This window comes from Hemicordylus capensis, chromosome 3 (genome assembly GCF_027244095.1).
Source record: "Hemicordylus capensis ecotype Gifberg chromosome 3, rHemCap1.1.pri, whole genome shotgun sequence".
NCBI classification, from domain to species: domain Eukaryota; kingdom Metazoa; phylum Chordata; class Lepidosauria; order Squamata; family Cordylidae; genus Hemicordylus; species Hemicordylus capensis.
The window spans coordinates 291,445,857-291,734,214 of record NC_069659.1 but is presented as its reverse complement, the minus strand read 5'-3'; the positions used below and the strand labels follow the sequence as shown (position 1 = coordinate 291,734,214).

Genomic DNA, 288,358 nt, shown 5'->3' with positions numbered 1-288,358 from the left:
CCATTCTAATAGGCCCCTCACCCCTGCGGAGGTGGGAAGTGGTTGTAAGTCCAACCTTAACCAGATGGTGGTCCGTCCATGACAACGGGGAGATCGAAGGAGTCCCCACCCACGGAGCACCACCCTGATCAGAATAAAAGACCAAATCAAGCGTGTGACCTGCAATATGCGTCGATCCAGAGACCGCTTGGGATAGGCCCATAGTCGTCATGGCCGCTATGAACTCCTGAGCTGCCCCAGACAAATTGGTCCCAAAATGAACATTGAAGTCCCCCAGCATCAAAAGTCTGTGAGACTCCAACGCAAGTTCCGCGACCAAGTCCGTGAGCTCAGTAAGGGATTCCGTTGGGCAGCGGGGCGATCGGTACACCAACAGAAGTCCCAATCTATCCCTGGTCCCCAAACTCAAGTACACACATTCGATATGGTCCGATACCCTAACAGGGACCCTGGTAAGGGAGATGTTATCCTTATAGACCACAGCCACTCCAACTCCCCGCCCACGTCCCCTCACCTGCTCCTCTACAGAATATCCTGGCGGGAGAAGCTGGGACCAAACTGGACCACTAGCCTCCCCCAACCAAGTCTCAGTAATACACATCAGGTCGGCCCCTTCATCCATGATCAAATCATGGATGAGTTCTGATTTATTTTGGACCGACCTGGCATTGCAGAGAAGCAAGGTAAGGTTATGTGGGATGTTGGCAGTGCTCCCCGAGATCAAAGAGCTGGCAGGAGAGCCGGAAAGGGGGACAGCTATTAGATTTCTGACCACCAGAAATCTTGTTCTTGTTGTACCCCAGCTCTATCCAGCCTTTAAAACCTCAGGTCAATGCCAACTTCCACTGGTCCCAGGACGTAGTCCCCTTCTCCTCATGCCCTCTCCATCCCATCCTGAAGAAACAGTCTGGCATTCCCTGGGTGTCTGCCAGGCTCTCTGAATTTTAAATAAGCCTGGCCAATGCTCTTAATCCCTATTCATATCCTTCATCTCTCTTCCTTAGGGAACAAGGTATCCTGACCACTTTGTCCAAGTGGATTACTGCTGCCATCTCTCTATATATTTCTCTTAAATGTACCTGTCGCTAATTCCACATGTGGCAGCTCTCGCAAGAGTTTGCCAGTAGCTGCCAGATAGTGATGGGGATGGGCAGGTGGGGGGAAAGAAACTGCTGGCCAGGAGAATGGCCTAGTGGCAGCCATTGGGCAGGGAGGGCGAAAGGAAAGTGGTGGCCATTGGGCAGGGAGGGCGAGAGGAAGGTGGCCATTGGGTAGGGAGGGTGAGAGGAAAGTTGAGAAAAGTACTAGAGGCACAAATGCTCTGTGCCTGGTTCAGCTAGATCGATGTATTTCTTTGTCTCTCTGTCCTAGGGACATTACTGCACACTATTCTAGAAGAGTGCACGAGTCGGAGAAGTCCCTGCTCAGGTTCCCTTGCCAAATTGTATGTCAAGTGATGACCTGGTCCTCTGTCACTCACTTAATCACACCCCTCAAGACTGCATCCTTCTATACAGCTCAGGCAGTTCTTGGCCACATGGTCCTGCAACAGGTGGTATATTACATCTGCCTTGCCCCCCTTTCCCATATCTTTGCTCGGGTATGTCCAATTATGCTAGGATTACCTCTGTTAATTGTGGAAAAAGAAACATTGGTCTTACCTGTTAAGGGTTCTTTTTCACAGTGGACAGAGGTAATCCAGCCCATCCGTGGATGTTGTTTCTCTCGGCTAACCTCTGGGTGCCAGTTTGGGGAGAGGACCACTCCTAGAAGTAGGGAAAATGACACAACAAACTACAACAACAAAAAACCCACCTCCAAAGATCTCCTTTATCCGCGTACCTCGCATTAACTCTCATATTTATCAGTGTTATTACTAACTCTATGGTTAGCTCTCTCTCTTATACTTCGGCGCAACAGTCCTGGAACTGGGGTTTTGGGTGCCACCTAGCTAACTACCAGATATGAGCCATCTACTGCTTTGAAATTTATCCTGTCTGTTTGAGGCATGCTGGGTACACAGTCCATTATGCTAGGATTACCTCCGTCCACTGTGAAAAAGAACCCTTCACAGGTAAGACCAATATTTCTTTCTTCTAGCCTATTTTTTGGGGGGGCCCACACCACTGTGGGCAGCTTGAAGCCCTGATAACATTCTTTCAACTGACACCTGCCAGTCCTTCACCCCCCCACCCAAATGTGCCAGGAGATTACCCTGGGGCAATTTCCTGACCCCAGGGTCATTTTCTGGTGCATTCTAGAGCAATAAACAGATAAATAAAATGTTGACTGGTATGAACTATCTGCTGCAAACTTTATAATTGCATCAAGCATTGCAGAAACTGCTGCTGCCTACAGAAGCACAATGAAAGAACCCTCCAATGCCACTTGTCCAGACATACATTCCAGTTTGCCAACAAGATGAGTGGTTAAAGACAAGACAGCCCAGCAGCATGAGTGCAGCATGTATATAAAATCCTCCATCTCCACCAGTTTGGGGCACTTGGGTAGAATGGGTGGCGTGTTGCTGTGCAGTGTTCTCTCTAATTTTTTCATCTGTGTGTGGAATGAGTTTTATTCTGGGCATCAGTATCAAGGCAGTGTGTACACACTGTATATTCAGAGTGGGAACTTCCTGATTCAATCTGAGTGAGATCTGAAATTAATTGAGTGGACATAAAGAAAACTTGTGTCTGTGTGAATATGCGCATGCCTTAGAAGGAGTACTGTTGCTGTGACTCCACGTTCTTTTTTGCAGGCATCCCTGGTTAGGCACAGTAGACACATGCAGCCTTACTGCTTTATGTACATCAGGGTTTGTATGCAAGTAGTCTATAAAGTTGCATGGTGTGAATGTTTGAGTAACATGCTTTTATTTCATTAGGGTTTTTGTGCTGGTTTGAAAATTCCCCCCTGTGTATTATGGCTCTTTGCTGCTTTCTTAGTCATCTTAAGTTCCATTATTTGTTTTAATTGTGTTAATTTTGATATGCTGGCTTTGAATTTTGTAAGTTGCTTTGGGGCCCTTTCGGGGGCTTGAAAGGCAAGATAGAAAAGTCTAAATAAATCTCTAAACATTTGCGAAATGGGAGTCAGTATTATACAACAGCTGGATGCCTCTGTTTTTAATATAGTTTCTCTTGTGCAGTTCTGGTTTTTGAAAATTTAGTACTGGAATAAATTTGATTGGAATGCATGCATTCTGTAGCATGCACCTTTTGCAGCACCATGTAATGCCTAGGACTGTTTGTGGAAACAATACAAGGAACATTTCATTCTTGTACTAAGGATGAAATGCCACCTAATGGCACAGCGGAGAAAACCGGCCTAGAGAGCAGGAGGCTGTTGGTTCGAATCCCTGCTGGTGTGTTCCCCAGAATATGAGAAACACCTATATTGAGCAGCAGTGATATGGGAAGGTGCTGAAGGCATCATCTCATACTGCGTGGGAGAAGGCAGTGGTAAATCACTCCTGTATTCTACCAAGAAAACCACATGGCTCTGTGGTTGCCAGGAGTCTACACCAGGAGTCCAACTGTGGTTGCCAGGAGTCTGCACCAACTCGATGGCACAACCTTTCCTTTTTCCTTTACTAAGGGTGAAACTTCTTGATAAAAAAAGTTATATCTCTCTTTGAAGTGGGATTGTTGGTTAAGTATCAATGTTGTAATCTTATGCATGTTTATAATTAGAAGGAGGTCACATTGCATTCAGTGAGGATTATTCCTAGGTGATTAAGCATAAGACCACCTTAAGTGGCACAGTGGGGAAATGCTTGACTAACAAGCAGAAGGTTGCTGGTTCGAATCCCCGCTAGTATGTTTCTCAGACTGTGGGAAACACCTGTATCGGGCTGCAGCAATATAGGAAGATGCTGAAAGGCATCATATCAGACTGCACGGGAGGAAGCAATGGTAAACCCCTCCTGTATTCATTCTACCAAAGAAAACCACGGGGCTCTGTGGGCACCAGGAGTCGAAATTGATTTGACGGCACACTTTACGTTACTTAGTAAGCACAAGATGACAGCCTAAGTTCATTTTCTGTTTCCTGGGCAAATTACAAAATTTTTAGGCAAGCTCTTGGGGAGCAGGTATTAAAAGTAGATTGTATATTGAGGTACTTTGTTAAAGATTTGGCATTTTACTTATGGATGCAGGTAGGTAGGCAATTGTTCTTTCACTGCATTTTCAAAATGGCCTGATTGTGTGAGAAGTTGTACGTTTTGTGTCTTACCTGGAATAACCTGAGTATTCTCTGCTGATCTTTAATTTAGCTAGTTCATTCTTTTGAACATGTTTCATGTATCTTATCTGAGATGGTATAGGTTTCATGTTGTAAAGTGCTAAGGGATTTTGTGGTAAAGCCGTTTGTGGTACATTTATTGAGCAACTGTGATGTCATGAGTATTGATAGACAGGCCTCAGCAAATCTTCTTTGAGTCTAGGAGCCAGCCCAAACACTTAGGAACCAGACTGCCCTCCACTCTGTGGGGGTAGGGCATGGACTCTTTGCCTTGCTTGTTCACTCCTTCTGCTGGTAGTATCTGTCTGGCTCAGGGAGGCAATGAACAGATGCAACCAGATGTAATGAGCAAGCAAGGTGTGGCAGCCTTCATCATGTCCATCTGGCTCAGGCAGGTGATGGATAGATGCGACAAGCAGCAGGAAGGAGCAAACCACTCCCACCTTACTTCCTCACTCCTTCTGATTGCATCTGTCCATCGCCTCCCTGAGCCAAATGGGTACAGCCAGGAAGAGCAACCTGCCCCCACTTTTACTCACTCTTCCTGGTGGCTTCAGTCCATTGTGGGGTTGGAACTCGGGAGATAATTTTGATGGTAGTTCTGGATGGGGTCACACTTCCCCAGAAGGAGCAGGTATGTGGGGGTGCTTCTGGACACAAACAGAAGCTGAGTCAGTGGTCAGAGGTGCTTTTTATCGCTTCAGCTGATACGCCAGCTGTGTCCATTTCTTGAGATAAATGACCTCTGAACAGTAGTACATCTACTGGTCACCTCAAGACTTGATTACTGTAATGCGCTCTATGTGCCTTTGTATGGAGTCCAGAAACTGGTTGGTCTAGAATGCGGCAGCCAGTTTGGTCTCTAGGTCATCTCGGAGAGACAATATCACTTCTATCTTAAAAGATCTACACTGGTTGCCGATATGTTTCTGGGCAAAATACAAGGTTTTGGTTATAACCTATAAAACCCTAAACAGCTTGGGCCCTGTGTATTTACGAGAATGTGGTCTTCGCTATGAGCCACGCCACCCATTGAGATCATCTGGAGAGGTTCGTCCGCAGTTGCCACTGGCTCGTCTGGTGGCTACTCAGGGACAGGCCTTCTCCATTGCTGCCCCAAGGCTTTGGAACACACTTCCCGCTGAAATAAGAACCTCCCCATCTCTTACAACTTTTTAAAAAGGTAGTCAAGGCTCATTTGTTCACCTAGGCCTTTAATTAGATATTGTTTTAATTGTGTGTTTAATAGTTTTAATGTTTTACATTTTAATTATTGTAATCTTTAAATCTTTTTATCTGTTGTTTTTATTGTTGTAAACTGCCCAGAGACCTGCGTTTTGGGCGGTATACAAATGTGTTAAATAATAAGGGAGAGGAGAGCTGGTCTTGTGATAGCAAGCATGACTTGTCCCCTTGTGGTAGCAAGCATGACTTGTTGCCTTAGCTAAGCAGGGTCTGCCCTGGTTGCATATGAATGGGAGACTAGAAGTGTGAACACTGTAAGATATTCCCCTTAGGGCATGGAGCCGCTCTGGGAAGAGCAGAAGGTTCTAAGTTCCCTCCCTGGCATCTGCAAGATAGGGCTGCCTTCAACCTTGGAGAAGTCACTGCCAGTCTGTGAAGACAATACTGAGTAGATAGACCAGGCCTGCTCAACTTTGGCCCCCCAGCTGTTTTTGGACTGCAACTCCCATAATCCCCAGCCACAGTGGCAATAGCCAGGAATTATGGGAGTTGTAGGCCAACATCTGCAGGAGGGCCTAAGTTGAGCAGCCCTGAGATAGACCAATGGTCTGACTCAGTATATGGCAGCTTCCTATGTTCCTATGGGCATCACACTTACATTTCCAGGTGCTGTGGCAAGCTGTTTTGTGAAGTACTGTTCATGAACATTGCCCCTACTTAGAAAAATGGGAGTTTAGGGTAGGTGGCAGAAACCAAAGGCAAGACAGGAACAGTGAAGAAAGTGAGAGGGTCTAATACAGGTGTGGTGGCTCCAGTGGGGGAGGAAAGCTCATTAGGAGTCTAAAGATAGATAGGCTTCATGTCCTTATCAGTGAAGGGGCAGACAACACAAGAATTGAAGCCAAGATTCAAAGAAGGCTAGCTGTTCATCTGTTATTTTTGGGAGATTAAAGATTATCTTCAGGCAAATAGGCAGGAAAATGATTTTGTAAATTGAATGAGAATGTTGTGCTTTTCCTTCAGGGTGTTCCTATGCCACAAATGTCTTACATTTGACTATACATGGCCAGGTGAGCTAGTAAAAATTTGTGGGCTAATCACCTTTGTGGACTTCATTGTCGGACTTCATTAAGTTGGTTTCAAGTCTTGGTTAAGACCTGCCATTTATTATGGCTGATACAGGAAAATGATAACAAATGGCCTATGATTATCTTAGCTAGATCTTAAATAAGAAATATTTTAAGGCTGTATGGACCTCAGTTGCTGGGGAGCCCACAGAAAAGCTGTTGTATCAAGGTGGTGTCTGGGCATCACCCTCTGGTCTCCCCTGCTGAAGGCAGCTGGTAAGAAACCCAGAGGATATGAAGGTAGAGCAAGCCAGGTACCTGCTGCACCAGGAAATTGCCAGACAGATCCCAGGTGGTTGAACTACACTTATGATGAGGCCTGAAGAGAAGCAAAGACAGTCTGTCTAAGAGAGCCTGGTCTGATGGCTGTGATGGAACCAACCCCCACGTGGGAGACTCAAGCAGCTAGGGCAGCGTGATGGCAGCCACTGCCTGGGTGTATGTAAACCTTATTGTCAGAAATGTGTGGTGGAAAACTTTCTGCTGAAAAGTTCCCAAATGGAAAATTCCCTCATGCTTTATTTTTCTGTGGAAAATGTCCATGTCTAAATTTCTACTTGCAAATCTTTTGAGATACGCTGAGGGAAAATTAATATGGTGGTGTTTTGTTTTTACTTTACATAACATGCCAGATCAGATCGCAATCTTTATAGGGCATTTTCATTTTTTAATGAAAAAATGTTTGCTTTTTAATCATTAATGCAAATGAAGGGGAATGTTTGTGGGGAAAAGGTCCAGAAAATTTTTTAAAGTCCCTCACTCAAATTTGAATTCTGTGATTGCAGTAGTCTGTTGTGAGTACAAGCTTCACTTATTTAGTAGTACAAATATGATAAATTGCACTGAAAAGATTGATATTGAAAAGATTCGCAAACTCACCCTGATGCAGAATTTTGTAGAAGAATTTCATTTGCAGTCTTTGACTAGTAGGTCTTTTACAATTCTCTTTTGCCTCTAATCTTAGAGTTAGAAGAAAGAATTTTCTCATTTTTGTGATGTATTGATAGGAATATAGGAAACTGCCTTGTACTGAGTCAGACCATTGGTCCATCTAGCTCAGTATTTTCTACACCAGGGCTGTATAACCTGGGTTCTCCAGCTGTTGGACTACAACTCCCATCATCCTTTACTATTGGACACTGACTGGGGATGGTGGAAGTTGTAGTCCAGCAGCAGCTGGAGAGTTGAAGTTGAGCAGCCCTGGTCTACACTGACTGACAGTGACTCTCCAAGGTTTCAGGCAGGAATCTTTCCCACCCCTACATGGAGATGCCAGGGACTGAACCTGGAATTTTTTCCCCTGTGTAGGAGCGCCTCAGGAAGGGTTGTGAACTGAGCATGCTTGAGACAGAACTGGATCATGTGACTTGTTTTGTAGCCGAAGGTGCCTCCCAGCCCCAGTTCCAGTTTTGTCTCATTCGTAATAGGACTGTTTTGGAGAGAGCTCCTGCTACCTTGGCGGTTTTCAACTATTTTGATTGGCATTTCGGCTTGCCTTTCTTCTACCTCCTCTCTCCCACTCCCTTAGATTGTTCAAGGGTGGGAGGAGAGCCGTTCTCTATTTGGGAATGCAAATTGTATTTTAAAAACAATTTTTTTCAGTTTCATTCGATCCAATTGGCTCCCATTCAAATTGTTTATTTTATTTTTTACCTTTTATTCTGAGAGCACCACTCTGATGGAGCTCACTCACGTGGAAAAGCTATTACAGGGCTCTTTATCTGAGGGATTGCAGCTGCTGCAGAACCTGGGCAGCTCTCAACATGTGATCTTCCAAACTGCCACTTCAGCCGACATGGCAGCAGCTACCTCCTCGGCCATTACCACTACTGCGGTGCGAGCAACAGATAGCAGGACTTTGGAGCAGCATCCTGCTAAGGCTCCAAAGAAGTCCAATCATGGCGGGGATCAGGCCTCCCCCAAAAGAAGGGAGTGCAAAGAAATGCTTCTACGGGGAGAAAGCCAACACAAGCGCCTCAGCGAGAGGCTGCTGATCCAAGCGGTTTGTCAGCAGTCGAAAATGAAACCAACTAAGAATGGCAGCAGACCAGACTACAATAAGCTGACTTTTGCGGAGGACGACCAGAGCCCTTCGGGCATTTTCCCAGCATCCAGAGCCGCAGCCCAGGAGGGCTCAGTGGTTGAAGGGGAACTGGCTGGTCTGCGCCTCCCCCCCCCCGCCACTTCTGAACCGCTTGCCCATCGCCCTTGGAGGAGCAACCACAGTCACCACCTGTGAGTAATGACCCTTCCCGGTTCTCACCTGGAGCCACACCGTGGCTGAGGGAGTTTTTTAGGAGGGAATTCTCTCTAGAGCCACCTGTGCCTCTGCTTATTGTGCCTTCGGGCCAGACTCTCTCGGGCCCCACGGGACCACCCTCAACCACGCACCCAACGGCACCAGTCCCCACATTCCACGTTGCCAGCACAGGGACCCATTATCAGGCGGGCGCGAGGCAGAAGGGGCAGTGACCATCTCTCATCCTTGTCACCTGACTCAAGCCCCCACCGCAGGGCGATTCCATTATCCGAACATGGTTTGTTCGCGCCCAGACCATTTACCTACAGACACAAGAGAAGACGCAGAGACTATTCCTCCTTCTCCTCCTCCTCCATTCCCCAGGGAGACAGGAGGCCTAAGTGCCCTAGGTGCCCTGATTACCCTCGCAATGCGAATCCTGAGGTTCCCCCGCCTACTTTACCGTCTCCCTCCTCCCTGCTATTGCCACCCTCAGCTCCCTGCTGTCCCTATTCCTGCCTCAGATGATGAGTCCTCACACTCACAACCGGCGGAACCCGCTGAACCCTTAGACTCTCCGAAGGAAGAAGGGGAACTCTCAGAGGAGGAGGTGACGCCTCCTATTTCTAATTCTGCCAGACCTTTCTCCTCAGCAGATTTTGATGAGGAGAGCTGGTCTTGTGGTAGCAAGCATGACTTCCCCCTCAGGGGATGAAGCCGCTCTGGGAAGAGCAGAAGGTTTCAAATTCCCTCTCTGGCTTCTCCAAGATAGGGCTGAGAGAGATTCCTGCCTGTAACCTTGGAGAAGCCGCTGCCAGTCTGTGAAGACAATACTGAACTAGATAGACCAATGGTCTGACTCAGTATATGGCAGTTTCCTATGTTCCTATGATGTCCTTTTGTCCAAGGTGAAGAGAACAGTCAATGACATAGCACCTTCAGAGGCTACTGAACCGACTTCTACTCTAGACCAGAATGTGTTTCCCGCTACTGAGCCTGTGACATTTGCAGTCCCTTCCCTCCCACTCTTTCGCAGGGCAATGTGTGCAGAGTGTCAGTGTCCAGCCTCTTCCAAACCCATTGGAAGCTTACCAAAGAAACACTACCAACTCCCCCAAGAGGTATCCAAGCTTCTGGCCACACCTAAGGTAGACCCCCTGGTGGCACAGTTGGTATCGGGGGCTATAGTTCACTCAGAGGGAAAGGAACAACTTAAGTCCCAAGAGGACAGGCGCTGCAACACACTCTTTATAAAGGTCCACGATGCCTCGGCTACATCTATTAAGGTAGCTACCACTAACTATCTTCGCCCGGGCCTCGGTATTATGGGCCAAGGCGCTGGTGGCAATGGTTCCCTCTAAGCTTCCCAAGCTACGCCAGGTCATTAATAAGATGGCAAAGGCTGCGGCCCTGATGGTGGATTCAAGCTTGGACTGCATACAGCACTCTTGGGCGATGGTGGTGGGCATGGTGGTTTACAGGTTACTATGGCTTAAAAGGTGGAACACAGATACTAAGTCTAAGCTTGCCCTGACTTCTGCCCCCTTTGCGGGATCCGACCTTTTCGGTCCTGCCTTGGACCTGGTTCTGATTGAGACCAGGGACAAAAAGAAGGCCATACCCTCCATACGCAAGGACTCCTGTAGATTTTTTCGTGGCTCACCCAACTCCTTTCTCACCAACAGGCAATTCTTTAATCAGCCCTACTCTCATTCCCGGGACTTCCTGCCCCAGAACTCCAGAGGCTCTAACAGACCGCAGTGACGACAGCGATACAGGGGCAACTCGTGAGGCTCCACCTCCAAAGCCTTTACACAGGCCACCACACAGCGCAAGCAATGACGCCACATCATTGGGTGGCAGGTTGGCAGACTTCTGTACGAGCTGGATGTCCACAGCCTCCAACGCTTGGGTGACAGAGACGGTGTCTAACGGCTATGCCATAGAACTCACCTCCAACCCTCCGCGGCATTTCCTCCCCACACTGAGGTCCAACAATCTGGACAAGCTTCGGTGGATGGTTCAGGCAGTTCATCACCTACTCCAGATCCGGGCAATAAGGCACCTGCCATCTACTCAAAGATCTCAAGCCACGTACTCTATCCTCTTCCTCATTCCAAAAAGGATGGATCTTGGAGAACAGTGCTTGACCTGAAGTCATTCAACTGCGTCGTGCGGAAGAGGAAATTCAGGATGGAGTCACTGCATACCATCAAAGAGACCACACGTCCAGGGGATTATCTGGCATCGGTGGACCTCTCAGAGGCCTACATACATATCCCCATCAGACCCGACCACAGGATGTATCTCCACGTTGCCTACGATGGCCACCATTTTCAGTATCGCGCTCTCCCCTTCGGCTGCTCGTCCACCCCATGGGTGTTTACGAAGATCATGAGCTTCCTCATCACTCACCTACGCATTCAGGGGATCCATGTCCACCCGTATTTAGATGACTTGCTCATCAGGGCTCCCTCCAGGGAACAACCCCTTGGGGATGTGCGCACGACCCTATTCTCCTTATGGGACCATGGGTTCATTGTAAATGCAGAGAAAAGCCATCTCGTTCCATCTCAACAACTAGTCCACCTGGGAGCCTTGTTTGACACAGAACAGGGCACCATCTGCCACCCCCCGGAACGGAGGGACAAAATCAAGCCAGTTACACCCTCTCCTCCACATGGACTCGGCGGACGTCATGTCTCTAGCACAAGCTCTGGGCTCAATTATTGCGTGCCTAGAATGCACCCCCTGGGCCAGGTGCCACTCCCGTCCCCTGCAGTGGCTACTCCTCCCTTGTCAGGACTTGATTATGGCTGCCACCCACCACTCCATCCCCCTTCCTCAGGACGTCCAACAGTCTCTCTACTGGGTGGTGACCACAGATGCCAGCTTCTTTGGATGGGGAGCACATTGTCTGGGACAACTGGCACAGAGATCGTGGTCAGTAGAGGAGGCCAAACGCCCCATAAACTGGCTGGAATGCCAAGCTGGACGGCTAGCACTTCTTCCCTTCCAGCACCTCCTACAGGGTTAACACGTATTACTCAGGATGGACAATGTGACTGTCAAAGCCCACATCAATCGCCAGGGGGGCACAAAATCCAGGCTGCTGATCCAGGCTGCTGATCTCCTATTCCAGTGGGTGGAGACCAACCTGGACGCCATCATCTCTGAGCACCTCAAGGGAGAAGAAAACGATCTAGCGGACTACCTCAGTCAAAGATCACTCGACTCAGGGGAATGGTCACTCCTTCCAGAAGTCTTCAGTCAACTCACACAAATCCTGGGACGTCCACAAGTGGACCTGTTCGCCTCCCTGGACAACCACCAGCTTCCCTGCTTCTTCTCCAGGTACCACTCTCCCCTAGCGGAAGCAACAGACGCACTCAACACCCTGTGGCCAGACACACTCCTGTATGCCTTTCCACCCATAGCCATCATCCTGAAAGTCATGAGAAAGCTGATCCTGGAAAGAGCGAAGCTGATCCTTGTCGTCCCTCACTGGCCCCACAGACCATGGTTTCCCGATCTCCTCGATCTGGCTGTCAGGCCTTTGTGGCGAAGCCCACTTCGTCAGGATGTCTTACGCCAGAGCCCTCTGCTACACCCCAACCCCCAGTGGCTACAGCTCTCTGCCTGGGATTGAACGCTCGAGGCTAGTGGCCAGGAGTTACTCTGATTCAAAATACCATCCTGGCCTTTGGACGCCAATCCACCAATAGGGTGTACCAGGCCACACGGTCCGCTTTCCTTCATTGGGCACACACCAATAAGAAGGACCCCTTGTCCGCAGGAGTACCTGAAGTCCTTGCCTTTCTCCAATTGGGTCTAGAGCTGCACCTGAGACCGAATACCCTGCGACGTCAAGCCTCGGCACTGGCCTCTGTTCTCTAGATTTTGTCTGTGGACTCCAGCCAAGCGGTCCTTCATCCTCATATCTCCAGGTTCCTAAGGGGGGCATACAACCTGGCCCTGCCGCACCTCAGGCGCTTTCCTTCCTGGAACATCAATAGGGTTCTGAACGCACTAACAAAGGCTCCTTTTGAGCCCCTCTCCACCATCCCTCTCAAGACCTTGTCATTCAAAGTCCTCTTCCTGGTGGCGATTACTTCTGCTTGAGGGGTATCTGAACTAAGCGCCCTTTCAGCACTCAAGGAGTTTTGCACATTTCAGTCAGATGCAGTGAACCTTATTTCCAAAGATAAGCTCCATGTTTCACAGATCCCAAGTTATTGTCCTTCCCTCATTCTGCCCATCCCCAGTTCATCTCAAAGAAAAGTTATGGCATAAACTGGACATGTGCAGGGCTCTGCGCATCTATTCGACGGACCAAAGACATCTGCAAATCCTACTCACTCTTCGTTTCCTTTCATCCTCCATCTCTGGGAAACAGTGTCCAAGGCCACCCCTGGCCACTGGATTAGGTCATGTATCCTGCTGGCCTACGCCTCTCTCAACCTGCCTCCTCCAGGGGGCGTCACCGCCCATTCCACAGGAGCGCAGCGGCCTCTGCAGCCTTCTCGGCTCACGTCCCGCTAGCGGAAATTTGCCAGACAGCCACCTGGTCATCTGTTACGCCATTTATCCGGCATTATAAAGTGTCTTCATTTTCGGTGGCCCTGGCTGCCTTCAGCTGCACAGTTCTGCAGCAAGTTCTCTAACACATCCTGCCCACCCGGGGACTTCGTATTCGACAGCTTGGGCATGTCCTTTCCTGAGGAGCTCCCACACAAGGGAAAAAGGAACATTGGCTTACCGTGAAGGGTTCTTTCCCCCTGTGTTAGGAGCTCCTCAGCCCCTCCCAGATGTGTGTCTCATCTGTGAGCATATGCAGGGGGGGGGATCGTTCCCTCACTGGTCCGCCGTGGAGGGACTGGGAGTAGTGGGAGAGATGACTTTCAGGGCATTAGCTCACAGGCTTTTCTATGCTCCTTTTACGTTTCTTCCTTGTCTTCCTGCAAGAGGGGTTATCTGGGCTACCTCTACCTCTCTGTCTCCTAGAGCTTTTCTTACTCACGCAGATTCCAAGACACGCCAGCAGGGCTCTCTCCACTGGATGTACTCCACTTCGCTCAACAGCCCTGGAACTGGGGCTGGGAAGCGTCTCCAGCTACAAAACAAGTCACATGATCCAGTTCTGTCTCGAGCATGCTCAGTTCAGAACCCTTCCTGAGGAGCTAACACAGAGAAAAAGAACCCTTCACGGTAAGCCGATGTTCCTTTCTGCATGCAAAGGAGATGCTCTATCACTGAGCTATGGCCTCAGCCCATAAGGGGAATATCTTACAGGAGTCAGTGCTCACATGTAGTCACCCATCCAGATGCAAACCAAGGTGAAGGGGGCAATTCATGCTCACTACCACTAAAGGTAATGTGTGCCGTTGATTCGGTGTCTATTGCTGGCGATCACAGAGCTCTGTAGTTGTCTTTAATAGAATACAGGAAGGGTTTACCACTAGTCCAGCTTAATCTCATCATTGAGTCTTGCCCCCCTCAAATATTGTACAAATACAATATAAAACTTATTTTTTGTTTGAAAAATGCACACGTTTGTATTTAGTGGTAATAATGTGTTTCATTCTTAAGAGATGTAACTGCAAGTTGCTGTGTACTGCCCTAAAGTTTACTTGAGTTGTGTTTAATGTCACTCAGCCCTGCATTTGTGAGAGGACTTGGAGCTGTTTTACATGTACGTGTGTACTGCTGGATGATTGGAACATGTGAACTGGCTTTCTTGAAAAGTAATATGTCTGAGATTAAGCTCATTAAAGCTCAGTGTGGAAACATTATAGAGTAGATGACATTGGAATGTGGACTGCATGCTTTATGACAAATTGTACAATTTAATTGAACGTTATTACATTCTGCAAAAACCAGCAGAATGGCTTCTCTAAGAATATTTATTTTATTTGTTAGAGGACTTGTATACTTTCATTCTACCTCCAAAATATAAGCATTCAACATTGCTTACCTAATAGAATCAATAAAAGCAATAATAAATCTACATTAATCAAAAATACAAACAAACTGATAAAATACCAGAAGCAGCTTTTATGACACAGCCAAGAGGGGAAGGAGAGAGCATCCACTTCACTTGCACACTCCTCCTGGTCATATCACGGCCTGTCTGAGGCACCATGCTTAAATTTCCAGGTGCCATAGTGAGCTGGGAATAGTTGAACCTTCCTGTATGCAGGAAGGTGCCTATTTATACAATGTGGGGGATATATAGTATCTTAAAGTAAGTAAAGTGTGCCATCAAGTCGATTTTGACTCCTGGTGCCCAGAAGGGTTTACCATTTACAGGAGGGGTTTACCGCTGCCGCCTCCCGCGCAATCTGAGATGATGCCTTTCAGCATCTTCCTATATCGCTGCTGCCTGATATATTAGCAGCGGGGATTTGAACTGGCAGCCTTCTATTTGTTAGTCAAGCATTCCCCTGCTGCACCACTTAAGGTGACTATATAGTATCTTAGGAATATGTAGCATTTTGGCTTCCACAAATCAATTCAGCAAGGATGAGGGCCCCTGTTCAACAGTGCAACATGAAATTATGTCAATGACTGATATGATGATGAATATCTATATACCACTTTTCAACAAAAGTTCCCAAAGTGGTGTACATAGATATAAATAAATAGGCTAAATAACATGACTCCCCATCCTCAAAGGTCTCACAGTCTAAAAAAGAAACATAAGATAGACACCAGCAACCGCCACTGGAGGGATGCTGTGCTGGGGAAACACCACTTTCCCTGGCCTGTATTGGTGATTTCTTAAGTAGGAATGCAAGATTATTAACTGGGACTGGACTATTTTGATCATATCATGCCTGTACTTTGTCAGCTCCTCCAGGTCCCGGTCTGTTTCCGGGCCCAATTCAAAGTGCTGGTTTTAACCTTTAAAGTGCTAAATGGCTTGGGACCAGGTTACTTGAGAGAGCACCTTGCTCTATATGTCCCTACCTGCACCTTAAGATCTTCTTCGGAGGCCCTGCTCCGGGTGCTCCTGCCAAATGAGGTGTGGTGTGTGGCTACCAAGGAGAGGGCCTTCTTGGTGGTTGCACCCTGTTTATGGAATAGCCTCCCCAGTGAGGCTTGCCTGGCTTCATCTCTCTGTTCTTTTAGACGTCACCTTTTTGTTCACACAGGCCTTTTAAATCAGGTTTTTAAATTCATCTTTTCAGGTTTTATCTGATTTTTTAACTAATTCTAAAATGATTTTTTAATGCTGCTTTGTATTGTATTTTGTATTTTATTTTCACCTTTTGTTTGTTATGATTTAAGGTGTTATGTATTTTTATTCTATGTATTCATCCTCCGTTGTGAGCTGCCTAGAGAACAATTTGATCTCTGTAGGGGTCCATGGTCCCTTACAACTGGGTCTTCTGCCCCTGCGCAGTAGGCCCACAGGAGAATCTTTAGCCCAATTTAGGCGCTCTGGCCCTTTAAGGTCTAGTGATATCGGAGCCTTCAAAGGGTGTCTATAGAACTGGCTGTAGAGTGCCTCCCTTTTCAGTTCCTTCTTGTCTGCTGCTCGCATTGCCTCAGGAAGGATCTGCTCCTGTTTTCCCTCGTTCCTATAAGAGATTGAAATTCTTATTTTGACTTTTCTAGTTTTGACTACAGACTGTTCTTTGACTACTCTTTCTGTGGTGTTTGACTATTCTCTGACTGATTTCTACTCGGCTTCTGATCTTGGACTGTTCCTGGACTTTGATTAGTATCTCCCCTTGGCTTAAGCATTCTGCTACTGATTTTTGGCTGACTTTGAACCATTTTGTTTTATTTGGCTATGTCTGCTCCTAAGAGTTTTAAACACTGTGCAACTTGTAAGAGCACTATGCCATCCTCGGATGAACATTCAGATTGCCTCATGTGCTTGGGGGAATCGCACAACATCAGTGCTTTTAAGGGCTGTCTGTCCTTTAAAAAGAAGACCCTCTTGAGTAGAGAACTTTGTCTTAAAGCTTCTCTGTATGAAAATATTCTTTGCCCAGGGACTCTGAGACCGAGCCTGCCATCCCCGCCAAAGTCTGTGGCACCTAGCCTTGCAGCGCCATTGGCGTCAATCTTGACATCCGCATCATCAGTGTCTGTAACGTCTGACTCTGACACTTTTTTAAAGCCTGTGGAGAGAGGGCATGAGCAATCACGCAAGCACAAACATGATCACCATTGTTCCTCATCGGGAGAGCCCCACAAGAAAAAAGACAAGCACTCTCCTTCTGCAGCATCGGTCACGGTGACCTCGGTGCCGGCTAATTCACATTTGATGCTGGGCTTGGTGCCAAGAGTGTTGACTCTGTCCACGGTGAAGACACTGTCTCCATCACTGGTTTAGCCTGAGACCTCATTCTCTCCTTGTCCATTGTCCTCGAAACCTACTGCATTGACGTTGTCAGCTCTGGGCTGTTCGAGCTCTTCTCGGTCATTGTAGATGGGTTCTGGTTGTTCGTCCCGATCTTCAGAGCCAGTGTACTCAATGCCAGCTCCATTGACGCTGGCTTCAGTACCCTCAGCGCCGAGGCATTCAACATCTTCTATGTCTGCTCCATGATCTTTGGAGTTGTGTTCTGCTCTCTCAACAACAGTACACCTTTCCTTGGTGCTGGTGAAAGTTCCACCCTTGATGTCATCAACGCCCATGATCTCGGCGCTGATTGACACTACAGCTGCACTTCGCCTTTCACCTATTCGTTCGGCACCGCCTTCACCCATCGTTATTTTGCAAACATCAACACTTGCACAGTTGCCATCTCGCCTGTCAGCAGGACATCTGGAGACACCTTCTTTGGATTATCCAGCATTACAGAACAAGTAATGAACAAAAGAACAATTACAGTTAAGAGCTGGAATGTTGTCTTGGATCTGTTTATTTGACTTAGGCTCTACATTTAAGGGGTTCATTCTGTCACAAGGACTTGATCATGATGAACTTGAATCGCCTGTGCTGATCCCTAACACATCGACTGGCAGTCTGTCTACCTTTAGGGATGTGCACGGACCGCGGAGGCGCGGTCCAACGGCAGGGTGTGTGTGTTGCTTTAAGGGCGGGGGGGTTGTACTTACCCCTCCTGCTGCTTTTCCCCCTCCGGCGCTCCATTTTTAAGCAAAATCTTCGGGGCGGCAGCATTCCTCCCTGCCGCCCCTGCCCCCTTGTTGCCTGCTAAAAGCGGAAGTAACTTCCGTGCATGTGCCTCCTGCTGCCATGCACGCATTGCGCACATCACAGTGATGGCGGGCAGGGTAAGTGCAACCTCTCCCCCACCCTTGAAGCAAACCACACACACACACCCAGCGTCGGACCAGCGAACTGGTTCACAGGCCTCTAACATGGCCTGCGAACCAGTTCGTGCACATCCCTATCTACCTTGACACTGAGATGTCCTTCGGCTCTGCCCTGGAGGGAGCGGTTCCACTTCTCAGCCTCCCACATCCCTCCAACCCCCTGGACTATAATAGGTCCCTGAGGGCTTTTGACTCACCACATCTCTGAGCCAGGGAGTGTTTTGCTCCCATTCACTTTCGCTCTACCTCATGATTTTGAGGAATATAGGCTCCGGAAAATGATGCAACTCAGGGGATCTGTTCCAGACCCCTTGAATGTATTTATATTTTACATTTTATATCCTGCTCTTCCTCCAAGGAGCCCAGAGCGGTGTACTAAATACTTAGGTTTCTCCTCACAACAACCCTGTGAAGTAGGTTAGGCTGAGAGAGAAGTGACTGGCCCAGTGTCACCCAGCAAGTCTCATGGCTGAATGGGGATTTGAACTCGGGTCTCCCCGGTCCTAGCCCAGCACTCTAGCCACTATACCACGCCGGCTCTCTTGCTGACCCTTTCAAGAACCACTTGCACTTTCACCACCTGCACTTTTGAGGTCTGCCATTCTGCTGCCCACACCAGTGCTGCTTGTGTCACCTGTTCCTGAGCCCCCTTCCATTCCTGCTGATCCTCAGATGCGTGTTCCTCTGATGACTCCTGGCCTTGTGTGCCCTGCACCCCTGTCTGTGTCACCAGCTCCTCCTTCATGGCCTGCTCCCAGGGACCCTGAACCCGAGGATCCTGATTCTGATGGAGAGTCCGCGTACACCTCCGATCCGGACTCCGACGTTTCTGAGGTGACTCTGGGTACTTAACCCAATGACAATGTGGGGAATCAACCATCAAACTCCCCCTTTGAAGAAACTGAATCTTATTGAGTGCAAGTCCAAGAAATGGCAAAGGCCTTGGGCCTGGAAGTTCCTCCTCCTGAAGATACTGTCACAGACCCTGTGCAGTGGTCCCTCTAATTTTTTTCCATCTCCATGCGGAATAAATTTTGTTCTGAGGGACAGTATCAAGGCAGTGTGCACACACGTGCATTCAGAATGGGGCCTTCCTGATTCAACCTGAGTGGGATCTAAAATGAACTGAGCAGACATCCAAAAACTTGTGAGCGTACGTGCACACGCCTTAGAGGGAACTGTGACCCTGTGTATAGTTACCTGGCTGCCACATCTATGGTGCACACCAACATGCTTTCAATGGTTCCATCCCTGGTGGCTGCTTCTAAGGCTATTTGGTTGACCCCAGTAATGTCTACTCTCCCTTGTAAAAAGATGGAGAACCTGTATTGGGGCCAGGAGGCCTTCTGCCCTTTACGAGCATCCAGCACTGAATTCTCTAGTAGTGGACTGCGCACTGCAGAACAAGTCGCTAGGAAACATTCGGCCCCTGTAGATAAAGGTCATAAACTGGACTCCATGGCACATTTTACTTGGTAAAAACTTGAGGAGGTTTTACTCCTCGGGATGTCTTGCCCTCAAGGTAGCGAACTACTTGGCCTGCATGGCCAAATAGCAATCGCTTTGGAACGGTATGAAAGATGAGGTAATGCCTTGCCTGAGCCCTTTAAGGTTAAGTTCCTATAAGCATGGCCAAGCACCTGACCAAGATGGAGTTGAAGGTGCTAGTTGGAGGATCTATCGTACTCCATAGCCATGCCTGGCTCCAGACTACACCTCTGGAATCAGGTGTGAAGGAAAGATTGGAAATCTCCCATTTGACGGTGAGGGCTTGTTCTCGAAAGACACTGACGACACAATGGAAAAATGGAAAAAAAATTCGCGCTATCTTGCTAAGTCCTTCATGCAATCCCAATCATCATCTTATCAGTGGTATCGTCCTGCTTACAAACACAGGTACGAGCCTCAACTTTCTCAAGATTGGGGTGGTTACCCCTGAGGATCCAGGCCAAATACCAGGTGCGCCTTCCATCAGTGACAGAAGGGCCAACAAAAATCCAAGTCTCAGGAACAACCTAAGCAGCTGTTTCAATGTCTTGGACCTGGAAGTATCTCTCCCTGTTTCTTTAACTGGCATCTGTCTCACCCTCTTCTTCCCTTCTTGGTGACAAGTGACATCAGACGCCTGGGTGTTATGCACAGTGGCCAGCGGCTATGCTATCAAATTTGACACTCTGCCTGCCCATATGGGTATAAAATACACCCATCCAACTCCTATCCTTGAAGAAGAGGTTTCTTCACTGCTCCAAAAGGGTGTCATAGAACCAGTCCTGCCTTCTTCAGTGCACACTGGGTTCTATTCCAGATACTTCCAGGGCCCTAAGCATGATGGTAGGATCTGCCCCATTCTAGACTTGTGAGAGCTGAACAAGTTTGTCCAGACCTCCAAGTTTTGCATGATTTCCCTACAGTTAGTACTGCCACTGCTGTGGAAGAAGGAGTGGTTTGTGTCCTTAGACCTGAAAGACTCTTACTTCCATATCTCTATATGACCTCACCGCCACCAGTTTTTGTGCTTTTGCCTGTTCACTCAGGCCTATCAGTACAAAGTGCTCTCGTTCGGCCTCTGTACCACTCCTAGAGTTTTCACTAAGTGCAAGGCAACTGTCATTGCCTATCTGCGCACTCAAGGTGTCTGTTTTCCCCTCACTGGATGACTGGCTTTTTACAGCAAAGGAGAAGTTGACTCTGCTGTTCAATCTTCAGCTTCCTGTCTCTCTCCTGGTAGATCTGGGGCTCAGTGTCAGTATGAAGAAATTGGTCCTGACCCCCCCAGCGAGCCATCCCATATATCGGTGAGATCCTGGATGCCAATGAGAAATGTGCATACTTACCTGCAGAACACATTCTGGCCATTTCCTGCATGGTGGCCACTTTTCAGTCTGCCCCCAGGCAACGGGCTCGTTCCATCCAGCACCTGTTAGGTTTGATGGCCTCGTACACAATGACTGTGACGAACACACACTTGTGAATGAGGATGTTCCAGCTCTGGCTGCTGTCTGTCTTCCGGCCAAATCTGGACAGTCAAAACAAATGGTTAGTTGTCCCAGATAGTGTCCTGCAAGACCTACTTTGGTGGTCCCTGCCTGACACTCTGTTGCAAGGGGTCCCTTTTCAAATGTCGAACCCTACTGTGTCAGTCACCACCAATGCTTCCATGCAGGGTTGGGGTGCTCACTGTGGTTCTCTGAGGATGCGAGGCCTGTCAAACTCCCAGTAGTGGGAACTCCATATTAACTTTTTAGAGCTCCTGGCTGTTTTCCTTGCTTTCAAGGTGCTTTTGCCCATCATCCGTGGCCCGGTGGTTCAGGTCCATATTAATAACACTACAGCTATTGCCTACCTGAACCATCAAGGGGGCACTGTGTCAAGGTCTCTGAATAACCTTGCCTTACAACTGTGGGACTGGTGCCTACGTTATGATATCCTTCCTATGGCCATTCATATAAAAGGGGAGGATAACATTTTGGCTGACCCAGTTAGCCAGGATGTGTCTCTTTCTACTCTCTATGAGTGGGGGCTAAATGACGTTGTCCTGTCATGAGGTGCCTCCACTGTTGACTTGTTTTCCTCTACGCAAAATGTCTAGTACTCTCTGTTCTGTTCTAGAGTGGGCCTTGGCCAGGACTCTCTAGGGGATGCCTTCCAACTGCAGTGGCAGGGCTGGCTATATTATCTCCCCCCTCCCCCTTCCATTGCTATCCAGGGTGATGGGGAAGATTCTTCAAGAGCTCACACGGTGCATTCTAGTCTGTCCTTGGTGGCCCTGGCAACCCTGGTTCCTGGTGCTGCTTTGGCTCTGCAAAGGGTTTTACTTTCGTCTCCCACCACGTTGGGATTTCCTCACAAGTGATGGAGGCCAGGTCGTCCACCATGCTCTTCAGACCAAATGGAAGCGGTTCACATCCTACACTTCCTAGAAAGACTTTGACCGACTCCAGGCCTTAATTCATCAAATATTCTTCTACCTCGCCTATCTCAAAGGTCTGGGTCTTTCGAAAACCTCCCTTAAGGTTCACCTTGCCTCCATCTCAGCTCACCATGAGGGCTGGGATGGCAAGTCAGTTTTGGTCCATCCTGACTCAAAATGCTTTTTGAAGTGGATTAATAACCTGTAACCCCCAGTGTGGGCACCCATTGAGCCTTGGAGCCTCTCGCTTGTGCTGTTCACACTTAAAGAGGCACAATGGTCTTCCATGAGACTTCTGTGCCTGAAACCAAAATGTCAGCTAGACGGGTTAGTGAACTTGCTGCCCTGAGGGCAGATTCACCTTATACCAAGTTGTATCCAGACAAGGTTATCCTCCATCCGGATCCTAATTTTTGTCCTAAAGTTGTGCTGGATTTCCATATCAACCAGGACATTGTGCTACCTATGTTTTTCTGTGACCATCTACATCCCTTGAATGTTATATGCACTTCCTGGACGTTCAAAGGCGTCTACTTTACTTCATGGACTGCACAAAGATGTTCAGGTGTTAGAACAAACTGTTCATCTCCTGTGTGGGAAATAGTAAAGGTTTTGCCATTTCTAGACAAAGATTATCCAACTGGCTGGTGCAACTGATTTTCTTTTGTTATAAGAAGCAAGGTGTCCAGCTGCCCTCTAAAATGTGGGTGCATTCCACTAGGTCCATGGCTACCTCAGCTGCCCACAAGTCGGGCATCAGTATGAAGGACATTTGCAGGGCTGCCACCTGGTCCTCAGACCTGCCCTTTGTCAGTCACTACACTGTGGACGTGTTTTGCTTCAGAGGCCAAATATGGTCAGGCAGTCTTAAAAGTAATGTAACTGCTAGCACCCACCTCCTTTATATGGGAGCTAGACACTCACCCAGTTGTGAGGGACCATGGATCATTACAGAGATAAACAGGTTGCTTACCTGTAACTTATGATCTCTGTGTAGATCCTTGGTCACTCACAACACCTGCCCGGCTGTCCCTTGTGCTAGCTTATTTTTGGCATGAACTGTTTACGTGTGCTGCTGTGATTGTTTGTTGCCATCTTCTACTTCTGGATTTTGTCAGTCAGTCGGCCGCAGCGGCCGATTCAGGAACTGAAGAGGGAGGCGCTCTACAGCTTGTTCTATAGACACCCTTTGAAGGCTCTGATATCACTACACCTTAAAGTGCTGGAGCGCCTGAACAGAGCTAAAGATTTTTCTGTGGGTCTACTGTGCAGGCGCAGAAGACCCAGTTGTGAGTGACCATGGATTGTAAACCAAGCAAAAAATCTCCTAGTTGGTAGTGCTGGATTTTTGTTAGTGAAAATGGCTCCAAAAGAGCCATTTTAATAGCTTATTGCAAATGAAAGAATTGGCCTTGAGCCAGTGGAAGGTGTTTGGATGTGGTAGCTATTTTCTGTGCAAGGGATTGCTTTAGCTGTGCTTTAAAAAAGTTGCTGTGTAGAGAATCCAGCAGTTATGCTGCCAAATGTGGTGGGGCACCAGTTCATAAATCTGAGAGTGAAACTTCCTATTTCTTCCCCCCCAAATAGGGAGGAGGCACTGAATACAGTCATCCACTTCTCTCTATTCTATTTGTTCAACATTTGTGTGCTTTCAGGACTGCTGCAGTTATTGATGTCTAAACTGGGTCACCTTGCTTTAGTTTTTCAAGTGTGACATGTGATTACAGTACTCATTTATGATCTTGTATTTTTTTCAGGTTAACACTTTAACAAAAAATGGCAGCAGAAACTCAGACGCTTAACTTTGGGCCTGAATGGTAAGTTTAGTGTCTTTGTGTCCATTTGTCCGTCCCCAGAGACTGAATGAATGATCGCCTTTGTTGATCCAGCTAGAGATTCCCGTTCCTTATTATACAAAGGCCAACAGATTTGGAACTTCCTTTTAGGGAATAGTATCCAGTTGTGTCATAAACTTTAAAGAGCTGTATTTTAAATTTATTTCATGGCAAACATGCATACTTTAAGCACACTGTCGAAAGATAAATATTTTGCAGTTCAACAGGATATTTTTCTTCTCTTGTTCCTTTCCATCTGTTATTAATAAGCATATTGGCCTGGTGCAGACTTAATGCTGACTCCCTGCAAGCTGTGGTTTGAGAATCAGGAGCCAGCTCCAGGAACATAGGCTCTGCCCTTCACTTTCTGAAGCAATTTCTCACTTCTATTCCTAGCCATAACCATGTTTGTGCATCAATGCAATGTTACCTTTTTATGGCTTGCAAACCCATGTCAAATTGTGATTTCAATCTCTGGATTATGAGGGAGCCATGGTTTGCTTTGGAGAGAGACTGCAAGATGAGAAGGGAGATGCCACTGCTGTTACCCATTGCCTTTACTGGATAGCAAGAAATTCGTTGCCCCTGTGTTTTCCTAGCATTGGCTTGTGTTCCTTGCACTTGAGGAAGAGGTGGAACAGGCATGTGGAGGCCTCTTTGAATGTGATGCCTCATTAAGAAACCAACTTGTGAACTTGTTCTAAGGGCAGAACTAAGTTATGAGCAGTTTCATGTTTCATTTGGTTGAAATATTTCATTTTATACAATAAATCTGCTGAGGCTGCAATCTGAAGTGAAAAATTGGTACGGAGATGGCGGAGAATGGCTGCTTAACTCTTTTCCCCTTGTGCCATTTCCCTCAACTGAAAATCGTTTTCCCAACTACTCTTACTTGCACTGGAAAAATGATATTAATATTTGTATATTTTCCTGAATGAGGTAAAAGCAGCTTTGGGTGACGTTATCAGCAGAAAAGCAGCATGTAGGAAAAGAATAACTCAACTGCATAATGTGAAGTTTTGCCCTAAGTTTGCAGTAAATGCACTCAAGTGATTTGCTAAATTATTAAAAGTGATAGATGAGCTTTTAATTGGCCAAGACAAAAATGTTTTAATTTTTAGAAATCTCATTAAATCAAATGTTTGGCACCTGAACTATACATGTTCCAAGATTCTTGTTTTCATACTTTTTATGCCTTTTTTGTCCAATCGTTCCTTTAAAAGTGGAGGATTATTCGTGTATGAGAAAAGATTACTTAAATGTCATGAAAATAACTGCCACAAGGTGGCAGCAAACTAAAAGGTGATAATTCCAAATTATTAACTAAAGTGCCTTGAAGGATAGCAATATATGTAGAATATCTGAATAGTCAAATGAGGGGCATGATGTCTACTTCAGATTTTAGTATCTTATAGTTATTGTAATATCCAGTATCACTTTAATTGCAGAAACAACAAAGAGTCTTGAAGCACCTTAAATACTGATCAATTCATTTCAGAACAAGCTTTGTGGACCAGAGTCCATATGTTTTGATCCTTAGCATTAGCTTTCAGTATTGAATATTTGCCTGGAGGCTGAGAGACCTTGTTCGGAAAGTAGCCCATTTAGTCTTGCTTTCATCGTTCTTTTGAGATTTGCTAGTCTGATGTCTATCAGTCTGAAAATCCTTATTTTCAGAAATGCTCCAGCAAATATAAAGCACAGGAGGCAAATAGTAAATGAAGCTTTTAATGTATCTTTATAGTCTTCAGTTTTCCCTCTCGTGAGATACTGCAGTCATATTCATTCTGTTATATGCTAACCGTAGTGGCCCAATTTGGGCATAAAGACAAAAAACTGTGGCAAGATAAACGTCAAAATAAAGGAATTGATGTATGAGGAGGGAGCAGCACATTCCCATTCTTCAAACGATACTGTGGAGATTTTTCTGAATAAAGTAGTTCTAGTTAAAATAGGTAAAACTCCAAGAATTAAAATGCAGGCAAAATATTTGAAAATAGATACTCCTATGTATGTGGCAGGGAGTAAAAGTGAACAGATCACCCCACTCCATCTCCAGTTACTCAGGTAGCGATTTCAGAATAAAAGTGCTGGTATAAATGCTGCCCTGATCAAAATGAATCTGGAATACATAATACATGAGAGGATGATTATACGTTTGGGGTTGTGCAAACTTCAGTACTCTGCTGTCTTCAAGAGTTAAGAAGCAGCAGGCAAGATGAAGCCTTGTTGCTTTAGTACTGCAATCTGCTGTAGAGCAGGCTGTGAAGGTAAACAGCTTGGTAAAGGAAAGGAAGAGGATAGCATTTCTGTGCACTGTGGAGTGCTTCCTGCATGCTCAGCTAGTCCCTATAACTCTTAAAAGATGTTGTTGAAAACCTTTTGTTCTAATCTTTTATATCAGGATCACTATATACATAATTCTTTACAAAACAGTGAGTTCTCTGATGGACTCATCTGTATTGGTTAGGGCATCAAGTCCTCCAACCATTTCATAGTGCTCTAGCCTCCGAGTATTTAGGCTCTGAGGTAAGTAGCCCAAGAAACCAGAGAGGGAATTTGACAGCGAAATAGGAATGAGTGGTGGGTGAGCAAGAGAATAAATGTTTTTTTAAAAATAAACCTTCAAAGATTTTCCATTGTTACATTTTTCAGTTCCAAACAATAATTGAGTCTCAGTATGTTGCTCTCCTTGGCTGATATCAATAGAGCTGTTTAGGCAAGGGGCGTCTCCTCGCTGATTGGCTTAAAAAAAAGTTGACCATCTTGGACCATCCCCAGTCCAATTACAAACTGCTTTGAAACTGCACCTTCAGGTCTAGAAACAATTTGCCATGCAGCATGGAGATAAGACTGGGGGGGGGGGCAAGTCTAAAGCCAACGTGGAGTGATAAAACGAGTTTCACAGTTTCGTTTTCGTTCTCTCTCGCTCTCTGTTGCAGCTTCTCTACCAAGCAAGTTTTTCTCTCCTGGTGTAGAGATTTTTTCTAGTGTGTGTAATTATTCAGTAGTAAGAGCAGACAGTGGTCGGATTCAGTGGTTGGGTTCAGATGTAGTGTGGAACCTTGGCTGAAGCCAAGTTCTATGCAACATCCTTCAGCCCCAGGAGCATTCCCCCCACCCCCCACAGTCCCTGCGTGAGCCTCTACTTCCTTTGTAGGTTGGAATATGCCGAGAGTGGCCATGATGTCCTATGCTATTATCTATTGGACATGATATTCTAACTTATTTGCCTCAAAGAATTTGAGATCTGAACCTGAGGGTTGAAGTGAAGTTCAGATCTTGGGTTCTTTGACACTAATAGGTTGGGATATGCTGAGGCTGGTGGGATTGCATACCATGACCAGTCTTGGTATATTGGAGGCTTATGTGGCGATGGGAGGGAAGGAACATGTGCTGCTGAGGGATGTAGTGTGGAGCTCAACTTTAGCTACATCTGAACCTGCCTAGAATCACACTGTTTTTAACCACCGTATCACATGTGCAATTCATAATGATAATGTGAATAACACTGTGGCTGGTTTAGGTGTGCTGAAGTGGTTACCAAAATTATATTGACTTGGACCAAACCAGAACATAGGAACTTCTCAACTGAAATCCAACCAAAAAACACGGGTTGACTTCAGTGTTCCCTATAATAGGGATTCCCAGATGTTTTTTACTATGACTCCCATAATCCCTAGCCAAAGACCATTGCAGCTGGGGATGGTGGAAGTTGCAGTCAACATCTGGAATCCCTGTTCTAGGAATATTGGGTGACTCCTATGTGAACTTCACATATGTGAAGTGCACTTAAGAGTATTGAGTGAATAATAAAAACTAAAGCTAGGTAAAATCATATTCCTTACCTGCCATATTAAGCTAACAAGAGATTTCTTTTTGGCATGTACTACAGTCTGCAGCTCTGTTGTCCTAACTGCATATCTAAAACAACTGGACATCTTAATTCTCTTCCCTGTTTTTCCTATAGGCTGCGAGCTCTGTCAAGTGGTGGAAGTGTGACATCTCCTCCTCTGTCTCCAGCTTTGCCAAAGTATAAATTAGCAGATTATCGCTATGGGAGAGAAGAAATGCTAGCACTTTTCCTGAAAGATAATAAGGTGAGAAGTGCTCATATCTGTTTGTATGCAAATTTCAGAAAAAGTTACTTTAATCATTCATGGTTTTCACTATATGTTAATCCAGTTAAAGAGAAAGCAGTGCTTAACTTTTAAGAAAATATTAAAATACCAAAAAGTAGCAAGACAAAAATTATATAGTAAAAAAACAACAACCCTCAACTTTATTATATATTAAAATCACTGAAATTTTTAAAAAATCACCTAAACTATTCATATAAATATGTCCACATCACTCAGCGTTTTGGCATAAACAACTGTATTCACTACTTCAGTACAAAACACAAATTAATAAATAGCAATTAAAAATATCCATGTGAAATGCCAAACATGTTTCAAATCCTGAAGTCTTCATCAGTAACTAGTAATATTTTTGAGTTTTATAACGGTGGAACCTTTTTTTGCTACTTGCCTTAACTAAAGGGTTAAAGCAAGTAACGGGCTTTTTTGCTACTTACTTTAACTAATGGGTTAAAGCGAGTAGCAAAAAAAGGTTTCTGTATTCACCTTAACTTAAAGGGGGACACTCCCTTCACAACATTGCTTCACAACATTGGAGCAGCTAGTGGTCTTTCAGTCAAGTTGGTTTGATATCTTTCTTTTCTTTCATATGTGTGTTTTAATTACCGTATTTTACGGACTATAAGACGCTACAGAATATAAGACGCACCTTAATTTTAATCCAGTTTTTCAGAGTTTTAACATATTAAACTGTTAAAACATATAAGACGCTCCTGAATTTTGGCGGATATTTTTCAAGGAAAAAAGTGAGTCTTATAGTCCATAAAATACGGTATATAGCATTTCTAAAGAAATATCAATGCCAAACCATGTTTACTGTAACCAGAGAATCCATACCTCCATACACTGTCATTTGTCATAATGAATACATCCCTTGTTAGGGTAAGTTGTTTTGTTTCTGGAAGACATGAAGTTTTATTTCTTTAATATAGAGTTGCTTTTTAAAAATGTCCTCAGCAATTTAAATGCATAAAAATTATTATTATTATTTATTATTATTATTATTTTACATTTTATATCCCGCTCTTCCTCCAAGGAGCCCAGAGCGGTGTACTGCATACTTGAGTTTCTCCTCACAACAACCCTGTGAAGTAGGTTAGGCTGAGAGAGAAGTGACTGGCCCAGAGTCACCCAGCAAGTATCATGGTTGAATGGGGATTTGAACTCTGGTCTCCCTGGTTGTAGTCCAGCACTCTAACCACTACACCACGCTGGCTCTCTCAAATAAAAATTGAATCTGCAGAAGGGGAAAAGTTGCCACAGTAAGGGTAATAGAGTGGAACCTCCTCCAATGCTGACAGAAATGAACAAAAACTCTCTTTAGTAATAAAGAAACAAGTCTCAAAGATGATCCTTAACCAGTAATAAAAATATTTAGATATTTTGAAACCTAAACCCTAAAGTGCTCTGTTCAAACACACTTCCCATATTCAAAATTTAGGTTCCCTTCTACATATCTTAGATTCCCATATATCCTGTAAAAAAATTCCTCTTTTCATTATTGCCCATAACTTACTAAGGTAAGGCATTAAACATCATATGAAAATATGAATTATCCTTTTTGCTTTAGCATTTAGTACAGTCATATATGTACAAACCTGTACACTGTTTAGAGGTTCTGATTGTACTGATCTCTTACAAGTTATCACAATTAAAATAATACTCCCACTTAACAGTTATTTTAAAAAGAAAAGTAAAACAAAACCCAAACATTAAATTTTCCACAGTGTTTCAGAATATTTACATCTAATGTGTAATATAACCACAGTGCTCTAACACATTTTAATTGCCATAATTAAACTGTGATAGCAAGATACCTTTTTTTGAAGGGTCTGTAAATTAATTATATACCTTATCACTAAGCTTGACTATTCTACAGAAAACAGTGGAGATCCGATTTTTGTCCATTCTTCGTCTTCATTCACAGGCGCTATAGTGACCGCAGGGAAAACTACCTCAAATTCAGTCTGTGATTTTAGACATTTCATAACAATCTTTGTTCATCTTGTTGTGAGCATATATGTCTCAGGTTTTGTTTCTGCCTATATACAAAAAGTATGCTTTGTTGACCTCAAGGAAAGTTCTCTAGAAGAAAATATTTCTCTAGATGAAAATATTGCTAATAATATTTAATACCACCTATTAAGATCATCTGGAGAGGTTCGTCTTCTGTTGCAGCCAACTCGTTTGGCGGCTACTCGGAAAGGAGCCTTCTCCGTTGCTGCCCCTGGATTTTGGAATGCACTCCCTATTGAAATAAGAGCCTCCCCATCTCTGGCAACTTTTAAAAAGGCACTGAAGACACATTTATTCACCCAGGCTTTTAGATAGATTTGTAGTTTTAATATTTTTAATATTGGGTTTTAAATGATTTTAATGTTTTAAATGATTTTAATTGTTAGTTGATTTGATATTTTAAATTATTTTAATTGTAAACTGCCCAGAGATGCAAGTTTTGGGTGGTATAGAAATAAAAAATAAAATAAATAAAAATATTTTAAGATGGGTTGGTATAACGGCTATATATCCCCACTTTCATCAGGGCAGGGAGCCTCCTGAGAATTAGGGCATGCGTGCATCCTGATGGAGACTTGGCGCATGTGTACTATCATTCTTAGGAAGCTCTCAGCCCCAACAGAAGGGCAGAGGGGCTCGGGAGCAGGGGGGAGGCAAGTGGGGGGGAGGTGAGAAGCACCCTTGCAGCAGTGTGATGCCTTGTCACTGCTCCTGCCTCCTGTCTGCAGGATGTGGTTGGTGGCAGTGGCTGCCCGCTTCCAGCATGGGCCAGGGGAAATGTGCCTGCGGGCTGTATGTTGTACAACCCTTGTATAACGATTTTATTTGCATTTGCATTTCTTTCTCTTGGTTTTAAAAGATTGTGTCTCAATATTTTTGTCTTTATGAAAAGATTTGGCCCTCCTGCTGAAGTTAGACTAAAACTCACATCATTCTCAGCCACAGTGGCCAGTAGTCTGGGAAGATGGGAGTTGTAGTCCACCAACAGCTGAAGGGTCAAAGTTGTGCAGCCCTGCTATAATTCATTCTTAGTCTTTCCATCTTGCTTTTCAGTAGATTCTTTTTCATATATTCTGGATAGCTATGTTTTAACAAATAATATTTCTAAGGTTTTGTTTTGTTTTGTAGAGAGCTTTACAGAACTTACCCGGATATCACAATTCTACAATCTTCTTTCTATAGTATATCAATTTCTACAATACTTCAATTAATGCTTCAATATTTCAAATGTATTAAATCCCCAAACTTAGCAAAGTCACTTTCTATATCTGATGAAACAAAACAACAACAAAAGAATATTTCTTGTATCCATAGTTCAAAGGAATGATATGTATTAAATATATACTCACAATTGTTTAAGCATTTATTTACTAGCTCTGTGCAAAACAACAGTCTACTGCTGTTCCTTAAATCTACTAAATGGTGTCACCATTACATTGAAAAGGCTTCTTTTGCTGTGCATTTTAAGCTAATTATACATGAAAATATAAGCCAGCATCTAGATTATCTCCACCAATATGCCAAGATTTTCTGTTGCACAAGGGGGAGGGGTCAATTTTCAGTTATCTCCTCTTCCCTCTGCAGCCAATAGTGCCCTCCGAAACAATATCCTTGAGGGTTGGGGGGCTCATCAATATAGTTTCGGAAGGCAGAGATGACTGCAGAGAAAAAGAGCTGAAAATCGACCCTCCTCCCTTGCTCAGTGAAAAACCCTGGCATGTCAGTAGAAGGTAAGTTTGGATGTCTGCCACTGTTTGTGAATTCCTTAAAGCTTTTCTCTAATTGCTACAGCTAATTGGTGCATTATCTTCTATTATGCTAATTACTGCAGCTAGTGGAGTGTTGATATACAATGACACCATGCCCATTGTAAATGTTCCATTTGTAACATCCTAATACCTTCTACAACACTTAAGACATCTATTGGATATTTCAGAAATGACTCCACCCATAGTATAAATACTGTCGTTTCAAATCCCATCAGTATAAGTAGACAGCAGCTCTAAAATCTAGCCACATTCCAGTAGGATGTTCCTGAACTAGCTTTGTATTTGTGAACTCTTAATTCAAACCCTCTTCCAAAGTATTCTCCTATATTAGTTTCTTACTCCCGTATTATGTTCTGCTCTCTCATTTTCCATACCCCTTTCCTCTGGCAGTAGTTGTTTCTAAAAAAGATCTACTACTAGTTGTAGTGCTCTTTTTATATACGACTTTTCAACAAAAAAGATCCCTTTGGCACTGTGTTCAACTCATTGTTGCATCCAGATCAGTCACATGTGCTGCCAATTCTACTATTTACATCTTCCTGACTGATATTTAATGTTCAGTCAAATAATACAGTCAGAATTATTGTTCTGCAAATTGTACACCCTCTTGTGTATAATCTCCAAGGTAAATTCTGTGGAATTTGAGTGCCTTACACTCCTAGTTGTGTTTACCCAACTCTTTTCCCAAGTGTCTTTGGGCGGGGTGGGGGGAATCTGTGTGCTTTTAAGCTTTTCTTGAAATTTGTCTATCCTTATTCAGATTCTTAATTACTTGGTTGTATGTTTCAGGCAATAGGATCACAAGAAAACCTTTATTTAGAAGAGTAAACCATTTATCTTTAAATTTTCCATTAAAAGGAAACATTCCTGGTTCTTCCAAAATCCACAGTCCTTTTGAATTGGCCTTCATTTTTTGTCTACAATAATGCCCCCACTGCTCCACGATCAGTTTCCAGATTCATTATTCTAACAAACATTTACTTATATTTATGCCAGTGAACACCTTTTCCTTTCTACTTTTTCCTTTTTTTAAAAAAAGTTTGAATGGTTCCCCTACAATAAACATCTTAGTCTTCTTGCACCACCCTTTTTTGCTGCAGAAGCTAGTAGACTCCATATTCCTAACTGCCCCAGCGCACTTCATTCCCCAATATTGCCACAGAACACCCAAGTTTGTGGAAATGGACAGGAGAGTTGAATGTTATGCATTGTAATAGCAGCCCTTTGTAAATCTGCTCCTTTGACCTATTAAGTACCTAGTTTTCCTAAATCTGAAAATACTTTAGCCACTTGTATGGAGTTTGGTAGGAGTCATATTGGAGACACAGAAGACTTGGAAAGGCCTTTGAGACATATGACATCTTCTTATTGCTAGATGTAAATAAGCTCATCATTTACTGTGATAGTGGGAATGTTTAGTTTTTAGATATGTCTGAGTAGATACTAAGATGTGGACAGTGAAAGTAGAAGCAAAATTACTTACTTCATGCATTCTTCTCTGACCACCAGTACTGTCCCTGAAATGAATATTCTAAGCCTCTGTTTTCCCCTCCTCTTCCCCCACCCCTTTCCTTGCAGATACCCTCAGATCTTCTTGATAAAGAGTTCCTGCCCATTCTACAGGAGGAGCCCCTACCACCATTGGCACTAGTACCTTTTACAGAAGAAGAACAGGTTGGTTTTAAAACAGATTAAAAATGGGAAACCTTTTAGAAGCCTTAAACTTAATTAGTGGAAAGCGGAATATGCATATATAACACATTGACAGTCTAGGCTGAGAAACTTGTACGCAACTATAAAATGTTTGCATTAGTGTGATGCTAGTTTGAGATTGTCCTGAGTCATCTGGATCCCAATATGTGATTGAGCATACACTTGATTTGGCTTTCTGATCTGGGCAGGATACTGATGGTGTGGGGGAAATCACAATTCCCTTGTCATAGTCAGCTCATTACTTAGTACATTTTAGACAGCAGCCCCTGACGAATGCAGGATGGTCCACCCCTGGCACCTCATGGATCCAGTTGGTTTTCAGGTGGTTCTTGGATATTTTTTTGGTTACGTGGCTGGTGCACCTGTTGATGCCCTTGTCAGTCTCTGGTACACAAGAGATGACTTGGACAAATAACACAATCACTTCTAAAATCTTCTCCCATTGGTGAAAGCCAGTTGGGCTATCTGATTTGGTTTTTTTTCTGGTGGGTGGGCAGGGTGGAGGGGACTAAACTCATTGAAGAGATTGGAAGGAGGATTGGTTTAAAAAAAGAGGAAGTGATGATAAGCTTTCAGTGCAATGGTTAGAGCTAATTTGAAGACCTACTTGGTGGTAATGATGGTGAAGAAATATTACTTCTCTGCCACCACTGGGTCTACTCAATACGGTCCAGTGAAGCTTTTCTGAGTGTTGCGCAGCCTTTTTCATTCTGTTCCACAGGGAGAATCCATTTGAACCATTCTGTTGGGTCTCTAATTCCATCCCCAAAATGCTTAGCATTCTCATCCACTCTGACTTAGCCTCCAAATTACATATTGTGCAGATGCAGGACACCCCAAAGGTGCTGTCTGATCTGTTTTCTGTGGATGAGTTTTGGTTATTGCAGCTTGTGGTTATGGACAGAGTGCTTGGATAGGTTTGTACAACCATGTGTTCTCTTGACACTTGCTGTTCTTGGCTAATAAGAGGCCAAGAGGGTATGTTGAATTGGGTTTGGGGGTCTATGAATGTTTCATTGAGGCAGGATTTGGCCTGTCCTGAGGGAGCCATCCCTAGATGCATGAAATTTCAATGACTATCATCTGATGACAAACCTCTTTTTTTGAGCAAGGTGCTGTTCATCCCCAGGCATTTCTGTATAAAACTGGGTTTTTAAAAATTCATTTCAATCTGGCTGCAAGCCTAGTTTGGAGACAGAAATAGCTTTGACTGTTTTGGTGGATGATTTCTGAGAAGCCGTTGGGGGAGTGTATCCCTGTTTGTTCTCAAATATGTTTCAGTAGCTTTTGATACCATAATATCCTTCTGGAGTGCCTGTCTGGATTGGGGGCACTGCTTTGTGGCAGTTCTGCTCCTATGACAGGTCATTTTCAGAAGGTGGTGCTTTCATGAGGAGCTATACTTCCATTCCATGATAGGTTCCTCAAAGTTCTCTTCAACATCTACATGAAATTACTAGGAAAGGTAATCGGGAGATTTGGAGTTGGGTATCATCCATATGGTGATAAAACCCATTTTCTCTCCCCCCCCCCCATTACATCGGAGCCAGATGTGATTGTGGACAACCTGAACAGGTGTTTGGGGTCAGGAGTGGGCTGGATGAGGACAGTAAACTGGAACTCAATGAAGGCAAGACAGACTTGCTGCTGTTAAGTGAGCTTTTGATTCAGAGTAGTGGTATTAAACCTGTTCTGAATAGTGTTGCATTCCTTCTAAAGGAACACATTCACAGTGGGGGTGTTGATTGATCCAGCTTTGCTGTTTGATACCCATGCGGTATCAGTGGCACACATCATCTTTTTATTTTAAATTTGGGCTGATATGGCAGCTGCACCTCTACTTGAAGATAGTTGATCTTGCCCCAGTTATCCATGGTCTTAGGATATCTGGACTAGATTAATTTAACAGTGAAATAATTACATTGCCTGCCAGTTTGTTACCAGACCCAATTCAAGTTGTAGGTTTTAACCTTTAAAGCCCTAATCATTTTGGGACCAGAGTCTAATCATTTGGGACCAAAAGTACCTGCTGCCACATGAACTGACAAACAGTTGTGTTTCCCTTTTGAGGCCTTTCTCTAGATCCCCTGTACTAGGGAGGTGGGTGGTGGCAACTAGAGAGAAAGCCTTTCCAATGGTGGCATCCAAACTTTGCGATTCCCTCCTGAGATATGTATGCCTAGCAGCTTCACAGTTATCTTTTTTTGCACCAGGCAAAGTCTGTCCTGCTCTCAAGTATTTTATAACATTAATTGGCCTTGCTGTTTTTTATTTCCTCTAATAGTTTTAACTGACAGCAGTTCTTACCATAACTGTTGTGATTTGTGTTTTTCATTATTGTGTTCTACCATTTTGTTAATTGTTCACTAAATGGATAAGGCAGAGTATAGATCCTTAAAGTAAATATTATGTTTTATTCTAAATATTTTTGACCTGGCTCAACAAATCTTAGGATCAGGTTGTAAGAGTGATTTTTTTTTTAACATATTTGTATACCGCCCCAAACTTAATTTAAGTGTATTACATTTTTGAAAGGTTTTGATATTTCTTCAACTGAGGAAGAAGCATGTTCTTCTATATGAGCTGTTAAATAACAAGTTATCAGAAATCTTTTTAAAAATGTTATGTTGAAATCAGATTTTTAGGCTAAGAAGTCCCCCCTTTCACTTAAATAAGTCAACCTGTAATAGGGTAAATTGTAAAAGAGCATTGATATTTTCATACTAGTATTTCATATTGTCAAGACAATTTGTTTAATAAATGCTTTCTGCCTTTTAATTGTCCAGAGTAACTCACAATTAGAAATGTAACATCCGAAAGATTAAAAACAAAACAAAAAACCAACACCAACAACAAACAGTACTAAAACTAACAGCTATAAGAGCTCATACAATTTGGGAATACATGAGAAAATAAACTCACTATCACCTGATGCCTAAAGGAGAACAGTGTGAATGCCAGGCAAACGTCTCTGGGAAAGATGTTACAAAGTCAGGACACCACAATTGAAAATGCCCTGCCTTCACCTAATCCCCGAAGGTGGGGACATCTGGGCCAGGTCCAGGTCCAGGTGTCTTATACTGAGTTAGACTAATGCTATTGCTCAGTAGTGTCTCAGTCCAATACTGTCAACACCAATTGGCTGCAACTCTCCAAAGCCTCAGAGATCTTTTCCCACTCTGCGACCTGAAATACTTTTAAAGTGGATTTGTTGGGGATTCAGTCTCAGTCCTCCTTCATGCAAGGCGTATACTGTACCATTGAGCTGCCTCCTGAATATTTTCAAACACTTATCTTTGGGAAATGAATTGCATGCATGCAAGAGCTCTTTTTAGTGTTTTGAAATTGGAAGGAAAAGAACAGCCCTGCAAACTTGGGTGTTTAGTTGTTCTCTGGTTACTTGCCAATGTATCTTAGTAGCTTTTTAACATCTTGCCTTCCTACCTTACTTAGAAGGGGTTTCAGTTGCAGATATTGTAGTTGAGCCAAGGAACCAGGATAGGTCTGATTTTCCTGATAATAAAATGTTTCTTTCACTATGTTCCCTCTTCTTGGCAGAGAAATTTCTCCATGTCTGTAAATAGTGCTGCTGTCCTACGATTGATGGGACGAGGAGGAGGAGGAACGGTGGTGGGGGCTCCTCGAGGTCGAAGTTCCTCTAGAGGTCGAGGTGAGATGTTTTATGAACATAAAATAGTGTCAGTACAGGTGAGCGCACACATTGATACATTTTAAGAAAAGTGAACTGGTTAAGCTCTTACAAACATGCTGGGGATTCATAATCCATCAAGACTTTTATCTCTTTGGAAGGAAAGATGGGATAAATGTTACAAATAATAAATGTAAGCCAGTGATAGGGAACCTATCCTGGACAATGGTCAAAAGCACAGATGTAGAGACAGGCTCCAGTGTGAAAGAAGGTGGGGGTTATGGTATTAAAAGAAAATTCAGAATGTTTCTGTATACACATATTTCCTGTGTTCTGTTTTACTAATACTTAGTCACTGTTCATAAATCTAGTAATGAAGGATTAAACGAAGGGTCTTTTAAGGCAGAAACTGATATAGGAATGATATCATAAACTCCTGAGCCCACAGCATAGTAGGGATGTGCATGAACTGATTCAGAGGTCTTTTCCCATATCTACAAACTGCTGGTCCAGCATTCAAGCTGGTTTGGGGTGGGTGGGAGTGGTTCCTGTTTACCTTTAAAGAGCGGGGAGGGTGCTCTTATACACACACACATACACCCCGCTATTTCCCCCTTCAGCGCTGTGTCCAAAATCGCTGCGTGGGGCAGCAGTGTATCCTCTTGCCGCTCTGGTCAGCTTCAGACCGGAAGTGGCCAGTTCACGTGCGGACATGTACACACACACACTGGCCACCTCCAGTCTGATGCTGACCAGAGTGGATAGAGGGTGTGCTGCTGCCCTGTGCAGCGATTTTGGACACAGCGCCAGCGAGTGAAATGCGGCGGTAGGGTAAGAGCATCCTCCCTGCTCCTTAAAGGTAAACGCTGCTGCCAAACTGGCTCAGCGCCAGTTCATGCACATACCTACAGTACAGGGTGGGGTATCATCAAGCAACCTGCAGGTGGCAATAAAGGAAAAATGATCAATTTCTTCCTTCAGTAACTGTCGCATTGTAATAATAAAGTAATAAAATCAACCAGGCTACAAAACTGATAAAACACTCTCCAGAAAAACGACAAGAAACATGGGAATAAAGCTTAATGCTGCAAAAAGTGATGGGCTGATTTTAGAAACTTCTGTTACTTGTTTGCACGCTGCAGCATAGAAATAATGCCACTGAAGGCAAGAACTGCTCTTGCTTTTGGCCATGCAGATAGTCCTGACGTTGTGGGCTACCCTGACAGATTTGCTGTTGAATATTCTTTAGCCATACTTTTTATTGATTAAGGGGTGTTTTTTAAGCTTTCTATAGACATATATTGTTGTTTTCCTTCACTGAGTTCTTATTTTAACTTTCATGCTAAATCAAGAGTGTTTGGTATTAAATTGCTTTTCACTTAAACACCTTTTAGTGTAGTGACAAATGGCCAGTAGGGTAATCCAGCAGTAAGCACTGGCAATTGGCCATACACCCCTTTCTCCTCTTCTATATTAGCAAGCACCACTATGACTTGCATTGTGGCAGTATTGTGGGTGATACTTCTGTACTGTTCCTGCCATTACTTTGAGGTAAAGTGACTTCAACAGCATAATGTTCCACCTGGGTTCATGCCATTTGGAATAGTGGTGTGGTAGGAAGTAGAGGTAAATCACAGGTGTAATGCTATGAATTCATATACAAAAAGGGATGTTTGTACCCAGCAACCACACACACTATTTCCTCCCCTCCTTTAACATATAAGCAAGCTCTGGTGACTTGAACCTCCCGGAGAAACTGTGCCTTAGTTTAAAATAGTGTAGTAATAAAAGGTATGGAAGAGGAATTAGGGAAGAAAGGGGAGCCCATTTCAATGTTTTGTTTAGAGGAGGGTGTTTGGGGTATGTGTGTGTGTTTGGTTTTGTGATGGTCTGCTTTATTATTTTGGTTATTTTAATTGTTATCATTAGTTAACAATTAACTAATGTTAATTGGGACTGGAGGTTGACAAACACAGGGAGAATGTAAAATGTTGAAGAGAATTATTTTTAAAAATGGACAATTATGCAAGACAAATTGCCTACAACACTCTTGGCAGCCTCCAGAACCATCCCTTGGGCAAACAAGTGGCTCTACATGGTTTGGTTTCCATGTGTAGGTCACCTATTCCCATATCTCGTGTAAGTAAGGTAAAGTGTGCTGTCAAGTCGATTTCGACTCTTGGTGCCCACAGAGCCCTGTGGTTTTCTTTGGTAGAATACAGGAGGGGTTTACCATTGCCTGCTCTCACGCAGTATGAGATGATGCCTTTCAGCATCTTCCTATATCGCTGCTGCTCAATATAGGAGCAGTGGGGATTCAAACCAGCAACCTTCTGCTTGTTAGTCAAGCATTTCCATGCTGTGCCACTTAAGGTGACCCATCTCATGTAGATGTAGACTTAATACTATTCTGCTCTAAACTTATGTTTCATGAAGAATCTGAGATTGTGTGTTCTGATTTGCTTTCCTGTGGATTTCCTTTGAAGAGAGATTATTTAAATTCAGTTCTGGTTGAGCAATAATTTCTGATTATGGTAATTCCAAAGGAACTTTGTGAAGGTTATATGTTGTTCCATTTTGTCTTTTCAGGCAGAGGTCGAGGAGAAAGTGGTTTTTACCAAAGAAGTTTTGATGATGTGGAGGGTGGATTTGGACGAGGAGGTAGCAGAGAAATGCACAGATCACAGAGTTGGGAGGAAAGGTAATGTTTAAAGCCTATATATTAAAATAATTTGCATTTTTGTGGAGCTCTAGTTTTAGTTATGTTAGTCAAATCTTAGTTCTGCTTTCTCAACTACTTGTTCCTAAGGCCTTCTCAACTACTTGTTCAAAGGTATACTTAAAAATATAGGTAATTTGTAAACATGTTTGTAATTGTGTATTGTACAAGCACATTTCTCAGGGAGCTGGGATTGGCTACTGCTCTCCATTTAGTGACAGATTTTTCTATAAGAAGTACTGAATTAAAAATGCTTAAACAAGCAAACTGAAATAGGAGAAATTTGGGTAGTTATTAATGAATTAGAAAACCAAATGATTTTACTATAATCCTGTGGGAAACATCCGAAGGACCTGAAGCTGATAGCCTTCCTGAAGTATGGATTTGTACGGACTTAGATTTACCAAGAGGATGCGCAAGAAGTGAGTTGGCTGCAATGCTACAATAATAGGATCCGAGAAGAGATTAAGGCTGCTATACAATGAACTTTGAGAATAGTTCTGTGAGAGAGAACTTCAGATGGGGTTTTTTGAACAGTAGATTTTGCACTGTAATTCCTTTGAAACTGAAGAGAATTTCAAAAACGTTTTGTGATACAAATGCAGACCAGCTATTTTAGAATTTAGAAAAGTCAAAAATACCATTGGGTTAGCACAAACCTCTTGTGTGAGACTAAGTAACATTTTGTAAACGAAGCTGTATATTAGTTGATTGAAATAAATTGATCCATCTAGTATAGTGAAAACCAGATATTGTGATTCATCAAGGTCAAATTCATCTTTCCTGAAACACTGACAGAGTAACATTAGCTGTATTTTTGCAGCAGGCAAATATTAGTTAACCAGTGGGGATATCAGTTCACACTTGTTATACTTTTATAAACTACTTACTTTGGTATATCAGGAGAAGGTAATATATTCATCTAATCAGATTTTTTAAAAACAACAACCAAATTGATTAGTAGTGTTGATCTAATATAGATTTTTTTCTGGTGCATATTGTTGGGCTTATCAGTGATGCAATGAATAAATTAACAATAAGTTATATTAAGAGCTAAATATTAGATCGTTGGGGAAGTTAAATAGTTGAAATGGATTGATCATTCATGTGTTTTGATAATTTCATCCTCAGAGTGGTTTGGCATCTGAAGCCTGATATGTAGATTTTCATGTGTGTTCTGTCCCAAGTATTGCAATTAATAATAATTCATTATGTTATTGCATCACAGGAGTAGCTTCTAAACTTTGTACAGCAATCCCCCCCCTCCTTGATCGCAGTGCTTATATGAATTTGGTTTTGCCTTTTCAGGGGGGACAGACGATTTGAAAAACCAGGGAGAAAAGAACCAGGTATGTAGATTCTAAAAACAAACAAAATTGTATAGATTGAGCAGTCTGTGTTCTGCTTTCTCATTAATAACTTGAAATTCATGTGCTTGAGTCTGAAATTATCTAAACTACAGCTACAATGTTTCTGTATATAGCCAATTGTGTCTTTGAGGAAATGGGATATAATATGGCCTGAAGGAGATGAGGATAGATAGTTTTTGTGTTTGTGCAGAGTATGACAAGTGTGAATTGAAGCTTTGCACATTTCTGAAAACATGAATTCATTATATCCAGATATTTTTCAGCTTGACTGCTGAAATTTCTGGAGTGAGTACTCTACTTGTTTGAGTATTAAATATAATTCTATTACAGTACACAATTCTGAACTCTCTTGCTTTTTTTAGTGCTTCAAAAACTTTTGTGTTCCTGTTTCATAGGATAGCATCCAGAGAACCACTGGCATGTGTTGTAGAAGGCATCTTTCCTTCCCCCTATCCCTCCTGCCTACTGAAACTTTCTGAGCCCTCTCATTTAAACTTGAATAACATGTTAATACCCCCAAAACAACAAAGATGTTGCTGAGCTTTGGAGGAGTTTTAGCAACAACATAGGATGTTGTGCAAGGAACTGCAGAGGAAGGGAAGAATAACTGGAATCTGCAAGCAGAGCAGTGCCTTTGCTAGTTATTCCGATTGTGATTTCTGGAAATAATTCCACATCTCATTCTGTGTCAATGCCAATGGTCCCCTGACCCTCATCAATGGCCTTCTTGAACACTGAAGAGGAGGGAATATGGGAAGATCTCTTGTGCTGTGCTCATGTTGTGCCCACGATACACTGTTGGATGAAATCCCTGTATGCATCTTGTTGAAGCAACAAAGACCATCTCACATGACCCAGCGTTGGCCCTGGGCAAATAGTAAATCCTACACTTGTCAGTTATTCATGCTGCAAAGCAGACAAGATTGCTTTGCCACAGAGCCAATTTTAGCCTGCAGTTTGAACTTTTACTTTGGATAGCCATTGGATTTTCTGCTCTATACAATTGCATTTGTTTCACCATATGACCAAAACAAAGTTTTGGCTCATGTCAAAATCTTTGGTCAGTCCAGTGGAAGATTATTTTTCCTTGAGTACTTCTCTTTAATTAGAACTTGTGTCTGGCCATTTTTGCAGTATAATGAAGGATTACATATTTGGAGAACTGTAGGTGTCTGAAACATTTTTAGTAAGCACATTACTGTCCCTCAAAACTTTATTTGCTGGTCTGGATCTGATTGCTGTTTGCATGTAGACAGAGCATGTGAATTCACCACATGCATGTCATCTATAGTATGGGATAGTCATTGCTGATTCCTGTTGTTTCTAATTTTCCTGTTCTTCAAAAGAACAGAATTTGAAGGAAAAGGTCTACCTTGCTCTTTCAGAGAGCCAGGGTGATTTCTGTGAATCTTTCTAGTATGCTGAAGTCCCTTAGGTTTTTTGTGCACAGGTTTCTCAGTTAATTGGTAAAAGAAAAGATTTAGGCTTTCCTGAGGGAGATTTTAAAGGTGCCAATAGCAACTAAGGACCTACTCTTTTTGCAAGTCAATAGGATTTGAGTGCCTAACTGCAGTTTGCCCTTCTCTATAAGGGATTTTCCCCCCACAAGCATCTAAACCCTGAACTTTGTAACAGTGCCAGATTTCTATGGTGATCAGTGCTTGAAAATTGGATAAATCTCCATCTGTTTTTAATGCGCTTTGAATCCCCTTTAAAGCATGTAAGTTATTTTGTTTTGCTGTTCTATTTTAGTTCTTATGACTTTGGTAACATAGAATTAAAAGGCATATTTCTAATTCTGCTGGCTTTCAGTCTTCCATAGCATTAAATAATTTAGTTCCCTTGAAGCTGTGTGTTTGAGCTTAGTAACAATTCTTCTATGTAGTTTCTATTACTATTTGGGAGGCTAAAATTATTTGTATAATTTTTATTACTCTCTTCAGTGCCTTACATTCTTTAGAACTTATTCTCATTTTCCCTCAAAACAATCCAGTAGGACTGGTTAATTTGTAAAATGATGTTACCCAAGACCCATTCAGTAAAGCTTTAGAGCTGAACAGGGACTTGAACCAGTATCTTCCCATGTCAGAACATTCTAGCCTTTATACCATAGAATGTACATACTTTTGATTTGTTTTCCCTCAAGTATCAGTAATCAATTACATAAATACCTGTTGCTACTTGGCAGTATATTGTAAATCATGCACTAAAGGTGGAATGCACATGGCTTAAGGACTAAAAACATTTTTAACAATTTATGAAGATTGTGTTTCTAAGTCCTGTATTTGATTTGAAAACACTTAAAGTGAATATCCTGTTTCAAGTTTTATCTTAGTTTCTAATGTTCCCTGTCTTTTTGCAGGTAAGGCAGAAACACAAAAAGTTAAAAACAAACAAACAAACCCTCTTCCTCTCCTCACCCTTGAAAACCTTGACTCTTGCGTGGCTAGGAAAATTTACCTATAAAATGAAAGGGTGCTTACGTGACAAGTCTGCTTTGAGGTTAAATGAGATTATAAAGTACGTTTTGATTAATTAAAAGGACTATTTAAAAGCAAAACATTATGGGCATGGCTCACCCAAAGTTGAGCAATTTGACTTTCTATTGATTTCAGTGGGAATTACTAAAATGTGCTGAAATCATTCCTATTGAAATCAGTGGAACAAGAAAGTTCTTAATTCTTACTGGATTGTGCTCAAGAGGAAGCAAGAAAGAACAGGCAATATTGTTTCAGGAGTGGGCAGGAGTTTAAATATAGAGTAAATATTGATTGGTAGAGTTAAGATGCTGTTTTAATATGGAAGGTAGCGCAGAAGAGTATTAAAGTACTAAATGTTCTGATTGGATTATTCAGTTTTTGAGTGAAAATGTGTATTAGTTTTATTGTGCACATTGAGGATGTGAAACATTGGAACTTCTCTAAATACTTTACATTTTAGTGAAATTGGGATAGACTGGAATTTTGTAGAGATAGGGGCATTAATAAAGGATAAAATGGCAAATAGGTAGGCCTGTTTTCCGATGTGGCTGCTAAAGCTGAAAAGGGGGGATATATTTAAAGTGACCATGATGGACAAAGAATAAAGTGAGTACAAATACAATTTAATATATATTAATCCAAAATGGTGATTGCTATTGCTACTCGGTCTCTGCGTTGGGCTAAGCCATTATTACAGTACACTGTGAATAGAAAAATTAAAGCCTCAGCACAGATAAAGGAATAAATACTTCCCAAACCCTGTAAGAGAACACGACAGTCTAGTGCTGTAGTTTGGCTGTGTTCCAGATATAAACTACTTCTAACACACAGATTGTCACAACTCCCTGTTGTATTATGTTCGGTTGCAAAAAGCACTTCCTCCCATCTGAGTAAATACTAACTACTTAGCAATTGTTTACATGGAACATTAGCATTAGTAACGCTAGTAAAATATTGGTTATTTTAGTTGCCTTAAGACCTTTTAACAGCTGGGGATTGCCAGTTGGTATCACTGCGACCAGCTTATTGTCCATAGCCCTCACCATTTTGTTAGTTGACCACAGCACCAAATCTTTACTGGCAGGTGCAAAACCGTTATTTAGATTTGGAGAAACGAGTGATGGTTTCTTAGAAAATAATCTATGATTTGGTAACAAATCTCAACATCAACACAAGTATATACATATAAATATGTTTATCCAGATTCAAGAGCTAAAGGTAAGGCTCTTCATAACCACAAGTCAGTACCTAAATGACTATTTGAAAGTAAAAATATTAATACCTATGCCATGTTTTCTGGGAAGAGCTTTTTAATTATCCTTCAACATAAAAATATTTTTGCAATTTTGGTGATCCTCTGTAGTGTTTCTTGGTTTTGAATACAGAGTAGTTATTGACCTTTCTCTAGCTGAAAAAATGTGAAGAAGCCATAGAAGTGGCCCTTTTGACCATTCAAAAATTGTTCTTTTAATAATAAAAAACATTACTTCTGGTAAAAGATTCTGGTAATAATCATGAAGCAAACCTGGCATAGAGCTTTATGTTCAAAACCTCATAATTAGACCATGTTTGTACAGTTTTATAGAGTCAAATGTTGTTTATCTCTGTATTGTATGAACTGAGTAGATATATTGGAAAGAAACTGTAGATCTTTCTGATGTCGGGACCACTGAGGTTTTGACTTGCAACATAGCAGATATGTGAGGCATTGATTGTCCTTGACAGGATAATTGCAAATACAGATTCATAGATCCCCATCCTTATGAATTTATTGCATGTTTCGAAGTACAAAAATAGTCCCGATGTAGAATGCTAGAGTCTACATGTCAAGATTTTTGTCATTCACTTTCATCACAAACACTGCCTACGGATGTTGAACTTGTTCTTAGCCGCTGGAACAAAGAGCTTCAGCGAATGCTTGTGATTTTCCTTAATAAACAAGCACAGCAGGATTGCAATTTCACTGCCACAGAAAATACTAGCAGCATTCTTCATAGCATGTTTAGACATCAGCATATTCTGTTGTAACTGTAAAGCAAGAGAGGGCTGATTGAAGGAATCTGAGGGATCTTGGATTTTGCTCGTGAAAATTATGTTTAGCTGAGATAATTTACTATAGTTTTTGTCCATTTTGCCATAGTATTTACCCTCATGTCATGTAATTAGATTTTTGACGAGCTGTGTGAGTCTGAAAGTCTCTTGTTTCAGGGTCAGTGCAGTTTTAATCATAGTCTAGTGAATTCAGCAGGTAGCACTTCTGTTTTCCCAGAATTTGTGCAATGGTTCTTGTCCCTGACTCTGTTTTTGTGCAGTTAATCCAGTGGCTCATCAGGTTACATGGGCACATTATGCTCTTTATTCTGAACACTGTTTTGAAGTCAAAGGTATTCAGAGAACAAAAACAGCACAAGAAAATGGGGTGGAAAATGAAGGCACTGACATGACAGTCTAATCCAATTCTTAAAAAACAAACAAACAAAATACTGGCGCAATGTTCAAAGTCTATTCAGTCAGACGAGTCTCGGAGATCTGGAAGTTATCAATATGCTGTCCATTGATGCGAATCTCCATATCAGTCCTCTTTGAACTTCTGGAATCTGCTGTTAGAAGGTCTGGGATTGTCTTGTCAAAATTCTCCATCTTGATTTGATATTCCCCTTTGGCACCTCGAGCCAACATGGAGGCGAAATGGTGATGTAATAAGATCTCTGATGGGAGGTAAGATGTCCTCCTCTGGCATGTTTCTCCTGTGCCCTCCTGAGTGGCTGAAAGGAAGACTACCAGCTCAAAATGATGATGAGCCTCCCTTTGTAGGAGAATGGCTAGAGGGCTGGATGGAGTTATAGAATGGTAATATGTTAAGGGGAAAAAAAAGAATGGGCATTCTTCAGAAGTGATACTGTCCAGATGGAAATCAACACTAGTTTGATATAACTGACCATTTTCTCGTTCTTCATAAAGAACTGCAGAAATCCGAACACTGGTGAGTGGGCTAGGGCGAGTATTGGCCACTTGAAACATTAGGTATGGTTTTCCTTCTTTGTGTGTCACTACTGCAGAATAAGTGAACCGGATGGAGAGGGCTCGGTTCTTTGGGCGAGCAATTTTTGCTACAAATGCACCTAAATAAAAAAGAAAATTGAAATATAGATCATGCATGTGATTGTTATTCCCTGGTGTCCTTAATAGTAGATAGAAATCAAGCACAATTAAGGAAGTAGTTCTATATTAGGACAGCAGTGCTTTTATTATTTGCATCAGTATTTGTGCTCTTTTTTTTAGTAGTACCCATGTTCAGGTCCATTGCATTAAATGCACAAAAATACTGCTTATTTTCCAGAACTAATCATGAGCAGTATTTAATAGGTTGTTAAACAAATTTGCCTTGATTGACTGACAGTTGTGAGGAGTGTAAAGTCTAGTGTGTCTGCTCTCAATGATTTGGCATTTCAAGTTAATACCATACTATACCAACTCCAAATAGGTTTTTTGAAAACAGATTTCATTTATTACATAGTAAATTGTTTCCATATATAATTTCCCCCCATTTCTTAACCCTTCTACAATTACATTAAATAATAAAATAAGAGATTTGAAAGCCATTCAGTGATACCTTGTCGGTCCAAGGCTACAGCCCTAAGCTTACTCACATTGTACTAAATGGGGTTTACTTTCCTGGCAAACCTACTTAAAATGGTGCTATTTTAAGCCATAGAAATGTGTCTGGACAGACCTCTAGAAATCTGTTTGAAAATTTAAAAACTACTAACAGTACTCACACATTGTTCCAATGTAGGAAAGAGTGTTTGAACTAAAACAGTTCTAATTTGGAAACTTGAAGAATTGAACAGCTGGAATCCTCACATATGAGCTATGAACACTACACAATGAGAATTTTAGTACAAGTCTTTATGCTGCTGCTGCTGCTGCTGCTTCTACTACTACTACTACTACTACTACTACTACTATTCTGTTAATAATAAAAATGAAAATATAACCTTACGAAACCATTTAGAAAGGGACTCTATATTTCAGAATGCTCAGTAACATAACCACTTCCTCCCACCACCACAGCTTAATGACAGTTTTTATTTGAATGATACCATATAAAATATTGTAAAATGAGATATAATTACCTGTGATGAAGGCCTCCAGCATCAACCCCAATACCATCTGTATAGCAAGCAGAGCGATTGCACTTGGACAGTCTCCGCTTGGGAACATTGTGCCATAACCAATAGTGAGCTGTGTCTCCAGTGAAAATGAAAAAGCAGCTGTAAAACTAGTGATGTACTTTACACAAATAGTATGGTTTGCAGGTGGGGAATCGTGATTAATTTCCAGATCCCCATTCATCTCAGCTAATAGGTACCAGAGCACTGCAAAAACAAGCCAGTGGAGGACAAAAGAGGCAGAAAATACTAGCATCATCCATCTCCAGCGCATGTCCATTAAGGTTCCCCAAGCATCTTTTAGGTATGCAAGACCTTCCCCTTGGGCACCATCCATCTGAAGTGTGCTGTGCCCATCTTTAGTGACCATTCTTGGGTACCGTTGGTCCAGGAGAGGAGCACTAGGTTTCGTGTTGTTGCCTTCTATCACTTCCGTCCTCATCTTCTGAAAATGAAAATAAAAAAAACTGTTGGATGCTTGTTTATTTGTAGTTCAGATGATGATCAGAGATTGACACATTGGCAGTGGACCAGATGCCACCTGCAGCTAGCCAAGGGAGTCTTAATTCATGCAGTTCTGAAAAAATTAACCTTGGGGAGCCAGGGGAGCCACTGCTTTCATGATACAGTAGTGATTACCTTAAAAAAAAAAATTAAATGTCAGATAACTTTTTAGACTTCTATATAATTTAGGAGTGTAAGCCAAACTTTCATATTTTGACATCTCAAGTTTACATCTGTGTCTGATGTTTTAGTTCCATGGCAATGAAGAGTATTACAAGTTTAGATTATCTAAAATTCAGAAGTTTTGGGATGTGTGTTGATAATTTTTAAGCAAAGTACACTAACAGAGCTATTGCAAATATGTTAAATGTGGTTCTAAACAGAATTCCTTTGGGATCTCAAGATTGTTGCATTAGTTTATTGCATGAAACTTGCCTCAGTACAAAACTTGTGGGGTTTTCTACCTAAATATTTTTACTGCTACCAAGCATGATATTTTTATTGTCTAGAATTGTGGTACCTGGGATATAGCCTCTTCTGCTGAACATACTCAGGCCACTGCTGATGTAAAGCTGCATTAAAAAGGGGATAGAGAATAATACGGAAAATATTATGCAGTTATATAAATTGAGAGGAAGTCCTGAGGGGGGAAAGATCTAACTCTAAATCAAATGTGCCAAAGGGTGTATTGGAGTGGGTGAGGTTTCGGTTATGCTTTATTATTCATGTTTCATTTCTATTGATGCAGCCTAGCTTTCAGAGCACCTTGACTTCCTGTGGGAATTGTTAAGTGTTGTGTATCTTCAAAGATCTCCTATTGCTTCTTTTACAGCACATCAGAATGCACAGTTTTAAAAATAACAAATATAATTTAAAAAGAATGAAATGTCTGTTCATGGTGTTTCACTGTTTGCTAGAGAATCTATAGAAATAAACAATGCATGATGATAGATGAAATTGATGGCCTGGTAAATGATATTGTGACTGAGGCACTATAACACATGGCCTGTTAACAATGGTGAACTTGAAATTCTGTTTGCTTTGCTGGACATATTTGTACAATAAATGTGTAACTTATTGTTACATGTGATCCAGATTTTTGTCTCAAAATCAGCACTTTTGGTGAGGGGCTATTTCATTTTCCTAGTATTCAAACAGGCATTTGACACTGCAGGAAAAATGCAGCTCTCTTCCTCAGCACACTTCTCCGCTCCATCTCCATACATGCAAATATTGTTTTTTTTCTTTTAAAAGTAATATTTTGCCATTTGTAGGCTCCTTTATAGTTTTTGTACTCTCTCTTTTTATTGTTGAACATTCATCTCCCTTTTTAAAGAACAAGCAGGAATAATTTGTGAAATTGGATTGTATATTGTCTGACTAGTGTTGGTCCACATTCCGAAGCACTTACAGTTTTGAACTTGAGGATCATTTGGCAGCCTTTAAAAGCTGTAGGGTTTTTTTTAATTTTTTAAAAAACTTACTTTGTTGAGAAGTGAATGACAGACTACTTATGTGCAACAGCTGTAAATGATTGAATTGTAATTTGATATACTTACTGCAGGCATAAGTGTGATCATGAAACTGATTTAAAAATATGCTTAACAGGATGGTTTCCTCAGGTGTAGAGGTATTTACTGCCTCTAACCATTAATCAATGGTAATTGCACTATGTCGTATAAAATTGGATGTCAATTTATAGTGTGGAATAGAAACTAATGGTTGAACAGAACATTTGTAGTTACTCAGATGCTTATCTCCTGTACCATATATGCGAGCATTCTTCTATACTTGACAGTCAGCTGATCCCAAGCCTGTGTGTAAAGAAACCACTATCCTCTCAACAGCAACCCAAATCCTTTGGGTTCATTAAATTCTGTCTGCCACAAGTCTGCAGTTCAGCAAGAACTAAAATGGCATGGATTAGAAAACAATTTGAAAGTCAATGGCTAACCCCAAGATTAACCATGTCCACAGCCAGCATGTTCTGTGGCATGAAGTGTGACTTTTGGAGATCTCCCCTCTGCAGCTCCCTATGCTTTCCTAAAATAGGTCCTTGAGGGTAAGAGGATCCTTAGGGAGATAGTTTAGGGAGGCACAGGTGAATGTAGAAAGAATGGGAGATTGTCAACAATTGCCCTTTCCCCTTCATGCAACAAAAACCCCTGGTGCATTGGCAGAAGGTTAGTCTGAATGTCAGCCAATGCCCTGTGGCTGCCAGTGGTGGTGAACAAAAGGCATGGCCAACTAATAATACTGATGAGAAATGAAGACTACTAATAGTGAAACTTCTATATATTAGTATATTCAGGATGCTACACATCATTTCAGTCATAAAGTACATTAGTAGTATTGTCCTAATGTTACTGATAGGGGTCTGAGACTGACATTGTAGCAGAGCCAGGACTTGAACTGGAACTCCCTGAGCAGCTCAGCTTCGTTCCAGAATGACCCCTTTTATTAGAGAGGCTTGCTTCTGTTTGGAAAAACAAGACTTTACCCAACATTATTTAATTCTGTAATTTACATGCCCTCTTTGAATAAAATGGCTGTTTCTAACATTGATGTGGTTTTGGGGAAATGTTGAGTGGACTATCAAGCATATTTTCCTAAGTTCTGTTTAAAACAAAGCATAAGAATGCTTGCCTCTCTGTGAAACATATAGATGACTAAAACTCAAGAGCAGCCAATTAACACCATTGCAGCTTGACTGTTGTACTGAGAGTAGGGGCTGCTTCTGTAACTGCAAGTGGCTAGAACTGATAAAAGTGTTTCTTTTTTTAAAATTACCTGATGACATATTATTAGTTGTAATTATTAGTTGTTCCATCTGTGAAAGATGGGACATCTTTTGCTTGGAGAAAACTAAGTTAAAAGCTGGTAAAAGATCCATCTGAAATAGAATTAGGCCATCTGAAGGTGACACTTAAGTGCGCAAATTTTTGAATGACCAATGAACTGTGGGTTCAGTCCAATCTCCTGTGGGCACAGTGCCCAGAGGGATTGCCATTGGGCATAATGTAGGCTCTGAGATCATATTCCTTGACAAAGAGGAGGAAGAGGGCTGGATGGAAATATGACAGGTGTGCACAAGCCACCTATTCCTCATAACAGCCTGGCGAGGTTCCTGTATGTGTGCTTATCAGCAGGTACTATGGAAGGTGGGGTGACAGGTCTATGCTGTGCACTGTCGTGATCCCTCCACACAGGAGCTATGCCACCAGTGGTCTAGATTGAACATAGGGGTTGACCAAATGATATTGTTGAATATCACTAATTCTTATTCACCATTATCAACATTCTGTCACAATCTTGATTTGAAGAGCTTGCTATACTAACCTTAAGGCTGAGAAAAGGGAACCAAAATAGTGATATGCTGTCTACTCTGTGTTCATCAATATGCATTAATGTGCTGAATTCAGCACTGAGCTAGGAGTTCTACCATGTACTTAAGAACTACTATGTGGAACTTAGCATAAATTTCTGTTTACCTCAGTGGGTTTGGATTTCAAGTACATCAGGTAAGTGGGAGGGGATGGGGAGAGACAATGAACTCCTGCAATGCAGTAGAGACTACCTATGGGGAGAGCTGGAACAAGGAATGTAAGTGTGTATTATAATACCTTTATTCAGCCATAGATCAAAGGGAATAATTAGCCTATCACTTTCCCAGTATTTCTTTTGTACTTATCATTCAGGGACCTGGCTTATGGAAAAAGCGTGAGAAGAGATGCTGCTGTCTGTTCTGCAACCATGTATGCAGAAAATCCTTCCTCCCTTAGACATCTTTTTATAAAGTGAAAAACCCTTTATAGTGGGGGTTTTTAGTGGAGTAACCAGAACTATGTACAGTATTTAAAACATGGCTGCACAATACATTTGTATAAGAGCATTATGATACTGGTCTCCCTTACTTTCCATCCTTTCCCTAATGATCTCAAGTGTGAAATTTCCCTTTTTAAAATTGTGCTTGCTGAGTCGTTTTCATTCAGCTATCCACCACAACCTCAAGATTTATTTCCTGGAGAGTCACAGGTAGTTCAAATTTTGTAGTGTATATGTGAAGCTGGGGTTGCTTGCTGCAGTACGCATCACTTTATAGTTATTTACATTGACTCTTATTTGCCATTTTTGGTCATTCACCTAAGATTTTTAGGAGGCTTTTCAGGTTACAAATGTTTGCAAGTACATAGGTCATCCCTCGCCAACCATGGTTTTGCCAACCATGGTTTTAATTATCCACAAATGGGAAATTGTGACCTGATTTGCCAACCACAACCTAAGTATCCATGGCTGGTGAGGCATTTTAGTGATTTTGGGGGCATTTTAGTGATTTTTAGGGTTTTAGAGATTCAGTCTGCTCATTCCTTTTGGTGACCCTTGCTGACTCCTGGTGATTTAAAGTGCATTGGAATAATTTTGGGAGGTTCAAAATTTTTTCACAGATTCAATCTGCTCATTCCTCTTGGTGACTCTCGATGATATTAAGGGATTTGTGGTGATTTTAAGTGACTTTTCCTCTTTATTTTGAGTTGTTTTTGTGATCGCAGTTCCCCTAATCCCCTGTTTCCAATTCATTCCTATGTCTCCCCAACCACTGGTTTTTGTGGGAACGTAACCCTAACGGTTGGCGAGGGATGACTGTGCATAACAGTGCACAAAGAGGAATGTTCATTCTCTCATGTGATCACATTGTGGTTTCTATTTGTGATGTGATGTGATGTGTATATGCATCTGTGCAGATTGCTAACCTGCAAAGGGTGTCAGGGTGTGGGAAATGAACTAAAAATTCCAAGGAACCTTATATGTGTAATAGTCTGAACAAAATCTAAACATCAAAAATAGAAGAGTGATGGATCACTAAGTTGTTAGTGCCACACTGTAGACAAAACTGGGTAATTCAGAGCCTCAAACGTGGGGAGAAATTTGAATGGGAAGAAGTTATTTCTAGCTATAGCAGTGGTCAGATGCCCCTGGAATTATGACTTTTTGTGAGATAATATATAGATAATCTCCAAATTCCAGTGAAGATTAAGTAAATTTTATTTCTCAGTGTTCTATCCACTACATCTTCAGTTCAGTGGACCACAAGGATGGACCTACTTATACCACTGCTTTAGTAAATAAAATTCCTAAAGAATAGGATAATATCCTGTAAGTGGAATAAATAAGGAATTAAAGATTATAAAGGAATTAAAGATTATAAGGGATTATCCCATGAAACATTGCAAGGAAATTTAAGGACTGACAAGAGGAAGTACACTTTCACATAGCAAATAATTAATCTATGGGATTCTCTGCCATGAGATGTGGTGATGGCCACTAGCTTAGATGGCTTTTAAAGGGGCTTGGACAGATGCATGGAGAACAGTTCTATCAATGGCTACTAGGCTTTATGGCTATAGGTTACCTCTAGGCTCAGAGGAAGGATGTTTCTGAATACCAGTTGTAGAAGAGCAACTGCAGGAGAAAAGGTATGCCTTCATTTTGTGCTTCTGGGCTTCCCAGCGGCATGTGGTAGGCCATGGTGGGAAACAGGATGCTGGACTAGATGCAGCCCTTAAGCCTGATCCAGCAGGGTTTTTCTTATGTGAGAACTCTATTCCTGGGACAAGTTTTCGCTGCTTCATTACAAGAGAAGTAGTGATGGATGTTTTTCTGCAAAAGTTTGAAGGCCCTCCTACCCAAGTTAGGTGTTTCACTTACTATATGTACCTGAATCCAAGACTGTTGGTTTTTTTAAAAAATTATATTGAAAATCAGGAGACCGTCTTAAATTTGAAGTCCTATTCCTTTCAAGTAAATGCAGGTGTAACCTGTATTTAACATCTACTTTTTATGGAGGTCGTCTTCAATTCAGGTCAATATGGGCACACATCAACAAAAATTTTAAAAATTACCTTTGACAGTTAAATATTATCAGAATCTTCTGTTAGAAAAAAATGGCTTAATTTGCATACTAAAATTTTATATAGCGTGTTTTTTCTTTGCATCTCCTTAACAATTATGTTTTCCCTGGCACATAATACTATTATCTTGTTGTATACCTGAGGACCTATTTCCTTTTTTGGCACCTTCAGTGAGTTTTTATCTGAGTAGGGCTGCTTATTAAATCCGTGATAGTTCTAGCGTTGACCTCTTTTTTTAAGGTAACTTAGAACATAAGAACCGCCCTGCTGGATCAGGCCCAAGGCCCATCCAGTCCAGCATCTTGTTTCGCACAGTGGCCCACCAGATGCCGCTGGAAGCCACAGGTAGGAGTTGAGGGCATGCCCTCTCTCCTGCTATTACTCCCCTGTAACTGGTACTCAGAGGCATCCTGCCTTCGAGGCTGGAGGTGGCCTATAGTCCTCCAACTAGTAGCCGATGATAGACCTCTCCTCCATGAAGTTATCCAAAACCCTTTTAAAGCCACCCAGGTTGTTGGCTGTCACCACATCTTGTGGCAGAGAATTTCACAAGTTGATTATGCGTTGTGTGAAAAAGTACTTCCGTTTGTTGGTCCTAGATTTCCTGGCAATCAATTTAATGGGATGACCCCTGGTTCTAGTGTTATGTGAGAGGGAGAAGAATTTATCTCTATCTACTTTTTCCACACCATGCATGATTTATACTTTATTTTACTCTAGTCATATCCCTAGAGTAAGTAACAGCTGGCCCAAGAAAGCAGCCAAGTGGCTTTGTCCCTGCCCCTTCTTCTGTCACCTGCCCTCCCTAACTCCCAGTACCTTCCATCTCATGCCACAGTGGTTTCCCAAGTTGAGTTGTGGCTCTTTAGCGCTGGAAGCAAGAAAGTATCTGTGGTCAGTGTAGTGCATAACTGTGTTTGAATTGTCCCTGCCGCCTGGGTTGGGATGTGTGCCTGAGGTGATGACATGGTGACCGTGGGAGGGTGGAGGAAAGGAACACGGTCAAAATGAGAGTGGAGGGTCAACAGGTATAATCTTACATGGCCTAGGGTGTAAGCAAGTAAGGCATGATGCACAGCAGCTTGGTTGGTCACAGCCTAAATAAATTGGTGTGAAACTAACAAGGCCTTTGGTTGTAACATAAAATGTGATATATTTGAATAGCATCAGTGAGATATACATTATGTCTGATTCACTGCTTTCACCCTTTCAAATTGACTGAGGTTTTTGCATTTCATATACCCAATTTAAGAATGGGTATAAAGAGAAATAGAAGAACATAGATGGGTTTAGGAGGCAAACTTGCTATAGTATAAGCATTATGGTAATGAAAAAATGTGTGTATTTACCTCTGCATTCTTGGCTATGAATAGAAAAGCTCACCAATAGCCCAGTCTTCAGATTCCCTGTGCTCATGCACATGTGCTTAGGATAGGGCATACCAACAGCAATGTACATGCAACATTGCAAAGACATGAGCATAGACCAACATTGCACCAATTCTACACCAGCATCACAGGCATACATAGCAATTCTCAGTAAATATTTAGGATTTGAATATCAAATACTCATTAAATTTTAAAAGCTTATTTTCCCTTCAAGCTTAAGTACTATAGAACATTTTGTGTGCAGTATTCCACACTAATTCCTACATAGCATTCACTGGTCTCCTTCAAGCTGTTTTCCCCATTTTTCAGAAGGTGAACAAGAAATTGTGATATAGTTACAGATAATCTTCTTAAACACTGACATGTTTAGAAATTATATTGGTTATGTGTGGAATCAATGGGGAATATTGTGAACATTTATTGTTCTAAAAGTTCATTTTGTTAAGACAGCAATTAGGTTTAAATTTGCAGTGCATTCAATATTTAATTTGCATCCAGCAGCGCAAAGTGGATATTGCAGCATAATTCTGTGAAGAGCAAAAACTCCCAAGTAGATACAACAGAACCATTTGAATTATTATTTTGATTGAAAATAAAAGTTGTAGTAATCCAATGATCTGCCACACACTTTAATTCCTACCACCTGTATATCAGTTATGATATATTGTAGTAACATTTTTCAAGGCTTTTATAAATAAAGATGAGAAATTGGTTGGGCCTGGTATTTAGTTATTTAAGCTCTTGATAGTTTACTACAACTATTACTATTGATATTTCTATACCGCTTTTCAACCGAGCTTCTCAAAGTGGTTTTACACATAAGCCCTTTGACACACTGATTAAAATCAGTTTAACACAGTGATTAAAAATTCCATGTCTAAATACTAAACCACATTCATTTTTTTCAGAATTCTATACTTTTACATTTACTGATCAAGTACATTTCTCAGATGCAGGTAGTAAAATGGCAGTGTCTGTTTGCTCATGAATAGTTAGGTTAATCTGAGTGGTTCAGATCTGGCTGCAACCACTGAATTATTGTTTGTTTTTAAGAAATGCCCCTTTGAAACTACACTGCATAATTAAGAACTGCTGCACATTTTATTTATGATCTTAGCCAGAGGGCCATGGAAGATGCTGAGATTACTCTTAGTGAGATACCTGCACAGAAAAGATTTATTTATTTATTGGTTTTGGCTCTGGAAGCCATCATTGGACAATGTTCATTTGAAGTAAATTTCTGCTTTGAAGGAAACCATAGTATTTAAATTTGGCATTGCAAATTTTGGCATTTCAAATCATATCTGTATGAATCCTCCAAAAACATAGAAAAACTAGAACCAAACAACTGAAAATATTTTTAAAAATGATGCTCTGCCAGCATCATGTACTTACCAGTATCTTTGTTGCTTTTATCTGTCTGGTGGGGAAAGGGAGGAAGGTGAATGTCTTAGATATGGAAAGCGGACAAAGCTATCTTGTATCTGTATACAGTGATCCCAATGCAAGGAAGAAAAACCCTTTTGACAACTAGCTTGGAAGGATGTTTGTTCAAAATGGGCTTACAGGTCTCATTCCACAGTTTATAATGTGGGGGGGTTGGTTTTCATATGAAGCTGATGTGATTGGTCATTTGGTCTGCAGGGGGGCCAATTAGCTGTGGTCATGTGGAAAAGAATGCTGATTTGTTAGAGATTTCTTTACCCAACACATACCCTAGCAGCTGTGGAGAAATCCACAAGAACTTACTTGGAGAAAGGGGTGCATTTTTTCTCTTAATCAGGATGGGGTTTTTAGGTTTGCATAATCTTACTTAAGGTTTTACTTGGAGGTTCAAAGGAATGAAATTCCTCAGAACTGTTTTCCATTCAGCTTTTCTTGTGGTAGCTGTTTACAGTTCACACTTTATGTGATTCTTTCTTCTAACCAAAATCAGGCAGGATAAGTGAAGATATACTTTCCCTTTCACTTTCCTCCTATTAGATTTTTTAAAAGTGCCTGGATCTACCTTGGGATTGGCAAACACGTCATTTACAGGAGACATCAATACAATATATACAAAGTTTGTTAAGTAATTCATAGCCTGATTGTAGATGCCTTTATCTCTAATGGATCTCTTTTGCTTCTTCTCTTTAGTTTGCAGTGTTCATAGGATTGTCTGTCTTAAATCAGGAAAAGTAATATTATGTATTAGAGCAATATTGTTGAGATGGAATGCATGATTACGCTGACCTTAAGACCAAAATGAGCCACATACTTGCATTGAGTAAATCTGTGATCTTCAGAATCTATGCTGTGTGGAGTTGGTCTTCAAGTGTAACAATTAACTAGGGAAGACAATAATGTAAGAGTCCCATAATGTCCACCTTCCAGAACCACTTACATGATCTGTGAGCGTAGCTTTGTAATGCAGTTCAGCATTTCACATTTTTCCTTAGTTAGCTGCTGATGTGAGGACTTTGATCGAACGTCAGACCTAAGAGGATCTGAGAAACAAAGACTGTAATTGTTTGCAGTAAAACTACTGAAGACCTGCTGTGAAAATTAATGTAAACCAATATAATGCTACTTAGAAACTGAAATCTCCCTCATGTTTTTCCTTTGTAAAAAAGCCCCACAGAATACAAAACATTAATTCTTCATTTCATTAGTAGAGAACATTTCAATACATGTTGAGGCACAACACCATAAAACTGAGAGACATGCACTGTGACCTTCACAGCCATGGGGACAAGGGGACACTTTTCACTTGAGCATATGGGCCTCCAACATGTGTTACTTCTTCTCAGTCCCTTTACCATAGGGTGTGTGTAAGTGCGTGCATTTTCTTTTTATTACAGGCACTTTAGTTTTGTATCAGTTTATTTAATTTGGATTTGTCTGTCCAAGTGTAGAAGTACTTGCATGTTCCTGGTATACATTTTTAGGTTGCCTCAAAAAATGTGGTTTATGCTGTAGATCGATTGGGTGGTAAGCAGTGATACTATAGTTAAAGTGAGAATGAATAAATATATTCTCCCATGTCATAGTGCCTTTTTAGTTTTCATAAGTTTAGTGGCATGTGTACAACTATATGAGCAGATTTTAGGGCATTTAGGAAATAGTCATCTTTAAATGTTGGTCTTAATTGTGTGGAAGTGTTTGCATACCTTCATAGATATGAAGACTAGGATGCAAAGCTACATGGATGCAATTGTGCAAATTCAAATTAAGCTTTTACCCTGTGATTCTACAATGATGTAGTAGTAGTAGTAGTAGTAGTAGTAGTAGTAGTAGTACTACTACTACTACTAGTAGTAGTAGTAATAGTAGAACATGTGTATAGGATACCTGTGAGGAGGAATTCAGGAGTAGAGATGGAGAAAACTGAAATGAACTGTGACAAGCTCTGATCTGTATACACTCTAGAAATGGCCACAGTCTCCTAAGTCGTTGATCATGGGTGTGCAAAGGACTACGTTTTCTGCTCAGAGAGGCCCTTCCCACAGCATTAAAAGTTGCCTTTTACTTTGTGGGATTTGCCCATACACTTCGGATTAGGGCCTATGTAAGGTAAGGTAAAGTGTGCCATCAAGTCGACTCCTGGCGCTCACAGACCCCTGTGGTTTTCTTTTGGTAGAATAGAGGAGGGGTTTACCATTGCCTCCTCCACTCAGTATGAGATGATGCCTTTCAGCATCTTCCTATATCGCTGCTGCCTGATATAGTATCAGCGGGGATTCAAACCACCAACCTTCTGCTTGTTAGTCGAGCATTTCCCCGCTGCGCCAATGAAAAATGCTTTGGGGTTCCTGAAAAGAGTGGTGTTGCAATGTATTTCTCTAATATGAAAGATACTAGAAAATTATCTTTATTATAGTTGAGAACAGTATGGGTTTTTGTACATCTTATAGAAAGATTGTTGACATTGTCTGCTATCCTAGTGTTTAAAAAATCCTCAATAAACAAGTTTTCAAAATATTGTATTCCAGAACACCACTTTAGTACTTTGAAGTTAGTCCCTTTTAAAACTTCAAATTACATAGCTGTAGACTTTGTTGGCTGGATGTCTTTGTTGTATCTGAACTTTTCCATAAACACCATGGCTGGCTTTGGGTCAGACATGGAATGCAGGTGCCCTTTTACTGCTCCTTCTCCTCAGGAAGTCCAGTCAATTAGTTTGAGGCAAAGCCACAGAACTTTTCTTTTTTCTTTTCATCCTGGGAAATCATGGCCAAACACCAACCTCTGTGCTAAGTAATTTAAACCCAATAAACTGAACATACTAGGGATATAAGCTATATGCATATTTACAGAACTTTAGACTTTGTGAAATTTGTGTTGTTTTTTTCAATATGAACTAGCAGGGACTAAGCCACTATTTGCTTTTTCATTCTTAGTTATTTCCAAGTCTGCTGCCGTTAGTTGGATTTGGAAAAATTATTTCATCCAGTTACATAGTTTGATTGTATTATCTTCCTAAGCATTGACATTTGTTGCTATATGTTGACTAACACTTTTGAGTTAGCCCCCACTATTAAGGGACTTCCAGCCCAGTTCAATGTGTACTTATTTGGAAATAACCCCCACTGAGTTTAATGTGACTTTCTCCCTGATAAGCGTACTTAGGACTTCAACGTTCGTGGATATGCTTTGTTCCACCATTTTATAATAGCTTCGATGAAGTCCTAATTTAACAGCATGGCATTTAATCCTTCTGCTGATCTAGCAGCGGAAGTGTAGCATATAGCATAGAAGTAGCATGTATATATGCTGATGTCGCATATAGAATGCTATAGCTGATGCTGGGAAATATGTCAGATGCCAGAACGATCATGTTTTCTCCACTACGCAATGTTTACTCCTCAGTGTGCCAGTTTCCTATCCATGAAACAAACTTACAGTACTGAGCTTGCAAAATGTAAATCTTTCTCAGTACATAGTGTCTTTAACCATTGTCTGAAGCCTTATGTGTTCTATATTGCCGTTGGCTATCTGCAGAATGTATTGCATTTCAGTAAATGTTATAACACCAGCAATCTGGTTGTGGTCCTTGCTGAACAATTGCTGATTCCGATTTAAATGTTTAGAGGTGCTAGTTGTAAGCTTTAATGAAATTATCCTGGGATAAGTAGGCAATTGTACTAAATTACACTTCATAGATGTTTGGTAGGAAAGCATTTTGATCAGAAAATAGACATTTTCTACTATCAGATAATGCATTGCTTAAGAGCACCTCTCATACTAACAACAACAGAATCCTTGTGCCATTATAAACTTTGCAGGGACCAGGAATAGTGTCTTGATACCTCTGAACTATGGTAAAGCAATCTCATTGAACATCAGGTGGCATCTAATTGTTTATGCAAACAGAAACTCTGCAGATACTCTTCTGTCACTTGTTGCAAAGTGAACTTTTGACTTTCTTAAATGGTTACAGCTGTACTGTAACTTTTTCACTAAATCTCCTTTTTGAAGACTGAAATCCTAAATTTGGTCTTTATCCCACAAACCCCACAATAATAGCTTAAAGAAAAGCACCTATCATTGGAAGAAAGGCAAAGAAAGGTCTATTCAGTCTTCTATTCTTTCACCCCAGCCTTTTGTTGTTCAAATTTTACAGTTCTTAGTTACATTTTAGATGCCCTTTATGATGAATATATTCATCACTTGTATACTTTTGTTTGTAGTGAGACCAAACTTTGAGGAAGGTGGAACAGTAACAGCAGGAAGGAAGCATGAATTTATACGCTCTGAGAGCGAGAACTGGCGCATCTTTAGGGAAGAACAAAATGGTGAAGATGATGATGGAGGTTGGCGACTGGCTGGTTCACGAAGGGATGGTGAGAGATGGCGTCCTCATAGTCCAGGTGAGAGGAAAGAATGGAAAGGGAAACCACAGATTGGTTAAAGTACAGTGAGTGAAGAAAGTCTGGAATGGAAGGTTATTGCAGAAAATATCTATAAGACTGCTCTAATGGCAGTCATTCTTTGTTTTTAAAGAAATAGCTTCCTCAAACTATTTCCAGAGCAAAAAGACAATAATAGAGCTCTTCTTACCTTCTCTGCTTCTTGTTCCACCAAATGTTCCCCAAGTCTGATTTCTTCTAAGGATCACTCTAGATTCTGAGGCTGAAGTATTATCAGATGCCTTCTGCTACTTGGAACGAAATATTTGTCACTGAGAATGCTGCATTGTGTGTCTTCCTGACGTCAGATATGTCTGATAAATGCACAATAAAGCAGCAGTGTGTCTAACTTAGACAGTACAAAAACAGCTGAATCAGCACCTCATGATGATCAGATGTGAGGATTTTATTTAGGACATGAGTAATTGCTATCCCTTTAGCTTCATCTTGTTCTTCATGCGAAAAGCAACACTGGGTCTCATTTATTTTTTAGTACTCAATAGATCTGTGTGTATGGCAGATCAGTCTTGAGACTGAAATATTAATGGACATTTTCCATGATTTGGAAATTAGTAGAAAGTTTGTCACAGAGAATGCTGCATTGTGTAGAATACGATGTACACATTCTGCAGTTTCTTCTTAATTCAAAGATAGTTTGAAGTTCCATCATCAATAAGATATCTTTAATCTGTTCAAAATTATTTAAAGATCAAAATCAAAACTTGCTAGTTTGATATAGAATCAGTTGTTGTCATGTTGGTTCCAGAGACTTGTAAGACCAGCAAAAGTCATTTTGGTCTGGTTCAATGGTTTATTGGATTATGAATTCCACCGGAAGCCTCCTGAGCCCATATCCTCCCCACTCCCCTTAACGCCTCAGTGCACACACCCCTAGATAACCCTGGTTTTGTTAAACCACAGCTCTGAAAGTTATCCAAGCCAAGGAGCTGTGGTTTACAAATTTCACTTTCCCAACATGATTTGTAAGCCACAGTTCCAGGGTTCAGATGACCCCTGGAACTGTGATTTACTAAAACTAGGATGTTTGTCAAAGTTCTGTACTGAAGTTGAAGGCGTTATGGGAGAAGGGAATGTGTAGGCTCAGCAGTCTTTGAGATCACTTTATGAGCGAACAAACTGCCTTTTAGTCATCTGAACTGGCCCTTTATTTTATTTTTTATTTTTTTTGAGAGCTGTATTAGAGGAATTCTGCATTGTACCAGGAATTCTGTGCTGCTATTAGGAGGCTGCCGGTTCGAATCCCCGCTGGTATATTTCCCAGATTATGGGAAACACCTATATTGGGCAACAGCAATATAGGAAGATGCTGAGAGGCATCATCTCTTACTGCGAGGGAGATGACAATGGGTAAACCCCTTCTGTATTGTACCAAAGACAATCACAGGGCTCTGTAGTTGCCAGGAGTCGATGCTGACTCGATGGCACACTTTACCTTTATTAGGATTATAAGCTCTCTGTGAACTGAGCTCTGAATCTGTTTCCTTTCTTTGCTATATTTCCCTTCCTTCTTTTTGGAGAGGCATAGAATCAATAAATAGTCTTCAAAAGGAGAATTTCTGTTAAATCACATGGGAATAGCTTGGTATTTCTGGATATTAAAATGAAGTTTTTGTTTGTATAAACAAACATTAAAATGCACTATATCTTCATTTGAAAAAGGCAGCTTTACATATCTGTTAACTGTTATCCTAGTACAACCTACACAAAATGTTAGATAACTGTGTTTAAGATCTTACAGCCCCAGAATGGAATGGTATCATTTATTGAACTGATGCCTGTTAATGTATAAAATGTAGGTCAGTCTTCCTGGGCTACACAGACCTTTTTATGAAAAATAATGAGGAAGTTAATTTCTAGCTTCTACAAGTGCAAGAAAAATAAGCTGCTACAAGTGAAAATTTTACTCACTACAGGTAGAAAATACCCTAATCACAAATCAGTGCACCAAATGCATGTAATTGAATATATTTGATCAGTAGGGAGTTACTGTGGCCTCAGTCCTTTACTGATCTGTCAGAGTACTATGCTATGCGTATTTTGAATAAGGTAAAGATTTTGTGTATTATGCCTTACAATTGGTTAGTGGGAGATTTGCTGCTATGCAATTGTATTCCAGGCTTTTGATTTTGACAGCCACCTTGTCATGGTTGGGGACATATTGCAGCTGAAGTAGAGCAGAACCAGCTTAGCAACAATAGTGGCTTATGCCAAACTGCATTTGAAGGCTACCACATTTCAAACACCAGAATCACACACAGTAACAAACCAGCTTGGTTACTCAGCACTTCTCCCAGGATGTAGAGAGATGTCATCACCTGCTGTCCCCTTTTTGCCTCCCTCTCATGCAAGCTTAGTCTTAGTCACACATCCGTTAAAAGCAGTGTCTAGAAATAAGCTGGTCAGCTTCAAATCTTTTTGCACAATTATTGTGCCTAACATGCTACCTCACCGTGGTGCCATGGAAAACAAGGGCAGACTCAACAAATGGAATCAATGACCACATATTGCAAGCTACACTTCAAACCCCAGGAAGAAGGCTTGCTAAATAGCAGGTAGAGGGAAAAGGCAAGTTGTTTTGAAGAAGCATAACGGGGGAAGGAGGGAAGGGGAGATGAAGAAAAGACATCAGTGACACACTTGCAAGTTTAAAAAAAAAAAGCATCTGTGGTCTCTAATGAGAAATACTAAAATATTCTGCTAAATCCCATGAAATGGAACATGTCCAACTTTATAGAGCCTTATAAAATGATCTCACTAGCAAAGGGTGCCCTCTGCAGTTGAATTGATTGTGAAGCTTAGTGATCTAGTGTGGTAAGTCAAATTGCTGCAGAATTGATTCAGAGAATGAAATTGTGATAGTTCTTGTAGATCCAGTAGGTTGGAATTAGGCCTCACAGTCCTTTAAGATTAATAAAATAGCTTCAGGAGACATTGGGCTTACAGGTGCACTTTCTGGAGAAAAACCATAGTAGTAATCTTTTATGAAATGCCTATTTCAAGGTGGACCGTAAGCTGTAGTGGCGTTCTGAAGTTCTGTCACTTTGTCCTCTCTTTCCCCTGTTCTCTTTTCCTGTATCCCTTTCTCCTTCCAAACAAGTTCTTGCCCTATGGAACTCTTATGTAAAGTTACTTTCCCGCTCCCTTAGACGGCCCTCGTTCTGCAGGCTGGAGAGAACACATGGAGCGACGGCGGAGGTTTGAATTTGATTTCCGAGAAAGAGATGATGAACGAGGTTACCGAAGAGTGCGATGTGGCAGTGGCAGTATGGATGATGATAGAGATAGCCTTCCTGAATGGTGCTTAGAAGATGCTGAAGAAGAAATGGGGACTTTTGACTCATCTGGGGCATTCCTGTCCTTAAAAGTGAGAAATGTTCTGTGGGATTTGAAATACCATGACCTGTATTATTTTATAACTACTAGTATAAAGTTTGATATATATGTATTATCCTTAGAAGGTTCAGAAGGAGCCAATTCCTGAGGAACAGGAAATGGATTTCCGTCCTGTAGAGGAAGGGGAGGACCACTCTGATTCAGAGGGAAGTCATAATGAAGAAGCCAAAGAACTAGAGAAGACGCAAGTGAGGGAAGGGGTTAAAACAGAGCTAGCAGCAGCAGGTAAGAAGAGTTTCTTAGGTGTATCTCTTGTATGTTCCTTCTATCTCCCAGATACATTAAATAAAGTTGTCCACCATTTCAGAAATAACAGAAGAAACCGTCAAAGAATCTTCAGCATCTACCAGGTCAGGTACTCCACCAAAACCCCAGTCACAAGAGCCATTGCCATCAAGTCTGCTTGAAAGGAGGGAAGACTGCATTCCGGAAATAACAGAAAAAACACAGGATAAAGAGAACCAAATGGAGGACATCCCACCAGCCAAAGTGCCCAGTAGAGAAGGTAATTAAAATGGGGTGGTATGTGAAGTTTGACACACTTTTGGAAGAACTATATCTAGTATGTATTCATAACACTGCATTGACTAAGCAGAGTAGATGGTAACTGAGAAATCAACAAAATATTGCTTTAGCGATATTGAAAATATTTCAATATGTTAATTAACTCATGATAACAATTTACTTGGGTATTAACAAAAGTGTGATGCAAAGCAGCACTCTGCAGCTGGATTGATTGGAGAGCCACAGGAGTGAACAAACAAGTTCCTTTCACCCTCCTTCCTTTTTACCTTCTACCTTCAATGTATTTATAGCTTGTAGATGCTGGGTGGGGGGTGGGGGGGAGACCAATTCACTACATGTCCTGGAAGGGAAGGAAACCCTTTAACATAAAAGGGATTTAGTTCATATCCTGAACTGCACTCCTGCTTCTCCTCCTTCCGGTTGCTTCCATCCCCCTCACCGCTCTTGGTTGCGGCTGCAGCGTTGCTGGTGCCTATTGGCCAGGCTGCAGCCCCCTATTTCCAGAGACCTCCCCAACTTCACCCGAGCCCCGCTCCTGCTCCTCCCCACAGGAGCAGCAGCAGCAGTTGACTGGGCCCTTCCTTGCTGCTGCCGCCACCATGGCCACTCGTTCTCCTCAGGCCGTTGACAGGCTCGGGCCCGTCCCTCACGCTTCCTTCTTTCTCTCTCCTACACTCACTCTTCCCCTCTTTCTTCCTCTTCCTTCTCCTTCTCTCACTCTCCCTTCCTGAGATAACAGCTCTTGTTCATCTTGCTTCCTCATCTAATTCACACAGCAGCCTCCTTCTCCCGAAGGGACTCTTTCCTCCCTCATGACCCCTCTCTTCGCAGACCCCTGCCCACGATTTCATTCATATATCTATATATCTATATTTATATCTATATATATATTCCTCTCCTCTACAATCAAGAAAATCTTCCAACCAGTAACAGTTGCATTCCAACTGACCTTAACCATTACAGGCTCTTCCCTGCTATCTGCTTATGGAATCCCCACTGCTCAATCACCATGGTGCTACAGGCTCCTCCCCGCTATCTGCATATGGAATCCCCACTGCACAATCACCATGGTGCTTCTGCTCACAAATATTAGATGTGTTTGAAAGTGCTTCTTTCCATTTCAAAGCCTACTTTAAGGAAGCTTGCTAAGGCTAAAAGGTTCCTTTTCTAGAAAAGGGCATATATGAGTGGTGGGCCATTTAGTGGCTTTCTGTGGGCTGAACTTTGCCTACTAGTTGCCATTTAGAATTTAGAAAAACTTCTCTACACACCATGCATGGCTTTATAAACTTCAGTCATACTCTCACTTATTCTCCTCATCTCAACTTAAGAAGGCACAGATGCTTAGCCTTTCCTTTTAAGGATGGAGCCCCACTTTGGTTGCCCTCTTCCAACTCTGAAATACCATTACTTGATATTGCAACCAATATCAAATAATTTAAGAACATAAGAACAGCCTTGATGGATCAGGCCCAAGGCTCATCTAGTCCAGCATCCTGTTTCACACAGTGGCCCACCAGATGTCACTGGAAGCCACAGGCAGGAGTTGAGGGCATGCCCTCTCTCCTTCTGTTACTCCCCTGCAACTGGTACTCAGAGGCATCCTGCCTTTGAGGCTGGAGGTGGCCTATAGCACTCTGACTAGTAGCCATTGATAGACCCCTCCTCCATGAAGTTATCCAAACCCCTCTTAAAGCCATCCAGGTTGTTGGCTGTCACCACATCTTGTGGCAGAGAATTCCACAAGTTGATTATGTGTTGTGTGAAAAAGTACTTCCGTTTGTTGGTCCTAAAATTCCTGGCAATCAAATTCATGGGATGACCCCTGGTTATGTGAGAGGGAGAAGAATTTCTCTCTATCCACTTTCTCCACACCATGCATGATTTTATAGACCTTTGTCATGTCTCCTCGCAGTCATCTTTTTTCTAAACTAAATAAGCCCAGGTGTTGTAGCCTTGCCTTATAAGAAAGTCCTCTAAGCCCCTGATCATCTTGGTTGCCCTCTTCTGCACCTTTTCCATTTCTACAATGTCCTTTTTTAGATGTGGTGACCTGAATTGTACACAGTACTCCAGGTGTGGCCGCACCATCGTTTTGTATAAGGGCATTATAATATTAGGATTTTTATTTTCAACCCCCTTCCTAATGATCCCTAGCATGGAATTGGCCTTTTTCACAGCTGCCACACATTGAGTCGACACTTTCAATGAGCTGTCCACCATGACCCCAAGATCGCTCTCTTGGTCAGTCACCAACAGTGTACTTGTGAATATGCCATACATCTATATAAGGGCATCGTTACGTTAACAATTTTATTTTCAATCCCTTTCCTAATGATCACTAGAATGGACCAATTTGCTCTTTTCATAGCTGCAGCACATTGGGTTGAATGTTTTCATTGAGAAATTTACCATAATCCCAAAATCGCTTTCCTTTTGTCACCACCAGCTCATCCCAACTTCACATATACATTCATGGGGTCATTTTACTCCATTGTGCATCACTTTACACTTGTACACTGAACTGCATTTGTCATTTTCTTGCCCACTCAACAAGTTTGGAGAGATTATTTTGGAGTTCTTTGCAATCTGTTTTGGTTTGCGTCACTTTGAATAGTTTGGTGCTATCTACAAACCTGGCTACCTTGCTGCTCGCTCCAGATAATTTATGAACAAGTTAAAAAGCATGGGTCCTTGTTCAGGAAACCAAATCATGCTTTTTTGATTCAAACACACAGGTGTCAGTATAATATTTCAAGACAAAAGAACATATGCATAAAGGGTATAAAGTTGCAAGCTATTTCTTATTCAGCAGATGCCTTTTGCTAATGGGAAATCCCTTGTTATGGTCATAATTCTATTTTCTGTCCCCCAACTTAGAATATGTAATTTTTTTTTCTGCCTGGGCCTTTTATCTTTATCTAGTGATTATCAAGCCCCTGTTACTAGTCATTACTTCTCAAACTCTCCCTCTGCTGCAGAATTTCCTTGGCATTTTTCCACTTGTATAGATGTTGAACTTGATAACTACTATGGTGACTGTTACCTGTTGGTTCAACACCACATATATCTCATACCATATTCTGGATGCTGCTTAGGACTAGGTCCAGGGTAACTTCCACACTGGTTGGTTCTATGACCAGCTGTACTAAAGCACAGAATATTTAGAATTGGTTCTCTTTGACATGACTTCAGCATGAATTCACCCATTTATGTGAGGGTAATTTAAACCACGCATTATTACAACACTCCCTGATTCCTTCCTCCAACTCAAGATCATATTCGGCATTTTGATCAGGAGAGTGATACATTACTTTTTAGGCCTGGTTATTACCACCCATAATTGTTCTGTGGAGAAGTCTGGTCTTCCTAAGTTTTCTGGTTTGTTGGATTCAATACCCTCTTTACCTGTTGTTTAATGTAAAATATTTTCATTGTGCAACCCAACTCTGAAAATTGAGGCTCTTGATATCATCTAATTTTATGCGAGCAGACTAAATGAATCAGCCTAATGAGTCAACTGGTCCTAAGGCAGATTTTTCTGTTCTTTTCCCCACTAGAGCCAGTTTCTGCTGTCCAGCCTTCACCACAGATTCCTCCAGATGCAGCTTCCCCTGTTCATCTTCCTCCTCAAGACTCTAATCCAAATCCTGCCTTAAGGCCTCTTCAGACATCAGTCACAGCTGCTCCAGGCATGGGAAGTATTCCTGCTGACCCAGATGATGAAGAGGGCCTCAAACATTTAGAACAGGTAATTTAAGAATTATTCTTCTAACTTTAAAAAAATGCATTTGTTCTTCTAGTTGCTTTTCCACAGAGGCTGGAAGACCATTCCATTCCTCGCTTTTTTCTTTTATAGTTCTTGCATTTGCATCTTAAACTGGTAGAAAAGCAACTCTCAATCCACACAAAAGAGATCCAGGTCAAAGATCCATTTATTCATTATTTAAATTGAGGTAATAGGTTGGCTCCAAGAAGTCACTATTTAAATACACACGCGTGTGTATTGGCCGTGATTGTCCATGTTCTGGTAACATGCAGCTTAGAGTACTGTGAGGTGTTGTATGTGACCCAGAAACTGCTATTACTACAAAAAGCTGTGAGGTTGCTAACTAGGATTGGTCAATGAAAACATATGTTGCCAATGCTTAAGTATCTTTACTGGCTCCTGGTCAGTTTCTGAGCACAGTTGAAAGTGCTGGTGCTCATACTTGAAGCCCTACATGGTTGGGACTAAAGTAGCCCTACATGGTTAGGCCTGCTTGGTCCATTACGTACTGGTCTGTATATTAGCTTGTATTTGACCTGTAAACTCCTACTAATGGAGCAAAGAGGCACCTCTTAAAGTAGTGGTTCTCTTATATTTAGCAGGGAGAGAGCAACTGGCCCTATCCCACACCATCACAGCATCCCTCTTGTGGCTGCTGCTGGTGTCTACCTTATGATCTTTTGAGATGATCCATGTTCCCGCACAAAGTTGGTTCTGTGCCTGGCTGATAACCCCTGTGGAAGTATTCCATAGCTCCACGAGGTGCTCTTCTACTCTGCCTAATCACACACGTGGTGCAACCGTTATTTTCAGTGGGAGAGCTCCTTCTCCTCAGTTACTTCTTGAATGCCACAGTGTTCACCTCATGAAGGATTTGCTCTTCTTGTTTCCCACTTCCTGAGAGAGAGAGAATGTTTTTTAATAGTTATTCTGGCTTTGGACAACGGACTGATTTGGATCATGATCCATTGCACTCGTAAGAATAGGTTCTGCACCTGTGTGGGACCATTTGGACAGAATTGACTAGCTCCTTGAAGTGCTTAGCCCTGTCCCCTGCACGTGGTACATTTCCTTAGTTTGGGCAGGCTAAAGTTTTCTCCTCAGTTCCTTTCTGACTGCCATTGTGTCAGCACCTTGGACAGTGAGCTCCTAGGTTGGAACCTTTTTCCTGTGGAAAAGAAAAAGATAATAACTTACTTTACTCCTCTGTCTCAGACTGAACTTTACTATTCTTTAGCTAATCATTTAAAAAATACATATGTACCAAGGGATGGATTCTTTCGGCTACTACTCGGACCAAGGGACGAACTTCGACGGCCCTGACTCGGAACAGACTCGTGACTTCAGCAGCTAAGTACCACTATCCCCACGCCCCCATCTCAATTTCTGTCCTCATGGAAAAGAAAAAAAACCCTTTAAACGTCTCCACTATAATTCTAAGCTGTCTTCAGCGGATGACCATGAGCTCTGTCTCCTGTGCCTTGGGGAAGAGCATAACACATCCACCTGCAAGATATGCTTGACTTTCTCTCACCAAACATGGAAGAATAGAGCGCTCTGCCTCTGAACCACGCTGTATGGCGTGGTGCTCCGTCCTGGCATGCCAATGCCCCGTTCGCGCCTGTTCCTTTGACATTGAGCATAGCATTGATGTTGAAGTCGAGGGCTGCGGAAGTGCAGTCTAAATCCTCAACTCGGAATGCAACGACATTAGAATCTGGCACTCCTTTTAAGGCTCCAAAACTGCCTTCGTTTTAGTTTACATTGCAGCTTACGTTGCTACTCGACACAACATAAATGTCACAAGTCTTGACACCATGAGTAGGATGCTGAAGGAGTGCCTCCTTTGAAGAAACATCAGGATAAGGGCGCAAAGCCTCATCGTGAAGAGCCTATGGTCATCTCTCCATTGACTCCTCCCACTGGCCTCCAGTCGACACCAGAATTCTCTCCAACCTTTGATGTTGACCTGACACCGACCTCTTGACAACTGTGGGCATCCTTTGACTTCTGTGATGATGACCGCTTCGGTACCGACTCTGATGTTGACGGCTCGTCACCATGACCAACCACTGTCTCCTGCCAAGACCCCATTGCAGTCTCCCTCTCCAGCATCCCAGCCACAATGCGGGAGGGTCCCCACTCTTCGACCTCGCCTATTGTTTTCAACGTTGACACTGATGACAAGGATCTCGCTCCTGGCTTGGGCCCTGGTGATGCACAGCATCTTCTCAACATGCTCAATTCCAGCAAAAAACACCCAGTCAGCCTCGGCATTCTATGGTTTTCTTAGCCATCTTAGCTTGATGCTGATGCTGACATTATGGCTCTTTCGGTACCTAAAATGCCTACAGTGCTGCCAGTTGTGCCCCTATGGTCAGCTTACTCAACACCTTCAGCCTTTCAAGCTCTCCCCTCAATATCAGTGCATTTCTCTGCTATTCAAACCGACAGTCCACATCCCTGGAGGGCAGCGAGGGATTATATTTCCAGCCTGGGCTTCATTCAGGAAGGGGCTCTGGGTGATGCTTCTCTGTCAACCCAACCTCCTCCAGGTCTGCCATGGGATTAACATGACTATAGGCTCTGGACGCTCTGACATCAGGCTTTGTCTGTTATGGTCCCCATAGCCACCCAGGTGACTCCTTCTCCAGAGGATATCATACCTGTTCCTACAGTGGTTTCGGTGGCAACTCAGATCACTCCTTCCAGGTGAGACCCTCTGGCAGTACCTCCCAATATGGTCCGCCTCGCCTCTATTTCTATGCAGACTGTAAGAGCTACAAAGTCTCCTCTACTGAAGAGTCATCCTACTCAAACAGTGACTTTGAATGCTACCAGTGACTTCGAATGCTTTTACGACACAGACTGCCCCAAAGAAGGGAACTACCCCTTCGGCTCCAAGCACAGTCATACTTAACGGATTACTGTGACTTTGATTCTTCTATATCCGGCTCTTCCGATTAATCAGAACACCCAAATGATCCTCCTGTCAAGGTGATTCCTAAGGAGGACGTCTCCCCAAATGGGGAGATGCGATCCTATCACCGCCAGATCAGTGACATGGCTACGGCACTGGGTTTAGAGCTGAAGGAACAAACGCAAGATGTGGCCGATTCAGTATATAAGTTTTTCAGTTCAAAGGCTACCACACAACCTGTGCACCTTCCTATGCTCCCGTGGTTACCAAAGCTGCTAAGTCTGCGTGGGAGGTTCTCCAAACTTCTGCCCCCACTTCCAGATGCCTGGAAAAAATGTGTACAGGATCTAGGAGGAAGAGAACAGTTTTCTGATTAAACATCCGTCTCCCAATTCTGTAGTCGTGGACTGTGCTTCTTCTTCCAAGACCGGGAGGAGGCATACCACCCCGGGGGACAAGGAGGGTCGCGAGTTAGATATAATGGGCCGCGAGTTAGATTAATGGGTTGCAAGATTTACTCAACCTCTTGTCTTGCTGTCAAAATTGCAAACTACACTGCAGTTTGCCAAGCACTCTCAGTCTTTGTGGGATTCTCTCTTTAATGAACAAGCTGATTTGTCTCCAGAGGAATTCTTGGTTAAGTTTAATTATTTATTTATCAAATTTATTTATTTATTTATCAAATTTATACCCCATCCAAACTTACATCTCTGGGTGGCTAACAACAATTAAAACACATATAAAAGTTAAAACAGTTCAACATATAACAACACATATAAAAGTTAAAACAATACAATAATTTAAAAACCATGAAATTAAACAAACATTTTTTAAAAAAACCTGAGAAAGCTTGGGTAAAAAAATGGGTTTTCAAATGTTTTTTAAAGATTGCCAGAGATGGAGGCGGATTGTAATTTAGCAGGGAGCGCATTCCACAATCTCGGGGGAGCAACTGAGAAGGCCCGTCTCTGTGTGACCACCAAACGAGTTGGCGGTAACTGGAGATGGACCTCCTCAGATGACCTCAATGGGTGGTGGGGTTCATAGTGAAGAAGACGCTCTCTTAAATACCCAGGAACTAAGCCGTTTAGGGCTTAGGTGACATAGGAGTGTTTAATGACATTCACACCTCAGTTACCCTCTTTACTAGGCAACAATTGAGCATTGCCAAGTACCTGGCAGAAACAGAGTCGTACACTTTAGCAACCGCTATCTCCCTGCAGAGGCATGCATGGCTGTGGTCCACTGTTCTCCAACCTGACATGAAGGACATAGTGGAGATTTGATGAAAAAGGTATTTTCTGTGAATCCAGACTCCACCATGGAATCCTTAAAAAAAAAAAAAAAAATCCAAATTCACGGCAAAAATGTTCTCCACGCCTTCCTAGAATTACTCTTCCAAATATTGTTCCTTTGGCAGACGACAATATTCTTACAAGCAATAAGAGAAGAAGGACTACTATAAGCCTTATCAATGCTTCAATAGGAAACCTTTCAATCAAAAAACAAGGAATTCTCAAGGCCCACACCCGAAAGCCACCGACTCGGAGAAACAGCATCTTAGATCGCATGACCTGTCCACCAGAATAACCTTTCCAAGAGCTCCCAATACCAACTTTCAACATTCAATCCATCTTAGCTGCGGGGGATGAGGGTCTCCTTGTAGTGGGTGATTCAATCACTCATATAGAGGTATAAAGAGATGGGTTTGTGACCCGTGTGTTGACCGCTCGGTGACTTGCCTGCCTGGTGCGAAGGTTGCGGACATCACACAGTGTCTAGATAGGCTCTTAGGCAGTGCTGGGGAGGAGACAGCTGTCGTGGTGCACATTGGCATCAACGATGTGGGAAAATGTAGTCGGCAGGTCCTGGAAGCCAAATTTAGGCTGATAGGTAGTGTATTGAATGCCAGGACCCTCAAGGTAGGATTCTCAGAAATGCTACTTGTTCCAGGTGCAGGTACAGTGAGACAGGCAGAGCTCTGTGGCCAAATTTGCAGATGATACCAAACTCTTTCGAGTAGTGAAATCCAAGACTGATTGTTTTGCCTGAAAACCCATTTTTTCTTCCAAGCTTTCTCAGTTTCCTAAGTTTTTATGTTTTAAATTCTGGTTTATTTTTAAATTGTTAAATTGTTAAGTTTTTGTATATTTTTTTAACTTGTTCTATGCTATTGTTAACCACCGAGGGAGGGAGGGAGATAGATGGATAGATAGATGGATGGATAGATAGATAGATGGATGGATGGATAGATAGATGGATGGATGGATGGATGGATGGATAGATAGATGGATGGATAGATGGATGGATGGATGGATAGATGGATGGATGGATGGATAGATGGATGGATGGATAGATGGATGGATGGATGGATAGATAGATGGATGGATGGATAGATGGATGGATGGATAGATGGATGGATGGATAGATGGATGGATGGATAGATGGATGGATGGATGGATAGATGGATGGATGGATGGATGGATGGATGGATGGATGGATAGATGGATGGATGGATAGATGGATAGATGGATAGATGGATAGATGGATAGATGGATAGATGGATAGATGGATAGATGGATAGATGGATAGATAGATAGATAGATAGTGAAGAGCTGCAAAAGGATCTCTCCAAACTGGGTGAGTGGGCGACAAGGTTGGTTCAGTGTTGGCAAGTGTAAAGTGATGCATAATGGGAAGAAAAAACCCAACTTCAAGTATATGTTGATGGGATCTGAGCTGTCGGTGACTGACCAGGAGAGGGATCTTGGGGTCATGGTGGACAGCTCGTTGAAAGTGTGGATTTAATGTGCGGCAGCTGTGAAAAAGGCCAATTCCGTGGGAGGGATCATTAGGAAGGGGATTGAAAATAAAATAGCTAATATTACAGTGAGGGAAATAAGTATTTGATCCCCTGCTGATTTTGTCCGTTTGCCCTCTGACACAGAAATGACCAGGCTATAAGTGGAATGGTAGGTTTATTGTAGCTGTGAGAGACAGAATAACAACAAAAAAACCCTCAAAAGCCCAGTGCCCAAAAGTCAGCGATGGATTTGCATTGTAGTGAGGGAAATAAGTATTCGATCCCTTCACAAAAGATGTCTTCGTACTTGGTGGCAAAACCCTTGTTGGCAATCACAGAGGTCAGACGTTTCTTGTAGTTGGCCACCAGGTTTGCACACAACCCAGGAGGGATGTTGTCCCACTCCTCTTTGCAGATCCTCTCCAAGTCAGAAAGGTTTCGAGGCTGATGTTTGGCAACCCGAACCTTCAGCTCCCTCCACAGATTTTCTATGGGATTAAGGTCTGGAGATTGGCTGGGCCACTCCAGGACCTTCATGTGCTTCTTCTTGAGCCACTCCTTTGTTGCCTTGGCTGTGTGTATTGGGTCATTGTCATGCTGGAATACCCATCCACGACCCATTCTCAATGCCCTGGCTGAAGGAAGGAGGTGCTCAGCCAAGATCTGATGGTACATGGTCCCGTCCATCGTCCCTTCGATGCGGTGAAGGTGTCCTGTCCCCTTAGCAGAAAAACACCCCCAAAGCATACTGTGTCCACCTCCATGTTTGACGGTGGGGATGGTGTTCTTGGGCTCATAGGCAGCATTCCTCCTCCTCCACACACGGCAAGTTGAGTTGATGCCAAAGAGCTCGATTTTGGTCTCATCTGACCACAACACTTTCGCCCAGTTCTCCTCTGGATCATTCAGATGTGCATTGGCAAACTGCAGACAGGCCTGTACATGTGCTGCCTTGAGCAGGGGGACCTTGCGGGCACTGCAAGATTTCAGTCCTTCACGGCGTAGTGTGTTACCAATTGTTTTCTTGGTGACTATGGTTCCAGCTGCCCTGAGATCATTGACAAGTTCCCCCTGTGTAGTTCTGGGCTGCTTTGTCACCGTTCTCATGATCATTGCAACTCCACGAGGTGAGATCTTGCATGGAGCCCCAGACCGAGGGAGATTGACAGTTATTTTGTGTTTCTTCCTTTTGCGAGTTATCGTGCCAACTGTAGTCACCTTCTCACCAAGCTGCTTGGCGATAGTCTTGTAGCCCAGTCCAGCCTTGTGCAGGTCTACAACCTTGTCCCTGACATCCTTCGACAGCTCTTTGGTCTTGGGCATGGTGGTGAGTTTGGAAGCTGAGTGATTGCTTGCTTCTATGGACAGGTGTCTTTTATACAGGTACTGTAACAAGCTGGGATTAGGAGCACTCCCTTACAGAGGGTGTTCCTCATCTCAGCTCGTTACCTGCATATAGTGAAAAGACACCTGGGAGCCTGAAATCTTGCTGGTTGATAGGGGATCGGATATTTATTTCCCTCACTACAATGCAAATCCATCGCTGACTTTTGGGCACTGGGCTTTTGAGGGTTTGTTTGTTGTTATTCTGTCTCTCACAGCTACAATAAACCTACCATTCCAATTATAGCCTGGTCATTTCTGTGTCAGAGGGCAAACGGACAAAATCAGCAGGGGATCAAATACTTATTTCCCTCAGTGTATAATGCCTTTATTCAAAACTATGGTGCGGCCACACCTGGAGTACTGCGTACAGTTCTGGTCATCACATCTAAAAAAGAACATTGTAGAACGGGAAAAGGTGCAGAAGAGGGCAACCAAGATGATCAGGGGCCTAGAGCACCTTTCAGAAGAACATAAGAACCGCCCTGCTGGATCATGCCCAAGGCCCATCTAGTCCAGCATCCTGTTTCGCACAGTGGCTCACCAGATGCCGCTGGAAGCCACAGGCAAGAGTTGAGGGCATGCCTTCTCTCCTGCTGTTATTCCCCTGCAACTGGTACTTAGAGGCATCCTGCCCTTGAAGCTGGAGGTGGCCTATAGGCCTCCGACTAGTAGCCATTGATAGACCTCTTCTCCATGAAGTTATCCAAACCCCTCTTAAAGCCATCCAGTTTGTTGGCTGTCACTACATCTCGTGGCAGAGAATTCCAGAAGTTGATTATGTGTTGTGTGAAAAAGTACTTCCGTTTGCTGGTCCTAGATTTCCTGGCAATCAAATTCATGGGATGACCCCTGGTTCTAGTGTTACGTGAGAGGGAGAAGAATTTCTCTCTATCCACTTTCTCCACACCATGCATGATTTTATTTCTTTCTGATGAGGCAAGGCTACAACACCTGGGGCTTTTTAGTTTAGAAAAAAGACGACTACGGGGGGACATGATAGAGGTCTATAAAATCGAAATGAACATTATCCAACAGCAAAGGCTGCCTTGAAATGAGCTCCGGAGAGTTGCCCAAAATTGGTTTTTGAGAGGTACCTAGGGTTGGGGGTGAGGGGGTGTACCCCTTACCAACTGCTGGTCCAGAAAACTATGCATGTATAATGTACTGGTCCATGACTCCAAAAACGTTGAGAAACACTGGTCTAGACGGGCTATGAGATAGAGTTCACAACTCTACCGTCCAACGGAATCACGTACAAGCCAGCATCCCCACAGCTGATAGAGGAAGTTCAGGTTCTCTTGGACAAGGAGGCGGTCTTGCTGGTTCAGTGGACGGATCAGTGGTGGGATTTTTACTCCCGCTACTTCCAGTCCCCCATTGGGACGGACGTCTACAGCCAATCATGCACCTACAGTGGCTCAACCCTCACGTGGATATGCGCAAGTTTTGTATGGTGACATTGCAGAACATCCTTCCTCTCCTTCATGGGGAGGAATGGTTCACAACATTGGATTTCCAAGACACTTCCACATCAGGATCCAGCATATCCAAAGGCAGCGCCTCAGGTTCGTGAGTAGTGGTGGAGGGCGTACCAGATATATCAGTACAACGTCCTGCCATTTGGCTTGGCAACGACACCCCGGGTATTTACAAAGTGCATGGCCATTATCATAGCACACCTACAGTCGCAGGGGTTGACAATTTTTCCATTCCTCAACGAATGGCTTTTGGCAAGCTGGTAGGAAGATGAGTTCGCTTTGCAGGTTTCAGCAGTCCTGAATCTGCTCAAGGATCGGGGTGTCCAGGTCAGTTGTACAAAGTCCAGACTATGGTCAATGAAGAAGATAGACATCGGGGCCATCCTCGATGTAGAATCACAACAGGCTTTTCTGCTCAAGGAGTGCTTCTTGTGCATCAAGGCCCGGATAGCTGCCTTCATGGTACAACCCACTTAGATTGAGCACAAAGTACAGAAACTGCTGGGACACATGGCGTCATGCACATCCACTGTACACTATGCCAAGCTACAACTCAGACGTCTTGAAACTCTGGTTTCTTTTAGTTTTCAGCCAAACGTGAACAGCACACAAGCAGCTGAGAGATCTGGTTCGTTATCCGTTGAATCCGTTAGAATGTGTTCTGCACCTGCGCGGAAGCCTCTCAGTGTCGAGTTCCACAGCTCCTTTTTGGCCCCTGCGCCCCGCCCCATGTGACCATGTGGCTATTTAAGGTGGGAGGCAACACAGGGACCTCAGTTCCTTTGCGACCGTCGTAGAGATCACTCTCTCAATTTCTGCGGCTCCTTTGTTCTGGTTCCTTTTTCTTCTCAAGAGTTCTACTTTTTGCTGCCTATTTGATTTTTACCCAGACTGTTTTTTGACTATTCTCTGGCTTTCTGATTTGGATGGATTGATCTTGGTTTTGACTCGGACTGTTAACGTTTTGCCTCTTCTTGTTGATTCCATCTGACGAAAGATTGGACTGATTTCTGGCTCTTTGACCACGGACAGTTAAAGGCGTGAGTACTATGGATACCCTGAAAGGAAAAGACTTTTAAACGCTGCACTAAATGCAAGGCAAAGTTACCCTCAGAAGATGGCCATAGTTTGTGTTTGCTATGTTTGGGGGAGGCCTACGTTATTTCGGCCTGCAAGACTTGTCAGTCCTTCTCTAAACAAACGAGGAGGAATCGGGAACTATGTTTAAGGGTGGCAGTTTACGATGATGTGTTAGCTGCGCCCTCTTCATCGAAGTCTCCTCAGACACAAAGCATGAGGGCCCTGGGTTTGGCCCAGTCTAAAGATGACGTTCTGAGAATGAAGCGGCTCCTGTTGCCAATGCGGCACCTCAACTGTTGACTGCAGCTCGGCTTGCTAACACCACACCATAGCACACTTGCAACTTCAGACACGATGTGTCTCCATTAAGGGAAACAGCGCTGCCAGGCACCACTTCGCCTGGTGTGGCTTATGACTTTCGGGAGGACAGCGTTTGGGGAAAAGATATTTCCACGATGCAGGCTTTGAAGAAGCACCAAGATAAGAATTCGACGACACCCTCAACATCAGCCGTACAAACTCTTGACTCCTATGGGGCTCCAGAGTCTGGATTCCCGCCATGGACATGCTAAGCCATCAACATCAAGGGATGCTCTAGGTCATTAGTCCACCATGGCCTCTTGAGTCCCACTGCTCTGTCTAAGCTAACTACTACACCTATGGTCCTGGAGCACCCTTAGAGACTGTCCTAAACACTAATGCCACTGCCTACTGCTCAACCAGTAAAAACATTGACATCGACATGAACTGCACTTCGACGGTTGACATCAATCTCACTGGCATTGATGCCACTACAGTCACACTCGAGGACTGAAATGCCGCAACATTGATCAACTGCATCACTGTTATATACAGCCATCATCTTCAATATAGAGGAGGATGCCTGAGACCTAGCGGGAGGATTAGACCCAACTACCGCCAGAACATTATTCTCCCTGCTGGACTTCAACAAGAACACTCCTTCAGCATCCACATTCAAAGGTTTTGAAAGTCAAAGTTTAGACGAGGACCCCAACTTTCTACTCAAGGGCTTATGTGCCCTCCAGCTATTTCTGCACATGCCACATCTCAACCTTATGCACCATGTACATGTTCCAGTCACTGGCAAATTTACAGAGATACATAGAGCACAGCTACAACAAGCCATTGGAGTTCCCACAGGGATGCCACAGGACTCCCACAGGACTCCCATATGATTGCCATGAATATCGCCTGTGGAATGCTCAGCAAACTAAGACTCTTTAAGTTCCTACAGAATGTTTGGCAACTCAAATATTTGGAAGCGATCCATTGTCCATCATTATATTTGGGGTTACTGCTCCTATGCAGGGACCTCACAATTTTCCTCGATTCTCAAATCACAGGCCCCAATTACAGTTCACCCTGTGCCTATTGTCAGTCAGGCTTCAGGGGATGCTTTACCAAGGCCTCCAATATCAGTGCCTTCAACAATTATACATAAGCCCCTTTTGGTGCCTGCGGCAGCTCAGCTTCTTCTGCAAGTGACACATAGCTCCTTCTACAACACCACAAGGTGCTACAGTGGCTGATGCAATTTTCTCTGGTGAGGATTATGACTCAACACCTGATTCTGATTCCAAATCTGCAAGTGCCACACCACACCTGCTGATAAAGAGGGAAGGAAAATATATGTAATGGGAAGGAAAGTGTATTTACAGCTTGCTGGGCAGGAAAGATAGCTGTATAAGACTTTTCAGCCACTCCTCAAGGGCCATGTTGTACAGGTACAATTAGACAACACCATGGCTATTACATACATAAATGGACAGGGGTGGGTACTGTCTCCAGGTCTCTGTGTGCCCTCAGTCTGCAACTTTGCCATTGGTGCATTGGCCACCAGATTTCATCTGCTGGCTTTGCACATAAAGGGTATAAACAGTGTCTTGGCAGATGACCTGAGCAGGGCATCTGTGTAGTTACACCAGCATGAATGGGAGATCAACTTTGAATACATACACCCTGTCTTTAATGCCTGGCGAACTCCATCGATAGACATGTTTGCCACTTCTCGGAATGCAAAATGTCCCAAGTTCTGCTCCTGGGAAGGCCATGATCCAGAATCACTGGGGGATGTGTTCCAAATTGACTGGAGCACTGAGCTCGTATACATGTTTCTGCCACATTCACTAGTAGGAAGGACTGTGGCACAGTTACTCCAGCAATACATCTCCTGCATTCTCCTCGCTTGGTGGCCTCATGGTTTCTGTTAGTACTCAGACTGTCAAAACATTGGTATCAGAGATTACCGCTCAGCATGCAGACATTCTGTCCTGGGATGGGATCAAATGCTACATCCTAATTTGAAAACTCTAAAACTAACGGCACGGTGGATAGACTTCTAAATAATCTCTTACTCAGTCAACATAAGCCATTCAGTAGATGCCTAGGCAAACACCACAACGTGAGATCCTACACAATTTATTTGTCTTTTACTAAGCAAACTCTTGTACAGTACATCCTAGACCACCTAGTAAAGCTAGAAATCAAAGAGAACTGGAAAGGTCGCTCTTAGAACCACAAAAACGAATACAGAGTGTGTGCCATTCAAAGGCTGTCAGGCCATCGAAATCAAGGGCCCCCCACTTGTGTGGGGCCCCTATTTTCTCTGGGAAATAATAGAACTTGTGCACCGTGATCCCCTCCTCTCCAGGCAATGCTTTCATACTCCCAAGGAGTAGTGGCCACTCCATGTGTCCAGGTAGGCAGACTATGGAAACACCAGGTATAGATCTTTACTATCACTAAAATTTCCTGGGTTTTGACCAGCGTTGCAGTGTATGCAGATTGGCCGCAGTGGCAAGTCGTGGGTCCACTTGAGGATCAGGGAGGTCTGTAGGTATAAAACAGGTTAAGAATCCCTGTTCTAGTATCTCCATTTAACTTGGCAGTTGCCCCAATAATTCATAATATGTTGGGTCTTCTTTAGCAAGCAGAGAAAATGGTGGCATATCTGCAAGACAGTGCACTGGATGATGAAAGGCTAACATCCAAACTTCAAGGGCAGAGAGCAAAGGGTTCCTCAATACCATCACTCCATGAAGCCATGCAAAAGTGGTACTACAAAGATCCACAAGGAGAAATTCAGGGTAAGTCTTTGCCCTTATTTCCTTTGTTTTGTTTTACAAGAATGTTAAGAGAATGTATATACAATCCTCTGTACATAAACAATGTAATAGAAAATACCAGTGTTGCTCTGTAAGTAGAATCTAGGTGAAATGCAGGATTTTGTGGCTATAGCAGAAAATGTATAGAATAAGTATTTTCATCAGAAGATCTCTTCACACTGTATATGAGCAATGAAGACTTGTCTTCAGCCATATACATACCCATTGTTGTGTGGACAAATGTGAATATTCTTGGAGTGTCTCCCCAGATAAATTCCTACATGTGACTGTTGGCTGTGACACTCGGTGAAGACTTCACTTTTGTCTCCATTTATGTTGGGTGATTTTGCAGGTCCGTTCAGTAACCAGGAAATGACAGAGTGGTTTCAGGCTGGGTATTTCACAATGTCGCTGTTGGTGAAAAGAGCATGTGATGAGAGCTTCCAGCCACTTGGAGACATTATGAAGATGTGGGGCAGGGTTCCTTTCACTCCAGGTCCAGCACCACCTCCGCATATAGTAAGTACTTGACAAACAGTATGTAAAACAATGAGTTTTGGAAATCTAACAAGAACCATCCCAGTTATAGTTGTTCATGTGTTTTTGTGCTGCCAGGCTCAGTACTACAGTGGTCTTTAGAGAGAAACACTCTGTGTTGCATTATTTGTTTTTAACAAAGATGGAGCAGGACTTCCACACAGTGTGTCCCCTGTTAAGATGCCTGCACTCTGACTCCTGTTTTTCCCACTTGACTTTACTGCTGTGGTCTGATTGAGCACATGGAATACAGCCACTCTCTCTCTTCTCAAAACTGGAAGGGCAGAACTGTGTGCTCTCCCTCCAACTAGATAAGCCTGTGTGTTCTGCACATCTGCGGGTGGTGTGTGTGTGGGTGGTGGCTCCAGTTGCCTGTGTCATGGAATAGCCCAGAGAATTCCTCCTCTTCCTCCTTATGGGCCTTAATTGCCAACTTCACATTACCCTTTCTACTCTTTCTGTAAAAAAAATCTACAATATTATTGGTGTTCCATATCAAGATACTTTCACTACTCCAGATAACTTCATAATTATGGTCAGTTTGGGGTCACTGTAATTAAAACTGTGTATAGTACGTGACCCGGTGTAATCACAACATTCAGCAGCTGAAGAATGCCAGCTTTGATTTTAAAGCAATAATTAGTGCTTGTGGCTGCAAAAAATAGGTGAAAAGCCAAATAGCGTTGTTTATGGGAGAGGAGAGGCAGAATCATTCCCCATGACTTAACAGAATTAAAAAACAACAAAAACCCAAAATATCTCCATATTTATTTAATTGATCTAATGGATGCAAGTCACAATTAAGCATTTCTTGGGTTGAGCTAGCATGGTAACCAACTTTTTTAAAAGTGCAGAATATACACAGACCTATGTATAGTTTCCATTTTACAGATGGTGAGCTGAAGCTGAGAAATAACACTGAATTATGGCCAAGCAGACCGAATACTTATGCATTTATATGACCAATGGTTCCCCCCACATCCATATTCAGTTATTGATTTGTTCACATCCACAGGGCGACTTGGAACAGGAACGACTAACTAGACAACAGGAACTCACGGCCATGTATCAAATGCAGCACCTTCAGTACCAGCAATTTTTGATACAGTAAGTCTACAAAAAGATCTACCAATGACTATGCGTGGTGCTCGTTTAATTATCTGGTGTCTTCTGTGTGTGTCCATGGTTCTTGAGTAGTAGTGGTAGGACTATTGCATCTCCACATAGCATTGAGCTTCCACACAACATGCTATGATTTTGATCACAGGTTGCCGGGTATACCTTCTTGTACTTCTCTTCATGAAGTACTTGTCCGTTTTTGCTGTTCACTAGAAAAAATAACTGCTTAGCTAAATATGAATATCCTTCAGATCCTTGACGTGATCCCAGTGTATTCACATCACTGGGATACGCGCCTGTGCAGGAGCCCGTTCAGGAAGAGTCTAATGCTTCACACAACACTCCTGACTCTGCCCACGTAACACATGCATCTCTCAGAAGGGGTGGCCGGAGTGATGCCATCCTCAGTTCCTTTCCGACCACCAATGAGTACGGACACCTCAAAAGGTTCTTCTGCTTTGTCTGGGGTTCACCACCTCAGACAACAGATAAGTGAGAGAAAGTTTTCATTTTCTTGTTCATTGAACGGTTTTTGATGACTGAAAGGAAGAAAAATACTTTCCAAAAAAAGGTAACACCAGAAAATGTAACATGTAGTACTGCTTTACTCTTCTCTGATCGGCACTCCTTGTGTCTTCTCTGCCTAGGTAAAGGTAAAGTGTGCCATCAAGTCGATTTAGACTCCTGGTGCCTACAGAGCGCTGTGGTTGTCTTTGACAGAATACAGAAGGGGTTCATCATTGCCATCTCCTGCGCAGTATGAGATGGTGCCTTTCAGCATCTTCCTATATCATTGCTGCCTGAGATAGGTGTTTCCCAATAGTCTGGGAAACAGACTATTGGCAATCCCCAGCGGGGATTCGAACTGGCAACCTTCTGCTTATTAATCAAGCATCTTAAGGTGAAGAACGTAATATAGATAACTGTAAAACTTTGTCAAGGAATTTTCTAAACGGACTAAGAAAATCAGAGTGTTGTGGTTGAAAGATGCACTTTATAATTTGATGCTAAAACTGCAACCTCCGATGTCGAGCTCAATATCCACCCCGGTATAGAAGCCAACTGAACCTTCAACATCAACGGGGTCAACGCTGTCTGCTAAGCCCTCAAAGGGCTCCAAGCTCGACGTGAGATCCCGAGTCCCAGGGCTGAATGTTCTTCAACACTGATGCTAGCGCTGAAAGGAAAGCATGCCACCTCAAAACCCACTTGCCCGACTTCGAAAAAAGCCCAAACAGGAAAAGCTAAGCCAGATATTAATATTATTATTTATTTGATTTCTATACCACCCTTCCAAAAATGACTCAAGGCAGTTTACACAGAGAAATAATAAATAAATAAGATGGATCCCTGTCCCCAAAGGGCTCACAATCGAAAAGAAACATAAGATAGACACCAGCAACAGTCACTGGAGGTACTGTGCTGGGGGTGGATAGGGCCAGTTACTCTTCCCCTGCTAAATAAATAGAACCACCACGTTAAAAGGTGCCTCTTTGCCAAGTTAGCAGGGGAAGTGTCAGTTTTCCTCTTCTACTGCTTTGACATTTGCCACCCCTAAAAAGCTAAAAGTGGACTCGACGTCAGAAAAACCCTCGACATCAAAGTCATTGGCGTCGAGAAAACCTTCGAAGTCAAAGCACCCAAAGCCGACGATACCCACAACGGCTCACTCAGATATCGGTAAATATGTCAATGCCTATGGTACCAAAGTTTACGATACCAAAACTGAAAACCGTGCCCATCAAACAAGAAGACTCTTTGGGTATGCTCCCTGGACTCTCTAATGACCAGCCGCTTGCTGCCCCCCCCCCCCGGCAATATTTTGGTGCTACCGTCTAAGGCCAACATGGCACTGTCTCAAGGAGTTTATTAATATTCTTCCTCACGACCCAGTATTATTGACCTCAGTGATACTGATGATGTGATAAAGGTGCCAAAGAGTCCCTCTTTTTCACCTGTCACGCATGGAAAAATAATGGAGGATGAAAGAAATAACCAGATTAAATGGAAAACTGGAAAACCATGGAATGTGCACTCATACAGCCCTTTGCACTCCGCACTGCCACAATGGCATCACCAAGGGGGAGGTGATTTTGCTACCAGGGAAGGTTGTACCAACCATTCCCTTCCACACCCTGTTCTCTTCTTGAGAGATACATTCATACTGATGACTATGATCAACCGTTGCATGTCATGAGCTTCATTGAACCCACCAGAGATGAAGGGATCTTCTTGCGCCCTCACGAATTACACTGTTCATGAGCTGTGACACACACTGTTACATCAGGATCAACCACTGTGCACACAGAACTTAGTCAACGATATCTACTCAAACTGACCCACATATGCCACTTAAACCGACCACTCCGTTGATTCCACTACCTCCAGTTGCGCCAGTACTTCCTCCAGCTCAACCTGTGGATCCGGTTGGCCCACAAAGTCCAGCACCTATAACTGATGATGTTACCCCAAGGGGTATCCCGTCTTTGGGTGTCACATCTCCTGACCCAGAAGACGTGGTACCAGACTCCGATACCGAATCTCAAGTTATGGAGGTACCGTCTGAACCATCCACAGATGATGAGGTGCTTATAAAGTCCTCCAGTTCACCAAAAGATGAGCACAAAAATTACCACATTCTGATCTCTGACATGGCCAAGACATTAGGCATCAGCCTTAAACAAGTCGCTGAAGACATCCAGGACCCTGTCTATAAGTTCCTGCAAACTGCTAAAACTTCCCAACCTACCACCTTGCCAGTGTTGCCAGTGCAACTTCAAGTCTCTAAGCAAGCCTGGAAGAAACCATCTACTGCAGCTCCCACTTCGAGGCGCCTGGAAAATATGTTTAAATTCCAGGAAGAGGGGTGTGAATATTTATTTAGACACCCAACTCTCTGGTGGTTAACTCCTCTGCCTCCTCCTCTTGCTCTGGCAGGAAACATGCAGCCCCAGTTGATGAGGGCCGTAAGTTGGACTCCCTGGGGCGATGTTTTTCCTCCACTAGCACACTTGCTATGCACATTGCTAATTATACAACATGCATGTTGAGTTAACAACACTCCCTATGGGAGGAACTTGCTGAAACAAAGCTGGAAGATGTAATAGCCAAAGCTAAGGAACTTCAAATAAAGTCTGCTGACATAACCAGACAGCAGATTCGCATGGCCCCACCACCTGATGGATTGTGAGTCAAAGAACATGGAAGGTGCTGTTGCATTACTCTGTCATACCTGACTCCGTTTTTCCACCCTGCAATACGAGACCAGGGAAAAGATAGAGGACTCCTCCTTTGAGAGTGAGGGTCTCTTCAGCAATGAGACAGATGATACACTAGAAAAGCTTAAAAAAAAAACAACTCACCACAAAATCATTGGCCGTGTTGACCAACCAAACCAGATACCAATCCAAACCAAAACCAACCTATGCTCAAGGTATTTCCTATGGGAAATGTAGGCCACAGTACAAAGCCACTGACAAATGCGATTTCAAGAAATCTTCTAGGGTTCCCTCTAAACCTTGCCAGCCGAGAGGAAGGCCCAACATTCAATGACCCAAGCAGGGCAAGAACTCTAAACCAGACCCTTTGATGCCTTGCACCATCCTCACCAGATCTCCATGATAGCAGACCACTTGACGAACTGGGAACTAATAACGATGGACAGATGGGTCCTCTCAGTAGTCCAATTAGGCTATGCCATACCCTTCCCTGGTTCATGGGAATAAGATCCACCACTACAACCCCTGCCCTATTGAAAGAGGTCATGTCACTTCTGGGAAAGGATGCAATAGAACCCATTCCACCAGGTGGGCGGGTTCTATTCCAGATACTTCCAAGTGCCAAAAAAGGATAGGGGAATCTGACCTATCCTAGACCTGTGGACACTCAACAAATTCAAATGAACAACCAAATTCCACATGATCTCAATTGCATCCATAATTCAACTCCTAATAGGAGACAGGTGCTTTGTCGCCATCGACCTGAAGAATGCTTATTTCATATCCAAATACGTCCGGCATACACAAAGTACCTTCGCTTTATGGACAGCCCTCAACTTTACCAATACAAAGTCCTGCCCTTTGGGATCTCCATTGCTGCAAGGGTATTTATGAAGGTAATGGCTGTAGTGATAGCTTATCTCCATCGCCTTGGGATGGAAGTATGCCCATTTTTGGATGATTGGCTTTTGACAGCCCAGTCAAAGGAGAAACAAGAATGGGACCTGCAAATGCTTATGCTCACCCTCAGGAATTTAGGCATACATGTCAATTACAAAAAATCCAAACTGACACTTCAAAATCCATCCTATTCATAGGGGCCCTGTTGGATGCAGACAGCCAGAGAGTTTGCCATCCAGAGAAATGAATCCTCAAACTCCACCACCATGTGAATTTGGCTATATCACTCAACAAGAACAGCGCACCAGGTACAAGTTCTTCTAGGTCTCATGGCCTCTTGTAGTTGTGTGGTCACGCATGCAAAGCTTTGCATGCACCCCCTAAAACATTGGTTTTTAAACAACATCAACCTCCTGTACGGCTCCCCAATGCAGATTAAGCATATTCCACAAAATATTCAGGACTCCCTCTTGTGGTGGTCTCTTCAAGAACATCTGGAACATGGGATTCCGTTCCAACCACTTTCGCCACAGATGATTGTTACCTCGGATGCTTCCAACGAAGGGTGGGGAGCACATTGCCTGACTTACCAAGTGAACAGGTCTTCGACAGGAACCCCAAAACACTTAACATAAATGTGTTAGAGCTTTTGGCATGTTTCCTGGGTATGAAAGCCTTCAGGCCCATGCTTGAAGGGAAAGTGGTCCAACTTGTGATGGACAACACAACTTAAATTGCATGTGTGAACAATCAGGGCAGTACAGTGTAACATCCCTTGTGCAGCCTAGCGTTGAAACTATGGGATTGGTGCATCCAACACTATAAACACCCCATAGCTATCCACATCAAGTGGATGGACAGTGTGGAAGCCAACACACTGAGTCACACAATTTACCACTCAGATGCTCACAAATGGAGCATATCCATGACCTACCTGATTCCGCACATGGGGGGTTTCCGAAGGCATCGGAGGAGAATGCGAAATACGATCAGTTATGTTCAAGAGCAGGCATGGGCATCGACCCTTTGGGGGATGCTTTCCTCCTCCCATGGGATGAGACCTTGTACTACCTGTTCTCTCTTACCTCTAATCCCACATGTACTAAACAGAATCCTTCACCGGAGCATAGATTGCATCTTAATCACCCCAGACTGGCCATGGCAGGTGTGGTTTCCTACCATGTTGAGACTTTCGAAATGTTGAGACTTTAGAGGAATCGGCCTCTACCAACAGTACCGGACCTACTCTCCATTCATCATGGTCAGGTCCTACACCCCAGCGTCAGATGCAGAAGCTCACAGTGTGGAGAACCATGCAACTGAGCCCAGTGATGTCCTTTTAGAGGAAATCCTTTTTAATGGGAAAAAACCCCTCTACTAGGAAAACCTACACAGAAAAGTGGAGACACTTAACAATATATGTAGAAGCACATTCCTTTCCATCTGCCAAGGCGCCATATTGCAGGTGTTATGCTATCTATCTAGTCTGAAATTGGCTGGACTTTCCAACACCATCCCTTACACTCCATCTAGCAGTCATATCTAGCTGCCATGCAGGCACAGATGCTTCTACTGTCTTCTCCCATTCTCTGCTGCTCTGGGTCCAAGGGCATCTCACAGATGGGTTATCTTCACCCACATGACTCCAACGCAGGACTATGCAAATTAGTTAGAGTTTAAGTTTGGGAGAAAGAAGCCCCTCCCCAGTTCTTTTTGTCCTGCAAGCCTCCAGGCAGCTCCTAAGAGCTACAGCTCTGCTGCTTTTACTTTCATTTTCCATTCAGCTTCTCTTTGTTGTTTTCCTGCCTTTTCCCCTCCACTTAGCTGGGATGCAGCATTGGATGGCAAGACCCCCCAGAGTACTGCACGTACATGTACTGAGGGGGTCTTTTTTCGGCTGGCCCTCACGCTCTGCTGCCGCCCATGACCCCTCCAAAGAGCCTGCAGCCGTGGGCGTGCTTGCTGCGCCTCTTGATGTCTCTCCACATCTAGGGCGATCTGAATACAATAGCGGACTGGTTGAGCCGCTCAGACCTCCTACCAGGGGAATGGCGCCCAAACCTGAAAACCTTCTCCTCATTGTGAAGCACTTCGGCCTACCAGTGGTGGACCTGTTTGCGACCCCAGCGAACACGCAGCTGCCATACTTCTTCACGAGATTTCCCTGCCGAAAGGCGGGAGCAGTGGATGCCCTCTCGGCGCCATGGCCCCAGGGTCTCCTCTACACATTTCCTCCCACCCCCTTCCTGGCAAGAGTCCTGCACAGAGTCAAGCTCCTTCAAACCCAGCTCATCCTGGTGGCCATGGAGGCCATGATTTGCAGAGATCTACAACCTCACCTTGGAACCCCACCTGCTGCCCTCCGTCACGCCAGATCTCCTGCAACAAGGCCAGGTCTCTCATCCTGATCCAGGCTGGTTAAAGCTAGCTGCCTGGAAACTGAACAGTGCCTCCTGAAGCACCACGGATACTCAACACTGTCTTGAACACCATGCTAGTCTCCAGACATCCGTCCACTAACCGAAAATATCAATCTATGTGGAGGGCGTTCCTACGCTGTTTGGACCACCACGGGGTGCCAAGAGGGTCCGCCTCCATGTCTCACTTGCTACAATTCCTACAAGATGGTTTGGACAAGGGTCTCTTGGCGATCACTCTGAAACTCCAAGCCTTCTCCCTCGTTGGTCTCATTGCAGGTACCTCTAAGAGAGCTGGCCGTTGCCACCCACACCTAAGACATTTCCTGCAGGGTGCTACTCTCCTGTCCCCGCCCGTGGTCCACCGTTTCCCCACCTGGAAACTGCATACCGTTCTCCAGGCCCTTCAGCGCCCCCCTCCCCCAAGCCATTGTCTGCTATTCCCCTGCGGATACTATCACTCAAACTTGCATTCCTAGTGGCCATCACCTCTGCATGCAGAGTGTCTGAGCTCAGGGCTCTGTCCGTATACACAAACCTCGGTATCTTTTCGGAAGACTCGGTTAAGCTAATCCAGACCCTTTTCCGTCCCAAGGTAGCATTCCCCCTTTTCACATGTCCCAGGACGTCGTGCTACCTTCCTTTTGCCTGCACCCGGTTCACCTGGCAGAAGAGGAGTGGCATGAGCTCGACGTCCGCAGATGTCTCAAAATCTACATCAGCTGGACCAAGCACATTAGAACCTCTGAGTCCCTCTTTGTTTCCTTTCTCCCCAGATCCATGGGTCGGCCAGTGACACCTGCCACCATAGCTAGGGGGCTTAAGGCTTGTATATCTCTGGTGTATGAATCACAGGCTTTAGGGCTCCGACTGTGGTTCTCGCCCATTCCTCTAGGTCAGCAGCTTTTCCCACTACCGCTCCCATCCAGGACATCTGCCGAGTGGCAACCTGGTGGGCTCCCTCTACCATTGCTAGACACAGTAAACTCGATATGTTTTCATCTGCACAGGCAGCGTTTGGGAGGAGAGTTCTCCTGCAGGTGCTCCCTGCATAGTAGTAGCTGGTACCCTCCCTCTTGGGACCCAGAGCTTTGGTATGTTCCATCTGTGAGACACCCTTGGACCCAGAGCAGCAGAGAATGGAGCATTGGTTACTCACCGTGAAGGCCCCTTCTTGCTGCGGGGTCCAAGGGCGTCTCGACCCACCCTTCGTGCCAGCTCCTACCGTCCAGAAATCCATTAGTGTAAATTTTCCGCCAAGTGATTACTGTTACATCGGCCTAGTTAGTTTTTGGCCGTGTTTGTTTTACTTGTTTTTTGCACATAGTTTACCAGGGGCTTGCTTCGCATCGTTGTGCCTGTTGCTTCTGGTACTAAAAGAACTGGGGAGGGGCTTCCTCCTTCCGAACTTAAACTCTAACTAATTTATATAGTCCTGCCTTGGAGTCATGTGGGTGAAAATAACCCATCTGTGAGACGCCCTTGGACCCCACAGCAAGGAGAGGAGAGCTGGTCTTGTGGTAGCAAGCATGACTTGTCCCCATAGCTAAGCAGGGTCTGCCCTGGTTGCATCTGAATGGGAGACTTGATGTGTGAGCACTGCAAGATATTCCCATCAGGGGATGAAGCCACTCTGGGAAGAGCAGAAGATTCTAAGTTCCCTCCCTGGCTTCTCCAAGATAGGGCTGAGAGAGATTCCTGCCTGCATCCTTGGAGAAGCCGCTGCCAATCTGTGAAGACAATACTGAGCTAGATAGACCAATGGTCTGACTCAGTATATGGCAGTTTCCTATGTTCCTATGTAAGAAGGAGCCTTCATGGTGAGTAACCAATGCTCCATTCCCTTTCCAAGAAATTTCTCAAAGGTCTGGAGAACCTGTACCCTCACATACGCACTCCGGTGAGGCCATGGTCATTCCTTCTGGTTCTAGCTGGCCTCATGAAAAGCCCATTTGAACCCATGGTCTCTGTGCCACTTCAGTTTCTATCCATTAAGACTGCCTTTCTCATAGTTACATCAGCCAGATGGGTGGGAGAATTGTATGCACTTAGATCAGACCACCACTCTGCTTTCTCAGGTTCCACAAAGACAAAGTAGTTATGTGTATGGACTTGTCTTTTATTCCAAAAATAAATTCCAGTTTCCACATCAACCAAGACATTAATCTGCCAGCTTTCTTTTGCAATCTGCAGTCTGACTTGGAGCGATCCCTACATACTTTGGATGTTCACAGGACGCTTGCCTTCTGCCTTGACAGGACTCATGCTTTTTGTAAGGATACTAGGCTCTTTGTGTCCTATAGGAAAGACAAAAAGGGCATAAGGATCACTCACCAACGTTTATCTCACTGGATTGTAAAGGCTATTATAGAAGCTTACAAGTATCAGGGCAAGGGTCCACCCACAGGCATCAGGGCCCAGTCTATGAGAGCAGTAGCTTCCTCGGCCACTAACCTATCAGGTGTCTCCATGGATGAGATCTGGAGAGCTGCCACATAGTCTTTGGAACACTCCTTCATTAGGCGCTGGACCTTCGGTCCTCCAAAGGTGCACAATTTGGATCGGCTGTCCTAAAGCAAGTTTTGTCCTAATCCTAAATCCAAGACACCCACCTCCTGTAGGAGCTTGCTAATCACCCAGTGGTGTGAATACACTGGGATCGCATAAAGGATAAACAGGTTGCTTATCTGTAGCAGATAATCCTTGAGTGATCCTAGGTATTCACACATCCCACCCTACCTCCCCTCTTAATTGGAGGTCGTGCTCTGGGCAACATATCTGTTACTTACCTATCTCTTACTTACCTTATCCAGTTCCTCTCACAATGGTCGCTGAAGTTTGGCGGTCGTCCAGGAATTGAGGATTGTGTCGCTCTAGCCACCCCTTCTGATGGACACATGCGTGCCATGGGTGGAGCTGGGAGCACCACACAAAGCTATAAAATCTTCCCGAACGGGCTTTTTCGCAGGCACGTACCCCAGTGGTGTGAATACCTAGGATCACTCAAACATCATCTGTTACAGGTAAGCAACCTTCTTTTTGCTGTGCAACAATGTGACAGAATAAAATAAGAACCTTTCTTACAGCCTCATGGAACATGAACCTCTTTGCTTATATAATAATTTTTGGGTTTGGGGGAACTTTCTGGCTAAGCATTGTGGGAAATTAATTGTGCAAGATTGCCATGTTCAACAAGCTTAAGTAACGGGGAGATAAGACTATATTGTCATATTGCTTCTTGCCAACAATGCTGGCTCTTAGGCAAGATGTCTTCAGTGGGCCCCTTTAAAATTTGAGAGATGGCTATTGCTGCTCCTTCTTGCTGCCAAGCCCACTCACCCCCTCTTTCATTGTGGGAAGGGAGAGGAGTAGCAGCAGGCAGTGTTGCCCACTGCCTCGCTCCCTCTGTCTCTTGCTCCCTGTCCTGCCTATGGCTGGTGATGCATGCCCAAACAACCCAACCTGTCCAGCACCATCAGGTGACATTAGCTGTCAGTCCTAGGGCTTCTAGTCAGTGGTGGTCCTCTGGCAGATTTCTGACCACTTCTGATGCCAGGCCTGCTTTGATGATTAAGACTGTTAGTGGGCAATAGGTCTGCTACTTTTAGAATTTATGAATATAGCCATTTAGATAGCCAGTATTTCTATATTTTCATATAGTTGAAGGCAAAGAAGAACTTTACCTTGTTATGAGAAACTTGGAGATGGATAGGACTTATAGGTATGAGTGGATGGACCTGAGAAATAAGAACATGCATTCTGTCATGCTGGTGATAAATGTATTCTGATAAAACGATTCTTCTCAAGCTCTGCTTGATTACTTCTTTCAAGAGTCAGGTTAATGTACACATGCGTGCACACACAAATTGTTTGAGCCCACCAATGAAACTGAAATGATATGATCGTTATAGTAGTTCAGATAAAGGTCTCAGAAACATTCTTATAACACAGTATGACAATGTTTTAAAGAAATCATATATGTGACAGAAGCCTGATTTGATTATTGTTAATAACTGAATTAAGAAGTGTCACTTGAAGCATTAAAAAAGTCAAAAAGTCACCTGCACGTTGCGGGGGGGGGGGGGGGCGGGGGCGCAGTCGGATCAATAGAGTTTTCCCTCTAAATAAACCTTGTTCTAAACCTTGTTCATTTCAGAGGTGAGACTGAATATTTCTTGTGGGACAGAACTTTTTTTAAAAAATGCAATGGATGGTTAAAGTAAATCTGACTTAAATATTGTATATGACTATTTCAGATAGTCACTTCTGTGCAGTACAGGGGATTCCCCCCCCACCTGCTAATTTCTTATGGGATATATTTATTCTGGTTTGTATTGACATGTTTGAGAATTAGGATAGGAATGTTATGATATGTCCTAGCAATTCTGTTCTAGACTTTTTTTACAATTTCCAAACAAGGGCAATAAAAAGCTATAGAAGTCTAGATTATTTAATCATTCTGTAGTTAAATATAGTGAATTTCCCCCTTTCTCTTTAAAGATCACAGTATGCACAGGTGCTAGCGCAACAGCAAAAAGCAGCCCTCTCATCACAACAACAGCAGCAGTTGGCTCTCCTCTTGCAACAGTTCCAGGCACTTAAAATGAGGTAAGAATTCAGAGCCATCTCACATGTCACTGACTGGACACTCAACAGGAAGCTGCAGTCACCCATGGCTTCCTGATGAATACATTTTTATACATTTGCAGATGCTTATTTGCCACATCCCTACTTTACATTGTTGATGCATACTTAAGTGTGTGTCTGAAATATGTATGTAACATGAGTTGTCCTCAGCTTGTTGCCTTTCTGCTATAGTGGTGATTGAAGGTGCCCTCTGTGCTAGTTAAGAAACGCTTTGGGCCAGTACCACTGAGGTTGCTGGGCAGAACATAAACAAGATGCAGTGCAGCTGTGTCCATAGTTCTTAGTCCTTTCCTAATATTTGTTTTCTCTTGTTGAAGGCCATTCTAGTGATTGAGCAGTAGTGCAAAAGTTTGCACTGACATATACTGGCCAATATTGATGAGACTTTCTCTTTTTGTGAAGCTTAGAATTTTAGATTTGACAAGCACCTTTGATTTAGAAGGTGAGCAGTAATTTAATACTTGTTTTGAGGAAGGAGATAACTTTCTTTTTAAAGTTAATAGTTTGTAGCATTGTAACTATCTTTTGATGTGGCATATTTCATCTTCCGCTTCATATTACAGAAAAGCTGAGCAGAATATGGTACCACCTGTAACAAGCTCTGTTCCAGTGCCAGATGCTGGCTCAATTTGGGAGCTTCAGTCAGCAGCCCCACAGGCTGCAGGTAGGAAACCAGTTTTGATTATTTTGATAATGTATTAGCTTCAGTATAAATTTATTTTTAGTGGCTGAGAGGATGGGTGTATTATTAAAAGGTTGAACATCAACTTAGTTCTGCATAGTTAAGAGTGACTCTTTTTCATGCTCTGTGCATCATACTTGGGTGTGCGCCTGCACAGAGCCATGGATCAGAACATTCCAGAGCTTTAGCAAATAAGGGGAAAAGTGGGAAATGATTCCCCCTTATGGCTAGAGTACCTCCCTACCTCATACTTTCATCGACTGCTGCAAGAGCAAGGTCTTCGGAAATTCCTCTTGGCTTTACCTAATCAATATAACATCAAGTTGTTATCCTATCTCTCTTTATTTCCTCACTTTCTATTCATTGTTTACCAGTTCTTCTGTCTTTGGATTTGCATTTTTATTTGTTTCGGTTCCCCCCACCTTCCCTCAGCCCTTTTGAAAAATGTTCTTCCAAATGATACTCTGTCCAAGCTGAGCACTGACATCTTTAAATACCCTGTGAACTTACCAGAGTGCACAGGATTACTAATTGCTACTGTCTGTGCTTTCCTAATCAAATTTTTCATTAATCTAAGACTATTTTTCCCCTCGATTTTGCAGTCTGGGAAGGAAGCAGTGTCTGGGATCTCCCAATCGATACTACAGCTCAGGGACCAGCTCTAGAGCAGTTGCAGCAGCTTGAAAAGGCCAAAGCTGCAAAGGTAAGAAATAGGAGATACTGTGTTCCAGTTGAAGCCACCTCCATATCTGTTTCCAGAGTACCTGTGACATGGCATGTGCTTCGGAACCAATTGTGGTACAACTTTTCATTGTTTCTCTTTTATAAGAGACCACAAGCACATAATGTAGGGAAGACCTTATCTAGCAAATCCAAGGGGTAGCTATAGAAAAGAATGGGAATAAGAAATCAAATTGATACTGTAACCAGTAAAAATCACACAGTACTGTATGTTGTATCGATACTTTACATACTGTGAACTTCACTTCCAACGCTAGTTCTCTCATTTCAGTTAGAGCAGGAGAGGAGAGAAGCAGAAATAAGGGCCAAACGAGAAGAGGAAGAGAGGAAGAGACAGGAGGATCTGCGGAGGCAACAGGAAGAACTAATTAGGAGACAAGAGGAAGAAAGAAAAAGAAGAGAAGAGGAGGAGCTGGCTCGCAGGAAGCAGGTGACTTGTCAGATATGTGCTAAAAGTATTGCTGCCTTAATGGAAAGAAAACCATCTTCACAATTTAATGTATGTGTGCAGGAAGTTGGAGAAATTTAATATTGCCACCTTCTCTTTTATGTGAAAGTGTGGTCAGTTTTATGTAGTATTTATATTTGCTAACTTTCCAAAGCTAATTGTATTAATGACTATTATATATTGTCTGTTTATGATTGTACAGTGAGGGAAATAAGTATTTGATCCCCTGCTGATTTTGTCCGTTTGCCCTCTGACACAGAAATGACCAGGCTATAATTGGAATGGTAGGTTTATTGTAGCTGTGAAAGACAGAATAACAACAAACAAACCCTCAAAAGCCCAGTGCCCAAAAGTCAGCGATGGATTTGCATTGTAGTGAGGGAAATAAGTATTCGATCCCCTGTCAACCAGCAAGATTTCAGGCTCCCAGGTGTCTTTTCACTATATGCAGGTAACGAGCTGAGATGAGGAACACCCTCTGTAAGGGAGTGCTCCTGATCCCAGCTTGTTACAGTACCTGTATAAAAGACACCTGTCCATAGAAGCAAGCAATCACCGCATCGAAGCATTCATTCATTCATTCTGTTAATTAATTAAACTATTTATACCCCTCCCCTCCAGTACACTACTGCTCAGGGAGGCTCACAACAGTAAAATAAGATACAGTGTAAAATAAAACTAATAAAATAAAGAAAACAAGTTAAAAGTCAGACTAAAACCACAATCAGAATTAAGTTTTAAATTAAAAGTTAAATTAAAAGCTAAAAATTGAGAATTATTGGAGTGTTAAAAAGCCTCTTTAAAAAGATGTGCTGGTAGTTGTTTTTTAAAAACATTGAGGCTGGGAGCATGGATAAACTCTTCAGGGAGGGCATTCCAAAGCCAGGGGGCCACAACCGAAAAGGCCCTGTCTCTAGTCCCTGCCAACCAGCTCTTTGTTAGTGGTGTGGCCATGAGCAGAGCCTGAGATGATGAGTGGAGGGCCCTGCCAGGTTCATATGGGCAAATGCGGTCCAGCAGGTACCCTGGCCCGAAGCCATGGAGAGCTTTAAAGGTCAAGGCCAGCACCTTGAATCTAGCCCAGAAGTGGACCGGTAACCAGTGAAGCTGCTGCAGGATGGGTGTGGCACTGATGAAGTGACTTGCACCCATGAGCATCCTTGCAGCAGCATTCTGGACCAGCTGAAGCTCCCGAACAGTCTTCAAGGGCAGCCCCACATTCAGCTTTGCAATAGTCCGATCTGGATGTTACCAAAGCATGAGTGACTGAGGTCAGGTCCAACTTCTCCGAGTAGGGTCGCAGCTGGCATACCAGCCATAGCTGGTAAAAGAATCAACTTGTATTAAAATTCTTGAACTTCTGAATTTGTTTCTGAAAGCATAACTAATGGTAATCTGGTTTTTCCCCCATTAAGAACTATTTAAACATATACCATAGGGTTTCGATACTATTGACAATAGTATCTTTCTGGAACGTCTGAGAGTGTTGGGGGGTGGGAGGCACTGTTTTACAGTGGTTCCGCTCCTGTCTCTTGGACAGATTCCAAATGGTGTCGATTGGAGACTGTTGCTCTGAGATCTGAGCTTAAGTATGGTGTCCCTCAATGCTCCATACTTTCTCCAATGCTTTTTAGTATCTACGTGAAACCGCTGGGAGAGATCATCAGGGGATTTGGAGCTGGGTGTTACCAGTATGCTGATAACACCCAGATCTACTTCTCCATGTCAGCTTCTTCAAGTGCTGGCATAGCCTCTCTAAATGCCTGCCTGGAAGCAGTAATGGGCTGGATGAGGGAGAATAAACTGAAGCTGAATCCAGATAAGACAGAGATACTTATTGTGCGGGGTCAGAACTCCTGAGACGATGTTGATCTACCTGTTCTAGATGGGGTCACACTTCTCCAAAAGGAACAGGTTCGCAATCTGGGAGTACTTCTGGATCCACACCTCTCCTTAGTTTCTCTGGTTCAGGCGGTGGCCAGAAGTGCTTTCTATCAGCTTCGGCTGATACTCCAGCCGCGCCTGTTTCTTGAGATCAGTGACCTCAAAACAGTGGTACATCTGTTGGTAACCTTGACTTTTGTGATGCACTCTACGTGGGACTGCCTTTGTACGTAGTCTGGAAAGTTCGGTTGGTTGAGAATGCGGCAGCCAGGTTGGTCTCCGGGTCATCTCGGAGAGACCACATTACTCCTCTGCTGATGGAGTTTCATTGGCTGCCAATAGGTTCCCGTGCAAAATACAAAGTGCTAGTTATGATTTATAAAGCCCTAAATGGCTTAGGCCCGCCCACTAAGAGAGCGTCTTCTTCACTATGAGCCACACTGCTCATTGAGGGCATCTGATGAGGTCCGTCTCCAGTTACCACCGACACGTCTGGTGGCTACACAGAGACGGGCCTTCTCAGTTGCTGCCCCGAGATTGTGGAATTCGCTCCCTGCTGAGATACAATCCTCTCCATCTCTGGCAGTTTTTTTAAAAGCATATGAAAACCCATCTTTTCACCCAACCTTTCCCAGCTTTTAAAAACTGTCTGTTTTTAATTTTATGGCTGACGTTAAATTGTTGAATTGTTTTAACTTTTTATGTGTGTGTTAATTGTTTTATGTTAACCGCCCAGAGATGAAAGTTTGGGCAGTATAGAAGTTTAATAAATAAATAAATAAAGCCACGGGATTAGCTTTAGCTTTTGCTGACATTCTCCTAGTTCCTCTGTATGTTCTTACAAAGCAAGTTTAAAAATAGGATGCTTGAGAATCTTTTAGATCTGGAGATCCATCGAGATCCATAAGAATGGGGGGCTCTGCGCCTGCGCGGAGACCATGTGGTAGCCATGCCATAGCTTGTTGAGGTGTCCAAGCTCCGCCCCCACGCGTGCAGTGTGTTATTTAAGGGCGGCTGGATGTCACGTTCCACAGTTCTTTTACAACCAGCATGGTGTAGTGGTTAGAGTGCTGGACTAGGACCAGGGAGACCCGAGTTCAAATCCCCATTCAGCCGTGATGCTAGCTGGGTGACTCCGGGCCAGTCATTTCTCTCTCAGCCTAACCTACTTCATAGGCTTGTTGTGAGGAGAAACTCAAGTATGTAGTACACCGCTCTGGGCTCCTTGTAGGAAGAGCAAAATATAAATGTAAAAAAATAAAATAAAATAAAACGCCTCAGCGTTTGGAGCTCGGTTTGCCGTTGGTTGTCGGAAGGTTCCTTGTGAGTTCGGTTTGTGAGAGAAAATTCTTATTATTATTTCTTTGGATTTCTCCGTGTTTGATCTGTACTGGCTGATGGCTTTTGTTCAGTTTTAGACCCCGGTAAACCATTGCCACACAAAACGCTCCAACTTCGACCCAATTGCTGTCAATAGAAACCCAAACTGTTTTACCAGCCTTGTCCGCCTCCTCAGCCTCAGAACATTATGGTTCTTTGGATTTCGAGTCTGACCCTGAGGAAGGGAAAACTGTTGTGGAGCCTCCTACTGATGGGGCCCCTGCCACTTACGTGTCACCTAATGAGGAACTAAAGTCTTATCACAAGCACGTCCATGCTATGGTGGAAGCGCTGGGTCTGGATTTGTGCTCTGAACTACAGACCATTGATGATCCTGTATATAATTTTATGGTCAAGACTCAGAGCACTGCACCGGTGGCATTGCCAATGCTCCTGGTCATCACCAGAGCTGCGAAATGCATGTGGGAGGTTCTTCACACCTCGACTCCCACCTTTAAGCGCCTGGAGAGTTTATATTGAATTCAGGAGAAGGACAACACATATTTATTGAAGCACCCGGTGCCAAACTCCTTGGTAATAGACTGCGCTTCCTCCTCCAAGTCTGGGAAACAGCTTGTGGTCCCACCAGAACAGGAAAGGAGGACGTTGGATTTGCTAGGCCACAAGATTTACTCTACTTCGTGTCTTTCTATCAAGTTAGCGAACTACGCTGCTTGCACGTCTGAATATACTCACAGTGTGTGGGAGAACTTTCAGGCAGACTTGGACTCCCAAACATCGGAGGAGTTCAAGACGAAGTTCCAGAAAATGTTAGATCGCTCTGCTGAGCATATGGCGGAGTCAGAGTGGAGATCTCTGACTACATCAATAACTCCGAACACATGCATGGCTGTGGTCTACACACCTCCAAGCCCACATGAAGGACAAGATCGAGGGACTCCCTTTTGATGGTTCCGGCCTTTTCAGCAAGTCCACAGATAGCACAACGGAACAAATGAAAAAATCAAAGTTTACGGCCAAGACGTTCACCGATCAGCCTTCCACATCATTCTATACACAAAGATACTGTCCCACTTTTGTGAGACAAAGGTCTAATTATCACCAACAAGATCGCCGTGATTGTAGAAGGCGATGCAACCCCTTCCAGAAGTGCAATTGGCCCAACAAGGCAAAGTATGCACAGTCATGCACAACCAAGTCCTCAGATGCCCAGAAGCATCTTTGAGAATTATGCCTGTCCATTGACACTACTTTTTCCCCTGTTCCTGCCTGCTGGGGCGCTGTCACCTTGGCTGATGGACAGAATCACCACTCTGTGTCTGCCATCTCCTTCTATCAGACTGGCAAGCCATACCCCCACACAACATCAGACTGCTGGGTCTTCAAGATTATTTCTTCCAGATACGCCATAGAGTTTTGGGAGACACCGTGGTGCACGAGAATGAGAAATGAGATTCACCCCTCCCTCAGACACATTGCAGGCAGAGGTGAAGGAACTGTTGGAGAAGAGCGCAATCACTCCAGTTCCATGGATGGCCAGGCAGGATGGGTTCTACTCCCGCTATTTTCAGAATCCAATTCGGGACGGGGATTTGTGCCCCATTGTGGACCTTCGTTGCCTGAACAAATTCGTGCGAGTTAGAAAATTTTGAATGATGGCATTGCAACAAATATTGCCTCTTCTACACAGGGGGAGGTGGCTTGCGACGCTGGATCTGAAAGATGGCTACTTCCATGTCAGCATCCGACCAGAACACAGGAAGTACCTACATTTTACCTTAGGCCCCCAAGTGTACCAGTGCAATGTATTACCCTTCGACCTGTCCACCGCTGCAAGGGTTTTCACCAAATGTATGGCTGTGGTGATAGTCGATCTGCGGACACAAGGCGTCTCAATCTACCCATTACTCAATGACTGGTTCTTAACATCAAAAGACAGAAACGAGTTACTTTCACAGATCCGATATGTATTGGACCTGCTGCAGGACTTGGGCATCCAGGTCAACTGGAAGAAGTCCCACTTGGATCCTGTTCCAGTCATCAGTTATATTGGGGCCGTGCTGGACACCACTATCCAAAGGGCATGCTTGCTGGAGGACCGTTACTTTGCATCCAGGCCCTCGTTCGTCTCTTTCAGATCCAACCACTACAGCCAGCGCAGTCCATCCAGCGACTTCTAGGGCTGATGGCATTGTGCAATTCAGTCATCCGATATGCTCGTCTAAAGATGCAAAAACTCTGTGGTTTCTTTTGCTGTTCAGCCCAATCAGGTACTGCCAGTGGAAATGTCTACTTCTTCCACCACAAGTCCTAAGATCACTATCTTGGTGATCGGACCGGAGGAATCTGTTGGAGGGAGTTCCTTCCCAGAGTCCGTTACCATCTGTCTGAGTTACAACCGATACCTCCTTTCTGGGCTGGGGAGCTCATTGCAGAGGCCATCAAATAGAGGGGAAGTGGTCCACGCGGCAGAGCAGCCTACATATCAACTTTCTGGAACTGCTTGCTGTCTTCCAGGCTCTTCACGCATTTCTGCCACTTGTCCAGAACAGGACTGTCCAGATCCACCTCAACACTACCACAGCCCAGATTTACATCAACCACCAGGGAGGGACAGTGTCTTGCACGTTATGCACCCTCAGTGTTCAACTGTGGCACTGGTGCCTGCAACACCAGGTTTCACCAGTTCACATCAAAGGCCTGGAAAATGTCCTAGCGGACGATCTGAGTCATGTTTTTCTTCAGGAGAGCCTGCACGAATGGGAGCTCAACGCAATATATCTGACTCCCCTGTTCCACCACTGGATGCGACCAACGATAGACCTGTTCACAACCTCTGAAATGCGATGTGTTCCCGCTTCTGCTCCAGGGCAGGGAACGATCAACGATCCTTGGGGGATGTTTTTCAGTTGGACTGGTCAAGGGAGACTTCTTACATATTCCCTCCTCAACCATTCCCTCCTCAACCAGAGTGGTGGCACGCCTCCTCTCCGTACCGACCTCCTGCTTTCTGGTGATGCCGTGGTGGCCAAGACAGTCTTGGTTTCCACAGGTATGCAGTACCAGTACCATCTACTGCCTTGAGTTCCCAATCTCCTATCCCGGGATGGTAGTCTGGTTCTCCACCCAGACGTTGACACGCTTCGTCTGACCATGTGGCGAATAAACTCCTAGACAATATTTTGTTGAACCAGCGGAAGCCCTCTACCAGACAAAATTACCTGAAGAAGTGGCACCGGTTCAAAGACTATGCTAAGTCCCAAGGTTTCCTGCCTGCTGGGGCAAACGTCGACGCCAACTTCAAAAAGTTTGGAGACACTTCAAGAAGAAGAGAATGAATATCTAATGAAACATCCAGTGCCAAATCTAAAAAATCTAAGTATACAGCAAAAACTTTCACATCAACAACACCCAAAGTTAGTTGGCACACAATATCAGCCATACCAATTTAGACAAAACTCATACTGACAAAATGATCGCAGAGAGTTTAGAAGGCCTTTTCAGAGATATAATCAAAAGCCATTTGTGACAACGAATAAAGGAAATCAGGCAAGCCGTAATAAGACCATGCAACTGACCAAGCAACATTTTTGATCAGTCTCCACACCCACTTGTACCATCGGCGTTGAGCAAAAACCACAGGACTGCAACACAATCCATCAATGTCAGAAACAACATGAAACTGGCAAGTCATGCGCAAGCATTGCACCATATAACACCAGACCGATGGGTCTTAAGAATAATCCAGACCAGATGGAATAGAATTCATTGCTCTGCCAGAGTTCACAGGGATAAAATACACTCCCGAGTCATCTGCACTGATGGAGGAAGTCACAATGCTGTTGGAGAAGAAGGCAATATCTCCAGGATAATGGTCTTGCAGTCAGATGGGCTTTTATTCCCGATACTTCCAAATCCTGAAGAGGAAAGGAGGCATTCACCCAATAATGGACCTTCGCTGGCTAAATCTGTACGTATTTATTTGTCTGTTTATTGTAACTTCTTATATACCGCCTCCTCCAAAGACTCTAGGCAGTGAACAACAGAAATAACACCAATCAATAATTTTTTTTTTTTTAAACTTATTAAAGGGCAAATGCCTGGCAAAACAGGTGGGTCTTAAGAAGGGCCTTAAAAGCTGCCAGGGAGGGGGCTAAATGAATCTGGGGGGGAAGAGTGTTCCAAAGAAGAGGGCAGCCACAGATAAGGCCCTCCTATGGGCCCAGGCACCACGCACTACACCAGGGCCCAGTGTATGTCGATGTGAAAAGGTTTTGCGTGATAACTTCTATATGAAGAGATGTGGATTGAAGTGTTGGATCTAAAAGATGCTTATTTTCATATTGGCATACTGGAGAACCACAGAAAATACATACGTTTCACAGTGGGCAAGAGAATATATCAGTACAGTCTATGACCCTTCAGCCTAGCGACAGACCCGAGGGTGTTCACAAAATGTATGGCAGTGATCATAGCCTACCTTTGGACCCAGGGTCTGTCCATCTTTCCATTTCTGAACGACTGGCTCCTCATTGCAAAAAGAAAAAATCAGTTACTATCACAGATACAGTGTGTAACAACTTTATAGAATGACCTAGGAGTTCGAATCAGTTGGGGAAAGTTGCATCTGGATCCAGTCAAATTACTTCAGTACAATCATAGGGGCAGCATTGGACACGGAAAGTCAAAAGGCATTCTTGCCGGAGGATCGTTTTGAAAGTATTGGTCTACTAGTATGGACATTTCAAGTGAAACCACAACAAAAGGCACAATCTAATCAGGTACTCCTGGGCCTAATGGCCTCCTGCACATCAACAGTACATTACGCAAAACTGCAACTGAGAAAACTTCAATTATGGTACCTGTCGGTATTCTGCCCCAGTGTAGATCCACAGAGCATTATCTTGCACATTCCAGAGAGGGTTCAAGCCTCGCTGCAATGGTGGACTCACAGGACAAATCTTTTACATGGGTTGCCATTCCAGACACCAATACCCACAGTAACATTGAGTACAGATGCTTGTTGGGCTGGGGGGCTCACCTGTCAGACTTATGAGTACAAGGTCTATGGACTGTGCAGCAGAAGATGTTGCACATAAACTTTCAAGAACTGCTTGCAGTGTACAGGGTTCTAAAATCATTCTAAAGACGTTTATCGAACCAAGTGGTGCAGATTCAGATGAACAACACCACTGCAATCGCTTACATAAACAAGCAGGGTGGAACAGTCTCGCAGTCTCTGTGCCAGCTCAGCCTACAGATGTGGAATTGGTGCATTGCTAAAAATATATATATGGTGGCAATCCACATAAAGGGCGAGGACAACATTTTAGCAGATAAGTTAAGCAGATCAGAAATTCTGCTGCAGCAGCACGAATGGGAGATGAACCCTTGTCTCCTAAAAGAACTGTTCGATCTTTGGGGGACTCTATCAGTGGATCTTTTTGCAACACAAGGGAACAGGAAATGCAGATAATATTGTTCGACAACAGGCCTGGGGTATCGTTCCAAGGGCAATGCATTCCTGTTCCAATGGACTTGAAGTCTGTTCTGTTTGTTCCCTTCTTATTCATTGCTGAACAAAGTGGTTGCCAAGCTGCTACAGGACAAGACCAGAGGCATCCTAATAACCCCCTGGTGGCCAAGGCAGCCATAGTTTCTGCAGCTACTCAAACTATTCGGCCGGAACCACAGGCGACTCCCTCAACGGCCCAATCTTATTAAGTCAGGGGAGGGGGCAACTGCTGCATCTAAGCTTAAGGAATCTGAATCTCACAATGTGGGAGATAGGCTACTGAGTAAAATCATACTGAATTAACAGGAGAGCATCCACTAGAAGAAACTACACTGCTAAATGGGAAAGATTTTGTAAATATTCAAAAACAAAACACTTTAAACCCAAGACAGCATCTCTAAGAGAAGTATTCCTCTATCTCACATCCCTAAAAACCAGTGGATTGGCAAATGTGTATTTAAGTATATTTGGCTGAAATTTCAGTGAACTACAAAGGTTGGGATGGAAAGACTGCATTTTCCCACTCAAAATGCAAAAAGTTCGTGAAAGGAATAAATAGTCTATACCACCCAGTTCGCCAACCAATGGACAAATGGAGTCTTTCATTGGTGCTCTCCACTTTAACAGAGAAACCATTTGAACCAATAGCAACTGCTACTGTGAGATTAGTGACACTGAAGACTATATCTTTGGTGGCTATAACCAGTGCAAAGCGAGTGAGTGAACTCATTGCATTACGCATAGATGAATCATACACCAAGTTTCACATGGATAAGGTGGTGATGCATTTGGATCTGGAGTTCTGAACTAAAATAGTCACAGAATTGCATCTAAACCAAGATGTGATTCTTCCTACATTTTTTGGAAATCCGTCTACTGCACTTGAATGAGCAATGTGTTGCCTGGATGTACCCAGAGCTCTGCTGTTCTATTTGAAAACTAGTGAAATTAGAAGGCCAAAACAAGTTGTTTGTATGCTTTAAGGGCTGTGCTATCCCCTTCATGCAAGCAAATTTCACATTGGCTTGTGGAAATGATATTAATGGCCTATAAACAACAGAAGGCGACTCCACCAGTTTCGGGCATATGTAACTTCAGAGGCCCATTTGTCGGGTCTGAAATACAAGGACATATGCATGGCTGCTACTTGGACTTCAGACCAGACTTTTGTAAACCATTGGCGCAGTGGGGAAATGCTTGACTAACAAGCACAAGGTTGCCAGTTTGAATCCCCACTGGTACTATATCGGGCAGCAGCTATATAGGAAGATGCTGAAAGGCATCATCTCATACTGCGAGGAAGGAGGCAATGATAAACCCCTCCTGTATTCTACCAAAGAAACCACAGGGTTTGTGGGCTCCAGGAATCAGAATCGACTTGACGGCACACTTTTACCTTTATTCTTTGGACTTTTGCTCTGCAGCAGCAGTCAGTTTTGGAAGGGCCGTTATTAAAAGGGTGCTTCAATTGTTTGCGGCTCCCACCACCATTGTGGAAGCTTGTAAATCACCCACTATTTATGACGGTTGCTGGATCACTATCCAGATAAACAGGTTGCTTACCTGTAACAGATGATCTGGTAGTGATCCAGTGACATTCATAAAACCCTCCCATCCATCCCCACTGCAGAGCACAAGCTTAACATAAAATATATATTTTTAAAAAAGAGGTTGTTGGCTGACAGAAACTGAATAGGAGAACACCAAACCACTGATAATAACAGGTGTGGAGCATGTGCAGCCGGCGCTTGGGGGCGTCTTGAGGAGCAAATGAGTTTTACCCGAAGTGGTCTGCACAGGTGCAGAACGCACTTTCTATGAATGTTGCTGGATCACTACCAGATCATCTGTTACAAGTAGACAACCTGTTTTTCTGATAAATAAGACATTATAAAAGGGCTCTTATGAACAATAACAAATACTGTTGGGAGTTCCTCCCTGTTTAGCTCTGCTGTGTTCCAGGCACAACCAAGAAGAGTCAAATAGGACAATGAGTCAATGAGCAGAACCAGCCAGTTATGCTAGTTTTGCATTCCTTTGTTCAGTAAAAAATATGGCCACTGTCATTACCCCTATCTGCCAGGGAGATAAAACTTTTAATTGCTTCATATATGAGCTCATTTGAGAAGCTTCAATAGTCTTGGCAGACAAAGGACTTAATGAGATTTTTCCTTGAGGAGCACAACCCCAAACCTCCTAAAAAGAGAAAGCTGATTACAGCTAAAATGGTGGTAAACTGCTTTTTTAAAAAAGTGGATGTCCCTTTTCTCCAGGTGGTTTGTGCTTGCATTTATGAACCTATGTGACTTCTGGTTCCACTCCCTCCAGAAGCTGAAGAATATTCCTTTCATGCCAGATACTGGTATCATGCCTTCTGTCCATATTCTGCTCATAAATTGATCTCCTTGCATTGCTGAACATTTTCTTTAATATCTATGGCAGGAGGAAGCTCTGAGGCGGCAGAGGGAACAAGAAATTGCACTAAGACGACAACGGGAGGAAGAGGAACGGCAACAACAGGAAGAAGCACTTAGAAGATTGGAGGAGAGGAGAAGAGAAGAAGAAGAAAGACGGCAGCGAGAAGAGTTGCTTCGTAAACAGGTGAAGAGAATGGCAAATGTCTTCTCCTGTTGAGAATTGTTTGAAGAGAGGGCTTGTTCACACATGTACATTCACCATTAGAAGACAGCAATTTCATGTGCTGACTTGCATATGTGAATGAGCTATTCTAGATCAAACACCAAGATAAAACTTTAATATTGCCTCATATGACTTGAAAAGCGTTGTCTGAATGAAGCAAGTCCGTATGTTTACTGATGTGCACGGACCAGTCTGGACATGGGCAGGTCGGGGTTCAGCCGGACTGGGGTGGGGGTTTCCTTTAAGGGCGGGGGGAGGGTGTACTTACCCCTCCTGCCGATTTCCCCCCTCCAGCGCGCCTTTCTAAGGTAGCAATTGGGGCGGCAAGATTCCTCCCTGCTGCCCCTTCCCCTGCTCGGCTGCAAAAGGCTTCAGGAAGCCTTTTGTGCGTGCGTGCGGCCACACACACGCAAAAGGCTTCCTGAAGCCTTTTGCAGCCGAGCGGGGGAAGGGAGGAATCCTGCCGCCCCAATTGCTAACTAAAAAAGTTTGCGCAGAAATGGAAAGATAATAAAATGCCCTCAAAAGAAGATTGGTTGATAAAAATTTGGGAATACGCTGAGATGGCAAAACTTACAGCACTTATAAGGGATGAAAACTTGGAATGTTTCAAAGAAGATTAGGAGCCATTCTTACTTTATTTAAAGAACTGTTTTTCAAATATGGGGGGAAAGTGGGAGAAAGAGGGGGGAAAGTGGCGGGAGGGGTAAGTACACCCTCCCCCTGCCCTTAAAGAAACCCCCACCCCAGTGCCGGACCGCAGCTCCGCGGTTCCGTGCACATCACTATGTATGTTTTGCAGCAAATCTGTTAACAATGATAATCTACCATCGCGGAAAAGTAGGAGTGATGTATTGTCTAATCATGGTTTGACATTACCTGAATGAGCAGGCATGAGCCTCAGGCTTAACTCTTCCACACACCCTGATCGCTTAATTTATTTCATGTTTCTTGAAAAGAATCATGTGTTGTAGAATGCAATGTTCCATTTAATCCAAAACCAGGAAACTATCATTTGCCTAAAACAAGGTATGTATTTGCAAACTAGGATTACAAGCCACATTGTTGGCAATCCTGGCTTAAAAGCAAACAGCCCTTATATTCCCTCCCAACCACCTGCCCACTCTACATGCTTACAGTGTTTGAGGAGACAAACACTGTGACAGTGGACAGATCTGGGGTACCCCAAGCTTTATTTCAAAGAATATCTGGCAGTCCTCTGCAGTTCAGATTTTTTTATTTTTTAGGCAGCATTTTAAAGAAAATTAAAGCAAGGTAAGCCCACTTAGAGACTTGACATATTATTTCTATTCTGGGAAGGAAGAGGAGGCTGCCAAATGGGCACGTGAAGAAGAAGAGGCAAAGCGTCAGCTGGAAGAAAACCGGTTGCGCATGGAAGAGGAAGCAGCTCGACAGCGACATGAGGAAGAAGAACGGAAGCGTAAGGAGCTGGAACTCCAACGCCAGAAAGAAATTTTGAGGCAGAGGCAGCAGCAGCAGGAGGCTTTGCGTCGATTGCAGCAGCAGCAACAGCAGCAGCAACTTGCACAGATGAAGGTATTGATTCCTCACATCTTTATTATTTATCTCACTGCCATGACAGGAACTGGGTGGTATCTGATTCGGCAAGCAAAATCTCCTGTTCTGCAAGGGTGCAAACCTTTCAGATAAACCAGAAGGGGCCAGAGTAGAACAGATGGAAAAATGTCAGCTGGTCAAAAAGGTCAAGTGACAGTAAGGGAGATAGCATATGCCAATACCAGGTAAGAGACTTGGTGTATAGGTGTTTATATACCAAAGCCAGGAGCCTCCAAGCCAAGATGGGCAAGCTGAAGTGCTTGGTTGCTAATGAAAACATAGATATACTGTAGTGAGCATAATGGCAACCTGGTGGAATAGTGAGAACCAGTGGGACACAGTAATTTCTGGATACAAACTCTTCAGAAAGAACAGGGGTGATTGCGGGATGGAGTAGCACTATATATTTAAGAAGGGATACAAACCAACAAGCTAGAAAACCTGGGAGGACTGGAGTCCTCCACAGAATCATTATGGGTAACATTACAAGGACTGAAAGGAAATGTGTTACTGGGATCACATTTATCGCCCTCTTAGATCAAAGGTCTGAGAGTGACCTGGTGAAGCAACTCAGAGAGGCGTTAAAGAAAGACAGAGCTATAATAATGGGTGACTTCAATTACCCTCACATAGACTGGGCAAATTCACATGCGGGTATTGACAGAGAGGCCAAATTTCTAGATATGTGAAATGACTGTGCCTTAGAACAGTTGGTCGTGGACCCTACCAGAGAGAAGGTGACCTTAGATTTACTCCTGAGTGGTGCCCAGGACCTGGTGCAAGATATCAGAGTTGTAGAACCATTGGGGAATAGTGACCATAGTATGATCCAATTCAGCTTATATGCAAGCGAAGCACTGCCAAGGAAGTCCAATACAGATGCATTGGACTTCAGAAGAGGAAGTCCTCTCAAAAATGAGGTGACTGGTAAAAAGGAAGCTGAAAGGGGAAGTCAGGAGGGTCAAATCACTCCAGAAAGCATGGAATTTATTCAGAACCACAATACTAGAAGCTCAGTTGGAATGTATACCAAGAAGAAGGAAAGGTACCACCAAGTTCAGGAAGATGCCAGCATGACTAACAAGCAGGGAAGCTATAAAAGGGAAGAAGATTTCCTTCAGAAAATGGAGGTCCTGCCCGAGAACAGAAAGGAATATAAACAATAAGGGGTGCAAAAAGAGAGTCTGGGAAGCATGTAGCTTGAAGTGTCACAGGGAATAACAAAAACTCCTTTTAATATATCAGAAACACAAAACCTGCAAGGGAGGCGGTTGGACCCTTAGATGATGAGGGTATGAAATGGATTATTGAGGATAAGAAGATTGCAGAGAAGATGAATGAGTTCTAGCATCTGTTTTCACAGTGGAGGATACTGACCATATACCGATTCCAATCCAGAACTGAGTATCTCAGAGGCTAAAAAACTGAGCCAATTAGAGGTGACAAGAGAGGATGTTCTAAACTGTCTTGAAAAACAAAAAAGGAACAAATCACCCGGGCTAGATGGTATCTACCCAAGAGTTCTGAAGGAACTCAAATGTGAAATTGCTGATCTCTTAGCAAAAATATGTAATCCCTACGATCAGGCTTGGTACCAGAGGACTGGAAAGTAGCTAATGTAATTCCAAATTTCAAAAAGGGATCAAAGGGGAATCCTGGAAATTGCAGGCCAGTTAAGTTAACTTCTGTGCTGGGTAAATTGATGGAAAGCATACTTCAGGACAAAATTGTTAAACATATAGAAGAACAGGCCTTGTTGAAGGAGAACCAGCATGGCTTCTGCAAGGGCAAGTGTTGCCTCACTAACCTTTTGGAGGCCTTTGAGAGTGTCAACAAGCATTTGGATAAAGGTGATTCGGTTGACATAGTATACTTCTACTTTTAAAAAGCTTTTGACAAATTTCCCCACCAAAGGTTCTTGGGTAAACATAGCAGTCATGGGATTAAGGGGACAGGTTTATGTTTAGTCACAGGTTGAAGGACAGGAATAAATTGACAGTTTTCACAATGGAGGGAAGTAAGAAGTGGGGTCCCCCAGGGATCTGTACTGGGACCAGTGCTCTTTAACTTGTTCATAAATAAGCTAGAAGCTGGGGTAAGCAGCATAGTGGCCAAATTTGTAGATGACACTAAACTGTTTAGGGTAGCAAAATCCACAACCAATTGTGAGGAGCTCCAAAAGGATCTCTTCAAATTGCAAGTGTAAAGTGATGCATATTGGGGCAAAAAAAAAAAAATCCCAACTTCACATATATGCTGATGGGGTCTGAGCTATCAGTCACTGACCAGGAAGGAGATCTTGGGGTCATTGTGGACAGCTTGTTGAAAGTGTCGACTCAGTGTTCGGCAGCTGTAAAAAAGGCAAATTCCATGCCAGGGATATTTAGCAAGGGGACTGAAAATAAAAATGCTAATATTATAATGTCCTTATACAAATCTATGATATGGCCACATTAGGAGTACTGCATGCAGTTCTGGTCACTGTATCTTAAGAAGGACATTGTAGAACGAAAAGGTACAGAAGAGGGCAACCAAGATGATCAGGGGCCTGGAGTACCTTCCTTATGAGGCAAGGCTTACAGCATCTGGGAAAAGAGGTGACTATGGAAAGACAACATAGTGGCATATAAAATTGTGCATGAAGTAGAGAAAGTGGACAGAGAGAATTTTATCTATCTATATCTCTCATACACACAACACTAGAGCCAGGAATCATCCCTTGAAATTGAAGGCTGGGAATTTTAGGATCAACAAAAGGAAGTACTTTTTCATACAGTGCATAATTAATCTATGGAATTCTCTGCCATGAGATGTGGTGATGGCTTTTAAAGGGGCTTAGATTAATTCACGGAGGTCAGGTCTATCAATGTCTACTAGTCTGGTGGCTATAGGCCACCTCTAGCCTCAGAGGCAAGATGCCTCTCAATACCTGTAGCAGGGGAGCAACATCAGGAAGAGAGGGCATGCCCTCACATCTTGCCTGTGAGCTTCTCAGAAGCATCTGATGGGCCACTGTGTGAAAGCCATGGGCTTTGGGCTTGATCCAGCAGGGCTGGTCTTATATTCTTAATCTGTCTGGTTGTGCTGCAGTGGACACTACCATCACCAAAGCCTGCCTGCCTTGCAACTTTGGGTCTGACTTCAGTCCGTGGCAACCCATTTCCCTTTCGGTATTTCCATTCCAGCAGAAAGCCCCTTAGTCAAACAGTTGCAATTGGATAGAGAATAAGCCCCACATGGGGCATAAAAACAAGCAGCTCATACAGTCTTTAAAGACAGCAGGAGGTCTTGTCAATCTTGAAGCAAAATCCATTAAGCCCGCAGAATTTTGTGTTGGCAATAAAAGAGAGGGAGGGAAGCTGTTGTTCAGCAATGAGGGACTTCAGTGCCCTGCACAGCTCTATATTCCCCCCCTGTGACTGGCAGAACTCGAATAAGCAGTGCAAAATATGCAGATCTATATAACTTATAGAAAGGTTCAAGAATTCAGTTTCCCTTGATAAAGATTTTTTCTAGCATGGACTATGCACATTCTTTTTTTGTAGCTCAGTATCTGGGAAAGCAAATTATCCTACTTGCTTTTTATTTATATACACTAAGAAATACTAAATTTCTGTGGGTCATTCTGTAAGCCGAATTCTTCACAAGAGCTGCCCCCACTGACAGTGTCAATTGTTGACAATCGACAAACTACTTAATGTTTGTAATGATACCTCCATAGTGAAACTGACACTTTTAAGGATTGTCTCTTCTATACTTTGTAGAAGCCGCTGCCTGTCAGTTAGACCAGGGCTACTCAACTTCAGCCCTCCTGCAGATGTTGGCATACAACTCCCATCATCCCTGACTATTGGCCACTGTGGCTGAGGATGCTGGGTGCTGTAGTCCAAAAACAGCTGGAGGGTCACAGTTGAGTATCCTGTTGTAGGCAGTACTGAGCTAGATGGATCAATGGTCTGCCTTAGTATAAGGCAGCTTCCTGTGTTCCTAAATGACTAGGGTCTCTCTCCTGTTATGCATCCTTTAATGTATTTTTGTTTCCCTGTATTACCACAGGCTCTGGAAGTTCTAGCAGAGTTGCATCCATTTATTTAGTCAGCTGCCTGATTCTTTACAATTTTTACTGATTTAGAAACAATTCTTTCTTGTTGATACTATGAAAGCTATCTTGGGAAGAATAATTCAGTATCCAGGTGGAACAGAACAAGAGACATCTTCTAATGTAGAAGGGGCGTAATACAGGTTGTGGTCAAACCTAAACATATTAATAGCTGTTTGGGCAGACAATAGCAGCAGTTTAAGTTTTGCTGATCTCTCTCTCTCTCTCTCTCTCCCTCCTATCTATCTATCTATCTATCTATCTATCTATCTATCTATCTATCTATCTATCTATCTATCTATCTATCCCTCCCATATAGATAGATAGATAGATAGATGTGTGTGTGTGTGTGTGTGTGTGTGTGTGTGTGTTTGTTTATTTATTTATTTATTTATTTATTTATTTATTTATTTGCTGCTTTTCATCCTAAGAACCCAGGACAGTTAACAAGATGAAACAATAAAATTCAATAAAACTTAAAAACAGGTCTAATCTGTGAGTGAGTTCCACAGCCTAGGGGTAATAATTTAGAAGGCCCTGTCCTGCATACTTGTCAAATGAATGTCAGCATACAGAGCAGAGCATTCCCAGCTGATCTAGTCAGGTGGGTAGATTCAACTGGGAGCAGGCGGTCCCTAAGGTACCTGCTGCCCAAGCTTTTTAGGGCTTAAAAGTGATAACCAGCACCTTGAATTATACCCAGAAACAGACTGGAAACAGCCGTCAAGACTGGAGTGATATGTACACTGCAATATATAATATCTCCTCTCTGTTAACAAACCTTAATTGACATTTCCCTTTGCTCTCAAGCTCCCTTCTTCTTCAACGTGGGGTCAGCAATCCAATTCAAGAGCATGCCACTCCCAGGCAACATTATCGTTAGCAGAAATCCAGAAGCTTGAAGAAGAGAGAGAACGGCAGCTTCGAGAAGAGGTAAGTTTCACAGCTTGGAGAAGAGATTTCAGGTAGCTGCTGGAGCAGAATAATTGTCATACTTCTGAAATGCCTCACAGTGTGTAGAAGGGAGGCATTTTTTTGTCTTCCTACCCTGCCTGCTGCCTTCTCAATCCATCCCTGCTTAAATAGAGTGCCTGATTTGCTAATCTGCTTGCAGTTCTGGTTTGTCGCTACTAGGGGTCACTTTGCCACTTGCCATAGTGTCTCAGTCTGACCTTCAAACACTCATCCAGCAGGCAAAAGCAACCTAGAAACAGCATGGGCAAGAGAAGGGAAAGCTGTCAGTACAGATGAAGAGATAGGAGGGCCCCAATTTGTATCCTATCTTCGGCAATCTCCTTTCTTCTGCTTCTCCAGCATCCCTCCCTATACATGGCCCCACTGCATAAGACATTAAATGGCAGTTTGCCCCATCTGTGTAACTGACCACTTTTTTTTTTTGCGCTCTATATGGTTACTGGTTTCAAAATATGTAAAGCTCCTCAAAGCTGCTTGTATCCTAAATTTAACAGTGCATCTTATTTCAGAATTCAACATGCTTCACAACTTACCTGAATCCCATAGAATCCACATCTCTCTTTTATTTTTAAGGTTGATCTGTTAGCCCTGCTCCTCAGCTTAATCTCAGACTTGTACAGTACATTCCATCTGTCTCTCTGCTCTCACAGCTCTTTTGCACAAGTAGCTGATCTTTCTTGTATTGCAAAATGCTATCCATCTTGCCCCCCCACCCCCACTGTTTTTCACCTCTCTTTTCTCTCCAGAGTACTCTGACTTCAAAAAGTCTGTAGTTCTACAGAAATAATGCTTTTAAATAATGCTTTTATTCTGTCAGACTTGCACACAATTGAGGAACAATAAAATCATTTCAGTTGGCTTGAAAGCACTCCTGATTTTCATAGATTAGAAACTAAGAGGCTTGCTGCCTACTTAAGGCATCTATTTCATGACTCCATTAAAAAAAAAGAAATGTCTAGTTCTAAGCCAGTTACTTTTAAAATTTAATTAACATTTGGAGAGATGCATCTTGTAGGCAGCTGCATCTATTCTAAGCTGAAATGTCTGCACTGTGATGTAGGTTTAATTGTACCTAAGAGCAGGCAGCTTGAAAGTTATGCTGGCTTGTTTAGTACCCACACAGATTTGGAAGGAAAGTAATTGGGTCCTTGACATCAGGCCTAAAGGTTTTGCTTGGAGTCTTTCTCAACAAGGGACTGCCTACAATGTGCAGCGCAGAAAGAATCAGACATGCTCAGGCATGCTGCTGTTCATATTGCTTTCTTTTGTAGCATTGGTCTAAGAACTTTGACATCTGAGCTAAATGAGCTTTGATGCTTATGTAGGATTTCTGTGAATTCAAGTGAATTCTTAAGTGATGCTTAGGAAGGATATAAAGTCTTCTTTGTAAACCACTTTGTGAACTTTGGTTGTAGAGCAGTAGTAGTAGCAGTAGTATAAAAATTGCCATTCTTGGCCAAGGTAGCTGTCATTCATGTGACAGCTAAGCCTCATTCAGACATTAGTTAAAAAAAAAAAAAAGATTCACCTGGGTACAGTGTCTCAAATGAGGATGGAAGTCCCGCCCCATCCTCATCACCCCTGCAGCCACTCTTCAGGTTTACAGCAGTGTTTGTCTGAAGAGGCGAACATCGCTTCTGTGATCAGGAGGCATCGGCACTTGCACTTCCAGATCATAGAAGCGCCCACCAGTCACAGAAGTGGCGTTCACCTCTTCAGACTAACACCGCTGTAAGCATGAGCGGTGAGCTGGGGGGAGAGGGAAGTACATTCAGAAATTATTCTGAAATGAGGGAAGTAGAATCCTGTTTAAGATCTAGAATAGTGACTCTTATATAAATGTTAGCTCTGTTGCTTCTCCTTGCATTTAAAGCCTGTAGTTAAATCCCATCAGCCTTGAGGTTTTGCTGGAGGATTTCAAAATAAATTTCGTAGAGAAGCTATTTGCTTCTCTACAAATTGGTGGTGGTGTTTGCTTTGATGTGAAAGCAAAGCAGAATGCATAAGTCTCTGTGCCCATGTGTGCTTTCCACTAAGCAGTTAAAATTAAGTGATTGGAATGGTGTGTTGGGGGCAAATTTAGGTACCCTCATAAGCTAATGAAACACTTTTCCATTCACATGTATACTGTTTGTAGAAAGCAGTGAAAGATAATTGTGTATGCATTAATAACTGGAATACCCTGCTTGGACTATCTTCCAGCAAAGACGTCAGCAGCGAGAACTAATGAAAGTCCTGCAGCAACAGCAGCAACAGCAGCAGCAACAAAAACTGGCTGGCTGGGGAAATGTTGCCAAACCTTCAGGCACTACAAAGTCCCTCTTGGAGATACAGCAGGAAGAAGCAAGGCAGATGCAGAAGCAGCAACACCAGCAGCAGCAACAGCAGCCACACAGATCTCGTAGCACTACAGTGAGTATTCTCCCGCCAGTTTGTGTGTGTGTGTGTGTGTATAATTTTTTTATATATATATGTATGTATATATGTATATATGTATATATGTATATATATATGTATATATATATAATTTAGCCCTCTTGAACTCTTGACTTATTTGGATGGACCTGTTGCTTTTCTTCTAAAGTTGATGCAAAGAAGCAGTGTTGCCTTTTCTCTTGTTTTCCAGCAACATTCTAATCTGCAAACCAGCATTGGAAATTCAGTATGGGGCTCTCTAAACACAAATCCTAGCAGCCAGTGGGCATCAGACCTTGTCAGCAGTATTTGGAGCAATGCTGACACAAAAAACTCAAACATGGGATTCTGGGATGATGCAGTCAAGGAAGTGGGACCTCGTAATGCAACCAACAAAAACAAGAGCAATGCTAGCATCAGGTAGGAACTGGGAAGCAGTAAACATCCTTTCACTGTATAGTCTTAATCCTGTTGTAAGCCCTTGAATTCTTGTAGTGGATGGAACCTTTCATCAAACTCTGTGTGTTGTACCAGTACAGCCAGAATCTCTTAAGGTTGCACACAGTCCATTTTATGTTAGCTCTTGCATCAATATACTACTTATATTTATGGCTTGGGCAGAAACATCTGTGGGGCTGTTTGAATTTACCAGGCTCCAATGCTGTGTAGTGTGCATGTTCTTGGTAAATCTGTGCCTCTTATACTTTGCTGTCATGTAGTGTTTGTTTGTCTTAGTAAATCTATAGGTGTTACAAGCAGGCAGAATAAGAAAGTAGAAGAAGAGGAAAAGCTGTTGAAGTTGTTCCAGGGAGTTAATAAAGCCCCGGATGGATTCACTCAGTGGTGTGAGCAGATGCTTCATGCGCTCAATACAGCCAACAACTTGGATGGTAAGCAACAGAAAGGAGTGTGAATGCTTTGTGTGTACAGGCATACACTATGGGGAATAACATCACAGTTGTGCACAAAATATCTTCTGTTCTATTATGACTTTCCAAAATTGTCTTCAAAAGCATTAAGTAAGATAGGAAATTATTTGCAGAAGATCCCAATATCCACTTGCTAATATTCTTGAGGATAATTTGGAACCAGGGCTGAGTTGTATGTCTCATTTTTGGAGAGTATGCTGTTGCAGAACAGATTATGTAGCAGCTTCCAGTTAGGAGACCATTTGAGACCATTGGCTTCAATGCTGAGGAAATCATTTGTTCCATATCTCAGTGAGCAGTGGAAAGAGCTTTGTGTTATCCTGCACAGCCCGCATCAGACATTATGCTGTATGTGTGTATAGATGTCTGTACACTTGTACACGTGTTTGTGTGAATGAATCTACTTGTGTTCATTTAAAAAGTGAGCTTGGATACAGGCCTTTCAAATGCACGGTACAGATAGGAAGTGTACAGAAGTACCTGCATTGAGCATAACATGTGAATGACTGTACCTGTGTACACCATACACTTGTTTGAGTGTTGAACATAATGTGTGAATCAACTTCTCATGTGTTGCATAGTTTTGTGAGGAAACTTCCTTTCTGTGCCGCTGTACTTCTTGCAGGCATCTCAAATTCAACATCCCTTCTTTTTGCAGTTCCCACATTCGTTTCCTTCCTGAAGGAAGTAGACTCTCCTTATGAGGTCCACGATTACATCAAAGCCTACCTTGGAGACACCCCTGAAGCCAAGGAATTTGCCAAGCAGTTTCTTGAGCGCCGTGCCAAACAAAAAGCCAACCAACAGCGGCAGCAGCAGGTTTGTTCTTCTGTCTTCGTGGAACACTTGTACGGGAACTGCCTCCCAGGTCCCTTCCCGCTCTAACATTCTATGACTCTGTGACTATGGAATTGCCCAGAAGAGAGCTATTGTGTTAGCTGTGCAGCTGCCCTTGAAAATGCTTGATAGGTCATATGGAAGCAGGGTGGGAGGCAGAGAGGGATGGAAAAAGTGTAGTCATGTAGCAAACAGATATCAGTGAATGTGCTGCAGAGAAATATGATGTTGTGCTTTCTGTGATTGTGAAGTAGATCATTGTCATTTTTATACCCTTGTTGAGCAGGTAAGCACTGTTTCAACTTGTAATGCATTGTTTGTATTCCAGGATTCTGTGTGGGGGATGAACCACAGTTCATTGCATTCAGTCTTTCAGACTAATCAGAGCAACAACCAGCAATCCAACTTTGAGGCAGTGCAAAGTGGCAAAAAGAAGAAGAAACAAAAAATGGTCCGTGCAGATCCCAGCTTGTTGGGTGAGCTCCTGAACCCCCAAGCCAACATTAGATTTTCCTAGCACCTTGATCCTAAATATCTTGTGCATCTTTGTGCTTTTTTGTGGTTAAAAAATGTCCTTTTTCGTGGTAAATTTAATAAATGGGGCCAAAAATCCCAAAGGGGCAAATAGAAGCTTAATATTCCAGAGGCAGTTATGGCCAGGTGCTTTTCTTTCTTTCTTTCTTTCTTTCTTTCTTTCTTTCTTTCTTTCTTTCTTTCTTTCTTTCTTTCTTTCATGCATTTTTATACCGCCCTAACCCAAGGTCTCAGGGCGGTTCACCACAAATAAAAACAAAGCATTAAAATCAATTAAATATTAAAAACCGCTTAAAACAAATCAATAAATAATCCAAAATTTAAGAAGTTACAAAGTTCTCTTTCCCTCTTGGAGTTGCAGCCATGCTTAGATATGCTTGGCCATCACAACTTGAGTTTTCATGTCTGCCTTTCCCATTGTTCCATATTTCATTCCTCCTCCTTCATGGTCTCTCTGTAGTAACACTGATAGGATCTATGCCTGTACAGAGTAACTTCAGAGAATTCCAGAGCTTTAGCCAGAGAACTGATTCTTTTATCCCTTCCTCCCTCAAAAGGGGGTGGTGGTATACTTGCTTAAAGGAGTGGGATGAGCTCCCTTCCTAGTCAGTCCTCTTCTGAGTGAGCTGCAGCTTTGGAGAACATGCTGCAGTCATTTGCTTCCAGCAGTCTCTTATCAGGTTTTCCTTTCCGTTCCCCTTGTTTGGATCAGAAGTCCTCAGGTTGTCAGGGAACACTAGGTAGTTGGTTTATAAAGGGAGAAATCCTCTTAAATATTTCTATATGAAACATAGGTTCATCAGGAAGGTTGGTTTTAATAGACTTAAGTTCTGATGGGGTAGAGCAGATTTTGGTTGAACACTAGGAGAAATTTCCTAACAGCAGTTTGACAATGGGACCAGTTACCTGGGGATGGGCTCTCCCTTGCTGGAGGAGGTTTTCAAGCAGAGGCTGGACAGCCACCTCTTGGGGATTTCTAGTTCTGGATTCCCTGCATTGAACAGGCCCTCGGCAGTAGTGGCTGGTCAGTAAGGGCAGGAGGGGCAGTGCCTCCCCTCCCCCCGCCAACAAAAACAAACAAGCTAAAGGATCAAACTTACCAGCAGCCAGGGAAACCTTCAGAGCAAGGAGATTTTTCCAGCCCCTCCTCCCCTGCCTGTAACTTGCTTTTGGTCTTACTGGCTGGAACAGCTGCTACTCATGCTGCTCCAGCCAGTCTGATTCCCAGGGGGTTCTTCCTGGCACTGCCCACAGGAAGAATTAAAATAATGGGTTAAAAATGCACTTCCTGGTTGCTTCGGGGAGTATGTTTTTAATCCCGATTGTTTTTAATGTTGTGTTAGAGCCTTGTTTTAAAATTTTTTAAACTGTTGTGTTTTAAATTTCTTTTTGTTTTCAACTAATGTTTTAATGCTGTTTTTATCTGTTGTGAACCGCCCATTTTGGGCAGCATAGAAATATGTTAAACAAACAAACACATTTCTCCCTTCTTCCTGAGGGCAGTGCCAGGAGGAGCCCCCTAGGAATCAGATTGGGTGGAGCAGCTTGAGTAGCAGCTACTTCACTGAGTAGCCAGTAAGACCAAAAGAGGAGGTTCCAGGTGGGGAGGAGGGACCGGAGGAAGCTCCCTGCTCTAGAGGATTCCTTGGCTGCTTGTACTAGCTTGTTTGTTTGGTGGGAGAGGGGATGCAGTTCCTGCTTTCTGCCTTTCTCCTTGCTTTTTACCCCAGCTTTTTTACTTTCTGCTTTCTCCCCTCCCCCCCACCCCGCTTTTCTATTTTCTACTTTTGCCCTGCTTTTCTGCCCTTTCTGTTTTCCTCAATGCTGGCAGGCTCAGGTAAATACCCATACCCGTTGGTGTGGAGGGGCAGGGGGGATAGGCTTCTGCCTCAGTGATCAGGTTCTCCCCCCCACACACACACTCCAATGCCCATCAGCCGCTACTGGCCCTTGGACTGATTTTATGATAGTAAATACAGGATTAAACAAAGAGATGAAAGCACCAGAGAAATGGTACACTAGCTGTTTCTGCCTTGAATACTGTCTGTTGTTGTTGTTGTTATTTTATTATTAATTTGATTTCTATACCGCCCTTCCAAAAATGGCTCAGGGCAGTTTACACAGAGAAATAATAAATAAATAATATAATAAATGATATATAAATAATAATAAATGTTGGTTACTTCAAAAGATCTGTGAATAATCAGATATCCCGCATTTGTGCACTTAATACTGCATCTGTCTTGTTTTGTAGGCTTCTCAGTCAATGCCTCATCAGAGCGGCTCAATATGGGAGAAATAGAGACTTTGGATGACTACTGAATATATGCAACGACTGGCTTTTCCTGTGTCTGTTAACCATGCATTCTCCACTGCTGGACAGAGTCTATTCCCTGCAATCATCTTTGCCTTGCAAATGGATCACAGAATCTATCATCTCAGGCTGCTATTTCAAGCCTCAACAAGTTCCTTCTGCCCAGGATTGCACAACCATCTTCATTTATATTGGCCTCTGGTTCTTTCTGCTGGGTAGGTGGGAAAGAAGATGTCTTCATGAGGTGTAATGCAAATCACTGTGTGGTGATTTCTTCTCCCGAGCTATTTGGAAAGCCATTTGGAGGCCTACATATGGTAGCTTCCTTCCCTTCTTTCACCACTCTCATCATCTAACTGGTGCAATCATGGTGGAGAGCTCATGGTTAACAGGTGTCACTCAAAACCAAAATGCCACGCAGATATTGACTTCCACGCTCCAGCAGGGCAAAAGTTGCCTTCCAAAGCCAGGAGGTGCATTCATAAGCTAACTATAAAACTGGCGACAGCAGGAAACTGTGGTGGGCAGCATTCAGCTTGGATTGGTTTGGCGTTGCACATCCCTGCCAGCCCTTCTTCAGCACATTGAAATTCGAAGGGGAAGTTTGAGTCTGTCTTCATCGGGTGGTGATATCAAAACTGCTGGAGTTCATGCTTCAGCACACTCCAGCCTTCCTAGACAATTGGGGACTCAAGTTGTGGGTGGAGGTGTGCATCTCTTACTTCCGGCTGAATTTCTCCTGTAATTATATTTCCTCCAGAGTGATCGGGCCAGTTATTTTGGACCCTTCTGCTGTGAATTTGTCTCGTTTCAGAGACACATAGGATCTTTACCATATGTATCTTCATCAGTTGGTTTTGTGTGGGAGTTGACACTACTTTTGGAACTTGAAATCTGGCCAGGTATCACCTGGTTACATATGGCGGTGGTTCAGAATGTTGTAAGTTCTGCAGCAGCATTAACGCCAAGGAACAGGGAGCTGTCGTCTTCAAAGTGAAATAAATGAGACAAGGAATCTGAGTATTGGCAACGTCTCTGTTTGTAATAACCACATGGAGGGAATAAAGTGAGGTGTGCTGATCCTTGTTACCTAGTACACTTTCTCCCATCACTTCCAATCCATTGTGCTTATATATTTATGTAATCCAAATTCTCCTGTCCCTACCACCAGAATGTTAAACAGTCTGAAATGGCCAGTGCACTTCATTTCCAGCCCCTGCCCATGCACCCACTCGCATGGGGTCACAGTGTGCCCATGGAAGTTGTGCAGCTACGTGAAGCATCTTTTTCTGCCATCACCGCCTGAAGAAGACAACTGAAGTTGCTCCAGTGCAGTTTGATTTCGATCTTATTTCATTTGATTTCCCCCTTCCCCCCCCCAACGTGTACAGTAACTATACAGAGATGACTGCAGACTTGTATATAGTTTTTGGATTCAGTAGCACAGAGAGGCTAGGAATTGTCACAGATCTGATCTCCTGATCTCCTTTGCTTTGTAAACTTATAAAGGGGGGAAGGGGGTAGTTAATGTTTACAGAACTTTAAAATCCCTCTGAACTCTTGCTAGTATGGGCGGTGGGGTTAAAAAGAGAGAACTTAAATAAAAACCTGGTTGTATTATACCTGAGCCCACATTGTTTGCTTTTGTCAAAGCCAGCTTTGGCAATGTTTCCTGATGCTAAAATAGACCTGAAGGCTCGACCCATACCTGTTTTGTCAAGTAACAATCAAGTGTGCAAGACATGGAAGAACAGCAACAGCTTTATTTCATACTGCTAGAGGAATGTTGGTGATTTTTCTACTTGATCATTTTCGAGGTGGGAATAAACATCAATTGAGATTGGAAATGCTTGACAAATCTTCACTCCTCCCTTCTCCCATCTGCAAACACATACCCATTCATGCCTCTGCCTTGTTTATGCAAGCAGACCCAAGCCTGGCCCGTTCTTTAAACACTGTAAACATCTTTAAAAAGAGACCATAATAAGCCCAATGTGAACAAAACAGCAAGTACTATACCAATCCTAACATGATTTCTTTCTCTTTTTTTTAGCAAACCAAAGAGATGGCTTTCTAACCCAAGCCTAGAATACTCTGTCCTTTGGGGACAGAGGAGATTTTATGCAGCTCTTAAATATAGACATAACCAGCTTCTTGTTTTGCACTTTTTCCATACTGGTTTTCATTGCCTGTTCTGTCATGTCAAAAGAATTCCACTGAAGCAAAATATGAATTGAGGGGGGTAATTGATGACTCAAACCCAATGAAATTGGCTACTGCATGTCAAACTACTATAAGGATTTAGACTCTTCCTTCTGTGGGTTTCTCTCTACTCCCCGCAGTGGGCTTCTTAATTTGAAAGATCTGGCTGACTTCTTTCTGAGGGAGCCTTAATCATCTATTCTTTTCAGCTTTGGAGAGCAATTGAATGAAGGGTTTGGGGTTTTTTTTGTTGTAATGTAACTCTATGCAGCCTTGTTCTTGTGGCAGTGTTTTGTTTTAATTGCTTGTAATGCAGTCACATAGGCAGAGCTTCATGTGGTAAATACTTTAAACAAATGAACTGTGAGCAGCTCCTTGTGTGAGCTGGACAGATCTTAATCACCCAGTGCAGCCCACCTCTTTGGGGAGTCTCCACTGGTGTGATTAAAATCCCTCCAGATACGCAGCTGTTCCCACAATCAGTGTTACACATGAAGCTTCCCCTGTGTAACTGCATTACAGGCAGTTCTTCAGGGATCTTTACATGTATGAATAGGCTTAAGTAGCTTTCATGGAAAATTCTTAGCCTGTGGAAAATTCCTATGAATGTTAAGTGGTTTGGTAGGATTATTACGTATTGCCCCCTGTACAGAAATTGCTCGCACACATCCACACAGGTGACATGTTGGGATGGCACCAGAATAGACACATGGCTCTAATAGGACTCGTTTAAAAATATTGTCTGGCTACAAAAAAGAGCTTTTGGGATGGTCTGGATCATCTGTCTTTATTTCCTAACATAAATATTAGTGGAGGTCTTGTCCACTAAGGATGTATATGGGTCCATACAGGTGACCATTTACCTGTGGGGTTACAGATGACCATTTACTCATGGATAATTTTAATTGCAGTGTGTATGTAGCCACTTGCTTAAGCTAGCCATCTGTCTTGTCTTGCCAAGTGATGAGGGTGGGGCGAGGGGGAGTCCTTTACTTATAGTTCTACACCTGATCATAAATCCAGGGAAAGATTATTCTTCTCCCGTGTCAGAACAATACAGATGATCAGTTTACCAAATGGTCACATGTATATCATGATAAGCTACTCTAGGAAGAGGTAATTTGTGTTCACCCATATGGTTTGTTCTGCTGAGTGGCAAAGAGAATCTTACCACATTTTTGCAGCTGATTGGGGCGAATGTAGGTGGCCATTTGCTTAATGGTAATTTACAATGCTATGCATATAATCCCTTGGCAAGCCAATCATTTGTAGTATCCTGCCAGTGGTGAGACACGTATTGTACCATTGCTTGCCTGGTATTTTGATCAAGTACAGAACTGTGATCAGATTTTGCTTCACTTGGCAATACATGTGACCAATTTACATGCACACCATGGTAAGATACCACTTGGCCATCTGTGTGTTCCCACGGATAGCTGTCTTTGCTCCTACTGTGTCTTTGAATTGGGGAGTACAATGAAGAACATTGTGATATTCCTGCGAATCCTTTAGAGTTGGAGTTCTGTGTGTGGAAATGAAACTGACCTTGGAAATCAGGTACTGGGTCCTCTCCACATTTTAAGCAAGTACTGTTCCAGTGAATTTGGTCTGCAGAGTTGGGTAAAGATTCTTACAGCTTCTATCTATTTTGTAGCACATCTTAGAATTGCACGCACGTGATCGTATGACACAGTGCAATGCTTTTGGTTAAATAGGTTCAGGTGTATAATTCTTGTGTCAGAAAACAAGGCGACTGTGCACACAATCTGAATGCTGGCAGGTGGGGGCGGGGCGAAGGCAGGATCCATCTCAGCTTCCCAGATGATCCATTGAATGCTGCTAGGAGCGCCGCTTGCACTCCCAGACGATCCATGCTGCTCTAAGCAGTGTGGATCTCCAGATGCCAGGATGATATGTCCTGGCCTTAGAATATTCCACAATGCCCTGCACAATGAGCATGGGGCATTGGGGGATACCCCCATGAGTCGAGCACTCTAGGCCCCCAACTCTGTGTGCTCAGACGGCTTGCAGCCTGAATGCACCCACGATCCCAGCGCCCGCACACAACCTTGGCTAAAGTAGGGTTAGGCGGGCAGTCAGCGCGGGGATCCGCATGGATCCTGGTACTGCACACGAGCAACCTAACCCATGCCTTAGCCTGGGTTATTCTGCTTGTGTGAATATGTTTAGTGTGTGATAGTTGAAGAGAGGGCCACGGGTCGTCATCACTTCACCAAATGCACGCAGTTACTACAGCCTTTCACTGCAAGTTTTCTTTATATCAAGTACAACCAGTGGATTCATATTGGAGATAAATATCATGAACGCGAACTTTTTAAAAAGCTAACCTAGTTAGCATTTATTCTTTTGAAAATAGTTTTCCACATTAATAAACCAGATATAGTTCACAATAGCGGCTGACATCTTAATGAGGCATGTGCATTGGTAGGTTCTGTAGGGACGCAGCAGGAACCCTGACACATCTCTCCCAGCCTGGCTGCCGATGTGCTGTTGCTCCAAAGCCCTTCCGAGTTCAGTGCTGCACATGCTCCAGGAGTAAGAGCAGAAACACATCGCTAATCTTCCAGAGGGGGCTTTTGTGCAACAGTGTGAATGCAAGAAGGCAGTTATGCGAGGGCTCCTGCTGCATCCCTGCAGACCCCACAAACGTCAGCCAGAGTCTCTAAAGTGCCATTTAGAACCAACAATTGTGGGTGTGTTCTGCAGTAGTGTCTCTAAACTGCCATTTCAAGCCAACCCACGCTTTCAAAACCATTTACATTGCAGGAAGGTAAAGTTACGGTATGGTATACTTTTGAAACTATATATATTTATTAAAAATGGAAGCAGTCCTGACTATGGGGTTGCACACACCAGCAGGGAAAGCCATCTGATCCCCCCCCCCCGCCTTCCCTTTAAAACAGCACAAGCACATTGCATTTTATTTATTTATTTATTTGTCCGATTTGTCCACTGCCCCAAACTTTCTTCTCTGGGTGGTTAACAATAACATAAAACAAGCTAAAACATACACAAAAATCTTAAAACAATAGTCTGGGAAACATACCAGCAGGGATTTGAACCGGCAACCTCATGCTTGCTAGGCAAGTCATTTCCCGCTGCACCATGGCTTCAGTTAAAATTAGACAATTTAAAAGTCAAAATGATTAAAATTGAAAAAGCTGAAAAAGCTTGGGTGAAGAGGTGGGTTTTCGAGTGCTTTTTTATAATTGCCAGAGATGTAAAGTCTGAGAAATGTGTTCGTTGCTGGTGAGATTTTCAAAATGCCCAACTGAACTGGAACTGTTTACCTAATGCCTTGGGATCACGTGTCATTTGGATTCTGTGGTGATCTGTCTCTAGGACTCTGCCTTCTTCCTCGGTGGGAATCAATGGCACTTCTGAGTGAGTGTGTTTTAAAACTGAAGTATCAGTTTCTCAAGGCAACTGTGAATGATGGAAAAATCATTCAAATCACCCTCTTTCCATTTGTCTGGCTGAAGAACCGGTTTGGTTTGGTTCTCCCCACCATGTTAGGCGTATTTAATAAATTGGGATTTGAGAAAAGGGAGTGAATATGAATATCTTGTTGTTTTCTACCCAATCTGTCTTGATAGTATGATATTCAATCAGATGCTTCTGATGTCTAAACTCCTCAAGGATCTGTGGATGTCACTTATTTCACAAGTACATATTGGCTTGAAGGTGGCCACTTCATACTCACAGGATGCATGGTACAGTCTATCCAAATATATGCCTGCTTTTGGTTTAGCATTTTTAATAAATGCTCTTATTCACCACTGTCCTTAAGATAGGGTGACGTTAGATGTGTACTCCAGTTGTTAGAAACTCGGTGCAGTCCTGTGGCGCCTTTTGGGTTTTGCAGCTAACTGCCTGAGGGTGTGTGCACTGCTCTGGTGGGGAGAGTTGATTTTCAAGGGGCCAACTGTAGAACTAGAGGGGTGGGGGAGTAAGACAAAATTGGATGGAGGTGGAGCAGCCTTTTGGCTTGAGGAGGTAGGTCTGTCTGAATCAGATAGGTGTGTGTGTGTGAGAGAGACACAGACAGACAGACAGACAGACTGGAGAGTGTTGGCAACTTTGTGGGGTGGGTGGGTGGGTGGGTGTGTACATGTGAGTGAAGAGGCTGGAGAGCTGATTAGACAAGGTTTTCATTTAGCCTCAGAAAGCTGCTTCCTCATGAAAGCTTGAGAAAGTTTGAACATTCCCAAAGGCATCTCACTTCCTGAAGAAGGCAATGCCCCACATCAAGGTCCTGCGTCTCATCCTGCTGACACTGTCTGGAATCCTGGTCCCTTTGGTGAAAACCGGTAAGTTGAATTTCTTCTCTGGTGATACTTTTTATTGTAGTTCTTTATGATGATTTTTTCACTTTTTGCGAACTGCCTTGGTTGCCCTACTTGGGTAGAAAGGTGACGTGTCACTTTCAAAACATCAAATTTATTTTTATCCTACTGCTTCATCCCAAAGAGTTTGTTCGTGTATTCTCTCTCTCTCTCTCTCTCTCTCTCCCCCCCCCATATATATTATTATGATTTTAAGTAGGGTTCTCTATCATTAAGATTTCAGTTTGCAAATCAGTGTAAGACATGATAGATTAGCAGCAATTAAAACAGAACATGCAACACAGATTAAATGCTCTAAAAGGCCTGGGTGAATAAAAAGGTTTTCACTGACACCAATAAGACATCAAGCTCCATGCCAGGTGAGCCTCCATGAAGTGAGCAATCTTAAAGCTGTGGTCAACAGACAATCTTCTTCGCTTTTCCTCCCCTTGTTCCTCCACAACATTCAGCATTCTTTCAGTGTAGTAGTAGCTCATTTTGAGCAAGAAGCGTTTCTTAAACTTGGATAACTCTTGGAGGCTGGGGTAGCATAAGGCATATTGAATCAATTCTAGAATGTAACTTTAAGGTAATGGGCTGCAGAGCTAGTTTGGGTGTGATTGTGTTTCAGCACATTGCCAAGTCTCTGTGTTCTCTGATTCTGCACTGATGCCATACAAGCATGGAATTTGGTATTGGATATAAAAGCCAGCATACAGAGAATCCCAGTTTTTTGTCTTTTTAAAGCAAGTTTCTAGTCCTTATGTTTCATCAGGCAATGACTGATGAAATCTCAGAAACCAGGTAAATAGCTAAACAAGATACTCAGTGTTCAAGAAGAGGCAGAGTTTGTCGTCCTAGTCCTTGTACCTCCCCTTGATAAGTGGAAGGAAGAAGTTGTGCAAAGCAGACAAACATACGCCAAAGTGCACATGCATAAAATGCAGTTTGCAGAAATTCATTTTCTCAGTGCTTAATTTAGGCTCTCAAAGCAGAACGTTTATTCTTTTAAACAGATTATACACAATCCTGACTGCTGGATTCGCTTTGGATTGTTCAGATTATTCAGGGCTGCAAAAGTTAAGTTGCAAATATCACTGAGATTGTGTCCATGCAAAAATTGAAATCTAAACATGTAAGTTTAAGGAAATCAAAAACTGTAGTTTTCCATGTTTAAAAACCATTGGCATCACTGTTTCATACCCTGCACATTGGGCAATCTGTCTGTGTGACTGTTAGATGATAATAAATGTCCCATATGTGGAGAAATCATGGGCAGCCTGTTTCTCTCACTATTTCTACTCTGAGTGACATGGGCTCTGCAAGGTCTCAGGCAGAGAGAGGTCTTTTCTATCCTTGCCGAGATCAATCCTTTAACTAGAAATGCTGGAGATTGAACTTGCTACCTTCCGAATGCAACGTGTGTGCTTTACCCCTGAGCTATGGTCCTTGCCCCTCACTTCTGCGATTGGAAAGGGATTTCCGCGCTTATACTGCTAATGTAGTTTCAAGTTCTTAGGCCGTTTATGAAATTTGAAAGAACTCTGCTCTTCTCCAACGAAGGGTTACGGAAGACTTCATGATCTTGGCATAACATTTTCAGCAGGTGGGAAACACACAAGCTGTCTAGAATCATGGAATGTCAGAGCTGGAAGAGACCTTGGAAGTTTTTAGTCCAACTCCATGCTCAGTGCTGCCATCTGCTGATCCCTGACAGATGGCTGTCTACCGTCTGTCTGAAAACCTCCCAGTGAAGGAGAGTGTGCCACTGCATGAGGCAGATGGTTCCACTGTCAAATAGTCCTTCCGAGAGAGAGAAAATATCTTTGCAGGCTGCTGAAATCTAATGTTTCCAGAGTTGGTGAAACCTACTGTTTCCTCTACAAATGTAAATGGGCACAGAGTGCTGAGGAAGCTTCAGAGCCATGATGAGAAGCAATTGCTAATTCCTTTTGTTAGAACATGGTCCAGAGTGCTGGAGAGATTTTCTTACCATGTGTCAGGCACTCAGTTCAGTGTTGTTTCTCCTAAGCCAAGCTAGATGTAATTAAATATGCCATTGTCCAGTCCAGGGTGGGTGTTTTTACATTAAAATCCTTGGGGGGCAATCTGGAGTTAGAAAGAACCACAGTGCAGAGGTATCTCTCTCTCTCTCTCTCTCTCTCTCTCTCTCTCTCTCTGGGCCCCCAAAGGTGCCTTAGCAGTAGGATTGCACGTTTTGTATTTTTTCTGTTTTGATTTGTACCAAATCCAAATCAACCCCATTTTGTATTTTGTCCAAAATTAAGCCTTCGGAATCACCCCAGTTTTGTTTTGTATCCAAATTAATCTGACTCCGAATCCAAATTAATTCAGATTTTTAAAAATGGGTCATGTGGTCAAAAGAGTGGGTGGGGGTTATAGTGCCCAATGAGTGGAAGCTACCACAAACATTTCAAAGGATTTGGGCAAACTGCTGATTTTTGGTGAATTTTTGAAGTTTGCACATCTTTCATATTTTCCCCATAGGGTATAATGGAAGTTTCAGGAAAAGTATAGCTTCACGCGGGGGTGGGGGAGGGGTGGCCCAGAGTGGAGTGTGGTTGGTGGTAGTGCCCAGTTGGTGCAAGGAAGCTACCACAATTTTTTCAGAGGAATTTGGCAAAGGGCTGATTTTTAAAGAATTAATGAAGTTATGCGTCTTTCAGATTTTCCTCGTATGGTATAATGGCGGTTTCTGCAGTCCCATAACTCCACTTGAGGGGCATTGGGGTGGCCCAGAGCAAGTGGCGGTGTAGTGCACATAGGGTGCCAACCACCCACATGGGTTGCCAACCCATGAAGTACAGAGTTTTGTTGTTCTAGAGGTGTTCTGAGAGTAGATTCTCTAGTAGCATATGAGAATAGATTCATGGTTTTTCATTAAAAATCTCATTTGCTACCAGAGAATCTAAACTCCACACCTCAGAAACAACAAAGCCCAGTACCCCAATGGGTTAGCAATCCTGGGGGGTGGTTGGCACCCTCTGTGCACTACACCACCACTCGCTTAGGGCCATTCCAGTGCCCCCCAGGTGGAATTACGAGGCTGCTGAAACCTCCATTATTCCCTATGGGGAAAAATCTTAAAGACGCGTAAACCTCAAAAATTCCTAAGAAATCAGCCCTTTGCCCTATTTGGAATCTGAGTGCACCACCCTTGAGGCACTGCCACATAACCCACTGTTCTGCCCCTGAAGCCCCACATAAACAAGTTGAAAAAGTGAAGAGAATGATGAACAACGACACTTAATTTTTTGGCACAATTATTTGAGAATTTTACAGTGGGTGTGAGCCTGTCCCTGTGGCACTAGCACAGCAGCACAACCCATTTGTGGATTCAAGCAATCTTTCAATAAAAACACTCCCTCCCCATGGAATAGTGACCACAGGTCATTTGAGATAGCAAGATAGACCAATGAACTGCCTTGGTACTATGGAACAGCTTCATATGTTCATTTAACTGAAGCGGAGTGAACGGTAGCCCAAACAAATCAGCCTACTGTTCAGAATTGTTGAGATTTATCATCACTGCATTTAAGAAAGTGCAAAACCATGGATCATGGTTACAAGAAAGAGAGAAGCAACTAAGATTCCTGGGGATGTCAATAGATTGACAGGGGTATTCCCCACCCCGCTCCTTTTGTCTCCTGTAGTCCCATGTGGATGACCTGTCCCTGTAATGGCAAAAGTTGTGAACCACTGGCTTAGACATCATGTCCCACCAAATTACATTGTGGCCTAAATTACATTAGACTGCTCAACTTGGGCAACAAAACTTAGACACCACTGTAACTCATAAAAATCAGAAGAAAAACAAAATAGCTCTTCAAAATACCCCTGAACAAGTCAAGAGATTCTTTCTAAACCTTTGGAAAGAAAAACCTGTGTGATTTCAGAACTTTCCTAACCAACTTCTCAAAAAGCTTCTCCACAAAATTTATACCATGGCTTTTAGCAAGAGCTTTGGAATTGCATTGAGCTCTCAAAGATATTTGGGTATTTCTGTCTCAAAATGTTGTCTTCCAAATCCCTTTGCAAAGTCAGTTTGCATTTCAATCACACTGAATACAACACATACTTAACTATAAACCATTCATGCTCAACAGCTTTTTGCATATCTTATCTTTTGCTAATCACTCAGTGCCTCAGCTGGAGTGGAGAGAGTCAGAGAAGTCAATTTCAATTGCAATGTTTTTCAGAAGAACAAAGCATTCTGTCCGAAACAGTCATTTCGATTTGGAAACAAAAATCTGTGTGTTTTAATTCTTGATTTTGTTTTGGTTACAAAACCTCCAAAATTGCCATTTTCGGGCACAAAACGTTTTGTACCCGAATCAAAATGCACAAGCCTACTTAGCAGCATAAATTATCTTGCCTTAAGGAAGCTACTGACAATTTTGTTGAAAAATGGCATGGTAGATGAGATCTCCATCTTTCACCTCAGGACAGATTTTGCACAAACATCTCACCTCTTTAGGACTATGAAACAGCATCTCCAGGCTCCTTACAAAAAAAAAAAAAAAGACAATGGTCTGTCAGATAAAAATGTCTCAGTGCATGAGGGCTCTTCATTTCCAGTGAGACCAAGGAAGAACATCGGCAGTTCTTCCCATAAAATAAGACTTGTGGGTGGAAATTATTCCATAGACAACAAATCTGTGTGGTTTGGATTATTTTCTTTACAGTACATTTTGCAATATGTTAATTATATATTGCTTTCCTGTATTTGAAGTTCAGTAGTACTGTTGAAACTGCACACTGTATTACTGCCATATGGCAGCTCTCTCTCATCGGGAACCACACTAGTGAGACAACTTTCACTATTATTGGATTAACAGAATCCCTGATTGCATTGTCAAAATTAATTTTGGTAAGAGACGCAAAACTGTGTTTTAGTCATTTCATTCTGGCTCCAAAAAAGAATTTGTTTCCCTCTGTGTCCAGACATGAGCTTCTCAGAAAGATGATCTTACTGCTTTGCTTGTTGTCTTTGAGGTGGCCCTCCAGAACCCACCCGCCACAAAGGAATCTGAATGTGATGGTGCCCGATCGGTCATTTCATGTGTGCTTGTACATTCCTTGCTTTCTCATCACTGCATTATTCACCCTTGATTTTAGAGAAGAATGCATGAGCTGACACAAGCCTTGTGTTGGAAGGATATGAAACTTCTGTCTGTAGTAGTATTTGATCAGTGCTCGGTCATATACACATTACTTGATATTGCCATTATTATGCGATTAACATGTATTAAGTGGCTCACTCTACTAAGTAATTATGAACTGGGACAAAGACATACAACTTCCACCTTGCATCTGGCCTGGGATTTGAATCTTGACTTAATATCTATTTCATTTGATTTAGATTTTCCTATTTCCTTGCAGGGTGCTGCCTTGCATCCGCAGAATACAAATAGATAAGAAGTAAATATTCCAGAGGAAATATGTATTTGGCTCCGGTCCTGTGAAAGGCGATAAATTCTATTTCGCCATTCCTAGTGCCTTGAGTCTTCTTGCATTTCAGCCTACTAGTGTCTTGCCTAGTCCCAACAAAGTGAGTGGAGGGGGCACAGCCAGTCTTCTGATATGCCTAGGTATATACATAGTCCTGGCCTTTTTGTAAACAAGTTTGTTTAACATTCAGCACAACCATGGTGTTCTGTGCAGACCTCTGTGATTCCTCTTGCACCGTTACAGACTTCCCTTTGTGCCTCTGAAGAAGGACTCTTTTCATCCACACACTGGCCACATGCCCATTGTGGCTACCTAAGTTCGGACAGCCTCCTCTCGGTCTCCAAGTGTACTTGGTCCCTGCTTTTCAGTGTCAATGCCTCTGGTCTTTTACAGCAGAGCCCTCCAAAACGGGCAAGAAGATATTGATCTCAGCCTGAAAGCACTACCAATGTGTCAAATTTTAGCAGTTGAAAACCAAGGTCTTGGGCCTTTGCCATCTTAATGTCATCTGGGAAGCAGTTGGGTACCTAAAGCCTCAGTCTCCCAGCAAACACACACAAAAATAATTGAATCAAGAGTCTATGCAGATGTTCCTTCACACACCAGGCAAAGAATAAACTGGTATTTGAATAACCCACTTTTGGCTACAGAGGAAGGTAAGGCCTTATTCCAGGGTTTAGTCTGCACCAAGGCTAACACAGACTTGACTCCACAGCAAGTTTGAAATGTCATGGCTCAGCCCCTCAACAAAGTGAGTGCTTGAGCATAATGCAAAGTGCAGTCTCCTCATCACAGAGTAACTGCAACCAATCCTTGGAAAGTATATGAGATACAATAACCAAAGGTGCCATAATTCAGTAGTAGAACACGGTATTTCTTTAGAGATTGTGAGCCCCTTTGGGACAGGGAATAATCTTCTCCTTCCTTTGCAATGTAATCTGCTTAGAGAACTTCTTCTTGTTGTTGAAAACTGGTATAAAATAAAATAAAATGGTATAAAAATAGTCTTAATAATCTAAAATCAGGAGGAAGATTCACAGGGTAAAACACTGATCTCAGGAAGGCTTTGATGCCTGATCCTTTCCCTACACAAATAAAACTGTCTATAAAATAATATAAAATAAAATAAAATGGTATAAAAATAGTCTTAATAATCTAAAATCAGGAGGAAGTTTCACAGGGTAAAACACTGATCTCAGGAAGGCTTTGATGCCTGATCCTTTCCCTACACAAATAAAACTGTCTCCCTTTCATTATAGCTGTTCTTTCTCAGTATCATTGCATCCAAAGGAAATCTCTAGAAGAGGACACTCCCAATCGAATTAGTACTGCATCCATGGCTAATTCGAACTTAAGAATCCTTAAGATGTTTGCAGTGGCTAAACCAAAGAGTGGAGGGTCATAAGAAGCTGCCTTATACTAAGGCAGACCTTAGATTTAGCTCAGTATCTCCAGAGTTGTACAAGAGATTTCATGTGGAGAAGCCCAAGAATTGAACCTGGGACCTTCCATAAGCAAAGTCAGTGCTCTGTCACAGAATTATGACCATTCCTATTCCATGACTAGCTCCCATTTATTTACTTTTATTACATTTGTATCCCACTCTTCTTCCAAGGAGCCCAGGGCCAATGAGGGGGGGAGGGGAGCTGGTACAAATTATTGGGGCCTGGTGGTCTGAAAGGGGGCCCGGCTAGGGTTGCCAAAAATGGGGGGGCGGCAAAAAAAAATTTCACCGGGGCCCGAACAAGCTCTCGGGGGCCCTGAAGGAGCCCAGAGCAGAAAAGGTAAAGTGTGCTGTCAAGTCGATTTCGACTCCTGGCGCCCACAAAGCCCTCTGGTTTTCTTTTGGTAGAATATAGGAGGGGTTTACCATGGCCTCTTCCCGCGCAGTATGAGATGATGCCTTTCAGCATTTTCCTATATCGCTGCTGCCCAACATAGTGCCAGCGGGGATTCAAACTGGAAAACTTGTTTAGTTTTCTGCTTGTTAGTCAAGCATTTCCCTGCTGCGCCACTTAAGGTGGTCAGCCCAGAGTATATGGTTATGTTTATCAACAACCCTGTGAGGAAGGTTAGGCTGAGAGATGCGTGACTGGCCCAGAATCACCCAGTGAGTTTCTTGGCTGGGCTTTCTCGGTTGGGCAACTGGCTCTAGGCTTGCCTTTAAAGTCTTACTTTGGAAAATGATAGCTTTCTTTTTCAGGATGCTGAATGGCAGGTTATAGAAATGGGTATGCAGACTCCCTTCCTTGGAACAGGGGCGTAGCTAAGGAAGAGGGGGCTCATGTTCTCCCCTTTCCCCAGTGGCCTCTCGGAGTGAGGGAGATAATGAAGAAAATAGGGAGGGGTGGAGGTGGGAGGTCCTCAGGAGCTCTGTGTGTGTGGGGGGGGGGAGGTTCTTTGAACCCATCTGCTCAATTATAGCTACACCCCTGCGTTGGAAGCTCTATGAGATGCAATAACAAAAGCATTCTAAAGACCCACCGACAAACATTCTGGCTACTTCATGTGAGTCTGTAGTTGATATCCAGCCCCCTTGTGGTGTTGGAGGAACAGAAAGCTGCCAAAGCAGTCGCACTGAATGCTTAACTCTACTGCTTTTGAATTGAGGCAGAGGAATGGCTTTGGAGAAAGTCCTTGTGCTCACCTTCCCTGGGACAGATCTTTCCTTTTACATCTGCTGCCATGGCTCAGTGGTAGAGCACAGGCTTTGCATGCAGAAGGTCCCAGGTTCCATTTCTGGCATCTCCAGGTAGGGCTGGGAAGGTCGCCAGAGAGTTACTGCCAATCAGTGTAGCAAAAGTTGAGTTAGACAGGCCAATGGTCTAAGTCCATATCAGGCAGCTTCAGATGTTCAATGGACATGTGATCAACCTTTGTAACGTGGCTGCCACTTCCACACAGCACCAGTAATGTTTGTAAACAGTATATTTATCTTCCCGTCTCACACTGTTCTTGCTTCTAGACATTATCAATGAGGTGTGGGAGCGGACCATGCAGAAGTTAGAACCCCACAACACAGGTAATGTTTAAATTAGGCCACAGTCATGTAAAACAGCAGTCTAGCTTGGTTCCAGTTCCCCCTCAGCTATACATGTTATACTTGTAAGAGCAGCAATGATCTGGCATGAGAGAATTCTGCCCTGTATTCATGTCCAGCTTAAGAATCATGCTGGTCTACCCCATCATGGTCTGCAGGACGTGTGGGTGTGGACCAACGGCTGCTGAAGAGTGTCGCTGTACAGATCATGGTTTTTGGATGCACTTGAGCAGGGCATCTGATTTAATGAAAGCAGCCTCTGCAGATGTCTCATACTTTTTAGCATACTTTCTAGTTGACTTATGAGATCACCCAGTGTTCCATGTGTGTGTCCTCCCACCGTATCAACTTTGCAATGCCTATACCAATACCAACCAAATTGGGTAGGGACACAGTTGTAGTGACACAGAGGCACACTTCAACGGTGTAGTTGGTGATGATGTCATCCACCCCAATTCAAGATGGCAGATGTGTAAATTTTTGAGGCGCAAGTGCACTAAATTGTGAACTGCCTAACCAATTTGAACCAAATTTACTGCAGATGTAGGGACACATAGGGATGGCTCAATGGCATAGTTTGTGATGATGTCATCCACCCCAATTCAAGATGGCGGACACATGAAAGTTTGAGGTGCAGAAGAACTAACTTGTGAACTGCCTAGCCGATCTGAACCAAATTTGGTACAGTTACAGTGAGTGATGCACAAGGACACCTCAGTGTCATAGTTTGTAATGTTGTCATCCTCCCCAATTCAAGATGGTGGATGCAGAAACATTTTAGGTGCAAATAGGCTGACTGAACTGCCTAGCCGATTTGAACCAAATTTGCTACCGCTGTAGTGACTGACACATAGGGACACCTCAACTGTGACATTTGTAATGATGTTATCCACTCTGATCCAAGATGGTGGATGCATGAACATTTGAGGCGCAATTGGGCTAACTTGTGAACTGCCTAACTGATTCAAACCAAATTTGCTACAGCTATAGGGATACACAGAGAAACCTCAATGGCATAGTTTGTTATGATGTCATCCACCCCAGTTCAAGATGGTAGATGCGTAAACTTTTGAGGTGCAAGTAGGAACTAATTTGGACCAAATTTGGTTCAGTTGTAGGGACACACAAAATGTAAAGTGTGCCCTCAAGTCGGTGTAGATTCCTGGCGCCCACAGAGCCCTGTGGTTGTCTTTGGTAGAATACAGGAGGGGTTTACCATTGCCATCTCCCACGCAGTATGAGATGATGCCTTTCAGCATCTTCCTATATTGCTGCTGCCTGATATAGGTGCTTCCCATAGTCTGGGAAACATACCAGCAGGGATTCGAACCGGCAACCTCTGGCTTGCTAGTCAAGACATTTCCCCACTGTGCCATTAGGTGGCTAGGGACACACCAAACACATAGTTCGTGATGATGTCATTCACCCCAATTAAAAATGGCTGATACATGAATATTTGAGGTGCAAGTGGGCTAACGTATTTATTTATTTAACATATTTGTATACTGCCCAAAATGCAAGTCAACTTGTGGACTGCGTAACTGATTTGGAAAAAATTTAGTCCAGTTGTAGGGATAGCGAAAGGAAAGTAGGCAGATTAGTTTTTACTATAACTCGTTTTATTTACACGTAATAAAATATTAAAATATGTGACAAAATATTACAAAAACAAATAATGCCAGGGTTGGTGTTAGGGATTGGCCAATTTGGGCCCTGGCCAATCCCCAAGGCCCCAGAGCTCATATGGAGGCTGCAAGGGGGAGACAGTGGTGCCACAAGTCTCTTGTGTGGCTACAGCCACTTCAGACCCGCCTTCCTTCACAAATGCAAACATCTCTGGATCTTGTAATAAGCAAGAGCAATGGAAAAGAGTTCCATTTGAGAGGGGTAAGGAGAGGAGGAACCACTGAGAGGCTTGAAGGTAGCTTCTCCCCACTCTGTGCTTTTCTTGACAAATTACTAGCAGAACCTGTGCTTTCTCCTTAATCCATCTTCTGAGGGCAAGTAGTGGAGGGAGGGAGGGAGGCGAGAGGCCAAAGGAGGGATTTTTAAAATGTATTTAAGGGACTGCTTGATGACAGAGAGCCATTTTGTGTCTCAGAGGGGAAGGATCAGAGAGAGACTGCAGCAACACTGGTGGTGGCCCATGGTTGGCTTATCTGTTGTTTCTTTGCTTTAACCTATTGCTTATTTAACTTTTTTAATTGTACCAACAGCAGCCCAATGGCTTTAACTGGGTGGTGCTGCTTTGAAAAAAAAATTTAAATTTGGATTTCTTCTTCTTCTTCTTCTTCTTCTTCTTCTTCTTCTTCTTCTTCTTCTTCTTCTTCTTCTTCTTCTTCTTCTTCTTCTTGCTTGTAGCCAGCCCCCAGTGACCTTAGTAACTGGAGTGGTGTGCTGAATTTTTTATGTTTTTATTTTGTAGCCCCAAGCTGCTCCTTTGCTGCCTGCCTGGATTTATTTTTTGTTTTTGTAGGCTGGTGTGTTGACTTCTGTCTGCTGCCCAGCCTGCCAGGCTCTCTCTGTTTCCCTGTTTTATTTGTGTGGGAGAGGTGAGGGGTGCCTGACTGGTGCTCACCTGCCCTCCCCCCAGCTGTTGAGTTCTGGTGTCTCCTTGGCCCAAGAATGCCTCCAAGAGCAACACCTGGCAGACTGCAGCCAAAAAACGCCAGAAGCCCCTGGCAGAAGATGCCAGAAGGTGAGGACCCCCTGCCTTGGTGTGGTTATAGAACTTATAGTTCTATAACCACACTTTAAATAGGTGCTATAGATAGCACTGTGTGTGGCACACACAGCATCAATAGACCAACCCTGACTCGCACCCCTTTTAAAAATATCCACCTTTTGAAAGCACTTCTTCTCCCTCCCCCCAACCCCAACCAAGTTAGGGCTTCAACTTTTAAAAAAACCCTAAGATGTGTCCAGGAGGGTACAAGACAGAGCCAGGAGGCAGAGGGAGGGGTGATGCTGCTGGTCATCATGGGCAACAGCAAGAGGGGCCTACTCCCCAAGTCATCCCCATTGCTGTGGTCCTGTGCAGGTTCACCTATCCAGAACAGCCTGGTTCTGCAGTGCTCCACCTGTGGCAGCTGAGGTACAATTAGGTGGTAAATCCTTCCCTGTCAGGGAAGAAGCTCTTTCTGTGACAGCGGAGGAGGAGGTGCTATTGTTGTGAACCGCCCTGAGACCTTGGGTTAGGGTGGTATAAAAATGCACTAAATAAATAAATATTGGCTGCTAGCCAAGCTAGATCACTCTTTCCATCTTCCCCAATCCACATTGGCAGTGCAGACACCCCACTCCCCCAACCACACCGTCTGAGATGGAAAAGGAGCGGGATGATATACTTCCATTTTCTGGACCTTCTCAGCCCCAGACCAAGGGCAGCCATGTTGGTGGTGGCCCCCAGAATGAATCAGCAGCCCTAGTAGTACCACCACCACCACCATCAAAATTGTCCTGTACTGATAGCTGATTGGTGTGGGACTACTTTGAGGTCTTCTTGCAACCACTGCAGGATACAGGTCAGCAGGGGTAAGGTCCCTAAGTGTCTTACGATGTTGGGGATGCTGCAGCACCTTTTATGGCATCCCCCAGGGGTCCCAGTCCTGCTAGCAGCAAAAGGCCTGGTGTGTCCTCAACTAGTGGCAAGGAACCTCCTCCTGCTCCCAAGCAGGGGAAGTAGCCTGTGCAGTGGCTGCAGTTGGTGGGCAAGGGGGTCTGGCTGTCCAGAGCCTCATCTCATCACACAGGCCATTGCCGAGATGATCGCTTTGGATAACCAGCCATTCCAGGTGGTGGTGAACGCTAGCTGTTCTGACCGCTTGCCCACGACTACAAGATCCCCTCAAGCACCACCTTCAGCATGTGTGTGGTGCCCTCCTTGTTCCGGGTGTGCAGGGAGACCATGCTGGGGCTGCTGTGCACAGCAGTGCCTGACACCAGTGTACACTTCACTGTGGGTCTGTGGACCAGCCCCAGGGGGAGGCATGCTACCTTCCTGTCCCTCACGGCGCACGGGTGAGGGAAGGAAAGTGAGAAGACATCTGCTGGTGGCAGCATGGCCAGCTCCCCCCACCCCCATGCAGCAAATCACAGGTGGGCTGTGCTGTATGTGGAGGTGCTGGACCCTGAACCCACGGCAAATGAGCTGTCGGCAGTCATAGATCGTCAGGTGGAGGAATGGCTTTCTGGGCAGCCAAACCTTCACCAAGGGTTCATGGTCACCAACAATCCTGCTGAAGTAACTAGGGCAGCCGAGCAGGATTGGTTTGTGTCCATCCGTTGTGTGGCGCACGCTCTGAACCTGGTCATGTGGGATGCGCTTGGCCCTTCTACGGCTGCAGCCAAATGAGACATCCCTACTGAAGGTACTAAGCACCATCCTGCTGCCGCCATGGCTGCTCTTGTGGAGAAGTGCTGCAAGATAGCAGCTTTCTTCCACTGGAACGAAAAGGGCTCAAGGAGAGGCAGCTTGAGCTGGGCCTACCCAAACACTGGATCCCTCTGGATGTTCCAACCTGCTGCGACTCAATCTTTCTCTTGCTCCGGTACCTGCAGAAGCAAGAGGTGGCCATCTGCAGCCTGGCAAGGAGGCGTGGCTTGGAAGTGTGCGACCTATCCAACAAGGACTGGGCGCTCATTTCTCAGGTTGGCACTTGACCTGTTCTTTGATTCCAACAACAGTTTGGGTGCTGAGACAGCAATGCTGAGCCAGGCTTTGCCTGCCGCTCTTCTCGAGAAGATGGTGGTAAGCTCCAGACAACACTGACAACTGGGGAAGCAATTTCCTTGGTAGGTCAGCTGAGGAGTGGTGGATCTGCTCAGAACACCCTTGGGTGCATCGGCAGTGCATGTTTTGTTCTGCCTGTGTGACCCAAGGATGAAGGACAAAGCCATCACCCCTAATGAGCTGCCCAAGTGGAGGGACCTTCTGGTTAGTCAAGCTGAGGATAGGAGGCTGGGGCACAACCAGGAGGGGGGTGCTGGAGCACCAACTGCTAGTGCGCAGTCCATCCCTTCCAGCAGCATCACTACCGCTTCCCAGTCCAGAAGTGTGTCCCTGGCAGGGCCAAGTGAGTCAGCAGTTCTGCTTCCGTATTCTACCCAGTGGTTCATGGAGGGCTTCCTTGGCACCTTGGAAGGGGTATGGGAGGAGCCCACTGAGCAGAGCCCTGCATCAGTGCTGAGCAGTGTGTTCTGCAGTACCTGCAGGAGCTGGAGGCACGCCAGGAGATGGAGCCTATCCAGTTTTGGGCAATGCATCACTAAGTCTGACTGGACTTGGTGGTAGTTGCCAAATGGTTCCTCTTGTGCCTCCCAAACAGCATCCAGAGTAAGGTGTTCTCCAGGGCCGGGGACATGGTGACACCCCATCACGCACACATGGATATTGACATGGTGGAGTGGCAGGCCTTCCTGAAGACCAACCTCTCTCTGCTGGGCTATCCAGGGCTGGCCATGGAGGGTGAGTGACTCATTGTCATCCCCACCCACTGCAACACCGCTGGCAGCTCAACCCACCCTGACCAACCCCAAAACTACATATGTCACAGTCTGCCCGTAAGTGCTGCTGGCATATGCAGACACACATGCCACCACCATGGCCAATGATGAGTTGATGGACTGATTCCCTGACCCATATGCCAGGCTCTCAGCCAGGGCCCAGAACCAATCTGAGGCCATGGTATTATCCAGATACAGGCAGGGATGTACACTTGAGAAGAAAGAAGATTTATGGTAAAAGTATAAGCTTTTGTTTCTTATCAGACTATTTGACCATCAGGCCATGACTACTCTGTCCTCCTGTCTCTCTGTGTCAGGCAGAATGGAAGGAAGGAAGGTTTGATTTTTGTGGTTTTTCTCAGCACTGAATAAGAATAATATGCTTGCTGTGCTATTGCTTGCTGTTAACTATCTGGTTTTGCTAGATCTCAGATTGACAAAGGCCTGCTGGGTGCCTGCCTGCCATCCTTGAGTTGTGGTTTGGTCTTTTTGTCAGATGGTGTTGTGGCAAGAAATGGACATGGGCAGCTCAGCTCTATGTGTCTGTGTGTAATATTTATTGGTGATTACTGTAATGAGCTCCATATCTGGCCTTGACTAACTTGTGCTTCACTCACTGCTCTGGTCTACTCTGCAATCTATGTTCTGAATTGCAAGGTGTTCAGTCAAAATGTGGCTGAAGACGTTCTAGTTGGGTTTATAGCAATGTTTGCTGCCAAGGGCACTGCTGTGGCAGCTGTTGCAATGGAGTCATAATTGCGTGTGAGAGCAACTTGTGCCAATGTTTTGACTGTAGTGCTGGCACTGTGGCTGGCAGTTGATTTTGGGTCAGTTATTCTTCTTTGGCCAAATTGTGTTTGAAAAAATGTGTGGTGGTCTGTTTTGGGAGGGACAGATCCCTTTTGCTGTGTACTTCTAATCTGCAGTGTTAAATTTGCAAGGCAGAGACGCAAAATGCATTGCAAATTGCAATACAAAACTTGTGTGCACTCCGTGAGTTCAGTTTGTTTTGGCCATCGGAAACAATAGGGAACTCGAAACACCCTGTTGTTCCCCATGGGTAGGTCCTAGGGACACCAAAATGGGTTGGATGGTATGGTCTGATGGGAACTGCATACTACCCAACTCACAAAAGAAATGGGCAAGCCGGTGATTAAAAACATTTTTTTTAGCCTTGCTTAAAAAAGCCTCATAGGATCCCATGGGGGTTTGGGGGAAAGTTTAAAAAATTGTTAAAGATCACCCACTTGCCCATTTCTTTTTTTGGTTGGGTTGTAGGTAGCACCCATCATGCCCTACCACCCAACCCACTTTGGTATCCCTAGGACCTACCCATGGGGAACAACAGAGTGTTTAGAATCCCCCATTGTTCCCTATAGCCTAATCACTCAAATTGATTTGAGTATTTTGCATTAGATTCAAACTCAAATTGAATTGCAAAATACAATTCCTGCACACATCTACCAGAGCCCACAACAACTTGGCTCTGCCCCTGACTAGTACCAATGTAATCGTTCATACAGAGATCAAAATGGGTGGCGGGGGGGAATCTGAACCATAGATCAGGAGTAACCAACCTGAGGCTTTCCAGCTGTTGGAACACAAATTCCATCATCCCCAGCTAGAGAGCCTCAGGTTGGCCACCCTTGCCATATATGTTACTTGTTGACATACACTTTCATTTTGTCTTGTAAAGTTTCCCAGTAGAATAACTGGTTGCCATTGTTCCATCAGCCTTGCATGAGTTCACCAACCCATAAATATGCAAAATATTTTTTTTTCCAGCAGTATCCTTATTCTTTGAGACAGATCACACCATGGTTATGTTGAAATTGATACTCTGAGGGGGCTACTGCAGTGTGTTCTCAACACTATATATTACATAACCTGAACCTCTACCATTTTCTTCCAAGCATGATCTCATAGCCAACACTATTAAATTGTCATTACAGGTTGATTAATTAGACAAGCTTTAAGTCTGTTCAGTGGTCAAGGCCTGGGCTCAGTTCCAAATTAAAGGGAGTGTATAAGAGCTATAATAAAACATCAGTCTTTGTAGCCCATTACCAATAATTTAATGTCCAAGGCATGCTTAAGTGCATATGTGCTCTTGCTTAGCTTTTTAGCCTACTTTCCAGTAGGCTTATGAGATCACCTGGCATTCTCTGCATGTGTCCATCCGTGTGTTCCCCCCCCCCTCAACTTCACAACGCCTGGACCAATAGTAACCAAATCGGGTACAGTTGTAGGGACACATAGGAACACCTCAGTGGTGTAGTTTTTGATGATGTCATCCACCCCGATCCAAGATGGTGGACACGTAAACCTTTGAGGCACAAGTGGGCTAACTTTTGAACCGCCTAACCGATTTGAACCAAATTTGCTACAGCTGTAGGGACACATAGGGATGCCCAAATGGTGTGGTGTGGGATGATGTCATCCACTCCAATCCAAGATGGCAGCCACATGAACATCTGAGGTGCAGGAACGCTAATTTGTGGACTGTCTAGCCAATTTAAATCAAATTAGGTACAGTTGCAGTGAGTGACACACAGGGAGACCTCAATAGTGCAGATTGTGATGATGTCATCCACACTGATTCAAGAAGGTGGATGTGTAAACATTTGAGAAGCAGGTGGGCTAACTTGTGAACCACATAACAGATTTGAACCAATATTTGCTACAACTGAATGGACATATAGGTCTGCCCCAATGGTGTAGTTTGTGATGATGTCACCCATCCCGAGATGGCGGATGCATAAACCTTTGATGCGCAAGCGCACTAACCTGAGGGCTGTCTAACCAATTTGAACCAAATTTGGAACAGCCGCAGTGAGTGGCACACAGGGACACCTCAATGGTGCTGTTTGTAATGATGACATCCACCCCAATCCAAGATGGCGGACACATGAACATTTGAGATGCCAGAGATCTAACTTGTGGACCTCAATTCGCACCAGATTTAGTCCAGATGTATAAATAGTGAAAGTAAAGCCAGCTGATTAGTTCTGATTAACTTGTTAAATATTTAAATTAAATTAAATATAACAACATCTTTAAAAATGCATTTTGAGCTGGAAGTTTCCTTCTGCCTTTGGGCCTTGATGAATTATACCAAAAATGTGTCTCTTGTTTGTAGTACCTAATTTTTTGTGTTCTGGGCTTACAAAAGCTAATTTCAATGCATGAGATGTCATGCTAGTGGGAGTGGGAGTCGGGGGGTGGGGGGAGTTCATATTAGACCAGGGAGAGGATGTCGGAATGTTGCCTTTTATTTATTTATTTAGTTAGTTAGTTAGTTAGTGTCTATACCGCCCTTCCAAAAATGGCTCCGGGCAGTTTACACAGAGAAATAATAAATAAATAAGATGGATTCCTGTCCCCAAAGGGCAAAAGAAACAGAAACACAAAGATAGATACTAAAAAGAAAAAAGAAACACAAGATAGATACCAGCAACAGTCACTGCCTTGTTACAAGACAAGTGTCAACAGTCAGCATTTCTAGTGAAGCAAAACAATATTCACAAGATTCAGACTGGAAAAGATTGTCAACTGATGAGGAAAAAAGGCCTAGTCTGCTCCTGTTCTTAATGGAGAAGCTTATTTGCTGGCATAGTGATAGTGTAGCTATAGGCCAGTTTAGACAAGATGCCAGCTGCAACCTGTGAATGGGACAGGGTTGTAGCAACCTGTAGTTGGCAGGCAGAACAGTCCTCTGAGGCGGGCAGACATGCAAAGTCTAGAACCGAGGGCTGGTCTACCCACTGTCCCCAATTGGTAGACCAGTTCTCCATGGAAAAACAGGAGAGCTGGTCTATTGATTGGGGTTGGCAGGTAGACCAGCCTCTGCTCCAGACTTGGCATACACCTGCCTGCCTCAGTAAACTGGTCTACCCACTGACCCCAACTGGCAGACCAGCTCTCCCTAGGAAAAAAAAGCACCATTTTGAGGCCAGTTTTCCAAGCAAAATGGGACTCAGAATGGCACTCAAACCACCTGAATCAATTTGGGTGATTTGAGGGTAATTCATTGAGACAGCCAGCTGTTCTCAATGAATAAACTCAATGGTTCTGTGTTGGGGTTTGTAATTATTTAACAAAGTGCCAAAAGGAAGCTACCCACTCTAGTTACAGAGTAGAGTGCAGAATTTAGTTGTTGCAGTTTTTTGAAGAACACGCATGGAGATTGTTGTACAATCTAAACTAAATAGGCTTATTGGTGAAGTACATTTTGGATAGGAAAGACCTAGTCCTAACCATTAACTACATAATGGATAAGAACATAAGAACAGCCCTGCTGGATCAGGCCCAAGGCCCATCTAGTCCAGCATTCTGTTTCGCACAGTGGCCCACCAGATGCCGCTGGAAGCCACAGGCAGGAGTTGAGGGCATGCCCTCTCTGCTGCTGTTACTCCCCTGCAACTGGCACTCAGAGGCATCTTGCCTTTGAGGCTGGAGGTGGTCTTTAGCCCTCCAACTAGTAGCTGATGGTAGACGTCTCCTCCATGAAGTTATCCAAACCCCTCTTAAAGTCATCCAGGTAGGGGGGGAGAGAGGGATGTTTCCATCTATTCTCTAAGAGGAAAGGAAGAGGACTGACTCTCTACAGGAAGTACCTGAGGAGTCAAGATAGGGGCCATAGAGTAGAGGCAAAGCAGGGATAGGCAAGGAGACCCTCTCTAACTACCTCTACTCCAAATGTCCCTAGTGGTCATTAGGATAGTTGGTGCAAAAGGTCGATGTACTGGAACTCCATCTCCAACATTCTGCAATTTGATTCAACCTCTAATTGAATAGCAGAATTTGATTTGTGTACACGCCTACGTGAAACCCCATCCTGATCGCATGGTGCAACCGGCATCTCATTTGAACCAGCTCTATGTGATACTGGTTCAGTTCAGATGAAACAGGAAACCCTGGCTATGTGAACAAGCCCTGGAAAGCTACAGGCTCATGAACCTCTCCCCACCCCCACCCTGCAGGCAGCCAGCTTGTTTGAAATCACAGCTCTGTGCATCATGCAAAGCTAGGAAATAACTCTGGTTAACAAGGCAGAATATGAAACTACACCGAAGCTGGTTTCACATCCTGGCTCAAGGGCGGTCCAAGACAGCTGCTGGAGGCAAAGGGCAGCTTGGTCAGTCTCCAGGCTGGTGTTCAGCATTCTTAGGCCATGCGGCTGAGGCAATAGTGGTGGCATGTGGACTGTACCACTAAGCCAGGCAGGTGTGTTCTTAGTTCATGTCAGTGGGGCAGCGTGGGTGGGGGGAGAGGCAGAACACCCCAGCAGGGTGAGGAGGGGAAAATGAATAGCATGACCCAGTGAGGGGGAAGATGGCACTGGGAGTCCTACAGGTGGCACCTGTGGTGGCAGGAGGACAATATTTTGCACCGCCTGTGCCTCTCTCCATGTTCGCTCCTGCAACATCCACCTCACCCTGCTTCATGAGAGGGTCTTCCAGTTCTGGCTTGCAAATGCACAGTTAAAGCACAGTTTCTGGCTTCACACAAGTCGTGGAGTTGTGGCTTAAACAAGCCAGGATGCTGAAATGTTGAAATCTCCACTCCAGAATGAAGCCAAGGAGATAAGGGAATGGGGAGCAGGCAGCCTCCAATCCCACAGCTTTCCAGAGTTCATTCACATGGCAGGAAGCCATGGTATCCCATTACATTCATGTTAGGAATTCTCTCTGGTAGGAGAAACCCTTTTCATTAATTATAGCAGAGTGCACAGAGGCACAACACAGCAGAATTTAGTTAGGCATGCGTGTATGCTGAGAGTAAAGTAACTTGGAGCCAGTTCATAGTTTCAAATCAATATGAATTGTATTTATTAGAGTACTCCATTCTATATAGGAAAGTGAGGATCTCTAATCTAGCTAGCTAGCTGGATGCAGATGGATTCTGCATCTCTGCACACATGGTGCAGGGGAGAGGAGCTTGCATGTTGCAAGGTAGAAGGAACAGGAAGAGAAGGGAGAGAGGAAGGAAGTGGCTGGAAGGAAGGAAGTGTCCTTGAGAGTAGCAATCTACATTCCAAAGGGATAGTGTCAGAGCAGTAGAGAAGAGATGACCAGTGTCTTGACCTACTAGCCTTCTGACTCACTAGTCTGGCCTCGCGTATAGTCCTTCACTTCCAACAATTCATTCATTTTATCTGGCCAATGTCTACAAACCTGCTGTTTTGAAGACTGATCAGTTCTCCTATGCTCTGTACTACCGACAACACCCTTACTGTTGCATGAAACTGTTCAAGAAAGGTTTCCAAGGTGGATGCTCAGGGCCTGCCTCCTAGCCTTTTGGCCACCCCAAACAGCCATTTGGCTACTCTCCAAGCCCACTTGATCCATAATGTTTCATTAGTTTAAAAATAAACCCTGATCCTGCCCAGGTTCTCAACAGTAGTGCATAGTTGGTGCCTCCAAGACAGCCACCAGAAATCATTTTCAAAACAGTAAAACCTTAAAAGGACACAGTCTGATTAAATTTAGTTAATTTTTATTTAAACTACATTTTATTAAGTGCCAAATGCCCACCGGTTTGTCCTCACGCCAGGAACATCAATGCCTGCTCTGCGAGAGACCCAATACAGCCATGGCTAGCTGAGCAAGCTGACTATTGTAACCGACAAGGGAGGAAAGCATTGAAATGCCGCTGCTTTCTCTTTCATTAACTATTACGTGCAATGGAGGAAATGAAGCAGGACGTTGCTGCTTTCTTCAGCTGTCATTAGAGCGATGCTTTTGCACTTATTGGCCAGAATACTCAAAGCCAGAGCCAGGTTACTCACCCACTGTGCAAACAGGTAGACTGTTCCTTGCATGTCTTTATCTCTCCCTAAGCAAAAGGCCCACCTTAAGTGGCGCAGCAGGGAAATGCTTGACTAACAAGCACAAGGTTCCCGGTTCGAATCCCCACTGGTACTATATTACACAGAAGCGATAGAAGAAGATGCTAAAAGGCATCATCTCATACTGCATGAGAGAAGGCAATGGAGAGAAGGCTCCTCCTGTATTCTACCAAAGAAAACCACAGGGCTCTGTGGGCGCCAGGAGTTGAAATCAACTTGACGGCACACTTTTAAGCAAAAGGCCAAACAAACAAACAACTCCCCCCCAAAAAATCACCGACCCCACCCCAAAATGAAAGCAGAAATTTCTGGAGAGGACCTGGAATAGTCCCCCTGTTGAATGTTGCCTCTGTAAGAGGCAAGCCCAGAAGACCTCAGGATGAGAGAGACCATGTGAGAAAACTAGAGAAATAGTTTCATGTTTTCAGCAGAAGCCTGTGTGATTCATTGGGCCTGTTTGGTCCCTTGAAGGGCCTGAACAATCTGAGGTCTAGATGGACTAGAAACTACAGACAGTCCTCAGGTAAGTTGTGCTTGCTTTGCCCACAACCCACCAGTCTATGTTTTGATGCACTGGGCTTTTCCAGTGAGTGGTAAGGAATAGGTAGCTTGAATTATTAGAAGAAGTCTAGTGTGTGGTGCTGTTCTCCTATATTCAGTATCACCATCACCCTGGGACAGACATGTTGACATTAGGTGCAGAGCAGATGTTGGCCCCAGCTCAGTTTCTCCATTATAGCACTGAGGGCAGCAGCATTTTTACTCCGCAGACGGTAGTTAAGGCTAAGGCATTTTCAGCCAACCTTACAACACATGTAACACTCCAAATCCCACCAATGTTACCTACCTGCTTATCACTGGGTTACTGTAGCAATGGAATGAATTGTTACCTGTCCTGGGAGAGCAGCTCAAAGTCAGGTTACCTTTGGCTCCAACTCCAGCCTTTCGCTGAATGAGCTTAATAATCAGTCTTCAATGGGATTGACAAGAAATGCTTGCTTGTATCTCCAGGTCAATGTTTGTTTTCCCAAAGGAGAAAAGGCCCCTAGGACAGACAGTAAATGTGAGTGCACTGAAGCACTGCAAGAGTGAAGCCACAAGAAGTGTGGGCAGTAAACTTGTATTTGGAAGTTGAGTTTCTTGTCTTCATTAGCACTACAGGCTGCTTTATTTGACAAACAGTAGAGGGCGAAGGGCATTGGTGTTGCTAGCACCATGTGCCCTGAATCTCCTGCCAACCCCGGTGCTCCCCATCACAAACTTTGTTTGGACAAAACAGGAGGCATTAGTGAAGGGACACACTCTGGCTACTCCCTGTAGCCAGGGATGCTCCCTGTCACTACCTCCTCCTTGAGCCTTTGTCTCTCTTAGTTTGTGTGCTTGCAGTGGAAAAGGGGAGGGATGGAACCAGCACCACCTTCTCTTCCACTCTGTCTCTTCCTTTTCTATTTAAATGAGAAGGGGAGGAGAAGTGGTTGTGCTTGGGGACTGGCTGTTTCCGTGTGTGGGGCCCTCAGCCTTGAGTCCAACAGCAACACAGCAGTGGGGCTCAAAGGAGGCAAAGGTAGTGATGACCCAGGAGGAAGTGGGTAATCCTTCCAAACATTGTTTTTAAAAAATCTGTATGGATACAAATGCATGTGCTGCAAAAAGAAGAGGAAGAAGTAGTAGTAGTGGTAGTTGTTGAGGGGAGATGGAGTTCCAGTGCATCGATGTTTTGCACCAACTATACTAATGACCGGGGTACTGGGAGTAAAGGTAGTTGGTGAGGGTCTCCTTACCTGTCCCTGCTTGCCTCTGTTCTATGACCCCTTCCTTGACTCCTCAGCTACTTCCTGTGTTGAGTCAATCCTCTTCATTTCCTCTTGGAGAGTAGATGGAAACCTCTCTCTCTCTCTCTCTCCTCACCTATCCATTGTGTAGCCTTTAGACAGGACTAGGTCTTTCCTATCCAAAATGTAAAGGTAAAGTGTGCCATCGAGTCGGTATCAACTCCTTATGACCATAGGGCCCTGTAGTTGTCTTTGGTAGAATACAGGAGGATGTACTTCACCAATAAGCCTATCAAGTTTAGATTGTACAACAATCTCTATGTGTGTTCTTCAAATAACTGCAACAACTAAACTCTGCACTCTGCACTGTAACTGGAGTGGGTATTATTATCTCTTGTTTACACAGTCAGACAGGTGTTATTGACTGGTTTGTTTTATCCAGACATCGAGTCCTTCCCAGGGACCTAGGATGGCTGATTTTTATTGTCAATTGTTATAGATATCATCGCAGAATATAGGCTGTTCCCAGTAAAGCTGCTTTTTGTAATTGGCTGATGGTGATTTCTGTGGCCCCGATGGTGTTGAGGTGCTCTTCAAGGTCTTTTGGAACTGCAGCACCCAGGGCGCCAATTACCACTGGGATTATTTTGGTCTTTTTCTGCCACAGCCTTTCAATTTCAATTTGTAGATCTTTGTATTTGGTGATTTTTTTCTATTTCTTTTTCTTCTATTCTGCTATCCCCTGGTATTGCTATGTCGATTATCTTGACTTGTTTTTCTTTCTTCTCGACTACAGTTATATCTGGTGTATTGTGTGGCAGATGTTTGTTTGTAGTCGGAAGTCCCATAATATTTTTACATCTTCATTTTCTTCAACTTTTTCAATTTTATGGTCCCACCAATTTTTGGCTACAGGTAGCTTGTATTTTTTGCAGATGTTCCAGTGTATCATCCCTGCTGCCTTGTCATGCCTTTGTTTGTAGTCAGTCTTTGTTTGTAGTCAGCGATCTTTTTACAACAGCTGATTAGGTGGTCCACTGTTTCATCTGCTTCTTTACAAAGGCGGCACTTGCTGTTTGTTGTGGATTTTTTGACTGTTGCTCTTATTGCATTTGTTCTTAGTGCCTGTTCTTGCGCAGCCAATATTAGACCCTCTGTTTCTTTCTTCAAGTAGTTGTCTTTGGTAGAATACAGGAGGATGTACTTCACCAATAAACCTATCAAGTTTAGATTGTACAACAATCTCTATGTGTGTTCTTCAAATAACTGCAACAACTAAACTCTGCACTCTGCACTGTAACTGGAGTAGGTATTATTATTATTATTATTTCTTGTTTACACAGTCAGAAAGGTGTTATTGACTGGTTTGTTTTATCCAGATATCGAGTCCTTCCCAAGGACCTGGGATGGTTGAATTTTATCATCAATACTGTTGGTTATTATAGATATCGTCGCAAAATATAGGCTGTTCCCAGTAAAGCTGCTTTTTGTAATTGGCTGATGGCGATTTCTGTGGCCCCTATGGTGTTGAGGTGTTCTTCAAGGTCTTTTGGGACTGCACCCAGGGCGCCTAATAATAATAATAATAATAATAATAATAATAATTTGATTTCTATACCGCCCTTCAAAAATGGCTCAGGGCGGTTTACAAAGAGAAATAACAAACAAATAAGATGGCTCCCTGTCCCCAAAGGGCACACATTCTAAAAAGAAACATAAGACACACCAGCAACAGTCACTGGAAGTACTGTGCTGGGGGTGGATAGGGCCATTTACTCTCCCCCTGCTAAATAAAGAGAATCACCATGGTAAAAGGTGCCTCTTTGCCCAGTTAGCAGGGTAGCTTCTTTTGATGGCGGTTTGCTAAATAATTCAAAATCCAACATGAATAACCCTCACACATGGTGGCAAGGCCACTGCAAGAGGGAAATTTGAAAATAAAGCAAGTACTGTGGATGAGGGACCTCACCGCAATAGGACTTAGCAATGCCCTGGCCAAAATGAGTTAGATAAGTGGTGATAAATGGCTTCAACACTGGAAGAGTGTGTCAGATTCCTTTAGAGAGCATGAAAATGTTTAATTATCAAATGCGGGGAAGCAGTGGATCTAAGCCAAGTGCTGTGGGCACAGGCTCTGAATCTTTTAAGTACTTAGCAGTGCCTTGGCAAAGGACCTGTGTTTCACGTTGTTCTCAGTTAACTGGAGTGTAAGATTTGCTGTGGTAGATGTTGCAAAATTTGATTAATTTGCTGTAAATTGGCTGGAGTACTCATAGCAGAAATATGACACACAGATGTTAAAACATAAAATAAAATACAAATTACCCAAAGGTCTGTTTGTGCACACACCCTGTCCTTTGCTGGCATCCCACTCCCATCTCTAATTTGCAAAATACCTGGGTTAAGCATCAGAAGAACATTCTAGAATTAAGAGCAGGTCAGCCACAGAAGGCGCTGCATAGGGAGGCTGTAGAATCTCTTCTTGGGACTTGAAGAAAAGGCTCAGCAGGCATCTGCCAAGAATCCTAAATAGACTGGTACTATTGGTCAGCTTCACACAACACACCAAAAATGGAACTGCCAGTTCCTGAAGAGCACATGCTCCTGGCATGAGCAGTCATGTAGTTGCAAATTCAGAAGTGCATGCGCTCTCCATGACAGTCCCCATGGCCATGCCCAACCCAACATCCAGAAAAGCCAAGGGGCACCAGTGCTCTGTCCCTACACGTCTCCCCTCTGCTATACCCCTGGGCACAAGTCTCAAGTTCCAGTGCCAGCGAGTTGTTGGACCCTGCTATGTCAGGTTCACTCCACCACCCTACAACTTACATTTGAAGTTGGGTGGCAGTTGTTGGCTGGCAGAGTGAACCCAACATGGAAGGTTTGGATATTCCAGGACTGGAATTTGTTGGTCGCTCTGGAAGCGCGTACTTGCTGGGAACCAATGGTTCCACTTTCATCATGTCATGTGAAGCTGCCCATTGTGGTTCAAAAGAACGGCATCCAGCAGTACAAATAATACCGGGAAATCATACCGGGCATTAAGAAAACTGTAGTATAATTGCTACAGAGTAGGCCAAGGCATGTTTCTTCTGTTAAGTCTTATTGTGGTTACCTTAACCTCCAGAGTGTGCCCATAAATCTGGAAAGTGGTAAGGAAATTCCCTCAAAACTTGCCCATCAGCATCTGGGAGGGCAATACTTCATAAAACCAAGAGATTAGCTGTGTCAAACTCCCCTCCCCTTCAGAAACAGAACAGTTACCTGACTACTGAGGGAGCAACAGAGATTCAGCATTTTCTTCTCTAGAGACTACTAGACAGCTTTTCCTCTTGGAAGCAGAAGGAGTTCTTCAAGCTGGGGAATTCCCCAGTCTTTTTGCTGAAGCCCTCCTCCTGCAACCTCAATACTGACTTCCATTAGCTCCACCCAGCTGCTTAACTGACAGAGGCACTTTCCAGACTAGCTGCTCATCATCAGCAAAATGTCTCTGTTCAGGCAAGTTGCATTTGAAACGTAAACAGCAGGGGGAGCAGTCTCAAGGAAACTAACAACCCGAAAAAACAACCACTTCCTCATGGCAGATATACGACTTGTCCTCGCTCACTATCACAGCGATTAAAGTCTAAACAAGGCATTGGAAATGTGAACGACACCCCTGCTGTCCCCAAAGAGACTGTGCGATCACAACGCAGGAAGTGTGGAAGCACACTTCTGAGATACGTTGGGGCCCTGTTGCAGGGTCTAATCTGGAAAGCACCAGAGCTCACAAACATACTGTACTATCCTGTTGACTAACATGAGGGAATAGGGTGTTTTTGTTTTTGGGTGGGGTGGGGTGGCCACCTTAGGGTTTTTCCCCTTCAGATTTTTGTGAAACCCATGTATCTGTGGGTCACCCCGAGTCTGCTGGTACCTTCCACTCACCTGCAGGCACTCCAGTTCTCCGTCCATAAGGATTGTAACATTTCTAGCTTTCTTGGAAATAGTACAAAGATACCACTTTTCATTAAAAAAATAAATAAATCCCAAGACAATTCACACCATATTAAAAGCAACAATAAGATCTATCAAAATTAAAAACCACCAAAAAAGCAGTGAAAATACAGCACGCGGAAGCAGCACCACCAACAAAAAAGGAAACAGCACCCTTTAAAATACAAAAGCCTGAGCAAAAGGCCAGTTCTTTGCTGGCCTCTTAAAGGCAGTAAGGGGGACTGAGGAGTGGATGTCCATTGAGTGGGCATTCCAAGGCTTGGGGGAAATGACCAAGAAGGCCCTGTCCCATATGTGTGACTTACTTTATTTATTTGTTTATTTGTTTATTTGACATGTTTTTATACTGCCCCAAACTTATGTCTCTGGGTGGTTTACAAGAAGATAAAAACAAAAGTAAAACATTAGCTAAAAACAAAACAAGAAAATTAAAAAACCGCAATTTAAAAATGTTTAAACCAATATTCTAAAAACATTAAAACAATCAAAACATTATCACTTAAAAGCCTGGGTGAACAGATGTGTCTTTAAAGACTTTTTTAAAATTGCAAGAGATGGGGAGGCTCTTATTTCACTAGGGAGTGCATTCCAAAGCCTCAGGGCAGCAACAGAGAAGGCCCATTCTTGAGTAGCCACCAGATGAGCTGGTGGCAAATGCAGACAGACCTCTCCTGATGATCTCAGTGGGCGGTGGGGTTCATGACGAAGAAGACATTCTCTTAAATACCCAGGGCCCAAGCCGTTTAGGGCTTTATAGGTTATGACCAGCACCTTGTATTTTGCCTGGAAACATATCAGCAGCCAGTGTAGCTCTTTCAATACAGGAGTAATATGGTCTCTCCGAGATGACCCAGAGACCAGCCTGGTTGCCATATTCTGGACCAACTGTAGTTTCCAAACTACGTACAAAGGCAGCCCCATATAGAGCACATTGCAGTAATCCAGTCTGGAGGTTACCAGCAGATGTACCACTGTCCTGAGGTTGTTTATCTCAAGAAATGGGTGCAGCTGGCGTATCGGCCAAAGCTGATAGAAGACACCTCTGGCCACCACCTCAACCTAGGACACCAGGGAGAGACTCGGATCCAGAAGCACCCACATACTGTGTACCTGTTCCTTCTGGGGAAGTGTGACCCCATCCAGAACAGGCAGATCAAAATCGTCTCCCGAGTTTCAACCCCGCACAATGAGTACCTCTGTCTTATCTGGATTCAGTCTCAGTTTGTTATCCCTCATCCAGCCCATTACTGCCTCCAGGCAGGCATTTAGGGAGGTTATGCCCTCTCCCGATGATGCTGACATGGAGAAATAGATTTGGGTGTCAGCATACTGATAGCATCCTGCACCAAATCTCCGATGATCTATCCCAGCGGTTTCCTGTAGATGTTAAACAACATTGGAGACAATACAGAGCCCTGAGGGACACCATACAAAAGTTCAGATTTTGAAGAACAGTAGTCTCCAAGGGACACCATCTGGAACCTGCCCGAGAGGTAGGAACAGAACCACTGCAGAGCAGTGCCTTTCACTCCCAACCCCCTCAGATGCTCCAGAAGGATACTATGGTCGATAGTATCAAAAGCCTCTGAGAGGCCCAAAAGGACCAACAGAGTCACACTTCCTCTGTCCATTCCCAATTGGAGATCATCCATCAGGCCGACCAAGCAGGGTGGATTTGATTTAAATCAAACTGATTTAAATCACGATTTAAATCACTAGCAGGGTGGATAAAAATCAAAAAAATCCGATTTAAATCAAAAAAATCTGATTTAAATCAAAAAAATCCAATTTTTTTTATTTAAATCAGATTTTTTTGATTTTTATCCACCCTGCTAGTGATTTAAATCGTGATTTAAATCGTGATTTAAATCAGTTTGATTTAAATCAAATCCACCCCATAGCCAGCCCGGAAGACAGTTTGAAATGGGTCAAGATAATCAGTTTCCTCCAAGACTGTTTGGAGCTGAGAGGCCACCACCCTCTCAATTACCTTGCCCAGCCACGGAAGGTTGGAGACAGGCCTGTAGTTACTCAGGTCTGAGGGAGTTGAGCTTCCCTCAGCATCTGCACACAGAGCAGAACCCCCTCTGACGATTTTGTCATTTGAATTGCATTAAAAGTCAAGTTATAGAGAATTTTAGATTTTAATAATTTTTAAAAATAATTTTAGATTAAAGCGTGGTAGAATTTAATTATTATGAGGACTATTGCCTAGGATCGTCACAGGACAGTTTATTTTGTGACATCTTCCTTGTCCCATGGCTGCAGTCTTAATATGAATTATGAAGGAGAAGCATGTGCTGGGATGTGAAAACCCTGTCCATAAATGTTTATATGTGGTTATTTTTATGTGTCATGAGCATAGTATCTGTGCACAGCAGTTCTCAAATCAGGTTTTGAGGCTTGATCAATAAATGGTGGCAGGATTTGTTTCCAGGTCAGCTAGGAATTATTTGGCCAGAGTTGACCACAGCTCTGTGAGGTTATTTATACTCAGCAGTGCTAAATGTCTCCTACCCATTAGGGTGGGCTAGACGGGGAATTTAATAAAGATACAGAGGCCATTGATTTGAGTTTCACACCTTAAGTATGGACTGAACCAAATAGGTCTGTTGACTGACTAAATGACCCTCTCAGTGGGCCAGGCCTTTTATGAAGAGCTTCCTTTATACTGAGTTCGCGTATGATTCCTTCTTGCCCTTTGATGCCGACCCTGACTGCTCAGCCCTGTTCATTTCAATTACTTAAGCAGCACGGCGATGGACAGAAGCTGGAGAATCTTATATGTTAGTGAGGTATAGGGAGCTTTCCCCCAGTCCCTGGGTGTTTTTCACACAGGGCTTTTAGCTCGCATCTCCTCTGTGTTCACATATCGGCCTGATTTACCCTGAAGTCCTTAAGAGGTATCGGGGAGCACTTCACACATGATTCGGGTTTTTCATTACATGTTAGAGTGTAGCCCAATTTATACCTGGAGTAAAATAATCCACTCTTTGTGTCTTTTTTTTGGGGGGGGGGGCTAACATCGAACTCTCCGTAAAGCCTTACAGTAAACTTGTGGTAAAGCCGGCTGTGTGAAAAACACCCTGGTGGTCAAAGGCCCGAGTTTTTCTTATATAGTGCATTCTTTTTAAAAACCCAGTTTGTATAAGCTCTTGTTTTGTCCACTGGCAAGCGACTGTTTCCTTTGGTCCTCAACTTTATTTTTCCTTAGGCCAGATGGTCACCTTACGTGATTAGAGGGCCTGGCTTTGGTTGCTCTGTTCAAATTTTCAGGTTGGTGTGACATTTCCAGTGGTTTCATCAGGGCCTTGTAGAATGTCTCCCATCCCTGCTAGGGCCTCCACTGAACAAAATGAGCATTGAATGCTGCCTTCTGGGTCTGGCCACATATAAACAGAAAAGGCTTTTTTAGTCCCTCCAAAGCCCGCTTGGGGGAAAAAACAGGACATGAATTGCAACATCAAAGGAAACGTCGTTTTCTTGGAATCTCACCTGAGAAGGCATCATAGAGGCACAGTCAGGGGAGGGTCTGGGTTCCTGTCTGCCCTGGTTATAGGGCTGTTTGCCCTGCCTATGCTGTCCTGGCAGAGATGTCTGCTATGGGAGAGAGAAGCAAAGGCTGTGGGCAGGAAAGAGATCACCAGTGCAAAGGCTCCAATTACACTCAAACTGTGCTCAGTGCTGCTTTTGCTTCTTTTGAATCAACCTGATGTTGAAGCCAGAGGTGCACTTAGGTCATTTTGGAGTCTGGACATAAAGACCTTTGGAGGCCTGCCCCCACTGGAGGCCCCCCTCCCACTTAAAGTTGAGCATCATCCCCCTACACTCTCTCTCTCTGACACAGTATTTTTAACATGTGAGGTATATTTATGCAAATATACAGTAGCAGAAACATTTCAACACGTAACTTAACATATTCCCATCCAGGGGCGTAGCTAGGGGACGGGGGCCCAAGTTCACACCTCTCCCCGGTAACCCCTCGGAGTGAGGGAGATAATGAAGAAAATAAGGAGGGGTGGAGCTGGGAGGTCCTCAGGAGCTGGGGGGCCCCAGGTTCTTTGAACCCATCTGCTCAATTATAGCTCCCACATTTTTCTGTCCCCACTCCTCCCATCTCTAAAGCACCCAGCACAGGTCATAATTACACTTGGCAGCCCGGCACAGTGCAGACCAGCGGCAGCTGCACCACCCGGGACAGTCTAAAGAGAATTTGAGGGCCTCCAGGGCTAAGAGTGCCACTGGTTGAAGCTAATGCAAGTTTTTTGAAACTGTAGTTGTTCTGCAGGCAGAGGCATTCAGAGCAAAATTCAAAGACAAATCAAGCCTTCAGTATGTCTAGGTTGACAAGCAAAGGCAGGGCAGAGAAGAGCATGGTGTCTAGATGTACAAATAGGTCTTGTGCAAATACATTAGGTTAGCCTACTCAAGTTGTTCAGAAAAACAGAGGCAGCAAATTAGGGTGGCCGTATGTCTTTTGGAGACCTGGCCACCCTAGATGACAAAGTCAGGGAATACATATGATATAGCATAACTTGGTTAAAAGCAGTCTTTGTCTGTGACTGGGCAGTTTGGTGGGTGGGATGCAAAATAATTAGATAGACATTTTATACTGTATGTTTTTATTTTTAATGTTGCCGTTGGAAAAGGTTGGGCTCTTATTTGTTAATATAAGAGTGTGTTTGTGTGTACACACACACACACACAAAGTAACATATGCAGATTAGTGTTCTCTTCTTTTCTTTTCTTTTTTTTTTGTGATCCATGTCTTTTTTATTTTATCCATGGTTTTGGGGGGGTTTTTTGGCAATGTGGATCTGGCCACTGTAAATTAAATGCAAAATATGCAGCTGTTGGACAAAATACATCAAAGGTGTGTGTCTATCATCATAAGTCTCAAAAGTCATGCAAGTTGACCATGACCATGCAAGTCAGAGAACAGACTAGCCTACTCTTCCTTTTCCCCAGTGTATTTTCATTATGCAAACCTTTTCCTTCTTAGTTTCTCTATTTCTTTGAATACTGTGTGCAGTCCTCAGCTCTGCCATGCTTATCTGTCCCAGTTTTTCTTTTTCTTTTAAAGAAGGTGAAGGCAAACAAGTATAGCAATGCTATTTTCCAATGCTAGTACTGGATCAGGGCTAGTGGGGCAGGATAAATTAATCTGGGAAGGCCCAGATTACTTCTCTGTGTTAGCACCATCTCCTTTTCACAGGATCTACGGCCGTTCTTCCTGGTTAGCCTGTACCACTCACATGAGCTGATTTTGTGAGCAGTGTTAGAACAGGAGCTGCATCTGTGGAAAGGTCTGCAGTGGAGCTTAGCCCAGTGTGTTGCTGAGGAGGAAAATGCATATGGGGTGGGGGAGCAACTTTCTCTGCCCTCTCCTCCACCTTTCAAAAATACTTCTTCACTTCAGAAACATGTCCTTGAAGTCACATGACCCTCAGGGACATATTTATGAAGTCAAAAAGTACTTTTGAAGGCAGGGGTGTAGCAAGCTTGGAGTGGGCCCAGAGACAAGATTTTAAAATGCCCCCCCTCACTGAAGCTCAGCTTATGAAGCAAAGAAATCTTAAATGAGGCTCAATAGTGGTAACAAAAAGCATAGCAAAATTTATATGTATATAACCTATGTGCCACAATAGAACATCATCCTAAATTATTTTTTTTAAGGTTTTGTAAATTCTGGATGATGCAAGTCATTTAATGGTAATAGAGAAAGACACACTGTTCTGGTAGCTCCAGGTCTTCACTCACATCAATTTCGGAGGATGAATACAACTGAAGGAAGCCCGGGCGGGTGCGTGGCTGGGGGAGTCAGTCATGTGACTTGCCTCTGGGGTGCCCCAGACAACTGTCTCCCCTTGCCCTATTATAGTTACACCCCTGTTTGAAGGGAGTAGAGAGCAGTGAAAATCACCACCTTCTGTTCCTCTACATGTATTTGCCTGCTAAGCAACAAGCCTGGTTGAGCTCCCCTGAAAACTCTTCCACAGTCGCAGCTCCTGTTACATACTTCTAATGCTGTTCAGCATGTCAGCCACTGCATCTTCTTTCTCAACTAGACACTTTTTTTCTGGGGTCTTTCTGCAATATGTAGAATTAATTTAAGCAGATAGCAAGGATGGTTCTGTGGGTTTCACCTGACACGAATCCTAACCCTCTTGGAAGTTGAAGATTGATTCCTCTTCTCCTTTACTTTTTCTCTGCCTCCCTGACTTTGTGTCTTCACCCTTCTGCTAAGCATTTTATTAATGCAATAAACATCACTTGTAGTTTGCCTCTAGATCAGCATGTACAGTGTGTACTAAAACTTAAAAATAAATATTTGCATAAACAAATTGTGCCGGAGCATCCGAACAGCAAACTACTATTGTTGCCTGAATGTTTTGCCAAAAAGTTCTATTTTTGCAAATATTGTTTGAGAGGTGTGTGTGTGTGTGTGTGTGTGTGTGTGTGTGTGTGTGTGTTCACATGCATGACCTTTCATTCTACTTTTTGTAAGTGACTATCAAGCCTTGTGATTCAATACTGAACCAATGTGAACTGCCAATAAAATAGAAAGGGGAAAGACAGACAGAAACAAGGCAAACTTTATGGGGATTGTTTTGAGGGTAGGAAATGGGCTCAAAAGGGTCAATAATGGCTCTTAACATGTTATCCAGCAGTGCTGTCTAATCATTGTAAGATACAATGTGCTTATAATACAATGATACAATGGGCAGAGCTGTCTAATCATTGTAAGATACAACCTGGAGTGTTACTGAACAAGGCAGGAAGCCTTCATAGCCTTTCAGCACACCAGTGTTGCAAGCATCTGTTTGGTCAAGAGGTTATTGGGGCTTCTGTTTTTGTTCCAGCAGAATACCCCCAAGGACCCATCCCTACACTATGGAATGATCCTCCAGAGCTACCATCGGGAGTGGGGCCCCTAGAAACCACCACAACTACCCGCTTCTCAGATTCTCCAGGCTTCCCACCTTACACTTCTGATTATGAGCCAGAGGACACAACCCACCTAAACCAGCTGGATGATGGGAATGGTATATGCTCTTGGGCACTACTTTGTTTGTGTTGTTTGGGAGGTCACAATCATTGGGATGAAGACGGTAGCATCTCAACTCCCTGATGCTTGGAATATTGGCTGATATTTGTTGTTAGGGACCCACCAGGGCTGCTGCACAATGTGAAAGGCAGCCCCAACAGGGCTTGTATGGCAGGGCAGCTTGCTGAACAGGGCAGCTTGGTAGTTGTGCTACCTACTTCCATTGATTTCAGTGGAAAAACAATGTGCAGAGCGTGATTCTGCACAACTGCCCAGGAGCTGTTTTAAGTCATTCTGTCACTGCCCTGTTGCACAACACCGTCGCTGTCTGCATGCCCTTCACATTGCCGCACAGAATGTCAGCTACTGAAACTGAGAACAGATGTAGATCTAGGAAACCTAAGCACAAGTCCCAGCCTAGTCCAGCCCTCGATTCGCAAGGAGGTCTTTGGCAAATAGCTCTCCTCTGTAAAGCCAGGAACAAAACATCTACTTCAGAGTGCGACTGCAGAAATGACTGAGAGGACTGTAGAACACTATTCAGTAGTCATTGTCACAACTGAGATAAAACTGAGATATAAGGATGAAGAGCAGAATTCAGAAGCTGACAGGAAAATTATTTAAAGCAGACCCACTGAAATTAAAAGGACACATAACTATGTCTAACGTCTCTTTAATTTCAATGGGACTCCTTTGAGCAATTTTTGTCATGTCAGCCATGATCTTTAGGGCTAGAAATCCTAGTTTTAGGATGGGCACCTGCAGAAAATATGCCATGTCAGAAACATGTGCTGCCCATTCCAGTTTTCTCTCTCTAGCTCACTAGTTCGGCAATGGAAAAGAGCAAGTGACTTCCATTCCTCACAGTTCAGCTTCCTTCATTTTGTGCTTTCCTACACATAATTCAACATGACAATGTTTTGCTTATTTAACTCTGGCTACTCAGTTTGAATTCTATGACACAAGATAGCACTAAAGTATTATCCTTTTGTTTGACTTAGATCTGATTTTCCTCAAGAATTTTTTTGAGATCCTCAAAATCCATAGAGGTTTTTTTTGAGATCCTCAAAATCCAATTATTTCAATATTCTGCTACATACCTTGCCAAACCAGAGCTCTAATCTCTGGTACAGATTGTTGATCATTTCCTGTTTGTCTCATTTGGCGATCTAGAGAATGTAGCCACTTCTACTTCTTCATTATATTTCCCCAATTACTATCCCAGGATTGGCAGTGCTGTGTGCTGTTCTGGAGCTTTCTGCCTCAACCAGTAATGATGAATATCTCAGTGAGTGCATAATGCAGGTGGAGGGGGGAGGCCAAGGCTCCTTTTCTCTCTCCTCTGCCCTAGATCAGTCCACCAGCTAGATGTAGCTGTTTCACCCACTGACTTAGAGAGTACAGTAGAGGGATACCAAATAGATTTTATGCATACATGTTCTGTAAGCCCATTTCCGTTCTCCTGAGCTTTTATCTTTCCTTGTCTTCTGCAGGCTCTCTGGGTCCTGGAGCGATTGGTGCCATAGTGATTGCCGCTCTGCTGGGCACATCGGTGATTGTGGCCCTGATTGTCATCACTCTGCGAAAGTTTTCTGCTTCCTGAAATCAATAAAAAGTGTTTTTCCTAGTAACTGCTTGTCTGAGCTCTCTCTTTCCTCTGTGCTTGTGTAGGTTTTCCTTGTGTACAATGGGAAATACAAGCACCTGTATTTCCCAGACATTAGCCTGTCTCTTGAACCACCTGGGATCAGGGCCACTTTGCATGTCATTCTTTCTGATATCTAAGTTTTGAAAATGTATGATGTATCATTTTTAATGATTGCATTGAGGGGGTGGGTTTGGTCATGGGTGGTTTGGGGAGCTGCTGTGCAACTATCAGCTTCCAGAGTTGTGCACAGAAAAAGTGATAAAGTACATTCATTATTTAAGTATGCTTTCTTGTGAATCTGTCCGGTTGTCTGTAATATGTTTGCAGTATTTTGCTACACAATGAAGGTTGCTTTAAGTAATGTTAACTTCATGCATGTGCTTAAAAGCATAAGCCAACTCAATATAAGCAGCTTGATTACTACAGCTAGAATAAAACTGTAACCTGTTGCTTGGCTTCTAGTTTCTGCAGCATTAGTAGCTGTGGTGGGGAGCATGATATTTTGTATTTATTTTCAGAATGCTTAATTTTATGTTCTGTTTTCATTAAATTAACCATTTGTTTTTTAAAGAATCATTTCCCTGGCTTATTAAAAAAATGTTCCTGCCTATGAGCCTTATTACTATTTAGCACTATGGTTTACCTTAATATCGTAACTGTGATAAGTGAAGGAAAAATTAAGCTAGCAATCCGCAAAGATCCCTAATGGAATAGTTCAACTTACCTGGATATAAATATGCAGCAAGGTAGTGGCAGCTACTCTGGATTAAACACTAATGTGAAACTTGGCTCATGTCTCTCAAGGAATAAAATTCGCCCCAGGGCTTGTTCTGAGTTGGTCCCACAACTAGATCAAGCTTGGGCCTGTGTCAAGTGGTAAGTAATGGCTACATTTGAAAAGGCAGTGCAAATACGAGGCATGAGTGTGGGAAGCAATGCAATTGGTATTGCAATGTATTGTATATAATTGGTATTGCATATGTATACATTGCAATGTATTGCATTGCAATACAGGAGGCCCTCATTCGTGGGGGTTCCATTCCCACCTACAATCATGAATATGGAAACCGCGAATAATGAAACCTTAACTCTACGGGAATCAGGGGGTTAGGTTTCTGCACAAATTTTGTTTTGCCACAAATCACAAAAAAAGCAGAAGGGAAGCAGAAATAAAAGAACAGCAGCACAGTACCTTACTTTCCAGCGCTCCAGCAACGCCCCCTCCCTGCCAAGCCTCTAAGTCGGCCGATTTTTTGCTGATTTTTTTTTTGCGGGGGAGGGGTTGTAAAAATGAGCCACAAAATGACTCTGTGCTGCCTCTGGACAGGAAATGGCACTGGAAGTGACACTGGAGGTCACTTCAGGTGGTCCAGGAACTGCAGATAGGTGGAAATTGCCCATTTTTAATTCCATGGGTCTCTAAGACCCATCCGTGTATATGTGAAACTGTGGTTGCCAAAACCGCGGATAACAAGGACCACCTGTAATTAAAACAAAATCCATGGTTAGTATTTTATATGAATGTTTGTGCCCTCCATGAGCAGATGAGGGCTAGACTCTGAGAAATCAAACTAAAATATGAAAAGCATCAAGCTTTGACATTGTTTCATCCATTATGTTTTTACAGAAAGGTTTAAAAAAAAATAAATAATTTTTTTCCCACTTCATCCAGGCAGTCCTAGTGGCCTGTGTTCTTAACACCTACACTTCAGTATCAAAATATCATTCGATTACCTGACTCTGACTACTATTAGACAGTAGCTGCGGCAGAACTTCACTGTACATTGTCTCCCTTTGTGATAACTGACTGCTCTGAAAGTGACTTGAACCTCTGAATTATTCTAAAGTACCTTAATGGTACAATCTATATTTTTTTAAAAACCCTCAATTATAGGCAATGCAGTAGTGTTAGTGCCATGGCTGATAGGTGTTTGTGACAACTGTGAGTTGAACTGGAGTACGTTACCCGGATTGACTTATTGTTCCTAAACTTACTGGTCTGGGCTTTAAATGGAGTTAACCGCAAGCCTTGTGGAAGAGCCCTTTTAATGAAGAACGTGTGTGTAACCAAATAACAATTTCTCATCATTAGTACTTATTTATGCAACACTTTTAATATGCGAAGTGCTTTACAATCTTCATTCTGTTGTTCTCAGCCTCATGATTGACAAGATTATTGTCCTTAGTCTTTTAATTTCTCTCTTCTTTCAGAAGCTCCTTGTTACTGGTTTTAAGTGGTGCCTCAAAGGAGGAGATTCTTTCCTGTTCTTTTCGGCTCTTTAAGGTTTTCCTATATACACCAGTTTGACAGTATAATACATACAGTTCATGCACATAGCTATTTGGCTGAGAGTGCACAGCTGATGTGCAACAGGCCTTCCTATTGCTTTAGTACAACATTTACAGACATTTAGAACAAAAAATGTGCCTTTTGCCTCAGTTCCTCTTTGCATGAGCCATCCAGTGTAATTCTCCTGTACTGACAAGGATGCATTCCATTCAGCACTCTGAATTTGACAGATTATTTGAAGTACTGTTGACAATCCATATATATAAATATATATACACACACACACCAGGAAAAGGCAATAAATTTTACAGAACTTTGCTGGCCACAAACGAATTCTCTAGCTTCTCAGATGTGTTGCCTCTATTAAAATGTCACATCTACCTTGATTTGGCTGCTCTTGTATTTCTGATTTTCCACAGATGAGCAAATGTGTACAGACCCTAGCAGCAAAACTTACTACTTATGAGATACTGTTCCATGCAATTCAGTGCAGCATTTATTTTGGGCAAATAAAATCCTAAATAAAACAGAGTTGTGTGCCATCTACTCTGTTACCAGCATGTCTGCATTATTAATGCAATGTTTGTGACAGTCAGTAGTATGTTTCAGGGAGAACTTTGTGTTTTGATCAATGCTTTCAGGTCAGAATCAGCTGTGCAAGATTTGAGAAGCAGTCAGTATGACTCAGTGGGTTGGCTAAGAAGTTTATGCTTTGAGAAATATGGATCAGCCAGGCAGTGAACTGCAGGGCTGGAAGACAGAGGATTACATCCTGAGTTTCCAGTCCTGTTTCTGGGACTGACTCTGGTTTTAGGAGTGGCAGCTTCTCTGCTTCAGTATTGCCTTTTGAAAATTTGGAGTTCAGCATTTCCTACAGGAGTAACACAAGACTACAGGTGAATGAATACTGTGAAACATTTTGATCCAGAGAAGATTGTGCTTTGTAAATTCTTTACCTTTGTGTCCTACTGATGCATTCAAATTAGAAGTACTGATCAGTGTGCCTGTGTTGGCAGTCCCACTTCAAACTCAAGTTTCTAAGGAGAGACTTCTGAGCGTGGATGCATGGAAGCTGACACACTTTCAAAGGTACTGTGCTCCTAAACTCTCTGCCTCTATTTTGACACTAGAAAAAATGCCCACCCCCCACATTGTACCATTCGGTGGAGTGTTGAAGCATCAACGTGCTAGTCTCTTGAGCCTTGACATAATCCCCCCCCCCAGTTTCTCAGTGTTCACTGTTTCCTCACCATGCAAAGTTAAGATATGTGCAATCTTTGGAGTTTGCAGTACAATAGGAAATACATTTTAAGAGCGCTCCTAGATCTGTACAGGCACATGGCAGCCTCACTTTCCCCCAAGTCTGTCTTCAAAGATATTATCCATTCTGTAAGTGTGCAAATAAGCCCACAAGTTTAGAGGTGAGAGAAGACTTGCTTGTCAGAAGCCGATACTTTGTGCCACCTCCCAATTACTGAGTCCCACTGTCTCACCATCGGACACAAATTGCTTCTGAAGAACAGATAACTGTGCGCAATGATCATTGTCTATTCCTGCTGCCTAGCTTCCTTCGCTGACTGTCATCTGACTTGTGCACCCGGAAACATTCCTTCAGGTTCTGAGAACGAATCTTGGGGTTCATGATCTCTTCACCCATAGAACTGGGGAACCAGCCTCTTTCTTGATCATGCAAACGCTCTCCAAATATCCAGCCTGGGTAGGGGGGAAAGAAAGGTGACAGTGAGCAGAGGAAACATGTAGAACCACCATGATTTAATACAAAGAAAGTTCAAAAATAGCTTAACACAAGGACAATTTTGAAAAGCAAGGAAAATGTTAATTGCAGCTGGGTCCTATCACAATGTATTAAGGGAAACTAATTATATAATTTCAGTTGTGAAGCAGATTTGAATGGAGAAATCAGCTTCCTTTGGAATTAATTTGCTTGAAAATAAGAGTACGAAGATTATTATTATTATTTTTTTTTAAAGACAATTCTCGTTCATTTTCTTAAGTTAGTCCAAATTAATGGGCTCCATCCTACTGCAGAGCCACCATTATGCAAACGGGTTCGAAGAACCAGGGCCGCCACATTTTACGGGCCGCGCCTTGTGCACCAGCCACGTCCCTGCATCTGATGTCAGACACAGAGGCATTATTTTGCTTGCTAACAGGGCCGCGCGGCCCCATTTACAAGCAAAATCCAGCCAATGCCACATTGACAGCGCAGCCGGAGCAGCTCTCCTTGCCTTGTTTACGAGCGAAACCAGCACCGCATTTGCAGCATGGCCGGGAGCGACTCTCCCTGCCTTTAGAAAGCAGGGAGAGCTGCTCCGGCCACACTGCAAACACAGCATTGGCCAGACTTAGCTCACATCTGAGACGCAGGGGGCATGTCTTAACTATGCACCCTGTGTCTGACGTCAGATGCTTACGACTGATGGAGAGGGCAGGGCTAGGGGGCCGCAGTGGTAGGCTGAACCCAGGCCACTGCTGGTCTTCCTCCACCCCTCTGCACTGTCATAATCTATCCTTAACTTTGTAGGCCAAAGACTTCCTATCCCAGTTCCTCTTTTGTAATCATTGACCATATGTGTCTGCATTGTCATTCCACTCTTTAATACAACAAACATAGATTTACCTTTGAAATCTTTGAAATCTACATCATTCAGTCTGCCTATGGAGAAAAGACTATTGTGGTGGCCAGAGACACACAGTCCTTACCATCATCTGTTTTTTCCAGGATGTTCAGCACATCAGCCAGTTCCAGTGAGAGCTCATCTGGCTGCTGAGCCACATAAGGATGGACACATTGTACTTGAGGACAATCTACCAATGGGAGAGAGAGTGAGAGTTAATACAGCTGCTAACTGCCTGTGACTATTATACAGTGTCTGTGTTGTGAGGGGAGTGTTCTGAGGCAGATGGTAATGAGACTCAAATTTATATGGATATGAAAAGAGAGGAGGGGGGGAAACACTTTCTTTTTGACCAATTGCCTTTCTGGCCCCAGGAATGAATGCCCTTAGACTGGCATTTGTAAGATGTTATTCTTTTGTACTTTGGGCATGATGAAGCTTCCATTGCCTTTGTCTTCAGCTACAAACGGTTAGGCTATACATTTACAGAAAGCAGACCAGTGCTAAAAATAACCTAATCTGCCCGTTTTTCTGAGCAAATGCTTCAATGAACTGGTCATCAGTAAAAGCCAGAGGGAGGGTGGTAGGGAGGGGTGGGTTCTGCTTTTGGCACTAATGTTGACATAAAAACTGTCAGAGTTCCTTTTTGTTATAACATTAGTTCTTCTAGCTTATTTATCCCAGAAAATTTCCAAATATTGACTCTTAGTATAACAATGCATACCAAACCACATCTGCTATTGGAAATTGGCATAGTGGTCTTGAAACACACAATCCCCTGACTGCAGACATGCAACAAGAAGGGAAGACAAAGAGCCCACAGTTGACAAGGTAGAATTTCATTCAAAAGCTTGACCACAGGACAGTGGCTGGGTCAGGGTCAGGGTCAGGAAGTGCACCATTTCATGGAAGAAGGTAGAAGACCTATAATGAGCCTTCAACCTTTTAAGTAACATGGAATGTACATAAAAATGGAAGGGGCTCCAATGGGATGAGGATGACTGGGAAGCAGACCAATATAACATTCTGAAACCCTTGCTACATCTTGAAATGGGCTGAAAATGTCATTCAGGTAGGTCAAGGAGGGAGAAGAAAAGAAAAGGTAATATTTTATTGAACCGTTATTCAACTGCCTTTGATGGTAGTTGAGATTCACTGATTTACTAGTTTGAGTTTTGCCAGAATTCTCTGAAACTGAATATCAAAAGGTGGTCTCGTACAGTGTGTTCAATAAGTATTACCTGTGTTTGCATCCTGAAATTGACATTGCTAGAACCCAACTAACTAAGAGAAGCAATGTACTCCTTGGACCCATTCAGCTCCCTCTTTTTCCCCTTGCCTTACTTACCCATGAGCCTAGATGTAAAGGAAACAAACTTGGTCCGCCGATTTGGAGCCAGCAAGATCATCCAGCGCTTCATTTCACTTCTGCATGGGGCAGGGAAAGAGAATAAAGCATTAGTGTTTTCCATGCCACTTGCGGAAAAGGTGGCTGATACAGTACTGCTCTTACAATTGACCATCTTCCTGGTTTTCTACTCTTGCTGGCTGATGTAACTTTCTCTTTGTGTGCCAGAAAAGAGACTGCTCAGACCTACCACTTCAATGACTATAGAATAAACACACAGAAACTCATTTGCTCTACTGTTCTCCTCATTTGTGGTTCATCAAACACTACTTTACAGGTGTGCTCCTTGCCTCATTCTGAGACCTGGCTGTCCACTCCCAGCTTAACGTGCTCTATTCTGTACTTGTGAACAGGTAAACCCACATTATTCCTGTCTCTCTGCCTGTCAGCAAAGCCTGTAATGTGTCACTCATTAATGAGACATTCATGCATCCTGACTCATTTCCTCCCACGCACTGGTTAGAATGTCAGGCACAAGACAAGACAGCAAGGTGTTCAGGGCTAATCTATGGTGAATACAAAGAGAATGCAGCCATGTTTCCAGCAGTCTTGACAGAAGAGAGACAGGTGAATTCTGTTACCACGTCCCTGTTACTTTTCACCTTTTGTTACACACTTTCTGAAAATACCTGTGACCATCATCCCCTTTGTTAGGGTCAAAGTAAATGAAATGCAGAAGAGTCGTGATACCTATATAACTGAGAAAAACAGGAAGATGGGGGAGTGGAGAAGAAACCCAATGTGACCTCAGTTTTTACTTGTTCCTTTGCAGTTCAAAGGACCATGAGATGAGATTGATCTTGGACAGCATGTAGTCCTAATGTCAAATCCCCCCACCTACACACATGACAGGCCAAGGGGGAGAAGTGATGAGCTCTTGGAATACACATCCTTTTCAATTCTGATGTTGTCATGAGGTTAGAGCACCATGGGTTCAGGGGATGAATTGACCTTGCTGTGTTCCTCTCCTGAGCTAACAGCAAGCCCCTACAATGGCTTCAGGGCCAAATGGTGGGAACACCATTTCCATAAAGAAATTGAGGAGAGCTGGTCTTGTGGTAGCAAGCATGACTTGTCCCCATAGCTAAGCAGGGTCTGCCCTGGTTGCCTGAATGGGAGACTTGATGTGTGAGCACTGCAAAATATTCCCCTCAGGGGATGAAGTTGCTCTGGGAAGAGCAGAAGGTTTCAAGTTCCTTCCCTGGCTTCTCCAAGATAGGACTGAGAGAGATTCCTGCCTGCAACCTTGGAAAAACCACTGCCAGTCTGTGAAGACAATACTGAGCTAGATAGATCAATGGTCTGACTCAGTATATGGCATCTGCCTATGTTCCTATAAAGCAAGGAAGTATCAGTGTGCAAGGAGGATAAAAGAAGGAAATATTCTCTCTCTCTCTTTAATTCAATTTCTATACTGCCCTTCCAAAAATGGCTCAGGGTGGTTTACATTAAAACAAAACAATTAAAATCAATTAACAATTATAAACAGAGACTATAAAACACCATAATTAAAAGTTAAAACATTCAAAACAGTTTAAAAACCCTGGAAAACCAGGTTACAGCAAGTTAAAAAACATTTACAACAAATTAAAAACCCTGGAAGGCTAGGCCAAACAGATAGGTTTTGAGGGCTCTCCTGAATAAATCTGAATAATGAATTCAAATTACAGATTTCTGTTGGGAGTGCATTCCACAGCCCAGGAGCAGTTACAGAGAAGGCCCGCCTCTGAGTTGCCACCAGACGTACCGGTGGTAACTGGATATGGACCTCCTCAGATAACCTTAATGTGCGTTGGGGATCATGCAGAAGAAGGTGCTCTCTAAGGTAACCTGGACCTAAGCTGTTCAGGGCTTTAAAGGTAATAACCAGCACTTTGTATTTTGCCCTGAAACATATCGGCAGCCAGTGCAACTGTTTCAAAACAGGTCTCTCCAGGTGCCCCAGAGACCAATCTGGCTGCCACATTTTGAACTAACTGAAGTTTACGAACTACGTACAAAGGCAGCCCCACATAGAGCGCATTGAAATAGTCCAGCCTGGAGGTTACCAGCTGATGCACCACTGTTTTGAGGTTGTCCTCTTCAAGGAATAGACACAGCTGTCGAATCAGCCAAAACTAATAGAAAGCACTTCTGGCCATAGCCTCCACTTGAGATACCAGGGTTAGGCCTGAGTCCAGGAGTACTCCCCAGCTCTGTAGCTACTCCTTCTGGGGGGAGTGTAACCCCATCCAGCACAGGAAGATCCAACTCATCCCTCAGATTCTGAACCCCTACAATGAACACCTCCGTCTTGCTTAGATTCAGCTTCAATTTGTTATCCCTCATCCAGCCCATTACTGCCTGTAGGCAGGCATTTAGGGACTGAATGAATGCCATTTCCTGATGATACAGATGAAAAGGAGAAGTATATTTGGGTGTCATCAGCATATTGATAACACCCAGCACCAAATCGCCTGATGTCCTCACCCAGCAGTTTTATGTAGATATTAAAAAGCACTGGTGACAGAATGGAGCCCTGAGGTACTCCATATAACAGCTCCCGTTCTGAGGAGCAAGTGTCACCAAGCTCCACCATCTGGAATCTGCCCAAGAGATAGGAGTGGAACCGCTGCAAAGCAGTGCTCTCTATCCCCAACTTTCCCAGGTGATCCAGAAGGATAACATGGTTGATGGTATCGAACGCCGCCAAGAGATCCAAACGAACCAACAGAGTCACACGCTCTCTGTCAATTCCCCAACCAAGGCTGTCTCAATGGCATAGCCAGCTCTACAGCCAGTTTGAAATGGGTCTAGATAATCAGTTTCCTCCAAAACCACATGGAGCTGGTTGGCCCCAAGGGATATTGGAGATAGGCCTATAATAGAGGTCCAGGGAGGGCTTCTTGAGAAGTGGTTTAACCTCCTCCCACTCCTCCCACTCCATGATAATTTGGGATCCTATTCATCACATCAAAACAGTAACAGAGGTAATTGAAGAAATTCACTTTTAAAATGGCTACTGGCTTAGAACACCTGAGGGTAAATCTAATCAACTTAGCAGAATTGGAGCATACCCAGCTGATGGCTTTCTGTGCATGGGCCATCTGGCGCAGTTCAGTCCAAATTCAAACCAAATTCAGACCGAACCATGGATATGTGAACTGATTCAGGTGTACTGATTCAGTTGAACTGACTAGCTGGGCCTGTCAGTTCAACGAACCATTTTTCAAGTGGTTCACAATCAAACTGCTCAAACCGGCCTGGTTTGTGGCGATCCAGTTCACAATCAAACCGGTTCTGCACATTTCTAGTTTTCTCCACTGCTAAGTATGCAATTTAACACAAAGCCATATGCGCCATGAGCAGTGCCAATGAAAATAAGACACTAGGTGTGGTTTTCTGCCACAATCCCTGGTCTTGACCATTCGTATGATACCACCTGCATGGATGCTCAGCCTGCTACTTGAACTAATGATGATCAGCATGGGGATTGTGACAGTTGTGGCTAACCACTGCGTCAGTATACTTAATACCCTAAAGATCCTCTGTCTGGAAGCACCATTGGATGGTTACTATATGGCAACATGGCAAAGCAGAATTGCTGGGGTTATTTGTAGATTTCAGAATGAAAAACACAGCATATTTAACACATTTGCACATTAATTGCAATTTTTCAGAGTTTTATTTCAGCATAGGTTATCATTTCTGCAATAAATGAAGAATTTATTCTTCATTAGTAAGAATGAGTAATTAGTAAGAATTATAAAACAATCTATAATGAAAAGGGCCTGAGATAAGGAGCTGGGGGTGGGGGAGGCAGAAAAAGACTGGCAAAATGGCATCATATAAATATGTGCACCGAAAATGATCTCTACAAATTAAAAGAAAGCACATATCTAACATTTTTCAGATACTGGGTGTTTTTTGAAGCAATCCTTGTACCTACATAGACACAAAGACATCCACATCAGCTTGCTCACAGATTATCTCAAAAGTCCTAACAGCATTTATTGTGATTGTCTACCAGCAAAGCCTTATGCATGATCCCATCATTTTCATGTGTATGTCTGGCCATACTCACTGGGTTGATGCCTTTAGCATGTAACTGACTTCACGGTCATCTGCATTTTCCAACAGCCTCAGGATGAAGACATTGGCCAAGCTCTGTCCCTGGTCTTCCAATTCCTCTACCCTCAGAAGTCCTCTGGGAGCAGAGTCAAATACCTGGTATTTGTCACTGAGAGAGAAAACAAAGGAATTAGCACCATTATTCCTAGCCTGAAATGTAAGCTTGGCTTTAAAGCTGTACCAGAGAAGCCAGATTGCAGCCCTAACTAATGAAACACAATGGTATTCTCTGGAGGGTAGGAGAATGAACGGCTTGGAGCTGAAGGGGCAAACAATGTGTCAGGCAGATGGGTGTAATGAAACTCTGACAGCCTCTTCTCGATCTCCTCTCCACAGCAAAGCCCCCTTGGAAACAGTGATGTGCAGCAGAGTGGACAGGAGGGACTTGCTCTAAAGCAGCTTCCAGTTGCTTTGCCACCATCAGAGTTTCAGACTCTCTGCTTATCTTTCAAACAATGTCCTAAAACTCCATGAAGGTAAAATCAGCTGAGTGGGGGGAGGTGGGCTTTCAGGGAAAAGAGTCCTTCCCTCCAATCCCTTCTCCAATGCAATTTGCCACCTCCTGAGGGAGTAGCAAAGCAACCACTGAAGTGTCATTACGCACAGTTCAAGTGAATCATGTACATAGTTTGTCTCTGAAGCAAGAGGCTGGAAGTGTGAAGGTCTAAGCTTTATTCTCTGTCTCTCTGCATACTGCTTTCATGACCCTGAAAATAAATCTGAGAATATGTACTCTACAGAGCTCCCTGTTCCTCCTTTACAAAATGACCTACAGTTGATCCATTCTAACCTGTTAAAGTAACTAAAAATCCTTCTACACCAGTGTTCCCTCTAAAGCGTGCGCACATGCCTGTACTCACAAGTTTTTTGTTGTCCGCTCAGTCAATTTTATATCCTGCTCAGGCTGAATCAGGAAGGCCTCACTCTGAATACATGTGCGCATACACTGCCTCGATACTCTTGCCCAGACCAAAATTCATTCCACACACAGATGAAAAAAAATAGAACACTGTTCTAAACGCTATGGGGTTATCCTTTGCCAAACAATCCAGGAAGGAGGAGGAAGTTAGAGAATTCCCGGTTTCCATTAGGAAATTCATGGTAATAATGAGGTTAAAATATGCAAGTTACTTAATTCTGTGGTGGCAGTTATGAAGGTTAGCCCAAAGTTCTTGCTTACAGCTGGGTCTGCAGCAAGCCCATTGTCTCAGTTAGCAATCTGATACTTTCACTGGGATGAGTGTTGAGAACCAACCAACTATGGAGTACTGCATGTACACAGTGCAGCATTGGGCAGTCTGAGCTCACAGAGCAAGGATATGTTGTGCGTCTGTCAGTTTCAAACTCACCCAGAAATTTGCCTGCAGAGCACAAGCAAATCATTGAAGAGGAACAAATAGACTTCTCGGAAGAGTTTCTTTGTACGGAGTGTCCGTGATGTTTTTGGGCCATTCATCTGCTGGAGCTCCCCTTGTTTTAGTAGCCAGCGGGAATGAGAGATGATGGGCACAGACTATTGAGGAAGATAAATAACAAGCAGAAGCACCTTAGAACATATGAACAGCCCTGCTGGATCAGGCCCAAGGCCTATCTAATCCAGCCAGGGGCATAGCTATAATTGAGCGAAAGGGTTCAAAGAACATGGGCCCCCAGCTCCTGAGGGCCCTCCAGCTCCACTCCTCCCTATTTTCTTCATTATCTCTCTCACTCTGGGGGGCCGCCAGAGAAAGGGATGAACACAGGCCCCGTCTCCCCTAGCTACGCCCCTGAATCCAGCATCCAGTTTCACACAGTGGCCCACCAGATGCCTCTGGGAGCCTACAGGCAAGAGGTGAGGGCATGCCCTCCTTCCTGCTGTTGCTCCCCTGCAACTGGTATTGAAAGGCATCATGCCTCTGAGGCTGGAGGTGGCCCACAGCCACTGATAGACCTATCCTCCATGAATTTGTCTAAGCCCCTTCTAAAGCCATCCAAGCCGGTGGACATCACCAAATCCCATGGCATCCCTTATATCAATGTCTGAATGAACTATAAAGGAGAGACCATAGCCCAAATTCCAAAAAAGGGAATGTTGTTTCAGTGTTTAAATCCTGACAGAGGACAAACAGAATAGTAGTGGCCAACATGCAGCATTTTGGCTCCTGAATGCTCCATGCCAGGGCTGCTGTAGATGCACTGTTAAGAATGCGTGGTCATGCAAGAAGCACTACCACAGTTGGTTCAATTGTGGCTAATGAGAATAACTGCAGTACTGCAGCATATGTGTCTGTAGTAACCCCAGCATGGAACATTTCAGTAATGGAAAGCTGTGTATCATGTTGGCCATTATTTATTATGTACATACAATGAACAAGGTGCTGTACAAAAGTAGTTAGAACAAAGAGGTTCTGCTTGCAGGCTTACAATCTAATTTGTTAAATTATACAATACAATAAATAACTTTATTTTTAAAAAATGGAAAGACGACCTATCAAATAGTAAAATGATGCAATCAGGAGAACGCTAACTGAACTAAACATGTTTAAGTTTAAAGGTTAGAAGGAATCTAAGAGTCAAATTAGCTTTCAACAAGAGTGCTTGTTTTTTTATTTGGGCACCAATGGGAGCTTTATTTCAAAGGCAAATATCTGTGGAGAGGGACAAACAAAGAGCAGGGGGGAATCCTAACTTAAAATAATTGAAGGCTAGACAATTTTTTTGCCACAATTGCTCAGCACAAGCAAACAAGGCATGAGCAAGTCAAAACTGAGCAGGAGTAAATGACAAAAATAAAGTGATAGATGAGCAAGAGAAACAAGAGTGGATAATAAATAATTAGGAACAACAGCGTTTGTAAAGGTAAAGGTAAAGTGTGCCATTGAGTCGGTGTCAACTCCTGGCGACCACAGAGCCCTGTAGTTGTCTTTGGTAGAATACAGGAGGGGTTTACCATTGCCATCTTCTGTGTAGTATGAGATGATGCCTTTCAGCATCTTCCTATATCACTGCTGTCCAATATGTGTTTCCCATAGTCTGGGAAACATACCAGTGGGGATTCGAACCGGCAGCTAGTCAAGTCATTTCCCAAACAGGAGACAAAACAGTCAAATGAGCAGAAATGGAATTGGTTTGCAAAATGGCTTGGAAACAGTAAAGAGAAGAGTCAGGTAAGAGACTAAAATGTGTAATTCTCTTAGAAGCAAGTCTTCTTACTTAGAAGTTAGTTGCATGAACAGAAAGAAGTTTGTTTACTAAGAAATAAGCCCTGTTGTGTTCAGTGGGACACACACAAGTGTGCATAAGATTGTAGCTTAAATGAAATTAAATGATGGTCAGAAAGGGGTAAAGTAACAGTAGAATATTCAGGAGAAGAACAAGTAATAGCTAAGATAAGTAGCAGTGAAAGGAATACAAAAGAGCCCCAAGCATGATGCAACAGCAATAACCATATTAGAAACAGAGATCAAAGTCAATTTGTACTACATTTGCCCATTTGTATTGTAGTACAATAAAAAGAAAATGAGGGAAAATAAATATTGTAAATAACCATGACTGTTCATAACTTTGGCTTAGCATGAATAACAATGATAGAATAGAACAGCAACTCCATAATGCGCATGAAAAGAAAACAGATAAGCAAGAAACAGAAATTAAATTCAAAGCACAGTGAGAATGTAAAGTAGCAGAAAATGACACAGTTGGGAAACATCACTCCAATAATACAGTTAGTACTGTATTAGTAATGGAGTAATAAAACATTCAAACAATATCACCATATATCAAACAATATCACCAATATCACAATATCAGGCAGCATTTCCTGCCTGAAAGCATCTAAATATACATGAAAGTGGTTCAGTCAGGTATTTGAGCTGTTTCTATTCAGCTGACTTTATTCATACCGTTAGGGCTATAAACCTGTGTGTGTGTGTGTGTGTGTGTGTGTGTGTGTGTGTGTGTGTGTGTGTGTGTAGCCAGAATTAACTGAACAGCAAATTTGAAAAAGGCTGCTACTCCTAAGCTTAAAAACATAGAGGGAATCTGTCTGGAGGAAATCTGAGAATCTGGGAAATAGCTGAAATGACACAAAAACAGGTTGCTCACCTGTAACTTATGATCTGGTTGAGATCCATTGACATCCATAAGAATGGGCAATGTTCTACAGCGTGCTATTTAAAGGTGGGCCAGGCACCATGTTCTTCAGTCCTTGGATGACTGCCATGGAGGATGATCATTCAGAATCAGGTGAGTTCATCATCGAAGGAGAATAGCGTGTACACTCAATACGCACATAGCGTAGCACTACTGCAGAGGGGTGGTTTGGGCAGGTTATATGGATGTTTATGGTTCTCTAGCAGATCATAAGTTACAGGTGAGCAACCTGTTTATCTGGATTGAGATCCGTCGAGATCCATAAGAATGGGTGTTTAGCTAGCTCCCAATGGGGGAGGGTGCAGTAGTAGCTATTGTAATACCCGCTTCAAGACATTTCTCCCAAAGCTCACCTCAGCAGAAGAGCACACATCTATGGCGTAATGCTTGATGAAAGGTAACTCAGTGGACCAAGTTGCTGCTTTACAGATGTCCATGAAGGTTACCCCCGATAGTTGTGCAGCTGATGAAGCATAGGCACGGGTTGAGTGGGCCTTGATTGCTTCTGGTGGTTCCGTGTTCTGTGACTTGTAGGTCAGCATAATGAGCTCAACTAGCCATCTGGATATTCTTTGTCTTCAAATGCAGGAGCCTCTCATAGAGCTCTTGTATGCCACAAACAAATGCTTGGTGGTTCTAAAGTCCTTAGTCCGATCCGGGTAATATAAAAGTGCTCTTTGCACATCCAAGGAGTGCATTGCATGTTCTAAAGAGGTAGATGGATTCCTGAAGAACGTAGAACAATGTCCTGGTTGAGGTGAAAGTTGGACACCACCTTGGGTAAAAGGTCCGGGTCCATACACATTAGCACTTTATTGGGATAGATTCTGGTGTATGGTGAATCAATCCGCAATGCTGTCAATTCACTAACACGTTTGGCTTGTAGTCATGGCAAGCAAGAAGACAATTTTCAAAGTCACTAGCTTAATAGATGTAGGCCTCATTGGTTCAAATGAGGCTGCGGTGAAAGCCAAAAGGACCAAGGATATGCTCCACAGTTCGACAGGTGTGTGAATGGGTAGATAGAAATTCATGAGGTCTTTCAGGAAAGTCTTACTCCTTGAGTGTGAAAAGAGAGTCTTCCCATCACAGACTGGATGTTTTGAGGAGAGTGCACCTTTAAAGACACATTAGCCAACCCATGTGATTTCAGATTAGTCAAGTAGAGGAGGAACATCCTTAACTGTGGCTTGTCTAGGTTGAAAACTATGTACCCTTGCATAAGCTTTGAAACAAAGCCACTTACTAAGGTAATTCTTCTGGTGGAAGACTTCCTTTGGTTAAGTAGGATTTTACTTATGAGCTGATCCGCCATGATGCTAGGCAGAGTGTGAGCACAGCTGGATGCAGTATGCTTCCATTGTCTAGTGTTAGGAGATCTGTTTCTTGTGGTAGTCTTTGGTACTGGTTCCCTGACAGTTTGAGTCAGAAACCATGGCTGTCTTGGCCACCATGGAGTCACTAGGCTACCCAATGCTGGGACAGTTAACCACTTGGCTGATTAGTGGTTGCAGAGGAAACATATATGGGATCTCTTGGTGCCAATCCAATATGAAGGCATCCTCCAGAGATTGTGGGTTGTGCCCCACCCTGGAGCAGAAACAAATGCACTTTGTGTTCTCTGAGGTGACAAAGAGATCTATAGTCATCCATATCCAACTCCTGAAAAGAGGTGCAATGCATTCTGTCTTGATTTCCCATTTGTGCTGCTGTTGTTGTTGGAAAACTCAATTTAAGTCATTCGTCAGGATGTTGTCCGGGCCCTTTATGTGGATGGCCATCGGACAGACCTGATGCTGGATGTACCAATGCCATAACTGTAGGCTGAGTGCACAGAGACTTCAGGACACTGTCCCACCCCCCATCCCCTGACGATTGATGTAGGCCAGGGCAGCGGTATTGTCCAACTGCGCTTGTGCGACTCTTCCCTGTAGAAGTGGTAGGAAGGCTTTCATTGCTTTGAAGACAGCCAGAAGTTCCAGGAAATTGATATGTAATTGTGTTTATTGAAGGATCCACTTGCCCTGAATCTGGTGTTCTGCAGTGGGGCCCCCAGCCTAGCAGAGAGGCATCTGTTGTTAGCCATATGGAAGGAGTCATCATTTGAAAAGGAACCCCTTCCAGCAGATTCCTGCCCATTGACCACCAGGTAAGTGAGCATAGAATTTGATCAGGGATCACTAGACGTAGGTCTTGACGATCCACATTTGGGTAGAAGACTCACAGAAACCAAAGTTGCAACTTGCACATCTTTAACCAGGCATATCGCACCACTGTGTGGCAGGATGCAATCAGACCTAGAAGTCTTTGAATGAGTTGGGCCGGTTGAGATGGATGCTGCTGGAAATGGAAAACTAGGTCCCTGATGCACTGGAAGCGTTCCCAAGGTAAATAAGCCTTCCTGGTTTCCGTGTTTAGAACTGCTCCAATGTAGTTGATTACACGAACTGGCTCCAGTTTGGATTTTTTTCCAGTTGACTTGTATCCCCAAGTCTTGGAGGAGAGATAGTACATATTTCATCTGAGAATGTAACTCTTTGTCTTTGGAAGTCAGAAACCAGTTGTCCAGATAAGGATAGACCGATATATCTTTTGTCTGCCGCTAGGCCTCCACTGTAGCCATACATTTTGTAAATACCCTGGGGGCGGTGGCAAGCCCAAAGGTTAAGACTGGGTATTGGTACACTTGATTTCCTACTGCGAACCTCAGATATTTTCTGTCATGCCCTGATACCAATGTGGAAATACCTGTCTTTGAGATCCAGCATTACAAGCCAGTGATATTGGTACAGAAGAAGTAGGATCTATTGTAACACTATCATGAGGAATTTTTGCACATGGACAAATTTGTTCAGGATGCATCGATCCATGATAGGTCGTATGCCGCCATTCCTCTTAGGGATGAAAAACTAATCGAAATAAAACCCCTCCCATCTGTGCACCCACTATACCGAGGCAATAGCCTCTTTGGCTAATAGCTCCTTCACCTCTTCTAACAATGCCTGGGAGGATTGAGTGAACCTCATCCCTGTAAATTTCAGGATTGTTCTGAACTTTATGGCATAGCCTGAGGATATGATCTTCAGGACCCAGTGGTCCAATGTTATGTGGTGCCATGTGGGGGCATGGCGTGCCAGCTTGATGTTGGTTGCTGGCAGGAGAATAGAGTTCATGAGATTTGTGTTTCTCACTTGCCAATATGTTGTGGCCCCCATTGGAGGGTAAAGGGAGGAGTCTAGTGGTGACAGTGGGTGGGTCTGAACCTCAAAGATGTTTCTGAGGCTCAGTCTGCTTTGTTCATTGGGGCTGGCTTGACTTCCCCTTGCCATGAAAAGGGTGTTTGTGATAAGACTGGTACTGCTTCCTAAAATCACGGCGCTCCTGCTGTTTGAATGTAGACTTTTGTCTTGAGTAAGCATGATATTTGGAGCCATAGGATGATGTAGATGTAGACACGGTGAAAGTGTTTTGATTTTCTTTCATTTTCTCCGTGGTGGAGTCTGTATCCTCAATGAAGAGGCCCTTACCGTCGAAAGGTAAGCCTTCTATATTGTCTTTCATGTTGCCCAGTAGATTGGTAGAGGGAAACCAGGTGTGTCTCGTCTCCTCAGAGAGACTGCAGTGGCCAAGGAACATGATTCTGACTCTGCCAGGTGTTTTGCAGTACTTAACTGCTGGCGAGTAAGTGCTGCTGATTTGTCCAGTATTTCTTAGAATTTTTTCTTGAATAATTCTGGAGAAAAGATGTTCAGATCATTTTGAAGTGCCTCCCATATGGCATGGTTATATTTGGCAGTACAAGCCAAATAGTCCACTATCTTTATGGATAGGCATGAGGTGGAGTAGATCTTTCTAACCCAGATACCCATTTTTCTACCCTCTTTGTCTGTAGGCACAGTGTGATGACGACCTCTCTTACAACATGATGGTGATAAGCCTTCATTTCTTCATTAGGTGAAACGTGTGGTCAGAGGTACATTGTTAGGAAGATCGGCTAATTCATCAGAGTAGGACTCGACATCAGAAGAGCCGTGATGTTCAGAAAGTGAGTGAGTTGGTGATGGTGGTACATACATCTGAGTCTCAGTGGTAACCTTTCCTTTTGGTGCTGAAATAGGTAAGGACCGAGACCCCATATCAGTGCTTTTGAACACAGTTGGAGTAGTCGTATTCACCGAGTGCTTTACAGGTGGCCAGGTGACTGTTTGTATCACTTCAGAAAAACTTTGTACAGTAGGTTTCACTGGTAAGGCTGAGCAATCATCTCCAGCTACAGTTTGGACAGTCTGAACTAGAGTCATTGCAGACACTAGAGGTAAGTAAGACTTTAGTTGCAAGGATCTCCAGGGTTGATCTTCTTGAAAAGCGTAACGTAAGCCAGGAGATCTAGTCCCCAGAGCTGACGATGCAAGAGTCGCCTTTGCAGCGGATGAATGTGCAAACGCACATGAATGCCACAAAGATGGGCCTGCCAAATGGGCAGCAGACAGAGCACATGGTGCGGGAGTGAGTTGGTCTGGAGGGAAACCTTTGAATGTTAATGTCAAAGTACTTGATTCAAAATCCAGTATGGAGAGCAAGGTGCGGGCAGTGGTAGGATCCAATAACGCCTCCCTGTCCTCTTCCTCTTATTCAGTATCGAATGTCGGTATTGGGGCTTGGCATCATGGAGTCACCAATCTCAATACCAACAACACTGGAGTATGTAAAATAAACATAGGACCTTCCGCGGCTGGTGTCCACTGTTCCCTCTAAGGCGTGCACACGTGCGCACGCTCACAAGTTTTCTGATGTCGGCTCAGTTAACTTTAGATCCCACTCAGGTTGAATTAGGAAGGCCCCACTCTGAATCCATGCGCGCACACAGTGCCTTGATACTGCTGCCCAGAACAAAACTCATTCCGCACAGAGATGAAAAAAATTAGAGGGACCACTGCTGGTGTCGATCACAGACATGCCGATGCCGATGGAGACTTTCTGTGTCAATGGGGCTGAAGAGTAGACTGGAGTGGGTACTGGAGGTAGAGAATGGACCCTCAATGTCAACAGTCTCGGTGTAGAAGGGCGGTTGACATCGAGTGGTTTCTTGGACACTGGCCGCGTTACCTTCATCGATGTTGAGGTTTTTGATGCCAAGTGATGGCAATTGATCTTGACTGCAGGCACTGAGGATTTTGGTGACAAGCTTTGTAAACTGGATGGAGACGGTGTAATTTCTTTCGTCAAGTCCACAGTCCTTGACTTCTTAGGCCATTCTGAAGGTGAATAAGTATCTGATCTCGAAAGTTTTCCCTTCAATTTAAAATGTCTCAGCATCGATGTTGGAGTTGACTTCAATGGAGCCTTTGGGCTTTTAACAGCAGTCAGTGTTGATAGTCTTGCCAGTTTTGAGGAAGACGGCTTAGGAGTCGATACCAGGTCTTTAGAAGCCGATGTAGAAGTTGCAGGGCAGGGTTCTCTCAAAGTTGAAGGGCTTAACACCTCATCATAAATCATGGCACGACGCCGCAAAGTCCAATTTTTTCACGTTTGCTTGAAAAATGACAAGCATATCTTGCAAGAGAAGACATTGTGCTCCTCTCCTAAGCAAATCAGACACAAATTGTGGAGGTCTTTCGAAGGGAGCTTGGCATTATAGCCTGTGCACCTCTTGAAAGTCCGTTTCTCCTCAGCCATGTTAGGTTATCCAAAATCATAGTTTAAGTCTGTTCAAAAAGGTCATATTAACGCTGACAAAGTCTGGAAGCCATTCAAAGTCAAATACCAATATTAACAGTCTGTTGTTGTTGTTGTTTTAAATAGATGAACTCACACAAAGAACTTTTACCGATGAGGAGCAACAGCCCAAGGACTGAACGCAATGGCAGTTGGAAAAGAACTGAAGAACATGGAGCCCGGCCCGCCTTTAAATAGCACACTGTAGGTATGGGGGCAGGGCTTGTTTGCCTCGACAAGCCGAGGCATGCTACTGCGAGGGTCCTGTGCAGGCGTATTGCCCATTCTTATGGATCTCAATCTCAGATCTGACTGATTACATTAGGATCAGGAAAGGATGCCAATAAGACATGTTTGTGGAACAGGAGATGTTGTCTGTTCAATACTTTAAGTTTAATTTAGAGTATCCAATTGTATATGTTCTTTTCTTTGCTGTAAATATAATCTTTCCCCCTCTTGTTCTTCCTTTTTCTATGATTTTAGTATGATATTTCTCCCTTTTCTCAAATGTATTTTGTGAAAAATTATAATAAAATCAATTTTAAAAGTTAGGTCATCTTTTAAATGACAAGTAATTAAATTATGCTATATATAATTTATATTTATCTATCTAATTTTTAAACCGCCTGACATGTGCATCTCTAGGTACAGAACTTAAAACACAACAAACATAAAACAGAGTAAAAAAGTTAATTTAAAAAACAAACAAACCCAATCTCAATTGTACTAACTGAGTTTCCAGGCTACATACAAAGGCAACCCCAAGTAGAGTGCATTACAGCAGCCAAGCCTAGAAGTTACCAGCATATGCACCACTGTTCTACATGTCTGTCAGACCAACACAACTGCACAGTCCTAGTAAATATTAGAGGACCTAGAGGAGAGCTCCATCAAAGTATATTAGTCAGTATGAAGAATACAGATGATGTGTGCTGGGCTATACTCATTCTGAACTTTCTAGACACTGGAATAAGAAATCTGAGCTAGTAGGGAAACATTTGTGTCATTAATAAAGGTAAAGCAGCCTTGCAAACTGTGTATGTGCATAAAGGGTGCCATACCTTATGAAGCTATCTGTAATCTCTAGTTAGTATTAAATTAATTCCACAATTTCTCTCTCTAGCAAATGTCTGTTTCCTCTCCTCATTATTCATCAGGTTATACTAATACCTTGATCTTAAACTCTAACGTCTTCTGGATGCTGATCATCTGTTCTGTACGGCTCATCTTTCGAACACCTTCATTACATGCCTTCACCACCTAGAAGAGAAGGAAATATGGGAGCATTTCAGAAAGTGGATTCTAAGGGTTTGGATATGGAGCTAAAGCCACAATTACTGGAAAGGAAATGGAACCTTTTTACTTCCATCAGTGGGAGAAGGGGAAACATGCACAAGGCTGAAGAGAAAAATAGGCTCCAGTTCTTATAAATAGTAAAGACAAGCATCACAGGAGTTTGGCACTAAGAAGCCAGGAATTTCAGTTTGGCTAATACTTAAACTGCCTGCTAGTTAGAAATTTGCTTTAAATCATTTACAAGTCAATGAATGACTGCTGTCCTCCTCAGCCACCTTCTGAGGAGGCAACGTTTAAACCAGCCTGAGTGCAGGACAAGGCTGGGGGTTCTCAAAGGCCCCGAGATCCCCAAGGAGCTCATTCCTCATAATTGCAGTTGTCTTAATTGTATTTGTTCTTCAGAACCTGAATCTGAAGAATTTGTTTGTTATTTCTCTGTGTAAACCGCCCTGAGCCATTTTTGGAAGGGCGGTATAGAAATCGAATGAATGAATGAATGAATCTGATGGATAACCAAACCTCTAAAAATCTGTTCACTAGAGATTGGAAAACGGTTTTATTGGACTGTTTCACTACAGGGTGGGTTATAATGTTTGAATGCTCCTACGCTGGACACATTTTAGCTCCTATGTTTTAGTGCCCACGCTGGACATGTTTTATTTCAGATAGTATAAAGCTGCTGCACAGATCTAGGATAAGGAGGGCCGGTTTAAGAATACCACAACAACTGCAACTGCAGGGGGCGACAGCATTTGGGGAGGGCCCTCATGCTGGGCTGGGGTCTGTGCAGCAGAATAACTACAGGCAGGGGACGGGGAGAGGGAGGGAGAAAGTGTACTCTTGCAAGATGGGATTTCAGACAGGCTGGCCCTCTGCTGATACTGAGAGAGGAGGAGAGGCAGGAGCCACTGGGCAGCCAAAGATGACACCAGTTGTGGACAGCTGAAGGAGCACTTTCTGCATGCAAAGCAGGAGCTCTATCCCATAAGTTTTCCCTGGACATAGGAAGTTGCCTTGCACTGAGTAAGAATTTTGGTCCACCTAGCCCAGTACTGTCTACCCCAACTGGCAGCAGCTCTCAAGCTCTTCCCCAGGTCTGCTACCCAAGGACCTTGCAGCTAGAAACTGCACCTAGGACCTTCTGAATGCAAAGTGTACGTTCTGCACACTGAATTCCGGCTAAGATTAATGATACACAGTGTGAAGAAGTCCTTCTCCATCTAAAATCTCCTGTCAATCGGCTTCATTGGATGACCTCTGCAATAAAAATGAGGCAAATAAAAATGAGGAGAAGTTGCTTGGAGGCTGTTGTTAGTTCTCTGGATGCCAAACTTCACTGAGGGAGAGGAACAATTGAGGGATCAAGGTGCCGACAACCTCCCCCTTAGCCCAAAGGAAATTAGCTCTATGTAGCTGTACAAAGCTGTCCCAAACCTAATTTTGCAGTAGGACCCAAAATTTCTAGAACTGGCGCCGAGGATAAGCACAGAAATAAACAGTGAGCCATCATTCATCTAGGATAACACAGAGCAGAGATGCAGGAAAATGCAGTTTGACCCATTTAAACAAAACTATTCCGGCATAAGCCTTTTTAAGATTCATTCTTAAACATGCTTGCTTAGAAATATTTGAAAACCATAAGACTTAGAAGTGTATGTGTTTAGCATGGCAATGCTAGTCTCACTGAAACTGAGGGCTGATTTTCCTGCTGTGCTCTGCATGACAGTCATTATCAAATACTTCTCTAATACCCATTGTGGAACCATACCAAAATGGAATAGAATTAAGGTTTACTAGAATCTGATGTGTTCTATCATACGTCTGGAAGGCTTCAGCAATGTAGTAGGTTGCACCTCAAAAGGCCTTTGTGTGAACATGGCGTGATGCTATCACACCATGTTGGCACAAATGTGCATCATGGCTTACTGTGTTGCTTGAAGCCTCAGAAGCCACTGGCATCTGCTGGATTCTGCTAGGTTCTGCTCTGGAATGCAAAGCAGTTTCCAAAAAGGTGAAGTGAAGGGTAGAATTTTTGCAGACAGCTAGAAAATGTGGTGCTCCAAAACACCACTAGGGCAGAATCCTAGAGATGGAGGTGGCCTTGTAGGCCATCTAGTCCAAGGCCTGCTCAGTGGAAGAAATCCAGAGCTAGAGCATCCCCAACAGATGGTGGTCCAGTCTCAGCTTGAAGACCTTCAGAGCGTTAGAGACCACCGCCCACCCCTAGGTAACAGGTTCCACTGCTCTTATCATTAAGATAAGAGCAGGTCTTGTGGTAGACAAGCATGCATTGTCCTCTTTGCTAAGCAGGGTCCACCCTGGTTTGCATTTGAATGGGACACTATATGTGTGAGCACTGTAAGATATTCCCCTTAGGGGATGGGGACGGTCTGGGAAGAGCATCTGCATGCAGAAGGTTCCAAGTCCCACCCACCCCTGGTGGCATCTCCAAGATAGGGCTGAGAGAGACTCCTGCCTGCAACCTTGGAGAAGCCGCTGCCAGTCTGTGTAGACAATACTGAGCTAGATGGACAAAGGGTCTGACTTGGTAGAAGGCAGTTTCCTATGTTCCTAAGATGTTTATCCTAATATTCAACCGAAATCCACCCTCCTTAAGTCCATTAAATCTAGTCCTGCTCTCTGGGGCAGCAGAGAACAAGTCTGCTGTCTTCTAAGTGACAGCCCTTTATGCATTTGAAGAGTGCTATCATGTCTCCCTTCAGTCTTCTCTTTTCCAAGCTAAACATATCCAGTTCCTTCAGCTACGTTTCACCTGCCTCTAATGACAATTTTTAAAGTATATGGTACTTTGGCCTATACCAAAAATACATATTTGGACAGGGAGCATACAAAGCAGTTAAGCAAACTGTTTGCTTTAAGCAGTTATTCACTGCTTGTGCTCAGAGGTCCTCTAGAAATAGAGTTCAACAATAGCTGACACACTCCTAAAAACTGTTTCATGACCCATGCTGTTCAGGGTCAGAAAACTAAGTTTGCACTCCTGAAGGAAATATGACCCACTAAGTCTGCTTCTGATGGCAGCTAATTAAAACTATTGCTCTCTGTGGATTCTATCACCTTCAAGTTTCTGACAAAAACTTTTGCACTCTGAGATCTAGAGGCAACATTTCCTCCTAAACTCTTTTCTCCAAAGATTCTCCTACTAGACACCGCAAAATGTGTGTAGGATGGTTCAGCATTACATTATGGCTCAGTAATATCTATTCAATCACTTATCAGAATAGTCTCCTTTGTCCAGAATGAAAGGAATGAAAAATGTTATAGTAATCATAATTCAGCTATGATTTTCTTGTGTCTACCTCAGTGAAATTAAGGGAACTGTACCAGAAAAGTATGTGAAAATTCTAAACGTTCTTACAAACTTTAGGTAGCCTAAACTTACTGTTTCCAATTCCTTGTGAGCTTCAAGGGCAGTGATTTCCCGTTCAGATTTTTCTTCCACTTTCTTCAGAATATTCTGCACAAGAAGCAGGAATGATTGAATTAACTTCCATACCTGTTGATACTAGAGAGTGTTTTTCAGCAAACACAGTTCTTCTGTCTGCTAGTTAAGAACAGGTTAGAACATTTTTAATAGGGCTGATTATAATTCACCCAAAGATTGTTCCAATTTATTTATTTATTTAGTACATTTATATACTGCCCCATACAAAAAAGTCCCTGGGTGGTTCACAATATAAAACACCCATTAAAACACCAATCTAGATAGTTATAAAAATAATCTGTTTCAGTACACTCTTACTAGCCTCTTTACAAAAAGATAGGTTAAGAGTGTTGCTAGACAGATTCTACTTAAGTGTATGTAAAAGAAAGGGAAGAGGGGTCAGCATCCTTTTTTCTTTCTTTAAGCCGTTACATTAACGTGCCTCTGTGGGGATGCGTCAGCAACCCAGCGGATTGGCTGGGCAGTGGAGACGCCGGATTGGCTGGCCACTTCAGAAGATGCTCGCTAGAGGGAGGGCCATGCAGGAAGGAGGCGGGGACTGGAGGAAGGAGGAGGCAGCAACGGCCAGCGGGGGGAAACACAAGCAGGCTAAAAAGCGTGGGGGGAGCACGAATGAGAGAGAGAAAAAGAGAGAAAGAAAGAGGGGGAAACGGAGGAGGGAGCAAGCTGGGGCAGAAGGCTTGGGGGGAGGGGACTGGGGTAGAAGGCTTGTGGGGAGGAGAGTAGGGCAGAAGGTGGGGGGAGTGTACAGAGTGAGCGAGAGAGGCGCTGTGGGGGGGAACAGAGCGAGCAAGAGAGTCACGTAGGGGGGAGAGACAGAGCGAGCGAGAGAGGTGCTATGGGGGGGACAAAGCGAGCGAGAGAGTCGCGCGGGGGGAGAGACAGAGCGAGCGAGAGAGGCGCACGGGGGAGAGCAAGCGAGCGAGAGAGGTGCGCGGGGGGAGAGAGAGAGTGAGAGAGGCACGTGGGGGAGAGACAGAGCGAGCGAGATAGTCTCGGGGGGAGGAAACAGAGCGTGCGAGAGAGGCGCTGTGGGGGGACAGAGCGAGCAAGAGAGTCGCGTAGGGGGGAGAGACAGAGCGAGCGAGAGAGGCGCGCGGGGGGGAGACAGAGCGAGAGAGAGAGGCACGCGGGGTAGAGACAGAGCGAGCAAGAGAGGCGCGTGGGGGGAGAGACAGAGCGAGAGAGTTGCGGAGGGGGGAGAGACAGCGAGCGAGAGAGGCGCGCGGGGGGAGACAGAGCGAGCAAAAGAGTCGCGGAGGGGGGAGAGACAGCGAGCGAGAGAGGTGCAGGGGGAGAGACAGAGCGAGCGAGAGGCGCTGTGGGTGGGGGGACAGAGCGAGTGAGAGACCTGTTGTGTGTGTGCGCGGGGGGACAGAGCGAGTGAGAGAGCTGTGGGAGGACCACCCAAACGAATTCTCCTAACTAAACCCAAAAAGGAAGTGAACTACCGCACAGATGCTTTGTGCGGGTTCAGCTAGTGGTTGTTTATTTTGCCCCAAGGACTGTTTCTCAATGGCATCTCCCCACTAGCAATTTTACCCTAGGACATAGCAGGGTGGTGTTCAAATGCCATGGCAGATTGCCAGAACAATACAAATATATTATACCTGGACCAGCAACTTCAGTCTAGTGATCCTTTGAAAAGGCAAAATCAGGAAGGAAGAGAAAGGCAGGCCTTTGCATTTAGGATCCAGTTCCAACTGTGAGATCACCTCCCGGAAAGCTGGTTTGTCCTGGCTGACAACGGAGACAGATGGAGAGTGGTGTTTTGTTATTTCCTTGTGTTTTAAACCTGGGTGAGTAACTGACATACTCGATGTGATCCTTTGTTCCATGATACCACCTTCCTCAAAGATGGTATATGGCTTTGTTCTCCTTCTGAGAATTTTGGGGGGGTGGATATTTATTGCCACTAAGTAATTTTTGGTTTAAGGATGGGTCTATTTATAGTATTTGGGGATGGAAAAATAGGCTTTTAATGTGCAAGCCAGAGTAATGGTTTCATATGTGTAGAACATACAGACTTAGCAGCATATGCTCTGTGTGTGGGTGTACATGAATGGGGTGTGTGTCCAAGTCGATGAGTCAGAAGCATAATTATACAGCTTTACACAGTTGGAGTACTGTGGCAAGGTAAAATACATATAGTCATGGGAACAAGGTCTCCCATAAAGTGATTTAACCAAGCTAGGTCAAGCTGGAAATGAAAAACTCATCCGGCATAGGAGGGAAGCAACTCACACAACTGGAGATCTGCCAGGGTCTGTCAGTAGTTCTCCTAGTGCAAATTCAATGCTACAAAAGCAGCACATACTCTTTTGTTTATGCTTCAAGGAAGCTCACATGTTTCGTGACAAAAATGGGTACCAATATGCAGGAACTTTCTAGATAACCAGTGTACAATATGTAAGAATCTATATATTTAATTCTCTTATGGCTGACCTGGTAGAGAACTCCGTGGGGATGTTGAGACGCGTCTGGATGCCTGCTGGAACTCTTGCAAGGTCCTGCAAGAGTTCCAAACATTGCCTTGGGAAGGAATGGGCAGGAGCAAGAACACTGCCTGGGGTGGGAGGGTAACGGGTGGCGAGGCGCCCGTTGGAGGCCAGGTCGGAAGCGGAATGGGCAGTGAGACAAAAAAAGGAAGAGTGACGAGACAAAAAGGAGGATCCCAGCTGGGTGGGCGGCGGCGGGGGCAGGCTCCTGAAAGTCAACGCAGCTCATAGGATCAAGTAAACACATGATTCCAGCCCTAGACCTGGCCTAGCAGTCGCTATTGCAGATACTGTGTCCAATTCAGCCTGGTCTGGTCTCTGTGGGACTCAACTAAGGCATGCAAGACTTTTCTAAGGCAAAGGGAAGAAGGGATGGAACTAGAAATAAGCCTATTTATGGAATCCTGAGGGCTATTGATAGAAGCATGATTGTACCACAAACATGACTGAGAAAGTACTGAATTGAACAACTGCTTTAGCTTTTTCTGAAAGGGTCCAAGCTGATTTCATATTCCTGTCCTGTTTTTGCTTTGTCCTCTGTTATTGGGGCAGCATCAACTGGAGGGGAAGAGCAGCTTCTTCTCTAATAGTGCACTGGTGCCCTTCATGCTCAGACTGAAAATCAATGCAGCAACTTGACCAAAAGTTGATGCCCACATGCTTGAAAAACTGAGCACTATCCTAACTTTTAAAAGTAAGGGCCAAGCTCGATGTGACATTAATCACACTATTGGCTGTTGAGTATTCTTTTTTAAAATAATGTAAACAGCAGTTGCAAGACCAGGACCATTGTGTGTAGGAAGAAGAGAATTAATCCTTTCCCCTTGCATCATGTACACAATGAAAATGCCTCCCCTTGCTGTTGCTATGTGCCTATGGAGGGAGACTGCAATTGCCATCAGAGGTAAATAGCAGTCATGGCCACTTTCATTGGATGCAGTCAGGACCAAAGAGTTAAAAAGGGTCCTTCTGGCCATGTTCCCAACCCTGATCACTTCCTCCCACAGCTGCTATTTACAATTTAAAAATTTAAAACTAAACTGGCTTTAGGTTTTGCCTTCTCTCCTAACTGCTACCTCAACAGATTTGTTTTCTGGTGCTGTCCATGTGGCTCCCTGAATCTGTTGTTCCTATATGAGAACTAGTCTCAAACTTTAGGCTGCCTTAGCTTCTACCCCTTATCAACTCTAGCAGCAGGGTAGCAAGGTTGTAGATGATCCTGGGATAAAAAGTGAAGCTGGGTCCCTGAACCCCCCTGGCCCCCCTGCCTTCTTTGCCTTCTCCTATCTTTGCTCCAGAAGAGTGAGTTATCACCCAAGCTCTGGGGCTTCCTCCCTCAGGGGCCCAGGGACATTTGCTCCCTGCTGTTCAATTACAGCTACACCTCGAACACTAGTTTGCAAATTCTGATCCAGTTGCCTTCCATTCAGCACCTAAGAGCTCCTCTAGCTAGAACAAAGTGGACTGAAGGGCAAGGAGAAGAGAAGCAGAAGTATTGTGACAATTTCATAATATTAGGCTAAAATAATGTACCTAGCTGTCTAGAATCCGTCTCCAAAGCCCATCCCTGTAGAGGCTGAATTGGTTTAAGGATTTATTTCTCTTCCTCTGGGCGTAATGTAGCTTTATAAAATGAAAGCTAGGAGAGACTGCAAAACATGATAATTTACTAGTTTTCCCAGCCTAATTTAATAATGTATTTAACTCAACTCGAGAGAGAGAGAGAGCATTGAACTGAACAGTGGAAATTTTTTTAAAACATTGAGATCTGTGTTCAAGTAAGCAATGAAATACTTCCCAGGTTTCATAATTCTTTTCCAAATATTTTTATCTCAACATTTTTGCAGACTGCCAGATCTCCTGACCCTCATAAAGGCCTCCAAATCTCCAAACAGGTACTTTTACTATTATTATTATTATTATTTACATTTTATATCCCGCTCTTCCTCCAAGGAGCCCTGAGTAGTGTACTACATACTTAAGTTTCTCCTCACATCAGCCCTGTGAAGTAGGTTAGGCTGAGAGAGAAGTGACTGGCCCAGAGTCACCCAGCAAGTATTATGGCTGAATGGAGATTTGAACTCAGGTCTCCCGGTCCTAGTCCAGCACTCTAACCACTACACCACACTGGCTGGAGAGACCTCATTTCAAGGGCAACCAGGCCACTTATAATCCCAACTGCTGTAACGCAATTTAAATTAGGAAGACTGCAAGAATATGTTCCAATAGACTGGCACATTTCCCTTTTGGACATAAGCAGTATGTTTCTGCAGTGTTCTGAACATAGTTAAAATGATCATTTTTCAGATCTGGAAATGCTGAGGCTGTTCTCATGAGCAGCCAAGACTGGGCTAGGGCAGCTAAGCCTGGGCTTGGCTGCCTGTGGGAACTGGCGGGCTGCGGTGCCTTGGCAGCAAACCCACTTAGGGAGCACATCTTTTCAATGAGGTTAAGGGAGTGAGCCCGTGTGTCAGCGCTGTCTGTTTTCAGCCGGTGCTGAAGCATTGACAGGCAACTGCCTGTCGCTGGGGAGATCCCCACAATGCACCACACACTTGCACGGTGCATGGTGGGATTTCCGGGGGATGGGACAATGCGTTCCGGCCCCAGTGCCTCTGCGCTGCCTGGGGCGGCGGCAGACCGTCTGGGCACGCAATGCACGCACCTCAGAGATCATCTGCGGGGAAGGCAGGCTTTTGCCATCTTCTCCGCCACCTGTCAGCTAGCCCTCTCATGCGATTGTGAAAAAGGGCTCATTTTATAGATTATCTGCGGTGGACTTTTTTTAAAAAAAAGTTTGGCCCATGAAAACCAACTAGAATTTAATTCATTGGCTCACAAAATGCGTATGACAATATACATGTGAAAACATCAAAAACCAAAATCTCTAATCCAGTTCAGCTACACTTAGTGAAAGAATATAATGGATGAGGAAATGTTGCTTCAAAGCGTAAGTATAGTTATAACTCATAAATTCAAGGTTACATTTGTAATCTGTGTTAGAACTGAAATTATGCAGCAATGTTGACTTTACTGTAATAAACTTTGCCGCCTCTTACTTATTATCAAGAGTTTGAATGGGATGGGGGTGGAAATTGGAAATGAATAAACTAACGTGTAGGTACACTGTATTTGTTAGCTGCTTCCACTCCAGCACAATCAAGAGGAATGGTAAACAAGCTGATAGTTCAACAGTGAAAAATATTTCCTGCACTGTAGGCAAAAATTACCGTATTTACTCGAATACAAGATGACCCTGAATTTAAGACGAGCCTTTTAAAAATAGAGATTAAGTACAGCTTTTACCTATAATTTATCTGAAAGGAAAAGGACTCTGAATTTAAGATGACTGCCTGTTCTTTGACATCAAAGAACTTGGGGAAAACCTAGTCTTGGATTCACGTAAAATACTGTAAGCAGATGTATAGCTGAGAATGAAATGAATACGCATTAGAAAGTATCCAGAACAGCACTGTCCTGTAGGAAACCGTCAGAACAGACATGGACTACAGCTATAGATGGTTCCATGACACATTCCTTCTTGTATTGATGGATTTAGCCACTTACTTTATCTTCCTTAATGTTATATACTCCCTTATGCTGCCTTCCTGCCAAAGCTATCCTTCCATCACGAAACACTGTGAGGTCATTCACACAATCAAAAACTGTGTTCTAGCCAGGTTTGGGAGCTGTGTATGCTTCCATTTTTCAATTGTGGTGGAAGCAAAGTAAGAGGAAAACCTGGGTAAAAGTGGTTGTGTGGAAGCAAGGTAGGAGGAAAAGCTACCCAGATTTTCCTCCTACCTTGATTCCACACAACTGAAAATTGGGAGCATACACAGCTCCCAAACCTGGCTAGAACACAGTTTTTGATTGTGTGAACAAACTCTGTCTGTGCTTATAGGCCTAGGGCCAATGGGCAAGGCCCCCTGAAGCTCATGCTTGCAGCAATGTATTGTAAAAATTCTTCAGAGAAGGCTAAGGGACAGGAGCAATTTATTATTTATTGCATAAATAAATAAATAAATAAATAAATTCTGCCTAGCTGTCTATCTCAATTTTAGTGTGGAATGAGATTAGTGTAAATACCAAATTATGCTTTGCGGGAAATATGAGTTCCTATTCAGTGCTGAAAGCAGGCTTCCCTGTCTGCTGCAAAACTATTTTGCCCTTTTTAGCTATCAAATGTCTCAAATGCTGTCCAATTGATTGATTTTAACAAGCAAGCCACATTTAAATAATTATACTCACAGAAGTTGCTTGTAAGCTCTCTCTTGGTAGGTCTGGTTGGAGACATAGGTTACATATACGGAAAAATGATTAATAGTATGCTGATAGACAATGTCGCAAACATCTGAGATTACAATGTTTTCTTCTACCCGTTTCTCAAGGTCCAAAAGGAATCTAAATGAGAAACCCAGAAATAATCATTGACATAAATATCCAGATTGTAAATAAAAAGCAAGAATTAAAAGAAGAGCTTTAATCTAAAAATTGCTTGATTGCCATATAATAAAGATTTTGAAAAACTTTCAGTCTTGAGCTAAAAGCAATTTAATTATTGTTTTTTATACTGTACATGAAAACATGAAGTATTTTGTTCAAAACGGGAACATCACTATTATAGATTTTTAAAAGCTCAAATGTATCCAAGTCTAAACCACAGCTATGAGTTCTGAGGCAAATATAGTTGTCTTCATCACATTCTGTTTGAAAGGAAGACATCTGGTTGATAAGACCTGTGTAACATCAGCAAAAGATAATTTGTCTTGGACTGATTTTGCAGAGTGAGCCATGCTGCCCTCTCATGGAAGAATTTTGTGGTCATTACATGGCCTTTTAGGAACTTACTGAACAACATGACCAACCACAGGTCAAGTCTTGGCAATGTCTTTTGCCAAGGAAGGAAAGCTTATACTCTGCTTCCTCTGAAGATAAGGCAAATGGGAATATATTTTACCTGATGCATCTGATTCCCAGGAAGAGAAGATAACAATGTATACGTATAGGTGTAAAAGGGAATGTGCATGCAGGTACATGTATATATGTAACTGTAATATCTGTGTTGTAACTGAAATAAAGAATGATAGATATAGGCAATGAAAGCCAAGAAATCTGTGGTTTGTCTTCAGTTCAAGCTGACCTTATATCAGTGCTGATCTATTAATCAAGTCCTCAGAATTAATTCAGTCTGCAGAATATTCAGTGATAAGTATAAGTTCTGTATATGTATAAATTCTGATAACTTATACATATACTTATAACATATGTTTTTTATAACAGAGAGTTCTTATAAGTTATATAAGAACTTATTATATAAGAATTTACATAATGATTTCTTATATAACGTAACAAGTTCAGATACTATACATACGTATGTGTATACACACACACACACACACATACACAGAAAGAGAGAGAGAAATAATCAGAACTTTATCAGAACATATATATGCACAATTATTGTACTACCTTAAAAGAGGGACTAGTTTCCCATCAAAACTTATCATACAAAAAGAAGGGGAGGGGACAGAAATCTGAAGTAACCTTGGTGACACTGTTGTCATGTAAAAGATGAATTGTTCGTTCATTGTAATCTTCCCCACCCCTTCATAGTACCTTTTTCCACTCCCAGTGCCACAAAATTATTGCATGCCCCGGTGAGACTATTTCCCAAAGATGGGATGGATGGAAGGGAAAACATGCCACATTCGATGGCTGGGCCTGGAAAACTAGCCAACTAATTTTTTATTTCATTTTATCCAATTTTATTTTATCCAAGTTCTGCCTCCCAAACAGGCCTGTATTATGGGACCAGAAAGAGGTGCGGGACTGCATGGATGGGTGTGGAGTGGTGAGCCAAGTTCATGGGTGTGCTGAGCTGTTACCCAGACAGTTCCACACTGCTTCTTTGAAGCCCACCCAGCACCATCACACACCAACAGCAGGGTGAGAATCTTTTCCCCACCTAGTTCATAACAATCTTTTGTTTTCATGTAGCTTTTGCTGATGTAAAAGTAGAGAATTGTATACATTAACTGCATGGTATTTAGCTATAGTGCTGTTTCAGTATGGGCAATGATTAATTTCTCCATGAGATTAAAGGGGAAGTGCTGAATCTAAAAAGTTGGTGCAGGAGAGTGGAAAACAAGCACAACATATTGGAACAGCAAGGAAGAAAGTGTAAAGAATTCATGATCTAACAGGAGAGTTTAGTTTCTACTCATAACAACGGTTAAAAGATTTACCGTTCACTGACTGCCATAACATCCAGGACATTGGAGAAGAGGATATGAGCTTCTGAGGGATGCAGAATTTTTTTCAATCGCTCATTTTCCATGAAATGATATATCAGCAGATTCATGCTCTTATAGTATGAAGCTTCTGAAGTGACCAGTTCAAACATGGCCTATAGGAGAATTCCAAAATTATATTGAAGAATGCATTTTTTAAAAAAGCATCAGTGATGGTCATTCAAATCTGATCTTTCATAGAGCCAGTGTAAAATTCTGTATAATGACTGCATCGATTACCAATCCAGTTGAGATGAACCAACAGAGACTGAAAGTACATGCATGCAACAGTGATACATCCTAAAAGACAAGTTATTTGGAAGAGTGACCACTTGATTGTTTTATACAAATGTATGAGATATACGGATTTTGAAGACTGATGCATCAAGAGGAATTCTCACATGCCGCTAATGTGAATGCTCATACAGCACCTCCCACTTCAATTTTTTATATGCACTACTGAACAGCTGGGGCTGTACATCTCATCCAGACCCACATGCAGCAAAGCATGACTACAATTCGATCAGAGACCATATGTGCCTATGTTTCTAATACTGAAAAAACCCTAAACACTTTTTTAACCTACTTTCCTAAAGGAAAGTAAGCTTATGAGATCACCAGACTTTCCTGTGTGTGCCTGTATGTGTCCCCATGCCCCCTCAATGCCTGGACCAATATGAACCAAATTGGGTACAGTTGTAGGGACACATAGGGAAACCTCGATGGCATAGTTTGTGATAATGTCATCCACCCTGATTCAAGATGGTTGATACGTGAACATTTGAGGTGCAAGTGGGCTAACCTGTAGACCACCTAACCATTTTGAACCAAATTTGGTACAAATGTAGGGATACTATGGCTGGGTTCAGACGAAATACGAAAGCGGAAGTCACTTCACCTCCAGTTTCCCTAAGCAAATGTCCAAACCTGGGGAACTAGTCGAAGGGAAAAATGGATCCATGGATTCCATCCCCAAATTCCATTTGTCACCTTCGGTAAGCTTTGGGATATGCAACAGCTGCAGCCTAACTTACTGTGTATAGTTTGCATGTAATCTGCTATGAAGCCAGAGGGGGCACTGTAGCTTCCTCAGTACTGGTTGAGCTAGCTAGGAGTTTCTATTGTCCTTCCTGTTCCTGTGTGTGATTCAGCAAGTTCTGTATTGACCTCTAAGCATTTGTCTCACAAGTAAAGTTGTCTTAAACTTTACACTGGTGTTTATTCTGAAAACCACATGGACACATTCTGCAACAGATTATGGGCCCAGGCTTCTTCAGAGCAGCCCAGTATACAGCCCAGAACGACCTTGAAGGGCAAATGATCTTGAAGCATCCTGGAAAGAGCAGAAGCCACAAGGAGACCCTCTGAGGGGAAGCCTGCTGAATGCAAGTAAGCAAAGCTAGGATTTTTCAAAAGAAAAATGGCTTGCAGCTCTGAATTTAAGCTCTCTGTGGGAAAACTAAATAATGGAGATTATCAGCTATGGAAGTTTAAAGTAGAAATGCTTCTAACTAAGGATGATTTGTGGGTGGTTACTAACACAGACAGAGCAGCAGCAAATCCCCAAGAATGGGATAGAAAGGACAGACAGGCACAGGCAACCATTAGTTTACTGGTGGAAGATGATCAATTGATTCACGTAAGGAATCAGGCTACAGCAAAGGGCATGTGGAGTGCATTGAGAAATTTGCATGAAAGAACTGGTTTGAAACAGGGGTGTAAGTTCCATTGCGCAAGGGGAGACAAATGTCTCTAGGCCCACAAGGCCTGGAGCCCCCCCAGGCCCTTAGCCAGACCCCCCTTGCCTTGCCTGAGGCCCCCTCTCCTGTTAGCCTTCCTGCTCTGGCAAAGCAAAGCAGCCTGCTAGCGGCTGCAGCCCCTTCAGTCGCCGCCTCTCAGCTGTTCAGTTGGGTGGGCAGGGCTTTCAGAGAGACCTCCATATAGGCCTCCCTGAAGCCTGAACTCAAGTGCTTAGTAATGGAGGCTTAGTAATAGAGGTAAGATGTGATTTCCTTTTTGTGGTTATCCTACCCCCTGGATATTTAGGGATTGCTTGCCATAGAGCTTTAATATAAGGTGGGGGGGGGATGTAGGGCAGATTGAAATGACAATAAATATTTAATTCAGAGATTGAGGAATTTGCTGGTTTTAAATATTTTTTTAATTTAAAAAACCCTATTTTTAAAAAAGTAGTTCCACCCCAATATGGAAGAATCTGCCCTTTGCCTTCATAAAAAACCAACCCCATTTCAGCGCCAGCATTTAGATCGCCTGGAATGACTGGGTATAGGGCTTTGATTTTGAGCAGATTGATATGGGAGGAATATGTATATTTAAATTGAAGTGGATTGGACAAATTGTTGATTTTTAATATTTTTAAAATTAAGAAACCATCAAAAAAAAGTCCTATAAGTGGCTTGTTTCGTGAAAAATAAATAAATTACAAAGTCCCTTAGGTTTCAGGGAAATGTACTTCGAGCTAAATGTGGTTAGATTTGCTGCCTGAGGCTGCAATTCTCTACACACTTACCTGGAAGCAAACTGTAATGAATTTGTTAGGATTTATGAGAAAACATACATAGGATCACATTGCATGGTTGAAAGTCTCCTTTGTTAATCAGCAGTGAGGGGCCCATTTTAAAATCTCTTCTCCAGGCCCACTCCAACCTTGCTACACCCCTAGTTTGAAAAGTAGACAACTCCTTTTGAGAAAGCTGTACAAAATGAGACTTGGGAAGGGAAAAGAAATGCAAGACCACATAAATGCCATGCTGGAAGTGGTGGCACAATTGTGTGGAATTGGGGTAAAAATAAAAAACAGTACCTAGCAGCTCTATTATTTTGTAGCTTGCCTGATTCCTACGGTGCCCTAATAAATGCCCTTGAGACAAGGCCTGAGGAAGACCTGACACTGGAATTTGTGAGAGACAGACTTCTGGATGAATTCCAGCGCAGAAAGGAAGTCATGGAAGACAATATCAGTCAGAATGGAGAAGCTGCAGTGAAAACTGCAGGTGTAAAGGTGCACAAGAAGGAAACAAGAGCATGTTTCCGGTGCAGGAAAGAGGGACAATTAAAGAAAGACTGCTCCATATGGAAGGCAGAACAAGAGAAACCACAAAGAAAGTCTCCACAAGCACCTAAGCAAAAGGCAAAGGCTACAACTAGTGGCACAGAACAATGGAGCGGATGCTTTAAAACAGCACAGTGTAACTCATTCCAAGGCTGGTGAGTTGACTCTGGTGCAACTAGTCACATGACCAGTGATAGAAACTTTTTCACAGAATTGGTCTTAAGTAATAAGGAAAATATTTATCTTGCAGATGGAAGCAGTGTAACTGCAGAGGGAATTGGACAAGGATTTCTAAACTGCACCAGGACAGATGGAGACATCCTTGCTATTCCAGTAAAAGATGTGTTATATGTTCCTGACTTGGAAGGTTGTCTCTTATCAGTTAAGTGGATGGCAACCAAAGGACTCAACATTAAATTCCTGGGCAATGAATGCACAATCCAAGAGGGGACAAAAGCCCTGCACAGAGCAGATGAACACCTGTATTGCTTAAGCACAGCAATGGACAGGTGAAGCTCACCACACATAAGCAACACGACAATTGCATTCACCTACAGCATCGGCGTCTCAGCCATTGGCACCCTGAAAGGGTAAAAGAACTGGCGAAACAGCACCTGACAAAAGTCCTTGTGATGTCAGCCTGTCCAGTGACTATGAAGTGTGACTGCTATATCGGAGCTAAGATTACAAGAGCAACACTTCCCAAAGAAATCCAAATCAGAGCTTCAAAACCTCTTGATCTTATACACAGTGATGTATGTGAGCCAATGAGAGTACCAACACCTGGAGGCAAAGATAAATTGTGACCTTTATAGATGACTTATCAAGATATACAGTCATCTATCTCATAAAGCACAAGGATGAAGTGTTAGAAAAGCTACAAGACTATGGGGCTATTCTCACGATTAGCAAAAATTGGGCTAGGAGAGCCTAGCCCGATTTTTGCTAATCATAAGAACCGATGGGCTCGGCTGTGAGCCCGGTGGTTCTTGAGCAGCCAACCCACTCAAGTAGCCCACCCTCTAACCCAGGTTTGCAGAGCAAGAGCTCTGCAAACCTGGGCTATTGGATCGTGAGTAGCCACGATGTGGCTCTGTGCCGCGGCTAGGCACGAGGACACCCCTGGAGGGGAGGTGAAAAGCCACCTCCTGGCTCCAGGGGTCTCGCCAGCATGCCCTACGCGCTCGCACAGGGCATGCTGGAGCCTGTGGGGGCCGTTCGGCCCCCGCTCCCCCCAGCCCCTGCCGGCTCTGTCATGGAGCCGGCAATCATGTGGGTGGCCGATCCGGCCGCCCAGGGCTCCCTTCCCGCTCACCACCACAAACCAGGTCTCACTGATTGTGAGACCTGGTCCTATGTATCCATGGCAAGTAACAGATTTCAGCACCAGCCACTTATACTTCGGACCAACAATGGAGTCAAGTTCACAGGAAAGAAAATTGAGGACTCCTTAGGAGCTCACGGAGTGGAGCATCACAAAACAGTCCTGTACATGCCCAAACAGAATGGAGTGGCAGAACGCAAAAATAGGACCGTAACAGAAATGATTAGATGCATGCTGACAGATTCAGGTCTACCAGAAAAATACTGGGGGAACAATAAAATAATCACAGCTACATATTTGCAAAACCAATCCTTCTCCATAACAGTGAAGAAAACCCCATATGAACTGTGGTATGGAGAAAACTCCATTGTGGGACACATTAAATTATTTGGGTGCAAAACGTATGTATACATCCCAAAAGACAAACGTACCAAGCTGCAAAACAGGGCAGTGGAAGGAATTCTAGTTGGCTACAGCTAATAGCCAACACCCCCTCACAGCAATAATACCAGGATGCTTACTCCGTTACCACCAGATAGAAAGCCTATAGGCTGTAAGTGGACATTCAAGATTAAATATAATAAAGAAGGCAAAATTGAGCGGTACAAGGCTTGGTTTGTTGCAAAAGGTTACTCACAAAAGTTTGGAGAGGACTATGATGAAACGCTCGCACCAGTTGTTAAGCACACAACAATCAGGACATTACTAGGTGTTGCAGCTGGAAGAAGAATGTATGTCAAACACCTAGATGTAAAAACAGCCTTTTTGCATGGCGAACTTAAAGAAGAAATCTACATGGAACAGCTGTCTGGTTTTAAAAATACAGAAAGACTTGACTTTGTATGTAAGTTGCACAAGAGCATATATAGGCTTAAACAGGCCGCAAGGGCCTGGTATTAAAAAATGAATGAAGTACTCATACATGAAAACATCACCAGAAATAAAGCAGATCCTTGCCTATACTTGAAGAAAGTGGACAATCAATGGATCTTTCTTCTGGTCTACATGATGACCTACTGATATGTTTTGAATAAGAAGGGGAAGACAGTGGAATAATGAAAGCATTAAATCAACAATTCAAAATGAAAGATCTGGGAAACGTAACACACTACTTGGGAATACAGATAGGGAGAGAAGATGGTGGGAGCTACCTCCTTAGTCAAAGCTGCAAAATAGAAGAAATAATAGAGGACTTTGGAATGAAAGATGCAAAGGCAGTAAGTACTCCCATGGAAACCAGTTACTTAAAGGAGAGCAAAGAACAGAGTACGTTGTTGCCAAACAACTAACAATATAGAGAAGTAATTGGGAAATTGTTACACATCGCCACTGTCACACAACCCGACATTGCAGCAGCAATTGGGATCTTATGCAGGAAGATCTCAGCACCAAGTCAGGACTGGAATGCAGTGAAAAGGGTTATATGTTACCTAAAAGGAACTTTACACCTTACTACGACTTCCAGCAATGTCTGGATGCAACCTAACTGGATATGTGGACACAGATTGGGCTGGAGACACTTCTGATATAAAATCTACCAGTGGTTATGTGTTTTTGCTTGGAGGGAGACTTATTAGTTGGGCCAGCAGAAAACAAGCTTCAGTAGCGCTTTCTTCTACAGAAGCAGAATACATCACAGCTGCACAAGCTAGTCAAGAAGTAATCTGGCTACAATAAACTATTGATGGACTTGGGTCAATGTCCAAGAGAACCCACTCAAATCTTGGAAGATAATCAAGGGTGTATTGCACAAACTGAGAGAGTTAACCCTAGAACCAAGCATATAGATGTGAAGTATCACTTCCTGAAAGACTTACAGGAACAAGGACTCCTAGACTTTCAGTATTGTCTGTTCAGCTGAGGAGGAGTATTGGGATATGCAACAGCTGCAGCCTAACTTACTGTGTATAGTTTGCATGTAATCTGCTATGAAGCCAGAGGGGGCACTGTAGCTTCCTCAGTAGTGGTTGGGCTAGCTAGGAGTTTCTATTCTCCTTCCTGTTCCTATGTGCGTCAGCAAGTTCTGTACTGACCTCTAAGCGTTTGTCTCACAAATAAAGTTGTCTTAAACCTTGCACTGCTGTTCGTTCTGAAAACCATGCGGACAGCTCACATTCTGCAATAATCTTTAGGTTTCACTGTCCCAACCTCTGGTTTGCCTATTGTATTGATATGTTTGAATGCAGCACCACTGTTAGCCTTCTCCCAAGCTGGAGTTGATGGAGGAAGCTCCTCCCTCACTCTCACTGCTATTGGCTGTGTGGGCTGTCCTTCAGGAAAGAAGGAAGCCCACACAGTCAGCTCCCCAGCCTCTCTCCAACATCCAAACACGGACGAGAGAGTGGGAGGGAGGGGCATGGAACTGTGGGTCCACTGGACTAATGGTTCCATATTACATCTCAACTGGGTCAACTGGACTCCTCAGTGGTGTAGTTTGTGATGATGCCATCCACCCCGGTTCACAATGGCAGACACACATAAATGTCTGAGGTGCAAGTGGGCTAGCTTGTGGACTGTTAAACAGATTTGGACCAAATTTGATGCAGTTGTAGTGAGAAAGACATAGGGACACCTCATTGGTGTAGTTTGTGATTATGTGATTGACCTCGATTGAAGATGATGTATGTATGAATGTTTGAGGTGCAAGAGGGCTAACTTGTGAACCGCCTAACTGATTTGAATCAAATTTGCTACAGCTGTAGGGACACATAGGGACACCTCAATGGCATAGTTTGTGATAATGTCATCCACGCCAATTCAAGATGGCGGACATGTGAATATTTGAAGCACAAGTGGACTAATTTGTAAACCACCTAACCTATTTGAACCAAATTTGCTACAGCTCTATGAACACATAGGGACACCTCAGCTGCATAGCTTGTAAAGGTGCCATCCACCCCAATTCAAGATGGCAGACGCGTGAATGTTTGAGGTGCAAGTGGGTTAACTTGAGGACTGCCTAACCAATCTGAAGCAAATTTGGTACTGTTGTAGTGACTGAGACATAGGCACAGCTTAACGGCGTAGTTTGTGATGATGTCATCCACCTCAATTCAAGATGGCGAATGTGTGAATGTTTAAGGCTGAAGTGGCCTAACTTGTGAGGATGGTAGTTATCAATTAAGATTATAGTTAAAGGAAAGTAGGCAGATTAGTTCTTACCAGAACAACTTGTTCTTAATATTCAACACATATCTTAAGTTTTGAACAAAAGCAGAAAGGTATGGTAAGTGGCCAACATGATGCACAGTTTCAACAAAGACAATATGACTTGTGGCAGCGCTGCTGAAGACCTGAAACCAGTGCCCATACTACTAGTGCCACCATAGTTCCCCCCATTTGCTGCAGTGGGAATAAATACAGTAGTCATGGTAGCTCTACCACCAGTTCTCTACAGCAGGGCAGCTGCTTCTGGGTCTGCAGCAGTGGTGACATGTCGCACTGTCTGCAGTGGAACTGGACATCATGTCAGCTAGCATGTTTACTACTGGGTTCTAGGTCTTGAAACAGGCATTAGTATTAATTAGGAAAGCATTTTCAGCTGTGAGAAATCTGTGCTTTCTGTCTTTGATTTCCACACGCTCCCCTTCAGACTACCCCCTTCAGACTCTGCCCCTGTGTTTTCATGTTTTGGCTATGCCTTAGAGAAGGTACAGTATCCCCACACTAGGCAATTAAGAAATAATCTACTTTATGTAGCTCCTGGATAATTAAAAACTGACAATGACACTGAGGCCTGAATGTTTATCCTCTCCTTTTTGTATTTCTATTCCCATAGGCAATTTCCTTTCACTTCAAGAACATTGCCCTCACTCAATTTCCTTTCACATTACAAATTTTCATCATTAGGGATACAATTTGTATCAACTACTCCAGTGGCATTTTTCTATTTAAAGTGCCATGATATTTAAAGCAAAAGAAGGGTATGGGCTTAGGAAACTAACTGCACCAGTTATGTTAGTAAATTCTGCAGTGAACAATGAGGATAATACAGACCTCCGTTTCAGCCCAGCACAACCATCTGCGGCAGTGGGGGACCTGTTAGGATGGCCCAACCCAGGAATTTAATGCAGCGGGATGGTTTCATGGGGGATCTGAGGGATTTTCCTGTCATCTCTGCTGGAAATTCTGTCAAGGCCCTGGTAAACTTCTGGAACAAGGAAATGACCTTAGTGGCTGACATGATTCCTCTTGAACAACCTCTCTCCTGTGGCTGAGCTAAACTAGCCTCCTGGTTTTTCAGAGAGCCAAGGGTACTGAAATGACAGCAATGACAACTAAAGTGATGGCAGAAAACTTGTGATGACTCTAACTAAACACAATTAGTGCTAACTCCGAAAGTACTCCTTTGTCACTATCACTGCCATTAAATGATGGTGGTAAAGGAATACGTTTCTGCCACCATAGAATCATCTGGCAAAGTTACTGTATTTCACATGGTCAGGGGACCTTTACATCTTGGTCCTTGAGGAGGGGAAGGAGACCACTCAGACACCCACTGTGACTTGTTTATAAGGCACTTTGTGAACAAAATTGCTTGCATTGGTTCCAGCTCAGACACTAGAGTTAACAGAGCCCCTGATGGTGCAGTGGTAAAACTGCCGCCCTGTAACCAGAAGGTTGCAAGTTCGATCCTGACCAAGGGCTCAAGGTTGACTCAGCCTTCCATCCTTCTGAGGTCGGTAAAATGAGTACCCAGAATGTTGGGGGGCAATATGCTAAATCATTGTAAACTGCTTAGAGAGCTTCCAGCTATAGAGCGGTATATAAATGTAAGTGCTATTGCTATTGCTAATACTGTTCTTGTGGATGTCCCTGGAGTAGCTGTTTGTCCTTTTAGGATGGATAATTTTCAATGTGTACAGCTCCAGGTTGTGGACAGGGTTTTTGGAGGACTGAAGCCAGTTACATGCATGCTCAAGCCTAACCTCTCTGGCAGATAAAGATGGCTGGGTGGAGTGGGTGCTGTCTGTGAGGTATCCAGAGTCTTGAAACAGGAATTCTGGCAGCAAGGCTCAGGCACCTGACTCCCTACATCACTGAGACAACTTGCAGGGAAGGACTGGCTCACCTGAGCTTTGCTGGGACACAGCATTCCATTGACAGTGACCAGAAGTGAAACTGTAGCAAATCAGCCCAAAAAGAATCAGATGACCTTGGGAGCCAATATGCACACTGCTGGCTCTAGGTAAGCTTCCTTAGAGTGGGTTCCCCCATCTGAGCTTCTTGCCATAGGGGGAAGGTACCAAACAGGACTGCCTTGCCTCAGCTCACCCTCTTGTCTGATAGCTCCAGAACCTGACCACCAGCCTATCCTTGACCATACCATGTGCTTCTGGCCCTCAGATCCCCAATTGCCTGCAATGGAACTTAATAGCCAGCCCATCTTTGGCCATGTCATTTCCCTCTGCCCCTTAGATCTCTGTTTGTCTGTGCTGGAACCTGACTTCCTTCTTGTTTCAGACCATGCCAGCTGCCTCTGGCCCTTGGGAACATCATCTGTCATTGTTTTCTGGTGGTTCCAGTCCTTCCTGGATGGTTGATTCCAAAAGGTGATGCTGGGGACTGCTGTGTGACCTCATGGACAGGGTTCTGTCTTGTCCACCATGCTGTCTAACATCTACATGAAACTGCCAGGGGAGATTTTCTACAGGTTTGGACTTCAGTGTCACCAGTATCAGATAACATCCAGCTCTACTTTTTTTTTTTTACCACACTCCATCCAGGGAAGCTGTAGAAGTTCTGGACTGATGTCTATGGTTAGTAATTGACAGGATGAAGCCTAATAAACTGAAACTTAATCCACACAAGACAGAAGTGCTTTTGGTCAGTAAAGTTATTGTTCTGGGAACTGGAGTACACTCATGACTGGATGAGGGTTTCACTCCTTTTGAAAATGGAGTTTTGCAGTTTGGGAATGCTCCTGGACTCAGTAATGTATTTGCCCAACTTCAGTTGGTATGCTAACTGTGCCCATACCTAGAGACTGGGGATATAACCATGGTGACACATGCCCCAGTGATATTCTGGTTGGAAGTGATGTGGATATTCTGGTTTCCCTGCTAACTGGGCAAAGAGGCACCTTTTACCATGGTGATTCTCTTTATTTAGCGGGGGGGGGGGGAGTAACTGGCCATATCCACCCCCAGCACAGTACCTCCAGTGACTGTTGCTGGTGTCTTATCTTGTGGTTTTTTTTAAGAATGTGAGCCCTTTGGGGACAGCCAGCCATCTTATTTATTTATTATTTCTCTGTGTAAACCGCCCTGAGCCATTTTTGGAAGGGCGGTATAGAAATTGAATTATTATTATTATTATTATTATTATTTAATAAATAATGTGAGGCTGCCTTTTAAGCATGTTTGGAAACTGAAGTTGGTCCAGAATGACTGGCCAAATTGCTGACCGGAGCCAAGAATTGGGAGCATGTGATTACTTTATAAAACTTGTTTTTCTGGTCCTCAGTTTGTTCTGTTCAACTCAAAATACTGTTTTTAAAATTTTTAGCATCCTAAATGGCTTAGGACCAAACTGCCTGAAGTTACCTGCCGTTTCCCATAGGCACCTGCCCAGAGATTAAGGCCTACTAGAGAGGTTCTGTATCCCTTCAACATCTGATGCATTTGGTAGGGATGCAGAAGCAGGGTCTCTCTGTGGCTGCATCCAGATGATGGAATTCCCTCTCAAGGGAGATGCATTTAGTTCCCCTCTCTAATGGCCCTTTGTCATTAGGTAACACTTTTTTTTGTTTTGACACACATTCAGTCTGTAGACTATGCAGAAATGTCCTTATTGTTCTACTGAATTATTAGGTCCAACATTTTCCCTCTGTGATGGAAATATCTGTGAAAAATTTATATAGTGTTCTCAAAAAAAGAGCTGTGTTCCTAGACTTATTCTCACAGACTTCCCTGCAAAAACCTACATGGATTTTCCAGTTCAATGTAATATACGTCTGTATTCCTCCAAGGAAATTATTCTGTGGTAGAAAAATGTTGGAAGTCCAGGAAGACAAGTCTAGGTTAGAAAATCAATATACAGCAAGGGCCAGAGTTTGGTAGATATGAACTGAAATAAGACTGACAAGAACAAAATGAATTCAAAAAGCATATTAGGCTTGTCACAAGAAACATTAACTTTATATTGGCAGTCTGGCTTAAAGCTTACTTAAGCTTTTCAATGTCAATATATTAGTGAGCAGGGGCGTAGCTAGGGGAGAGGGGGCCCGTGTTCATCCCTCTCCCTGGCGGCCCCCCAGAGTGAGGGAGATAATGAAGAAAATAGGGAGGGGTGGAGCTGGAGGGCCCTCAGGAGCTGGGGGCCTGTGTTCTTTGAACCCTTTCGCTCAATTATAGCTACGCCCTGTTAGTGAGGAAAATGTTTTAAGCAGTAATAATAAGTGTATAAATTCATGTAATTGTTAGGCAGTTGTTCCAAACACCTCCTCCTCCATTACTGTCGCATTTTTGGTCATTTCCTTCATGTCAGCACAGTGAAAAAACCTGAGTAATGTCTCCTCTGGCTTGCTATTCTATTTTCTGCATCATTAAATTATCTTCCATATAGCTCAAGAATGTCCTTGGTGATTCATATTTTTCTGTGCTTGACGCTCAACAGATGTCTAGGTAATTAAAGCTGTCCATCAGTGATATAATCATTTTTATCATTATTCCATTAGTGCCCCCCCACTTCCTTATAACCCCTATTGGTCTAAATCACTTTAGCCCACTATATTGTGCGGTTCCTGTAATCTCCAGTTAGGATCATTTTAAACTAACATTTGTATTTATTGGAAATATAAAGCCATAAATCATTCCTTCCCCTTTTCTACTATACAGTTGATTAGACCAGGTTCAAAAACAGAAACATGAAGAGCCAAATGGAGCTGTAGCTCAGTGGCTGAGAACCTACTTGATATGCAGAAGTTCTCAGGTTCAATCCCTGCATCTCCAGAGAAAGATTCCTGTCTGAAACCCTGGAGAATTACTGCCAATCAGTGTACATAATACTGACCTAAACAGACGAATGGTCTGATTCAGTGTAAGGCAATTCCGCATGCTTAAATCAAGGTTTTAGGAGTACCATTTCATTTAGTATCATTTTTAGATTTTTGTCTGCTATCTCTATAGATCTGTGGTCATTCTTTGAACCTCTTCTTGTGCATATTCACAGTGCATTCTAATATGGACCATGGTAGATATATCTCCCCCAGCATTTTCAAGAAAACGATCAGTAACTTTGTAGTTTACTTGTTCTGCTGTTTGAGGAGTCAGCATCCATTCTAGTTGCTTTTCTGACGACAATGGCATATCTGTTTTGCGTTCTCCTGCTATCTCCCTCACAACACTTAGGAACACTTAGCCCATGGCATGACACCATCACATTGTGTGTTTCTCTGCCCCACATCCCTGGCTGCCAACAGCAGGGGCAGGGAAAGCACAATGTGATTACTTCATGAGCTGGAGCAAATATTCCTGAAGAGAGAAGAAGGGGCAGAACTTGACACAGGGATGTCATTTTCAGCAGCATTTATGCATCTTGCATAGATAACATGTGCTTCCTGCCCAGTGACAGAAGAGTGTGCACAAAACTAGCAACACCTACTCACTACCTAGAGGCACCTCTCTTTTCCCTTGAGCATTTAGTGTAGCTGCACTGGAGCGCATTCACTACTGTCTGTTCTGGAAAAGGCCCAGCATGTATCCTTTGATTCTATTTTTCATGTTTTTGTTTTCTTTGTTTTTGTTTTCTCATGGATTGCTTGAACACATCTTGCAAATCACTGGTAGGCTCTGAACTCTAGCTTACATATCAGTGCTGCATAGAATCTTCTCATCTGAATACCTCTCAAATGATCAGTCTAGGAACTGCACAAGCATGAGAAAATCCCGGTTGATTATTATTGAAGCAGTACTTTGTTACACCTCAACTAACTTTGGAGTTTTGAATTTAATTTCTTTGCTGCATCCATTTATACATTCAATTTATCTTCTCTGCTGTCCTCCCAAACTCTTATTTCCTATCTTTTTTTTATATCTTTGAATTGTTTCTTTTGATAACAGACTGTTATTTTTGTTTTATTACACAGTACATATTTCTTGATTACAAGAAGTAGTCTGCTATTTATTGAAAGAGGACCAACCTTCCCGCCACCCCACATTCATCATCAAGTAAAATTGATTTGATATACTTTTTAAAAACACTTCTTAAAAAATAAAATTGTTATCTTCACAGCAGCACAAACCATAAACGAGCATAAGGCACAACATTACTGAAATTAAGTCACATTCTCAGCTCAATCTGCCCTAGTTATGATGTGCAAGCAAGAAGAAATATTCATCATGCTTAATTCCTTAACATTTGCCTTCCAAAGCTGCCAGATTTTGACCCTAAAATGTCTGTACTTGAATATCAGGAAACAGGTAATTACACTTATATTTAGGCTTATAATACAGAATGCTAATAAGGAATAGTTGAGTTTCTTATTCAAGCACAATACTGAAACTAGGGCCTCTCATTACCCCTATACTTCTTTGATTGCTTTTCAACTTCATAAAATTAGTCCAAGAGAAAATATGACTCCTCTATAATAAATATAGAGTTGATTTCCTAGCAAAGCACAAAATCAGCCACAGATGGCTTTATGTCAACCCTGGGGACAATTCAGATGTACTGATTTTGTACAATCCATGTATGAACATCTGTCAGCGAACATGTGAGAGGAGAACAGAGGGAACCTGTTAGTCAAGCCCCTTGGCATTGATGTGTCCACTAGCCACCACCATCCCCCCAGTAGCCATGCATTTGCTGTTTGTGTGCAAGGGTCAGAGCTGTCTGTACTGAATCCATGGCAATGCTGCTTTGATTAGATGAACTCAGGTTGTTGTATTGTATGCAGGAATTTTCCCCCTCTATTCACTATACAGACAAAACCATTTACTGTGTGGAGGGTTCCTCCGTGCAATTTGGAATCTGGCTGATCAGGATTCCAAATCGAGTGGAGGAGCCCTCTGCATGCTGAACTCTGCCCTTTACAGACAAATGAGAACATGGCCAGCAGGTGCATTGATATCAGGGGCATTGCTAGCAAATACAATCCCTCTCCAGCCTCACACATTTGCTGAATGCAGCAGGGAGGTGCAGACAAGGGGGATGTTGTCTGAAGAGGGTTTATGTGTACTCTCCGCCATACAAAAATATGCAGGAAGATAAACTAAATTATGAGCCAAGAAAAGCTGGATTCTATGACAAATTCAAGTCTATTTTTGCAGCTATGATGGCTAGAAATTTCCTTTTTTTAAACACGCAAGCTGAGAGTCTCCGAATGTTGAATTCTGAACCCAAGTTAGTACTTTATGCTTTTGATGCACTTATGCAAAACTGCAGCATATACATAGTGTAAGAACATAAAAGTGGCTATGCTGGATCAAAACTAAGGTCTATCTGATTCAGCACTCTCTTTAACATGGCAAAGTGTGCCGTTGAGTCAATGTCGACTCCTGGCGACCACAGAGCCCTGTGGTTGTCTTTGGTAGAATACAGAAGGGGTTTACCATTGCCATCTCCCGGGCAGTATGAGATGATATCTTTCAGCATCTTCCTATATCGCTGCTGCCTGATATAGGTGTTTCCCATAGTCTGGGAAATTATACCAGTGGATATTCGATATTCAAACCGGCATCCTCTGGCTTGCTAATCAAGTCATTTCCCTGCTGCACCATTAGGTGGCTTTTAACACAGTAAATGCCTCTTTAAAAAGTTCACAAACAGCGCATAACAATGATAGCCATTCCTATCATTTGTCCCAATAATCTGGTAATCAGTGATATAAACATTATAGTAGGGATGTACACGAAGCCTTTTGTGCACAACTGGGAGGGTGGGGCTCGAAAGTGGGCACTTTAAAAGGAGGAAGGTAGGTCTTACCTGCCATTCTGCCCTCCCTGCTGCCGCCACAGTGCTGTCAGTATTAAACACCATGCTGCTGCAGGGCTGCTCCCAGCAGCTTGCAGACAGTGTCCGCACGTAAATGGCATCCATGCATGCACAGACACCATTTACATGCCAACGCCGCCCATGGGCTGCTGGGAGCAGGCCTACAGCCATTCTGCATGATGAAGGAGCAAGTAAGACCTGCCTTCCTCCTTTTAAAGTGCCCACTTGCCCCCTGCCGAAACTATTCAGCTGGACCAGCTCGAAGCATTTCGGTGCCTCAAATCAGAGGCAACAAAACACTTCGTGCACATTCCTACGTTACTGCTAAATAGAACTTCTGTGATTCAAATAGTCATGTACTTCCAAAAAAAACCCCATTCTCCATTTGTCTAAACTGGCTTTAAAGTCATCTAAGCAATCAACTGGTTGCATATGAATGGGAGACGTTATGTGTGAGCACTGTAAGATATTCCCCTCAGGGGATAGAGCTCCTCTCGGAAGAGCAGAAGGTTCCAAGTTCCGTCCCTGGCATCTCCAAGATAGGGCTGAGAGAGTTTCCTGCCTGCAACCTTGGAGAAGCTGCTGCCAGTCTGTGTAGACAATTCTGAGCTAGATGGACCTATGGTCTGACTCAGTATATGGCAGCTTCCTATGTTCCTGTGTTATCACCATGTCTTGTGGTAATGGATTCCATAATTTCACTATGTGTGGTGTAAATACTTCCCTTTGTCTGTTCTGAATCCATTGCAATGCTGCTTTGATTAAATGACTTCAGGTTGTAGTAATGTGTTCAGGAATTTTTCTTTTCTATTCATTACACACACATGCACACACATATACAATGTATCATTCAATACACATCTATCATGAACCCTTTCTTTTTAAAATGAAAAGCCCCAAAGTCTTCCACCTCTCTTAACAGCAGGATGCTGCAGCCCGCATCTCCTCTTCTTAATCACATTAGGTGCCCTCTCTTGCATCTTCTCCATCTTCAACATATACATTTTTTGAAGGGGTAGCAAAAAGAGTACACTCGATTCCAAATGTGGTCACTGGATCAATCTTATCTACAATCATGTTGACACTTCCTAACGCTCTAACAGGCTGTCGAGAGATCTGCCCTTCCCCTGGTTTTTAAAATTATTTTAAACATTTAAGACTTCCAGCTTTAATAATATGTTCCAACAGTCTACTGGGAACATGTTAGACTGAATGGTTTGGAATTTCTTGGAACCCTGCTTCCTTTTGTAAAACTGGTGTTGCACTGGCTACTTTCTAGTCATGAAGAAGCTTGATTTTAGTAATGTTAAATATATTAGTTAAAAAGTTAACAATTGAACATCAGTGTTTTTAAAGGACTCTTGGGCAAATGCTGTCCATTCATAGTGGTTATTTACTAATGTTACTAAACGTTTGCCATCTCTTTGGCATACAGTTTTTCATACACACTGCCTGAAAACGATGGTTCAGAGGAACGCATTTTGTCAACAACTCCTACAGTAAAGATTGATGTAAACAATTCATTTAGCTTGTCTGAACTGTCTTTGTCTTTGTTCAGTACTCCTTTTACATTTTTTCTCTGGTTTCCAGTAAGGATGTGCGAGCCAGTTCAACCTTGAGCCGGCTCAAGTTTGAACCAGCTCAGTTCAAAGTCTCGACTTCAAACTGAATTGGGCCCAGTTTGGCTCGAGCTGAACTCCCTGGGCAGGTTTGAGCCCAGTTTGTAGTTCCCAAACATGATATAATTAGTTTTTTTTTTAAAAAAGAACTTGCTGCCACCACCAGGTTTGGCAGCCCTAGGGGGTCCTGCTGCAACCGTGGGGGGTGGGTGAGTCTCCAGTGGCCTCCCCCTGGTCTCTGAATGGCTATTTTGGCCCATTTCAACTCTTTGAGAGTGCACGGCGGCCATTTGCGTGCCATGCAAATGATTCGCGTGCATTCGTGGCGACCTCTAAAATGGCCCCGCACTCTCAAAAGGCCAGAACAGCCATTCAGAGATGGGTGTGGGTGGGTGCGTTTTGGCCTCAAACTGAACCAGACAAACCGATTTTGTGCACATCCCTAGTTTCCTACCTCTGATGTATTTAAACACAACTCCATTATTAGTTTTTATTTCTTTAGCAACTTTAGCCCTGGCTACATCTCCTATTGCTGCTACAAATTCACTAGCAGCACAATCCTGTCCACATAACTAGAGGCTGAAGGGATATTATGTCCATTAGCTCTTTGAAAGAAAAGAAAGGAAATCCATTAAAACTTGCATAAAGCAGTCTCTTTAATAATACTAACAAGCTTAATTTTAAATGCTGTCATCTAGTATAAAATGAGTCCAGTCACATCTTTCTTAAAAATGCCAACATTGCAACACTCCCTCCATTACAGCTGCTATTACCTCTTGAAGTTTGATCTCATCTGGCTGGAGAATATTCAGAACACCACTGCTTCTGACCTCTGGAAGATCTTGCCATAGGTTAAACCTGGAATTGGAGTTCCTGAGCAAGCTAATCTGGGGAACAGCCTTGCTTTCTGCTGGGTCTGCAGGTTCTGTTTCTGATGGTGTTTCTTCAGTAGTCAAGCATTCATCTTCGGTATCTGTCTGTGAATCCTGCAACCGCCTAGTTTCAATCTCTTGGCGTGTGGATTTATCTCGATATTCCTGATACAAGAGTCCTAGAAAGCAACAAGGTACACAGAGTATTATTGAACAAATACTCTACCAGTATTCCAAAGAGCATATTTGCTTTGCAATATGTCATTTGAGCATTTAGGCACTAACAACATCCATTAATGTCAGTTTAATTTCTCAGTTGTAATAAAAGTAGTGCTCAACCTAATACATTCAGTTTCCTGCTGCTTCAAAACTAAAATCATTATGAGGAATATGCCTTCTGAATTTATGCTATGAAATATAGAACATGTATATACTTATATATGTAAGAGAAATACCATGAAGGAAAAGCTGTCTCCTTACCCTACACTATCAGGTGGAGTGGGATTCTATAGCCATTTGCTAAAACCTACCAACAAGATAAATTATTTTTGTATGTGAAAATGGGATGTCTCAAAAAATCCACTCCTGTGCTAAGGCCAGATTTGTAGTTGATACTGTAAAAACTATAAATACTTCTAATCCTGCCTTCAGGCAGAACAGTTTGGAATCAGCTGGAGTCTTAAGACAAAGTTAGAGTAGTGATTCCTAGGTATTTTGTCTCCAGGGACTGCTTTGGATCTAAAACATCCAAACCACAGAAAGATTATTGCAGAGCAAATAGCTCCAAAATGACTTAAGCAATCCAAAACAAATAAACCCAAAACACTAGCCTGCCCAAACTGGAACAAGACTCTTTCCCAGTCTCAAATCTGATGAACATATTCAGTCAGACTCTGAGTATGTGCAAACACCAACTACATAGTCTTCCAATGGAAAAAAATATTGAAGAAAATTCCACACCACCCAGCACCTTTCTTTAGTTCTGCAAGTCCCTAATGTCTTACATAGAGGCCAAAACAAAATGGCACGATCATGTGTAAAGGGAAACATTCTTTTTCTAATTCAAATTGGCCACCACTATGGCACCAGTGGTCCCTCCAATTTTTTTCACCTCTGTGCAGAATGCATTTCGTTCTGGGCAGCAATATCAAGGCAGTGTGTGCACATATGCATTCAGAATGGGGCCTTCCTGATTCAACCTGAGTGGGATCTAAAATTAACTGAGCGGACATTAAAAAACTTGTGAGCACACACATGTGCGCACACCTTAGAGGGAACAGTGTGTAGCACCCAAATAAAAATCCTTCTAAAATATAACTAGCTCTTGAACATAATCTAATTTCCTTTTTCTTCTAGATATCACAGAGATAGTATTCCAAAATATTACACTTTTAATAGTTAAAAAGCTTTAGAAAGCCACTGTGAACACTTAACACAAAAGCAATATACCCATGACAACTTGGCTCCATTAGGAGGCAGGTCATTGTATTTTACACCAGTTAAAGCACTAAATAGTCAGCAAAAGCAAACAAATAGGTCCAGTTCAGATGTCGCAGCAGCCCAATCTCTAAACCATGGCTTGCAGATCTGAAAAATGCCAAGGACTTGCATCCTTCCTCTTATATCATGCAGAAATATCCCTCTTCTTTTTCTTTGTTTGTAATTACCAAGAATTGTCATAATATATGATTTTGGCAAACAGTCATTAATGTGGACCAGGAATTTAGAGTATAATTTGCAACCATGGTCTGAAGTAGGTTTGCTAACTTTCAACTTATATGTGAGTGGAGCATTGCTAAGGAAGTCCAACACAGACGTGTTGGACTTCAGAAAAGGAAACTTCTCAAAAATGAGGAGACTGATAAGAAGGAAACTGAAAGGGAAAGTGAGGAGGGTCAAATCACTCCAGAAAGCATGGAACTTATTTAAAACCACAATAATAGAAGCTCAGTTGGAATCAGGGACATAACTACCATTAGGCAAGGGGAGGCTGCTGCCTGGGGGCCCCCACGCCTCGAGGGGCCCCCCAGAGGCAAGTCACATGTGAAGTGAGTGTGTGTGTATCAGCAAGGGGCCCATTTTAAAATTTTGTCTCTGGGCCCACTCCAGCCTCGTTACGCCCCTGGTTGGAATGTATACTAAGAAGGAAGAAAGGTTCCACAAGTTCAGAAGGATGCCAGCATGGCTAACAAGTAGTTCGAGGGAAAGTATAAAAGGGAAGAAGAAGACTTCCTTCAGAATATGGAAGTCCTGCCCAAATGCTGAGAACAGGAAGAAACATGAACTCTAGCAAAAGAAATGCAAGGAGACAATAAAGGGTGTAAAAAGAGAGTTTGAGGAGCATATAGCTACAAGTGTCAAGGGGAATAACAAAGACTTATTTAAATACATCAGAAACAGAAAACCAGCCAGGGAGGTGGTTGGACCCTTAGATGATGAAGGCATGAAAGCGATTATTAAGGAGGATAAGGAGATTGCAGAGAAGCTGAATGAGCTCTTTGCATCTGTCTTCACGGCAGAGGATACTGACCATATACCTGCTCCGGAACTGAGCTTCTCGGGCTTGGAGGCTGAAGAACTGGGCCAATTTGAGGTGGATGTTCTAAACCATCTTGAAAAACAAAAAATTAACAAATTGCCAGGGCCAAGATTTCTGAAAGAGTTCTGAAAGAACGAAAATGTGAAATTGCTGTTCTCCTAGCAAAATTATGCAACTTGTCCCTACAATCAGGCTCTGTACCAGAGGACTGAAAAGTAGCTAATGTAATTCCACTTTTCAAAAAGGGATCCAGGGGCGATTTGGGAAACTACAGGCCCATTAGCTTAACTTCTGTGCGGGATAAATTGATGGAAAGCACACTTAAGGACAAACTGGTTAAACATATAGAAGAACAATCCTTACTGAAGGAGAATTAGCATGGCTTCTGCAAGGGCAGCTCTTGCCTCACTAACCTTTGGAGTTCTTTGAGGGTGTCAAAAGGCATGTGGATAAAGGTGATCTAGTTGGCATAGTATACTTGGACTGCCAAAAAGCTTTTGATAAAGTTCAGTACCAAAGGCTCTTGAGTAAACGTAGCAGTCATGGGATAAGGGGAGAGGTTCAGGTGCGGTCTGTGGTCGGAGGACAGGAAACAGGGTAGGAATACACTGACAGTTTTCACAGTGCAGGGAAGTAAGAAATGCGGTCCCCCAAGGATATATACTGGGACCAGTTCTCTTTAACTTATTCATAAATGATCCAGAAGTTGAGGTAAGCTGCGAAGTGGCCAAATTTGCGGATGACAGTAAACTATTTAGGGTAGTGAAATCCAAAACAGATTGTGAGGAGCTCCAAAAGGCTTTATCCAAACTGGGTGAGTGGGCAACAAAATGCAAGTGCAGTTCAATGTAAGCAAGTGTAAAGTGGTGCATATTGGGGCAAAAAAACCCAACTTCACATATACCCTGATGGGTTCTGAGCTGTCAGTGATTGATCAGGAGAGAGATCTTGGGGTCCTAGTGGGCAGCTCGTTGAAAGTGTCAACTCAGTGTGTGGCAGCTGTGAAAAAGGCAAATTCCATGCTAGGGATCATTAGGAAGGCAACTGAAAATAAAAATTCTAATATGATAATGCCCTTATACAAATCTATGATGCAGCCACATTTGGAGTACTGCATACAGTTCTGGTCACCTTATCTTAAGAAGGACATTATAGAAGTGGAAAAGGTACAGAAGAGGGCAGTCAAAATGATCAGGGGCCTGAGGAGAACCTTCCTTATGATTCAAGGCTACAGCATCTGGTGCTTTTTAGTTTGGAAAATAGATGACTATGGGGGGACGTGATGGAGGTGTATAAAATTAAGCATGAAGTATTGAGAGTGGCTACAGAGCAATTTCCCCCCCACTCACATAACACTAGAACCAGGGGCTATCCCATAAAACTGAAGGCTGGGAAATTTAGGACCGACAATATGAAGTATTTTTCCACACAGCGCATAATTAATCTATGGAATTCTCTGCCACAGGATGTGGTGATGCCCATGAGCTTGGATGGCTTAGATAAATCCATGAAGGACAGGTCTATCAATGGCTACTAGTCTGGTAGCTATAGGCCACCTCCAGCCTCAGAGGCAAGATGCTTCAATACCAGTTGCAGGGGAACATCAGCAGGAAAGAGGGCATGCCCTCACCTCTTGCCTGTGTGTTTCTCGGGGGCATCTGGTGGGCCACTATATGAAGCAGGATGCTGGACTAGATAGGCCTTGGCCCTGATCCAGCAGGGCTGTTCTTATATTCTAAAGTATAATGTAGGCAATCCAGGCTAGTGCTAATCTACATACGATGGCCAGGCAGGAAACCACCAAGGCTGCAGGACTTTAACTGAATGAAAATGGGAGGGTTATTGCAACTGTGATGGCACCTAACTTCAAATTGTCACACAAACTGACCTCACAGTTTCACAAACATGTTGAACAAGCAAAAATATATGATGAAAACTTGTGGGATCTCACAATGCACAATTAGATATGAGGTCACCCATCAATGCATCTCGTGACTTTTGCACTAAGATCCAGCTATAACAACTGAAAAGCAATATTATCCAACAGGTTCTAAAGAAATATTGGCAATAACTCACATGATTAGAGGCTACTCAAAAATCTAATACAGTGTAATATTGTATAATTTCACCATCACTTCCTAGACAATGATAGAATCCTATGATTGCTTCAAATATGGGATTGGAAGAATGCCATAAACATTTCTTTTGGATTTTCCCTGCCTTACAAAAAGAGAGCCAAATTTTGCACCAAAAAACCTTGCAGGTCTGAAGATCCATTGCCAGCCATAAATCTAGTACAGTATCATAAATCCCATTTCAGACAACTCAGAATGCTATTTTCAAATAGCTAGAATTACTAGCTCTAAAAACATAGGAGTTTATGCTAGTTTCTTGTGAGTCATTCCTTCCACTTGCAAGCTGAGATGCAATTTAAATGATCTTCCCCTTTAACTTTCGCAAGTAGAGTACGAGTGCTAAACATTTTAAAAATAGATTATTAAAATTAAGTTTTTCATTTCAACTGAAATTTTATACATCAAAATTGTGACTCGTAAACTGCTTGCACATACTTCTGTGCTAAGTGCTTCAATATTATTTTAAACATAATCACAACTATATTTAGTTTATAATCTTAGAACATAATTTATAATGGGAAAGTGGCCATAAGGATTGTTTTTGCACACTGTGAGTGTATTCCGTAATCACTTCTTTCTGAAATGCAATTCAAAATGGGATTAAAATAGCAATAGGAGAAACTGTACCTTGGAAACCATGCACTTTCCTGTTAGCTTCCCACACTTAACTGAAAAGGAGAGATTACACTTAAATGTATTATGCTGCTCTAGAAGAATGATACTTATACAATTCCTCTTGATCTACTTTTTTAAATGTTTCAATTATTGTTAAAATGTTGTTAGTAATTAACATTTAACATTAAACAGGACATTAAATGTGGCAAGGAAAAGAAAAGTAACCCTTAGTGGTTGTGGCTGCAGCCAAATATCATAGCTCTTTCAACTGTATTCAACAAGGCATTTTGTGTCAAAGAGAAACATATACCTGAGCTCTCTGCTGACCTAGTGTAGAAATATTACTCTTCACCATCAAGTTCAAGAGAAATAATAACATATCTTGAAAAAGCATATAATTATACAATTGTAGGGATGAACAGAATCTTTCCCAAGCCACAGCATGGAGGCAAGGTCTTATCAACCCATAAATACCATCAGTTTTCTCTGATAACCCATATATCATTATCTTTAATATAAAATGAAACAGTTTTTGAAGCTATTCTCACGATCACTGAAAAGTGGGCTAAGGGTGCTTAGCCCACTTTCCAGGGGTCGTGGGAACCACCGGGCTTGCAGGCGAGCCCAGTGTTCCCAAGGCGGCAAGCCCGTCTAATTACTCCTCCCCTTAGACGAGGTTAACGGAGCAAGTGCTCTGTTAACCTCATCTTTTTGCTTATATGTTGCCATGGCACGTGGCGACACACGAGTAGACCCCCGACCAGGAGGCTGCAAGCAGCCTCCCGGGCTCGGAGGTCTCTCCATGATGCCCTGCACACTCGCACGGGGGCATCCTGGAACTTCTGGGGATCACGCGGCCCCCAATCCCCACAACCCCCGCTGGCTCCATGACAGAGCTGGCAGTCATGTGGGCGGCCGATCCAACTGCCCAGGGCTGCCTCTTGATTGTCTGTGGGGGCTTGGCCCACTCTTCCCACAGAACCCCTTCCGGTGCTTCACACACGATCGTGTGAAGCGCCTCTTTATGGTGTTGTCAAAGAAGGGACAAGTAAGTGCTCTACTTCAAGAGCCTTCCTTATTTACATCATCCAAATGTTGCAAGGCTCCAAACTACTGAAGGTTTCTGAACACTACTGCAGTGCAACCAGTAATAATACAGATAAGCAGAGCATAAGATTTAAGATCTGGTTGGGAACGAATAAGTTAGCAAAGGACAACAGTCCTCACTTGCTATGTGACAGGAAAGTGACAGGACTGTGATTTTACCTGCAGATTTGAAACAGGAGCAGTAAAGGCAGCATCTACTAGTGCCTTGCATAAAGGAACAATGATACCTAATCATCTTGCCTAGTTTAAAGGAAGAATTGTTTCCAAAATTCTGCCCACAAGTCTCAGGGTTGGTATTTGGTATTTTAACAAATTTGAATCTAAGTTTCTTCTTGGTATATATTAGTTTTCTTTGTAACATATTCACAGTCTTCAGGTTTAGAAAAATGAATGTCTAGATTGTATCATCTAGTTTTTCTGCAAGAGTGCCACTTTCATCCAGCCTCTTTTGTCCTATATATTTGTTGCAGCATATTAAGAGAGAGATCATATGCATGTTTACACAGAAGTAAATCCCGATAAGCTGAGTGAGACTTCGAAGCTGACTGCATGTTATGTGAAAAGGTGTGTATTAGTATCTCTGTTGTGTTTGAGAAAAACAGATGTGGGAGGGGACAGCTGAGGTGCTTAACCCTTTATCCACATGCAGTTTCCCTGCTCCAATTCATCCACCCCCAACCTGCTCCCATCAGCCCAGGTTCAAGTGTGTGTTTATGAAGACAAACAATCATTTGAAGCCCAACAGAGAAAAGCAGTGGGTAGAGGTTGGAAGTTTGAATTTAAGAATCTATGGGTGATGAAAAGGGTTAAGTTTCCCCTTTATCCAGTAACTTCTCTGCTCTCACCTACCTCCCCGCAAAGCTGATATTCTCAAACAAAACATTGCATCAGGCTATAATATGCTGGCTTATGTGTAACTGGTACAGGACTGCAGCTTAAATGTTCCTCTTACCTATTTGCTCAATGAAGTTTTTCCAGGAGTCAGCTGTCATAGGGTGAATCACTTGCAGGGCCTCAGGGAAAGCAGCAGGGCAGTCTGAAAGTACAGGGCTTTCTTCAGGAATAGCGACTGGTCCAGTCATGGAGGGGGATTCACTTTAGGGGAAGGAAAAACAACAACACAACAGTCAGGACTGTGGATGCCTATTCTGCATAAGTCCTATCCTCTGGACAGGAACAATGCTGACCAATAGCAGTCCAATCTTCAGCAAGTGATGCACAGTGCAATCCTATGCATGTCTATTTATTCATTGCATTCAACTGTCTGAGATCCTTCCCTGGTAAATGCATATAGGATTGCACACACCCAGGGATGTAAATCAAACCAAACTAATTTGCACTCCCAACATATTTTGCTTCCTATAGGAGACCAGTAAGTCCCACTGAAGCAAGGAAGATAGGTGGGGAGAAAGAAAGAGAAAATCAAGAATTAGCCTCATTCCTCAGTGACAGGAGAAAAGGAATGGGGGAGAATGAGGAGTCCGCCTCTTCTGGGTATAATTTTAAGATGAGACGGGCAGGGCTCAAGCGGCTCCCAAAGTTACGCCCTCAGTCCTAAAAGTCACTCTCCCTGATCCCCAACGTGGAAGGAGGGCTGGTTGTGGACTTTCACAGTACTGAGATATAAAAGCCACTCTCTGCAGGTGCTCAGGAGCACATTGACACAGAGGTGGGTGGCCGATCGGGAGGGGGAAGACAAGAGGGCAGCGGCTGACTCAGCCTCGGTGAGTCCCGTTCGGGGGGGAGCAGCAAGGGGAGGGGGAAGGAGTGGGCGTCTGGCAATGGAAAAGGAGGTCGAGGGCAGCGGGCAGAAGGGCTATGAAGCACGCCGATGACCCGGAAGGCGGACGCGGGGCAAAGAAGGCAGCTCTGCCCCGCGTTCCCTACAGGGGGCAGCCAACCGGGACGTGCGGCTCGACCCCGAGGAAATTCCCGCCGGCGCCTTGGAGTCTTTGAGGCAATCAGGGACAGCGGGTGGGGGGCGCCAGTCGAAGCCGCCCCAGGGCTGCGGAGGACCAGCGAACTCGTCCCGCTGAGAAGGACTCCGACTTCCCCTCCGCCGCCGTCTTTCCTCACCTGCCAATGTCCAGGCGGGCTCCGGCCACGCTCTCCGCGGAGCCTTCATGGTCCAGGGCGCAGGCGGCGCTCAGCGCGGCGGCCAGGAGCTCCATGCGAGGTGGCGGCGACGACAGCGACTGTAGGAGCGGGTCCGGCAGCGAGCGGCGGCTGCTGCTGCTGCTGGTGCTACGGAGCGATTCCGCAGCAGTCGCGGGGCTGGGGGAGTCCGGGCGGTTGCCACGGTAACCGGGGTAGGAAGGGAGCAGCCTGCGCGGGTGGGGGAGAAAAAGACGAGGAAAGCAAAACCGGTGGCGCGTGAGGGGGAGGAAGGCAGTCGCCGCCGGTTCTGCCACCCCCTCAGCGCTCCAGCCCTTCTGCTTGTGCTGTCGCTCCTGTACGCCTCCCGGGGCTCCCACCTCTTCCGCAGATTCTTTGGAAACCTTTCCCCAAAGGAGGGGAAGGACTGGTGGAGTGAACACACCCGCCCCAAGGGACCAGACTCCCTAACCCAGAGGGTCGCCTCTGGGTTCACACACACCATTCACACACACACACACACACACACTGTCTTTTTCAGAGGCGCGCCAGGCGCTCAAGACTCCACCGAGACGTCCCTCCCGCACAACTGCCTAAATCCTCCAAGAAAACCCCACCATGCCACGCTCTGACTGTACCCTAAAGAACACATGCACCTGTTCAAATACAGCCAGCTCCACCACTGAGGGAGGGATAAAGCATTTTCTGAACTTTCCAAGCTGTCTGGAAAAGGTGTGCAGGCAGGGGGTATTGCTTGAGAAGCTACCCTAGGTCAGGGGTACACATCCACCCAACGCATTTGAGAAGTCTCCCTATTTGTACTGACTTTCCCTCAAGCCTAATAAAACATATCTCCACCACCACCCAAAATTGAGGAGCTCCTTCTCATGCTTTCCCTCTGTCTGCATCCATACTAGGTTATCCTATCAAACGTTCACATGTTCATACAAAACTGCCTTCTGAGTCAGGCCATTGGTCTATTGTGAATTGATTGACTGATTGATTGATTGGTGAATATAGTTCCATCTCTGTAGATGGCACTTTACAACGTAAGAGGACAGGTCCCAGCTGAAAGGGGCAAGTCTAGAAATAGACACAAGGGAAACAACAGAGAGGATAGGGAAGGCTAAATAGGGGGTGGAAAGTATTTGGTTATTTCACGTACACATACTTCGGCTTACTTGCAATAGGGTAAAGGAGTGAGTGGTTGTGCCACTGCCAAAGGCTTCACAGAAAAGATGTGTTTTGGGGAGGAAGGAAGCATCATACACAGGTCTGGGAGAGAGTTCCAAACATAAGGGCCAACAAGGGAGAAAGAGTGGAGTCATTTGAGAGAGTCGGAGGACTTCGGATGACCGAGGGTTGGAGCTGGAGGAAACAAAGCTGGGCAGGATTATAATGGGATATGAGAGTGAAGGCGGGGCAAGACCATGGAGGGCTTTGAGAATAAGGACTAAGAGTTTGTGCTGCACTTCGAAATTGACAGGAAGCCAGTGTCAGGATTTACAGGAGAGTGTGATATTTTCAGAACAAGAGAGGCCAATTGTTTTTGGCAGCAGAATGCTGGCTGAAGTTGAGTGGGCTAAGCGGAGACAATAGGACAAAAGAATGAAGAAGGTTGCAGAAGTCTAAAGACTGTGCAAACTAGAGTTTTCGTTTAGGGGACAGAGGGGAAGGGCTGTATTTTTGCAGGGTTTTTAGATAAATGACATGATTTGGTTACAGATTGGATATGGGGATAAAAGGGAGAGAAGAGGAAAAATACAATCACCATCCACCTAATAGGCTATATAGATTATGGAGAACTAGCTTAACCTGCACAGAGCATCTGCACGCTAGTAGATTGCTCCCCTCACACACACACCCTGCCACAGTCCTCACCTCAGAGAGATCTCCACCCTCACCTGAGACGCGCTCCTGCCTTCCTTGCACAGGGCATGCTGGAGCTTCTGGGGGCCACACGACCCCCCAATCCTCCCAGCCCCTGCTGGCTCTGTAATGGAGCTGGCAGTCGTGTGGGCAGCCAGTTTGGCCGCCCGGAGCAGACTGACTGCTCGTCTGCGGGGAGAGCGGGCTTAGCCTAACCCTTCCCAGGCTCTTCTCACCGATTGTGAGAAGAGCCTCATAGATTCTTCTCTCCTCTACAATAAAGCACATCTTCTGACAGTTGCATTCCAACTGACCTTAACCATCACAGGCTCCTCCTCCCTATCTGCATATGGAATCCCCACTGCACCAAACACCATGCTTCTGCTCTGTTACCTCCGACTGGTAAAGCACTATGTGGGTGGGGCTTGCCACATACGTTCTTAGCCTTTTAGATAGATAGATAGATAGATAGATAGATAGATCTACCAGTGATTTGCTCTGACATCTGAACATGGGTCTCCATGTTCAGAGACAGTCCATCTTGGGTGCAGGGGGGACCTGATGGCTAAGACACCATCAAATCCTAGTCTTTGGCCAGTTAAGATGATATCATCCCTGCCCACATGATTAGAAAGGGGATGCACTGAGAATGTGCCCATCATTATGATCTCTGCAGAATCCTGACACCCTCCCAGCATGTCTCTCTATCTTTTGTGGGGTGCACGGCTGCTTATCTGAATGGCTCCTCTACATGTGCTCCAAATACTTGTTTAAACAAAACTTTATCATCATTCAGATGAACAGCCAACCAGGAGATAAAGAGATGTGCAGAGAGGGTATCTAGACATTGGCAGAGAACATCAGAATGGAAGTGCTCTTGGCCTATCCCCTTCCTAATAGCTTGGGCCAGTGAAGTATTGCCTGCACTGGCCTCTTGTGACTTTCTCACAGGTATCTGGCTGACCACTCTTGGACACACAATGCTGGATTGGATGTAAGCCAGGTCTGTTCTAGCAAGTCATTCATAATGTTCATCTGATGTCCGACTTGTATTCCCATATAAGCTGGAGTGTAGGAGGAGAGTTATTTTCTTCAATTTCTTTCTATTTTGGAACATATTGTGCACTTATTTTTACAGAATGAACATTAAGAATTGAAGGAATTTAGTTCACTGATTTCCATCAATAGATGGGTATCCATATCTAAACTATAGAAAGACATAGTAATACTGAATATTTTAGAACACCTTAGCAATTGCTGTCTCTTCCCTCTTCTTTTTGACATGATCCACACTTCTGGAGTTAGATATGGAGTCTTTACAGAGATCCCCCACTCCACTGCCGTGCCACCCCAAAACAAACAATAGATGCTGATACACAAGTTATCCAAATTCATATTGAAGTGGAGTTAGGTAATTTCTATCCTGATTCAGCAATAGTTTCTAGTCATGCTTTTCAGATTCTATTTTGTGTATCAAACTGATGCAAACTCAACTATAGTTATTTATGCAGTTTGATCATTAAAAACAATTAAGAATATTTCAGGTACATTTTGCATAGAGCTTTCAGTTTTCATCTGTGCTTGTGAAAATAAATATATAGACTTATGACATTTAGGCAATGGTATGCAACTTGTATTTGTATCTCTGAATTTAGAGGAAGGAAAGAATTATTTTTATCATTTTATCTTTCAGATATATACTGTGTTAAACCATTTCAGTTCATTTGGCAGACTTTCAGATAAACTTGCACAAACAGGACCTAGCTATATGCTGCTGCTGCTGTGAGAACAGAGTTTATGTCTGCCCTGTACACTGGGAAATCCGGGTGTGTTCTGTGAGAAGACAGTTTTGCTACCAAGAGGATTTGTCAGCTCCTAGAGGATTCATAGGGGCAGGGCATTATACTGGGTTGGGCATTTGGCTTGATTTGGTTTAATGTTCCAGTTGGTTTCTTGTGGATGGAAATAAAAACATCATGGCTAGGCTAAGGAAATTTCTATGAGGATGTAGCTGCAAATTGGTGTGTTTGGGGCTAGTCGTAAGTTATGTAACTCATTATCGAAGTAGAGACCTGAATTCTGGCTATTTCATTTTTAGAAATTGTTAATTTGGCAGGAGGAGGGAGTGAAACATCATCACTTTATCTATGGAGAGCTCCTTCAGAGCATGCCCAGTTATAACTGAGAAGAAGCAGGCCTAGTAATGCTTTTTTCTTATGGAAAGCTTGGAAATCTTCAGCCCAGAAAATGACAAGGGGGATATATGGGGGAACAAGGTGAGATATATAAATATGTGGGTCAGTTGTATGCTTGTACATGTCATAAAGAGGATTATTGTGTAGACAGCAGGATGTGTGCATGTTCCTACTTGTGGGTAGCTGTAGTTTAGGGTGAGGAGAAGGATGTGAAGGGCCCAGAGGTCCTGAGCAGGTTTTTACTCAGGGGGAAGTTGTGGTCTCTGCCCCTCAGCAGAAGAAAAGATTTGCAATGGCCTTAATATTTGAAAAGGGTGACTTGGAAAGGAAAAAAAAAACGTTTTGGAAAAGACAGTAATTAAAAGGTTCACAGCTGGGATTGGGACACAACATCTTAACTTACATTAACTACAATACCTCTTGAATTGTACTTTAATTCAAGTTATTTCTATATAAAGACTCTTGGCCTTCATTTATACCAATAAAAATGTTAATGCTTTTTTTTTTTTTAACAAAATATGGAAAGCAGGAATTTGGCATACAATTCAAGCTCATCTGATTACTAGAAAAGTCTAAAAAACAGAGCATTTCTAATCTTAACACAAGGTGTGAAGTCTCCCTTATAACATCACCCAGCACTTAAACCATTAAACCAATGAACGCATACGATACAATGGAGAGATGTAGGATTTGCCCTTTCAGACATTTGAACCAGCCTCAGACTAGGAGAATGAGTGAAGTCAGAGGCAGTTTGTTGCCTGGCATCATTAGAGGCAAATTGCCATGTGCTGCCTCACCCCTGGCCGGCCCCACCCCTTGGGTGAGCCAGCACTGATGCTGCTCTGACACACAGCCTTGCTGGCCCTGACCCCCAGCCACCTGATGTATTTATTGCTCCACCACCCCCTGGGTGAGGCAAAAGCCCAGCACTGATCTCTCTTCCCCTCTCTGGCCTCTTTGGTGTCATGCAGCACTGTTTTGTTGCCAGGACTGCTGCTTGCTGTAACAGGCAGCAGCAGACGTCCAGTATATCTGGGAAAATATTCAGAACCAGTTTTTGGGTTTGAATTGCTGGTGGGCCACTGTGCGAAACAGGATGCTGGACTAGATGGGCCTTGGGCCTGATCCAGCAGGGCTGTTCTTATGTTCTTAATTCAGTTTGACTCCCTGCTGCTGGCCCTCTATTTTGACAGATTACCCCTTTCTGTTTAGATTCTTCTTAAGATTTATTTATTTAATTTATTTATTATATTTGTACATTGCCCCAAATTCCCATCTCTGGGTGGCTTACAGAGTCTCGGGTGGCAACAGAGATGGCTCATCCCTCTGTAACCACCAGATGAGCTGATGAGCTGTAGACGAACCTCTCCAGCAGTGTTCCCTCTAAGGCATGTACACATGTGTGCACGCGCTCACAAGTTTTTTGATGTCTGCTCAGTTAATTCTAGATGCTGCTCAGGTTGAATCAGGAAGGCCCCACTCTGAATGCATGTGTGCATACACTGCCTTGATACTGCCACCCAGAACAAAACTCATTCCACACACAGATGAAAACAAATAGAGGGAACACTGCTCTCCAGATGATCTCAATGGGCAATGAGGTTCATAGTGAAGAAGACATTCTCTTAAATACCCTAAACAGCTTTATAAGTTATAACCAGCACCTTGTATTTTGCCTGGAAACTTATTGGTAGCCAGTGTAGTTCTTTTAATATAAGAGCAATATGGTCTCTTCAAGATGACCCAGAGAACAACCTGGCTACCATATTCTATACCAACTACAGTTTCTGGACTACGTACAAAGGCAGCCCCACATAGAGCACATTGGAGTAGTGGAGGTTACCAGCATATGCACCACTGTTCTGATGTTTATCTTAAGAAAAGAACACAGCTAGAGTATCAGCTGAAGCTGATAAAAAGCACCTCTGGCCACTACCTCAACCTGAGACACCAGGGATAGGTTCGGGTCCAAAAACTTTCCCAGACTGTGTACCTGTTACTTCTGTGGAAGTGTCAGCCCATCACATTTTGCCATTTTTTTGCCCACTCACCCAGTATGGAGAGATCTTTTAGGAGCGCCTCACAATCTGTTTTGGATTTCATTACCCTAAATATTTTAGTGTCATCTACAAATCTGGCTACGTTGCTGCTTACCCCAACTTCTAGATCATTTATGAACAAGTTAAAGAGCACTGGTCCCAGTACAGATACTTGGGGGACCCCACTTCTGACTTCCCTCAATTGTGAAAACTCTTCATTTATTCCTACCCTCTGTTTCCTTTCCTTCAACCAGTTACTAATCCACAATTGAACCTGTCCCCTTATCCCATTACTTCTAAGTTTACTCAAGAGCTTTTGGTGGGGAACTGTCGAAAGCTTTTTGGAAGTCCAAGTATACTATGTCAACTGGATCACCTTTATCCACGTGTCTGTTGACATTCTCAAAGACCTCTAAAAGGTTAGTGAGGCAAGACTTCCTTGCAGAAGCCGTGCTGATTCTCCTTCAGTATGGCCTGTTCTTCTATAAAACCATTTTGTCCTTAGGTATGCTTTAGGAACATATGAAGCTGCCATATACTGAGTCAGACCATTGGTCTAGCTAGCTCAGTATTATCTTCACAGAATGGCAGTGGCTTCTCCAAGGTTTCAGGCAGGAATCTCTCTCAGCCCTATCTTGGAGAAGCCAGGGAGAGAACTTGGAACCTTCGGCTCTTCCCAGAGCAGCTCCATTCCGTAAGGGGAATATCTTACAATGCTCACACTTCTAGTCTCCCTTTCATGTGCAACCAGGGTGGACCCTGCTTAGCTAAGGGGACAAGTCATGCTTGCTACCGCAAGACCAGCCTCTCCTCCATCAATTTACCCAGCACAGAAGTTAAGCTGACAGGTCTGTAGTTTCCCAGATCCCCCCTGGATCCCTTTTTGAAAACTGAAATTACATTAGCTACTTTCCAGTCCTCTGGTATGGAGCCTGATTGTAGGGACAAGTTGCATATTTTTGCTAGAAGAACAGCAATTTCACAACCCTAACCCTAACCCTTCAGAACTCTTGGGTGGATGCCTTTTGGCCCTGGCAATTTGTTAATTTTTTGTTTTTCAGGATGGTTTAGAACATCCACCTCAGATTGGCCCAGTTCTTCAGTCTCCAAGCCTGAGAAGCTCAGTTCCGGAGCGGGTATATGGTTGGTATCCTCCGCCATGAAGACAGATGCAAATAACTCATTCAGCTTCTCTGCAATCTCCTTATCCTCCTTAATAATCTCTTTCACACCCTCATCACCTAAGGGTCCAACCATCTCCCTGGCAGGTTTTCTGCTTCTGATACATTTAAAGAAGTTTTTTATATTCCCCTTGACACCTGTAGCAACATGCTCCTCCAACTAACTTTTTGTATCCCTTATTATCTCCTTGCAGTTCTTTTGCCAGAGTTTATGTTGCATTCAGTTTTCTTCATTTGGACAGGACTTCCATTTTCTGAAGGAAAATGTACTTTTGTAAATGTATAAATAGCTCTTCTAGAAGAATTATTTCCCGTGACTCCAGGTTTAGCCTGTCCTCTTAGTCCAAGCTCAAGATATCTTCCTGCATGATCAATGAAAGTATGCCATAACAGCATTTTAGCCATTACTTGATATTACATGTCCAAGCCATTTTTTGATGGATTCCATCTGTCCATAACAGATGCAGAAGGAGAGAGCCCTGCGCCAGGGGTTGGGGTGGGCAGGGGTGGCCCAAGGCATTGTGGTGCCTCAGGCGAGGTGCCAAGTGCTGCTTTCCCCCATAATCCTGGTGAGGCCCAGCCCCTTTTCAAAACTGACCTTTGCCAGCTCTGAGAGTGGCATTAAGGCAAGGAGGAAGCCCAGTAGCCTTTTTCTTATGCTTCTTGCAAGCTTTGCAAGGATTCTGAGGAGAGGTCTTTGTGAAGTTTGGAAGGGTCAGTTCAGTCCTGAAGAGCTGCCCTGATAGCAGTGGGGAAGGGAGGCATCTCGCTACTCTGCTGGTGCCCTAATAGTCTGCTGCCTGAAGTGACTGCCTCATCTTGCCTAGTGAAAGAACTGCTGTGGGGTTGGGTGTGAGAGAAGCTGTGATGGGTGTGAGAGAAAGGTGCGAGAGAAGCTGTAACACCCCTGCTAACTGGGCAAAGAGGCACCTTTTAACGTGGTGATTCTCTTTATTTAGCAGGGGGAGAGTAACTGGCCCTCTCCACCCCCAGCACAGTACCTCCAGTGACTGTTGCTGGTGTTTATCTTATGTTTCTTTTTTATTGTAAGCCCTTTGGGGACAGGGATCCATCTTATTTGTTTGTTATTTCTCTGTGTAAACCACCCTAAGCCATTTTTGGAAGGGCAGTATAGAAATCGAATGAATGAATGAATGATAGCTGTGCTGCTCTTGCCTTTTTTAAAAAATAATTATTTCAAAACCTGCCTAAATGTCATCCTGTACAAGTCATTTGGCAGAGAAATTCATAGCCTGACATCCTGACTAATGAAGTGCATGTGCCGTGGATCCACCCCACCACAGCTCCGTCAGTTCCCTTATATGCAGTTGCTTTATGTGCTCCATTGTGCAATGGAGCCAGCAGGCACTTCTCCTGGAGCACTCTCTCCTGCGCTCCCAAAGCCCTTTGGCATAGTGGCAACACTTTGCTGAGGACAGTGACATCTTTGAGCTGCAACAGAAGGCTTTGCAAGTGCAGGACAATGCTCGGGAGAAGTGCCTGCTGGCTCTGTTGCGCAAAAATGCACACGTAAGGGAACTGATGGAGCTGGGCGGGGGGGGGGGCATCCCACTGTGTGCTCAGAGGTGCTATTTACACGCCTGCTTCGTTAGTCAGGATGTCAGTCACAATCTCCTAAAAATGTTCTAAAACGTCTTTTAGAATGCATATGTATTCCACAAAAAATCATTGTCAGTAAAGGCCCTAAGCTCCTTCACACTTTGGTTATTTCAGTCATCGGTTTCTGTGAATTTGAGGTATGTGGGATTTTTCTTTCCAACACAATAGAGAAACTGACAGCTTATTTACATTTTCAAATCCTGTTTAAATTTGCTAAATGCAATTTGCTGTAGCTCCCTTACCAGCTGAGGTCAAATCAGCCCATTTGTCTCTGCTGATTGAATATAACAGAAAAATTGAGAGGCTGGAGGAGGAGGAGGAACCTACAAGGCTGGCCCTTAACCCCCACCCTCAGGAAATTTTATTCAGACCAACATAGGATGAGAAAATAGGAAGCCTAGATTACAGTAGACTAAAATATTTCTGGTGGAATTTTTTTTTTAATGGGAAAAATCCATCGATATCATTTAACATAATGGCTACAGTAGCCACTGAAATTTGTCTGAAACACAATTTGGAGGCTTGCAATCAGCTGAAACATCCAAGAGGTTCTGAAGAAAGCCAAAGGACTTTTCAATAAGGGTGAAACTCCTCATTACAAAGGAGCATTCCCAGTCCTAACATGCAGAATGATAATGCAAGGATTAAGCTGGGGGTTTGAATCTCAGCGGAGAAGCAGCTTTCCTAGGGAGCAAGAGGCTGTTAGTTTGAATCCTCGTTGGTGTGCTTCCCAGACTGTGCCTAGTAAATATATATTTGTAGTCACTTATATCAGGCAGCAGTGATATAGGAAAGTGCTGGAGGCAGATGTGCATTTCAGTGACAACGGCAAAGGCATCATCTCATACTGCGCGGGAGAAAGGCAATGGTAAAGCCCTCCTGTATTCCACCAAGAAAACCACATGGCTCTGCGGTCACCAGGAGTTGACACTGACTTGAGGGCACAATCTTTCCTTTCTTTTTGAATCAATAGGTAGCAGGGTTAACCCTCACCCTGCCTGATAATTCTCCCTTGCAAATTCCTGTCCCCCTGAAACTGCCATTCCCCCAAGATTCTGAAACCAGAAGAAAACCTTGTGGGGGGGGGGGGCATCATGGTGGGTGTTTCATTTTTCTCTTTAATTCAAGGCAGGAGAGAAGAGGAGAAAGGTCTTGACTTGCAGGAAATGTGACATGCAGTTAGCATTCCATTCCCAGGACTTGTTAAACTATATGAACTTTGGACTCTTTATCTCCTAACTCACTCCTGGATCAGGAATGAAAGATTTTAAAGGAGGGAAACCTGTGATATGCTGAGCAAGTTAGAGGGGATGTTATAAGGATTAATTTTTAATCTAAAGGAACTATCACACTGCTTCTGTACTCACATTTAGTTCCTATTATTAAATGAATTGAAATCGAGACTCCATGTCAAAACAACCAAAAAAACACCCAACACCAAAACAATGTTTTGAAAATGTAAACAGTTTAGGATAGAGGCATGTCCCTTCCTTCTCTACTCCCCATCCTGACTGCAGCTTTACACACAATCTGGGGATTGGTAGGATTACCTCTCTCTGCAGATTCACTCAAATAAAACCAGCTATTCTTTCATGCTATTCTTTCATACTAATATTTTGTGAAAAGTCTGAATATCTATAAGAATTGTGGAAGAATTATGAAACCATAATGAAAAATGTATAAGTTATGGAAGCATTTTTGGACATTTATTTACAAAGCTTTATTTATTTACTTTGTAGAGGGAGAAGAGGGAGGCTGCGGAGGCAAGTAAGAGGGGACTGGGGTTTTGGCCATGATTTGTGTGTGTGTGTGCGGGGGGGGGGAGTCTATTTCCCACTGGTTTTAATATTGCCAGTGCCAAATTCTGTGGATATCTTGAAATCAAATTAATAATTTCAACTTTATCTGGGTACTACCAGCTATCTTCAAGATGGAACAGTGTACGCAGAGTAAGTGGTCATTTAGGTCACTAGCAAGACGTCATCACATCTTGGCATTTGGAATGGAGAAGGAAATATTTGAAGGGTATTTTTATCTTGGAACTCTTTATTTTGGGATTAGTGTTCCCTGTGGATCCAATAAAGCCCAAGACTTCTGACCTTCAGAGTATGATATAGATCATTTGTTTATAAGGCATTAATCTACTGATCAGATGTTCAAAATTTGTTTATTTTCCCCTATTTTCTGCTGTTCTTTTAGACTTAATCCTATGACCTAGTGTACCAGCAACAGTGATTGGTCTGCATTTTGCAACACAACCTCTGTTAAAGAGTAATACAGTCATCCCTCGCCAACTGTGATTGTAGCAACCACAGTTTTGAGTATACGCAAATGGGAAATTGTGGCAGATCTTGCCAATTGCGACCTGAGTATCCATGGTTGGTGAGGGGGGTTTTTTGTGTGTTATTTGGGAGGGGTTTTAGATATTTTTCGGGATTCAGAGGTTCAGTCTGGTTCATTCCTCTTGGTGACCCTTGCTGACCCTTGCCTACTAGCAATTTAAAGTGAATTTCAGAGGTTTGGCGGGGGGGGGGGTGGTTCAAAGATTGCCAGAGGTTCAATCTGCTCATTTCTCTTGCTGATTTTAAGGAATTTTTGGTGGGTTTTTTTTAGCATTTCTCCTATATTTTTAGGGGTTTCCGCGATCGCGGGTCCCCTAACCCAGTGTTTCCCATTCATTCCTATTGCTCACCAACCACGAATTTGCCAGCTGTGGGGTTTTGCAAGAACATAACCCTTATGGTTAGTGAGGGATGACTGTAATAAATAATAATAATAATAAACATTAACAATTAGCTTTCAAATACATATTAACTGAAGATGACCGATGACCTTCCCCATTTCTGCGATATTTCCAGAGTCTCCCTTTCTTCCCCTTACTGAACAGGGAAGAGGATGACTGTGGTCTATCACCCATAAAAACAAGGAAGAGATGGGGTAGCAGAACCAATGGCATGTGGTGGCATTCAGAGATGTCTGGATTAAATAAATCACTATGAATGCAACAGAGGCTCTTGAATACATGGCATTCCTCCTATACCAACTCTTTGCTCATGTAGTGAGGGAGATCCATGCTAGATTGTGGGTTTTACCATGTTATCATCATTAGTCAAATTCAAGAAGAATAATCATATTTCTGAGTCTTATTTTGAAAAACATGATGTAACTTTTCCCCATTTTTGCTATATGCCATGTTTGCCAGTGGCATTATTTAGAAATGGTGGTGAGAGGTAATGAGTTGTTTCTGTCTAAAACTCATTTTCTAATGCAAGAAGAGGAGATATTTTCTGATATACGGAAATATTTCCAGAGAAATGAAGATACTAAAAACTAAACTGAATACATCACTTTAAGTTAATGGAAAATACATTGGCTGACAGAATTTGGCCAATTAATATTGTCCCAATTAAAACCCATTTTCCTTCCCTTTCCTTCTCCTTTACTTAAGGGAAATGGGATTTGCATATTGGTTTCTCCTTACCTTTGAATCCATTGTTCTTCTGCGGCTGTCATTTCTGGTTTTACATGTAGAGACATACCCTTGTGGAATATGCGTAACAGTTCATCTTTGTTCAAAAGTTCATTTCTGGTATTACCATTTTTTAGTGAGCCTTTGAAATAAAGAAGGAAAATTTTGACAAGTAAATCCTCACAGTTCTTTTTTGTCACGTTTGCAAACTATTTGCAATTAAGAAAAAAAGAAACTTAGATTCAGTGGACAGGATTGCCAGTGCCACATCTCTTCATGCAGTCACATACATTTCCCAAATTGTTAAGGAGCACATAATGTAGAGGGAGAATGTGACTCTTTGGAAATTCCAACTCTTAGTTTTTTTGGAACGTAAAAGGTTTCTCCCCTTTCATCAAAAATGGCCCAAAAGGTTCCCATAAGGAATTGAACATGAGTGAATACTATCCATGACTCTGTGTTAGAATTTGGATGGGTAGGGAAGAAAATGGTGCACTGTACAACTATATATTTTAACGGTCTTTCAGCATTATTATTTAGCAGTCAGTGTGTGTTTGTTTCTTATTTGCTGCATGAAGTCTTTCTTTCTTCCCTGAAGGATACACTCATGTTCCAGGAATATAATATTTTGCAAGCAACATGCAATATTTTTGTGTATGGGAAAATGCAGTATTTCCCACAGACAGTGTATTCATTGCTATTATAATTGCTGCATGGAACATGGCTGCATAAGAGTAATCAGAATTAGATATGGTAGGTTTCTCCATCAGTCCTCTACTCCTACTCCTCATCACTCCTCTACTCCTCTACCTCCTGTACCAGTTTTTTCCGTGAACAGAACACTTCATAAAAGAAATCTAGGGTCCTATTCAGATGCAACTGGGAAATGTAATTTCTATGTAACTTTTACACATCAATCCTTTAAACGTCTATTTGTACGCACCACCCAAATTGGAAAAATATCACTGTTTAGTGAATTTCAAAGTTTTGTTAAGTATTTTGAACATTATGGTAATTTTATCTTTAAAAAAATAATATTTTTGAAATAGTTTTCTTCTTTGTAGGTTAAACTATCAGCAATCATAGTATCATCATATCCTAGGATAATGAGATTATCCTTGCAAGCATGGTGTTGAGCCATCTATATGATACACATCTAAATATTAGGTTTAGTTTTCACAGTTTTTATTTATTTGTTCTCTATGCTCCCTCATTGACCTCTGATGCCCAAATTTCCTTCAGCTAGTCAACTGTTCTCTGACTTCCCTTTTCCCTTGCCAGCCTGTCACTGCATGTATGTATGGGAAATTTGTTCTGGATACTAAGGCTGTAGTGAACACAAACCAGCCAGCATCTGGTTAACCATGCTGTTTCTGCTGAACTTCAGGATCTCCACTTCAGAACGGCTGTTTGGGGAGTGGGGTGGGAGGGCAGATTGCCTGGCAACTTCAAATGATAACTCTCTCACATCTGGATCAACCCATCCTAGATGGCAACTGAAACATACTTTTCCTCACCCCTAGAAAAATATGGGAAGATGTAGGAGGATTCAAGATAAAGAAGGAAGCAAAGCTGTGTTAACAGTCAAAGGTACCCAAATGCTCAGTGCCAGTTACTGAGTAACATCACTTGACTCAGTTTTGTAAACAAGCAATATCTGAAAGATCTCAAATGTAATATAAAAGAGCTCACCCATCTTTATCCATGCACTTTAACAAATACTGGAAGAAGAGGGTTCCCGTATGCACAAGATTTAGGCTTTTCAGGAGCATCCACTCAGAGTCAGATAGGAAGCCTGAAGATTATTCTTTCATAATTCTTTGTAACATCAGCTTAAGCAGAAAAGATTCATTGCTTCCTACTGAAATCCTGTTATGTTGACTGGAGAAGGCATAGATTTCTCTTCCTGCTCTTTAGGTGCGCAGCTGTTGCTTCAGCATTGCAATAACAATAGAGGGCATATAGGACAGCAGCACAGTGCACAACTGGTCAGACTACACAGATGCCAGTTTGTGTCTGCAGGAGAACAGCCTTTCTTCAAATGGCTTCTGTTCCAGGAACCCAAATGTCTTCTTTGTTGTGGTTCTATGTTGTATGCAGGTCATATTCTTTTCATCTGCACCAGCCTTGGTGCAGTGATTCCCTTGAGTCCAGGTGATTCAATGAGAAAAGCTGTATGTTAGCTTGGCTGCATACTGCATTGACAGGGTGGAGAAGACGTCTGCCTTGGCATACAGAAGAGCTCATTTTGTCCATAAGCCACACTGATGACTGGAGCAGAATATTAAACAGCAGTTTTAAGGCTTGTGCTATCTGTTCATAACCTTGGGAAAGGAGGAAACCTACCTTGTTGCTTCATAGTGCAAGCAGGACGGGCCCTGTCTTTTGTGAGGGGACAATATTATGGGGCAATTGCTTAGGAAAGCAAGACAAACCTGTTTCCAGGGGGTGGGGTGCGGGAACTCCCACCACTTCTTGAGGCAAACACATATCTTTGCTGTCAAGGGGAAGGGACGTACCATGACTGGTGTCAGAGTAAAGTTTCTTGGCAGAAGAAGCACAATTGTTGAGATAAGGTATATGAAGCATTTTGAATTGTTGAACTGCACTAGATACATGCTAAGTATTATTAACTTCTCTGCTGTATGGTGAACAGGAATCCTCACTGACTAGTGTTTTTGTCATTCAGATTATTTTGATAATTGTACTAATGTTGTGTTGGGTTCTGGAATGTGTCACTTGCTCCGGCAGACTCCCTCTTTGATACAACATTTAATTTGCTCTCTTCTTGCTGTGCACTACTGTACTGTAAACTCTTCATTCCACCTTCAGCTGATTTCAAGGTCTTGCTTCATTGTAGGTAGAAAGGCATCAGGCTTTCTGCTTGGCTTTCTCTCTTGAGGCCTTGTTTTGACTCCTTTGCTTTTGTGGTTTCAGACTTGTTGCAACTTGATATCTAACCTACTGCAGTAGGTGCAGCAAATGTATGAAGGCAGGTGCTCAGATTCTAGAGTCCTAAGAGTTCTGTCACTTTTGTTCCTGTAGACTATCTTTCCCACTGCTTTGTTTTACATGTACCTGTAAACTTTCCATCTCAATGGGCAAAAAGAAGACGAGTAACCACTTAGACTGCTACCTACCTTCAACACATTCTGTTGGAATCTCTTTGTTACTCCTCCCTTTCCCTCTGTTCCGAAGTCTGATGGAGCGATAGTATTTTGAATTTCTTCTAATGGGAATGTAGCGTGTCTGTGGTTCCTTCTCAGTCACATAGTCAGAAGTCTCAGATTCATCCTCACCTATCAAGTCCAGACATGATATTGCCTGTAGAGAATTATCTTTCCTAAGGCCATTGGTTGATTTCCCACTGTGTCCTTCCACCTTTTCTAGTTCTTCCGTCTCCATGGCAACAGATCTGATTGTTTAATAACACAGAAGCAGACAAGGAGGAACCTTTATTAAACTCCATCAGATCTCTCTGTTTTAGAATTAAAAACAAAAGATAGGGAAGTTTATCTAGATTCTAAGCGTAAATAGAATAACATAGAATTGGCTACTTTTGCTTGATTTTTTTGTTGTCACACCAGTATGATACCTTTCAAGGTTAAGAGTCTCCCATTTCCATTTTAACTAATGCTATCATGCTTTTAAAATATTGCATCTGGATGCATTTTTTCACCATTACCACTCTTCTCTCCAAACTGTTCTGTTATGAAATGATTTTGCATGAAAAACTATTACAGTTGAAACTCCAAATTCCTATTGGATAGAACTACTTTTGAATAGCCAAGATTAAGCCTTCCCTAACCTCACTGAAAACACCATTTCTCTTTTTCATGTATACTGCACATCTCGTGGTACAAGCAGAAACAAGAGAAAAGAGCTGCTTGGGTTTGTGAGAAATAGCTAGAGACATTATCAACACCTAACTTGAAATTTGGAGACCAGCTCATTTGGTGTCAACTAGCTAGGCCTTCTCTATAGCTGTGGGAGACTCTGGAATGCACTCCCTCTCAGAATAAGAGGGAGTGCTACCTTTAAAAAAGACTCTTAACAGACACCTGTTTTATCAGACTTTTAGTTAATTTTTAAAAATTGTTTTAATTGTTTTTATTATACTTGTTTTTTAACTTTTGCTGTATTTTTAAATTTTATGTAAATCACCTGGAGATATACATATTAGGTGGTACAGAAATAGGAGAAATCAATCAATCAATCAATTGGAATACTGAATCAAATAATGACCTATTCACATAGGTCTAGAAAATACTAGGCTTGTTCTCACAACCATAAACTGGGTAGGACAATTATCCTATCCAGCTTTGGGAGCTGTTTACACTCCTGATTTTTGATCATGTGTGAGTAAAAACTTAGGTAGGAGGAAAGGGAAGTAATCATGTGGCTTGCACTGGGTAGGAGGGCTTTTCCACCTACCTCATTACACAACTAGGTACAGGTGTCATCCTACCCAGCATGAGAATCCCACACAATCACTGCCCCCTCCTAATACCTAGGTTTTTAACTAGCACACTATCAAAAATTGGGAGTGTGCTCAGCTCCTGAAGCTCGGTAGGATGCTTGTCCTGCCCAATTAATGGTCATGTGAACAGTCCTACTGTGTGTGAGAGACTCAGGGTTGATTCATACAACCATTCTGACAAGGTAAGGATTTGCTGAAGCCATTGCAACAAGCCAACTGTTTTGGTATGGTGAACAGCCTTGTTAATGTTCAGTGTGTTGAGATCATGTCTTGCCATTGGTATCATATTTTCAGGGGTTTCCAATGTTGCTTTGCCATTACTGGGATGAAACCTTTTGGAGCATTTAAAGGCCAAATCGCCATGCCACAAGTCTTCTTGTGGTAGCTTTCACTTCAGAGTGGCTGTAGAATTTGTTAGCACACAAATGTCATTACAGTAAACAGGGGCAGAGCCACTATTGGGCCAACAGGTTCAAAGAACCCAGGCTGTGCCCAATCAGGGGCCGCACCTCAGAGCCGCGACATGCCCCCCCCGCATCTGACGTCAGACGTGGGGGTGCTGGTTTAGCTCCTGAGCGGAGGCCGCACAGCCCCTTCAGTAGCTAAACTAAGGCTGGTTTAGACTAAGCCTTTAGCTCCTGCTAAACTAAGATGGGGGCTAAACTAAGGCTGGCGCTGCTTTCACAGCGCAGCCAGAAGCAGCTCTTCCCTGCTGAGGCTAAGCTCCCAAAGTTTAGCCTCAAGGCTCCATTCGGGAGCCAGACCATGCCCCCCATGTCTGACGTCAGATGTGGGGGCATGGCTAGCCCCTGCATCTGACATCAGTCATGGGGGTGGGGTCAGTGGAGCCGCCGCCACCGCCACACATGGGCCGCCGGCGGTCAGGCTCCATGCCTGACAGTAAACAAACTTTCCCATGATTGATTAGGTGAATTGCATCGGCAAGGATGATGCTACATCATCCTTGCTATGGGCTATGAGGTTGAGACTGCCTTGGTTGGTCTGATGGATGACCTCCAATTAGGTATTGACAGAAGGAGTTTGAATCTGCTGATCCTCTTGGCTCTCTCAGCAGCTTTCAATGCAATTGACTATAGTATCCTTCTTGGTCACCTGAGGGAGGTGGGATTAGGTGGCACTGTTATATGGTGCTTCTGTTCCTATCTCTTGGGGAGATTTGTGTCATTTCGAGACTGTTGCTTTGCAAAGCAAGACTTATTGTATGGAGTTCCAAAAGGCCCCATACTGTCTCCAATGCTCTTTAACATCTTCATGAAACTGCAGTAATTGGCTGGATGAGGGATAACAAACTGAAGTTTAATCCAAATAAGAGAGAGGTACTGATTGTGGGGGGTCAAGACCTGAGAGATGGTTTAGATCTGCCTGCAGCCAGATGGGGTTCTTGATGGGGTTACTGAAAGATCAGGTACGTAACTTGGGAGTGCTCCTGGATCCAAAATTCTCTCTGGTTTCTCAGGCAGTGGCCAGGAGCGCTTTTTGTCAGCTTTGGCTGATAGGTCAGCTGTGTCCATTTCTGGAAGTAAAAAACCTTAAAACGGTAGTTTTGACTACCGGCTTGACTATTGTAATGCATTCTATGTGGGGCTGCCTTTGTACAGAAACTATAATGGGTACAGAATGCGGCAGCCAGGTTGGTGTCTAGGACAAAACAAAGGGTCCATATAACACCAATTTTAAAAGAATTGCACTGGCTGCTGATATGTTTCCAAGCGAAATACAAAGTGTTGGTCATTACATATAAAGCCCTGAATGGTTTAGGTCCAAGGGTATTTAAGAGACCAACTTCTTTGTCATGAACCCTGCCACCTATTAAGATTATTGAGGAGGTTTGGTTACGGTTGCCATCGGCTCATCTGGAGCCGACTCGGGGCTGGACCTTCTCTGTAGGTGCCCCAGAGCTTTGGAATGCACTCCCTGTCAAAATAAGAACTTCTCTAGCGATGATTTATTTTTAAAAGACCTTTAAGACCCACCTGTTTTCTCAGACTTTTATTTAAAATCAGTTTTTAACTGTTTAATTGTTTTTATCCTAATTGTTTCACTCTGTGAATTGTTTTTGTTTTTATTCTGTGAAAGTATTTTGTTTTTAGTTTTATACTGTAATTTTGATTACAATTTGTACACCGCCTAGAGATAGATATATCAGGCAGTATATAAATATGATTGATAAACAAACAAAGCCTACTAGGAGAGCTGAAAATAATGATGTGATTTCAGAAGAGACATTTTGCTTCTCCCTTAGGAAACAAATGGTGACCAAATTGAACAGATGATTCATTAACAGAGTAACAGCTCTCACAAAAGGAGAAAAAGCCTGCTGCTAGAAGAACAACAGGATAAAGCTGAAGGGAGTTTGAAGGGAAGATGTGGAAATATTAGCCTTGTAAGGCACATGATGGCAGCAGACCTGAGTCTTCAAATGTGGGTTGTTGCCAAACAGTGTGTGTCATTTTCAGCAAAGTAGCAGCAGGAAGGAGGACAGGGGTACAGAACTCTTCCTCCATGTTTTCTTTCCTCATACACACAAGGAAATCTTATGTAGATTTAATCAGTGATGTCGTTGAAAATTCAGAAGTGCAGGTACTCTTCATGACAGCCCCTATAGCCACACGCACCATGACAGCCACACCATCCCAATGGCTACACCCTTAACTTATAGATACAATAATTGGGAGGGTTATAGATACAATAATTGGGAGGGTTCTGTCACAAGAAGTCAAGGATCATGTAGACTTTAGGAAATATACTAGAATGAATGACAGGGAATGCCCACTGAAATGCACCGGTCCCTTCCAAATGGCTATGGAATGCATGGAATTTTTGAGTGGCTGTTGGCCATTCAGAAATTCAATGCATTCCATGGCCATTTGGAAGGGACTAGTGCATTTCAGTGGACATTCCCTGTCATTCATTCTAGTATGTCCTGACACTAGTCCATCATAGGACTTGCATGCTGATGGTCCCAGTGTCAATCCCTGGTGGCATCTTCAGGAACAGCACATGTTGTGGGCACCCTGACTCCAACTTTAAACACAGGGTTACCAATCCAGAATTATGTAGAATCCAGGCCTGTGTCTAATTCCATTTTATTAAGGAATCAATGAACTGAGAAGAACTGACCAGTACATGACACCCAGGTCTCATGAATTGCCTCTGGGACAGAGGGTAATTGCTTTGTGAAGGAACGGTCAACCCAGCATTGTTTCTCAATGTTTGTGAAATGGGAGGCACAATAGCCAGGCTTGGTTTCCTGTCTCACACATACCCAAATGCTATCATTGTGGAATGCCTTTACAGAGGCTTGTCAGGAAGATTTACATACACTAGCAATTTGGATATGTTGGTGCCCAGCTCATTTATGTTGAATCAGAACTCATAGCCCAGCAGGCCCGATTGAGTTCCGATCTTTGCCAGTACCACTGAACTCCTTACAACAGGAATTCAAATGGAGTAAAATGATTAAACTCCTAGAATTTGCCTGAACTTGCTTTCAGGTAATGTCTTTGGGGGAAGCTAGGAGCTGAGTTCTCACTTCCTCTTACAAACAAGTTTACGTTAATCATTGGTGATTGCTCTGCTTTGCCAGGGAATAATCCTGTCTTTCTCTGAAAGATATTTGCTATGTAGAATTAAAAGCAGTGTCATTCCCTATTGCTGTCTTTTGAATTCCACCCTAGGTAGATGCACACAAAAGAAAATGATTTAATTGCTCTTCCACACCTATAGCTTTGAATTTTCATTCACTCTCGGGGGACCAGGAGCCAGAAAATCTGGGGACAAAAGAAGATGCCCATTTGTAAGCTCAAGAGATGCAGATTTGCTTTGGGAATGTCAATAGAACAATGCCCAAACAGGAGATGGGACCCAGTTCCTGTTTATCCTGGACTGAGCTAATATCCTGAACCAATATAAATAACTAGCCGACCCCTCACAGAGCATCTGTGCGCTCTTTGGGGCTGGCGGTTACCTCTCCCCCACCCCTTCTGCCCCAGTCTCTGCTTCCGGACCCAGCCACCTCTCCTCCCCACTGCCACTTCTGCCCCCCACCGCCACTTTCTTTCCTCCCTCCTGGGCCTTGCCTCCGTGGCTGGGCTGAGCCCGCCACCTCTGGCCTTCACGGCTGGGCCACGGTGGCGGCAACCAATCCTCCTGGGTGTGCCTCAGCCAATCAGGCGCACCCGCCGCCCAGCGAATCAGCTGGGCTCTGGGACGCACATTCCAAGGCACACCCAGGAGAATTAATATAATAGATTAGAAGACAGGATCTGGAGGGTAACAGCAAATTGGCACCTTTTGTGATCCAGAAAGGATGATGATATTTTGAATAGACTCTATGGAGATCAAATGATGGAACAAGTATAAGAAGGGGTCTCTGGACATGGCAAATCAGCAAGCTTTGCCTAACCAGCAGATCTTTGCTCATGTGCGCATCCCAAGTGCTGGCTGCCTAGCTGTGTAGCTAGGCAGAGGCCTGAAACCTGCAGATATGAGGCTGCCCATTGATTCTTAACGCGGGGTGAAGAATCAAGGGCTAACTCTGTCTGTGAAATCCAGCACCAGCTCTTTCCATCTGAAGACTCATCGTTCCCAAGCCTCGCAACCAAGCTGTGTACACTTGCTGCCCCACATCGGATCCTGGTAAATATGGCCTTGGTTTCTACTTCCCTCCTCCCTACAAATCACTGCCACCCCTTTCTTAAGCCCTCCCTTCCTTCTTTTCTCTCTGTTTCTCTCTAAATGTTTTACTAGGATTTATTAGACAGCTGTAATTATTGATTGCACACACATGTGATAGCTTGGCACATTGCACTACATCTTGAATCAGAAACCTGTTTAATTTTATCCTGGTGAGCAACTTTCTATAATAAAGCCCATTGAATTATTTGGGAGTGTTTGGGGTCTTCTTTCTACCTTCGTGCCCAGACTGTACATGGTCACTGTATAAAGAACTGGTCACTCTGTGACACTGGTGAAACAAGCCTAATTTATGCTAGCTCCGGAGCATATCTAGTATACAAATCAGGCTTGGTTCACACAACACTGAGAGAGACTCCTGCCTGACACCATGGAGAGCAGTACTGAACTAGATGGAGCAATGGTCTGATTTCGTATAAGGCAGCTTCCTATGTTCCTAAAACAGGAAGAATGGTAATAATCAGTTGGAATAGCAAGAGCAGCACATTATTTCCAATGTGGAAAGCCAAGCACCTTGCATCCCTGCTGAGTAGTGTTGCCAACATTGCATTGGCTGAAATCGGGACAGAAACTTGAGGGGCTGGGGGGGGAGGGGCTGGGGGCATGGTCAACTAGGGGTATGGCAACCTAGGGGCGGGGTTTGTCTTTAAAAAGCCATGCTGCCGCTGAGTGGCAGCGGAGTAGGATGGGCAGCGAGAGCTCTCCCGGCACCTCCCAAACTCTGGGAATGGCTGCTCCCAGGCAGGGCTGGCTGGGGTAGGTGTGCTGACAGGCAGCTAAAAGAATTAAGAAAAGCACTCTCAAGCACTCACCACGTCGGCGCCACTGACTGCAGCAGCTGGAGGAGGGACTCGGAGAGAGGGCGGGCAAAAGACTCCCTTCCTCAGCCCTGCCTGCCTCCAAATGAGGCAGACGGGTGATTTTAGGCTTCTGCACATGCGCACACGCTTTAAACATTTTTTTTAAAAAAAATTAAGCTCAAAAAGTGGGAGAAATTGCATGCCGAACGGGACAAGCAGACCCCAGAGGGCCAAAAGTACGGAACTGCATCCCTGCCCATCCCTGTATCACTACACCACTGGATTTAACTAAGGGTTTCTTCAGCAACAACTCCATTTCCCCCTTCTCCTTTCCCTCTCTTTCCTTTCTGACTCCTCCCACACATTCTCTATAGGATCCCCCTTGGGACAAATGTTCAAACAAACAAACAAACTGCAAAGGATTACTGGACATAATATAAGACTCCACTTGCTTCTTTTCTCCTCCCCACAACTCCTCTCCAACTCCCAGGTTATCCCCCCAGTTTTGCCAGCCAGACTCTTATCCAGTCTCAGGCCCCCAATGGGAGGAAAAACAGCCAGAGGGAGGAATTGTGAAAATTGGGAAGTGAAAGAAGGGTTTAACAACTGCTGCTGCTTTGCTGTAAATTCAGGGGCATATCTAGGGTGGGGCAGGCAGGGCACATGCCCCGGGCGCCACTTGAAGGGGGGGCGCCATTTCTTAAAATTAACTTAAAAAAAAAAAAAAAGGCTGCCGAAAACAAAATGGCCACCGCGCATGCTCAAATGGCCTCTGTGAGGCCCTAGGCCATACCAGGCCTCACAGAGGCCATTTGAGCATTCATGGTGGCCATTTTGTTTTCAGCTGCAATTTTTTGAAAAAATAAAATAAAAATGGCCACTGCACATGCTTAAATGGTCCCTGTGAGGCCCTAGAGGCCAGCAGGGGGGAGGAGGAACCTTTGCAGACTGCCCCCAGCCTTTAGGAAGCCCCCCGAAGGGGCTACAGGTAATTTTTTTAAAAAAATAATATAATATAAGTCACATATATAAGTATATATATTCAAATATGTGACTTATATGTGACCTTCAGACTTGTATTTTTCCGCTGATATTATGGTAAAGTTATCTGAAAGATGGGTGTCAGATGTTTGGACAGGGGGCGCAATTTCAATGCTTGCCCTAGGCGCTATTTTCCCTAGATACGCCTAAATTCGCCATCCTTGACTGCTTTACTGCTGTTTGGTGACTCAGGTTTGAAGACCTGGGTCAGCCACCATCACAGGTTGTTCTGCATAGCTGAATGGAGCTAGCTTTGCTACAATCAGAATGAGATTAAATCAAAGGAGGACAGAAGCTTATTCCAAAGCAAGTATCTGAAATCACAAGAGCTTTAAAATAAGTTGTGGAAGAACATGCAAACTTTTAACAGGGCTTTCTTCGGTATGCAAAACTGTTGGATATGCTTAATAAAATATATAAATAAATAGTTGTGTGGAGTACCAGTTGTTACAGGAACAAAACAAAAACAATCAAGTTACAGTATGCAACCCTGGAAACAGAGGCGCATTTACCTGTGGACTTGTGAGCGAAAGTCCAGGGCCTCCACACCTCCTGCCCCCCCCCCCCCGCCCAAATCCTCTTTAGTCTGTCTCAGGTGGTGTGGTTGCCATGCTGCACCACTGGCCCATGCTGCGTCGGGAAGCCAAGCGTGACTGTGACCTTTGCCCGGTGGCTGAGCAAGACCTCTGCTTTAGAGACAGAGGGGGGAGTATGGGACGGGAATTTGTTAAGTTGCATGTTGAAATGTTTCTGCTAATGCCTATTTGCATAAATATGCCTATTTTATATTCTTACATATAAAACAGGTATATTTTATATTCTTGTGAGTTCAGTTGATGTTTGTGCCCTCAGAAACCCATGTGTTAAAAATACTATGTGTGTCATGAGGTGTGTGTGTGTGTGTAGGGGAATGATGCTTAAGTTGTAGCTGGTGTGTGTGTGTACACGTGTGTGCGTGCTCCAAAGGCCTTTAGGTCCAAGCTCCAAAATTACCTAGGTACACATCTGACTGGAAATCTAAGGAAGCTCCAAAAACAGAAAACCAAAGCTACTACACAACAGTCTTGAACTGTGGTCCTGGTTTTAACCATACAGTTGTTATTACTAATTCTTCATTTCCCTCCTCCCTTCCTATTCCGCCCCTTTATTTGTTATCGGAATACTGAGTAAGGGTAGGCAAGGGAGGTAGATGGTAGATTTGATCTGTGTATTTGGATATGTAATGAAGGGTCTATTATATTACTACTAGTGTTTTCAGGCCCGTTGTAATAACGGGCGCTAGTAGGGGAGAGTTTCCCCCTCGCTGCCCCACTCCCTCGGGCCTTCCCCCCCCCCGCCCTCCCAGCTGCCCAAGACCTCCTTACCCGAAGCAGCCCGCAACAGTTGGACGAACTAAAAGCAGTTTTTGCGAAGAAGAGAGGAGCTCCCGAACAGAGCTCCTTTCTGTGCTAAGCCAATGCCCAAACTGCTGCTATGGACGCAAAGGACGCAATAGGCGTCCTTTGCGCCCAAAGCACCAGTTCGGAAAGAGGCTTAGCACAGAGAGGAGCTCTGTTCGGGAGCTCCTCTCTTCTTCGCAAAAACTGCTTTTAGTTCTCCCGACTGTTGCGGGCTGCTTCGGGTAAGGAGGTCTCGGGCAGCTGGGAGGGTGGTTGGCGGCCGTGGCAGCGGCCGCGGAGGCATTCTCCTGGGCCATTTTGGCCCTTAATCATTGGGGGGGGGGGAGCGGGGAAGGAGAATTTGGGCAGCTGGGAGGGCGGGAGAGCGGGCGGCGGCGGCAGCCAGGCGGACTCTGGGGGCGCCGCTGCCGGTCCGGTCTGCCCCCGCCTCACATTCCCGGCCGGGCAAGGGCCCCAAGGACTCCCAGCCGCCCGGCTGCGGCGGTGGCGCCAGGCCTCGGCGGCGGCTCCGCCACCACCTCGGCCAGCTTCCCCCGCCTCCTCCTCCCCCCGCCCGGCTTCGGCGGCGTGGCCAGGCTGCAGCCATGGCTCCGCTGCGCCTTGGCCGCGCCTCGGCCAGTGTCCCCCTCCTCCGCAGTCCCAGCTTCTTCGGGGCGGCCGTTTCTGGCCACCCAAGATGGCCGCCGGGTCCTGCCTGTCGTGCCTGCCTTGCTCTGTTCTGGGCATGCGCTCCGCACATGCCCAGAACAGGCGAGGCACGAACGCACGCTTGGTGTCCGTCCACGGACGGACACCAAGCATTTTATTAGAGAGGATTTTAATAAATAATGAAACTGGAAAATAGAAAAAATTTTCCCCTAGCAATAATCTACATTATTTTATTACTAGGTTAATCCAATATACATACCTCTCCCTAGCACATTATTGCAGTTTGGAACATTAGGTTATTGTGATTAGATGAGGGCTGGAGCATCAGGAGTCAGCATTGTTTGCCGCTGCCTAAGGCCATCACTGAGGGCTCACTGCTGATCCTCGTGACCATTGCCTTTAGGTGGTGGTGGTGGTGGTGGTGGTAATGTAGTGACTTTCTTGGGGCCCAAAATGGCAGGAGGGGTTCTTTGGAAGGCAGCTTGCTGAGGGCCCCTAGAAACTTTGAGCTAGCCATTTATTTATTTATTTATTTATTTACATGTTTATATCCCGCTCTTCCTCCAAGGAGCCCATAGCGGTGTTCTACATAATTAAGTTTCTCCTCACAACAACTCTGTGAAGTAGGGTAGGCTGAGAGTATGACACTGATGTATTGGTTAGTGCCCATGACATTATGGGTGACAAGCAATCCACCTCTCCCTACTGTGCCTGTACAATGTGGAATACTTTAAATATGCTTTTAAATCCCTCCCCCCCCCTTGATTTTATCAAAGGTGAGCATTCTCCAGTGTACTACTTCATAAGATGTGTTCAAATACAATTTTTATTTTGAGAGCAGGAAAAACTGTGGCAAACACAATCTATTCTTTCCCACTAGAGCATTGTCCCACTATTTACTGAACTCCCCCACCCCCACCCCTTAAGAAATAGTTTAGACTCCTTGTTTCCTCAGTTCAGTGCTGGTGTGCACATCTATCATGCTTAACAAAACAAAACAAAACCCTGCAAATAGATTAATCGCTAGCTATTGTTCCTTGGGGACAGAATTTTGGGGTATGGGTGAAAGCCGGAGCAGGCCGGAACGACCTCTTAAAAGTCAAACTGGATCCCAAAACCGGACGGATGTGTTAGAGACACTGGAGAACAAGATTTTAGCACTGAAAATCCAGTGCTAAAATCTTGTTCTCCGGTGTCTCTAACACATCCCTACAAAATACATTTTTATTAAATGCTTCAGAGTCAAAAATGGATGGGATCCGCCCATAACAGCTTGCAAAACCTAGGCTATTGGACATTTATTAACGCATTCAGAGCTGGAATGGTGGAACAGCTTGAAACAGCTTGGAATGGCCCCCTAATAGTTAAGTTGCATTCACAAAGCAGTGGAATGGGCTGCAGACATTGGAGAAGAATATTGCAGTACTCAGATATTTCCAATATTACACTTCTATTAATGCTTTCAGTGCCAAACCGACCGACTCAACGGCACACTTTACCTTTAGTAGAAGAGATCCTTAGAATTTGCCTTTCCTCTCTTGTTGGCAGGATGCACTCATGACATTATGACAAGTGACTACAGCCCTGTCTTTGCTACGTTGGAGGTTGCCATCACCTCTCATTTTGTCTCAAAGAATGGTGAGTAAATGCAGTGCATATGTGTATGTTTATAAAGGGGTGTGTGTGTGTGAAGAAGAAACTGCTCTTTTAATAGTCTTACAGAAAACTACTACCTCTGTCCTTTGAAAAAGTCCTCTCTTCTCCTAGATAATAAATACACAGGCTCTCTGGGACAGATTCAGTTCCTGCACTGCAGTGCCACCCTCAAGACCAAGTCTCAAACAAAATTCTACATTGAGTTCTACTCCAGCTGCTTAGAAAGTAAGGCTTCTCCTGTCTTTTTTTCTCTATTAGATAAAAGGTCATCATCTTGCTTTGATCATTTGAGAGACTGCAGTGAAAGGACAAATGCGATAAAGGGGGACGATGCTTTAGCTTGCACAGCATTTGCAGTCTCCAAGTCCAGCAAAAACAAAATCTTAATGTATCCCTCTCCACTTTGCTCTGTGAAAGGCAAGAATCTACACTGTATTTTTGTCTTAATTGCTGTATTATGCTGCTCACCTCTTGTTTGCTGCTCTTAGTTGATGTTTCACACAAAATCCCTTTGTTTTTCAAGCACTTTACTGAATACGTTTCCAATCCAGCCAAATTCAAGGGCTCCCATGCTTTCCAAACAAAAGACAACTATTGTGTTGTCAACAGAGTTGCTTCACTTACCATTTACCTGTAAAACAGCTGATGAATGCACCTTAAGACATGATGTGTGGGCACAGCAAAAATGTAATTTCAGACATGGATATGTCATACAGGAACACAAGCCAAGCAGGAAGCTGGCCAGTCAGAGATCCCTACCACTCAGCTGTCAACTTAATTGGATGACTTTGGACAAATCTCTCTCTTTCAGCTGACCATGGCAAGAACCTTCTGTAAAGAGTTGTTGTGAGGGTAAAAAAATAAGCTCCTGTATATACCGTCTAGAGCTTCTGGGAATAAAAGTAAATACAAATATAATAAATACTGTAAAGGTCACTGTCAAATATCTATGCCTACTCCTTCCCCCCAATACCAGGCTCCATGATGGCCAAGTTGAGGAGCTCATAGGTGACTCACCTCCACCTCTGGCTCTCCCTCTGTGTTAAACAATGGCCATGTACAGTAGGGATTCTCAACGTTGGGTCCCCAGATGTTATTGGACTTCAACTCCCATAATCCCCAACCAAAGGCCACTGGGGCTGGGGATTATGGGAGCTGAGTTCCGATAACGTCTGGGGACCCAATGTTGAGAATCCCTGATCTAGAGCATCTGGTGTAGGGGCTATATTCAAGGTAGCAGAGCTGACCTATTCTGCTGCATATGTGGGCAACAGTCGGGGTCACCTCATGATACTAACATAAGACCGCAGGTTGTGACACTGTGCTAGCACATAGGAACATAGGAAGCTGCCATATACTGAGTCATACCATAGGTCCATCTCACTCACTGTTGTCTTCACAGACTGGCAGAGGCTTCTCCAAGGTTGCAGGCAGAAATACCTCTCTTGGAGATGCCAGGGAAGGAACTTGGAACCTAGATAATGAAGCTCTTCTCACAATCCATGAGAAAAGCTTCTGTTGGGTCTGCGGGGAGAGCATCATGGAGCCAGCAGGGGTTGTGGGAATCGGGGGCTGCACGGCCCCTGGAAGTTCCAGGATGCCCTGCGCAAGTGCGGGGGGCATCCTGAAGAGACACCCGAGCCCGGGAGGCTGCTTGCAGCCTCCCGGTTGAGGTCTGCTCATGTGTCGCCATGCACTGCGGCGACACATGAGCAACCAAATGAGATTAACAGAGCACTCGCTCAGTTAACCTCATTTAAGGAGTGGGGGAATTAGGCAGGCTAGCTGCCTTGGGAGCACCAGGCTTGCACCACAACCCCTGGAAAGTGGGCTAAGCTCCCTTAGCCCGCTTTCCAGAGATTGTGGGAATAGCCTCAATATATTTGTTTATATAGAAGTTGTGTGTTTCTATCTGATTTTGAGTTGTCATGTGGGTGTGGCAATTGGTTGTGGGGGTGGGTGCTAAATTATGTGCTGGCTTTAATTTGGTTTGTGGTTTTTTTCTTCTGTCTTTCTCTTGTTGTTTAAAACATATTTATATACTGCTTTTCACCAACAACAAAGCTACATAGCAGCAAAACATTTAAGAACAAGATTCACTATCCATGGAATAGTTCACAATTTGGGGGTGGGGGTGGGGAGTGGAGAATCCTGGATTAAGGATTTTGATACTAGCTTGTATACAGAGTTGATAAAAGCATGTATGTTTCTTTGTTTAAATGGTCATGGTGATGTACGGTATATAATTTGCACCAGATATGCTAAGTGCTGGTATATCATGTGTAAACTCCACTTTATCCCACAGGCTAGAGTTCAAGGAACTAAGAGTATATATTCCTGTGCATCTTTACTCAGAAATATGTTGCATTATATTCCGTGAAGCTTAATCCCAGGCAAATGTGTGTAAGATTCTTGATGGAGCATTTTTATGCCAAGAACGATGTGAAAAGCTTAGACTAAATTTTTGTTGCTTGGGCATTTTTTAAGTATGGTATTATTTCCCTTCCATTTCTTTGTTAATTTCAGGTAGTCACAAGAAAGGGCTAGATCTAAATATAACATTTTCATAGTTATAAACACTTTTGCAGTAAATTATTAAAAATCAACCAGTAGATGTATTTACTTCAGACTGAACACACAGAGTCTTGTTCTCACATGTGAAATATTTGTAACTAGCTGGTCCGGTGCAGACCATCTGCGCCTGTAGTTCTCCTGTCATTTCCACCGCTCCCTTCAGCCCCAGTCCTTTCTTCGTCCTCCCCCCCCCCACTTCCTTAGCCGCAATCCATTCTCTGTTCTCCCCCCGCCGCCCCCTTCAGCCCCAGTCCATGCTGTGCTTGGCTTTCCTTTCCCGCCCAGCTGGTGGTGATTTCCCTCACCAGCCGGCATGGCCGGCACTTTCGCTCCTCACCAGTCGAGCTGGGCTGCAGGAGCTTTCCCTCCCCGCCCACTGGCAGCACTTTCCCTCTCTGCCAGCTGGCAGCTGCTGCCATTTTCTCCCTGTCTCCGTCGCTGTCCCCCAGACAGCTGCTCGCAAACTCTTGTGAGAGCTGCCACGCATGGGATTAGCGACGGGTACATATAGGAGAATTATATAGAGAGATAGATTGTAATAATTCTGTATTTAATTGATTTTGACATTCAACAGAGCCAGCCAATGCCATTGTGCCTCTGGAGAGGAGAGCTGGACTTTGTTAGCAAGCGTGAAATGTCTCCTTTGCTAAGCAAAGTCTGTCTTAGTTTCCATATGGATGGGAGACTACATGTGAACACTGTAAAATATCCCTCTTAGAGCAGGGTTGCACAACTGCAGCCATCCAGCTGTTTTTGGACTACAGCTCCTAGCATTCCCAGCCACAGTGGCCAATAGTTAGGGATTGTGGGAGTTGTAGTCCGACATCTGCAAGAAGGCTGAAGTTGTGCAGCCCTAACCTTAGAGGATGGAGCCATAGCTAAGTGTAAGAGCATCTACATGCTTGCATGCAGGAAGTCCCAAATTCCCTCCTGGAGAGACTCTCACCTGTAACCTTAGGAACATATGAAGCTGCCATATACTGAGTCAGACCATTGGTCTAGCTAGCTCAGTATTATCTTCACAGACTGGCAGTGGCTTCTCCAAGGTTGCAGGCAGGAATCTCTCTCAGCCCTATCTTGGAGAAGCCAGGGAGGGGACATGAAACCTTCTGCTCTTCCCAGAGTGGCTCCATCCCCTGAGGGGAATATCTTACAGTGCTCATACTTCTAATCAACCATTCATATGCAACCAGGGTGGACACTGTTTAACTAAGGGGGCAAGTCATGCTTGCTACCACAAGACCAGCTCTCCTCTCCTTGAAGAAGCTGCTGCCAGTCAGTGTAGACAATGCTGAGCTAGATGAACCAAGCGTCTGACTTGATATAGGACAGATTCCTATGTTCCTCTGACTGAGCTAGGCAAATCAATGGGGGGGGGGGCATTGCTTATTGCTTCTGCATCTCTGAGATAGGACAAATTAATGTGGGGAGTGAGGGGTGCAGGCTGTTATGGCATACATGAGCTGGATGGGCAGTAAAGACCCCAAAGGAAGTCCTGCTTGCTAACTCTATAACCTGCAATATTATAACTCTGGAGTGGTTTGACAGAAAGGTTTGAGATTGCACACAAAGAGTGGATTCTCTGGTGTTACTGCATTTTCTGCCATGAATAACAAAAATTGATGGCTGGACCAATTCTCAAAATTCAGCACACACAATGCTACCAAAATGTGCTTCCACCATATACATTTTGAGAGCTGTATGCCCAGCCATTCTGGAAATATATCATGGGGTGGAAAAAAAAAAAAGAGATACTAACATAACACAAAAACAGCACTTCTGGAACTAGTCCTGCATTCTGTTTCCCACAGTGGCCTTCCAGATGCTTCTGAGAAGCCCACAAGCAGGGGATAAAAGACATGCCTTCTCTCCTGCTATTGCTCCTCTGCAACTGGTAGCCTGGAGGTTGCCTATAGCCATCAGTCTAGCAGCCATGGATAGACCAGTCCTCCATGAATTTGCCTAAGCCACCTTTAAAGCCATCCAAGCTGGTGGCCATCACCACAACGTGTGGCAGAGTTCTATAGATTAATTATGTTCCGTGTGAAAAAGTACTTCCTTTTGTCAGTCCCAAATTTCCTGGCAGTCTGTTTTATGGGATGACCCCTGGTACTAGTGTTGTGAGTAAAGGAGAATAATTTCTTTCTATCCACTCTCTCTACACTATGCATAATGTTATAGACTTCTATTATGTCTTCCTTTAATCTTTGAAGAAAAGGGGCAATTTTGGGCAGGTTTATCTTTAGAAGGGTGTATTTTTTAACAGCCTTTATGTTTGTACACAAAACAATAAAACAGCATTAAAAATGCAAATAAAAATGCAAATGTTGTGGTATTGTGTATTGTGGGTGTGGCCATTTGGGGTGTGTGGCTATGGATGTGGCTGTTGGGATGGGCTTGGCTGTGGGGACTGTCATGGAGAGCACTTCTGATTTGTAATTACACCATTGCCCCAAACGGCCCCCAAACTGAAATGACCTGAAAGTGCCCGGAACGGCCTCTAAATTGTCAGGCTAAATCCCAGAAACAGTGGAATGGAATTCAGATACTGGAAAAGAGTATTGTAGCACCAAAATATTTCCAAACTTGCACTTCTATGAACTCCTTCAGTGCCAAAAATGGACCAGAACAGCGCAACGGCCTGAAACAACCCAGAATACTGCCCAAATTGCCAAACTGCATCCCCCAAATGGTGGAATGGGCAGCAGACACTGGAGAAGACTACTGAATCACTGAAGGATTTCCCATATTAGAATTTCATTAATCCCTTCTGTGCCAAAAATGGACTGGAATGGAGCAATGGCCTGAAACAGCCCAGAGCAGCCCCCAAACTACAGGATTCCATCACAAAAACAGTTACATGTGCTGCATACACTGGAGAAGAATCAGGGGTGGAGCTACCATTGGGCGAACGGGTTCAAAGAACCCAGGCCTCCACCAATCAGGGGCCGCAAGTGCAGCCCCAGACACGCCCCGCGCGTCTGATGTCAGACACGGGGGGCATTATTTTGGTCCAAAAGGGGCCGCGAGGCCCCATTTGGAACTAAAATCAGCCTGCTCAGCCCCGTTTAGGAGAGAGATCAGACCGAGCTGCATTGGCAGTGCAGCTGGAATGGCTCTCCCTGCCTTTAAGTCAGGGAGAGTCACTTTGGCCCACGCTGCCCAGCGCAGCGCGGGCTCATCTCCCTTCCCAATGGGGCCACACGGCCCTGTTTGGGAGGGAGACCACGCCCTGCGTCTGACATCAAACGTGGTGCGGGGCTAGCCAGGTCGGGGCCAGAAGCCCGTAGCAGCAGCCGCACAAGGCTGCCCCCAGTTTCCCTATTCTACTGAGAATAATATTGTAGCACTGAAAATTTCCCGAACTTGTGCTTTTGTGAACTTCTTCAGTGCCAAAAATGGACCAGAACGACACCATTCCAGTCCATTTTTGCAACAGTGGGTATTAATAAAAGTGTAATATTGAAACTATTTCAGTGCTTTAATATTGCTCTTCAGTATCTGCAGCACATACCATGGTTTTTGGGATGCCATTTGATTGTTAGGGGGCCATTCCAGGCTTTTTCACATCATTCCGAATGTGGAGAGGTTAATAAAAGCAAAATAGCCTAGGTGCTCTCTGCCTGTTGCGCAGTTCTTTCCATTTTTGTCTCTGAAGGGCTTAATAAAGGTCTAATATTGGAAGATTTTCAGTGCTGAAATATTGTTCTTCAGTATCTCTAACACAGCCCACTGTTTTGGGGGACCCAGTTTGATTTTTAAGGGATTATTCCGGTCTGTTCCATTCCAGCTTTTACCAAGTCCCAGAATTCTATACTACTTTTACAGGATGTGGGTGAACTCTTCTGTGTTAACAAAAAAAACCTTTCCCCTCTCTCCTATCATTTGGAAACGCTCTGCCTGCTTATATATATTTTAAAACTGAATTGTAGAATAAGTACAGTATTGAGACTAATAGAGTAATAAGGTCAAATAGTGCATATAATTCAGTGCTGAACAGTGAATGAAGCAATAGATTAGGAACTTGAAGAATGTGGAGAATGTATTTAGGCAGGAGCTTTTTTTGTTCAGTGAAAATACCCACTGTATTTGAATCAGCTGCCATTCCAATCATCAGCTTTTTAAAAAGCAGCAAAAGGATGATAATGATGACCTTAAAAATTGAAAGGAATCCCAAAGAAAGGCCCAGTTAAGATGATGGTTATAGGAAAGCATGGACTGCAGTTGCATTTGAAGGAATAGAACTGGCTAGATTTCAAAGACTAGTTCTTCAATTAATTCAAACGATTATGAGAAATATTATTATAGTTTGAGGAAAATACAAATGAGATTGTAAATCTACAAAAAATATTGTGAGATTATTGTAGTATTGATGTATTTGCATCAGTCAAGTACTATTTTTCCATCTTCTTATTGATTCGTTATATAATAAAAGCCGTGTGCATAAAACATCTTTGCAATAGCAATCAGTGCATCAAAGCAATCTCTCTAAGTTCACATCTCTTCACTTAGTTCATTCACATCCTGCACAAATCTGTGCTTTGTCTCCTGGGTCTCATTGAACAGAAACAGCTGAAAGCTTTATCTTAGATGTCTCCTTTGGGGCTATTAAGTACTCATTGCTATCATGTAGGAAAAGCCAGCCAACCTACAGTCTACTGAGAACCAACGGAAAACTGGATTTTTCTCACTGCCATTATCAGATTTCAAAACTAATTAAACTATAGACTGACCTTATTTTATTCACACTCAAGCCAGCATATACACAAAGCCTGGAGGATTTTATTTTATTTTTTTGCTCTGTGAAGAGCAACACCTCTTCACAGAGCTCCCCAACACCTGAGGAAATCTATAACAAGAACAAAAATGAAACAGGATTGAAAGAAATCTTTAACCTCCCCTTTATGACAGTAGAAAACAACAACATTCAAGAACCCAGAGATTCTCCTTCAGCAATTGGAGCTTCTTAAAGTCACAGGGGAGAATTAAAATGGGCACTATTGCTTGCACTGATAATTTGCATCAGTGTTGTGTTGAATAAGCCACATAAACTCCTTGTTGTGTGGATATACATCAGTATAAATTTGCCAGAGCAAATTACCTCGAAGGTAACTCACAAGACTGCTCTGGGGCAATGTAACCCATAATCTTGATAATGCTACTGTTAGCTGAGATTGCCCTTTCTCAAGATCCAGTCTACACAAAATCCAACAAGATTGTTTGTGCCTTTATTATTTATTTATTTAATACATTTCTATACCGCCCAAAATGCAAGTTCTTTGGGCGGTTTACAAACAATAATAGTGCGATGATTATCAAAACATACACAAGACCGCCCCCCCCAGGGAGGTATAAGCAGTTTCCCATAGAGATTCACCAAAAGCCATAAGTCTGACAGTCCATTTAACAGGATTATGGTATTTAAAAAAAAAAAAACCCACAACCAAATCATAACTAAATCTCCTGATTTAAGACAAACTTGACAATCTTATTTCTCTCTCTCTACTCTCTCAAGTAAAGGTAAAGTGTGCTGTCAAGTCGATTTCAACTCCTGGAGCCCACAGAGCCCTGTGGTTTTCTTTGGTAGAATACAGGAGGGGTTTACCAATTGCCTCCTCCCGTGTAGTATGAGATGAGGCCTTTCAGTATCTTCCTATATTGCGACTGACCTATATAGTACAAGCGGGAATTCGAACCGGCAACCTTCCGCTTGTTAGTCAAGCATTTCCCTGCTGCACCACTTAAGGTGACTCTCTCTTAAGTACCTCTGTATAATTTGTTGTATTCTCAACCTCCTTTCCCTCCTCTACGTGATCTATCACTGTTTGGGTGGCATGTCTGCAAGTATCGTGTTGGCATACTGTTTATCTTGTCCACACCCTTGTGATTAAGAAAGTACAGATGGGTTGACCCTTTAGATATGAGAACATGCCTGGCAGTCCATTGCCTCTTCTTGCTTTTTGTATTTAAGAGCTAATTGCATGATACTGCTAAGTTAAAACTATATGTCTTACTTCTGCCTTGTTTTCCTCCCAAATGTGTGTTACTTCTACTTTGTGTTCCTCCCTTCATTAATTTATTAATCAAAACAGCCCAGCAACCATGCAACTGCACCAGCATCCACACTCTTCATGTTCCCTATTTATATTTGTACAATGAATCAGCAGACCTCAAACAAAATCTCACCAATGTCAGGATCCTGCAGGCACAGAATTAGGGCCAGTAACTACCTCACAATGTACAGTGCTTAAAAACAAACAAACAAACAAATAAACAAACATCCACATCACAGTCTAAAACAGGAAAACAGGATTTCCCAAGATTTGCCCCAACTTTTTAGAACATTGGATGTTGACTGGAAAGATCCAGGCTATCAAATCTCAGCTTAACCATGAAGCTCACTACATTTTGGTCCCAGGTATCTTCTGAGGGCACATGAACAGCTATCTTGCTGCTGAAACTAAGCAGTTCTAGCTCTGGTTAGGGCCTGGATAGAGGACAGCCTGGAAACTCCTGGATGCCACCTAGAGTTCTAGTATGGAAGGAAGGTGGGATGTGAATGAAATGAACTTGGGCCTGTTACTCTCAGTCTAATCTACCTCACATGAAGATACCTTTTATGAAGAAAAATGAGTGTAGAGCCTCATGGGCACCACAGAGGAAGGACAGGATAAAAAACAGGAAGACAGGTTGCCTGGATCTTGTGTTGAACTTAAATCATAACAATGCTGTTATCAAGACTGAAAAACCCTAACAAAAGCCAGGTAGGCCCTTTGACTCTTCTTTTGACCTCCATAACATTTGACTATATCCTAGGGCTATTGTTCCTTAATGTTACCACCATGTGACCCAGGGGCGTAACAAGGCTGGAGTGGGCCCAGAGACAAAATTTTAAAACGGGCCCCTCGCTGATACACACACACACACACACACACACACACACACACACACTTCACATGTGACTTGCCTCTGGGGGGCCCCTCGAGGCTTGGGGGGCCCCAGGCAGCCGCTTCCCCTTGCCTAATAGTAGTTACGCCCCTGATGTGACCACTAAAATATTCTAGACTGATTAGTACCACAGTGACGTAAGGAACACCTTGGGAGTCCCTCCATTTCCAAGCACTTGCCGCCTAAACATGTTCAATCAGCAGTGCCAAGCTAGTGAGTAGATAACTCAAAAATATACTCTCTGCCATACACTGAAAAAGTAATGCTTACTTTTTGCTTTGGCTTTGAAATGGTATACTGTATACTGATTTCTGAAGATTAGCCATCCCTTCCAAATATCATATTACTGTTGTTCTTAGACCAGGGGCAGGGTAGGACTGTTGCTCAGTGACAGCACACCGGGCTGCTTTGCATGTAGAAGGTCCCAGGTTCAATCCTTGGTACCTCTAGGAAGAGTTGGGAAAGACCTCTGTCTAAAACCCTGGAGAGCCACTGCCAGTTAGTGTAGGCAATAATGAGCTAAATAGACCAGTGACCTGACTCAGAATAAGGCAACTTCCTATGTTTCTATGGGAATAAGGAAGGAGCAGGCATATAAGAATTACTTTTCTATAGAGGAATACATCTTATCTGTTCATTTGTCACTCAGCAAGAGAAGATGTAAGGTACCATTATGTACCACAGGGATAGCCACATATGAAAAAGAACTGCATTTAAAGAACTACACACACACCACACACAAATACACCTTTCAGCAAACAAGACTTTTAGGTAATGTACAACACCTTATTCAGGCAGCAGTGATATAGGAAGAGGTTGAAAGGCATCATTTCATACTACGCGGGAGAAGGCAATAGTAAACTCCTCCTGTATTCTACCAGACAACCCCCGCGCTTTGTGGTCGCCAGGAGTCGACACCGACTCGGCGGCACACTTTATCTTTACAATTTATAAGCAAACAGATACGGAAATACAAAAAAAAAATTACAGTTATAAAATCACAGAAGCAACAGCAAAAGCAGTAGAATAAACAAGTCATAAAGGATCATGTTTTACAACAGCTGTAAAACATTCTGGAATGCCTGAACAATTTTATTTTTTTAAAGTCTTCACCTGGTGCCAAAAAGGTCAAAGGAACTGGCATCGGGCTAGCTTCCCTGCACAGGGCAATGCTCTGCAATATTATTACAAAAGATGCACACTAAGGTTCATTGATTCCAGAAAAAACCATACAAACCAGCATTTGGGTTGTGGCTAGGAGTGGGTTGTGGGGGGTCCATCTAGGAGGAATCCACTGCTGAATTTAGAAGCAACTTGCTAAATTTTGTAGTGGGTTCCTTCTGCTCCCTGTCAGCCACGCTAGGCCTGTCCACATGCCATGCCAGTTATGTTGTTACTGGGACTTGGAACCCTCACCACCAGCTGTGGCCTGTCTGGTGTGAGCTCAGCCCATCCGGCCACACAACGAAATCATCCATGAGGAAATCATCCACCTCAGGAGGGCCTGAATCACACTATGCAGCCACTGCATATTGCAGTCCTTTTGGAAGCCTGGATGTTTTTGTAAATATATCCAGGTGTGACTATCCAAGAGAATTAACACAGTTCCCTTAATCAGCTGAAATAAGGACCATTTGTTGGGAAAAATATATAATCTGTTGCTGAAATATGAGACAGAGACGGAGCAGGTTAAAGAGTGCATGATAAAGTGGATGCAGAATTTCAATAGGACGGCTGATTTTTCTGACTGGGAATACCAGTGGAAAAGAAACGTTAAATTTACAATGTGTTATAACCTAAGGGAAAACTGGTATAAGTTGTTTTTCAGATGGTACATGACCCCACTGACAATTAATAAGATAGATAATTCATTCTCAAAAAACTGTTGGAAATGTAATTACCAACCAGGGTCATTTTTCATATGTGGTGGACCTGTAATAAGGCTCAATTGTATTGGAAGCAAATTCATGAGAAAATGGAACAAATTCTAGAGATTAAATTTTCTTTTTGACCAGAAATCTTTCTTTTAAGTATGACAAAACTTTATATTCCTTCTAAATGTAATGAGCTGTCTTTATATATGATTACTGCAGCCAGGACATTAATGCTTATAATTGGCACGTTTCTGAAGTCCCTTTTTTAAAAGATTGCTTTTTTAAATTATGGGATTATGCCTCAATTTCTAAAGTTTCATCTTATATGAATGAAGTCTCAACTGAGTCATTTATGTCAACTTGGGATCCATTCATAAACTTTAATATTCTACAAGGACATCATTTGTTCCCATTGTCTGGATTTGATTTGTGAAGCTTTATGTACCCAGCTATATGCAACCAAGTGTTGATCAGATGTAATCCAATGTTGATCACTGCTGCTGAATTTTCTTAGACCTGTTAATATATTCAGAATGTTTTCTTTCTAGTACTTGCTTAAATAAATATCATGACACTGTTTTTCTTTTCTTTTGCTTATGTTTCAATAAAATTGAAAAAAATGTTTTTTAAAAGAGAGAGAGAGAGAATAAACACAGTTCCCATGATGCTGTACATGTCTGGATATGATCACATGCATTGGAGAATCCATGACCTTTGAACCAGCTGTTACCTGTGTGATGCAGACTGGACCCTCTCCACCTCTGGATGACTCTGAGGGACTCTGAGAGAGGGCCCAGTTCACATTGTGCATGATGTAGCATGTATAGAAGCTCTTAGATCCTAATATAGGCCATTGGTGCACACCAGCATTCTAGAAGCTTCTAGGCATAGTCCAACCTGCCACTGACAAGTGCTCCCTTCAGCTAGAATGCTCTAGGACCCCTCCATTCCATTCCCTGCAAACCACCCAGTGACTTATGTATGTTCCATTGGGAACTGCCTAGGGACTTGCGGTATTAAAATGTGTTCAACAAACAAACAAATTCAATTAAACCGTTCACCCCAAAACTCTGGTGGTGCAGATTACTCCCTGTAATTCTCTCAGGCGAGTTTGTCTATCTGTAAACTGTTATAAATATCTAAGTTATAAATATGTTTTATATTTTTCCAGGTGAGAAATACGATGAAAATTCACCTGGATATGTTTCCGGGTGAAATACAAAGTGCTGGTTATTACCTATAAAGCCTCTAACAGCTTGGGTCCAGGGTATTTAAGAGAGTGCCTCCTTTGTCATGAACCCTGTCGCCTGTTACGATCTTCTGGAGAGGTCCGGCTACGGTTGCCCCCAGCTTGTTTGATGGCAACCCAGGTCTGGGCTTTCTCTGTGGCTGCCGTGGGGCTTTGGAATAAGCTTCCTGCTGAAATAAGAGCATCTCCTTCTCTGTTTGTTTTCAGGAAGAACCTCAAGACTCTCCTGTTCTCTCAGGCTTTTAATTAGAATTAATTTTAATAATTTGTTCTAATAATTGTTTTATGCTACTGTTTTTATTTCTGTTTTATGCTACCGTTTTAATTGTTTCGTGGCATGTATTTTAATCTGTGCTAATTTTTAAATATTGTTTAAATTGTGAAGGTTGCCTGTTTGAATCCCCGCTGGTACTATATTGAACAGCAGCGATATAGGAAGATGCTGAAAGGTATCATCTCGTATTGCGCGGGAGGAGGCAATGGTAAACCCCTCCTGTATTCTACCAAGAAAACCAAAGTGCTCTGTGGCTGCCAGGAGTCGAAATTGGCTTGACGGCACACTTTACCTTTACTTTACACCACTTAGAGATGTACATATCAGGTGGTATAAATAAATAAATAAATAAATAAATAAATGGAGGGCAGTGTTCAGTTCTATTATACATACACCAGTGAAGAGCATCCTGTATTGCAGAATCACAGAGCAAAGTCCCACTGCCCTATGACCTGTTCACAAACGTAATGAGATGATTGTGCTTGGTAACTGGTGCTTGGTGTGGTGGAAACATCTAATCATAGAGAGAGCAGGCTGCATTAATTTGATTGTCTCCATATTGAATCGCAAGCTGGAATATTTCCCAAGGTCAAAACTTGCACACCAGCACCAGCATGACAAGAGGGTCACAGCATAGCCTCTCTTTTCTGTTTTGATTGTCATTCCTTCAGCTTTTTTCTAGGAGCAGTAACAGTCTATTTTTAGAACCTTGTACAGAGATCCTCTGAGAAACTGTTTCTATTTTGGAGTAAGGAGAGAAGCAAAGTCTTGATGTTTAAGGACGTGCTCTGTGTACATTTTTCAGGTGGACATCCTATGTGAGTTATGGGAAGTGATGTAATCTCTTTCTGCCTCAGTTGCCCATAGTGACTCACACATTCCTTAAGTGGATCCACATATGCAGAAAAGCAAGGTAGGAGAGCACTCCTCTCCTCTTACCTTGGTTAAGAGCCAGGTACAAAAGCTGTGCCACGCTGCTTTGAGCAACCTGGATTGGAGAGATTGCTGTGAGTTCACACAGTCATGCAAGCCAGGGTAGAATGCCTCCTATCCTGATTTTGATGATTGTGTGAAGAGGCCTCTTGTCTCCTGTCTTGTCAGTCTCTTTGCTACTTGTACTGCAGGGCATAACTATTTCATTCATTCATTCATTGATTCATTCATGTTTGTAGAAGATTATTATCATATTCATCACCATTACATAATATTTGTATAGCACTTTTCCATGTACAAACTGTTTACTCTTCTCTCAGCCTCTGCTCTCCCATCTGCAATATAGGGACATTATACTGTCCTATTGTACAGGGTTGTTGTAAGGATTGCTGAGACAATGAATGTGAAGCACAATGAACACTTGTAATCTGTTATGTAAGTGGTAAGGTTGTTGTTGATGATGATTATCTTATAATTCTCTTCTTGCTTATCCTTACAAAAGCCTTTTAAAGGATAATATTCTGAAGGAGCCACAGTCTGACATGGTTCCATTTGTACTGCCAATGTAAACAATATAAAGGTTTGCTTATCTATTATATTAATTCTCGTAGACGTGCCTCTGTGGGGATGTGTCCCGGCAACCCAGCGGATTGGCTGGGCGGTGGAGGCGCCAGATTGGCTGGTTGGCTGCGTAGGGAAGTGGCCGTTTGGGGAGGAAAAGAAAGGAAGGAAAGCGGGCAAGTGGATAGGAGAACTGAACGGACTGGAGTAGAAAGGAGGGGAGAGAAAGCGGGGGAGCCTGGCTGGGCAGAGACAAACAGTTGGCCGCTTCGGAAGATGCTCTCTAGAGGGAGGGCTGCAGGAAGGAGCTGGTTGAACGTTTGGCGGCCCAACACCAGGGACTGGAGGAAGGAGGATGCAGCAACAGCCAGCAGGGAAAACACAAGCAGGCTAAAAAGCGGAGGCGGTGGGGGGAGCACGAATGAGAGAGAGAAAACGAGAGAGAAAGAGGGGGAAATGGAGGAGGGAGCAAGCTGGGGCAGAAGGATTGGGGGGGAGGGGACTGAGGCAGAAGGCTTGGGGGGAGGGGAGAATTGGCCGGACCACGCTGGCAGGCCTGGCCTGGCGACCGGTGGTGGCCGCAGACTCTAGCGATTGAGAGAGGCAGGTGGCGGGGGAGACAGAGCGAGCGAGAGAGGCGCGCGGGGGGGAGAGGCAGAGCGAGCGAGAGAGGCACGGGGGGGAGACAGAGAGCGAGAGAGGCACGGGGGGAGAGACAGAGAGCGAGAGAGGCGCGCGAGGAGGGGGAGACAGAGAGAGCGAGAGAGGTGCGCGGGGAGGGGGAGACAGAGAGAGCGAGAGAGGCGCGCGGGGGAGCGACAGCGTGAGAGAGAGAGGTGCGCGGGGGGAGAGAGAGAGCGAGAGAGGCGTGGGGGGAGAGACAGAGAGAGCGAGAGAGGTGCGCGGGGAGGGGGAGACAGAGAGAGCGAGAGAGGCGCGCGGGGAGGGGGAGACAGCGCGAGCGAGAGAGGCGCGTGGGGGAGCGCCAGCGCGAGCGAGAGAGGCGCGTGGGGGAGCGCCAGCGCGAGCGAGAGAGGCGCGCGGGGGAGCGACAGCGCGAGCAAGAGAGGTGCGCGGGGGAGAGACAGAGCGAGCGAGAGAGGTGCGCGGGGGAGCAACAGCACGAGAGAGAGAGGCGCGCGGGGGAGAGACAGCGCGAGCGAGAGAGGCGCGGGAGAGAGACAGCGAGCGAGAGAGGCAGTGTGGTGGGGGCAGAGCGAGCAAGAGAGCTGTTGTGGGGGGGGGACAGAGCGAGTGGGAGAGCTGTGGGAGGACCAGCCAAACAAATTCTCCCAACTAACCCCAAAAAGGAAATGAACTACCGCACAGATGCTCTGTGCAGGTTCAGCTAGTACATTATATTTGATCTGGGGAATCCCCCTTTGGCATATATTTTGCTACAGGTCTTGACAATTCCCAGGTACTTGTTCATCATGGTGCCTGGAAATCTAAGTGTGGCACTTGAGCCAAATGTTGGATTTACATGACCAACAGTAGTAGCAGGTAAGCAAGGTAGTGTTGGGTTGCTCCCTTCTCTTCCTGGTCATGTCCATCTGGCTCAGGCAGGCAATGGAGTAGCACAATCAGCAGGAGGAGTGAGCAAAGCAGAGGCAAACAAAAAACTGTATTTGTCCCCCAGTGGAGTGGAGGGTATTTCTCGGGGCAGGCAGAAAGTCCACCCTCCCATGGAAAGAAGGGCATTGGTGGGATTTTTGCCCCCCCCCCCCCCATAGAGCAAAGGGCAGTCTGGCTCCTATATCTTTGGTCTTGCTCCCAGAGCTAAAGACAGATTATCAAGGCCTGTGCTAGTGTTTTCCCCCTCTTGTCTTTTCTGGGCATACCTTAACATCTCCTTAGCAGATTTCTCAAGCTTTCTTTTCGGTAACAGCCTGAAGCCAGAGGTATCCAGAGCTATCCTCATGAAAAATCACCTTGTTATTGTGACAAAAGTCCTTAAAGTGTGATGGTCCAAAGAACAACAGTCCAAAAGTCCAAAGAACAACAATCCCTGAGTCATCATGTAATAAAATAAGAGGACTTCGGTTACAACGGCTCAGGGACAGTATGGGGGAAATGAAATGTTCTTTTGGCTGTTTCTTACGTTTGGTGCCTACGTTCTTTTTGGTCCTAGTGTTATTTATCTTTCCAAAAGACAGGTCTGATAATTATCAGTTTGTTTTACAAATGAAATAGATTCTGGATGCATGTTGTGAAACAGAATGTGAATTCACAAGTCAGTTAATATGGCAGAACTTAGACTGTACCGTGTAAGGAACTGCACCTGTCTTGTATTGTGTTTCGTGTTGGTGAAGTGTTGCCACAAACACTAAGTGTCAGGGAAAGGGAGAGGGACATGCAAAAGGAAGTGATGAGAGACAGACAGAGATGGGTGAAAAGGTGATGTGAGAGAAAGAGGGAGGGAGGGAGTAGTTCACCAGTAGGGATGTGCACAGAATTGTTTTGGCCAGTTCAGTAATGTGTTCAGCTGAACTGGGTTCAGTTTGGTTCAACCATTGAACTGGGATGAACCAGTTCACGAGCCAGTTTGGGTATACATGTAAAGAGGAATCCTTGAGGATTCTCCTTTACAAGTAAGGGGGCATCCCTAATCCTCCCTAAAGTCTGCTGGAGGTGGTAATGGTAAGAGAAAGGGGCCTCTGTATCTTTAGCAGAAGCCATGGCATAGGTGGCGAGGTAGCAGTGGACACATTGGAGGGGGAGGGGGCACCGCCAAGCCCCTGCCGCCCTTCCAAATGACAGCCCGGCCAAATGACAGCCCAGGCTGTCATTCAGAAGGCTGGCAGGGGGCTTGGAGAAGCCCCACCACCTCCAATGTCTCTGCCACCACCTTGCCACCTATGCTGTGGAATCCTCAAGCATTCCCCCTTACAAGTATACCCCAAAAGGTCCACATACCAGTTGGGGGGCCAGTCCAGTTTGAACCTGGACCGGCTGAGCCAGGCCGGTTCAATTTGACCTGTGTTTTGAATCAAGCCAGCTCTCACATCCCTACTCACCATAGAGTGACAGGAGATATTCTCCGTGGTTTATTAATCGGGTAGTTATATGGTGGCATGGGTTGTGTGAATTGGAACATTCTGGCCAAAATGTTGGCTGCAGGCATCTAGTCACCCATTATTTTATGCTAAGTCTTTAATCAAAGAGAATTCCTTAATTTTATGGAAGCTAATGAGGCAGATAGGGATGCAGGAAGAGTCAGGGAAACTATGAAAGTCCTGCCCAAATGAAGAGAACAGAAAGGAACATGGCAAAAGAAATGCAAGGAGAAAATAATGGGTCCAAAAAGAGAGTTTGAGGAGGATATAGCTACAAGCGTCAGGGGGAATTAAAAAAACTTTTTAAATATATCAGAATGTCAAATGGGGCTCAATGTAAGCAAGTGTAAAATGGTGTGTACTGGGGCAAAAACTCCAAACACATATATGCTGATGGGTTCTGAGCTGTCAGTGACTGATCAGGAGAGAGATCTTGGTCATGGTGGGCAGTTTGTTAAAAGTGTTGGCTCAGTGCCGGCAGCTGTGAAAAAGACAAATTCCATGCTAGGGATCATTTGGATGGGGACTGAAATAAAAATGCTAATGTGATAATGCCCTTATACAAATCTATGGTGTGACCACATTCAGAGTACTGCGTATAGTTCTGGTCACCATATCTTAAGAAGGACATTATAGAACTGCAAAAGGTACAGAAGAGAGCAGTCAAGATGATCAGGGGCCTGAGGAGAACCTTCCTTATGATTCAAGGCTACAGCATCTGGTGCTTTTTAGTCTGGAAAAGAGGCGATTCTGGGGGGACATGATGGAGGTGTATAAAATTATGCATGGGATAGAGAGTTCACAGATAAAGAGAGTTCCAGAGAGTGGACACAGATAAGATTCACCAACAATAGGAAGTACTTTTCCACACAGCGCATAATTAATCTGTGGAATTATCTGCCACAGGATGTGGTGATGCCCATGAGCTTGGATTGCTTAGACAAATTCATGGAGGATAGGTATCAATGGCTACTAGGCTGGTGGCTGTAGCCATTGGTAGAATGGCTTTAAAAAGGGCTTAGACCTTTTAGGAGAGAGGTCATGCTCTCATGTCTTGCCTGTGGGCTTCTCAGGGGCATTTGGTGCACCACTATGTGAAGCAGGATGGTGGACTAGATAGGCCTTGGGCCTGATCCAGTAGGGCTGCTCTTATATTCTATGTTCTTATATTCTCTGTTCTAAGGTATGTAGGCAATCCATGTTAGTGCTAATCTACATACGATGGCCGGACAGGAAACCACCAAGGCTGTAGGACTTTGAATGAAAATGGGAGGGTTATTGCCACTGTGATGGCACCTAACTTCAAAGAGGCATCTGGGGCTTTTTAGTTTGGAAAAGAGGCGACTATGGGGAGGCATGAAAGAGGTGTATAAAATTATGTATGAAGTAGAGAGTGTGTGGACAGAAAGCATTTTTTCTCCCTCTCTCACAACATTAGAACCAGAGGTCATCCCATGAAACTGATGGCTAGGAAATTTAGGACTGACAAAAGGAAGTACTTTTTCACTTTCATAATTATCTATGGAATTCTCTGCCATGAGATGTGGTGATGGCCACTAGCTTGGATGGCTTTACAAGAAGCTTGGACAAATTCATGGGGGACAGATCTATCAATGGCTACTAGTTGGTGGCTATAGGCCACCTCTAGCCTCAGAGGCAAGATGTAGGGGAGCAACAGCAGGAGAGAGGGCATGCCCTCACCTCTTGCCTGTGGGCTTCTCAGAGTCATCTGGTGGACCACTGTGTGTAACAGGATAGTGGACCAGATAGGCCTTGGGCCTGATCCAGCAGGGCTGTTCTTATGTTCTAAGAACAATCCACGGTGGTTTCGGGTCCATGGTGTCAGTTTCACTCTCAAAAATGTTGCCTGTTTTAACCTGTTCATTTTGATGTTTAACTCAGTCCTGGCCAAATAAAATACAATATGAGACATCAACATTTCTACATGATGGCTTATCCCTAACCACTAAAAGCCAGTTCAAACAAATCCACTTTACTGCATTTCCAATTAATGCTCAGAATTGAGCTTGGGTGAGGCTCCAAGGGAGAGTGTTCCATACTTGGTGGAAGCAGTTCTGTTGTGCCTCCGTCTTCTCAATTTGGCTTATGGATGTTAACGATGCACCGTTAAAAGGATGCTGTCAACTGAGCTAAGCGGCTGGAGTTTTAAATGTCAGTTTGAATATTAATGACCTTTAAAAAGTTTAAGGTGCTTTGGTTTCAAGGAAATTACCTTTAAAGGCGTGGATTCCTTAGTGCATGGCCTTGGGTTGTTTGACTCTGTGAACGTTAATGGGCGTGTACTGAAAAACTCTTATTACTCATAGAGCTGTCAGAACAATATGTTTTTGGTATCTCTCTGTCCCAGTCTGTTAACTTGCACTATTGATAATATACATGCACTTCTCTCCACACCAAATTTAAACTAAATCATACTTCAATAACTGGGACTGGGATTCAGTTGGATAAACAGAATAAATCTGAAGGGATTTCAGTTTCTACTTGTCTTTTTAAAAAAATGAATCTGGGTTTATTAGGCAGCCCTGCTCTCAGATACAAAAACATTTCCCTCAAACACTGGCTGTCCTCACAGCAAGGAAGCATTGGTTAAGCATGAGGGGCAGCCAAACAGCACTCCCAGACTAACTGCACCAGTGCCCCAGGAAAGTGGCAACCATTGTTAACAACTTTATCTTTCCCAGGAAGGAAGTCCTCTGTGCCACCCAATAATATGTCCCTGAGGGCTTCCTCGGGAACAGGAGGTCATCAAAAACCACTAGGGATGTGCGAAACGTTTCGGATACAAAACGTTTTGTACCCAAAACAGCCTGTCTCGGGTGTTTTATAGAAAAAACAAAACACCCATTTTCCAGATCCAAAAGTTTTGTATACAAAACAAAACATCCCTGTTTCGGCTACAAAACTTTTTCAAAACGTTCGGCTACAAAACTTTTTCCGACCTCCATTTTGTGGTGATCTCTGAGTCAGTCTCCATTTTGTGTTTGACATCTCTTTGAATTTCCCACCCTTCCAGCCTTCTGATCAGTGACCTAAATCATGGGCTGACTTGCTGACAATTCCCTCCTTGTTCCCCATTGGCTCTTTTACTTCTTCCCACTCTTTACTGACCCCACATTGGCCAGGGGAAGGGTTGCTAGCCTATGGGGTGCTGGGTTCTGCTGTTTCTGTGGTGTTCTGAGTGTAGATTCTCTGGTAGCATATGAGAGTGGATTCTTGTTTTTCACTGAAAACTCATATGCTACCAGAGAATCTACAATGAACACCTCAGAAACAACAAAGCCCAGTACCCCACAGGCTTGTGGGGGTGGGGGTGGTTGGCACCCTATGTGCACTACACAACCCCTAGCTCTGGGCAACCCCAGTGCCCCCCCAAGTGGAATTATGGGGCTGGAAGTTTCCTTGCCCCCATTGGGCACTACCATCCACCACACTCTGCTCTGGGTCATCCCTTTCCCCTTGATTTGAAGCAATACATTTGCTGGAATCCCCATTATTCCCTATGGGAAAATTCTTAAAGATGTGTAAACTTAAAAAAAATTCACAAAAAAATCAGCCCTTTGCCTAATTCCTTTGAAATTTGGGTGGTAGCTTCCCCATTGGAGACTACCACCACCACCACCACCACCCACTCTTTTTGCCCTGGGACCCTTTTTAAAAATCCAAATCGATTCGGATTCGGAAAATTTGGCTACAAAACAAAACAGGGCTGATTCGGATTCAGAAAATTTGGGTACAAATCAAAACGGGGATGTTTCGATTCGGATACAAATCGAAACAAGAAAATTCCAAAATGCACACCCCTAAAAACCACCCCTTTCCCAGTGCATCAGTGCAGACAGTTGGAAAGTGCTTTTGCTGTTGCTCTCACTGCATTGGCACTTGAACTTCCTTGCTCTGGATGTCAGCCTCTTTTTTTAAAAAAAAATTAATATAACCACTTTCAGAAACAGAAAGTTTAAAGCTTCACCCATCGACCAAAAAACTCCATATCTGTTTGTTTTTCTCCTGAGCCCATGTAGACCTTGGATGTTTTTTAAAAGATTAAGTTATCACTTGGGTATTTGCATAAAATACTTTAGATTTCTGGCAGTTTTAAAAAAGCAGTTTTGTTGCTGGGCTAACAACAACTCCCTGACAGGAACAATAATCTCAGTGAGCAAAAGAACCATCATCTCTCCCTCCCTCTCCCTCTCCCTCCCTCTCTCTGTCTGGGATGAAGAGCTTCCAGGAACAGTCACTGCTTGTGTCCTGTCTCTGCAAAATGGCATAACTTGGTAGTTATACCAAATTAGAATTAGAATTTTTCTCTAGATTTTTTTTTTTGCCCCTTCTTTACATGAATTGCTGCACAATGTTACAGAGCACCTTGAGAACATAGGCTCTTCAACCCCAAGCACTTACTTGCAATGATAACCTGACAGCTATAATATGCCAGTAGTGTCCCACCCGCACACACACACACACACACACACACACACCCTGCCTTCTTGAGCTAACATTCCAAGAGCTTGAATAACTCACAGTAGTGGCTTTCTGTGCCAGATGAGATGCGGTGGCCTCATTTACCTCACCAAATGTTCTCTCTGCTCTGTCAGAAGTTCCAGATTTATTTCCTTGAGCTGTCTGAGATTTCTCCCTCCCTCCCCTGATTCCTTTCCCCACAACATAGATATAGATATTTTACTCACCCGTTGCTATATAAGTTTGGTTTATATTCTCAGTCTGGCTGTTTTACCAACAGGTTACAAAGTTCAGGTCTAGCCACATACAGTGTCCATTCTTCTTCACTGTGATTTAGGAAGCTTAAAATGAAGTTCTGAGGCCTGGATTGGGGAAATCCTTGCTTGGAACAGCCACAACCTTCGGCCCCAGTGTGTTCTGTTGCCAGCCTCTATGTGCTAGAAAGGTTTTACCAAGCCACTGTTTACTTAGTTTCCAGAGTCACAGCAAACACGATTTAAAGCAACAGGTCTCTTTTATTCAGATAAGTTAATGCAAACACAATGCCAGGTGTCATTTGTGCTACTTGAAGGTTTAGCCATGAGGCTTAGATAAGACAAACACCCCTTGAAAAAACGTCTGGGTGAGGAGGGCCTGGATTCTCCACATTGACATGTGATGGCTTCAAACGGACTGAGTCAAACAGCAAAGTGGTTTTTCACAGGGCAAAGTGTGTGCGAAAGCACATGTAATGCAATGTGACTGTTACTGTACTCTGCTAGGTTTGTTTATTTTCCTGCCTTTTTAGTTTTCAGATGCTAATTTCTTTTAATTTGCTCTGTGAATGTGGGCATGGACAGAGCCATAGTGCCTAAGGAGTTTGATTTCAATATATTAGAAATCATGAACCACGTCACTAATACTGCAACTGGTCTAAAGTCATAACATTAACTTAATGCTTGGTTCTTTTTTATTTTCTGCCTGTCAGTTGAGCAGGAGAGGAAAGGGCTGATGAGAACACCCAGAATGTCAAGCATTAGTAGGATGATCAACATCCAGAGCATAATGCAGCTTGCTATGAAAGCACTGCCTCAATGTAATTGTACCAGTTTTTCACATGAGCACATAATGCTACAACAGATCAGAAAATATGCCTGTCACAATAGCTACAAACATATGTATGGATTATCTGTTCGATTTAGAAATTCACAGCATCAGAAGGATGCAAAAAAAAAAAAAAAAAAATTCCAAATACCTGAATGCCCCCTGAGGGATAGGATGCATTATGAATCTAAACAGCATTTTAGACCATTAAATTCGCCCTTTTATTTTCAGAGACACTTACCAATACTTATCCCTGTCCCACCCCACTTGTTTCTTTGGGGAGTTACCAATGCCTCTTTCGTAAGAGGTGACACTACAAACTGAACACAATATTCCAAATGAGTGCTTCATTGTTCACTATGCTGTCATTATATAATATTCTGGATTATTTCTGAATCCCTTTATTAATGCACCCACACATCTTATTTGCATTTTTATAATGGGGGAAAAAGTCATTGCAACTAAAGAGCAGCAAAGTAAGAAATGCAAAGCAATAGATGTTGAAGGGCTTGATTCTGCTCTCATTCCTTTGGATGATGGGCCACTGTAGCTTCAAATGACTCATTCCTGATTTATGCCAATGAAGCAAGTGGGGAGTCAGGCCCACAGCAGAAAGCAGAAAGCAGCTTTTCATCAGCCTGAGAAACAGTTTAAGGTTAATTACAGCATTCAGCATGCTGCTCTTTTACAGAAAAGGTAACTGGTTGACGGGGGATGATTTATGCTGTCGGTGGTCTTCTGAAGGAAATTGCTGAATTCCTGTAAACTTTAGATAGACAAAAGGAAATGAGCCACAAGGCAAGGAGATTTAAATTCATTTAATCTCTTTAATGGAGCCCTTGTTGCAAATGGATGGTCCTTGCTATATACACACAGCTCTGTTGCTGGAGCTCTCTACTCAGGTGGATGTTCAGGAATCCACAAATGCAGTTGCTAGGTAGCCATTAGTGATTATAAACCCCTTTTTGATGACACGCTGCTCCCGAGTGCCCAACACAACAGGAGACACCTTGCCCCTTCATCCCAAGTTCTGTGCATTCTAGATAACTTGGAAATGAAAAGGGTCGCTCACTTGATCCCTGGTGAAAGAGACAGACTCAGCCCAGTGGTGTAGCCACCATTGGGGACAAATGGGGAGACAAATGTCCCTGGGCCACCAGGTATGGGTTCGTGGGGCAAAACTGGGAGCGCAAGATGCAGCACTTCTCCCATTTCCAACCAGTGCATAATTCATTGGCTATATTCTTTGCACCCAGTTGGCAAATAATAACTTGCAGGAGGGGTCAGTCTCACTTTACATTGGGCTTTGCAAATATCAAGAAGCATCTTGACTCTCTCTGGATGCTTCTTAGTGTTTTCAAAGTCTGGCACAAAGTACAAGACTAACCCAGCCCCTTCCTGAATCCCCTATGTATGTCAGAGGTTGGTGGATACCAAAGCCAGCCAAAATGTATGGACATCCTGTGTATCAGTCTTCTGGATTAAAATGGTAAAAATAAGGAGCTGCATAGAACCCTCATGTCCTTTAAGATATTGCTCCTCTGATTCTCACAATATGGTTGCTGAATTGGAGCCCTAGGCATAATCCAACTGCAAACCTTGGACACAAGTCCTTCTGTGGAAGTGTAACTCTGTGTGTGTAAGTCCTCCGTTAAATGAGAAGTGAACTATTTTTATTTTTAATTTGCCTTGGAGAAATGCCATGGGTGGCAGGCAGGCAGAGAGAAAGATTTCTGAGGAGAGACTTTGTGAAGTAGAGAAAGCAGTTCTTGAGAAGAAGCTGGATTCTGAAGAAGAGGCGTTTGAGATGGGGAAATCTGAGACAGAACAGGGACTGGGAGACTGGAAAGAGAGGAGAGCTGTAGCTTTCTACTGTGAAGCAGCTGTAGGGCCAGCACTAGGAGACTGCAGACAAGACTAAAGATCTGCATCATTATCCATTTTGTGGAATACAGCCCCTTGTGAGACTTCTTCTGACCTGACTTGTTTTTACCTTCATGAAAAACAACCTTCTAAGGGAACTAAGGCCCAGTGGTGTGTGTGTGTGTGTGTGTGATAAATTGACTTATAAACATTATTTAACAGCATATGATTTATTTTTATTGCTTCTGGTTTCATTTCTGTGTAGGTCTCTGAAGTATAAACTCTGAGAAAAATAGGAGAAAGTTACACAAGCTCCGTGAAAAGAGATGGTAGTGCTATTGTGCAACTGCATTCATTCAATGGAGTAAACGCAAGAGAAAATCTGTATATTAGGGGCTCCTATACTTCTACACACTAATCTTGTTTAGCAATATAAAACAAGAGAGACAGGGATTATCCCCTTTCTCCAGTCCAATATTTTCTGCTAAGGTCCCACATCCAGAAGGTTTAAATTTCCAAATAAACATCCCAAGATTTGCTACAGGAAAAAAAAAATCTTTTTGGTAGCACTGTCAAAGTATATTCTGAAGCATCTGGAACTATCTGACACTAAGCAAAACGTTCCAATCTGTCAGACAAAGATACAACACAAGAACAAAGAAAATTATCCCATTGGAAATTTTAACTATGAGCAGAATAATTTTCCTTGGCTTATTCAAGCTATCTATTACAGATTCACGTAAGCACTCTAATTGCTCTGAATATAATTTAAAATGCCTACCTCTTTTTAGAATTAGTTAATCCAAAGGAAATGTCTCTTTGTGTGGACAGAGAGTGGAGAAGAGAGAGGATGTTTTGCATTTAATTGTGGATTTTGTTCAGCTTCCTATAGAAACTGTGCAGATCTCTTGTGCAAAATACCTGGATTTTTGAGCCAGACAACATAGCCATGGGTACAGTGGGTATACTGTACAGACTGGTACAGTGTACCCAGGTAGAGAAGAACAAGAACACAGCAGTTAGCCATGCTCCTGGTGCTGACATTCATTGTGACCACACCACTGGCCCTTCTCAGGAACAGCATTTGTCTGCAGAGGCAAACAGTGTATGCCTCTCTCTCTCTGATTTAGCATTCCAAATCAAGGTAAGGAACTCTCCATGGATACAGCATTTGCCTCTGCAGCAAACATACCTGGGGAGAGCTGGGCTGGGTAACTAAAAAACTCACAGCAGGGAGACAGGGCTAGCTTGGTGTGCTCCCATTTGTCCTGTGCCTGGATATACTGTGCCCAGTTTGAATTATATATGAACCGGGCTCTGTATTACAAGAATAAAATTGGACAACTAGTGGCATCTTTACAGACCAAGTTCTATGCACTGCCCCCTTATCATTTCTGTTCACAAAACCCATGCAAGAAAAGTGCTACTTTTGTCAAGGGGCCATTTTGAACTATACACCTCATAATTATGCAAAGAGGAATGGGGATGTGCCTCTACTACTTATCCCCACATAGTCACTGGGGGGCAGAACATCTGAATTGGCCCTAATTGTGCACTTCATATGCTACATTAATGACACCCTTAATCACCAGTACATCCTCATTATATCTGGCATGTTTTGGCCAAGGGTATTAGCGTTCTGTTAGGGCTGGGTCCCTGGCCCACAGTACTTGCTTTATTCTCAGATTTCCTTCTTGTGGTGGCCTTACCATCCTGTGAAAATGGGGTGGGGGATTGTGCATTAGTATCTCGCCCTCCAATATTTTTTTGTTGTTGTTCTAGCAGTTTTGCTGCTGCACAGGTTTTTCTGAACAGAGATTTGGGGAGCTGACAGAACTTTTTCAGGGTAGTTATCCACGTCCTTCTCCTGGGCCTTCACCACTGCCTCCTCCTCTGAGCCCAGCAGCTGAGGGCTCCACACACCAAGAGAGTGAACTCCCAGCACAACTGCCTTCCCTTCCCCATCACATTCAAATGTAAAAGGAAAGGGAAGAGTAGAAGACGAAATGTGGAGAAGAAACTTGGCTCCATACTCCCCCCTTTCCATTACAAGCACATGGAGCGGGGAGAATGGAGGCTCAGTGACAGAAGGGATATGACAAGGAGCATCTTTGATGAGTCAGTGGTCTTCCGCAAGTCAACACTGGGGTGGGGGATAGGGATGGGGGGCATATATAAATAAAAATAGAAGAGAAAGAAAAAAAGATCTGCGTGCCCACCTCTGTGCGGGGTTTGCTCACCTCACTTTCTCTGCAGCTGCATTCCAGCCAAGAGGGCAGGCAAGGTGGGGAGGGATGGAGGAGGGCTGCCTGCTCGGTGATCTTGTGGGACACCAAGTGGAAAAAACGAGATCCATCAATACAAATGGAAATTTCAGACTCAAAAGACATAGGAAAAGAGTGCCATTTTAAATGGAGGTTTTATGTGAGCGGGGTGGTTTCTATGCTGCTGCTCCCATTCAGCGGTGGTGTTGCAGGTCAGCAGTCTTGCGGAAGACCCTGTCGGGATGCCATGCTACTTGGTTGCTTGGGGGCCCCGTGGAGTCTGGAGAATGGTGTGGCATCCCTCCTCTGAGGCTTTCATTCCCTTCAGGGGGCAGTAGGGATGAGAAGGGCCCAAGCTGGTCGGATCCCAGTGGGGCTGAGAGGGCAAGGCAGGGAGAGCTGCAGGAAACAGCTCTAGGGAGACAGGTAGGCTGGGTGTGGCAGGAAACAGGAAGCAAGGTCAGGAAGGGGGCAAAGCTGGAAGTAGGCTTTAAGCCCTGTCCGCTCTGCCCTGGGATATCTAAAGTTAGGGCAGCTGATGATGAGGAGCTGCTTCTGAGTATGGAAGCCAGGAGTTCTCCAGGAGAGGGAACTGGCTGAATGCAGCAAGCCAGGAGGAGGACTCAGGTGACCAGCTAACCTCCTCCCCTGGCTGTTCCTGAGGCTGACCTTTGTGGGTGGGGGTGCTCTAGTCATTCTGGAGTTCAAGAAGGGTTAGGAACCCACCTAATCCCCTGGGAGTCTGACAGACAACAAACAAGTAAAAAAAAATATTTTTTTGAAAAAAATGTTTTTAATTCATTAAATGAATGTTTTTAGAAGTGCCCACAATGCATGCACAGTAGGGGAGAAAAAGGAGGCACAGCATCCATGGGCGGATAATTAACCTTTTTGCCGCCCATGGGCAAAAAGGAATGAAGCTTAAGCTTTAGTCATGGCTTACAGGAGGCAGAAAGCTCCTCCCTCCTCCCCAGTGACTGACTGCAAATGGCTCTGCGATCCGTAACCCATTTCTGGCTGAAATGGGCTGCGGATAGCAGAGCCCATGTGCAGTCAGTCACTGGGGAGAAGGGAGGAGCTTACCGCTGCCCGTATAGCATCAGCAGGCTTTCTCAATGGGCACCCTCCCCTCCTCGCTCCCTCCTCCCTGCAGCCAGCCACCACCGCTGCCAGCGGCAAACTTTAGGGGACAAAGAGGTGAACCTACTCCTCACCTGGTCACCCCCCATCCCCACAGCTAATGCCGCCACGACTTTTTAAAAATTAATTAAAAGGGGGGAACGCTCCTCTCACTCCCCCAACCGTAGCTACTGCTGCTTCTCAAATTCTGCCGCTGTAGGCAGATGCCTCCTCTGCCTGTGCTGTAATCCTGCCTCCTCTAGAAAGGCATTGGCCAGAAAGGACCTGAGAAAGACCTGGGGGGCAAATGGTATGAACAGTCCACGGGGAAAATTAAAACGGAACAGAGGTACACCGCATCAAAGCAATGCCTAACCTGTGCCTTAAAGGAACCCCTCGTCCTCCTGGGAGTGCACGGAACCAGTTCTGTGCACATCCCTAATATCTATGACTGAATTGCCTGATGTCTTTAGCCTTATTTACACATTATGTTCAATGCATATGTAATCTGTGTACAGTGTACACACATACAGATCTGTATGCATGTACACATATTTTACTAAATACACATTTAGTAAAATATATACACACATTTACACATATTTTATATATGTGTAATACACATATATTTTATGTATGTGTATATCTATATACACATATTTTACTAAATACATGTACAGCGTTACTCCTGCTATCTGAACTTGTATTTGAGAGGGCCCGCTTTTTATGAGAGTGCTGGCAGAGGAAAAGCAGTGGGGCGGGGGCGGGGGCTGGCAGGTAGACAGCATCTCCCCTGCCCCTTAAAGGACCCCCCCCCCTCCAAACTGGCTTGGCGCTCCTAGAATGGAGTGCTAAATGGTTCTGTGCACATCCCTAATGGATATCCCATATTGTTTGGCTCTAGCTGTTCCCAGTTCAGTTCAGCAGGAATAACACAGTTTGTAGTGAAGACGGCATAAGATTCTCAAGCAATTTTCTGATTATTTTTATTACTACATTTCTATTTCACTCTTCCTCCAATGAACTCAAGAGAATGATTCTAACCCCCCCACCCTGTCCATATTATATCTTCACAACAACCCTGTAAAACAGGCTAGACTGAGAGTAGGTGACAGCCCAAGATCACCCAGTGAGCTTCATGGCCAAGCTGAGGCTCCCCAGCTATTGCTGGACTGGAACTCCCATCATGCTCAGCTGCAATGCACAGTCCAATAACAGCTGGGTGGAGAGCCTCGGGTTAGTTATCCCTGCTCTTCTGCGTTTCCAAGCAACTTCCCTATCACCGGTATTTACACCCTTTTTTCTTATAGAAAGAGTTGTTTATTTTGATTTGTACACATTATTATTGTTTATTTCTTCTTCTGGTCCATTGACTGCAATAAATTGAATGTGTACATAGAAAGAGTTTCTTTCATTAAAACATGAATGTGTCCTTCTTGTAGTGTTCTGTGTCCCTGATTGCTTCTCACTTGAAAGGCTTCTGTCACTTGGTGTTGTGCCAGTTCACATATGCTATGCGATGTGACAAGGGTGTAGGGCAGGCCTGCTCAACTTTGGCCCCCCAGCTGTTTTTGGATTGCAACTCCCATATTCCCCAGCCACAGTGGCCAGTAGCCAGGGATTATGGGAATTGTAAGCCAACATCTACCGGAGGGCTGAAGTCGAGCAGTCTTGGTGTAGGGAGAAAGTTTGTATTCTATGTGTGAAGACTGCATCTGTATCTTAGAAGTGTTGGGAAGCCACAACTGGCAGGAGGTTCCCAATTTCCTTAATAAAATGCCTCCCTCCTTTTTTTCCTGTAATGGAATTTATCTACATTAGGCTTGCCACATCTGTCAGAGAGAATCCTGGACACAACGGTCAAAGCGGGGGGAGGAGACAAATTTTTAAACCCTATTCCTGGAGAGAAGTGGGACCCTAACAATGCCACGGTTCTCTCTGTCCGTATACTTCACAGCTAAACGCAGAGGACCAGTACCACCCTCACTAACTCTAGAGATGATCTAGAAAGAAAGGGAAGGGGTTTACTGAGCCATAGAGAGAGAGAGAGCCAACCTAGCCAATCAGCTAGTGCCAGAGAAAAGGTAAAAACACAGAGCTTCAAAACAATGGCACCATGTAGCTACAAAGCCTGGAGAAAAGCACCAGAAAAATCAGTAAAATTCCCATATCCTGGACAGGACGTCCAATTCCTGGACTGTTCAGGCCAATGTAGACCAGTGTTCCCCCTAAGGCGTGTGCGTGCTCATACATTTTTTAATGCCCGCTCAGTTTTAGATCCTGCTCAGGTTGAATCAGGAAGGCCCCATTCTGAATGCATGTGAGCGGCAGCACACACTGCCTTGATACTGCCACCCAAAACAAAATCCATTCCGCACACAGATGAAAAAAATTAGAGAGAACACTGATGTAGACATGTGGCAACCCTAATCTACATGCATTGTTTGTACAGCACCCTTTAGGAGCAGAGCTGAGAGTATGGCTTATGAGGACAAATGGGAGGGACTAAAACTCCAGGGGTTTAGGAAGGAGATGGGGCTTATGGATCTTATAAAGAACCCCCTGCCTTTCAGCCCACTATTCAAGCACTGATCCTATGCATGTTTACCAATGAATTCTGTGATACTTACCTCCGAGTAAGCATAAGATTGAGTTGGTTCTCAAATAAATGCTAACTACTATAAATGCTTAGTTAATGTAACTAAGTTACATTAACTTAATGTAACTAAGTTACATTAATGTAACGTAATGACAGCTACATTAAGCCTGTCATTGATTGACAGGCAACACAATTGACAGGTAGTGGATTGGAAGTTTTCCTTTGTAGTCAAAACAATGCAGTGAGGGGGCCTGATCCAGCTCTGGATTGCAACACTCAGGACATAGGGGTTAACCCTTTCCCCTAGTCAATTTTGCTGCTGAAAATTGCCCACAAAAGCATTTACTTGCTGCAAATAGCCACTTTGGTGGCAAAAAGCCACTTGGAGGTGCAATATTTGGCAGGAAAATGGTACAGGGGGGAAAGAGGCTTAAAAGCAACAACATCTCAGTGTGTGCTGCAACCTTGGGTTGCTGTTTTTTAATTATAAAAGGGGGCATTTCCCGTTCCTTTTCTGAGTGAATCTTGTCAATTAATGACAGACAATGTAATGTGGAATTTGGCACTAAGTATATAAAGAATTGCGGCCTTAATCTCACATTATCTTACATTATCTATAATCAAACATTATAGGTTAGGTTTCAGGGCTGCTCAACTTCAGCCCTCCTGCAGATGTTGGCCTACAACTCCCATAATCCCTGGCTATTGTCCACTGTGGCTGGGGATTATGGGAGTTGTATCTGCATTCAAATCTGCCACTCTGTCCACTGTGTCTCCTGACTTCTGGACAAGGACTGGAAGTTGCTGAGGTCCTATGCTGCTCTTGTTTAGTACCATTCATTTCAGTGGCGCTTGCAGAGCAGAACTTGATTGTGCCCAGGAGACTGACAGACACTGTATTTTCCCACTGGATATTCCAGGAACCATGAATAGGAACACCCCAGTATGCCATGTCTGGACAATGTCAGATTATATGAGAAGGAAGTAAGGAGGAAGTGATAGCAAGTCCTTCTTTTATGAGGGCATTCAAGAGGTAGCAACTGATTGCTTACAACTTGCTTCTCATTTTCAATCATTCAGGGCAATTGAAATATTTGAATTGATAGGGTATTATACCATGTCTGTTTTTCAAAATGCAAAACAAAACATGAAATAGTATCCGGAGTAAATGTTGCGTGAGCAGAGCACTTCCACTCAGTCAGTGGGGAAGAGGCAAGCTATTCTCCCTTCTCTCTGCAGCCCCTTTTGTCCCCCACCCCATATGTTCCTGAGGGTCCCTCAACCCTCAGGAATATTTTTGGAGTGGCACAGAATACTGCTGAGGAAAGTGTGATAGCCAAAAAGCACCTCTCCTCCCATTGTGTGAGTAGAAGCACTTTGCTCCTGCAACTTTTACTCTGCAAGTTGTCTCATGATTCTTTACGGAGCTGGGGGGAAAGACCAGGCTGTGGCACATGCTGGAACCACAGCTATTCTTAAAGAAATCCTGCATGTATATAGTCTGTTTCTGAATAAATTTGCTGTACTGGGAGCTCTTCCAGGCCACTGAAAAGACTCAGTGTTCCATGTGGGATAATTTCTGACTGCACATCCATCAACATTACTTGGTGGTTTTTTCAGTGTTTGACAGTTTTATCTGCGTCCTTCTTCTTCTGTTTTTATTTTGAAAGGCAGTACGTGAACCCTTTATGAGCTGTCAGGGGAGCTGTTAAAAGACAACTGCTAGTTCTATTTTCTTCTACTGCTGCCTAGAGTTGCCATAGCCAAATGGCCAGAAAAAGAATGGCCCAGCAGCCTGCTCCTGTGTCTTTAATATGCAGGAAACAGCAGGTGAAGGTTATCGCAGCCTGAAGCTCAACAGGTCAGGATCACCTGCTAATTGCTGAAGCTCAAGCTGATGCATGGGGGCCGTTCACAGGGCTGGCCCTACCATAAAGCAGGGTGCAAAGAACAGGCTACTTCAAGTGGCAGGTTGTGGTGAGCTAGTTCTCAGGGGCAGCATGGCATCCCACCCCGCACCCCCATCCCATGTAGATGAAGGAAGTGAAAATGCACTGTGGTGTTTTTCCTCTTTTCTTCCTAAAACAAAGGAAAGGGGAGAGATTTGAAAGCTGGAAGGAACTGGGGTGTGTTGTTTTAACAAAAAGGAGCAAATGGAGAGAAGAGAGGGGTGCCATTTGCTTCAGCCAGGAAAATGCCATGGGCCAGCACTACCAATTCAACTTTTAGAATCTCTAGTTTTGCCTGAGGACTGTAGCAAAAACCAACTACACCACAGAATGAGCAAAGCTGACTGAGAGAAATTGTAAATTGCTATACCACCTTGAATACATGTTTGTTCTCAGTGCACTTTTTCCCCTACGGGAAGCTACTAATAATCTGGGCTAAGTGAGAAATAAGTTGCATAACATATGCCAGGTGAATGTTTGTCAGTATTTGTTTCCTATATATGGCCAGAGGCCTGAACGCCCTCTTGTGGCCAGTTGGTTGATAGTAATGACAGATGTCCTATTGCATAGAAATGTGCAAGGTCTATTTTTGATGCTAGCAAAGTGTTTTGTTTCAGAACACTATTGTTAATATTGATAATATTATTAATATTATTGTTAATATTGATAATATTCTGAAATCATTCCTTTAAAAAATATATAATTGCACCCTATGTATATAACTAGGTGCTTTCTATTGACAAATAGCTCCAAATTGCAAGAAACAATTGAGAAATAGCTCCACCTGGCTCTGTAAACATTTTTTGTGTTAACTGACTGTTATATTCTTAAAGATAATGCAAATATCTATTAGTATACTAGTGTATGCAGACAGAGGTCTATCTTTAATTGCTTCTGTGGAATATACAGACAATATATGTGGCCATCTATATTAATATAAAATGATTAATATAGTACAGGTCATGGCAAATGTTCAGATTTTTGAACAGATTTTCAGGATCTAATTGCCTGAAAATTTATGTCCCAGTTTTATTTTGTTTTTTTAAGGATATGACCTCATTCTCTGAAATCAAGCAAAATGAAATATTACTGGTGCTATGATGAACTAGAAAATAAGAACAGCCCTAATGGATCAGGCCCAAGCATGGGCGTAGCTTCCATTGGACAAGGGGGGACAGTTGCACTGGGTCCAGCATGGTTTGAGATGCCCCCAAAGGCTCCCAGAGCATTCCCCCCTTGTCCACAATTCACCGTTGTCCCTGCTGCCTGGCTGCGCTTGCCGCTACTTCCCATCTTCATCGCCGGGGGAGCGGTGGCGGGCAGGCTTCCCTTAATTATGTGCGATGTGAAAAAAGTACTTCCTTTTGTTGTTCCTAAATTTCCCATTTCATGTGATGACCCCTGGTTCTAGAGTTGAGAGAGAGGCTGAAAAATTTCTCTCTGTTCACTCTCTATAAAGTAAAATAAAGTGTGCACTCTCTATAAAGTAAAATAAAGTGTGCCATCGAGTTGGTGTCGACTCCTGGCGACCACAAAGCCCTGTGGTTGTCTTTGGTAGAATACAGGAGGGGTTTACCATTGCCATCTCCCGCACAGTATAAGATGATGCCTTTCAGCATCTTCCTGTATCACTGCTGCCCAATATAGGTGTTTCCCATAGTCTGGGAAACATACCAGCAGGGATTCGAACCGCCAACCTCTGGCTTGCTAATCAAGTCATTTCCTGCTGCACCATTAGGTGCCTCCACTCCCTATACTCCATGCATATACACCTCTATCATGTCTCCTCATAGTTGCCTCTTTTCCAGATTGAAAGACCCCAGATGCTGTTGTCTTGCCTCATGGGGATGAACTTCATAATAACAGGAAGGATGATCTTCCTAGTAACAGGAAGGGTGGCTGCTTCTCCTGGAACCTAGAAAAAGGTATATTAAAAATGGTGATCCTATTGGTCAGAAATAACGCCTGGTGCGAGAGCCTTTTCTTTAACTGATCTGTCGTCAGAATATCAGATACAGGTGAAACTTGGAAAATTAGAATATCGTGCAAAAGTCCATTAATTTCAGTAATGCAAATTAAAAGGTGAAACTGATATATGAGACAGACGCATTACATGCAAAGCGAGATAAGTCAAGCCTTAATTTGTTATAATTGTGATGATCATGGCGTACAGCTCATGAAAACCCCAAATCCACAATCCCAGAAAATTAGAATATTACATGGAACCAAGAAGACAAGGATTGTAGAATAGAATAATATCGGACCTCCGAAAAGTATACAGTGTACTGTGCTTGATTGGCCATCAAACTCGCCTGACCTGACCCCATAGAGAATCTATGGGGCATTGCCAAGAGAAGGATGAGAGACATGAGACCAAACAATGCAGAAGAGCTGAAGGCCGCTAATGAAGCATCCTGGTCTTCCATAACACCTCATCAGTGCCACAGGCTGATAGCATCCATGCCACGCCGCATTGAGGCAGTAATTGCTGCAAAAGGGGCCCAAACCAAGTACTGAATACATATGCATGCTTATACTTTTCAGAGGTCCGATATTGTTCTATTCTACAATCCTTGTTTTCTTGGTTCCATGTAATATTCTAATTTTCTGGGATTGTGGATTTGGGGTTTTCATGAGCTGTACGCCATGATTATCACAATTATAACAAATTAAGGCTTGACTTATCTCGCTTTGCATGTAATGCGTCTGTCTCATATATCAGTTTCACCTTTTAATTTGCATTACTGAAATTAATGGACTTTTGCACGATATTCTAATTTTCCGAGTTTCACCTGTACTTGCAGTGGTGCCAAATGATGAACTCAGGCTAATTTCCAACTGTTACAGCTCCTGGCTCTGCTCTCCCTCAAAGGTGACAACAGAGGAAGATCTTGAAGGGCCAGCTGATGTTGTTCAGGTTCCTCTCTCCATCCATTCCACCAGGTGTTTCTGCTGTTGCTAGTCCTGCTACTGCTGCTTTGGTTATCATCAGCTTCTGCCCTCAGAACTCTCATCCTATAGGATGAAAAGACAGGATATACATGTTTTAGCATATTGAATTAAAGGCTGCTTTTCTGCATCAATAAAGAACCATGAGGAAAGCATTGTAAGTATGGTATAATCAGTTTCCTACCAAATTGCTGTTATGGGTCTGATAATGGGGGTCAGAGAGACTGGTAGGTCATCACAGGTGCTGGGATCCAGCCTCTGGCTCTAGGAGAAGCAGCCACCCTTCATATGACTAGAAAGATCATCCTCTTTGCCCAGCTGATATTATCTGAGTACTATTTTTATGCTCTTTAACTACTGAGTTGTGCGATTTGTTCCATTTTCAAATTGTGAATATTTAATCTTTAAAATTTAAAATTTTACCAATGTTAAAATACCTGCAAGGCATTTGGTTAACTAAAAGACGTGAAAGGTTGAAAATGATTTTTATTTTATAATTCTGTTTAAAAGTATTCTAAATTGATTAAGCAAATTAATATTTTTTAAAAAAAACCTTGAAGTGTTCTATTTGTCCCTGAGATGAATTCTGTCTGTTGTTTTTTGTAATTTTTCATTTTGTACATTTCTGGAAAAAATTTAAAGTATAGGGGAAAACTATTTACTCTTTAAAAGCAAATAAAGACATTTCCTTTTTGTCTGATGATGCGTTGCGCTGCCCATACCAGCTCTTGCATCTGCAAGGTCTTTTGTATCATTAGCTACTTTGCCATTTAGTGTGGGGATGGGATTATGACAAGGAAGAGCTATGCAACGCAGGAAAAAGACCAGAAGTGCCACAGAAAGCAAAGCCGCAACACTGAAAAGCATAGACTGCTTGTCAATATAAATGCTTGATTCTAAATTTGCTTCATTTAGTGCTTAAAGCAAACAATTAGTGTGCATAATTGTTTAGAAACTATATAAAGTATTAATGGGAAACCTGATTTAAATAAATTACTTGAGGGTGCAACTAGACAAGATGGCAGGAGATGCATTATTTATTTATTTAATATTAAAAGCAACCATACAGAGGGGCAGTTTTTTTGGAACTGTTACTTGGAAACAATTTTCTGCCCAAACCCTTTCCCCCGGCCAATTTCCTTATAAAACCCCCCCTCAAGATGCCATTTTTTGTGTGATTTAAATCATTGATTTAGGAGCATAGGAACATAGGAAACTGCCATATACTGAGTCAGGCCATTGGTCTATCTAACTCAGTACTGTTTTCACAGACTGGCAGCAGCTTCTCCAAGGCTGCAGGCAGGAATCTCTCTCAGCCCTATCTCGGAGAAGCCAGGGAGGGAACTTGAAACCTTCTGCTCTTCCCAGAGCGGCTCCATCCCCTGAGGGGTTGAAATCAATTCACCTCACTGGTTTTGCTCTAACCATAACCTTTACTGCATCACAAATCAAATGTACTTATTTATTAAATTGTTTCCCAAACCAGATTTATCAATGATTTTAAATAGATAAGGATTTAAATAGATCTATCAATAGATAGCTATTGAAAGCTTTCTCAGAATCCATACAAAATAAAGCTGTTGAAACTTCCTTCAGCATAGCAAGACA

General features: G+C 43.5%; 4 protein-coding genes and 1 long non-coding RNA gene across 24 annotated transcripts in view; 3 read left to right on the top strand and 2 right to left on the bottom strand.

The window, feature by feature from the left end:
* Positions 1-122,841, top strand: part of GIGYF2 (GRB10 interacting GYF protein 2) — a 144,877-nt gene extending 22,036 nt beyond the window's left edge. Inside the window, exons 2-28 of one of the 3 annotated variants that reach the window (XM_053307977.1) lie at positions 23,758-23,817; positions 27,806-27,935; positions 33,338-33,433; positions 37,031-37,142; positions 39,711-39,822; positions 41,149-41,189; positions 61,333-61,512; positions 64,719-64,936; positions 65,031-65,190; positions 65,273-65,470; positions 69,051-69,241; positions 81,874-82,033; positions 82,404-82,570; positions 83,604-83,695; positions 94,743-94,850; positions 95,453-95,553; positions 96,174-96,274; positions 96,584-96,742; positions 107,943-108,101; positions 109,461-109,697; positions 114,628-114,750; positions 116,995-117,204; positions 117,419-117,627; positions 117,943-118,097; positions 118,795-118,955; positions 119,302-119,449; positions 121,762-122,841. In XM_053307977.1, coding sequence (XP_053163952.1) covers positions 23,777-23,817; positions 27,806-27,935; positions 33,338-33,433; positions 37,031-37,142; positions 39,711-39,822; positions 41,149-41,189; positions 61,333-61,512; positions 64,719-64,936; positions 65,031-65,190; positions 65,273-65,470; positions 69,051-69,241; positions 81,874-82,033; positions 82,404-82,570; positions 83,604-83,695; positions 94,743-94,850; positions 95,453-95,553; positions 96,174-96,274; positions 96,584-96,742; positions 107,943-108,101; positions 109,461-109,697; positions 114,628-114,750; positions 116,995-117,204; positions 117,419-117,627; positions 117,943-118,097; positions 118,795-118,955; positions 119,302-119,449; positions 121,762-121,829 — 3,837 coding nt within the window. In that variant the 5' untranslated portion in view covers positions 23,758-23,776 and the 3' untranslated portion in view covers positions 121,830-122,841. Of the gene's footprint in view, positions 1-23,757; positions 23,818-27,805; positions 27,936-33,337; positions 33,434-37,030; positions 37,143-39,710; positions 39,823-41,148; positions 41,190-61,332; positions 61,513-64,718; positions 64,937-65,027; positions 65,191-65,272; positions 65,471-69,050; positions 69,242-81,873; positions 82,034-82,403; positions 82,571-83,603; positions 83,696-94,742; positions 94,851-95,452; positions 95,554-96,173; positions 96,275-96,583; positions 96,743-107,942; positions 108,102-109,460; positions 109,698-114,627; positions 114,751-116,994; positions 117,205-117,418; positions 117,628-117,942; positions 118,098-118,794; positions 118,956-119,301; positions 119,450-121,761 lie in introns of all 3 variants that reach the window. The other 2 variants (XM_053307976.1, XM_053307978.1) reach the window with 2 other exon arrangements.
* Positions 44,297-66,507, bottom strand: KCNJ13 (potassium inwardly rectifying channel subfamily J member 13). Of its 12 annotated transcripts, none has more exons than XM_053307982.1 (7): positions 66,440-66,461; positions 61,703-61,865; positions 58,047-58,163; positions 57,059-57,083; positions 48,887-48,938; positions 47,827-48,307; positions 44,297-46,812 (listed from the first exon to the last, which is right to left on the bottom strand). In XM_053307982.1, the coding sequence occupies exons 6-7, from the start codon at positions 48,302-48,304 to the stop codon at positions 46,193-46,195; spliced, it is 1,098 nt and encodes a 365-aa protein (XP_053163957.1). In that variant the 5' UTR covers positions 48,305-48,307; positions 48,887-48,938; positions 57,059-57,083; positions 58,047-58,163; positions 61,703-61,865; positions 66,440-66,461; the 3' UTR covers positions 44,297-46,192. The 12 variants fall into 12 exon arrangements, with proteins under 12 accessions (XP_053163957.1, XP_053163954.1, XP_053163961.1 ...); XM_053307979.1 differs by having other exon boundaries at positions 58,047-58,149; XM_053307986.1 differs by having other exon boundaries at positions 47,827-48,304; positions 58,047-58,149.
* Positions 122,842-127,341: 4,500 nt separating the features above from the next.
* Positions 127,342-163,683, top strand: SNORC (secondary ossification center associated regulator of chondrocyte maturation). Of its 3 annotated transcripts, none has more exons than XM_053305261.1 (5): positions 127,342-127,428; positions 128,204-128,354; positions 136,807-136,863; positions 161,871-162,050; positions 163,546-163,683. In XM_053305261.1, exons 2-5 carry the CDS (start codon positions 128,282-128,284, stop codon positions 163,653-163,655), a joined length of 420 nt encoding a protein of 139 aa, XP_053161236.1. In that variant the 5' UTR covers positions 127,342-127,428; positions 128,204-128,281; the 3' UTR covers positions 163,656-163,683. The 3 variants fall into 3 exon arrangements, with proteins under 3 accessions (XP_053161236.1, XP_053161237.1, XP_053161239.1); XM_053305262.1 differs by lacking the exon at positions 127,342-127,428 and adding an exon at positions 127,642-127,757; XM_053305264.1 differs by lacking the exons at positions 127,342-127,428; positions 128,204-128,354; positions 136,807-136,863 and adding an exon at positions 157,462-157,790 and having other exon boundaries at positions 161,868-162,050.
* Positions 163,684-165,795: 2,112 nt separating this feature from the next.
* On the bottom strand, positions 165,796-260,836 carry NGEF (neuronal guanine nucleotide exchange factor). Of its 5 annotated transcripts, XM_053308097.1 has the most exons (16): positions 260,766-260,836; positions 239,373-239,647; positions 236,245-236,374; positions 223,842-224,090; positions 222,718-222,860; positions 215,271-215,548; positions 197,502-197,662; positions 195,505-195,657; positions 190,366-190,495; positions 188,693-188,767; positions 185,164-185,253; positions 175,497-175,660; positions 174,101-174,256; positions 169,978-170,057; positions 168,715-168,819; positions 165,796-167,703 (listed from the first exon to the last, which is right to left on the bottom strand). In XM_053308097.1, exons 1-16 carry the CDS (start codon positions 260,819-260,821, stop codon positions 167,531-167,533), a joined length of 2,418 nt encoding a protein of 805 aa, XP_053164072.1. In that variant the 5' UTR covers positions 260,822-260,836; the 3' UTR covers positions 165,796-167,530. The 5 variants fall into 5 exon arrangements, with proteins under 5 accessions (XP_053164072.1, XP_053164073.1, XP_053164075.1 ...); XM_053308098.1 differs by lacking the exons at positions 239,373-239,647; positions 260,766-260,836 and adding an exon at positions 237,925-238,299; XM_053308100.1 differs by lacking the exons at positions 236,245-236,374; positions 239,373-239,647; positions 260,766-260,836 and adding an exon at positions 225,741-226,003.
* LOC128350217 (uncharacterized) lies at positions 190,423-208,402 on the top strand. Its single transcript, XR_008319195.1, has 3 exons — positions 190,423-190,554; positions 193,101-193,148; positions 207,407-208,402. It is a non-coding gene; the product is annotated as an uncharacterized LOC128350217 (long non-coding RNA).
* Positions 260,837-288,358: the final 27,522 nt, after the last annotated feature.

Excerpts from the sequence above, each read along its gene's own strand:
- KCNJ13 (XM_053307980.1), bottom strand. The coding sequence starts at position 48,304 with ATGAGGACGGAAGTGATAGAAGGCAACAACACGAAACCTAGTGCTCCT. Across the intron at positions 46,813-47,826 it reads GCTGGAGGCCTTCATCACAG|GTGCATTTGTAGCAAAAATT; the intron begins GTAATTATATCT and ends TTTTTTATTTAG.
- SNORC (XM_053305261.1), top strand. The coding sequence starts at position 128,282 with ATGCCCCACATCAAGGTCCTGCGTCTCATCCTGCTGACACTGTCTGGA. Across the intron at positions 136,864-161,870 it reads GTTAGAACCCCACAACACAG|AATACCCCCAAGGACCCATC; the intron begins GTAATGTTTAAA and ends TTGTTCCAGCAG. Across the intron at positions 162,051-163,545 it reads CCAGCTGGATGATGGGAATG|GCTCTCTGGGTCCTGGAGCG; the intron begins GTATATGCTCTT and ends TGTCTTCTGCAG.
- NGEF (XM_053308097.1), bottom strand. The coding sequence starts at position 260,821 with ATGGCTAATCTTCAGAAATCAGTATACAGTATACCATTTCAAAGCCAA. Across the intron at positions 197,663-215,270 it reads ATGAGATCAAACTTCAAGAG|GCCATGTTTGAACTGGTCAC; the intron begins GTAATAGCAGCT and ends ATTCTCCTATAG. Across the intron at positions 167,704-168,714 it reads CCTGGAAAAAACAGATGATG|GCTGGATATTTGGAGAGCGT; the intron begins GTAAGGACTGTG and ends CCCCCTACCCAG.